The sequence below is a fragment of the Colletes latitarsis genome, chromosome 6 (genome assembly GCF_051014445.1).
Source record: "Colletes latitarsis isolate SP2378_abdomen chromosome 6, iyColLati1, whole genome shotgun sequence".
NCBI lineage: Eukaryota > Metazoa > Arthropoda > Insecta > Hymenoptera > Colletidae > Colletes > Colletes latitarsis.
In genome coordinates, this window is record NC_135139.1 from 27,043,070 (window position 1) to 27,317,984 (window position 274,915).

At 36.8% G+C, this 274,915-nt stretch overlaps 40 protein-coding genes and 1 long non-coding RNA gene across 97 annotated transcripts in view; 17 read left to right on the forward strand and 24 right to left on the reverse strand.

Moving 5' to 3' along the window:
- Nucleotides 1-290: 290 nt before the first annotated feature.
- LOC143342362 (uncharacterized) lies at nt 291-2,243 on the reverse strand. Its single transcript, XM_076766153.1, has 4 exons — nt 1,872-2,243; nt 1,125-1,398; nt 708-1,041; nt 291-630 (listed from the first exon to the last, which is right to left on the reverse strand). The coding sequence occupies exons 1-4, from the start codon at nt 2,241-2,243 to the stop codon at nt 603-605; spliced, it is 1,008 nt and encodes a 335-aa protein (XP_076622268.1). The 3' UTR covers nt 291-602.
- A 142-nt stretch (nt 2,244-2,385) lies between these two features.
- Nucleotides 2,386-6,475, forward strand: LOC143342361 (tektin-2). Of its 6 annotated transcripts, none has more exons than XM_076766151.1 (7): nt 2,386-2,410; nt 4,376-4,538; nt 4,597-4,857; nt 4,916-5,086; nt 5,150-5,372; nt 5,610-5,833; nt 6,076-6,475. In XM_076766151.1, exons 2-7 carry the CDS (start codon nt 4,486-4,488, stop codon nt 6,275-6,277), a joined length of 1,134 nt encoding a protein of 377 aa, XP_076622266.1. In that variant the 5' UTR covers nt 2,386-2,410; nt 4,376-4,485; the 3' UTR covers nt 6,278-6,475. The 6 variants fall into 6 exon arrangements, with proteins under 6 accessions (XP_076622266.1, XP_076622264.1, XP_076622267.1 ...); XM_076766149.1 differs by lacking the exon at nt 2,386-2,410 and adding an exon at nt 2,616-2,681; XM_076766152.1 differs by lacking the exon at nt 2,386-2,410 and adding an exon at nt 2,616-2,681 and having other exon boundaries at nt 4,605-4,857.
- LOC143342360 (U3 small nucleolar RNA-associated protein 6 homolog) lies at nt 6,320-9,176 on the reverse strand. Its single transcript, XM_076766145.1, has 9 exons — nt 8,952-9,176; nt 8,743-8,869; nt 8,526-8,666; nt 8,253-8,443; nt 7,952-8,176; nt 7,540-7,882; nt 7,280-7,450; nt 6,806-6,980; nt 6,320-6,739 (listed from the first exon to the last, which is right to left on the reverse strand). Exons 1-9 carry the CDS (start codon nt 9,041-9,043, stop codon nt 6,399-6,401), a joined length of 1,806 nt encoding a protein of 601 aa, XP_076622260.1. The 5' UTR covers nt 9,044-9,176; the 3' UTR covers nt 6,320-6,398.
- Nucleotides 9,177-10,751: 1,575 nt separating this feature from the next.
- Nucleotides 10,752-13,951, reverse strand: Bem46 (abhydrolase domain containing 13-like protein Bem46). 3 transcript variants are annotated; one of them, XM_076767574.1, is made up of 6 exons: nt 13,821-13,951; nt 13,087-13,407; nt 12,788-13,019; nt 12,222-12,415; nt 11,971-12,131; nt 10,752-11,896 (listed from the first exon to the last, which is right to left on the reverse strand). In XM_076767574.1, the coding sequence occupies exons 2-6, from the start codon at nt 13,250-13,252 to the stop codon at nt 11,624-11,626; spliced, it is 1,026 nt and encodes a 341-aa protein (XP_076623689.1). In that variant the 5' UTR covers nt 13,253-13,407; nt 13,821-13,951; the 3' UTR covers nt 10,752-11,623. The 3 variants fall into 3 exon arrangements, with proteins under 3 accessions (XP_076623689.1, XP_076623688.1, XP_076623690.1); XM_076767573.1 differs by having other exon boundaries at nt 13,087-13,488; XM_076767575.1 differs by lacking the exon at nt 13,821-13,951 and having other exon boundaries at nt 12,222-12,352; nt 13,087-13,609.
- Pgls (6-phosphogluconolactonase) lies at nt 13,910-16,194 on the forward strand. Its single transcript, XM_076767576.1, has 4 exons — nt 13,910-14,044; nt 14,973-15,173; nt 15,252-15,535; nt 15,606-16,194. The coding sequence occupies exons 1-4, from the start codon at nt 13,924-13,926 to the stop codon at nt 15,714-15,716; spliced, it is 717 nt and encodes a 238-aa protein (XP_076623691.1). The 5' UTR covers nt 13,910-13,923; the 3' UTR covers nt 15,717-16,194.
- Nucleotides 16,195-16,884: 690 nt separating this feature from the next.
- Nucleotides 16,885-35,537, reverse strand: Scamc (Short Calcium-binding Mitochondrial Carrier). Of its 2 annotated transcripts, XM_076767571.1 has the most exons (9): nt 34,844-35,537; nt 33,543-33,669; nt 32,731-32,818; nt 31,824-31,935; nt 20,409-20,567; nt 19,930-20,187; nt 19,686-19,853; nt 19,335-19,589; nt 16,885-19,244 (listed from the first exon to the last, which is right to left on the reverse strand). In XM_076767571.1, the coding sequence occupies exons 1-9, from the start codon at nt 35,033-35,035 to the stop codon at nt 19,170-19,172; spliced, it is 1,434 nt and encodes a 477-aa protein (XP_076623686.1). In that variant the 5' UTR covers nt 35,036-35,537; the 3' UTR covers nt 16,885-19,169. The 2 variants fall into 2 exon arrangements, with proteins under 2 accessions (XP_076623686.1, XP_076623687.1); XM_076767572.1 differs by lacking the exons at nt 31,824-31,935; nt 32,731-32,818; nt 33,543-33,669; nt 34,844-35,537 and adding an exon at nt 27,848-28,508.
- A 4,956-nt stretch (nt 35,538-40,493) lies between these two features.
- On the reverse strand, nt 40,494-48,235 carry Roq (RING finger and CCCH-type zinc finger domain-containing protein roquin). Of its 2 annotated transcripts, none has more exons than XM_076766493.1 (16): nt 48,095-48,235; nt 47,246-47,408; nt 46,866-47,073; nt 46,573-46,794; nt 46,312-46,487; nt 45,534-45,867; nt 45,222-45,462; nt 44,970-45,139; nt 43,693-43,955; nt 43,506-43,607; nt 43,095-43,309; nt 42,609-42,730; nt 42,336-42,477; nt 42,191-42,260; nt 41,913-42,104; nt 40,494-41,774 (listed from the first exon to the last, which is right to left on the reverse strand). In XM_076766493.1, exons 2-16 carry the CDS (start codon nt 47,405-47,407, stop codon nt 41,655-41,657), a joined length of 2,739 nt encoding a protein of 912 aa, XP_076622608.1. In that variant the 5' UTR covers nt 47,408; nt 48,095-48,235; the 3' UTR covers nt 40,494-41,654. The 2 variants fall into 2 exon arrangements, with proteins under 2 accessions (XP_076622608.1, XP_076622607.1); XM_076766492.1 differs by having other exon boundaries at nt 40,495-41,774; nt 43,506-43,610.
- A 445-nt stretch (nt 48,236-48,680) lies between these two features.
- On the forward strand, nt 48,681-51,238 carry LOC143342506 (mitochondrial carrier homolog 2). Its single transcript, XM_076766469.1, has 7 exons — nt 48,681-49,315; nt 49,396-49,480; nt 49,847-50,018; nt 50,108-50,245; nt 50,321-50,516; nt 50,610-50,677; nt 50,764-51,238. The coding sequence occupies exons 1-7, from the start codon at nt 49,217-49,219 to the stop codon at nt 50,924-50,926; spliced, it is 921 nt and encodes a 306-aa protein (XP_076622584.1). The 5' UTR covers nt 48,681-49,216; the 3' UTR covers nt 50,927-51,238.
- Nucleotides 51,239-53,042: 1,804 nt separating this feature from the next.
- On the reverse strand, nt 53,043-60,346 carry Rn-tre (Related to the N terminus of tre oncogene). 2 transcript variants are annotated; one of them, XM_076766467.1, is made up of 8 exons: nt 60,189-60,346; nt 59,519-59,751; nt 59,123-59,446; nt 58,829-59,016; nt 58,594-58,754; nt 58,150-58,470; nt 57,498-57,636; nt 53,043-56,147 (listed from the first exon to the last, which is right to left on the reverse strand). In XM_076766467.1, the coding sequence occupies exons 2-8, from the start codon at nt 59,671-59,673 to the stop codon at nt 55,720-55,722; spliced, it is 1,716 nt and encodes a 571-aa protein (XP_076622582.1). In that variant the 5' UTR covers nt 59,674-59,751; nt 60,189-60,346; the 3' UTR covers nt 53,043-55,719. The 2 variants fall into 2 exon arrangements, with proteins under 2 accessions (XP_076622582.1, XP_076622583.1); XM_076766468.1 differs by lacking the exon at nt 60,189-60,346 and adding an exon at nt 59,919-59,991.
- A 4,259-nt stretch (nt 60,347-64,605) lies between these two features.
- Nucleotides 64,606-72,497, reverse strand: Nup154 (nuclear pore complex protein Nup154). Its single transcript, XM_076766795.1, has 27 exons — nt 72,385-72,497; nt 71,912-72,054; nt 71,679-71,816; nt 71,520-71,616; nt 71,274-71,437; nt 71,052-71,197; nt 70,700-70,965; nt 70,366-70,616; nt 69,519-69,772; nt 69,272-69,445; nt 69,041-69,146; nt 68,749-68,957; nt 68,569-68,666; nt 68,295-68,487; nt 68,120-68,214; nt 67,958-68,054; nt 67,798-67,875; nt 67,520-67,716; nt 67,314-67,461; nt 66,796-67,028; nt 66,572-66,719; nt 66,422-66,514; nt 66,220-66,340; nt 66,013-66,117; nt 65,763-65,880; nt 65,558-65,680; nt 64,606-65,047 (listed from the first exon to the last, which is right to left on the reverse strand). Exons 2-27 carry the CDS (start codon nt 72,045-72,047, stop codon nt 64,921-64,923), a joined length of 3,915 nt encoding a protein of 1,304 aa, XP_076622910.1. The 5' UTR covers nt 72,048-72,054; nt 72,385-72,497; the 3' UTR covers nt 64,606-64,920.
- A 316-nt stretch (nt 72,498-72,813) lies between these two features.
- LOC143342500 (eukaryotic translation initiation factor 2-alpha kinase) lies at nt 72,814-85,436 on the reverse strand. 5 transcript variants are annotated; one of them, XR_013079815.1, is made up of 15 exons: nt 85,099-85,436; nt 84,510-84,636; nt 83,833-84,007; nt 83,138-83,291; nt 82,565-82,739; nt 82,228-82,486; nt 81,710-81,892; nt 81,421-81,601; nt 81,253-81,358; nt 80,709-80,920; nt 79,717-80,449; nt 79,296-79,643; nt 78,971-79,206; nt 75,048-75,194; nt 74,483-74,958 (listed from the first exon to the last, which is right to left on the reverse strand). XR_013079815.1 is itself a non-coding variant. In XM_076766460.1 (14 exons), the coding sequence occupies exons 1-13, from the start codon at nt 85,224-85,226 to the stop codon at nt 78,994-78,996; spliced, it is 2,994 nt and encodes a 997-aa protein (XP_076622575.1). In that variant the 5' UTR covers nt 85,227-85,436; the 3' UTR covers nt 72,814-73,312; nt 78,971-78,993. The 5 variants fall into 5 exon arrangements, 4 of the variants coding, with proteins under 4 accessions (XP_076622575.1, XP_076622574.1, XP_076622576.1 ...); XM_076766460.1 differs by lacking the exons at nt 74,483-74,958; nt 75,048-75,194 and adding an exon at nt 72,814-73,312; XM_076766459.1 differs by lacking the exon at nt 75,048-75,194.
- On the forward strand, nt 73,068-76,755 carry LOC143342858 (uncharacterized; the record flags this gene model as incomplete). The annotated part of the gene is made up of 13 exons (XM_076767143.1): nt 73,068-73,326; nt 73,934-74,021; nt 74,097-74,100; nt 74,186-74,237; nt 74,310-74,489; nt 74,552-74,716; nt 74,824-74,994; nt 75,060-75,319; nt 75,384-75,590; nt 75,664-75,810; nt 75,937-76,257; nt 76,317-76,467; nt 76,541-76,755. Coding segments are annotated over 13 exons (2,166 nt in total), but the record flags the coding sequence as incomplete, so codon positions are not given.
- LOC143342859 (uncharacterized) lies at nt 77,077-78,775 on the forward strand. Its single transcript, XM_076767144.1, has 3 exons — nt 77,077-77,359; nt 77,435-77,549; nt 77,637-78,775. Exons 1-3 carry the CDS (start codon nt 77,077-77,079, stop codon nt 77,779-77,781), a joined length of 543 nt encoding a protein of 180 aa, XP_076623259.1. The 3' UTR covers nt 77,782-78,775.
- Nucleotides 85,437-85,841: 405 nt separating the features above from the next.
- On the forward strand, nt 85,842-92,192 carry LOC143342520 (uncharacterized). Of its 3 annotated transcripts, XM_076766490.1 has the most exons (5): nt 85,842-85,937; nt 86,015-86,253; nt 87,752-87,943; nt 88,391-88,567; nt 90,778-92,192. In XM_076766490.1, exons 3-5 carry the CDS (start codon nt 87,761-87,763, stop codon nt 91,441-91,443), a joined length of 1,026 nt encoding a protein of 341 aa, XP_076622605.1. In that variant the 5' UTR covers nt 85,842-85,937; nt 86,015-86,253; nt 87,752-87,760; the 3' UTR covers nt 91,444-92,192. The 3 variants fall into 3 exon arrangements, with proteins under 3 accessions (XP_076622605.1, XP_076622603.1, XP_076622606.1); XM_076766488.1 differs by lacking the exon at nt 85,842-85,937 and having other exon boundaries at nt 85,943-86,253; XM_076766491.1 differs by lacking the exons at nt 85,842-85,937; nt 86,015-86,253 and adding an exon at nt 86,273-86,615.
- Nucleotides 91,471-98,283, reverse strand: Flr (actin-interacting protein 1 flr). Its single transcript, XM_076766487.1, has 13 exons — nt 98,132-98,283; nt 97,054-97,175; nt 96,883-96,973; nt 96,191-96,338; nt 95,700-95,867; nt 95,252-95,420; nt 94,994-95,122; nt 94,642-94,746; nt 94,248-94,568; nt 93,724-93,843; nt 93,490-93,648; nt 92,818-92,968; nt 91,471-92,700 (listed from the first exon to the last, which is right to left on the reverse strand). The coding sequence occupies exons 1-13, from the start codon at nt 98,145-98,147 to the stop codon at nt 92,591-92,593; spliced, it is 1,809 nt and encodes a 602-aa protein (XP_076622602.1). The 5' UTR covers nt 98,148-98,283; the 3' UTR covers nt 91,471-92,590.
- A 238-nt stretch (nt 98,284-98,521) lies between these two features.
- Nucleotides 98,522-105,164, forward strand: LOC143342594 (uncharacterized). Of its 2 annotated transcripts, XR_013079829.1 has the most exons (5): nt 98,522-101,312; nt 102,189-102,388; nt 102,544-102,655; nt 103,074-103,421; nt 103,490-103,917. It is a non-coding gene; the product is annotated as an uncharacterized LOC143342594 (long non-coding RNA). The 2 variants fall into 2 exon arrangements; XR_013079828.1 differs by having other exon boundaries at nt 103,074-105,164.
- Reg-5 (Rhythmically expressed gene 5) lies at nt 104,408-111,530 on the reverse strand. The gene is made up of 4 exons (XM_076766642.1): nt 111,110-111,530; nt 108,547-108,718; nt 107,489-107,578; nt 104,408-105,155 (listed from the first exon to the last, which is right to left on the reverse strand). The coding sequence occupies exons 1-4, from the start codon at nt 111,224-111,226 to the stop codon at nt 104,758-104,760; spliced, it is 777 nt and encodes a 258-aa protein (XP_076622757.1). The 5' UTR covers nt 111,227-111,530; the 3' UTR covers nt 104,408-104,757.
- Nucleotides 111,531-116,894: 5,364 nt separating this feature from the next.
- LOC143342485 (eukaryotic translation initiation factor 4E type 3) lies at nt 116,895-119,289 on the reverse strand. 2 transcript variants are annotated; one of them, XM_076766422.1, is made up of 6 exons: nt 118,985-119,289; nt 118,116-118,236; nt 117,919-118,026; nt 117,735-117,857; nt 117,293-117,389; nt 116,895-117,183 (listed from the first exon to the last, which is right to left on the reverse strand). In XM_076766422.1, exons 1-6 carry the CDS (start codon nt 119,131-119,133, stop codon nt 117,149-117,151), a joined length of 633 nt encoding a protein of 210 aa, XP_076622537.1. In that variant the 5' UTR covers nt 119,134-119,289; the 3' UTR covers nt 116,895-117,148. The 2 variants fall into 2 exon arrangements, with proteins under 2 accessions (XP_076622537.1, XP_076622539.1); XM_076766424.1 differs by having other exon boundaries at nt 118,116-118,265; nt 118,985-119,146.
- LOC143342484 (calpain-7) lies at nt 119,088-126,450 on the forward strand. Of its 3 annotated transcripts, none has more exons than XM_076766421.1 (13): nt 119,088-119,158; nt 120,053-120,351; nt 120,455-120,618; nt 120,710-120,923; nt 120,989-121,311; nt 121,389-121,521; nt 121,642-121,832; nt 122,034-122,255; nt 122,417-122,661; nt 123,117-123,325; nt 123,400-123,608; nt 123,918-124,150; nt 124,242-126,450. In XM_076766421.1, the coding sequence occupies exons 2-13, from the start codon at nt 120,168-120,170 to the stop codon at nt 124,384-124,386; spliced, it is 2,472 nt and encodes an 823-aa protein (XP_076622536.1). In that variant the 5' UTR covers nt 119,088-119,158; nt 120,053-120,167; the 3' UTR covers nt 124,387-126,450. The 3 variants fall into 3 exon arrangements, with proteins under 3 accessions (XP_076622536.1, XP_076622534.1, XP_076622535.1); XM_076766419.1 differs by lacking the exon at nt 119,088-119,158 and adding an exon at nt 119,220-119,351; XM_076766420.1 differs by lacking the exon at nt 119,088-119,158 and adding an exon at nt 119,461-119,572.
- A 1,357-nt stretch (nt 126,451-127,807) lies between these two features.
- Nucleotides 127,808-134,048, reverse strand: Ptpmeg (protein tyrosine phosphatase Meg). Of its 4 annotated transcripts, none has more exons than XM_076767642.1 (17): nt 133,488-134,048; nt 132,358-132,569; nt 132,148-132,276; nt 132,016-132,064; nt 131,764-131,931; nt 131,569-131,689; nt 131,405-131,492; nt 131,158-131,310; nt 130,845-131,077; nt 130,557-130,727; nt 130,299-130,476; nt 130,042-130,209; nt 129,799-129,974; nt 129,520-129,719; nt 128,996-129,339; nt 128,632-128,916; nt 127,808-128,339 (listed from the first exon to the last, which is right to left on the reverse strand). In XM_076767642.1, exons 2-17 carry the CDS (start codon nt 132,505-132,507, stop codon nt 128,256-128,258), a joined length of 2,697 nt encoding a protein of 898 aa, XP_076623757.1. In that variant the 5' UTR covers nt 132,508-132,569; nt 133,488-134,048; the 3' UTR covers nt 127,808-128,255. The 4 variants fall into 4 exon arrangements, with proteins under 4 accessions (XP_076623757.1, XP_076623758.1, XP_076623756.1 ...); XM_076767643.1 differs by lacking the exon at nt 133,488-134,048 and adding an exon at nt 133,083-133,204; XM_076767641.1 differs by lacking the exon at nt 133,488-134,048 and adding an exon at nt 132,913-132,995 and having other exon boundaries at nt 132,022-132,064.
- Nucleotides 134,049-135,663: 1,615 nt separating this feature from the next.
- Nucleotides 135,664-143,414, forward strand: Dre4 (SPT16 homolog, facilitates chromatin remodeling subunit dre4). 2 transcript variants are annotated; one of them, XM_076766599.1, is made up of 21 exons: nt 135,664-135,680; nt 136,269-136,357; nt 136,446-136,550; nt 137,133-137,297; nt 137,408-137,560; nt 137,642-137,788; nt 137,883-138,149; nt 138,219-138,554; nt 138,635-139,004; nt 139,136-139,334; nt 139,510-139,891; nt 139,982-140,164; nt 140,229-140,360; nt 140,618-140,787; nt 140,871-141,054; nt 141,131-141,209; nt 141,339-141,507; nt 141,626-141,724; nt 141,835-141,900; nt 141,964-142,089; nt 142,385-143,414. In XM_076766599.1, exons 2-21 carry the CDS (start codon nt 136,289-136,291, stop codon nt 142,389-142,391), a joined length of 3,408 nt encoding a protein of 1,135 aa, XP_076622714.1. In that variant the 5' UTR covers nt 135,664-135,680; nt 136,269-136,288; the 3' UTR covers nt 142,392-143,414. The 2 variants fall into 2 exon arrangements, with proteins under 2 accessions (XP_076622714.1, XP_076622715.1); XM_076766600.1 differs by lacking the exons at nt 135,664-135,680; nt 141,835-141,900 and having other exon boundaries at nt 136,216-136,357.
- Nucleotides 143,415-143,850: 436 nt separating this feature from the next.
- On the reverse strand, nt 143,851-146,828 carry LOC143342569 (uncharacterized). Of its 3 annotated transcripts, none has more exons than XM_076766601.1 (3): nt 146,592-146,828; nt 145,545-146,518; nt 143,851-144,829 (listed from the first exon to the last, which is right to left on the reverse strand). In XM_076766601.1, the coding sequence occupies exon 3, from the start codon at nt 144,827-144,829 to the stop codon at nt 144,536-144,538; it is 294 nt and encodes a 97-aa protein (XP_076622716.1). In that variant the 5' UTR covers nt 145,545-146,518; nt 146,592-146,828; the 3' UTR covers nt 143,851-144,535. The 3 variants fall into 3 exon arrangements, with proteins under 3 accessions (XP_076622716.1, XP_076622717.1, XP_076622718.1); XM_076766602.1 differs by having other exon boundaries at nt 145,545-146,269; nt 146,554-146,828; XM_076766603.1 differs by having other exon boundaries at nt 145,545-145,826; nt 145,881-146,828.
- A 623-nt stretch (nt 146,829-147,451) lies between these two features.
- Step (cytohesin steppke) lies at nt 147,452-169,582 on the forward strand. 5 transcript variants are annotated; one of them, XM_076766643.1, is made up of 7 exons: nt 147,452-147,651; nt 149,350-149,423; nt 164,468-165,073; nt 165,492-165,603; nt 166,026-166,256; nt 166,412-166,481; nt 166,561-169,582. In XM_076766643.1, exons 1-7 carry the CDS (start codon nt 147,528-147,530, stop codon nt 166,646-166,648), a joined length of 1,305 nt encoding a protein of 434 aa, XP_076622758.1. In that variant the 5' UTR covers nt 147,452-147,527; the 3' UTR covers nt 166,649-169,582. The 5 variants fall into 5 exon arrangements, with proteins under 5 accessions (XP_076622758.1, XP_076622762.1, XP_076622763.1 ...); XM_076766647.1 differs by having other exon boundaries at nt 147,468-147,651; nt 166,029-166,256; XM_076766646.1 differs by lacking the exons at nt 147,452-147,651; nt 149,350-149,423 and adding exons at nt 152,625-152,639; nt 153,435-154,055.
- A 10,839-nt stretch (nt 169,583-180,421) lies between these two features.
- Nucleotides 180,422-181,397, forward strand: LOC143342547 (uncharacterized). Its single transcript, XM_076766553.1, has 4 exons — nt 180,422-180,477; nt 180,783-180,894; nt 180,966-181,031; nt 181,091-181,397. Coding segments are annotated over exons 1-4 (279 nt in total). The 5' UTR covers nt 180,422-180,475; the 3' UTR covers nt 181,190-181,397.
- A 185-nt stretch (nt 181,398-181,582) lies between these two features.
- On the forward strand, nt 181,583-183,106 carry LOC143342860 (UPF0764 protein C16orf89). The gene is made up of 7 exons (XM_076767145.1): nt 181,583-181,747; nt 181,812-181,910; nt 181,975-182,124; nt 182,211-182,506; nt 182,581-182,707; nt 182,773-182,875; nt 182,962-183,106. The coding sequence occupies exons 1-7, from the start codon at nt 181,645-181,647 to the stop codon at nt 183,104-183,106; spliced, it is 1,023 nt and encodes a 340-aa protein (XP_076623260.1). The 5' UTR covers nt 181,583-181,644.
- A 122-nt stretch (nt 183,107-183,228) lies between these two features.
- On the reverse strand, nt 183,229-189,846 carry LOC143342546 (uncharacterized). Of its 2 annotated transcripts, none has more exons than XM_076766551.1 (5): nt 189,618-189,846; nt 184,899-184,971; nt 184,665-184,826; nt 184,340-184,493; nt 183,229-184,175 (listed from the first exon to the last, which is right to left on the reverse strand). In XM_076766551.1, exons 1-5 carry the CDS (start codon nt 189,812-189,814, stop codon nt 184,060-184,062), a joined length of 702 nt encoding a protein of 233 aa, XP_076622666.1. In that variant the 5' UTR covers nt 189,815-189,846; the 3' UTR covers nt 183,229-184,059. The 2 variants fall into 2 exon arrangements, with proteins under 2 accessions (XP_076622666.1, XP_076622667.1); XM_076766552.1 differs by lacking the exon at nt 189,618-189,846 and adding an exon at nt 186,052-186,190.
- Nucleotides 189,847-190,226: 380 nt separating this feature from the next.
- Nucleotides 190,227-197,811, forward strand: LOC143342997 (uncharacterized). Its single transcript, XM_076767433.1, has 8 exons — nt 190,227-190,603; nt 190,930-191,053; nt 191,154-191,402; nt 191,537-191,997; nt 192,091-192,898; nt 193,046-193,355; nt 193,433-195,000; nt 195,083-197,811. Exons 1-8 carry the CDS (start codon nt 190,529-190,531, stop codon nt 197,758-197,760), a joined length of 6,273 nt encoding a protein of 2,090 aa, XP_076623548.1. The 5' UTR covers nt 190,227-190,528; the 3' UTR covers nt 197,761-197,811.
- Nucleotides 197,812-197,883: 72 nt separating this feature from the next.
- On the reverse strand, nt 197,884-207,236 carry Y-h (yellow-h). Its single transcript, XM_076767434.1, has 6 exons — nt 206,343-207,236; nt 204,523-204,725; nt 201,094-201,233; nt 200,426-200,770; nt 200,102-200,351; nt 197,884-199,834 (listed from the first exon to the last, which is right to left on the reverse strand). Exons 2-6 carry the CDS (start codon nt 204,716-204,718, stop codon nt 198,894-198,896), a joined length of 1,872 nt encoding a protein of 623 aa, XP_076623549.1. The 5' UTR covers nt 204,719-204,725; nt 206,343-207,236; the 3' UTR covers nt 197,884-198,893.
- A 144-nt stretch (nt 207,237-207,380) lies between these two features.
- On the reverse strand, nt 207,381-209,629 carry LOC143343001 (major royal jelly protein 9-like). Its single transcript, XM_076767439.1, has 7 exons — nt 209,492-209,629; nt 209,201-209,418; nt 208,863-209,023; nt 208,584-208,799; nt 208,202-208,476; nt 207,969-208,101; nt 207,381-207,759 (listed from the first exon to the last, which is right to left on the reverse strand). The coding sequence occupies exons 2-7, from the start codon at nt 209,412-209,414 to the stop codon at nt 207,538-207,540; spliced, it is 1,221 nt and encodes a 406-aa protein (XP_076623554.1). The 5' UTR covers nt 209,415-209,418; nt 209,492-209,629; the 3' UTR covers nt 207,381-207,537.
- Nucleotides 209,492-213,844, reverse strand: Y-e3 (yellow-e3). 2 transcript variants are annotated; one of them, XM_076767437.1, is made up of 6 exons: nt 213,588-213,844; nt 212,836-213,041; nt 212,579-212,757; nt 211,787-212,253; nt 211,462-211,705; nt 209,492-211,335 (listed from the first exon to the last, which is right to left on the reverse strand). In XM_076767437.1, exons 2-6 carry the CDS (start codon nt 213,032-213,034, stop codon nt 211,138-211,140), a joined length of 1,287 nt encoding a protein of 428 aa, XP_076623552.1. In that variant the 5' UTR covers nt 213,035-213,041; nt 213,588-213,844; the 3' UTR covers nt 209,492-211,137. The 2 variants fall into 2 exon arrangements, with proteins under 2 accessions (XP_076623552.1, XP_076623551.1); XM_076767436.1 differs by lacking the exon at nt 213,588-213,844 and adding an exon at nt 213,315-213,380.
- A 780-nt stretch (nt 213,845-214,624) lies between these two features.
- Nucleotides 214,625-219,191, reverse strand: LOC143343000 (dopaminechrome tautomerase). The gene is made up of 6 exons (XM_076767438.1): nt 219,038-219,191; nt 216,535-217,036; nt 216,347-216,449; nt 216,185-216,273; nt 215,816-216,108; nt 214,625-215,728 (listed from the first exon to the last, which is right to left on the reverse strand). The coding sequence occupies exons 1-6, from the start codon at nt 219,040-219,042 to the stop codon at nt 215,476-215,478; spliced, it is 1,245 nt and encodes a 414-aa protein (XP_076623553.1). The 5' UTR covers nt 219,043-219,191; the 3' UTR covers nt 214,625-215,475.
- A 4,328-nt stretch (nt 219,192-223,519) lies between these two features.
- Yellow-g2 (L-dopachrome tautomerase yellow-g2) lies at nt 223,520-225,035 on the reverse strand. Its single transcript, XM_076766122.1, has 3 exons — nt 224,781-225,035; nt 224,460-224,715; nt 223,520-224,146 (listed from the first exon to the last, which is right to left on the reverse strand). The coding sequence occupies exons 1-3, from the start codon at nt 225,032-225,034 to the stop codon at nt 223,523-223,525; spliced, it is 1,134 nt and encodes a 377-aa protein (XP_076622237.1). The 5' UTR covers nt 225,035; the 3' UTR covers nt 223,520-223,522.
- A 270-nt stretch (nt 225,036-225,305) lies between these two features.
- Yellow-g (L-dopachrome tautomerase yellow-g) lies at nt 225,306-227,282 on the forward strand. Its single transcript, XM_076766121.1, has 3 exons — nt 225,306-226,274; nt 226,522-226,936; nt 227,044-227,282. Exons 1-3 carry the CDS (start codon nt 225,783-225,785, stop codon nt 227,274-227,276), a joined length of 1,140 nt encoding a protein of 379 aa, XP_076622236.1. The 5' UTR covers nt 225,306-225,782; the 3' UTR covers nt 227,277-227,282.
- A 1,545-nt stretch (nt 227,283-228,827) lies between these two features.
- Nucleotides 228,828-238,952, forward strand: Mrpl38 (mitochondrial ribosomal protein L38). Of its 4 annotated transcripts, none has more exons than XR_013079821.1 (8): nt 228,828-229,040; nt 229,097-229,249; nt 229,330-229,657; nt 229,738-229,896; nt 229,983-230,119; nt 230,193-230,539; nt 238,365-238,659; nt 238,797-238,952. XR_013079821.1 is itself a non-coding variant. In XM_076766541.1 (6 exons), exons 1-6 carry the CDS (start codon nt 228,902-228,904, stop codon nt 230,483-230,485), a joined length of 1,209 nt encoding a protein of 402 aa, XP_076622656.1. In that variant the 5' UTR covers nt 228,828-228,901; the 3' UTR covers nt 230,486-231,150. The 4 variants fall into 4 exon arrangements, 1 of the variants encoding a protein (XP_076622656.1); XR_013079822.1 differs by lacking the exons at nt 238,365-238,659; nt 238,797-238,952 and adding exons at nt 232,916-233,042; nt 234,009-234,278; XR_013079820.1 differs by lacking the exons at nt 238,365-238,659; nt 238,797-238,952 and adding an exon at nt 234,009-234,278.
- On the reverse strand, nt 230,605-233,896 carry LOC143342861 (uncharacterized). Its single transcript, XM_076767146.1, has 10 exons — nt 233,794-233,896; nt 233,431-233,699; nt 233,249-233,353; nt 233,016-233,186; nt 232,468-232,716; nt 232,231-232,376; nt 231,774-231,920; nt 231,167-231,447; nt 230,838-231,005; nt 230,605-230,735 (listed from the first exon to the last, which is right to left on the reverse strand). Exons 1-10 carry the CDS (start codon nt 233,894-233,896, stop codon nt 230,632-230,634), a joined length of 1,743 nt encoding a protein of 580 aa, XP_076623261.1. The 3' UTR covers nt 230,605-230,631.
- Nucleotides 234,644-238,371, reverse strand: Hig (locomotion-related protein hikaru genki). 6 transcript variants are annotated; one of them, XM_076766540.1, is made up of 10 exons: nt 238,064-238,371; nt 237,023-237,105; nt 236,702-236,864; nt 236,327-236,461; nt 236,100-236,234; nt 235,895-236,038; nt 235,558-235,779; nt 235,258-235,473; nt 235,084-235,172; nt 234,644-235,017 (listed from the first exon to the last, which is right to left on the reverse strand). In XM_076766540.1, the coding sequence occupies exons 1-10, from the start codon at nt 238,215-238,217 to the stop codon at nt 234,901-234,903; spliced, it is 1,458 nt and encodes a 485-aa protein (XP_076622655.1). In that variant the 5' UTR covers nt 238,218-238,371; the 3' UTR covers nt 234,644-234,900. The 6 variants fall into 6 exon arrangements, with proteins under 6 accessions (XP_076622655.1, XP_076622654.1, XP_076622652.1 ...); XM_076766539.1 differs by having other exon boundaries at nt 235,558-235,770; nt 236,327-236,500; XM_076766537.1 differs by having other exon boundaries at nt 236,327-236,500.
- A 1,063-nt stretch (nt 238,953-240,015) lies between the features above and the next one.
- Nucleotides 240,016-262,317, forward strand: Trio (trio Rho guanine nucleotide exchange factor). 9 transcript variants are annotated; one of them, XM_076766517.1, is made up of 35 exons: nt 240,016-240,183; nt 241,655-241,945; nt 242,132-242,245; nt 242,326-242,650; nt 242,736-243,394; nt 243,810-243,920; nt 244,233-244,328; nt 244,696-244,874; nt 244,997-245,144; nt 245,206-245,397; nt 245,508-245,711; nt 245,779-246,063; nt 246,147-246,473; nt 246,553-246,964; nt 247,073-247,311; nt 247,434-247,735; nt 247,847-248,096; nt 248,218-248,409; nt 248,648-248,911; nt 249,015-249,371; nt 252,649-253,150; nt 253,831-253,903; nt 253,977-254,520; nt 254,724-254,807; nt 254,908-255,320; nt 255,428-255,587; nt 255,668-255,895; nt 255,996-256,184; nt 256,409-256,641; nt 258,563-258,884; nt 259,881-260,421; nt 260,510-260,933; nt 261,037-261,375; nt 261,451-261,643; nt 261,745-262,317. In XM_076766517.1, the coding sequence occupies exons 2-35, from the start codon at nt 241,685-241,687 to the stop codon at nt 261,850-261,852; spliced, it is 9,270 nt and encodes a 3,089-aa protein (XP_076622632.1). In that variant the 5' UTR covers nt 240,016-240,183; nt 241,655-241,684; the 3' UTR covers nt 261,853-262,317. The 9 variants fall into 9 exon arrangements, 8 of the variants coding, with proteins under 8 accessions (XP_076622632.1, XP_076622631.1, XP_076622633.1 ...); XM_076766516.1 differs by lacking the exon at nt 240,016-240,183 and adding an exon at nt 240,576-240,907; XM_076766518.1 differs by lacking the exons at nt 240,016-240,183; nt 244,233-244,328.
- On the reverse strand, nt 262,239-265,202 carry LOC143342539 (uncharacterized). Of its 2 annotated transcripts, XM_076766530.1 has the most exons (3): nt 265,002-265,202; nt 264,494-264,865; nt 262,239-264,304 (listed from the first exon to the last, which is right to left on the reverse strand). In XM_076766530.1, the coding sequence occupies exons 2-3, from the start codon at nt 264,791-264,793 to the stop codon at nt 262,535-262,537; spliced, it is 2,070 nt and encodes a 689-aa protein (XP_076622645.1). In that variant the 5' UTR covers nt 264,794-264,865; nt 265,002-265,202; the 3' UTR covers nt 262,239-262,534. The 2 variants fall into 2 exon arrangements, with proteins under 2 accessions (XP_076622645.1, XP_076622646.1); XM_076766531.1 differs by lacking the exon at nt 265,002-265,202 and having other exon boundaries at nt 264,494-264,972.
- A 215-nt stretch (nt 265,203-265,417) lies between these two features.
- Nucleotides 265,418-274,429, forward strand: LOC143342545 (putative E3 ubiquitin-protein ligase UBR7). Of its 7 annotated transcripts, none has more exons than XM_076766545.1 (8): nt 265,418-265,665; nt 265,869-266,085; nt 266,167-266,355; nt 266,424-266,573; nt 266,633-266,744; nt 266,840-267,018; nt 267,105-267,264; nt 267,352-267,817. In XM_076766545.1, the coding sequence occupies exons 2-8, from the start codon at nt 265,945-265,947 to the stop codon at nt 267,501-267,503; spliced, it is 1,083 nt and encodes a 360-aa protein (XP_076622660.1). In that variant the 5' UTR covers nt 265,418-265,665; nt 265,869-265,944; the 3' UTR covers nt 267,504-267,817. The 7 variants fall into 7 exon arrangements, with proteins under 7 accessions (XP_076622660.1, XP_076622659.1, XP_076622664.1 ...); XM_076766544.1 differs by having other exon boundaries at nt 265,418-265,661; XM_076766549.1 differs by having other exon boundaries at nt 265,418-265,661; nt 265,880-266,085.
- Tan (C45 family peptidase tan) lies at nt 268,004-271,397 on the reverse strand. The gene is made up of 7 exons (XM_076766542.1): nt 271,269-271,397; nt 269,603-269,800; nt 269,349-269,459; nt 268,930-269,146; nt 268,532-268,772; nt 268,236-268,432; nt 268,004-268,160 (listed from the first exon to the last, which is right to left on the reverse strand). The coding sequence occupies exons 1-7, from the start codon at nt 271,383-271,385 to the stop codon at nt 268,039-268,041; spliced, it is 1,203 nt and encodes a 400-aa protein (XP_076622657.1). The 5' UTR covers nt 271,386-271,397; the 3' UTR covers nt 268,004-268,038.
- Nucleotides 274,430-274,579: 150 nt separating the features above from the next.
- LOC143342540 (DDB1- and CUL4-associated factor 11) overlaps nt 274,580-274,915 on the reverse strand; it is a 4,236-nt gene continuing 3,900 nt past the window's right edge. For both annotated transcript variants that reach the window (XM_076766533.1, XM_076766532.1), the window contains exon 10: nt 274,580-274,915. This exon is cut by the window's right edge and continues 58 nt beyond it. In XM_076766533.1, the coding sequence (XP_076622648.1) occupies nt 274,818-274,915 (98 nt within the window). In that variant the 3' untranslated portion in view covers nt 274,580-274,817.

Below are 274,915 nucleotides of genomic sequence, written 5' to 3' on the forward strand. Positions count from 1 at the left end.
GTTCAATGAAACATAGCTTGTATGGAATAAAATATCGTACAGGGCACATATGCTCCATATCACAGTAAACGTGTTAAAATCTGATTAATTTCTAATGTATGTAAACGTATTTAGTTAAAAAGTGTTACTTCGTATCAGGTTTTGTAATTCTTCACGTTTTAGTAGAAATTTTATAATGATGCTTGAATAGCTTCGAAAATTTCTGATATACTGATGTATTTAACTGAAGAAAAAAAAAAGGACATTATAAATTAAAAAAAAAGTATATAGAAGAAGATTACAATACAAGATTAAGTTATAAAGTTAAGAATTCATAATGTATTTTAAAAATAATTACAAATTGGACAAAGTGAAATAAATTCTATACTTTAAAATAGATATTTTTATAAAAGTATTACAAATAAAGAAATATAATATGAATGTAAGACACATAGACTACTCTGTAATTGCTTTCCTTAGTTTAAGATTGCATTACAAAGAAAGTCACTTATATATAAATTTTTGACGATGTTATTTTTTTTATAACATTACAAATAATGTTATATACATATATATGAATATACATGTATATGAATTTTAGGGTTTTGATGACTTGCAACCATTTATTCGTCACATTCATGATACGTAGCTCTATAAAAAAAAAAATGAACATAAATTAATCCTAATAAAGAAGGAAATCATGAAAATTTACAAACAAAAAGAATTACCTTTGTTTATCCATATTTCTACGAGATAGTCTTCTTCCTGCATCATGCGTAGTAAGCGTGTATCTTTTTGTGTGGGGGCGATTTGCTCTAAGCTCACGTACATCAGAGGTTTTTGCTTTTTCAACTTTTTGCATAAATTTCTCAATGAGTTCTGAACAATTTAAGTTTTCTTCAGGTTCCCATGTATCATCTGCTGAAGTAAATCCTTTCCATCGAATTAAGAATTCTCTTGTTTTATTTTTTTTAAAATGTACTTCTATTATCTTTTCTACTTCAAATTCTTTCTGATCGTCTTTTTCATTTCTTACTTCATCCGATGCTATTATTTCCTTGTCTGAAATCAACAAAGTAACATTTAAGATTACAATTTTATCGAAATAAATAGAACATAATATTTATAGTAACATATTAAAATACCATTTTCAATTTGTTTTTTTGTACTGCTTTTAGGTCTTTTAGGTTTTTTCTCCATTTTTGGAATTTTATTTTTTATAGATTTCAGAGAATTGTCATTCTTTTTAGATTTCTCTTCGTCATTTTCTGAATCTTCGATCAAAAACTCTTCAATTAATTGTGGACAATTTAAATCTTTTTCCTGCTCCCATGTATCAGAATCTTCGTTATAACCTTTCCAGCGAACCAAAAACTGTCGCCTGCCTTTGATAGTACGTTGACCAACAATTTTTTCTACCTGGTTAATAAAAATAGATCTTTCTTACTTGCTGCATAGAATTAGATAAATGTGAAAATCAAATATTTTTATTTGCACCGCTATGGAAATAAAAATTCAAAGGTGATACCATCATTTGAATTATATAAAAGTTAAAAAATAAAACATTTTCACTTAATTGTTTTTCAATATTTAAATAATCTACTTTAAGTAGCATCTTTATTTCAAATAAAATCAATTTCTATTTTCACGGCAATATAAGGAAGATAGTATTTTGTTTCATTACAAATGATTCGAATTTATCAATAAAATAATTTTTCATAATTTACTATTCAAATTACACAATTTACCCGACACTCTATGCAGTAAGGGTCATTCTGGTTTCCTGTGGTTGCATAAAGCGTCTCAAGGCATCCATGAATCGGTTCTCGATGTCGTGTAAACAAACTTGTTTTCCGTGAAATTCATGTTAATGTATATTACGTCCAACATACCTCATATTCCTTTTCTTCGTTTCCTTGCTGTTTTATCGAAGTAGATGCTTTTTGATCCTCTTTTTTAAATCTTTTGCCCGCACCACCCTTCCCGGCATTCTTATTTTCTTCTTCAGAGTCCATGGCTTCAGTATCCTCGTCGGGTTTCATAGCGGAATCCTCGGTTGCTGCTTTTAGACTATGTCGACTACGGGATTGCCGCTTTTTTGCAGTAGTTTTGCGTGGTGTATCCGCGATCTCGCCCTCCTTTCCTTTCTTCATTTCGTCGTTCTCATCGGCTGTAGTTGTACGCGAGACGCCATTTTCCTCTGAACTATTATCACTCATCGTTTCAGACTTCCTACGCTTGCTCTTCATACTCAATCTTCGCATAATACTCTGACCGTCGCCAAAATTCTTCCTTTATGGATTCCGTTACAAAATTGGAAATGGCGCGTCTTTACACATCTACCTACTTTACCCCTGTTATCTATCCAAAGTTGTAGCTGACTTCTATCCCGCGTCTCTACAAACAACCGGAAATACAGCTTGGCGCGATGGTGGGTAAATTTTAACTGCGCAGACGTATCGATACAGAAGGTTACAACCTAGCGCGCCATGTGAGAATAACATCTGTGCATACGTTATACCGATGAGTTTAAAACAATGTTAAATGTGTTTAAAACATCGATCATTTTTTTACGGTTAAAATATGTTCTAATTTTTATAATAACACATTTTTAAGTACCGATAAATAATTACATTACGTTAACGGTGGAAGTTAACGCCATTATATTTCCGGTTTGTACCTTAATGTAGGACAAAGAGTAGGTATGCATTCTACTTTGTCCTTTCTAGCAACAAACCCTTTACTTTTACGATAGTTTAACATAATGAAGTTGGATGGTATGCATATGTTTTATTCAATCTATTAACGACACAATTTTGTAAGTGCGTTTTAATAGTTAGAGTCAAAGTAAAGAATATAAAAAAAAAAAAATTTCTACTGATTACATTTGCTTCATAAAAATGTAATTGCCAATATTCAGGATACTTTGATTAGATTAAATTTTGTTATACATATAAAAAATACGATGAATATCGATACTTTTGTATATTGGTATGACGTCACAGAAATATTTGTATGCATTTTTTTAAGGTTACCAAGAACTTCCAGCATTAGTATATTTTGTACTGAAAATCTGCATTTCAATGAACATTCATTATCAATGCAATCATTTTTAACTACTGTAATACGTAGTTCTACAAATATTTTACGATCTTATTACTATAGAAAACCTTTTCCTTTCATGAAACGTCTATCATTATGTATTTTAAAAATGCAGAATATTTTTTTAAACAATCAAATGAATTATCTGCACATCTCAAAGAAACAGAAAGATAATAAAACATCAATATGTTTAAGTTTCAACATGATTTTGTCTCGCATCGATAATGTTTTTTCAAGTCGTAATATGAAAAAAAGTTCTTGATGAACGTATTTAGAGAAGAAATTGGCATAACTTTATTTTCTTTGAATAAAATATTCATTTTTGAAAATAAATGTGTGTATTACAGTACATTTATTCTGAAATTAATAATTTCCGAGACATTAAATTTCTAACCCAGGCCTAAAACACTTTTTACATTTTATACATATGTATATGTATGTACATCCGAGGTAATAGGACGTACAAATATGCAATTTCGAAGTTAAAAGATTGCAATTTTACGTTTATATTATGCATATCGGTAAATGGATTGCGTAGCATATATGTATATATTATTCTAATACATCGTATCGTTGAAATAAATTTAATATAAAAAAATTAAATAATTTGACCTGTAACTTAGAGAAGTTACTGAAGAGAAATATTGTCTCAGAGTCGTTCGATATGTAGCCGAACCCTTTCAAATAGAAATCTGTTTTTTCGATGATTTCTTACGTATTACCATATCGTAATTACGTATTAACATACAGAAGTTATCTATCGTTTGCAGAATAAAGTTTCGTAAAGGAATTTTTTCTTCGTTTAACCACACTAAAATGTTACTTCTTATCAATTGTTATTAATATACTATAAATAAAAAGTATTTATATACATACGAACATATAAAATAACTGTCTATGATAGCCTTATTAAATCAATATTTAATCGAGTATATAGTGTGGTTGCTTTAGCAACTAATAATAATTCTGTAATGGGCGCTACTTTAAGAATAGTAGAATAGTACTCCTTTCATTTAGATTTTTCGTTGTGTTAGTATTTGAATTAAATTTGTTCAAATTATGGCTAACAAATCTGTAACCACGTATGAGAAACCTGTACCACATATAGGTAAATGAAATCTTCAATTTCTTCTTACAACACATATTGATATTTACTTTTTTTGGTTAGTAATATTGCAATGTGTTTCAATAATTTTTTAATAAATAGAATCGAAAAAATTATATGTGGTATATTTTTTAATCAAATTATAATAATTTCATTTATATACATGTGATATAATATTTTATATGCTAGGATTACCAGATTGGTATGCCAGACAATGGGAACTTCAGCAAGGTGCAGATACCAGAAGCGCAGAAGCATTCGAATTAAGAAATTCAGGAAGAATTGTTCAATCTGAGACAATGGTAAAAACCATGTGGGATACATACATGAACGATGTTCGTCTTGCAGATAGGTATAGAATATCCTAAAATATATTTAAAAAAGAATCTACATCTACACCGTGTTCGTAGGATAACAGAATTATCACGTTGGAGAGAATTACTTCAGAATTTGTTAAGGAAATTAGTATCAGAAATTCAACTTCTACGAGATGAGAAAACTGATGCAGACAAAGAATTGGAAACTCTAAATAATCCATTACAAATAACAGCAGAGTGTATATCCATGAGAGACTGTCGCAGAGGAACAGAACTTACATACGATGAAGCAGATACAGAACTGAAAAAAGAACTCTGCATCCTTGAAAATGTTAAACAATCATTGACCGATAGGTATTAACGTTAATGCATATAAGAGCGAAAACATTTTTACGTATATTATTTTGTATAGAATTCAAGCTGCATGGGAAAAATTAAATCGTTTGGAAACAGTCAAGTTTAAAGTGGAACTCGATATAGAAGATAAAGATGAAACCATTAAAATAGATAAAGATAATCTTAATTTGGATCGAACGTGTGCAAATATTAGCTACAAACCAAATGCGTTAAGAATTCCAAAAGAGTAAGAACAAATATTTATATAAAAATTTTTGAATAATAAAATGTATGGATTTTACTATTGTAGTGCAATATCTTATGAAGCTTGGTTGGAGCACTGCCAGAATTCAAAGAGTTTAGCAGATAATGAATTAAGCGATATATACAGTTTTCGCGAATCTATGAATGTAATGCGAGAACGCGCCAGAAATGATATTAAGGCTCAACAAGATGTTACAGATTTTAGTTTACGAAAAAGAATCTATCAGACACAAAAAGCTCGTAACGAATTACAGTGGCAAAAGCTGAAAGTACTGTTAACTTCTACATTAAGGCAAGATTCCGATTTGTTTGGATAAAAAATGACTTCTTTTTATTGTTTTCGATTGGGAAAAATTTGAACTTTAAGTGATAATGTGTTTTCAAAACACACGTCTCTGAAGATGACTTATTTTATTACCCAACAAATCAGATCCCAACCTTAATATGAATACATACATGAGGTAATAAATGCTTAACATGCAAGTGCATTTAATTGTAATTTACAGATTCAAAAAGAAATGGAAATCATGCAGAAAGAAATAGTACGATTAGAAGATGCATTATTACATAAAACTGATGCGATAAAATGTGCAGAAACCAGATTAGAAAATCGCACTTATCGCCCCGGTTTTGAACTGTGTCGTGATGAAGCTGACTTAGGTTTGAAAGATGAAGTTTTACAGTTGCAACATACTGAAAAAGATTTAAAGAAAGTTATCGAAAATTCAAAGTATGTACACAGAGTATTTAATAATATGTACAATTTATAATAAAGATGGGCATCGTCTAATATAAAAATTATTCAAATAAAGAATGGAATACGAGATACTTTATCTTTATCTATTACTTAACATTTTTATTTAGTCAAAGACTTTGCCCAACTCTGATTTACAGAATGGACATGTAGCATTATTCGTGTTATAATATCTGTTACATTTTATTATTCTATTTTATATTCGTATAAATTTCTAGAGAAGCTTATAATAATTTGGAAAGTTTACTTTTGCAAATCGAGAGAAACTTGGACGATAAACAACATTCTTTAGCCACAGACGTGATGTGTTTAGATATGAGAGCAACATTGAAAATTGGAGATAGAACGCGATTGCCCAATGAAACAGATCGTAACATTGTTCTTACACGTATGGAAAAAGAAATACCAATTGAATCATAAATAATTGCAATATACATGTAATTATATTATGAAAAATGGTACTTAAATGTATAAAATGTGCGTTTATTATTTCATGTAACCGTATCTTCATCTTACATGGTTTGCTCTGTTTTGAAAATACTCATAGATCTGTATTTAAAGAATCTGGATTTGCTTTAATTAAACTATATTCTGAAATAAAAGAATCTGTTAATTCTGGTTCTAGAGTTTTCACTGCTCTCCTATGTAATTCTCCAACTTTTTTCGGATCACCATGTTTCATTTCAAAGGAGATGTAATTTATCCAGACACTTGTATTATTTCTGCCGAATTGTAGTGTTGACATTTCATGGCATCTTCTTGTATGTTTCAAAGATATTTCTGGTTGCATAAGCTCTAGTTCTGTCATTTTCTTATGCAATTCAATAGAGAAAGGTGGTTGTAAACAGAGATTATCATAAATTTTGCGTGCTGCTTGAATGCCTAAAATTAACATATAATATAATATAAGTGTCATAAAACATAGGTTCATAACTCATAGTTACACACTCTTTGTCAGAACCAGCCATTCAATATAAGTAGGTTTTATTTCTTGAGCAATATTAGGATATCCTTGTATTACTTCTTGAAATATTTCTTGTGTTTTTTCAGGACTTTTTGCTTGTGCATGCAATATCCTCATTTTCCATAGAGGTAATGACTTTTCTCCGAGAATTTGTGTTATCTAAAAAGTGCGTTATAAGTCGTTGTACATATCTATACAGTATGGACCGATAAAAATGACTACTTTGAATACGTAAAAACAATTAGAGCGAGTGAAAGTTATCGAATTAAAGTTGTAGAATATTAAAAAGGCCATCACATGTTGATAACGATTTTTATGTAGATAATTTCTCTTACAAGATATTTTTCTATTTATTTGCCAATAGCAACTTTTACAATGGAACTCTAAGTATCGACTGTCAGCGTCAACATAATTCTGTATACCAGCCACACTACACATGCCTATCAATATTCCAGTACCTTTGAAAAAATAGATTCAGCTTCATCTTCTTGCCCTGAAACTAATAAGTATCTTAATCTGGCATGCCAAAGGCTTACACTAGTTGGTACAGCTTCCGTTGCTATGCATAGAATATCTTTTAATTTTTTTTCAGTAGTTTCATCCCTTTTCTCAACACTTAACATGTTAACCTATGACACAATTATTAAATGCCTTTGTATTTCTACTTTATTTACACTAATAAATAATATAATAGACAGTGGTTAGAAGTGTTACCAACCCAATACAAATAAGACTTTTCCTTCAATTTTTTTGCTTGGTGTGCTTGCGTAAATGCAGTTTTTAATAACTTCCTTTTAAAATTTGGTAGAGGCCCCCCTTTCTGATTAATTTCTATTAAACACTCTATATACAGTGACCACATTTCTTCGGTCTTAATTTTTTTAAGGGCCGTTTGATACACTTTATTACAAGACGTTATACAGTCTCTTAACGAGGTTTGTTTTAAATTGTCAATCTCCATTGTTGCATCATCAAGAGAAGGTTGAGTAAGTCCTTCTAGCTCTCGACGTGCCATTGTGTCCCACATTAGAGGTTCATGAGCATATTCTTGTATCATATCACTGTAATAAATATTATCTTTTAAATTCACAATTGAAAGATCAAGATTTGTTTCTACCCTACCTATCTACCTAACTATTTTATGTTGTAATTTTTCTGTATTGGTATGTTCCTTTGTAGCATCGAGTAATTCTATTATAAATTTAATATCTTTGATACGTTTTGATGCTTGTTGATATATAATGTAAGCCCTCTTCAATCCAATGCTCATATCATCTTCCGTTATCATTGGTGTTACAGAGTCACCATTATTTTCACGTTTTTGTTCATCCAATGAGGCCTCTTCTAATTCTAATCTAAATCATGTATCAAGTTATATCTAAGAAAACGAAAATATCAAGAAATTGAAAAAATATTTACAATTTTGCTTACTTGAAAGCATCGATAAATAATAATTGAGAAGTTGGATGTATATGTAAACCTCGAAGCAGAAACTGACGAGCAGTTTGCTTATTTTTATTTTCTTCGAGCTCCCAACGAGCCGCGATATGCCAACATTTAGGTTTATCTTGATGTACTTGTAACATCCTGCCTAACATGCGACTAACACTATTTTGAAATTGCTGTCGTATTATATATATTAACATTTATAAATTATTAAGCGAACAGGTTTTAAAAGATAATACAATTTAAATAAGTACTTACAACGTGTTTACAAAACTTCATATATGCAATCCAGAAACGAATGTCATCTTGGAATTTAAATATTGCCTCCTTATACAAATGATTCATTTTATTTGTAATAATATTATCGATATCTGATTTTTTTTGATTAATACCAAATTTCTGAAAGAAATTGTTAATGTATCAATACTTATTCATCAATGTAGAAAAATAGAATAACAAAATTGTAAGAACATACGTCTCTACGTTGCTTAATTAATTTCAGAAGGTCCATTAAGTACTGTATATATCGTAAATAGTCTTCTTTAGTTTTTGTATGTCGTTGAATTTTATATTCATTTTCTTTTAATTTCTTTGCAATTCCTCTATGTAAAGTATACGAAAGTGTGCAATTAATACTTTTGAGTAAACAATATAACTAACCTAAAACTAGAAACTTTCGCATACCGAATTTCAATTTTATCGAACAATTTAATTCTCTCCATTTGTTCTAATTCGGGGATCATGTCCTCGCATCGTTTTTCCACGAATTCTGCCATTGTTACTGTTTTAAATTATCTAATATAAAATTTAATGAACAAAACTTTTCAACACCCACGAATCCAACGAGTCCACAAGTTACAAACCACAGGGTGCACCGGAAACTCCTCGCTCCACTTTCGCACACTATGTCAGATCATGCATCATAAGGTACATATGTACTTACGTGAACTCGTATCGTTTTGGAAAGTTGACAAAGACAAACTGATACTCGCCCAAACCAAATATTTTCAACCATAAAAGTAGTATAAAAACATATTACTCATGAATTTAATTTATTTATAAAATATGCTATCAACATTTCAAGACATGTTTTTATTTAATACAGTTAGAAATATGTAAAATATTCCTTATATTTATATTAATAAAAAATTTAAATCATAGTATATATTTTCCATACTTTTTATTTATACTCCCTTCTACCTTTCCCATTAATTCCTTAATTTTTTAAATTCTAAAGTTAAAAATATTATTCGAATCTAATTAAGTTATTCAACCATTTCTCTATACATTATTTAGTGTAATTAATAAGTTATGAACGAATACTGGCAGCGATTCTTATTCGAATATTGCGCTAAAAAGTGCCAACGTATAGTATCGCCATCTAATATCAGGGATTCGTACTATCCGGAGTACAGGTCCCCTCTCGCCCCCCACGATTTGGTGCAAACGTATAGTATCGCCATCTAATAACGGGATTCGAACTAAAAATTTCGTGCCAGGATCACAGAATGTGTAAGGAGGTATCCGGAGTTCAGCTACCCCCACTCCTCCTACTCCTGGCACGCACTACCTTGATTATTCATTAATAACTCATTTCCTGGGATTAAAATATGAACTTTTAGAATCGAAGAATCTAGTATAGACCCTTGGCAACATTCAAGGATAGTTTTTAGAACCATGCCATGCCTCGTTAAATAGTTATTAACGAATATCGGAAGTCGGAACATTTACGGCTGTATCACCGTCTGTTTTAATCGATGAATAATCAACTTTTTAACAATAGCACACATATTTGGGCTATCAGAGAACCAAGTAGACATCCCTGGCAATATTCAGGGATCGATTTTTCAACGCTCCGCGCTCTAATTGATTAGTTATTAGCAATAGATCCCTAAGGTGTCGCGTAAAAAGAGTTAGAAACAGTGTGCCGACTTCCGATATTCGTTAATAACTATTTAATAAGGCATGAGGTGGTTCTAAAAACTATCCTTGAATGTTGCCAAGGGTCTATACTAGATTCTTCGATTCTAAAAGTTCATATTTTAATCCCAGGAAATGAGTTATTAATGAATAATCAAGGTAGTGCGTGCCAGGAGTAGGAGGAGTGGGGGTAGCTGAACTCCGGATACCTCCTTACACATTCTGTGATCCTGGCACGAAATTTTTAGTTCGAATCCCGTTATTAGATGGCGATACTATACGTTTGCACCAAATCGTGGGGGGCGAGAGGGGACCTGTACTCCGGATAGTACGAATCCCTGATATTAGATGGCGATACTATACGTTGGCACTTTTTAGCGCAATATTCGAATAAGAATCGCTGCCAGTATTCGTTCATAACTTATTAATTACACTAAATAATGTATAGAGAAATGGTTGAATAACTTAATTAGATTCGAATAATATTTTTAACTTTAGAATTTAAAAAATTAAGGAATTAATGGGAAAGGTAGAAGGGAGTATAAATAAAAAGTATGGAAAATATATACTATGATTTAAATTTTTTATTAATATAAATATAAGGAATATTTTACATATTTCTAACTGTATTAAATAAAAACATGTCTTGAAATGTTGATAGCATATTTTATAAATAAATTAAATTCATGAGTAATATATTTTTATACTACTTTTATGGTTGAAAATATTTGGTTTCATGGGTCTAAGAGATTTTTGTTATCTCTGTGATAAGCTGAGTGACTCTGCATATTAAATAAGATTTAGTATGGTCCAGGTTGGCACAATCAACAGGCATTTCCACTGCCAAGCATTTAGCAGAAAAGACGGAAGCATGCTTCACAGCATATTGATTATATTTTAATTATTGAAAAAAAAAGGAATTTTTTTTGCTATTCCTATGATGAGCGAATATGTATAGTCATTATTATCCATGGGCTGATTATGTTCAAAGTCTAATCAGACCTTGAAATAAGAACATAAAATTTAAATTTAAATTTCATTGAAATTCATTTAGCTATTTAGTCTCGGTCGTATTAATAATATACATAATAATATAATATACAGACACACACATACAGTCTTAAATTCGCACGTATAAATATATTAGCATTTGTATAATTATGTAAATGTTGGAATATAAAAAACAACTGATTTTCGATGCAAATAATTAAATTATCACTATACGAACATTCTGTTGACGTCGAATCGTTATCAATGAAACATTCTCTCTCTCTCACACACACACACATACACACTCACTCACTCACTCTCTCTATCTCTAGCTATCTATCTCCCCCCCCTCTCTGTATTTTTTAAAATACATTGACCTAGTATCGAACAATATTTAAAATATATAATTATCGCGTTTGAGGTAAAATGAACTTCGTAATTTCTTATTATATATCGTCTATTTGCCAGTGCGTAGACGTCACTTGCGTCGGAGGATTTTCCCTCAACTCGTTCAAAAAAGTACATATATTTTGATAATATCGCGGCTGACGCCATGTTTCGTTGTGTGTACCTCCTATGATTGGAAGAATTTTCTTACATGAACTCTTACAAGTTTTATAAAGGTCTTGCATCATGCGTGGTGGTACTAACGTGTCCGTTAGTCCAGAAATAAATAACGTAGGTACCATTACCGACTGCATTTTCAGAATGGACAAATACTACAAACAGTGTAATTTACTTAAATTTCTGTTCTAATACATATAATGTATTAATTATAAAAATAATATTGTACCTTATTTTTATATAGAAAAAGAGGCAGATATTGTAAAAATTTTAATCCAAAAAGCAGTGCAGCCATATCGGGAATACTGGTGAAGGTGTTTTCAAGAATAAGACACCAAATTTTTTGAGAACTCTCTGGTTTTGTGGCCAAGTGGATAGCTACCGCTCCACCTATAAAAATAGAAATAATTTCAGTAATATTTTAATCAATAGACAACATGAATTCTCTAATGTATGTTATTTATTATAAACATGTATTACCTAATGATCTTCCAAATACGATAATTTCATTAGTATTTATATCGTTTCTACTAAATAAGTAATTAATTCCTGCACAAGCATCCATGTATAAACCTTCTTCGGATGGTGAACCTTGAGATAGTCCATATCCTCTGTACTCCAGCATTAAAATATTACACTGGATATTATGATATAATTCAGCTACATTTTGAAGTCTAAAATGATCTTAAAATTTTTATCTTAAATTTCAAAATTACACAATTAAAGGGAGATTCCCGCTAAAAAAACTGATTGTTTAGATAATTATTGAAATTTCTTTAACAAAAACTTTAAGGAATACAAATGTTAACTTTCGTAGTCTTAATTATTTACATATAAATATTCTGCCTGAATTTTTTTAATGCACTGTAATAAATATTTTAGATATTACAGACTTTGATACATCCCTGTTTTTGCTGAAAGTCAAAAGTTGATTTTTTGTATAGCAACGCACAATTCACAGAGCATGTTGTCAAAGATAAAAATACAATCGATTGTTTTAATGTTTCTAATGGGAATCCCCTCTTAAAATGTTAAAGAATACTGACCTATGGCCCATATTACCAGCATTACCATGGAGAAACAATAATGTAGGCACCTGTTTTACTCTGTCCTCTGGTTGAGAAATAAAGAACATGTGTAACATTGTACCATCTCCTGATCTAGTGTATATACTTTGATAAGGTAAATTAAATATCGAAGGTGCAGGAACATATACCCGTGAACTGGCTGGCCATTCTGGACGATACAAAAGCTGATCTTCCCTATGGTACAGTATACCTATAGAGACAAATTGAAATATGTATTTGCCAACATTTAAATTATAAAATTTAACTATACAATTTACCTGTAGTGGCGAAACAAAGAAGAAAGAAAGCATACATTCCACCGTACAACCAATACAGAAGAAAACAGGCAAGTATATACGTTCCAGAGAATGCCCAACATTTCATAGCTATATTTCTTAATATACGGATGGGCTTACTGCGAGCAAGTCGTACACAAAATGACATGATCCTTGTGCAGTATCTCCAAATAATTGATTAACAATCATTTAATACGTTTCTGCATATACAAAATCTATATTGTCATGCATCCTGATTTGATCAAATTGCCCCATCGAGTTAAGTATTCCAGTTATCATTAGAAATTTCATAACCTAAAATTTCTATTTATGTTTGTTTCATGACTACACATTTTGTAATGTATGATTTCGTTCGAATCGGTAAATAAACGTATATGAGTAAATCTGTTAAAACGAAATATGCTTAACGAGAATGAAATCACTGTAATATTAAACAAATCGGGGAGCATCGGATATTGTGATGTCTCTGGACATAGTTTTACATTGATAAAGCGTGTTATCGTTAAGTACAAACTATAACATTTTTTTTTCTATGAACAATATACTTCATATTACGATCTAATGTTAATCGAAAATATGTTTTTACACGAAAAAAAGGAAAAAACGTGATCGTAGTAACGTTCGACAGATAGTTATCGTCAGTTTATCACGTGTCATCGGAATGCCCAATGCTATATTCTGATTACTGTTAACCGATACTACATAACTAATACTACCTTGCATCTTTACACTCAGCAGTTAGTTCTACTCTTTGTATCAGGGTCTACGTTTATGTATAGTTTATAAATTCAAGCTTTTCCTAGAAATAGCTCACAAATAATGGAGAAAATATTAATCGAGCCTCGAGACGGACTTGTAGTGTCATGTTTGTCTAACCTTCTACAAACGAGTGCCGATGAGGCACTCGCAGGTGGTGATACATTCAAAGTTGGATTATCAGGTGACATGTCTCGAATAATTTTCGATTTTATGTATCGTTTACAAAATAATAAAAAATTTACGATTGATCGTCGATCGTACATATCGATGTACATTCCACTAATCAGGTACACGTTAAGCGAAAATTCACAGTACTATAGAAATGTGTAAACTCGTAGGTTATAAACGAGTTAAACAATTACATAATTAATATATTTGACTTTTATTCTGCATATTTTCCTGTCTATTTCTAATTTGCAATCGTTGTCCGAAATATACAATGACACACTAATATTCGGACGATTCGGTGTTCAAAAATTTATTGACTATCTATGTATATCCTTTCTTTATAACAATGTTAATGAACTGATTGTTGTTGTATTAAAATACTCATTGTAGTTAATAGAAGAATATATTATATTTATTTAATTCAGATAATTTTTCACATAACAAGCAACAAAGTAAATTATGTTCAACTTTGGCATTGTAAAAATATTCAAAAGTTGCAGGAAAATATTTTTATAGAAAGTACATACAGGGTGTCCAAAATAGTCGGTTCCTAATTTATACTATATTTAGCAATATAACAGGCTTATTTAGTAAATAAACCGTAGAATATGTTGTATGTTTAAATAATTATGCAACACCAAATTTGAGCATCAAATTTACTTTATCACTTGTTATGTAAAAAATTATCCAGAAATTTTAATACAATACATTGTTATAAACAAAGATATACAGCAACAAACTCTCAAATGCTATGTTGTCCAAATATTAATGCAAATCATTGTAGGTATACGTAATATTTATAAAACTTACTTTACTTATCAAATTTTTAAATTATACCTAACTATATCGTTATTTTTTTTTTTTTTTTTTTTTTTTTTTTTAAATATATCCTTTTAAATGTAGAAATATTTATTAAGCAATGAAATATTAATTTCTACCAGGAGGATCTCTCGTAAAATTATTGGTACAGAGTTTACCTAACATTACAACCGATTGGAGTAAATGGTACTTCTTTTTCTGTGATGAAAGAATTGTTCCTTTCGATAGTAATGATTCAACTTATGGAGAATACAAAGCAAAATTGATTGGGAAAGTTCCAGTCACCGAGGATCAATTTATAAAAATTAATCCTGACCTATCTGGTAAACTAATTTTTATATCTGTCTTTCTTTCCACTTGAAAACTTTTTTTTCTAATCATGCAGATTATTCTATTTATAGCTGAAGAGGCTGCGAAAGATTACATTAAGAAGATGTCTGTGTTCTTTCCTCCTGATCGTGTACCATGTTTTGATGTCCTTCTTTTGGGATTAGGACCAGATGGGCACACATGTTCGCTCTTTCCTGGGCATAAGCTATTGAACGAAGCAAGCTTATGGGTCTGCCCTGTTAATGATTCTCCTAAGCCACCTCCATCTCGTATTACCCTCACTCTTCCTGTGATAAATAATGCAAAAAAATGCATATTTGCCGTTGTCGGATCCAGCAAGGCCGAAGTTGTTAAGGTGATTATTTTACTAAAATTATATTTCTACAAAAGCTGTTTTACCATCATTAATGTTTAACGTTTCACAGAAAATCTTGCAAGATAGAGAAAATTTACCAGCCGGTCGTGTACAACCACACAATGGGGAATTATATTGGATCTTAGATGAAGAAGCTGCAAAATTCTTAGACATTGCCTAAACGCATTTGATACGTTCAACTATGACATTCCACATTAATATCGTGTCCTAATGTTCTGGGGCTTACTATTTTGTATACATCTGTGCATCTTACTTAAAATAATATCTAATACATAAACGTTTAACAAATAAATTTCCGGCAATTTATTGCTCAAAAGCGATATTTGTTTATTGTAACGACGTTAGATATTATTCAAAATATATTAGGTTGTTCTCCAATGCATTTTTATAGATTAATTTTCCGATACTTTATATACTTTTCATTCGTATTTGTATACACCAAATAGATCTAATACAGTAAGGTATTTTTGCATTACTTTATTAATTTGTTGTTACCGTGAAAATGTGCAATTTAACTATATTAATTAAGTTGTAATAAATTTAAAAAAAAAATAGTGTGAACAAAAAATAACGAACAAATTTGTGAATTTTAAAATTCACACAAAAACTAATATCCTCGATAATAAAATGAAATTTTATCACGTTCCTAAAGAATACACACTGATTTTGTAATGATTCCATAATCTGTTTACTTTATTAGAAATATACGATTGTAGCGATATTTATTTTTATTTAACCACACAAAGATATAGAAAAGCAAATTCTCAAGAATATTTTCAAACAATAAATTCACTATAATTTATTTCCAATTTTCTAATAACTTTTTAAATAAAATTACATTTTGGTTAGAAATAAGTCGATTTTAGATAAAGAAAAATATTAACGTTAAGTAAATAATGGAGTATATGTAATTTTGTAGCACTTTGTAATTAAATACTTGTTTATATAATCACTATACACTAGACTGTAGAGTAATAATATCTGTGTACAAAAGCAAATTTATCTTTATTGTAGTGTTTACTAAGATAATATGTAAAAACATACCTTTTTAATAATAAAAGTCCTATTTAATACCGTATTTAAATAGATTTGCCACGAAATTTAAAAGCAATTAGCAAAACAGAGTAACAAAATTTCTACACAATTATTTTATTTGCAAGAATAAATATCATAGTCATCATTTGTATACAGAAGTAAATATTATCAAGAATAATATAATAAACAATTATATATTTGCTTGGCAGATGGTAAAAGATATTCTTTGGTGACTTACATGAGACTGATAAATATATATGTAAGGTAAATAGGTATACAGCAAAAAGTAACTATTCTTTATATGATGTACATGTTGTGTATATTTTTAAATGGAATTAATATTATAAATATATATTTTAAGGCAGGAATATCGTCTGTAACATGTACTTAAACATGTAATATCTGCCACCAGTCAGATTCTTTAATTAACCCGTATCAACTACTTAGGAACCAAATTTTTTTTAAAAATAATTTATAAATTATATATTTATTCTTTACAAAAGTCTTACGTGTACATGAACATCGAGCCATAAAACGAATTTAAAAAATTTACCGATTCACATATCGTGCTTCAAATAGAATTATATATTAATTTTACTGCAACTTGTATAATGCTATGCAATAATTTAATGTCAAGCATTGCACTGAAATAGTCTTTTACAATTTCTTTCAATTCGTTAAAATTATTTACAAAACTTTCTTCTGAAAACATATCATGACTGTCATATAACTTAAAATTAATAAAGTGTTCTTGTTCGATCATGATCATTTCCTGTACAACGTACTTAAACTGTAAATGCTACGATTACCCCCAAAAAATGGATTTCGTACTTTTGCATTTGACTGCTTTACTATATCATATTTTCTCTATGTAAAAAGTGATGGAGACAGAGATAAGGTACGTATATTTTTTAAGAACATATACTATGAATAGTAGCTTGCGTACGCGCGCGGTGTATTTATGAAATTATTGTTCTTATCGTCATCACTTGTCGCTCGTAATTATTTTTCGCGATTATTCCGAAGAGAGAAGCAAATAGACACGGATATAATACTATCTCGCGATGCACTTCCATAAAACGTAACTATACATATTTATAATATACACGATATACACAACTTGTTCACAAGATTCATTAACTGGAGAATGAATTAGATTGGAACAAATGTGTAACAAACAAGGCTTGAAAACTGTTATAATATAGGTTTAGGTTCTTGGAACAGTTACGAAGAATTTTTATTCTGAATAACTGTTATGAAGAATTTATTAAGTTATAAAATAATTGTTCTACATATGATATTGCCCTTGCTTAGCTGTAATTTACTAATATTTCGATAAAACTAACGAAATTTGATCTGGTCGCCGATAAACGGCAAACGATAAGTATTTTCATTATATATGTAGATTTACAATCTATATAGAACTTAAAAAATAACGGTTATAGAAAACCGATATGAATGCTGATGCAAGAACTTTAACTTAAACCGATATAGTTCAACTTTTAAGTTCCTCATAACAGTTATTCAGAATAGAAGTTCTTCATAATAGCTTTGACCAGAACTTTCATATAACGGTTTGAAACAATTATTTTTGAAACCTTTTCAAGCCCTGGTAACAAGTAAACATATCGAGCGTGTAGTACCCGTTTGTGGAACAAGTTTTTAACACACAAACTAGCAGAAAAGATCGGAGAAACGTGCAGTTTTTATGTAATTCACAGCATAACATCTTGATAGCGAAGAATCTACATGTTATCATTAAACTAACTACTACTAGTAGCTAAAAGATATTTACGATGAAAATTAAATATATTTTTTTTATAATTACCGAAATGTTATGCACTGAATCACATTTTTCAATTTAGCTTATAATCATACATATCACAGTATCAATATAACCCGATACCCCGATACTAGTATATTTCAAGAAATACCTTCGTTTACATTTTGATAAAATTACGCCTCTTGTATGTATAATAATTCGTTTTTAGAACACCTTGTGAATTGTATGACAAACTTTTTCCTAATATTACACCAACTAAATATGTATTTTTCTCTATCCTTTTATTCCATAATAAAATTAAAATGAAATCGTAAGTCATAATACTTGTTTTAAATATCTACACTGTCATTTCGCTTCGCGGAAGAAAAATATAGACGTAAGTAACAACAGTGAGTACAACGTAAATCGTTAATGCGATGTATCGAACGTATACACAAAGTGTGTGTGTATGTATGTATTCTCATATATATATATATATATATATACATATATATATGAGAATTCATTTAAAATTTAATTCAAATGCCCTGTGCTGACCGTTTTATTACATTTAGTTTCTCACTTAGAATCTTTGACAAACGCGTTGTTAGTTGTGTACGCCAAGAACATGATACATCGAGAAAAAAAAAAAAAAAAAATGGCAAATGCTTAAATAATTGAGGAAGTTTCAAGTTAATAATAAATAAGCGGCGTTACGGTTCAATTATACTAGCCGATAATCGACTGGCTCGTATATCTTAAAATATAGTTAAAGAATAATTTAATTAAATTAATATCACCTAACATAAATATTCATCACGTCATATTGACACCCAGCAACCCTCTGAAATTCTCATACACTATGTAACTAATCGATACAGCCGGAACCACCTATGAGAGACATAAAATGCATGGTTTGTATGCTTTAAAGTAAAAGGTATTTTAAATAGCCAATATTTTTTGCAAAGAATTGTTTCATACCTTTAAGAAATTTGGTGTTAAACCTCTGTATAAACCACGAACTCCTTCTTTCCTAATAATATCTTTAAAAACACCAACCATGGTATTAGGAGACTTATCTGGCGATATATCAGCTTGCAATCGTGTCCTGACTAGAGCTAATGGGTATGAACACACTTGACCAGCTGTACTAGACATTGTTCCGCACACTAATAATATGAAAAACGGTGGTTGTTCATTTTTGTCATGTGTTTGTAAATACCTATTCTTCAAAGTCTGCAACAAAGATATTATTATTAAAATCTTGGGTAACAAACATCATTAAATACATGACCATTCTAATGTCATGTCAGCTTTATACAGTATATTTACTTCATATATGGCCAAATCAATACCAGCATATGGAATTATCCCCATTAAATTAGGGATATAACCTCTATAGAAGGATTTTAAACCTCCTTGTCTGTATATTTTTTTTGTTGCATCAACCAAACCTGAAAATTCTCCTGTTTTTCTAAGCGCAAACCTAGTTTTGAGTACCTGAAACATATTCATAATATCAGCATTAAATAATAAATAATGCATAAATGTACCATTACTTGATTTTATTTTGTACCTCAAGTGGATATATGGCAGACTGACTAATTCCACCTGCTAAAGATCCTGCCATTAATCGTTCATAAAGTCCTAGCTCCCTAACGTCGTCTCCTTTAATTGCTCTCTTAATCTGCTCATAGGTCATAAATTTTAATGCACTTTCTGGTCCGATTTTAAGTACGTTTATACCATTCCCTCTCCACAGACTAGTTAATCCACCCTCACGAAGCATATACCAGAAGCAACTTCTGATTTTGCAGTGTCGCGTTCCATGTACCTGAAATTGTACTCGAATAAAATTATGTTCAATCTTTGTAAAGCAAACAAAGCTAGTCCATTGGATTTGTTTCCAACAACTAAACACATTCTGCAGATTCAATTCGATGCACAAATTGGACTTTTTCGTGTAAAATGTAACTGATTAAAATGGTTTAAAGAGAAAACATTAGAACATCAGGAACATTCCAATTGCACTCGTATTTATTTTTGTAAACCCACTTGTAGGTAAACTTTAATCCGATCCAATGGCGCAGTACATGTGCGCGAGACAGCACCAGCTACACCACCGGACACTAAATGTCGCCACCACATTCCAGAGACCATTTCGCTAGTTGTAAAATCTTCAGGGACTCCAATGTCCTCCCCAATGTCCATATACTGAAAAAAAAGAAATCATTTTTATCGGATACGTTTATCGAACGATGCTTTCATATACTGCATTACGTGATGAATTTACGTGCACGCGTACCGAATAAGAAGAACCATGGCTTTGCGTACGAAGACAAACCATAGCGTGAAAAATCTGATTTTGCTTCCATAAATCGTACACAATCAATTCGTTAACGGTTAATTTTTTACCCGTAATATTTTATAATTGTGACATCTAACCGTTGCGCGTAATCGTATCTTTCTTTCATTGTTATTATATGTACATACGAAATGACAATGTTGATCAACGTGGTCATAGGTGCACCAAAGTTGAGCATATTTTATTCACGAAAAACGAATACAATTTTTGAATTAATTTGTGAACTAACTTCCGTTTATATTTCGTTTGTAAATTAATTCGTGAATTTAGAATTCGTTAATGGATTTTTTAAATTGACAACCAAGTGAACGAACCCGTAGGCAAAAGTTAGTTACTAACAAATATAAAATTTGTATTCGTTATTCGTAAATAAAATTTGCCCGATTCTGTATAATTGTGTTTTGTACCAAAATCATTACATATATCCAACATTGTAAATATATCGGGTGTCTAGAAAATACACATTTTTTTTCGAATAATTTTTTCTTTGAAACGTTGCTAATATCCATAAAACAATTTAAAACATCATCGGAGACATAAACGGTTCTCAAGCCTCTTTATCTATCAGCCAGCGTGTTCAGAGCTAGTGTTAACTGGTTATCCTCGGTCATGCTAAAATCACCATTTGCCCAACTAAGCCTTGCTCGATCCGGTAGTCGGTATACCACGTGTCATAGATAATTCTTCAACTCCGATCAACTATACTTTTCGAATAAATACAAAGAAGCATGCTGATTTTCAAGCGTATTATCAGCTATAGACATTGCATCACATTTCTTTTACTTTTGCACCAATAATTTCTGATAATCATTCAAATATTCGATTCGCGTCGCAGTCCGATCTTAGTTAAGTGAAACGAACCGTTATTCAACCAACTTCCATGAGTCATTCAGTCTGGAATGGACAAATTCGATTTTGTAAGCGAAATATATCGAAAACTATATGTAAAATGTAAGCAAACTGACATGTTATGTTACACGTACAAAATTTGGAAAATTAACTTTACACAAATACCAATTATATTTGAATTAGATATTAATATGTTGGCAAAAATAAATTTCATTGACACTAAATTCGTGGATCAAGCAGACGGATATGACAAGATAAGAAACGTCATTCGCTGATGACAAAACATGCTAACACGTAAAAAGTGTAGCGTATACATCTTTCGACGTATCATGAATCTAATAAGTAAAATGCAAAATAATCAAACACTACTTGACCAGAATCATGAATTATGTAATCGAACAAACGCTATAAAAATATATTCCATAATTCATAATCAGTTGGTAGCACTAATTTTCGCGCCAATGTTACGTTTATGCATAGCACGTGTCAAAACTATCACGTGAAAAGCGCGTTTCTCTGAACTTTAATGACGTTTCTTTTAAAGATAATGTTACAAGTTCAAAATATACTTATGGGCATGTACATGGTGCACGGAATTATTATGTTTCGCATACCTTTACGATCTGTACCATACTTCATTTTACAATACAATTGTAGAGGAGGAAAAACAAATGACAAAATGAGTACACGAACAACAAGATAATTTTTCAGATTTTGAACATGTGGCATAAACATGTTCGTATCCTTCCATGAGCTTACTCTCACCTTTTTGAAGCTTTGTAATAGAATTCAATTCGTTTCTTACGAGTACATTAACGCAATTGAATCGTTCCCGCGACAAAGTAAAAATAAAAAATCGCAAAGAAGATGAAATATATTTGAATAATACTGATTTTATTCGTTAGGGTACGAAGGGTACGAAATTTTCAAGCGAAACCGCGAAATTAGATATACATACATATATGTATATGTTCAAACAAAGGAGAAACGTTTAACAGTTTTGTAGACTTGGTAATAGTACGAGCACTTGACGGTAAAGTGATTGTGTTTATCACGATTATAGCTACAAGTTAATTTTGCAATAATTCTACAGCAAATACCATTACTCACTTTTCGTGGAAGAGTCGTGAGCAAACTAATTAGTTTACGAATGAATCTAAAATTTTTATTTGTTATTCGTACGTTAAAATTGCCCAATTCTGTCATTAACGTATGTAATAATTTTATTATGTTAATTGCACATTTAACAAGTATGAAACTGTTAGGCATTCAAATACAGACTTTGAACCCAGAGTAAGTCAATGGCATGATAATAGTGACAACGGAGGGGAATAAAATATTTTTTCCGAATATGAGGATAACCTTGAAGTTCAGTTTGATTACGAAAGCATTTGTTTCTGTTAATAAATTACCGGAAAAAAATGATAATGGTGTTCTCGAACAGGGCACATTGACGTAAATACAGAGGTGTTTTCATTCGAAAATTAAATGTTGATTAATGATTCGAGTGTAAATACAAACGTTGATATAAAAATAATTCGACATACATATTTCTTCGTGTTTCAATAACCGAATATATTATAAAATTTGGATTGTGAACAAGTTAGGCGATCGATCGACTAGAAATGTACAGCAAAATTATCGACCTTGAATAAAAAAAAGAAAAAGGAATAGAATTAATCGAATGGCAATTGAACTTGAATTTCCGAATTTCTATCCCTCTCCCCCGCCCCCGGAAAAAGCTAGACATAGTAACTTTGGAGAAGCCTCGACGCTGTTAGGTTTCACTGAATTAGATTTCGACCTTGTACATCTTCGATTGATTACACAAGCAGCTTTATCGACATTCTTGTGTAAAAAAGTACAAAGGTAATTTAGTTCCAAATCCGCTACATAATCGTAAAACGTCCTTGGTATTGAACAGATTATGTATCCAACTTTAATTGCACAATACGAATACACCAGAAAAATCAAAGCTTAGTTTCTACACGTTCGCTATTACAATGTTGTTAATTCTATTCGGATATATTGAAACATTTAATAGAATCATGTGACTTGAGGGTTCTCTACAAATGCACAAATTGTTTCAAGGGGAGATGTTTTCGATGCCCGTAGAAAATATTCAACCCGGAATGTAGGGTAAAAGGACCTCGTGAGAACAAACAGACAATACAAAGTGTTTCTTTCGTTGCAAATGTTTTTTTTTCCCCCACCCTCGAAATGTTACGTTGTGTGAGAGACACGACAAGAATTGAGAGGTTAACGAAATAAACAGTACCGATTGCAGATATTTAATAAGGGCGAAATCGGCATCAACGTCCACAGTATCCATCGCAGAAGTGGTAAAATGTATTCACGTCACAGAGACTAACTGGGTAAAGCCGAATAAATTCGAGGGAACAACTAAAAAGAACGAAGAAGTGTGCAATCTTTCTGCGGTTATGTCGGGCTGTAAGCCAACAAACTATGTAGATACTTGGGGTGACGCCCAATGTCGACGTTAAATCTCGTTCGATTCGATGAATATTCTTCTCTAATCTTTAGTCACGAGACAGATCAATTATTTGGATCTTTGCCGAACAGAGAAAACGTAATATGTATACATATACACAGGAACCCACGATTGGTAATATTTTATTCGAATAATAGACGATTAATAAAACTAACGTCTAGCAATTTATTCGCATGACCAAATGTTTTTTTTTTCACTGTGCAATCTATCATTTTTATTTTTGTTCGACGAGTAACGGATTAACAGTCATTCATTTTTTATTAATTATTTAAAATTGTCATGTAGACAGAAATTTTGCCCATTTGTATCGAGAACGTCGGTCCTTATGCGAATCGGACATTATGCAGTATGTATGTATCTAATGTGCTTACGGACCGAAGTTCAACTTCACTATGTCTAGAACAGCGTTTCTCAACCTATGGCCCGTGGCTCAATAGTCCGCGAAATAATCGTTTCTTAAAAAGACTCGGTAATTGGAGTATTTGTTACAAATCGAAATTTATCTGAACCGCTCTTAATAGAAATGTACCGAATATTAATTTTCACAAATAGAAATTACTTTTAAGTGTATATAATTTTCTTTATTTACAGCATATGATTCAAATGTAAGACGCGCACTTTAAATATTGAGTTAAGCGTGGGAGATTCGCGATAACAAACAATTATTTAAGGGGGATTCGTGGTAGGCAAAAGGTTGAAAACCGTTAGTCTAGAGACTACAATGTTACACAACATGTAAAATACTTGTGACATTATGGAAACTTGAGTTTTTATCCGGAAATATAATAACGAGTAAGAAAGTTAAATAGAAAAAGACTTTGTTTTCTTCGACGATATTTGTTGCAACATTGTAAAGTACATCATTGTCAAATATATCTCAAGCAGATTAGAATTTTATCTTAATAGCTTCGCAAGTTTAAAAAGATTTAACGTTTCTATAATAATTACTGTACAATGAAAATGTTTCCGTACAAGATAAAACTGTACCGTTTCGTATCAAGTTCGTATTAAAAGAATACAGATTAAAACAATATATTGATAAGCTTAACATAAAAGATAGATATAAAACAGCAGAATTAAAATAAGTAATAAGTAACTTTTAGACAAAAAATGTATATATATGTGTCAACTATTTTTTTATTTCCTTTCGACGTACATGTTGAAGAATAATTTTCATGTATTAAATTCAAACATAGATGCATTATTCAGTTCGATCAAAAGAAGTAAGAAAAAGCGACGGCTGCATAAATACAATAGGACACGCTAGAATAAGGAAAAAAAACAGAATGGAAAAAGGGAGAGATAATTTGTGAAGATAAACATGTTTTAGCTCTTTACAACGTCACGTTTCATAAAAATAACGAACGTTTCATGATTGTTTAATAAAGTTGAAAAAACGTGTAATCAATTTAATGGAAAACAATCGATTGAAAGTAATCAAACAGAATACGTAAATAAATAAATAAATAATATTAGTAATAATAAAAGTGTTTTCTTCTCTGAAAATATAACAAGTGCACAAACAGAATTGCATCAATCTTTTAAACAATTCATCACTTGTCGCAAACTACAAATGGAAATAATGACGAATAGAAATTACGAGTAAATCGATATCAGAAGTTGAGTGTCGGATAACAATCGTTCGGTTACCGGTTACAATACATTCTTCAGGTCGAAGTATAATACGCGTTTGTCTTGCAATTAGCAACGCAGACTAATTTTCCTTTACGATATTTTTATGGACCTCTTAATCATTTTATAACGAAACAAATGGAAACAAATAAAATTATTGTTCGGTAGTTTCCACATTTTGTTTTATAAACATTTTTCGAAATTCCGTTTAGATAACCTTTAAACGAAACATTTCGCAACAACTATTGGGTATTTCTTGTGCTTACGTATACACGAACATTATGCAATTTTCTTGACATAATATAATATTCCGCGTTTTCTGACATAATGGCATTAATTTGATAATAAATCAGCTCTTAATGTACGTCGTTACTGATGTATAGTAGTTGTAAACTAGCATACAGTAATTTGACGTAATTCAAATTTTGAACGTTCGTTTTTTTTCTTTTTTAACTAATGAGAATCTTATTTAAAATTTGAACTTTGAAATTTGAAATTTGTCGACAAAATTAAAAAATTTCAAATCGTTCTAAAAAAATTATTTTTAGTTGCGGGGGTCAATTACAATCATTTTTTATGAATACACATACCCCCAAATTCCAACGCACTGTCGAGAAAAAAAATTCTTTACCGAAAATATACTGTGTAACCGGAAATGTTTCTATAACTTTTTAACGAAGCCTCAATCAATAAATTAGTATCCTTGATTTTCGTCTTATTTTAGCCTCTAGAATCTCCCATTAAAATTTTTCCCAGGGGTGGTCGAATACTCTGTATGTACTAATACATTTGTTGAAATAATTGAGGAAATTAATAAAATTATTCTTTAATAGATATAACGAGTATTAGAGATAATAGTTAACATTTTATTAGTGTCCAAGTACTGGAATTTAGGAAGTATTGGGTCATTTTCCTTAGTCTATTTAAACAGTACCAATATTCCCGCGTAAAATACTGCTCGCTGTAACAGGGACGCGCTCAAGCAGAACAATCTCGAACAAATCGGAGATAGGAAAGGGATTGGTATTCACAGTGAATCATCGTTTTCTAGACCGACCTCGGTTCTCTGTGCCTTAAATCGTTATTTAACGTAGTAATTTAAATACATTTCCACAACTTTTTTTCAAAAGTGCACTAGAAAACCATAATAAACCCCATAAAGCTGAAAAAGTATCATGTAGAAATTTCACATAATGAAGAAAGAAATTATATTCACGAACACGTGCTCGTTACAGCTGTCACTTTTTATCTGTTTGCTGACGTAGATTCTTTAATCATTCGCATACTTTGTACTGCTAATAAATTATATGCTTATATACATGTATTAATAATATTAGTGGAATTCTTTATCTTGGCATATTTTGTAAAATAAGCGTGTATAATTGCTTAGTAATTATTATACATACAAGGCTAATTATTTTTCGTATTTTAAAGAACATATTAATTTACTTATCCAGGTTCAATTAAATTTCGCAAGAATTTCGTTCGAGAAATAGTTTCGAAGAACTTACGGGTCAAATTCTTAAACTTTTGCTTTCCCTTCCGTCTGCCACGTGATAATTTTTCTCAATATCTTTCCATAACCTATACGCAGCAATCACAGACCAGACACTGGCATTTCTAGATTTTCGCTATTCAATCCCACAATATATTTTTAAAATGTGAATTTGTCCAACACATTTTAAAGGTCAGAATTTTACTAAAAGATCCGTGACCACCGAAGATTAACACAATGCTACTACGTATCTTAAATACTTAAACAAATATGGAATTAAACGATAAACGATAAAAATTCGGAACACGTGCTTCTAAAAGTACTTTTCTAATTTTTATCTGTTATAATAACAATAAAATTTTACGTGCGCTAGGTGCCAAATTCGATGTAATTGACAGTGGATGACAAGCTATAACACATTAGTTGAAACAAGCGAGCGTAAAGTGATAATAATCGCTGTAACCTTAAACCGTTATCTCTGGTTCCTTCTTACTTGCTCGAGAACAAGAACTCTATTTGAGGTTCGTGACAGTTTAAAACTGTAATGAAATGCTTAGGCGCATTCGGACTCGTTATGCCTTTGAGCGTCCATAGATAGCTACATACGTGCCGCTATTACACAAAGAGATATACACACTTACCCGTTGCAGGAGTTCATGATAGCCTTGAAGGAATTCCTCGCAAACCTGACAGGTCGACGGGATGCTTTCGTGTTTCAATATTCCCGGATTTTTTAACGTGTACATTCTCTCCCGGAATGGGAATAGCCAACGTTCGCCGACAAACTTTTTTCCGATGTTATGAAAAAAGTCAAAGCCAGAACCGAACGATCACGAATTCTTCTCGAGTCAGCGAGCACACGTACACGCACACGTACACACACCCACACGCACGCACGCACGCACGCACGCACACACACACACACACACAAACAAGAAAAACGTAAATACTAGCCGGGAAAAAACTATTTTGACGAAATATACAGTGCAATCAGAAAGAAAACGAGCCTCGCTGCAATCCAGCGATTTGAGTGCTCGGAGTCCGATCTCGAGACTGAAGAGCGCGAAGAAACGACGGGGGAACCGAAACGAAAGATATTGGTTCGCCTATCTGGGCAAGTCCCCCACCATCTTTTTTGCAATGTCTACAGCTACCGTCGTGTACACTGCTAACGTACGCTTCCAAGAGAAATACCTGTTGTCTGTTGGCCTTAGTTTTTCGTACGGATACGATACGGTCAATTGACACCATTCGACGAGTCTACTTAATCGCATAGCTATTTTATATACAGTCGGCCACATTAAAAATCGTCTACCCCCTTTAATAATGTATGTATAGATGCAATACTTGTGCAAATAGTGTAATATTTAATCCATACCGGTATTCGTTTTGATACGAAAGTTGATACAAAAATTTCTAAAGCATTATTTAAAAATTAAAACATATAGTGACATCTGTGAAAGTTGTTCTAAATTAAAAATTATCCTCCTACAAAGTTTTGTGATTCAAACAACCAAAATATGTTTCAATAATCGTAGTACGATAAGATAAGCATTATACGCGAATTATAATTGTGTTTTATACGTATGTATAGTAATTTTTTGTAACATTAATGGTTAACGAGTGATGAACAATTTGTCAGTGTAACCGGCTATAACTTTCACGTAAAAGGAGGACACGTGGTTAGACGGCTGTCTCCTTAAACGTGACGACTGAATTAAAACACACAATTGTCCGCGTGTACACAAAGTGTTCACGATTTCTAATTATCACGATGACACATTACATTATCGTAGCAATATTCGCGTTGAATTTAATAAAAAAGAGACATACATGTCTCATCGAATCGAAAAGTCTATTTATTAGCAAAGGGATGGATTATAATTCAAAAGAGTTCCTCAGCACCGATTTTCATGATGTTTAAATATGTTGTTAGAGACCTTATTTGGCATAATTTTTCCCTATATATGTTATCGCCACTCGGCATTTTCAAGACACCCATTTTGTAGATGGGTGATTTTTGACACTGAGTTTTTAAATAATGCTTCATAAAGCTTCTGTGTTAATTTTCATATTAAAACAAGTATTACCAAAGATAAAATATTATTACACTGGTTATACAAGTATTACATTTATATATTATTATTTATGAACAAAAATAAATTAACAAAGTAAATAGACGATTTTAAGTGTGTTCGACTGTACATATGTATTCCAAGCACGTCGATCGTGTATGGCATGTCGCACCTCGGCTGCAAAGCGAGAAATACTTTTATACGCTATTTCGAAGGACATTAAGAGTCTAGTCGAAACAATAGAGCAAGAAAGGAGAAATTTTCGATCGTACTATGCTGATTCAACGATTTCATTTGCATGTATTACGCGTGTGCGAGGCGGATATAGACTGCAACCGTTCCAGACGTAGCAGCGCAGCTGCATTACGGAAATACACACAGAAATAATAAAATGCGTCATCATATGAGAAAACTAATACTAGATTGTACAGTAACCTCGATTTATATTCTCTTCGATTTAATACGTTACCGCTACGGTATACTAGGAACGAATATATTAAAAATTGTTTTCTTTTATTGCAACTGACACATATGAGAAATTCTAGTAATTTTTATTTTTAAAACCATTGAACCACACTTGTAGGCATAACGGTAACATCTTATTTGCTTTGTTGTTTAATTAGAAGGAGTGATAATATGTCGATCAACATCACTGTAAAGGACTTGAAATCTTTGACCGTTAAGTTTTTCAGAAAATCTTATAGATCCTCAGTGGCACGAGGATTTATAGGTACATTACTGATCAAAGTTCTGTAGCCACTGGTTACTGCCCGGCAATACCACGATAGCCTCATAGCCTAGCACACATGGCTGACGAAACGTTGCGAGATATTTCACCAGCCAGAGAAATCCCGCCGTTTACCGATCAAGTTCGAATTATACATATGTATATGATACGTTCAAAGAGCATCGCGTTCCATTACAGATAAAATTCACTGGAATATATTTTCAAATACAATCAGAAACGCCTAATTGTCTGCTCTACTTTCACGTTCACAATCGATCGATATTTATTAACTGCTCGTAACACATTGGTGCAATTTCGTTAGAATAGTAGAGTTGCGTGTACAGCATTACACAGCAGCATGTTAAATTAAATAACGTTAAACGACAGAACTAAATCAATTTTACAAGACTAATGTTTTGATCTCTTATTAAGTTACACGTACACATGTAATTGTAAACTTGACGCTAACCTATTTCCTTCACTATTGTGTTTAATATAACAAAAAACATAATATCGTATCGAGCTTGCTAATTCTAAAAAAGCGTAATACAATGGTTTCGGTGGATCTCTTTTTATGGATATCGTTATTTAGCTATGATAGGGGGGGGGGGGGGGGGGGGGGGGTGAGAACTGCTGTTAGTAAGGATGGTCGGGAAAAATAATAAAATAAAATTCTGCATCTAAACTATTTCGTTCTAAATCACTTTCGTTGTTAAAGTAATGTTTTCACTGTTTCGAAGATAGTACGCTCTGAAATTATAATGCAGCACACGATAACAGTTTAAAGAAACAAATTACATCTTTAGGGAGTGTATCGCTCGATTCTCAATCTACTCGTCTACTATAAGGAAGTACACGGTCGCATAGAAAAAAAAAAAAAAAAGATATCGCGACGGCGCGACGTGTACGCGTGCGTGTGAAAATTGCACGTCTCTACGGCGCATGACCGTTTGAATTGAGTCGACGCGATAGTTGGAGGCCGAAAGAAGCGGGGAAAGGCACTGGAAACAGCTGAGAGACTCTGAAGGTCATTTCGAATGACAGTCAGACGTCACACCTCCGGTCGAGCCCTCTTCGTCGACAAATCGGAACCCAGAATCGGCTCGATCGTAACTCGTACACATGCAAACTACACCCACGAGTTCATTGTACAATAGCTATACATATAAGCAGACGTTTAGAACCATTTGCGCCGCTACGTTTGTGTTCCCACTAACTAGAAGCGAACGTACAAGCAAACTTTTACTATTTACCAAGGGTTAAAAGGTTCGGAAAATAACTGTTTTAAATTGTTATACATGTGCATATAGGTTCTTACTGAAACAATTTTTAAAAGAGCCGAAATAATGTTATAATTGTTATTAAAAAAACGGTTCTGATGTAATATCGATTTCGGTTACGGTTCTAGTATTGATTCTATACCGATATTATATTATATAGAAAAATTAGAAGAATTCAACGTAATTTTAACACAAAAACAAATTGAAAAAGTAAAAATAGATCAAATACGCACAGAAATGGGAGAAACATTGAACGAAGACAATAGTAACATAATTAATAGCTGTCTATGGGCGAAATAGATTATAAAATAGAGTTTTGCATAAAACTCTGATGAATTTTAAAAATAACCAAGATTAAAATCATCCAGTAATACTTTATGCTATTAGAACAGTAAAGAATAACAGAATTGTAAAAATTAGCGAAAGTAGTTTTAATTATAGCACCCACTCAGATTACCGTGGAACATTTAGTTTCCGGCTTAAAATTTTTCTTGTTAAATGAATGTCATTAATATAAACATACTGATATACTCACATTTGTATGATGCCAATATTCGATCAAACCCAAAAGATCAGTGCTCGGGGCGTAAAGCAGAAAATCTCGCCACTCGTTGAAACTTATAGTAAGACTTCCATCCTTGTCCATTCTACAAATCGATATTGTGAATGCGCGTTTATACGTTGTATGCTATTATCAATTACGAATTATCGGCTTTAATTTTGAAAAAAATATGTAATAAGTAATACAGCGAACGTAATTTCTAAAAGAACATCATGATTTACTACCGAAAGTTCATAAATACATATTAGTAACGTGCGAAAACTTTATGAATACTGCAGTATCATTACCGTGAAATAGTGCATATCAATAAACTTGCGTGTTTTCGTTTTAGAAACAGCTGCACGTTAAAATGCTGACCGAGGTAAGAACAAAAATACAAAAATTTATAATGTTCACATAGTAATATTGCTAATAATTCCTCTTATATCAGAATGCAGCGAGGAAAAGTCTCGAGTTCTAAAGAGGAAATAAGAGTAGACTCATACTACGATTCAGGATTCCCCTTTTTGAAAAAAGGCAAATAAGATTAATAGTATCGATTACTAACATAAAAAAAATTTAGTCTTTTCAAACAAATTTAGAAGACTTCTTATACGAACCTCGCCACTCTTCCGTACTTTAAATCGTAATATATTGTTTATAAAAGAAATAAAATAAAATAGTTTTCTATTATTCCTTAATTGTATCTTAGCGTTTCTTTAATTTAATTGTCGAAATTCTTGTCATTTTTATTCAATACAGTAAGTGTTTTTATAGAAATTTCGTCCACTGTTTACGTACAATCATATTGCCTAATTGTTTACGTATCAAAATATCGATTTTGTAAAGAACGCGCGAGTGAACGCATACGTATAATACACGCCTTTGCGTAAAAACTTACCGTTGCAGCAACTTCTTTGCTTCGTCAAAATCCATCTTGATTCCCAATTCCTCGAACGCCTTTATCAGCTCCTCCAAATCAATTTTTCCTGCAAAAATACAATATGAATCATGATACATTGGACATTACGCAACGGCTTACTTTTTATGACGCTAATTAACGACGCTTTGGGTTAATAATCGAATTTTATTTAAAAGTATAGTTTTTAAGTAATTTTAATAAAACATTACATACGAGGAAAAAATGAATTTAATAATATGTCATAATGTGATCTTGAAGAGACCTTGACCTTCCGGTCACGGACATAATTATCTACTACTGCACCATAGCGAAAATGAATGGCGTTTATCTAGGATATACAATAAATAATGACACTTAAATTATTATTAATTGACACTTAAAATTAGAGACCATAATAGTTACAATCATAATAAGAAAAGATTCAAGTATAACCATTATAAGTGATTACAATTTTTGTTGGTAACCAGTAACCATTATAAATGGCGATAATTGCTTTTAGTTAGTTACGAATAACAATTGTAATCAACCGAAATAGTTTTTGTTTATGAATAACCATTCATGATGATGATCATAATTTTATTTTTATTACAAATAGTTGATATCGACAATTAGCACTTTGTTTACCTACTTCTGACTGTCATCGATTATTATTATTATTATTATTAAATTTTTAGTCGGAAAGCATCACACATAACCAAAATAAAAAAAAATTCTTTTCATGAACTACAATGGTTATTCGTAAGGAATTAACATTTCGGTAATCGATATTATTTTTTTACGCATTCACCCACCATCTTTATTTTTGTCAAGATGAGAGAATTGTAGACGTAAATTTTTTTCATGTTCACGGACATAATGTATAAATTCTGCTAAACTGATATCGCCGCTCTTAGTGCTGTCCGATCTGGCTAAAAATTCCTGCGAAAGAAAAATAGTTCACAAGTGATATATTAGCTTAAATATTGGGTTATCTTAAAGTTAAGTTATCTTAAAACTGAGCATAAAAGAAATTAAAGAGAGAGATCGAAATTTTCGTATATGTATACACACGTGTGCTACATTGTACCATATACATATAAGTATGCACTTTAGTGCATTTTCCATCGAAGCTTTGTAAAAATGCTAATAATACGTATTAACCTTGACGAAACCGTATGAATTAAATAAAGCAGGAAACATGAGCAATACATAAAAGTTTTGTTTTTAGAATATCGATGGTCGATCTACTTTAAACTAAACAATACGGTTCAAATATTTCAACTTAACATCGTTCGATAATTAAATTTATATTCCGAAATATTTGAAATAAAATCAACTTATATAATTATTTTTTTGCAGAAACGGTTGTAGAAATAAAAAAAGGTATATACGTGTTATACTGAAAATTTCGGAGAATTCATAAAGTTGAACATTTCAGAGTTGACACAATATTGAGTTTGATTTACCATTCGCCTCAATTTCAGCTATTCACATTTTGTAAGTTTAATATACGTACGAGAAACGAACGTTGCAATTTACAACTCGCAAATGATGTTTAAAATCAATAACAATGCTGGTTGTCTCTTACGACAAATATACGTCTACTTTATAATATTTTACAAGTCTCAAGGAATATTTCAACAATTTTCAATCAACGCACAGCGTGTCCAGCAATGGAGAAAAGTAAAAAATATTGAAATTTATGTTTTACAAATTTTTATATCTTAAAATATTAATAAAGAATCATAGATATTAACGTTATCTATCATTTTTACGGAATTTTCCAATTTATTTGTCCAACGGAATGTTCGTGTTTTCAATTTGAGTTTAAAAAGAAAATACAAAAAATTACCAGCGTAATTTTTTATATATTAATTTCAGGCAACTTGAACATTAATTTAACGTAAAGTTTTTGTCTGATGTCGAAAATTGATTTACTTTAAAAGTAATAATTTTTGTTCCGAATTTCCATACACATATGTATATGCGACAGACTGTAAATCGCCTGAAAGTCGCACGCAACGTCCGCATTATTATGTAGTTCGATCGTGAACGTACAGACACCTCTAACATCGATACACCGAAATATCGTAGATTTTTAAATTACACGTACCTCGGCATAGTATTTATCAACTCCAACTTTGCAAAGCGCTTTCGACAAATCCTTTACGTCGATCTTCCCTTTCCCATCCAGATCTAAATTTTCGAATATTTTCTGCAGTCTCTGTTCATCCTCTGCCGGCAACTCGTGCAGATAGTGCGGTGGCATTATGCCATGCACACTACTTCCTCGATTACCGGGCATGGTTCTATCACTTCCTATATCGGTAGAATATAGAAGAATTCTTTTTTCAGCATTCACCCACGGCACACCTTATCTTTTGTTATTTCTTTCTCTCTTTCTTTTTTTCTTACTTTTCGAAAACACTCGTTTTGCAAACTACTTATTGACTCTTTACACGGCCACTGCACGAAACGTTTCGATCGTTACACACGCCTATGAAGTAACTCATAATTACACCACACACGTGGCTCGTAAAACGGCGTACATCGATTCCTCGATTAATTCGCACACTTTTCACCCAATGAAGGACGTAATCCTGCGTATGTCCGTCAACACTGTCGAGCTTCACACGTTCTCTTCACGATATTTTCCACTATAAAGATTGGTGACGGCTACGGAAAATATCTATATATTTTCCACACCCTTTCTTGTTCTACGAATTCATCCAAATCGACCGTGTATTCACCGCACACCAGATCGTAGTACCTTTCACATCCAGAACCGAACAATCGTCTAAGCACAACTAAGTCCGGTGCCGCTGGAATATCCTGCTTCGCACGAGATTACGCTCGACAGCGCCATCTGATGGTAAACTTGAGAAATGTCGATGTTGTATGTTCTTGATCGATAAAAATGACTGTAGAAACGCACGATTATCCCAATACACGAATCTTTAAATACAACTTAAAAACTGTTATAATATAGGTTTAGGTTCTTCGTACCAGTTATTTAGTATAGAAACTCTTTATAACAGTTTCGGCCACAACTTTTATACAACGGTTTGAAACAATTATTTTCGAGACTTTTACAAGACCCATTTTTCAACCCATTCGATGCTTCGTAATTGTAATTAAAGATACTTTCACATTTTCTGTCTATACAAATATTGCACATTTTTTAAAAAAATTATGATTTTACAGTCTAAACAGATTATTTTGTTCGTCTGCTATGTAAATTAAAAAATTTTCACCGGTAGTATTTTCTGTTTCGACCGCACGTTATACAAACTTAACAGTTAAATACTGGAATATCGAGTATTTTAACATATGATATTACATCATAGACATTTAATATTTAAGAAAATCACCAAAGAAAAACTCGCGTTTATATTGAATAGATAAATATATTACGCTTTCACTTACAATACACTTGTTAGAAAATACATTGAACTTTCTGTGGATTTTCGTAAACAATACAAAACATTCGAAGAACTTTATCTCGATGTAACATTATTCCCGGTTAAGTGTTTTTCTATTAATCTGGTCAACAGTAAATATGTATTCTTTACCTAAATAATCAATTCCAGTTCTTGTTATGGCTAAAATTATGAAAATGAAAGTTAAATTAAAATATCGGCTCTAGTCTTTTTAAAACACAACACGAACAGTGGACATTTCATAATGCCTAAAAAAGAATCATTTTGCCGGCTTTTATTTATATGTTATATTCGACAGCCTTCTACTTGATTTATAACTTTAACAGACTATTATTGGAAAATTAAACATAAACGACATTAAATAAATTTACGTTTATTAACTCATCGTTAATTAAGTCATAAAAATCTATACGACTTTATTAACTTTAATGCCATGAAAATTCCACGTAACAAATTAAAAGAAAATATGTTCTTTTAACATACTTTAATCTACCGTACTTGAATTAAATAAATTATATCTTATATTTTTCAAACCAGAGCCAAACAAGTCTTTTTTCTATTATTTTCTGTCCAAGTGTACATAAATAAAGAGGAAGATAGCTTAATCGTAAAGAATACCAACTATTGTTTACAATTCGTTGACCAGTATTATCAAGCATTCGTATTTCAAATTTCATTCTACCTTCTGTTCACGTACAATTAGTAAACGGAAAAGCATTTTTCAAAATTGTATTTTTCTATACAAAGGATTGAATATTTATGCAAATTATATCTACGATCGTAATTGTACGAATGCGATAATATAGTATAATATATAGGTTATTCGTCAATATTATTTGTTTATTCATTTTGACGTATTCGAATGATGAACGAAAGCGGGATATCAAGTTTCTTTGTGAACGTACCACATGTTTATGTTATAATGCGACTTTTTCCATAGTTATTTATTTTAGAAAAATACATTAAAAATGCCAGACTAACAATTACATTAAACGTAACGGGCATTGCGAATATATGACGTCATCCAAATATACGATTAATATGTTCTACATAAATTTAATAAACCAAACATAGTAGAATTTTGTTCTTTTTCCCCCCTAAAATTCCATTTCGACGACTTTTAGCGTAACAAAAACATTAAGCTATTCACATATGCATTGCCCATTATGTTTATAGCTAATGTAACAAAAAATCTTACAATTGGGTATTAATTTAACATAAAGTGTCACAGAAGTACCATTCGTACCATTAAGTGCCAAGTGCGCGCTGACTATAATGCATTATATACCGATATGTATATAATTATTATTGTTTCATATGTTCAAACAAAGAACGTTAATATAGATTGTATGTGGCTTCATACCATTAACATAGGTACGCGTGTATTATTATACACATAGTGACATGTTTAACATGCAATTAATCTGAAGCTTGCACAAACATTATTGTTGCGCTTATTACTTCCCAGTGTACACAGCCCTCTTCGCTTTTTTACTCTACATTTATCAACGAGTCATACTACGAATAAAAATAAAAAATATAGAAGGGCAACATTTCGACAAATGGATCACTAGAAAAATTACTGACTATAATTCCTTCGAACGACGGAAACATTTTAGGTGTACAAGGCTTTTCTTTTGAGTCGTCTGTACAAAGGAATTATCTGAAATATAAAGAGCAATTCAAAATAGAAGCTTACGGAATTAAAATTTTATATATATATATATATATATATATATATATATATATATATAATTTGTATCTGAACAAACTGTGAAGACGGTATTCATTTACAGAAAGGAACATTCATATCTTCCATATTTAACCTTGTGCTCAGACTAAAATGCCCTTTAACATAATTAGAATTGAATGTATGTATGAAATATATGCGCATTGTTAATTCTTGTTCCAAGAACTTTTATATATTACGACATATACAAATGGTAATCGTCTCCAAATTTGTAAAATTATTAGAGTTTGATTTGCAATCGTGATACCTTTAGTGTAAAAAAACATTTCAAATCTTCATTTGAAAATCCAAAGATTACTTTAATCTGAAAAGTACAATGTTTTCCAATGTTTTTTCACGTTGCCAATATTATTATATTCAAGATGTAAAATCGAAATATGGACCCTTTCTGCAATATCGTAACACATTCCCTTCAATATTGTAGCCAATTGTTATGTTTATAATTTTTAAGCATAATCGTATTACAAACGTGTAGTGATTGCAAATTAAATTCTCGTAATCGCAATAGAAAATTTGTACTACATAAATTTTAAGTCTTTATAGTTTTATCTGTGAAACCAGTAACAAAATAAATAAAGTTTCTAACATACTTCTCAAATACATAAATATAGTTTTGAATCTAGACATAATTAACATCAATGTTATCTCCAATGTAGAACAAATAATTTCATTTTTGCATGTTTTGCACGTTTAAATCTGTAATGGAAATATTTTATCGAGCAAGTATTACAAGTTGATTCGTTTGCGTATAAATATTTCCTATTACTTCGCATAATTGAAAGAAACGTGATCGTTCTTTAAATTAAAAAAAGAAAGAAAGAAAAAAAAACAATTTCAGATGTTACAAAAAAAAAAAAAAAAAAAGGAAACTAATTTTCGTTACAACTTTTACATATATATGTATATGTATGTATATGTATATACATATATATATATATATATATATATATATCGTTTCATGATATTCCATTACAAATGAAAGAATGTTGTGTTAGTAAATAATAAAACAAATAAAATTGCACCATCGTTTAGAATTTTCGTAACGAAACTAGTTATGTTCTGAGATTACATTTCTTTCTTGTTTATAATAATGTGCTCCGTAAAAAAAAAAAAAGTAAGAAAGAAAGAAAAAAAATTTGGAAATACCAAATTGGGTACGTGTAGATGCAGGCTGTTCTTGTTTAGTTTTTGTATTGCTGCATGCTTTAAAAGGCACATTTTTAGTTTGAAAGAAATGTTTCATTTGAACATATCTAGTTCTGTGTAGCAAGGTAAAACAATATTTTTAACGAGACAGAAAGATCAACTTTCTTTCGACCTCTACATTTCATAAAAGTCTATGTCACTTCCACTAAAACTGGAATTATTAATATTTATACTATATATTATTTCATAAAAAAATAGAAGAACCCAAAAGCTATTGCAATGCATAAATCACTGTACTATAAGAAGTAAGTTGATCATACAATTTTACAAAATTTTTGTTACCACGTTCATGACACAAATCAAGTTAAACGAATTGAAGACAATCTTCAATGAAGAGGGGAAAATCTTTAAATCGACAGACGTTATATAAAATGAAAAAAAAATAATTAAGAATGTAAATTTCTTATCAGTAGAATCAAGTACATACATCATTATATTTTTGTTCTGAGGGACGTTAGCTTCATATTTTTATAATATAAATAACGAACAAAAATAAGGACAATACAGTATATGCCAATACTGTCAACATAAATTAAACCATGTTCACCACAATTAAAGTAATAATTATTTCTGAAATTAAAATAATAGTTAAGTGGAAGCCAATGTGACTGTTTCAAGTTTCTTATAAGTCCGTAAATCGAACATCGTTACAAACGTGAGAGCTGCAGCTCGCATAACAGTCTGTTCATTTCAATTTTTTTTTCACTTTTCAGTAAAAAATAATTTCAAACCAATGGTTCTCAAACTATTCGTTCTAATTTTACAAACATAATAAATTTATACAAAAATAATGGAACTAATTGATGAATTAACAGGAACTGTTTCCATAATTTATATTATGTATTATGCTCACTATAGGATTTCAATAAATTTTATAAATAAAAAATCGAAAAATTTGATTTTCACGTTAAAATCTATAGTTTGAAAACCACTGTCTCAATATATTCGATTATAAATAACAAATAAAATGCAATATTTTTTCACCAGGCACAAATGGGGTCTAATTAATTTTCAACCATGTACTGCAAAAATAAAATAAAATTTGATACTATTGAATTTTACTCGCGTTAATTGTTCAAAATTTTCAAATATTTGAAATACCAATACAAAAATAATTTATTGTTGATTTAAAAAAAAAAAAAAAATATCACCGAGCATAAAAAACAAACCTGTTAATATCTATATTTATAGCCTTATTTAGATACCAATTTTTTGTAAATTGCAATCATTTCAAAAGTAATTATCGATAATTATACGAAATAGAATGAATTTAAAATAAAATGTCAATCACAAATTAATTTGTGTGGACAGATATACTTAAAATTAACAATAACATTTTATGAAACATGTAAAAGTAGAACAAAGTACGATACGATGTACTAATTTACCGTGTTTTATTCGAAAACATATTTTCAGATTCCAAAACATGAATCGCGGAAGAAAGCTACATATTTTTATTTAAAAAATGTTGTTTTATCAGCTAAAAATCAATAGTTTATATATATATATATATATAATTAAGATATATATAAATCTTAATTAGAAGCAATATATATCTTAATTACGCAAAATTTTAACAGAATATGTTAATTTTGTGTATGCATAACACCTATATGTATTCGTATATTTTTATTATATAACCTTGTTGCAGGTTAAATAGCATTCTTTCCGAATGTATCAGTAATATAATATTCTTTGCTTCATTGTGCAAACATATAAACAAAATATACTACATCCTGTCATGTTTATAAAACACTGACATTAATTTCTGTTAAATTTTAACAAATCTGCTTTCGTTTGTTCAATCTGTCTGACAATGAAATGTCCCCTTTATGATATTCATATAACGGAACACCAATCAACCCTTCACCGGTTCTATAAATTGTAAATTCCAATGCGGCAGCTAACTCTCACATCTTACAATACACTGATCACTATAATAAATTGCTACTGCAGTTAGTAAAAATTAAAACAACGTGACTTTTCTGCATAACTAAAGACGAGTTACCATCATGAAGGATTTGACAAATTGTGTTTAACAAATTTTTTTCGAAGTATCACATATTTACAGCTAGTTTTTTTATACGTTGGTAATAATTTCAGGAAAAAGTACATTTTCACAGTTAACGAACAAATATTATGTACCAAGAGACCTGTAAAAGGTCGTGAGAAAGTAGTGAATCTACTTTGCATTGTACCATACCAAAAGAAGAATTTCTATGATATTAAAAACAAAGAAAGGGGGTGGGGGGGATGATGATAAATTATTTTCAGTTATCCATAGTGTTTAAAGTATCATCATCCAGTATTAATTTCTTTTGATGTTGCTTAGAAGAGTATGAAATTCTTCTTATGCAAATAGTACAAATTCTATTTACTTTCAGTCATTCTGTTGGAAAAATTGAAACATGCTGATGCACGGAAGTTTGCACAAAAACATTATTTGTACATGTCAAAAGAATATGTTTCGTGAAATGAATAATAGTCAGATCTAAGTAAACAGTATAGTAAGACTTACTATCTTACTATTATTTTTTAGAATTATCCTCTTCGCTCGACCAATGTTTTTCTTGTTCTTGTAGTTCGAATTCCCATCGCAATTCTAATTCTCGCATATCATTTGCAATTCCAGCCTCGTACGTGTCCTCCTAAAGACCCAATCGAAGTAAACATACATGTTTTATATAATTTGAACAATAATTGTTAGGATGATCATATATATATATATATAGTAGTGTACCGTTTCCAATTGTATTTTTGTACGAAATTATAATAGTGCAACTTACCTCTTCCGATTTATAATTTTGATTAAAATTTTGAGTGCCAAGCAAGTTATTCGATGATTGAATCCAAGGTACAGTACCATAAGGACTCCAATTTCGTACATCTTTTTCTTTTTCTCTAATACCAGCTTCGATCAATTGCAACTCCTGTGCTAGCCTTTCTCCGGCTGTGAAAGTTGCTCCTTGCGTAGCAAGCTAAATGTTTTTTTTTTTTATATCAGTATATAAATAATAAATAATAAGATATTATCATTATTTAAGAATGTATTATTTAATGATACCTTCAAATCGTTGATTTTCTTCTCGAGATGTTTTAGCTGTTGTTTTACTCTTTGCGACTCGAGGATTAAGCTAATGAAAATGTATATCATAGTCAAATATTCCAAATTATTAACAATAACGTCACAGCATAAAAGATTATCTTACTCTTTTGACATGCATTCTGGCCGTGGAAGTTGCGTGTACGTTGACGATTCGGATAAATTGCGACCAAACGTAATGTAATTATCCCCAAAACCGGAAGTATTGATGGACTGTACTCCTCCATTGGCACCAATAGCAGCGTAAGCTGTAATAAAACCATCCTTCTATAATACTGTATTACTTTGATTATGTTGTATTCGTTTTGCACAACAAATTCAACTTTTTATGCATCAAATCCATATTTTAAAATCTCTGTTTATACCACATTGTACTTACGTTGATTACCGTAATACCAAGATGTAATAGAATTTGCCGTTGGTAAGGATCTATAGGCAGATATTGTAGGAGGTGCACCTCCTTCTGCATAAAAATTAGCAGGTTGTACACCATTAGTAGATCTGAAAAATAATGTTATACCATTTAGTATTCTCGTTTAATGTTACATTTACACTCATACACAAAAGGTCTTGAACGCTTACATTTATAACATTCAACTAATGAAATATATATGTATGTTAACCTGAGGCATTTGATATAATATGATACATATAACAAGGTCGTAAAACTATACACGTAATATTTAAACTTTGACGACTAAGGATTTTCAAAGTTCACAGAATGTAAAGAAACATTTCTCAGTTTACTGGTAGTTAATCCAAAGGAAAGTTTAAATACTTTTATGTACATATGAGTGTGTATCAAGCAATTGAGCGTTATTTAAATAAATCTTTTTAACAAACTTTCTCTGAAAGGAATCGTTACCTCATCAAACTTTTGGATAATTTTGAAATTGGTCCATATTTATTACTAGACGATGCATCAAATGGCACAAATTCATCGTCAAATAAAATTGGATCTGCGCATCGAAAATTGTTGTTGCAATTAATATTTGATGGAGGAACCATGGGACTGCTTGGTGTATTTGTCCATATAGAAAAATTTGACGATAATGTATCTCCTCCTTGGATGTCATAATTCTGCAAGGAATAAAATGAAAAATGATCGTAAACGATATAGAGAAAACGTTTATAGCGAGTTCAATAGTCAAATTATCTAAGGATGGTATTCGGTCTCGAAAACGAAATTTTATTTTCAAGTTCGAGAACTTATTTATTTTGATATTGAAATGAATTTCGATTTCGGGACCAAATATCATCCCTGAAATTATCGTACCGTTTTTATTTGTGGCACTTGCTTATTGACAATTGTTTCCAGTTGATTTAAGATTTCCATTCTGCGTTGCAACAACATTGCCAATGTTTTGGCGACCGTGCGCTGCTATAATATAAATATATATGAATTCTTAATATGTATAATGACAAGTGTTTACTAATGAATGTAAAAGCGCAATTGATATTACCTTTTTAGTGTTAGAAATCCCATTCGTTACGTTAGATGAAACTTGCGACGAATCCCACATACTGAGATTAGGTGTGGTATAATCAACAGATGTGTTGGGCATAATGTAATGAGAACAATACATATCCATGCTTTTAGTTGGTACCACAGGTGATACTCCTTGTGGAGGTGGTAGCATATAATTTGTCAATGATCCAACAAAATTGTTTTCATTTGTTGAAGTATGTCGTTGCATTTGATTAACTTTATTTATAGAACTGAAATCTAAAATAAAATGTAGCAACAATATATCTTGAACAATTTTATGTATTAAAATAATAATTAGAATAATAAATTGTTTATGTAAAATTATTAAAACTCATTTTAATCTTAAGACAAGCTCCATACACTCAATGAAAAATTGTCAATCTTTGAACTGCTATAATTTTATAGGCACATTGTACGGCAATCAACTTGGGCTCGTTTTAGACGTTTCTCGAGAATTTTCTTACATCAAAGAGAAGGGCGAACATACATTGCAAAAACAATTAATTAAACCACGTAGTCCGAATGCTGAGTCTCTTTGACCCGGTCCGTAGACTGTTTACCGTCAGGCAATTAGTGTCTTATCGTTTTTTCTCATTTTGTAATTGGAAACAACCAAGACAAACATGGGAACACCAGTCTTGTCTGTCTTCGTTATTTTAATTGCAAAACAAGGTAAAATAGGAATGTAACAACGATGCGCCACTCGTGTGCATCTAGAGTAAGAAAACAAAACAATGTCAGCTCTACTGCGACGGCAAAAAGTCAACGGATCAGTATTCAATATTCAATAAAGCTACAGCAAAGAAAGTTACAAGTTTAGCGAAATCAGCCAATTTATAATGAATATGACACAAGATAATTTGCAAATTCCACACAAAGGAAACAAATATTATATGTATTCAGTGTGCAGAAGCACAGTAAGCATAAGCACATGCATATATATGTATATATAATTTTGTATTACTGTTCATTAAGCAGTTAAAAAATAATAAAGAATGTTAATAAAATAATCGCAGCAGTATTTATTACAAAATCGTCCTTCAAAATGTATATACATGTATATCTGAATTATCTTTATGAGTCAAAGTGACCCGGCATTCGGACTCCGTGTCGCTGCTCAAGCATCCGGACTCCGAGGGTTAAGATCTGTAGAGTCGTTTGAACTTATATAAATATATATAAAAAGCTTGTCCCGAGTCTAAAACAAGTTTTACTATTTTTTTGTATTATTTAATTTATACAAATACTCACTCTCTCTGTGAGTATTATCATGCGACTTTATGGAATGGTAAGATAAATCTTCATTCTGCTTAAACGTTTTATTGTTCGAGCCAGTAACCGACTTGTCCATTTTTATGTCCAAATTGTTAGTTAAAGGTAAACTCGATCTGATACTTAACTTCCTATTTTTCGATCTGTACCTATCGAGTGAACGATTAAAGATTACATACGAAACGTCATAAACGTTCTTTTTTAAACGACTGTGCACGCCTGTATGCTTACTTATCCAATTCCATATCGCTATGAGCAAATGTGCAACTAGTAGATCTAGGACAGGATCCTCTAAGCGCGAGATCTCGACACATGCTCACTTTATATTTTGGTTGGCCCGGACCTACGCTATGAGTACCATCTTGCGCTTTTCTGTTGCCATGTTGCTGAATGAATTCTACTAGTGCTGCAACTACTGTTCTAACAGCCTCTAATGCTGCACGACATTCTGACAATGTAGGAGGCTCTGTTTCTATAATAAAGATAACGAATTAAAAATTGCCAAATACTCGATTAGTGTAACCTGTATATAAGAAATTATACCTGGGCTGGGATCTATCGCGGCTAACAGTTCTAATTGTGGTCTTAGACTACTTAATTGTCCAGGATCAGGAGTACGTTGAAGAGCAATAACCAATTCTTGTACGCTTTGAGCAAAAGATTGTGGAGTTTGAAGTTTGTCTATAATACTTTGCATATGAGATTTATGACTGGTATCCCCATACAATAATGCAGACCACTGATCGGGCGCTATTCTCAAACCAGCTTCAGTTGCAATTTGCACTATTTGAGCATCATGCTCCCTTCTTAAAGCTTCGTACGTTCTGAATTCTTCTTTCAATTGCATCAATGACGAATCTCCTTCTCGTTTAGATACCTACTTAGGTATTAAAATTAAATACTGCCTAAATTATCTTAAGATAAATACAATCCCTGATAAAAATTTTCCATTAATTTACACTAATACGAAATTGCACGTGGACGACCCTTGTTACTGTTAGTTACACTACCCATTCCCATCATGCTTCTTTTTAGATCATTTATCGTATTGTGATTAAATCCTATAATTTTCGTAATTTCTCATTGGTTATTTCCCTGCTTGAGAAGTTCGATTATTCTTAATTTCAAATCGTCTGAATATAATTTACATGACGATTGCACATTATACACCACAACTACATATCTTATTCCTCTCAACTATACATAATATTTTGTTATTCTAAAATACGAATATTTTTTGTAAATTTTATATTAGTGTATACATAATCTGAATCTTTTTGTCAGGGGTTGTAATCGCCAGAAATATCGAAATAGGAATTACCTTGAAACAACTTGCCCTATACAACAATTGTACAACGTGTCCTATGCTTGTTTTGGATGCTTGAGGAAAATGTGACTCTAAACGTTGAACTACGAACATGACCAACACTTTCCTAGAAAGAGCAGATCCATCTTCCAAAGCCAATAGAACAAGCTTGAGTACTTCTTCTTGCATCGCTAATAATAAATCAAAATATTTGTTTTAAGAAAGCTAATCATATTCCTATATTTTTATAAGTTGTCTTATATTATTGTAATATACCTGGTCCAAGAAACTGACAGCCACGAGCACGTACAGCAGCCCACAGATTGGCACTAAGCTGTTGTGGATTCTGGTGTTGAAGTATCAATTCTGTAACTGACCGTTCACCTAAGCTTCTAGCTGCCCTCACTGCACGTGCTCTACCTTCTGGTTCAACCAATTGACAACCAACAAGAGTTACTAGTTTCCTTTGCATCGGTCGAGAAACAAATCCCATACCTCCTGTTATAATTATTAAAATAGTTATAGATCACATTTATTTAATTGTTGTAATAACTATCGATTAATATTACCTGTAGCTAAAGTAGGATTTGTCTGACATGGTTTGAGATATAGAGCAAGTTCCTCAATACAACGTTTAGCAACCAAATAATTAGCATGGTCTTCGGGTGGTAATAATTTCTGATAAGCTGTTGCAACATTTGTGGGAACAGGATTCCCTACTAATTGAAGCAGAGCTTCATTTACTGGTAATCTTTCTATTTCGGTATTAATAATGCTCTAAAAAATATAAAATTCTGTGTAAACAAAATAAATAGTACAATATGTCTTTACATATGTACTTGATGCATTTCAGTTATTAATACTATTGTTTAATATACGATAAAAACTTGAAGAAAAATCCATTAAGGGTATATATTCACGCTGATAAAATATCAATAATGTTACGTACCTGATCAAAAGGACATTGTTTACGATGTAAATTTGCAAGGCACGTACGACATATAGTATGACCACATCCTAATGATATCGGGCCACGTATGGCCACATCAAAGTCATGACAGCAAACTGGACAAGAAAGAAATTCAGTCCACTGCGGTGCCTGTATTGGCATTCTAAAACAAGAATCACCTTCTTTCAATCTTTTGATTTCATAATTTTACATAATATTATTCTTTTCAACGATAATTTGGAAAAAAAACTTAATTAAAGCTAAACATTTCGTGTCCATTTCGTTTAAATTTGTTCGACGTTTACGTACACGATCAATTCGTAAAAAAATGTCTTATTACGTTATTACAAGTTCGAGTCGTATCACATAATAAAATCAAATAATTTCAGTAGAACCATAAATTGTTACGTTTTACAAACAATTACAAAGAATTTCATCGAACGTTGTATGTTTACAGAACTAATAAAAAGAAAAAAAGAAAAAAAAAAGAAAAAAATGGAAAGGAACTTCGTTTTAATTGTAAAACATTTATCTACCGATTAAATTTGTTCGAAACGGTAACGTTTGCTCATCAATTGTTTCCTACGCAACGATTATCGTGTTTCCTCAATTATTTTGAGTTAAATGTTAAATTTCGTCGCAAATAAGTGCGTAGAATACATTTTAATGAGTATATCTTTTCGAACGCGCAATTAGATCGGACTTTTTTAATTGCTGTCGCTACCCGCTCTTCTATTCAACAAACGTCTGCTCTACATAGATTCGAAAAAACGGCATCCGCTATTTGCCACGAGGAATGATGTCCAGTCGAAGTACTATCGTCAAAATAAAAGATAATCGAAAACTTACCTCGTTATTGCCCTCACAAAACATCACATTAACTACTCGGTTACTTCGCACATAGTTCTGCCATCGAAGCAAGAACAGATGAATCACAAATAGTAAGATGAGCTCAGCACGATATTCCTCGCATATACCTTTTTACTCCACTAGCACCCATGACGAAAACAATGTAGAAAAATGATTTTCCAACTTTCCTCGCCAGAGAGCGCTATAACAGCGTGTAACATCAAATTTATAAAATTTAATAAACCAATTTCCATCAATAGTAAATAATAGTACAGAGAAATAAAAAATATTTGACAAATGTTTTTATTCAATTATTATTTTTAAAAAATGAAATTTTTCTTTAATCCGTTGATATTTGTAAAAGTGTAAAAAGTAAAAATGAAGCTCAATTTTGTTATTATTTCACAAATTCATTTTTTATTTCCGATCCACGAAACGAACATTTTTAACAAATCATATAAACTTAACAGTTGAAATAAATAAGCGATGCTACCTTGTATTTATCTATTATCGATAATCGTTTTCGAGTTTCGTATCTAGAAAATTTCGAATGTATGATTTGCTCCACACAATTCACTGTGATTTACTGTGGAGTTGGGGTAGTGGTTGTATATATCGGTACATGTGCATCGTATTCTACCATACGATATTCTAAATGTTAATAAATCTTTTAATGGGGAAAAATGTAAGTGAACCTGATCAGACTGACCAGATAGAGTGTAACGCTGTGTTACGAGATCGCACACTAGATAACTCGAAATTTCCCCTTCTACTTTTTGACACTAAACCCAATTGCGTTCATAGTGAACGCGGTCGCACTTCGGACAGCTTTGAGGAGTTGAGGAAGAGTGCGAACGTCAACCTGGCTTTCTCGACCCTCCAAAACTCAATGAGCTCATGTATACGTGATCAGGCATTAGTGTGTTGAAGTGGAAGGGGAAATTCTGAGTGTATCTGGTGTATGGTCTGGTAACCAGACTCTGAATATGAATTGAGTTTGCGAAAGGGTCGCGTGAACTTAAGCGTACCGATTAGAAGTGAACAATAACCATTGATCAAAATCATTGAATAAACAATACGGCAGAAAGACTAGTACATAGACAAAATAAATTTTATTCGAAGATGATAACGACAGACAACACGTTGTGGTCGACTATCAGACAGCATGTAGTGACAAATGCCATTACATATCCAATCGAATACGTTAAAATTTTGATACAGGTAAAATATATACAGGCAATAAATTACCTGAAAAATGAAACTTCGTCAGAAGCTTATTATTTTTATTTATAATATAACAGATCGGACATGAACCGATTTCACCACAACCGACAACTACTTTATTTGGAAAACCGGCTTTAGGCTTGCCTAACGTTTTTCAGTATGGTAAGTGATTTTCTGTGTGAAATCGTTACATTACTTTAAGTTATCCTTAATGAAACATAGAATTTTCTAATGTATAGAATACAATTGCACTAGTAACCACGATTTTCGTTTAAATCATCTTTTATTGTTGTCAATGTTAAGGTTTACAAAAAATAAATGTAACAGGAACATTTTACATAAACAAAGGTATCATAAGCAATTTTTTTAGATATTAAATGATACTATTTTTTTAAAAGCTTACTTTAGATAGATTCCTTTGCTCGAAGAAGAATATTTATAATATATTATAATTTTTTTTTTATATATATATGTATATATATATATATAATTGAAACAAAATATTTGTGTTACTTTGATATTTTACAGTGAAGCATATAAAAAAAGTAGATGGACTTGTGGGATGCTATCGTGGTTTTGTTCCAAAATTATGTGCCTGTACTGTAGGTGCTATAACTTTGGATAAAACCTGTAGCAAACTTACATGTATATATAAAAAGAGACAAGATAAAAGACGATCTGAAGATGATGCCGAAGATGAGTAAGTGTATATGTGCACAACATACTATTTTACAATTGAAAATTATAGGAACAAAAAGAAATATTAACGTATCGTTAATTTTCTTTCAGTGAAAGCAGCACAAATCATATATTTGAATTTTTAATAGATCTGATTAGTAGAACGACTGCAATTATAGTCAGTTACCCATTAGAAGTTATTGCTCTGAGGATGTTGGCACAATTTGTCGGCAGAGAAACTAAATACAAGTATATTGTTAATTATGCAATGTAGGCATGTGTATTTATTTTTATAGATGTTTTCTTTCTTTTATCCGTAAATAGTGGAATATTCACATCATTTGTGGAAGTGTACAGAGAGAATGGAGTTATGGGATACTTCGCAGGAATAGTGCCTCGTCTTATTGGAAATACTATTGTATTAGTAATGATTAGTTCTTCTACTTATGCTGTCAAAAAGTATATGCCAGCTTCCACAATTGATATCGAATTCAAACCAATTATTTGTTCTATCATCCAAGTAAGTGAATGAATTTATTATTTAGTTACAATAATTAGTTATTTAGTTACAATAATATAAAGAGAAGGTAATATAATGTTGATATTTTTATAGTTTATAGTAGCAACAATTACATATCCATTTTTGGTAGTATCGCATTGTATGGCTGTTAATAATTGTGGGTACGTTGATTTTAAGTGTAATTGATTTTTATAATACGTTTTATAAGATTTCAAATAAATATTAACAATAAATTTTGTTAATGAAGGTTAGCCGCAGGTCTTCCTCCACACATGCCAATTTACAATAGCTGGCAGGATTGTTGGTTTCATCTTTCAGCTACCAACCAGTTAAACAGAGGAAACAGTCTTTTGTGGCGTTATTATACAGGACCTTCAGTAATAATAAATGGAATGATGGTTCCTAAATAATAATTTTTATCTACGAAGCGTGTCACAGTAATAATACTCCATTAATTTGTATTCAAGAGATCAATAATAAAATCAGTTTTGTGCTACATAACTTTTTGCTAGCGAATTTACTGATTTGGTATATAATCGCAATTATATGTTCCTTTAAAATTGATTTTAATTATTGCTGCGTTAAGCTTCTGTTACAAACTGTTCTCTATATTTCTATATATTATTGAAAACTGCATTTTATATTAATAATTGAACAAAATTTTATGTAATATATAGAGACCATATTGTGTATATAAACATTTAGTACATATACAAGCACTACTATATACATTGTATTATTATTTCAGTAATTCACATTCCTTCTTATATGCAATATTTATGTTAAAATTGTTTCAAACTTAAAGGACAATTTAAAATTTGACTCAAACTTGACAAACGCATAGTTTATGTCATAACGAAATAAAATTAATATCCATCAAAAACATAAAATAAACGAGATGATTATCTTAAGTACTTTTTTTCTTAATAGTTATCTATTGAAGGGAATACAAAAATTCAAAATGTAAGTTGCTTTCTCATGCGAACAACGTCGAAAAAATCAGTTTTTGATGTTTGCCATTACGGCGTACCCTATCAAAAAATCTGAAAAAATTCAGGAGTATAATCAATGACAATACGCATTTACAGTAACTATAGAAATCTAGTGTCTCGAAAGCTTCAATACGAATTTGGAATCGAAAAATCGAAAAAAATTCTTGTACACGTATCTGGTTCTCGACGAGAGCGGACCTCAAATGCCGACCTCGTCTGACAACGCAGACCGATCATCGAAAGTTTGTTTCGTCTAACTTGTCGTAGAATCACGTGAACGAAGTAGCACGAATTTAGACTGCTGCGGTTTCTGAGAAATCCTGCCTAAAGTCGAGATATTCGAGCCATACGAGCCTGGGTGGACTCCCAGCAGACTTCGACCTGCTCGAGCGTGGTTTGTAGATCGCCAGTGGGTACGGACACTAGGCGTAGAACGTCGCTTAAAGGGCACCGTGGTGTAAGAACCTTAATAATCAGTCGCTTCTTGCGCAGTTAAGGGACTGCACTGAATATTTACACTGAAATTTTATCAGTGTAAAATTCTCTTTACCCCACATTTCCAATCCCTCGAAATTCGGACTCAACGTTAAAGGATGAGAGATCGGATCACGGCAAAAACCACTGACCGACTCGCATCTATTTTAACACGATTAAATACGGAGGAAAATAGGCATACATTCGATAATTCGAATTTTTCCTATAACTACCCTTGCGAACAAGATGGAGGGTTGAAACTTGGCACAGAATGTTTGATTCTGATGCTCTATCGATGGATCCATCGTATGTCAAATTTGGTTCAAGGTCACATTTTACCCTCTTATTCGGCTATACACTTTGTATTAAATCTCTGCATTTTATAAGATTCTTCTAATTTATGTATTAATATATTTTGTATATATACATGTATAGATAAATATAGAAAAATTGAGTTAAATGTCCAAGCATAATTTTGTGAATACTTTCATTAGTTGGTGAATTATATTTACAAATGTATAACATGATTATATTAAGTTAATAATAAGTACCTGTGATTGTGAATAGATTTATACAAGAAATCAAACTAAAATTAATATTGACTGAAAAAAAATGATATTTCTGAAAAGAGACAAATGTTTAATACATATTCTTTATTGTTTATTATTTCGATGATTTCAATCATTTACAATGTAGTTCATCAGGCATTAAGAAGTTATACGAGTATTGCATTATTAGATTGTACCTGTGTTGTTAAATATCCTATGAATAATACACAAAAACCTATACTATGTTGCATATTTTTTAATTCTTGTATAAAAAAAAATATCCACTTGAACTATAAGTTTAAATATTACACAGATGTTTTGTCAGGTATTACATTTCAACTTCTATTTATCTATATGGTGCGACAAGACGAATGTGAATAATGAACAGAACATATTTTGCTATTTTAAAATCTATCCAAATAAGAAAACCTATACCGAAAACATGCGAATATATGTAGTGTTGCTTTGTGTTTGACTTAATAAAGACATTGCAATTTTTTGCCAATGCGTAATTATTTTACCATGTTCCAATCTAAAATGAAATATCATTTAATGTTTACAAGAAACATGAATTATTAAGCACAATATATATCTTACATACTATAGCTGTAACAGCTTGGATATTATACGATACTTTTACCTCCCTAAAGGCTATTTTCTTTGTCTTAGGCGTTACTTCTGCTATGAAATCCATTATTTGTTCATGTACATATAAATAAAATTATGCTCCTCTTCGTCATTTCTTATTATATGAAATTCGTTTTTTATATTAAAGTGAATGACCTCTAATAACGTGGTACACGCATTTATAAAACAGAAATCATAAAAAATTATGTTCATGTATTTAAAATAAGACAATAAGTGGTACAAGAGTTCTATAAAAGCAATGCATAGTAGAAAATATCAAAATTTACACAATTCACCAGCGTTACAGTTTGTATAATTAATATTTACTAATAAAAAATATGGGAGTATTTATGACATTTATATTGGCAAAATTCCACGACTTATCTTTAACTTAATATGTAAAGGTAGCTTGTGTAAGTGTGGCAAATAAAATGTAGATAAGCATAAACATTAGTAAACGATTAAAACAGTTCTTGTAATTTTAATGCGAAACAAAGGAATGTAGTTTTTAAAAGTAATTTGACACAATTGGTTCAATTTTTGTTTTTGTTACGATTTGTTCACACCTATACAATTCCATGTATTGTTTATAGCTATAATGATCTATCTTCTGTAAAGTTTTTGAAAATTTAGTGTCATACAACCTTGTATAAGAGTCACTATAGAACTGTACACCATGATCTCCTTTACAATGCAATAAAGATTCAAATCATTAACATTTAATATTTATTTAACAAATATTACCCTTATGCTATTAAATATAATAAGATTAATAGCTATAAGTATAATATTCTATATACATCGAGGAATACTGTATGTCCAGGAATGTTTTACAGAATTACTGAATTAAGAAGCATATTTCGATTGTAGTTACATTTTATCTAAAGCATGTTTTTTGTACATTCAAGCAATAAATATGCAGCATATTAGAAGACCATTCAATATTCACATTCCACAGCAAAGATTCAGACAAATACCCAAGCAAGGTTTTTATTTAGGAATCTCTTTCATGTACCATGTAATATAAGGTTCCTTTTTTTAAATAGTACGTATATACAATAGTAAGTCTGTCATTGATCTTGATAAAAGAAAAAAACGAAGAGAGAAAAAAAAACGAAACTTAAAATAAATAAAGTATTAGTAGTACTGTGGCAGTATAATACTTAATATACTTATAGAATGTAATTGTTTGGAAAATACGATCATTACCTTATAATAACCTAGTAACTAAAATTTGTAACTTTTATCGTATTAAAATTCTATCGAATTATGTCACCAATTCATAATTGTTCCGAAAATAAGTGAGTAACAAATTATCTAAACTGCATAGTCTAACTTTCTTAGAACAATCAATAATGTAAACATTCGAACCACTGACAATATTTGCAAATTCCGTGACAAATAATTTCAAACATTTTGTGAGGATAATTTTCTTCTATTCATTGTATTATAGAAGATATCTATAATGCAAAATTAGTTTCATGTTAAATATGTATAGAGTATGGAACTTTATGTATATTTTTTTAAGACATATGCAATAGTTATAGAAATTTTCAGAAAAATGTATACAATATTGAAAATATAATAATGACTATTCAAAGGATTCTATATGCTTATAATATTGTAACAAAAATATGTTTTTAAATATTATATTTACTATGGAAAAATTGACTCGTATTTGTATACATGTATAATGGCAAATTTTGTAGTATATTCCAAAATATTTCTTATAATGTTTGTCTGATGGAGAGATTTAAAAACACATACTTTACAGAAATTATTTATACATTATACTTAAAGTTTACACTCCTATTTATAACGTTGTACAGTGCGTTATACACACATGCACACACCTACACACACACACACACACATATGTATATATGTGTATATGTATATATATATATGTATTCGTACGATAGTTGAAAATTTCATTGTCTGGGATGTTTTACTAAGTATTACAATTAAATTTAACGCATAATTCGTTTTTATACTGCATAAAGTTCCATCATCGTATTGTTTTATATCTTTGTATGATATAACTTGACATGTATGACAAATATTATGCAGTTATCTTTAAAATTATTTGACAAGAATGCGGATACAACTTCATTATTGAAGATCTCGTTGATCGTTGATTAGAAATAACAGACTGAACATTTGTAATTCTCTACTGCATATGTTTAAATTGTATTCGATTATGAACGTAAAGTTAGGCCATAGAGAAAGTGTACGAGTAATTTTCGTTAAACGCGAATTTCTATAACAATTCGTGACTAAATAGTGCTTACAACATACACTGGTTTATACTTGAATAAGAAACATCATGATACATTACGTTTACTTTGATTCTATAATTGGCCCTTCGAATAAAGGTCAATTATACTGTATGTGTACATTATATTTAACGAACATCGTTTATTATCGCTCCTATCGTAATTACCATTTCCACGATCATTTTTCTGTGTATAATACAATGTAGATTTCGGAGCATCTTTAATCTAAATCCATGTTTAATACTAACTGTAATGTCATGAATCGTATATCTACTAAATGAACAGATTATTTTAAGTCTAATTCAACTTCTGGAGTTTCTAATGAAAATGGTTTCAAATTCTCCACTACTGGTGTTTGATCAGGATCGACCCGTATGCGAATTCGATTTGTTTCTAATGACCGCGGGAGTGTACGTGGAAGATCGTCTTTGTATGATCCAGATATAGGTGAAGTGTATGGTACATAAATTCGTACAATGTCTGGACTCGGTTGATGAGGTGTTGCTCTGGGCGTGGGCAAACCACCGCTACCTGAGCTGGCATTAGAAATATTACTTTGTGTATCAAGACTATTGTCTAACGCTTGAGACCGTGTCGCCGAACTAAATACGGAAAGATCGGCTGTCGAGGTAACAGATGTGTCTGCCAATGACCGGCGCGAGCCATTGGGAGAGGTTCCATCATCGAGACTTGGATCAAATGAGAATTTGCTTCCTGCACATATATTCAATTTTTATTATACTATCATAGGATATTGAGACAAACATGTTTTCACAAAATAGTTTCGCATAATAACTATGAATACATTTACTTAATACAGCCCCTAGTCCTTAAACACGTTTCATGTGTCCATGTATGTTAAACGTTTTGCTTATATGGAAATAATATTACAGACGTACCTCGCTTTACGATGACCCGTGCGTACGACATTTTTCAATTATGCCCTATTACTACACGTTGTCAACGAGAAATCAACTAATGTACATGTTTTGTAAACGAAAATAGATATGTTAATAAAACTCAAATATGATTCATTTATTTTCTCATAAACTCTTCTTTATTTTAAAAACTTCATGTTTAACAATGAAATCAAAGACATTGAGTACACAGTTATTAAACTGAAAATAATTTTGGATATAGCTAATTCCGACACGACCAGTTTAGACATCTATCTTCTAGCCTTTTCTACAAAGTTTACAGTGTTTATAACAACTTTTGACAAAGATAGTGTCTCGAGCTTACTACAATCTGCAAAAATTGTAAAAAAAATTTTCTCCATTTAATACTCATACAAGGATGTACCACTTTCCACATGTTTTGTTAAAGAGACGAAAACAAAAATAATTGACGCATTAATATTTAATTGTAGTATTAAGGTTAATTGCTGGTCTTAATTTTGCGTGATTTGTTAAAATAAAAAATAATATTTCGATTTATGATAATGATTCAGAATCTAATCTGTCGTAACTGCGGGGTACGTTTGTACTATGGTTTCAATTGTAATTGTTAATTAATGGCAACGAAATTTAGCATAATTAAACATAACAAAAATATAACATGCATCCGTGTATCTTCAGATTCATACATATTTTTATCATTTATGCCTTTTTATATGAAATTTCTTACAAATATTGTGTACGTTTTATGGAATAATCACAGTCTATTGCATCTCTTATTCTATTTTATATGAAAACTATCAAAGGAAACTTTCAATACAATATCAGAGGCATATAGAAATTCATTTTAATGATACTGAGCATGTTCAAAAAATGATCTATCGTTTATAGTATCGACTTTAATACTTAAAAATTTGTTCTATAGAGTATCTTCTATAATCTTTTATCTACATAATTGAGCAACATTGTATATGTATAACAGTTTGAATATCAGAGCCTTATTTTTAGGATGTATCTTATAATCTAGTATTGTATATAATCATTATATCAATGTTTGAATCTCTATCTTTATCCTTCTTCATATCCTTAAGAATACTCTTTTGTTTAGAATGCACAAGACAAGTATTTATATTACCGTGTACTATGTTTTCACTGTATTGTAACTCACCGCCAAGACCACAACCTGTTGGTTCAACCGGTGTTGTACTTTCTCTACCATCATCGACAAGCACCAAGTCTCTACGTTGCGTTATGGATTCACGCATTACATGCTGTGCTTCACTAAACTCTTCAGCTCGTCTCCCAACCTGAACATATAAAAGCAAAGCATATACAACTCAAGTATTGCAACTAATTTTGTTGTATTTTTAACACTTTTGATGCCGTGTGAGTCGCATATATCCCACTTTGAACTCTCCGTTCACGCTGTTGAAAATAGTTCTCTATTATTTTTTAATTATCGTGACATTTTCCTAATTTCTTACAATAATATGCTGAATAATGATTAACGTTCTCTTTCGCTTTGCTATCCATATAAGTACGTTTGGACGCTCGTATTGTCGTTGCAATAAGAATAAAGCATTTCCAATATTTGTAACATATTTACAAATAATTTCTTCTTTTTAGTGCCTAGACTCATGTTCGAAAACTTACATATTTTTAATTAGGCGGATGAATCGACGTGAAATTATTCAAACAACGAGAATTTGCAGACACTTAACGATATTTGAATGGGAACCACAAAAATTTTGGAAGTAAAATTGAAATGGATACCAACGTACTAGAGTACTGACAAAGTATCATAAATAAATATAAATTACCTTACTAGCGAATGTAGGTTCTTTAAATGTACCAAATGCATATCGTGGTAACTCTTCTGGCAAAGGAGGACCAGGATAATCCAATTTAGCACGTTTCAATTCTTCCATACTACGTTCCATAGTACTTATCACTGTATCATCGTCGAAGCAAAAATCTTTTTCCAATTTAATTTGCAAGTAATTACAAAATTCATCAAGACTTTCCATTGGCATAAGAAAACGTTTGTGCATTTTCATGACCGTGTATGCCATAGCAGGTAAAATGCGATCTCCATCTAATAAAAATATATCCCAAATTCGAAGGCCAAGATTAACGGGTGTCTGTTCCAAACGAATAATTACGTTTAAATATGATACACATTTGATTAAATTTGTAAAGAATTTTAAAACATAATTTGCCGTGATTTAACAAAGGAAAATAAAATGATTAAATGTTTGTCTTACCCTCTCTTGAAAAACAACGAAGAACCATTTTAATGCATAAAGTATAGAATCGCAACCACATTTGTCGAGTTTCCGTTTCAATTTTGGTAAAAATTTATTCATAATTTTATCATGATGTTCTATGAAACGATTCAATTTCGGAAACCCATCCACATAAAATCCTAGAAAGAAATACATTTATTTAACTCCAATCCAAATTAATCATAATTTACAACGCATAAAACAGGCTAAGAACCATGCATGGTGTATTTCTTATCAGCTAGCAATACGGAAAGACCCCAAAATGCATCTTCTTCATCCATATATAACAGAAGTAATCCAGCTAATACCGACATCCCTTGACAATAGCCCACTTCCATATTATACATACTATAGGCAGCCAAGACATAGAACATAGATCGTTGTTTTATGCTATACCTCTCCCTGTACAATATAAGTAGAATGTTAGTACAACAAATACATTGAATATATACCATTTCATAAAAACGTTTGGTACAGTTCTAACAAATCTTAAATATAACTTATGTACCTATAATTGATATGATCTCTATATTGTCTAGCCACATCAGCATCAATCTGACGTATTTCAGTAGACCACTGACGAGCAAGTTGCAACATTTCTTCATATTTACCAACTTGTTCTCTCTTCAAATTTTTAATACCCAGAAGCAGTGTCCAAACCTGACCACGAAATCTATTAGGTATTCCTTTATATATTCTACGGCGTAACTTCTCTTTAGTCGAGGAACTGTCCCATTGTTTTGTCATTTTTTCCCATTTCTTTAATCTTTCCATTTCCACGCGATGACACTTGATTTCGTTCGGGTCCGGCTTCTGTGGTAAACGTTTGTCGCTAAAAATGCAAACATTGATACATAAAAAGTAATAATGGTAATAATACCACAAGTATTGTCATATTAATTACTGTATAAATCCATATCTGTCCGTAGTATGATAAACTTCGTAAGTAGGATCTTCCCATGGATCAATTTCTGCTCCATTTTCTCTACCACGGTCATAGCAGCTAAATATTCTATCTCGCTCTGCAGCAGACCGTTTCAACAATTCTTCCTCATTCATCCCCCGTGAGAATTCGCGACCAAGCTCTTACAAACATGCCGTCTTGTTAAGAAGAATCTATTTATGTTAGTCTGTTATCTATAATAAAGATAAATAACATCACTGATTAAATAATAATAAAAGAAACTTTTTTTTATATATTGTAAGCGATTTCAATAGCACAACAAACGTCTGTCTATGATTCTGTAAAATATAAAAACCAAAATAATACAGAAATAAATATAAAGCACATATTAAAAACCTACACTAAATTTGTTTCAACATAGTAATGATGATATATTGAAAATTGAATATAATTTCTGACGTAAAAAAAACCAAGAACTGAGTAACTACGTATCGCAATATAAAACTTAGATAGGGATATCTTTATTTTATTTTATATACAGACAGGAAGGAGGGCTACAATTCTATATTGTAAATTTTCGATGTTATAAAGTTAACACACTACATATTGACAAGGAAGGTTATATACATTGGAAATAAATGATACTCTCAGCAAACGATCTCAATCTTACCACTAAAAAATAAACTGCTAAACTATAGACACTGCATGGTTAGGAATTAACTAATTTCCTTCGTTTCATATTACATATAAAATCGTTTCTTTGTAACATTCATACGTTTAGTAAAACTGCCGTCCATACATACCAGTACATGCAACTTCAAACCGGATTCAGATATTCAATTCTCATTTATGAATCAGTGTTGCCAATAGGTTTATTGTAAATTCGAAACAAGCGAATTTTCCGAAATTTTGATACTTTTTTTGTTCACTTCTGCAAACTTAACTTAAAAGTAATTAGCGTTGTCTCTTCAAAAAACTAGAAATTGCAGTATTATACTTCGTTCGGAGATTTATTTAAAATATATTTAACGCAAACATTGCTTTTATATCTATGTAATCATAACTTTAGTCTCTTTAATAATTTAATATTTTCATGACATCGATCTAGCTTACTCTTCGGTATCCCAAATTTACTTAAATTTTTTTACCAATAATTTCCATATCTGGTTTATTGCTTTACTTTCATATTGATATATTCATATAAAGTAAAAATAACTGATAAATTATTGAAGTACATAAAGTAGAACAAGTGGGCAATATTTTAGATTATTCAAAAATGACAAAATCACGTTTTGAAGCTTTTTTACTTTTCGATTCATAAGAAAAGTATTTTAATGAAAGTGTATATGCGCATATATGGGTTTATCAATTTTTTTGATCTCTTACTTGCTGAAACACAAATTATCAGTATTTTTAAATTTTAACGTCTCCGAAATATAATTCATTTTGTAAGATTGCGAGTTTCAAATGTCGCGGAATGATTCTAGTTTTCTTGTCGTTTCGAGCTGCGTTTCCCGCCAATTCCAACACTTGGGCATCCAGACACTCTATCGCAGACGTGGTGTACGAGCAGACCTCTCACCCAATGTATTTTTTCGGCCCATTTTTATGGAGCTCTAGAGCCCCATTACCATTTTCGTGTCACTCGCAACATTACCAACAGATTTAGAAATGAATTTCAATCTCTTCCCCATAGTCAATTCGTATGTATTCGTGTGTACTTACGCACACGTTACAACTATCTGTCCATCAATACTAATTCAGTGAATAGTTTCTCAAGCGACGAGGACGCTAAAATCACCTCCACATTTTTCGCTCGGTATGGTAATTGTTCGAAATGATGTAGAAAAAGGTACGTATTAACAAAAATTAACGAATAGAAAATGAATAATACTACAGATACGGATGTTATACATATGTGTCTTGATAAATTTAAAAATTGATTTATAACAGTGTTATCAGACGGCAGACCGACCCTCCAAAGAATAGACCTATCGTTAGTGGGATGAACGCTATCGCTGTACCACGAGTGTCTTATAACATGAGATACACTCTTCCAAAGTGGAACGAAATGTTAAAAAGATCATGCATCAAATTGTAAGGGGATCCTCGTAAGAAGGCTTTAATCTTTGTAATGGTTTTAATGGGTCGATGATCAATGACTAACTTATGGTCACTGATGGTCAACAGTGAGGTTGACATCAAGGTCAACGGTCCAGTGAAGATCCAGAGATGGTCAAGAGGTGGGAACAATCGAAATAGTATTGTTCTCTAGACCAAGCGGTTCTTAACTCTTCACGTTGACACTGTCTCCCCACTCTTCGACTTCCCCACTCGAAGACTACCGCTGGACAAATTCTTCAGTACCCCTCCAGCATCCAGGGGAATCGGGTCTCGCGGGCCGAAATCAAGCCATTCGTGGAGCGCTGACCACTGGGGGACCAGGAGTGACCGCTACTGACCACTACTGACCAGTGCCGGACCGTGATGACCACTGGTAAGAACTATTTAAAATTGCTCTCCCCTCTTCTATTCCATCGTTTGATATCAATTTCGCTTCAATGAACTGATTTTGCTTTATTTGCCTAACTGATGTTGCTATAATTTGAATATTTTCTTATTTTACAGCTGGCCCAGTGGTAACTATCCTATGTGGTAACTATCCTATGTACTGACAAGTAGTAAGTCCACTCCATTTATTTCTATTTTATTATTTCTATTTGTTTTGTTTGATGTGAATTCAACTTTATTTATCTATCTGATTTTATTTGGTTATTATGAATGTTCTTTTTCTCTGTTTCTACTTTTACATTGTTTGTCGAATTTATGTTATTGCTTTGATATGTATAATATTGCAGGATATAATAATGTAATATTGTTTTTAATCATATACTATATTTGTTTCTACACAATTTCATGAATTTTTATTTTTACGTTCTTGCTCGAATTCTCGTAATATTCTACGGAGATACTTTGTTTGATTTTTCCATTTCGTTTGATTGTTTGGGGTTAATTCAATTTGATGTCTCGATCCAAGTTTCTTTCATTATTACGAATGTTCGTTTTGATATGTATAACATGGTGTCGATGCATATACCATATTTGTTTCGATGACACTGATTAATATGTATAAGATTTTTATTTTTACGTTTCAGCTTAAATTTCCTTCCATATCTCACTAATATAAATATTAGTTTTGATTAAATTAATCGCAAGGACATCGAGGGAGCACGCCACAACCGCCGAGGGACTTTTAATTCCAAGTTGATTAGTTTTAAGCTTCGTCGCGAATCTTAAAATTAACGTCCAAGATTTCTTTATTATATGTATCTCCGCGTCCTACCAAGCAATTATTCAATAAGTAGCTTCTCTCTCGCTCGTTCCCTCGTTTCTAGCTTCGATCACCACTGTTTCATCGATTGAAACATGTGATCGGCCGTGCAGTTGGTCCGAAAGATTTAATCGCCTGCCAATGATAGATCGATTTCTAGAAATAGAAATCAATCTACCAAGGGTAGTGTTGATTCGATCCTCGGGATCTACTGCACGGTTCAGCATCGCGTCGCGTCGCGTATCCCACAATTTAGCTTCACTCCTTTTTCAATAAAATAATTACTTGGTACATTTAGACTTAGGCTTCGACGACCCGTCACGCGCGCGTACGTATCAAGTAATTCTTCACCAACTAGCTTCTCGTTCCCTCGTTTTTCGTTCCGATCACCACTGCTTTGATGTAGAAAGCAAGTGATCGGCCGTTTAGCTCGTCCGAAGGGCCAGTTGCCGTCCTCTGGCGAGACGATCCAAGGGAAAGGGTATTTCGGCCTTAGAGGGGATCAGGGACTGTTCCTGTCTACGGTAGCCCCGACACACGCTCCCTCTCTCTGTTAGACGTCCCGAGTTGGGTCCAGTTGGCTCCCAACAGGATGCTTGGGAGAAATGGGGAACCTCTGTGTCGGGTGCGTCGATTCCCTTCCCCTTCGATCGGACTCGCTAAGAGGCAACGGAACCGACCCTTTTGACCGGTTACTCGGTTCGCGTGTCGCGTATCTCGTTCCTTGCGTCGATCACTGCTGATCGACATCGCGTCGTATCGCGTCGCGTATCCCATAATTTAGCTTCATTCCATTTTAAACGAAATAATTACGTGGTACAACTAAACTAGAAGATCGAAGTAGCATTGCTTCCTTCCATCTCTCTAGTTTAGTAATCTAGCTTGTAAGAATGTAAAAGGGAGATCGATGGAACTTTGATTCCATCTATCTCCCTTCGGGTCTCCACTCGCAGCAACCTCCTCGTGGTGAGATCTGGTAATCGGTGTCACCCATGATAGAAAAGTTATTCTTCGTGGGTGACACCGAGCTAATGGCTGCGAATTTAAAATGGTTTCTTTATATAACAAACGAATTTAGATTTATAGTTAGACAGGTGTTTGGTTAATCATTATGTTAGGCAGGTTATTTTTATTTGAAGACAAATTCTTTTGAAAAATCTTTCAACTTTCTTCGTTGGTTGTATATCTTTCATTGGTTGCACTTTTCTTTGTTTCTTCTTCGACCAACGATCGTTGGTCACAGGGTAATATTATTTAGCGTTTAATTAATAATCGTATCACTCGTAGCTGGGTAATGCAATTATTAATTAAAAGCTAAATAATCCGCTTCGCATAGATCATCATAAATATAGAGCTTCTTCGCTAGGTAATTTTTTATTCATCAAAGATTCTAGAGTATTGTCAGAGACAAGGAATACGAGTAGATCTTTCACCCAATGTATTTTTTCGGCCCATTTTTATGGGGTCTCGAAACCCCATTACTGAATTCTCTAACTCTTTAATATTTCGCAGGCAATTGCGAAACTTTGATTAATTTTAAGTAACATGCAAGTTTCAGTTTCCAAATTTTGTTGAATTAATAACGATGGGCCGTAGTAAAACATTAAATGAACGACTCTAATTGGATCAAACGACCAACAGTAATATGTCAAAATGAAATGATCATGCAGTCTTGCTTTGTTAACATTAAGTAACACGGATAACATTTAAAATTATTAATAATTTTATCGAATTTATTTCAGAACATTATCGACAAAAGACTGTCAATTTAAACACATGATGTATACGTAAAATGTTTTTATTGTCTTAATAAAATAATCGACGTAATAAAAGAGATTTATCGCATCACAAATTTGATGCATGCTATTTTTGTTATGAAAAAACCCGAACGTTATATAATATCTATAGAAAATATTTGAACAAACACTGTTTTGCTATTTACATTTCTCATTACTTTTTTGACGATATCTTCGTGGAATGACTCATATTTCGTCGCGTTTCGATTTTCAATAATTTATACAATTTTATAAAACGTTATTCTGTTTTACAGAAGACTGAAACTTCTTTTTTTTTACATACGATTTAAAACGCTCTGAATTGACCTAAGTTTTGTTATCAATGCTTGTCCATGGGGTTTGTTGTATAGTGTTGTTAAACACTTGGAAATTACATCTTGACTTTTGGTGATTATCTTTCGTCTGTAATGAAATCCATTATTTAACATTAAGCAATATATTTGTACAGCAACAGATTTAATTTTTACATATTTTACTTTGCTTGTAACAGGTGAATATAATTTAATATTGGTATACATACAGGGTGTTCGGTCACCCCCTGGGAAAAATTTTAATAGAGGATTCTAGAGGCCATAATAAGACGAAAATCAAGAATACCAATTTGTTGATGGTGGCTTTGTTAAAAAGCTATTAACAATTAAATTCAAAAATTTCAAATCGTTCTGGAAAAATTATTTTCGGTTGCGGAGGTCAATTACAATCATTTTTGGTGAATAGACATACCCTCGAAATCTTGCGCATTTTCGAGAAAAAAATTCAGTACGGTCGGAACTTTAAACGTTAATAACTGTTTAACAAAGCCTTCATCAACAAATTGATATTCTTGATTTTCGTCTTATTTTGGCCTCTAGAATCCCCCATTAAAATTTTGCCTTGGGGTGGCCGAACACCCTGTATAGATAAATATCATACCTGATAAAGTTGTTAGTGACATTTGAATGAGATATGAAATAAATAACCAAATCTGCCGTTGACTCTATCAAATGAAATTCATTTCCTTCGTTTAACCATGTTCGAGTGTCTTTACCAATCATTCTACAGACGAATATTACATATAAATTACTTTAATTATCGAATAAAACGAATGAAATATATGTACTTCATTTGTTGTACTTACTTATAAATATCTAACAGGTCTTCCACTGAAACACCTAATTGCAGAAATCCGGATATAATTCTATCATTCGATACGTTTAATTTACATGCCTTTATTTCTAATTGCTTTATTAGAAAATCTGGAAAATATTTATACTTATTTACGTTTTTTATTTGTGTTTAACTTTTAATTAATTTATATTCTATTGCGTAATAAATAATAGTTTTAAATAAAACTTCTTTTTCAAATTGTATACAAATTTTATTATTACCAACTGGGAAACAGTGTGGAGAACCCGAGTACTCCTGCCCAAGGGATATAATTTTGCTCATTAAAATAGCCATTCTATCTTCCGCAGTGGACGCATCTTTTAATTCTGTAAAGTAATTCGGATAAAATACTTACTGCCTTTACATTTCCCAAGACGAAAACTTTTCTTCGAACACGATAAGAAAGATATGAAATACAATACGAATACCATTATTAATAATATTAGTCCAAATTTCTTGGATCAACATTGCATCCTGGTGACCGGAACAGTGAATTATAGCTAATTTGCATTCCCATAATTGTAGAAGGTCTGCATACTTCTCGTATAACTACAATTATTAGTATGAATTAATTACATACGCTTAATATAAATACATGATTGAGAATATACCATAAAAATTTGCACACACCTTTGTAATATCAAGCAACGAATTATTTAATGCTCTAAATGCTTCTTCGCTAAGTCGATCGCCCATATGTTGATTGCAAATTGTGTCTAATATCTATAAAATGGTACAAATATACACAGAACTGTCGTTTCAATCATGTTTAATTTATACCTGTTGTTGTATTCTAGCTACTTCTACTTTGTCTTCTAATTCGCGTAAGAAAATTCCTAGGTATGGAGCGTATCCAGCTTGATCGCTTCGCATACAAACCACAGCTCTGGCTAAATATTCAACCCTCTGCGATAATGGTATATTTGATCTGGATAAAGAATGACACTGTATGACGACATTTTATGTTCGATTATCGTGCGACAAGGATCCGCGCGGATACGTACTCTTTGGTCGCCAGAGAATCCAAAATTTTGGCAGCAGCAGCATGATTCTTATTTCTTTCGTAGAACTGCCAAAGTAAATCCGGTGCATTTACGCGCGTAAGATAAGCTTCTAAAGACGGTGCTGCGAGAGCAACAAGTTCGCCGTGAAGTCTCCGTTCTATCATCCAAGCATACACCGAAGCATGAAGCGTCTCACACGGAGAATGCAATGCATCATTTATGATGTCGTGCAACTGAAATACATGAAATCAATCAACAAAAATTAAGGGAAATGAAGGAAATTTTAAATATAGATATGAAAAAAATTTTTTTGCTCTGTTAAGTATCGTTAATAATTTGTTGAAAATGTATATAATATAGGTTTAGGTTCTTTATAACAGTTATTCAAAATAAAAGTTTTTACGTAAGTTCTCAATTATAGGTTTTATAACTGTTATTTTTTAAGTTCTATACAGATTTTGAAACGGTTTCGAATTTATATAATGTAAATATTTGCTATTCTCAAACGAGTATCTTACTATTTCTTTTGCTGGTGTGACGGGCATGGTTGGAACATTTTGAAGCGGAGGTCCAGGTTTGCTTGGTATAGTAGGTGTTAATGGATTAGAAATACTCTGATTATAGAGATGATCCAGTAGCGTGATGAATTCTTTATAAATTTCCGATCTAGATTATAAATAAAAATTAATATCTGAAATGACTTAAAGTAGCGAACAGTTGATACCTTTTCATGTAAGCAAATCGACCCTCTTGATCTTCGATGGGTTCGTTGTTTTTGTAATAATGCAATGCAGCATTATTAGGATCTACTCTTTCAGCACAGGTGAGACACAACTCGAGTACACCCGAATAAAATTGGCATGCAATGAACTGTTGACACACTGCGCTCAAATTCAACCTGGGAGCAACTTCTTTGCAAAGCTGTGAATATAAGTATAAATATAAAGCGTCATTATTATACAAATAATGCCGAACAACATCAACGTTATCATTTTCATTTACCTTTAAAGCAGATTGCAAATAACATTCTTTTTCTTCCGAGTTCATACAACTTTTTGCTTTTAAAATTATTTCGTTAGCCTAAAAATTTAGAAGCGTAGCAATATTAAATTTGAGATTGCAATTTTCTCGATGCGATCTAAGAGATTTCGTTTCTTCATACCTTAGAACAAACAGCATCTTCGCTTCTGTACAAATTTGGACAAACTTCTCTCAATCTTTGACTAACGACATCGACAGACGCATTATCCCCAAGATAGCTATGGAAGATTAATAGCAATTAATGAAAAAGTAACTATATAATAGTTGTGTCGAATCAGCTTACCTATCTATAAGATGAATGATTAGTAACGAAGAAATTTCATGACCAATTAAAATCAAATCTCTAAACGTAGCTGTAAAAAATTGATTAATTTGATCCTACAATAAAATTTTCAAAAATATTAGTTTAATTATGCGATATTACAAATTTCCTATGTGTATTCGAATAGACAATTCACCTTCGATAGACAATTTATAATATTATTCAAATGATTTTCGCATAAAATTTTCCAAAGTTCCAACACTTCACAGGCGTGAGTAATGAAGATTTTTAAAGCTCCTAAAGAATTTCTTTCCTCAACCATTGGTTCTTGAAAATGGCTAGTTACGGTTGTTTCGAACCCGTCGTTTATATTTCTGGTAGCGTTGAGTCTGGAAGTTAGTAGACAATAGTTCAAGCAAAATGTGATGATTTATGAAATATATAATAGAAGTAATGTGCACAATACGTACTGTTTAGTAATATGAGTATTCCTATTGAGAAATGATCTTAAAGCTTGTAAGAGTCCTAAAATCCAAGTAACTTGTTTTGCTGAAATAGTACTGAAAATCTGAAATTATTATGCGTATGTATAAATTAAAATACTGTTGAAAATAATGTTTTGCGATTAAAATTGTTAAATCTTTATTTACTTGAGTTTTATTATTTATGACTTCTTGTTTAATACATCGCATATTCCATATCGGTCGGAGTATTCTTCCTACGTATAGATATAAACCGTTGTGTTTTGCCGAGAACTGTTGCAGAGGGATATCTGTATTAAGTCCTACCGAAGTACGTGATCGAAAACCTTGGAACCTTAAATCGTAGTTGGGAACTCTTGGTGTTGATGTGCGTATATCTAAGAAATTCACAGATATTCAAAAACATGCTTAAATAAAGAAAAAGACATACGATTTACATATGTGTCCAAAATAATAATACCTGTATTTATATTAGCAAAGGTATTATGCGTATCTATTCCAGGTCCAATGCCCGTCATTCGTTGACTACCGTGTAAAAAGAATGCCCTTGTTGCCCATTCTGCCAACTAAACATTATATAAAAAAAATTGCTAAATTGCTGTTAAATTGGATCAAATCACCATATTCATAATTAAGAGGCTCAGTGGAAATCTGAGATCAGAATTCTGAGATCAGAGGCTCAGAAATATACCTCAGCATTTTGAGAATTTTCAAGCGTGGCCAAAATAAGACAGGTCGCGCACGCCTGTTCTAAAGATTGCGATTGGAAGTATGCGCGAACAGCTTCCGTATCGGGTCCACGTTGTTCCAAAAGAAGTTGTTTCAAAATGTCCATTGGACGAACTTGTACAAAAATTATGGCACCCTATGATTAAAGATATAAATGACTATTAGGTGAATGTGTTCAACAAATTAATAATTTCTACTCAATTTTATACCTGAGACGTTAAAAATATAAATTTTCGAGGAGCTTCCATATGCTGTCTAACAAGAAGAGGAGGCTCTCCTTGTGAACTGCTTTGTTTTTCAATGCGTATAGCTGGTTCTACGAGAATTTCTGACATAGCCCATACTGGACTATCGAGGGATAAAGGACTTTGAGTTTCAGCTAAATAATTCGTAAATGGATAAGCATCGTTACTTAAACATAAAGCAGTTTCCGTGTCTCCACCGCAAACGAGAATTAACGTTCCTGTAATAAAAATATATAGTATAATAGTATAATCTACAGATTTTAATATTCATTGCTCGATATAAGAACATTTATTAAATACGCTAAATCTTAATTATTGATCAATAACTTCATTTTTTTCAAACGTTTAATACACTTTTACTTAATTAAATAATTATGTAATTAAACTTAAATATATGTGCAATATTACATTGTCAAAATGTTTTTCATTATTTTATTTCACTTTCGTATTATCCGTGGTAGTCCCGATCCACGTTACCTTGGATAATCGAGGCTCTATTGCATTTAATAGTTTGATTACGTTTGTCATGTATTCCTTCCCGTAATAAATATGCATCTTTCAAAATTATTGATCAATTTCACTAAATCATTCTTATTCGAAAAATCGATTGTCGGAATTTATTTTCCTATTACAGATCGATTTATATTATCCGTTTAGGCACGTCCCATTTCCGACGAATGTAGTTGGTAAAAAGAAAAAGATATACATACATACATTGCATACTTCTTCTCGATTCTTTTCGTCAACTATATTTGTTGGATCCAAAACATGCCTGAACAGATAATATTAATCGACGTTTTACTGTATATACCTTTCCTGTAATGTGCCATTTGTACTTTTCTTGGTCTCATTACAGTGGCGTTAGCAGCATATCCTGGTGGTAATCTAACATGTATTAATTGGAGACCTTGGGGTCTAGTCGTTGGATTAGCAACCGAAGTACAACTGAAGTAAAAACGTGTTCCAGTAGCTGCAACTACAACCAAGTTTAAATGCACTGATTCGGATTCTGTAATAGCAGATATGCTCACCAATGGTCGGAAGTTATTGCTATCGAGAGTTCTAAAATAAGACAATGAAAATTATAATTTATTATTAACTGTATATTATTTAAGCGTGTGTAATATTTGTACGTGGATACGCACTTAACAACATGAACAGCATTTTGTACTAAACAAGCTTGCGATAAAGATGCGACTTTAGACGCACCCTCATGATCAATATCCCAAACAGCGACTGTTCCTTTATCACCGAGAGTATATAAAATATTACGTGAATCGTCTACTGAAATTTGTATTATTGCTTCTTCTTCCGACAATGCTATAGTGACAAACGATGGTACTAAGAACGACAACGGGCCTTCCGAATGATTTATCTTTTTGCAACGTTTCCCAAACCAATTACTTTCTGCCTAAGTAATAAATATAAAAAACTGTTAACTATTAATTCTCACTTTCCCGTTTTCCTTTGAACCTACATTTATTTAGATAATTTTACCTGATAATATATTTCATAAAGGGCGCCATTTCTACCACCGAGGAAAATTCTCCCGCTACTAGTATTTGCTATTGTCGTAATACCAATACCATCTGTGGTGACTGTGAAAATTGGTTCAGGAACTAGCTGCATTTCTGGCGAAGTACCTAAACCAAAAATTAATGAAATAAATACTAGACACTAGAATCATACAATTTTAGAATAATAATGAAATTACAATACCTTCACAATTTTCTGTTAATGTTACTCCAAGAATAGTTACTTCAACCGTAGTTGTGAGGATCAGTAAATATTTCACATAGCTTTGGAATACCTCAGGTTTGGGTTTTACCAAACCTACACTTATGATAGTTTCGTTTAAGCCATCAAAATATGCAACGTCGGTCCTAAAAATACGTTATTGCAATAAATATTAATTATTTTTATATACTGTAAAAAAAAAATACAAAAATTTAGTTAAATATTTACTCGTTTTCGTACGACCAAACATATATATCACTGTCAATCGTAAGCCATGCTTTCGAAATTTCTGTAAAAAGGCCCATCATACAATGGCATTGCATATCTAGATATATGTTAAGGAACTATATTGTACAAATGGGAGAAAGAAAATATCTGAAAGGATACGGTGAAAGTGTTCCATTACTTCGGAAGGTAAAGAAATTTTACTGTGCAGCTTCATTTGATTTATATTTGAGAAACATAATGACATTCCATTTAAATTGGGATAATCATGATCGTCGAGACCACTAACGGTTGGTCCACCTATAAAACAACATATGCATATTAATTTTAGAAATTTATATTCAGAAGATCTAATTGCAACAATACGTAAAACAGGCAAAAGAATTACCATTTACCTTGTACATTGTATCGCATAAGATTAATTAAAGAAGGAAAATTGCTATCCGCAGTAATGTGTGCATCTACTACTTTCCCTGCCATTTCCAAAGCATCTAAATGTATTTTGAGTGGTTCCATCTCCGTGAGAGTCATGTTTGCGCTATGTGAAGAAAACATAATATATTAAATGCAATTAATAATAAAGACAATTAATCACTTTACATCTTTTTTACGTTAAGAATAGAAACATTAAAACACTGAAAACGTTCAACGTGAATTCGTACCCAATTATTATTAATCTAGCGACCGAACATTTTATTCCTATTTATAATAATTTATCGTTGTAATTCATCGAAATGTATTGTGTAAAGGTTAGGCTTTAGGCTTAGGCTAAATGATATTAACAATAATGCAATAATATAAGCATGATCGGAAGTACAATAATACCCTAAATGGTAAAATATATATGATTGGATTGGAAAACACTTACAATAATTTGTTATGAATTACTTCTAGTCTATACTGACATAAAACGTCTCACGAGGTTTATTTGTGCTGCTCCCGCCATTCAAGTATGCAAATTTTATACTATACTACATGCATATAAATTACTACGCATGCGCAAAATTATCAAGCCTCCTTGGTTTAAACTTAACTGGCTACAAATAGATTAATTTGAATTCAAACTAAGATTTTTAAATTTTCAATCTTGTTCATCTTTTTAAACGTTTCTATTAATTTTTCAAAGTTCAATTTTCCAATGTTTTCCATGCTTTTTATTTACATTTTTCCCCACCTTTCCAAGAACTTAATTAGATAGTAAGTAGATTCGAATAATATTTGAAGCAGTTATAAGAGGAGAATGATTTGACTTTATAAAACAAATCGAGTCAAACGTAGAGTTGAGCATATTTTATTTAAATATTACCTAACTCTGGTCAGACGTAAAATACAATTAATTACAACTATTAATAAACTATCAAATAATGCTTTCCGATTTATACGTAAAACACAAAAGATATTATTTACATTGAACACGCCGAAAAGTTGATTTCACGTTCATTTATTTTATGCTACGTTTAATCGACGATGATGTATCTTTTAATATTTTTTGGTTCATTAATTTCCCTCGTTTATACTGGTAGGAAAATGCAATGCACTTTAATGATTTAACATATTTTTAATTGCGTTATTTTAGGCGACATATCGAATGCTGTGCAAAATCTTTATTGTGACCTTGGATTAAAAAATGATAATTTGTGTCCTGTCGATGGTGGCTGGACTTCTTGGAGCCCATGGGGATCCTGTTTTGGAAAATGTGGGTTTAAAGGCAAAAGGACCAGACATCGTACTTGCAGTAACCCATTACCATCTAAAACCGGTGGTCCTTGCATTGGTCCAAATTATCAAACTGAAACCTGTCGAATAACTGGTACAGTTTTTGACCAAAAGAATACAGATTGATGTAATATTATAAATTTCTTAATAGACATACCCTTTTTTTTTTACTCTGAATAAATGATCAAATCAATAAGGATTTGCATTTAAAACGTAAAGTTCCAATTGTTCGGTCAAGTTTATGCTAATAGTTTTAAGATATCTTCAGTATTCATATCATCAAAACCTTTCCCTTCTAGGGAAAGTTAACAAGTTCTAGAATTACTTTAATTCTGTTTTCAGACATTTATTGTTGATGCTTTTATAACGTCATAACGTTTATAATGCCATTGGAAAGAGTGTTTAATGTAACAACTTTTAAATGTAGCTAGAATTCCCTGATGTAATGGCTGAAGTGAAGAATTCCTATTTAGTGTTTTTAATCTTGGTTTTTAAATTCCATAGGTAAATTTGAGACAACGCGTTGAAACATTAAACAATGATGTTTGTATTTAAAATTATTAAAAATGTTTTGTACAGGGATATTTCTAAATTTGGAACCATTTTAGCACAAGAGTGTGTTGTAAGAGAGATATCTCTATATAGGTTTAATTTTTTTATTTAATATTATAAATAATTTATTTAAATATGGTTCTGTTTAGGATGCACGATGAGTGATTATGAAAATGTTGCTGATAATCATCCTATACGGAAAGAGGAGATGAAAATTATCAAGCAGATTCATAGAAAGTTACCTGCTCTGATCGAATTGTGTTTTTCTGTCGACTGTTCATTTTTTCTTGTAAAGAAGATTCTTAGTGGCAGTGCGGTATGATATAAAACAAATATATTCTTTATCTATTTCTGACTTTTGAATTATTGATCAAAGAAGTTGACAATGTCTTTCTGCAAAGATGTATTATTGGAATGCTATGAATTGCATTAAGTATGACGTTGGATGTCCAAGTAAGCAAGCATATATATGTATATATATATATATATTTATTTAATAGGTATAGGTATATACGTATTTAATAGGTCACGGAGGTTGGAGCAATTGGGGAGCATGGTCGATGTGTAGTGCTGTTTGCGGCAGAGGTAAAAAATATCGTACACGAATTTGTAATAGTCCTATACCTTCGCATCCTGAATTAATGTGCGATGATTCAGCATTGGAAATGAAAGACTGCATAGGATTCAACTGCAAGAAGCACTCAAGTATATTTAATGAATTCTGTTATACATATGTGTATTCCATAGTGTATCAATATTTTTGATAGTGGGAACTTGGGCTAATTGGAGCAAATGGAGCTCGTGTAGCGTACAATGTGGTAGCGGTATTCAAATGAGAAAACGTTCGTGTTCGAAGATGCAAAATGCACAGGAAACTTCATGCGAAGGTTCTACTAGGGATGTGAAAAGTTGCACAATTAATAATTGTTCAAGTAAATAAACTTAATTCCTATTTGTGCGTGCACCACCGCAATATTTATTCTGCTTGTTAAATCTATATATAAAATATGAAATATGATTGTTTATAACTTTCTATTAGTAAATGGAATGTGGTCCCCATGGACAGTTTGGACATCCTGTTCTTCAAGTTGTGGTATAGGCACACAGTTGAGGAACAGAATGTGTAGCAATCCTTCCCCGAGTGGTAGCGGCATGTCGTGTTCTGGTTCTGCTTCTGAAGTTCGTCAATGCTTTAGTAAACCATGTACAGGTATATCAGAGATTTCATTAGCATGATCGTTATTATCATTGTTTTAATTTCACCTTATTTAAAAGTTAAATCGCACGAAGTTGCACACTTTACAGAAGAAAGTAGTCTTCTTTATAATATAAATGGAAGATCTTCGCGCTTGCTTCATATGTATTTGAGATTTTTACCATTGAGGCCGTTCGGAGTACTTATTTATCGAACTGAAAATAATTGCAACGGATCGATGTGCGATTTTGTAAAACTATCATTACGAAATGGAAAAATTGTACTCCTATCTGAAATTTCTGGCTGTACATTGGGTCTAGTTCATGAAGATAAACTTGAAGTAAAATAACATTTGTTTTTTAAATGTTAATATTTAATATTCGAAACAAGTTGATTTAATTTAGATTGGACAATGGCATATGATATTAGTTGCAATATATGGAATGCACGGTATACTGAGTGTTAATGGCGGTTTTCGTAAAACTTCTACGTTTTCGTGCACTCCAATATCATATAATTTTGATCACATGATGAAAGTCGGAGAAGGATTTCGAGGCCAAATTCAGAAAATAACCATTAATTTTGCATCCATTCAACTTCGTGTACCAAAGGTTTCGCTCGTTAATTAGGACGACTACTTGACTTAAAACAATCAATAGTTTTAAAACACAAAATATCATTTAGGATAAATATGATGAAAAGCATGCAAACGTTCCTTTTAGCAGTAGTAACATGCAATATTTAATGGGGGATGACGAAGAAGGTTTCATTTATATTGGCCTTACAGAATCAGTTGCTGCACCATGTCCAAAGAACATGGAATTTTGGCAAGTAAGAACACTTTTGTTCAAGCGAACCCTGTGAAGCCTACCTTAAGTGACAATACTTTTATATTGTTTTACAATTATTTTATTTGTGATTTCATTATAATAAACTCATTGCACAATTATAATTTAGATCACAATGGCAATGAAAGCAGAAAATATAAACGGTGTTGTAGCAATTATACCAGATGATGCTTTAAATAAGTATATTCTACTGCTATTAGAAGAGGGAAAAATAAAGCTTGGATTTCATCAGGGAGCAATTCATGTTGCAGCTGAAAGTATAGAGCATATTTCAGTAGGAGAATGGTTTGAAGTAGTAATAGTTCAAGATGGCAAAAATTTGTACATGCAAGTAAATGGAAATGAGAAGAGATACGTACCGTCGATTTCAGAAAAAGTGATTACAACTGCAACCAATCTAATCATAGGGGCTATACGCGATGAAATGAAAGTAAATAACATGTAGAAGATTAACGTTTTACGTATTTGTGATCATGTTCTTTGGAATAGGAGAAGATGTGTCCCAAATGTGCAGACATACCACAAATGAGTTTTACTCTTGGATATCTTAATATAGATGGAAATCATATTGATCTTTTATCGTTACCAGCTTTAGATACAATGAGCAAACGATTTGCGAGCCACACTATTAGCTTATCTGGTTGTAATTATGAATACATTATCGAATATTATGTTTAACATATGTGAAAAGATAATTTTATTAGTCATTTTAGATTACTACGAAGAAGTATCATTATTATTAGGTCAAGAGCTCAAGATATCGTGTTTTTATGATAAAATTCCTCATGAAAATGGAGTCCTTATATTTTCTAGGAGAACCTACGTTACGTGGTTATTAATGGATAAAATATTGCTATCCTATGAAAAGAAGTAAATTAAAGTTGGGATAATAACTTTGATCATTTTAATTAACTTCATTATTTTTAGAGACACGACAAATTTGATCGATAAAAGTTACATGATACAGAGGATGTTGTAACATTCCAATAATAATTTTGTCGTAGGTGGATGGTTTTCGGAAATTTCAATCATCTCTATTTTTCAAATAATATACTATACTTGTTTGTTCCTAGCAGAGAAGTGAATGAATATTTAGATTACTACAAATACCTATAATACAAGGCTATTCGACGTGATATAAAAAAGTAAAACAACAATTCTTATTAATGTTTTTTTTATAAGTACATCTAAACATAATGAAGATGATTCTGGTGATTGAAGTTATTATATGCTGTATCCTGTATACAGGATGTCCCACGTAATTGGAGAACATTGTATCTTTAAAACGGTTATAGAGGCACATTCTGTGCATTCGATATTTTTTACAATTATTTATTCTTTAACGAGTAGTGACTTGTTTAATGTGAAGGACGATGGTCGCGTTAGTACTATTAGTATTGCAAGTTACACGACCCGCGACGAGATAGAAAATTTTTATTCATGCTATATTCACCGCTATAGAAATAAATCATTCAAAGATGTTGGTCAAGCTCTCTTCACTTTTGGAATTACTGTAATAGATAGAAGTAAAGGTTATACAATTTCATTTATTCTAGCACGTCTTGTTTTATTAGATTCTGTAAAAAAAATTAAGTATTTGTTTTTAGAATCGGAAAATATATTGTGGAAAGAATGGTGTTTTATTTGTCAAGTCGCAATTGCATGCTTTATAATTATGATAATTTGGTGTCTATTGGAGATATTACAAGATGTCCGAAATGGGTATAGTATAATAAAAATATTATCTTTTAGAGGAAAAAAAACAATAATTTATATATCGCTAAATTAGATTGTATGGTTATTTTTCAGACATGGCTTTTATAGACTTCCACAAATATTTAATAATGATTCTACTTCGATTATAAATTTTGTTCAGTCTAAGAATGGAATAGTTTTACTTGGTAGTCAACAAGCTGCAAACGAAATTGCATCAGGAGTTACAGAAGATAATTGACCTTTTAAAGAATATAAGGAACGGGAGACAATGTTATAAAAAAATAATTTTAATCCAATAAACCCCTTAAATATAGAAATTTAGTACTAATACTGGTCAAATTAAAATTACTGGGAAAATTAAATTAAAACATTGTCTCTAATTTTTCTAAAGCACAAACTAAGATTGGAAATTGTACAATACCTGTAAAAGGGTCATTTTTCCGAGTTTACATTTTACATCTAATAGCTTTTTACTCGATCTACAGTTTTAGTAGATTATAATCTATGGTGAGTTAACAAAGTCATAAAAATTCATACAATTTCATGTTTCAATGTTTCGAAATGTTATATTTTTAAAACGTAAGTAAATAGGAATATAGCTTAATTGTAAAAAATACGAACTACTGTTTACAATTTGCTAACCAGTGTAATCGTATAATGAAAATGAAAATACTCTTAATAGTTTCAGTAAAATATGTATATTTCTTTACTCTTTTTGAAGAAATAGATTTATATTCATTACGAATTGTAACAATAAAACTATAATGCTTAACGATATACTTAAAAAATAGCATTAACATTTTGAAATAATATCATTTTTAGTAGAAAAATATTTAAGATTACACGAATTAAAATTTAAAAAATATATATTTATACAAATATCGATGGCAGTTTGTATTTACACTTGGATGCAATACAACATAAGATTCTACATTATGGGAGTCGATCATTTAATAAATTATAAAGTATCTGACTTGTCACTTACACGTTAGTAATTATGATTTATAAAGATACATATAGTCAACAAAACTTTACTGAAACACAATTTATATACCATTTCTGGATCATTTATTGTTTAGTAATTCGGAATAAATGCTGTTTCATAATGAAATACACAGATTTTGCACTTCAAATTCAATTTTTTGTAAATTGAATTCACACTTGCAAAACAAATTCATTTCTTGGATTTGAAATATGTGATCTTATTAAATTTGGAATATTTTAACAATAAATTTATATTCATTTTTTTTTATTACAAATGTTTAAGGAACTACAATTTTTTAGATAAACTTGATTTCCAAGAATTGAATTTGAGGTGCAAAACCCGTTGAGCAAGTATTTTCATCGATATAGCGTTCAAATTTATAAAATAGTAAATGAATGAAATAAATAATAGAATGTATTTCTGCATCTCTTGCGATACTTACATCAATTATAGGAGTATAATTACTCAAGTAATATTTTCCCAAGATTCACTGCTACTAGTATTAGTCATAGAGGAATGTCTCGTTAATTGAGGAAGTTCAAAGTGCCATTTTGAATCTTCATTAATGCTCAATCCATTGGCTATTTCATAATTTATTAACGGTGCTCTTGCCTTAATACCTAAAGTCGTAGGTCTATTGCTAGGATTTTCGTCCAACATCATTTTTAATAAATTATACTAAAAATATTGTAATTAATTTAATTAAAACAACACTGAAGCAAATAGTTTTTGTTAAAAAAAATAGATACACGTTGTTGTGTTCTTACCTCCGCTGGATGATTAGTATCAAAATCTTTTGGAAACAACGACTTCCTCAAATTTATGAGGGTAGTTATTCTCTCCATTTCAGTAACAAATGGAATAAGAAGTTCAAACAAAATTATTCCTAAGGAATAAATATCAACTTTGTAATTGTAGCATTGCCCTTTAATTTGCTCAGGGGACATATAAAGATGAGTGCCCACGTACGCAGTGTGCAAACTGTTCTTTAGAGTAATGTTTTCGTTTTGCGAAGGGGGAGTATGAGTTTCATCATACCCTTCCGTCATTGCGGTTACAAGACCAAAATCACCAACTTTTATCTTATTATCGAAAGAAAAGAATATGTTTGAAGGCTGAAAATTACATATGAGAAATGAAAACTTTTAATTTTACAATGTATAATATTATTGTAATTTCAAATATTACCTTCAAATCACGATGAATAAGCCCTTGCAAATGAACATACTCCACAGCTTCGACAATTTGTTGAAATATATTTAATACATGTCGATAATCTTGTACCGATTGGTTTTTCAGCCAATCCCTAAGACTTAGCCTTTGGCACAGTTGCATCTGTATGTAAAGGAACATTTTCGGCGACTTGCGCGTATTTGTTGATTTATTATTCAAATCTAAGGAAAATGATCTCTGACGTTTCCTATTTTCGTCTTTTTCCGAATGCTTATTACTGTTCGTGTCTTTGAACACGATGCTATCGGAGCCTGTACGGTCGTCGATTTTAGATAATACTTTTCCGGTTACATTATTCGAACGTGATAAATTCGAACTTTCAGTACTGTAATTACTAATATCGATTACATCTTTGTTTAGATAAGTCGAATGGGATTTTTCAAAAACAACTAAGGAGTCTTCGTCCAAGTCGGAATTATGCAATGCATCGTAAGCTTCACAAGCACTCTCAACTGACGACTGATCGGTTTGAGAAACATTTATGCAAACGAAATGATTAACTTTCGCTTCAGCATGAGATGTAAGATTTGTTGGTAATATTAATTTGTTTATCCATTGCGGATCATGTTTCTCTTGCCAGCCTGCAGGCGGACATTCCAACCATGCATTGAAATATCTTACAATATTTTGATGATCCAATTTGGCTAATGCTTTTACTTCTCGCATTACACGCTCTCTCGATGATTGACTGTGAATCGAACAAAGTAATTAAGAAACTTTAAATTAGAGACTCTTATTTCACGTCTATTTTGCTCTTTGCACTCCACTAACGCCGTTATAGCGACATGTATTACAATACGCACTACAACTTGTTTCATTTATGGTAACAAACGAAATCAATTAAATAAACAAATGAAATTAAAATTATGAGCATTTATAAATTTTTACGGAAAGCAAGAACACTTACAATTTTCTAAATACTAAATTTATTAAAATATTTAACGTACCTATTTGGTAAAGCAATCCTTTTAATAGCGTAATTACAATCGTCTATTTTATTCTTTGCTTCGAAAACAACACCGTAGCCTCCTTTTCCTAAACAGTCTACTGGCTCAAAATCTGTGAGATAACGTGATTTAAAATTATCGATGCTTTCTTTATCATTGATTATTCGAAAACTAGTTTTATTTGTCTCAATGTGCCTCTCCACTATTAAAGGCTAAAAACATTAAAAAACAAGTAGTTGTCATTTGAATGCATCCGATAAGGAGATTCTACGACTATACCCTCGAAAATTTGGATATTTGAAAGGATGAATCCGCAGAACAAATAATAATATTTTCTAGTTTATTTTGCTCCAATGAAACACTAATGGATCAAGTGTTTTATGCACTCACCCAATACGTTTCTTTGAAAAAAGTTTTTTGCAATGTCATCGTTCAATCACCAGATTTATCCCTTCAAATATCATAAAAATCTCCAAAGGTACAACTATAGAATCCTGTTGTAGTTTTATTCTGCTATATTAAAAATAACTGTAATATACTGTACCGGAAGTACTGCATCTTTAACGACTGTAGTAGCATTTAATAGACGTTGCGTTAACACGAAATTAAGTAGAATCGCGGTGGTAATTGAAATAATTAAAACTTCTTTCCTGTTAAAAAATAATATTCTATTGAAAGTTAGCAATATGTGTCTTGTCTTAATTTTACGTACCACCAATACCATAATGAAACAATTATTATTTGAACAGGTGTGTCATCGTCTTCAAGAGTATTATTTGATATAAACAACTTTTTCTCTTCCGCGATGAGCATCGAATTTATATTAGTACGATTACATTGTTTGTCGTTATCGGCTTGTAACTGAGATTGTGAATACAGGTAAAATCCATTTCCTGTATAAAAAAAAAAAAAAAAAAAAACTTAAACATACATATATATTGAAACAAACAATTTTAAATATTTCATTTTTGCTATTATATTTTGTTTTGAGATTTTTATACCGTTTATATATTCCGAATTATACAAAACTGACAATGCAACAGGACCTTGTGTATCATTTACTTTAAGCAAAGCATTATCATCATCATCATCATCATCATCATCATCATCATTATTATTATTATTACTATTATTATTATTATTATTGCTTTCTGGACCTGGAAGAGCCTTTACAATTGTATTACCTGAAATATTTTGTGTTTTAATATACTTTCTTATAAAGAATGAAATATATCGATAAGCAAAACTGAAGACACTTTATACATTTTCGTAAAAATATTATATTTTGGAACTGCAACATTGTAGTATAGATAATTAAATGATACGTGAAAATCTGCAAAATGTATCAATAGTGTTGGCCGCTCCCCGAACGATGTTGGCATACTAGTATTATAATATTCTGTCCTTTCTATCTAAATCGGTGTTAATATTTTTGAAAATTTTATAAAGTTTGTTTTCACTTTTACTCATCACTGTAAATATTTATAATTTCTTTTAATGATAAAAGAAACTTTTATACCAATAGCAAGATGTGGCTGCCATGGATACGTTAAATGTTGCGTGTGTGTTGGTAATACTTCTAATGATTTGTACAGTTTTGCATTTTCTTGTACATATAATTGCCTGTCGTGTACACCCAAATAAATACTCGGGCTAGTTGAAAATTCTGTTCCCCATGACCATTCCATACTATCAAATAAATTAATTTCCTTCAGATTGTTGTTTTCGTTACTATTGCTTGCATCTTCACGCCATATGGTAACGATCGGAGAATTAAACTAACAAAATACAAATGCAGATAATTTCGTATAAAGCTTGGAAATTTTATATTATTTCTATATTTCGTTAGAACTAACCTTATACTGCCATAATTTTATTTCAGGATTGTTTCTATTGATAGCCCAGATTAAACCATCAGGTACGACAACTTTAATTTCAATATCTAGAGTATGAGCTTCCTTATCATTTTGACAATAAATATTAGAATTAGAAATGGATACTAAATCATGCTGCCCAACACTGAAGTTCCATCTATTTAAATATATGTTCTATTAATATAAAATCTATCTTATTAGCTGTATTCTATTAAGTTGGTTGATATGTAATATTAGATATTTGCAGTAAATGATATTCTTTAGTTTTTTCATAAAAAGAATTGCTCCCAATAAAATGTATACATGTTCTGAAAGTTGACACCTCAATTACTAATTTAAAAAATAAATTATTATGTTTGTTGATGTATTTTTTAATGTAGTAAAAGTTATTGTTACTGTTTTTTCGTTTATTTCATGAGTTAGGCACGAGTTTTTGTACATAACATCGACGTGAAATACACAACAATAATATTTCTTTAAAAATTTTTGGAAATCTACTATTCTCTTACTGAAAATTCTGACATTACTTGTTCACTAACCCAACAAGATGAATACCTTTCAATACCAGTACGAGGTTCAACGGCTCTTACTGTCTGTTGATATCGTTGAATAATAATCACGTCTTGTTCAATGTATGAATCTCCATTTGTGTTAGTACAACCATTAATTCCACATTCATATAATACTTTTCCTGTTGCACTTGAAACGCCTATTACAGAAAAACATTTATTATTTGTATAACTATATACAACGAGGGGCTTAACTGAATCGATAATACGTTTTACGAAAATTATTATTAAATATCAATATGCCTTGGCATACTTTCTACAAAATGTTAATAATAGCATAACAAAATTTGATGTTTAGAGAATTGTAATCATTATTATTGTCCGTAAAATAAGTAATTCTACACTATCGTTAGATTGAAAACATGTCGAAAAATTTATTTGAATAAAATATGCTCAAACTATGCTGAATTCTAGAATCTATGACCTTCCTATGTAAACATTTCGCTAGAATATAGTCTGTAGATTTCTTTCAGCATGGCACAAAGTTGAGTTGTGCATAGCTTTCGTGACTGCTAACAATCTATTAATTATATTTATTCATCTCATTGTCTATTGTTTACCAAAGATAGATGATACTTTTTAGAAAATATGTGGTTATTGATTTGGTTATGCTCGTTTGTTGTATAAATCAATGAAATGCTTCGTAAGAAAAATTTGTAATACATGTTTCAAAATATTTACCATATGAATTCACTTCTCTGCCACCAGAAAATACTAAATCCTCGGAGTAACGAAAGGACGAATGTAACAACTGTACCGCAGATATTGGTATTGCTTCTAAATTTTCACCATCAAATTTATATAATCCACCTTTTAACGATGGTATCAAACGAACCCACTGTCCATCATCATTAAGCTACAAAGATTTATAAGTGAAACAGAAAAAATGATTTATATTAGTTGTATGTGTTTAATACAATATAATTTTTTTAATTGAAAAAAATGAACTTGAAATTGAAACATCATATCTTATAAAATGAAAAAAAAATATACTGTCATGCACTGATTTTGTATATAATTATTATATATATTTTTAAATATTACAAGAATTCAATTATTAATGTATTATAATGTATAGAAAATTATGTACTAGTAAATATTATATGTATAAAATATTGACTCTATAAAAAATCATCTAGAAAACTATATTAATGACAAACCATGAAAATTTTACAGCGATACGTAATGTCTTTACTAAAAAAAGTAGGAATAGTTGCAGAACAAGAAGGTGATTACATTTTTTCATAACATCTACAGGAAGGTTTAAAATACCATTCTAAATAATAGTAGAATAAGCAACATGAACTTATGGAACTACTTAATATTAAATTCATAGAATGTATTTAATGTTTTTATACTTCTGTATGATGAATATTTGACGATAACATAGGTCCTCCGTTCAAATCCAAGGTCCATTGCTTTTTTCCTAGATCATTTGCATCTAGAGCAGATATTTTTCCATCTAACGTACTCACGAATAATAAACTGGAAGAAACCATAAAATAATGTGGTTCAGAAAACTGAAAATAATACATTTTACGTACAGATTGATTCGTGCAAATGTAACATTTAGAAAAAATAAATAATAAAGAAAGATAAATAACTTGAAGATCATTGCATTTGTAAGATCTTGGCTTTTTAAACGTTATTTAAAAAACTTACTTTTAACAATAACGAAACACATTCATGTTATATAATTTGTTTAACATTAGAAGCTTTCTCTTTATTCCGATCGTTGCATTCTTTCTACACGAATATCTATAAACATTTCTTAGTGGAAAATTATAGAGCTACACACAACGATGAACTTTCGCCAAGTATTAATAAAATTAAGAATTTACTAAGTCGAAGTATAGGATATGATAATAAACAAAATGTGTCAAGCTAAAGTATCGATGATCAAATGTATTGTAAATATTCGACGTGTACATGTTTTCAATTAATTACCTGCGTGTTGGTTTCCGTTCGCAAGATATCAACTGATTTGTATCATTGTTGTCAACCAGCGGAAATACGAACAAAATTATACATAACAAATGAAACCATATTCGTTTCTGTAAATGTATGTCAGACATTTTCTACATACGAAACGATCGATTGCTTAAATACCGCATTTTGGTTGGATATTTCCGTAAAATAACTGACACGAAATTTTATCGTGATATTCGATTAAAATACGATAAATACTGGTTATTCGGTGTACACCGATGAACCATGGTAAACTCTGATAAATTGTAATAAACATAAATTCCAGCGCCATCTCATGAACACTATAGTCACGCACGAAACAATTAATTACTCGTTTGAAGCTACCTACTACTATAATTTGTTACACAGTACAAACATTTTGTAATTGACGTGCAACGATATTACTAATTCTATTCGAAAAGTCGTAACTTCTTTTAAATTAATAGTAAATTGTTATTGATATATACGGTTTTTCCTTTTTCAACGGATTATATGGTTCTATCGAAATAATCGTATAGCTTAGAATTAGATAACGTTTTGACTTTCCATCGTATTATTTAAGTTATATAATTTTTATATAATTTTACCGAATATTAGTTTCGTGCAACATATGTTAAAAATTAAACGTAAGAAGTAGAGTAATTGTAAATGAATTGAAATTATCAGCTGTTATGGGAATAAATTGTCGTCAGATATACATAATTGACTGAAAAACAAAAAAATGAATTAATCCTGTTCGCTTTTTCCAAAGTCATTTTGGACGCTTCGTTAATACGTCGACAGGTGACAGGACATAACATTTAAAAATTAAACTTTAGGTATGAAAAGAATGAATAAAGAGAAAAGGAATATGCTGGTATTTCGGTTTCGTTCGAAAAAATTTCTTTCCTAGCAGATTTTGCATCAAACGAACAAATGTTTAAACGTAGAAATTATAGTATTTCTAAAATATTTGCGAGAATCGGTTCTTGTTCGCAGCCCTCTAGTTTTGATTTTAGGAGGCATCGACACACGTCGTACAACTGCTATACTTTTTCTACGTTACGACGGATGATTATGGCGAAGTTTGCCAGATGGAAGTGAAGTGTCGTATAAAGAATACCTTTGTCGATTTTATCAAACGAATTTGTCGAGGTAAGGGTAAGCGACACGAAGGTTTCGGGTTTTCTTATGAGATTTAAATCGAATTTTATACGATTATTGGTGGGCGAGTGAAAGTTAGTTGTTTTTTTATAAATTGCGAGCTAATATCTGTCCTTTCCTCCAGCCATACCTGAAAGTACAATAATAGACTTGGCTGGAACCTGCAGCCTGATTAAATAAATAGTATTGTCTATCTCCCGAACTGCTCTACCAGCAGTAACCCAACTACCCTTTCGTCCGGCACAAATAGATCGTATCAGATGCGACGAAAGTTTTTGCCGTTTTATTAAGAGTCCCCAGACACATAACCTTGTTAACTCTGTGCAGTGTTTGTTCGCAGTTAAATAGTGATCGTAATGTACTTTTATCTTTTTAACAAAGTATCCTCGCAATTCGTAGATCGTACGAAAAAGTATTGTACGCTCGTACACGAAACTATTCAAACGTTTACATTTATAACATTCAACTATTAAACTATATATGTTAAACTGAAGCATTTGATATAATATGACACATATAACAAATAATTAAGACTTAAGACACCATAAATCAAATTAGAAAATAATTAAATAATATATATCATTTTTACAATATATTTATTGTAAACACTATAGAATAGTTATTTAATAGTTATTTAAATTAAATAATTAAGCTTTAATAGGAAGTTGGTCTACTATTTGCTTTTACAATAGCCCTAAATCTGTTTTCCATTGAATAGATTAACTTAGAATTAACATTTACATCAACTGATTGTTATATTTCAATAATATTTTGTTTTAATGTTTCTTTTTAAATTATAATAATACTTCTTAATTGTCTTTATACTCTTATCCCATAAATGTTCAATAGTGTTTAAGTCAGGACTTTGCGGTGGATATGGCAACACATGTGGAACATTATACAATACCCATTGTTTGACTATTTTGGCGGTATGCTTTGGATCACTGAAATACAATAGAATTGTATTAGCATAATTCTATTACCAAGAAACTTTGGGAATCCATAGGTATAAAAATTTAAATACTTTCGCAAGTCACAATAAATTTATTATAAAAATGGTATATATTGTTTAATTATTTTTTTAATCTCACTTATGCACCCTGAGGGTTCGTCCCTTGTTACATCTATTATATCGTATCAAATGCTCCAGTTTCATATACATATTTAATTAGTTGAATGTTATAAATGTTAGTGTTCAAATATTTTTCTGTACGAGTGTTATCTTTTATTCCGCTTTATTTCACTTTTTCCATGTAATGATCAAGTTGTTTATTTTATTTTGATGAAAGTTTATATTTGCCTGATATTATTCTTTATACGATCGTACTATTTTCTTAGTTTCTTTTCTGTGTGTTTTTTCTTTTATTGTCTTAATATCCTTTTAAATTTTTGTATGAACATCAACCGTGAAATATATTTTCTCTAATGGAAATATAAAGGTTCTTATATTGTAATTAGATTTCAAAGATCATATAATTTTAATCCACAGTGCAAAAGTATGGAGGGCCAACAATTTTGTTTACGGTGGCACAATTTTCAAAACACATTGTTGAGTTCGCTGCCTAAACTGCTCGATGGTGGTTACTTAACGGATGTCACATTGAGCGCCGGTGGTAGACACATACACGCACATAAAATTATCCTATCAGCTTGTAGTTATTATTTTAAAGAATTATTTAAGGTATTCATGGCACAATTTTTTAAATTACACTGGTCAACGAATTGTAAACAATAGCTTGTATACTTTACCCTTAAATTATCTTTTTATATATTTCTGTATAATGAAATAGGAAAAAAGAATGATGTGGCTCTGGTTTGAAAAATATAAGACATGATTTATTTCGTTTAGGTAAAAAGCTATTAAACATAGAATAAGTCTGCAAATTGACCCTTTTGTAGGTATTACAAAATTGCCATTTCTAGTTTGTGTTTAAAAAAAAGTAGAACCAATGTGTGAATTTAACTTTCATTTTTTGTGATTAGAGTCATAATGGGAATTAAAATTGATTACTTAGATGAATACGTATTTGCCATTGACCAGTGTTATCAAACACTATTTTATTAATTATCGATTAAAATATTAACATTATTGGACTATTGTGTTACATCAATGTAAATAAATTTTTAGGATTTAAGTTCTTTGCAACATCCTGTAATTGTATTGCCAGGCATGGAATATGCAAATTTATGTGCATTAGTCACATTTATGTATAATGGTGAAGTGAATATTTATCAAGAACAATTACCTGCACTTTTGGCTATGGCAGATACTCTACATATCCGTGGCCTAGCTGACATCGCTGGGGTAAGGAAATTTGTCTATATTTTCATTAATATAATAAGTGTACAAAGCAGTGGTTGCACAAAACTCTATGGACTGGTAAGTTCGTGTCGTAGCTAATGGTATTTTAGAACTCTAATACTTTATCGTTTTGTTTGAATGTGTACTTTTATTCTTGGAATACAATACTTTTATGTGTTTTTCTTCTACAACTGTTCTACCAAACCTCTCATCTTAATGCTTTGCACATCAAAAGCATGATTGCATTCCAAGGGTTTATATGCAGTTGGACATTAAAAAAGAAGGCCCAATTGTACGAATTCATTTTAATCAGACTATTAGATTAAAAAAAATTTTAGTTAAAAAGAACTATTAAACCTCACTAAACGGGATTGACTGTTTTTGCTGCTTCAGATGAACTGTATCTGACTTCTTCGAAAATCCTGACTCGCCTTAAGAAGTTCTAAGGATCTTGTAAACATTTGGCAAAATTCTATAACTTTTGTATTTAAAAAAAAATACGAACTTTAGGAGAATATTCTTATGGTTTATACTTTGAGAAAATACCGATTTGTTTACTTTTCCAGCTGTATATAAATCTATAAATATAAATACAATGCAATTAATTTCTGGCAAAGTTCGGAATAATATAATAGAAATTAAAATAAAATGTAATCATTCGTTCTTAATTGGAAATAAAATTCCAATATAAAATTAAATAGTATTAATTTATACATGACAATTACATCATATTCTAGTGACAGGTAATTAGTATTATTTAAGAAATTACTTTCCCTTGTCTGATGAAGCTTGCCTCTGTGTGAATTGTATAAAACATGAGTAACAAAGCATGTATTTTTTTTCGATGCCTTATTGAAACATTAGTAACTCCTTGCTGGTAATTGTTATTTCCTTGTGTAACCCATTGTCCAGAAATATCAAAATGTTTTCTATTGAAAAAATTACACTTTCATTGTACAGCTTACAAGTATTAAATATTAACATCCTTTATTAATTGAATTTAAACGAGTATCCAAACTTCCATATATACATTATAATTTCGATTAAACATATGGAATTATTTGGAAACTATTTAATAATAAATTATCAAAATGAAATTTATTTTCGTTAATGTATCAGAGATTTACACTTATCTTTTTTAAAATTCAATAAGGTAAATATCAATAAATTTTTCATTTTTATCGTTTAAAGTACATTATTCCATTAGTTATTGCATTTTCTACAACATATTCGTAATTTGCATGCAAAAACATTGAACAATTAAGTGTATTAAACATTACTCCGATATTAAAGATTAAAGTATTGTTTCCTTCATACGATATCGTAAGAAAGTAATATCTGAAATAAAAATTGCATATTCGCTTCTTCCTTTTTTAATCTTTATATTACCCTATGATCGTGTTGTTTTGTTCAGGTCACTTAAATACATTCACTGTCGTTCCTCAAGAAGTACCTCACGAAGGAATTATCTACTACACATATTATGTTCATACGTGCATCGAAGGAACGATAATGAATATAAACGATATCCACGAGATCAAGGTCGTTGTGTGTGTTGCAACTAAATGCAAGTGGATGCATCCCATGGAACCTTTCCCCATAGAATGAGTTTACAGGTATATCTAAAATAGCTTTTCCAAGAATCTCTACACCGACTAAACTTTCGGTAGAAATTTTTTAGAACGATCGAAAGTTTTTTTTTCTTTTTTTCTTTTTTTTTAATACGTGTACTTTGCATTACAATAATGCTTAATACTTTAGTCGCGAGTGGCTATAACAAATATTTAGAATTGATGTACGAATATTTAACAGTCTTATTTTTTATTTAAAAAAAGAAAAAAAAAGAGAAGAAGAAAAGCAGTGCATGAATAATTTTTACACAAAATAACAAACTAGTATAAGATACATGAAAAAGAAAAATCTCAGTTTGAACTTCATTACGTTTAGAAAATGCGTATATTAATGTTATCATATAACGTATACTTTCGGAAATTTTTGAAATAAATTTTGCTGACGTTTTTCAATACTAAAAAAAAACTATTTAGCGATCTCCGAGGCTAGGTAGAACAGAAAATTTCATACTTGTCGATACTTGTGAAAAATAAAGTGAAGTGAAGTGAAGTGAAGATCGATAATTGATATTCAAGCTTGAAAATTAGTATAATAAATAATAATAATAATAATAATAATTTGTTTCTTTCTGCGTTTTACAGAAAAATTCAAGACACGACAATGGTTTATATGTTCAGACTCCGCCGACGCAATTACAAGAGAAAACGTTACCCGAAGCACCGATAAAGAAAGAAAGTAAAGATAGTGTCACAGGCGGAGAGTCTTTAGAAACAGTTTTGGCGACGGAAGTAACGGAAAGTACAGAAGAACCGTTCAATGATCAAGAAAGTATACCGTATTGCGTGAAGACCAAACCCTATTACTCTATTAACGCAAAGTTAAATCAGAGAGAAAAAGTCAGTATTCCTTCTGTTAACGTTTCGTCCAATAAGTATGCGGAGCAAGGGTATTCGGACAGTGGAATGGACGAAAGTACACCAATATCGGAAGATCAAATTACTCCAGTGGAAGACACAAAACCACCGCCCGTTTGGGATGCAAATTTCAAATTTCTTACCAGCTCCATGAGCGGTAGAAATCCGCAAAATTACAATAAATCTAGTGTCACTTGCCTTATCTGTGGAAAACAATTAAGTAATCAATATAATTTGCGGGTACACATGGAAACTCATAGTAATAGTTCATATAGTTGTACGGCCTGTTCACACGTATCAAGATCGCGAGATGCGCTCCGGAAACACGTTTCTTACAGACATCCTGTAGCCTCGCCACAAAAACGTTCACGATACAGTACACCGAAACCATAGGAGTTATTATTCATATAGACGATTATCTTTGTTCAATTCATGCCCTTTCAGGATACCTAATTTGTTTCAAAAAAAAATTGATGTTACGCTATTCGACTTTTTCAAAATTTGAGTATTTTTTTAACTTAAAAACTAATGTTAAAAATTTAAATTTTAATATTTTTTATTATTTATCGTTGAAGTAACTTTTAAAAGAGTCGGATTTTTGGTCGAGAAAAGGTCGAATCGTTATGAAAGTATTTTGATTTTTATTATTAAGTTATTAATGTGCTTCCTTATCTAAGTTACACCTTCCGCGTAATTACATTTCAGTCACATTATCGCAATTTAGTTTGAAAAATGTCTGATATAGTGTTTAAGTACAATGAATTGAAAAAAAAAGAAAAAAAAAAGAAAAAAAACAAAGCAATATAAAGACTCCCCGATTTATATAATCCCTCAACTGTTTCCATGGAAAAGGTAAACTGTTGCTGTTGAATATAAAAAGTTGAATATTTTATTAAACGAGTGAATTTAGGAGGCGACTTGAACATAAAAAAAACTTATGTACCTCATTTTCTTTTTAAGAGACATTCAGTACTAGACTGATTAAGAATTAAGGCAAGTTATAATAACACCCAATTATTTTGTTTTTAAATGTACAAATAACTTAAAAAGTGTGATCACGTTCCTCGAGACCCTTAGTGTTCGAATTGTTACTGTTTTTCTTGTTATTGTTACGCTGTTTCAATAAAGACAGAGTAGACAAATTTTTTCGTTTTGATTTTTTTTCTCACAAATTATTCTTTTTACAGATCACCCAATAAAAAAAAATCGAAGAATCAAAAACAGTACATACTCTCTCGTTATACTGTAACATCTGAAAAAATAATTACAGTACGTAGAAATTTTTATTCGTAATTGACACTGCGCAAAAATGTAAAAAAGATTGCGATAATTTTCATTTGTAAATGTACTCGTTTGGATTATTTCACAGTACCGAATGTAAAAGATCACAGTATAATCTGATTAATCATGTTCGCGTATCGTTATTAAAAAATAATATACAATGTCCATCGGCTATCGACTACGAAATAAATAAAATGCATTCAAAGATAAGCTCTTGAAAAATAAAAAAGAAAGAAATAAATATCTGAAAAAAAATTAATTAAATCTTTTCTATACGCCATATTTTAGTATTGCAGTCTTGTCCGACCGAAATCAATGTTTCCTCATCGAGCCAAACTAAACGCGTTATTTGACTTTGCGGATGAGCATCTGAAACAAAACAAAACAACGTTTCAACGATAAATTAATTTCCATTATAGATTACAATTACAAAGAACGATAAATATAATATTTAAAAAATAAAATCACGTATAAAACAATTCTCACTTTTAATGATGGTATGTTTCGCTGGATTTGTCACGCTCCAAATGATGATCGTCGTATCGAGGCTACCGCTTGCAACCATATCCGAATTTGGAGACCATGCTACGGAATTAACTCTTGCATTGTGGAAACCCCATTCCCTATTGTGTGCAAGCTGTAAAATTACATTTCATCAAACGATACTTATTCAAGGTACATTTTGTACAAACAGCGATAACTGAAGCGAAAGCTCTACTCACCCTCTAAAAATCCCAAAAGTGTTTAGGAGGTGAAAATATTACAAACAAATTCGTATATAAAACATACATGTACTAATAATTATACGTATGTTTTGCCAGTGAGATATATTATTTGCACTACGTGCATTAAAAGCATGAGACATAATTTAATAGTAGTAGCAATAGTAGGATTCTGCGTTAATTAACTATTTAATATCAAAGATTTAATTTAAAAGCAGGTAGTATAAGGTTTTCTAATAAGAGCATTAGAATTTTCAATTGCCATAACCGCAATAATTATCGAATTCGAGGAGCTCTCTTATCCTTTTTAGTTTTCATTTTATTTAAATTCAATCGCTCTTATTGGAAAGCCAATAATATTTTACTCGCAACTGTACATAAACAGTTCACATTTTAGACATATTTCATGTTTGTCAATCTTGTGATAACTTTGTACCTTATATTCTGGAACAACATAAAGGATCACTTTCCTGTTTGCATCACAAGCAACTAAATATTTGCTATCAGGACTGTAAGAGGCATCTGTGACTGGACCTAAATGTTCCAATTCAGTTTTTGGCGACATGTTTGTACCTGATAGTGTATAAATACGAACCTGAAATTTTCATTAATGAAACGGTTTGTATTAATTTTTCGTAACAACAACCACTAATACATTTAATAAACCTACTGTATTGTCTGATGTAGCCCCTATAGCCACATCACCATTTTCCTGATTAATTGACACACAAGACGGTTCATAATCAATAGGTACACTCGACACCTTTCGACCATCTTGGGTAACGGTGATCTGAAAATAAAATTAATATTAACAAAAGACACGCCGATTTAATTAAATCATCTGTTGACTGAAATGTGTTGTGCGATATACATATATGTTTAAGTATATAATTTTATAATACGAACGAAAGAAATTCCTTGTTCAACATGAACCAAACATAACAAATGTTATTTAGATTTTTGTAAATATGGATTTATACAGAATTATTTTATTTTAATTGTTTCGTGTTCTGATATAACTTATAATTGTTGCAATACAGCTTCGAAGTGTTACAAAAGTAAATACTATAACAAATTTTAGATTATGTGATTCCGGATTATCCAAAAATAAAATGTTTGCCTAGAGGAAATTTTACAAATTTCGCTCATCGGTCAATGGGTCGAATGTATTTTTGAAAATTAATATAATCTTACCTGCCGAACAGTTGCAATTACGACTATATCATTGTAAATATCTAAACCTCGCGGTTGAGAATCCAGTTTAACTACAGACGTATCCGTGTATGAATTTGTAGGAATTTCAACCGTCCTCAAAGTGTCATCGATACCAGCGGTATAAAGTAAATTCTTCGTAGCTTTCATTCCGTTAATTTGATTTCCGTGACCGTGGCCCTGAACACGATCATTTTCTCCCGTTTGTGCGTTCCAATTAGTAATATACCCATCATGAGATCCAGTATAGATCGTACTTCTGTCAGGACTCAATGTTAATACTGTTATCGGTTTATTATGACCCTGAAAAAAGTAACAACTTAAAAACATATACTGTAAAACACAGCATTTCTATTGCACAATCGAATTTTCTTACCTTTATTATTCTAATTGGTTTCTCAGGATTATCAACGTCGAGATAATTAATGAATCCACTTAGAGATACAGACAATAAATGCTTTCCTTGCCATAAACAACTGACCTAAAAGAGAGAAATTCTTCGTATTCTTGCAGTGATTTACAAAAAATTAAATTATGATTCGGACACTTAAAAATTGTTACTTTATCACGATGTAATTTTGTTCATAGTTTTTGTAAGAAAATATCCAGTTTTTTTTTTATTAATAAAATTACACCGTAATAAAGTAAAAATTTTACAATGTCTGAACATTAATTTTGTTCACTGTATTTTCCGATATTTTGATGATATAATGAGAAACGTGATATACCTGTTGATCGTCAACCGTTGTACCCATATTGAACTCACTAACCAGCGAGCGACTTTCTACGTCCCACAGCTTACACGTCTTATCACCAGAAACAGTTAATAATTGCGTCCCATCGGGTTTCCAAGCTATCTATACAATTATAAAAAAGTAGTCAAAAATACGTACAATACTACTTTTGATACGAACATGATCATTTTTCGATTTTATTAATAAAAAAAATGTTAAACCTCAGGATTGAAGAATATTTGACTTGCTTACTCCATATACTCCGCCTTGATGAGCGGGTGATCCTACTTCTCCAACTAAATCGGAGGTTGTACCATCATAAATAAATACTTTCCCGTCAAATCCAGCGGATGCAAATAGATTGCCACTAGGCGAGTAACGTACAGCTTGTACGAATCTGGTATGGTCCTGCTTCGTCATTCTGCATAAATAACAACACTAATTAAAGCGACAAAAAAGCAACTTATATGTATACAAAACTTATTATTGTTCAACTGATGATTAGTTGTTTCATGGAAATATAGAAGTAAAACAGTGAAAGTGTTTGAGTTTATAATTATTCACAGCAGTTTATTTAACATTTTAACTTACCCAACCTTCCTCCATATGTGCTCCTTACTGTATACTTATGAAAACCAGGGGAACACGTATCTCATGCATCTTATACACAAAATCAAATATTAGTAAATACAATACATACTTGAATTTAAATGGTGGGCCTTCAAAAACGGCAATGGTATTGTCTTCGCTTCCAGTGATCAATCTGAATGGTCTCGCTGGTCTGAAGTCACACGAATTAATAGGCTTACTTTGACCAGAAATTTCACCTACAGATGTACCGGTTTCCGCCATAAATACATGACCAAATCTAAAAGCACGTACGAAAAATAGACCTGTTACTCAAACTGACACAACACCGATAAATGGATCACTCATTTGTCAAATCGATTAACACCACAGACCGAAAAATAAAAAAATTTATGAAATAATATACATCCTTTCTTACGGTTCCTTTTAAAATTTAAATGTCTTTTTGCCAATTTGTAGCATCGAGTACAATTGTTAAAGAAATTTATTTGAAATATGAAAAGTTGTATATTAATCAAGTGCTTTGACACTAAAATTTCTTAAAATTCAAAAAACAGAGGTAATTGCTTTGGTTTATAATGCTCAAATATTTATATTATTCACCTCTCTCTTCCTTCGCCGACTACTACCATACGCTGATTATCAGGCGACCATTCTATGTCTTTAATGGGTCCTCCGATAGGGTGGAATTCATTTTTTAAAATATGTTCTTTGTTAACGGTATCCCAAATACGTACTTTACCCGACTGATCTGTAACAGATAGCCTTATGTAAAGTGAGATATTTAACATTAGATTTACGAACCATGATTGCACATATTTTTATTCAAACCCATTATGTAAATGGTTACATTAAAATAGAAATTTTTTTTCAATTGGGATATGCAACATAAATTCAACATAAATTGCTAACAAATAATAATATTTATGCATTCTGTAGCTTTAAGTATAGAATTTGAAACCCGTCTTTTTTTTTTTTTTTTTTTTTTTTTTTTTTTTTTTTTTTTTTTTTTTTTTTTTTTTTTTTTTTTACTACGTTTTAGAACATGCAAAATGGTAAATTATGATTATTTTACTTTAAAAAAATTTCTACATATTTCACGAATATTGATAAGTATGTGCGAGAAATTTTGACAAAAAAAAAAAAGGTGTATAGTTCTTTGCAGAAAAATGATCAAAAAAGACCTAAAACTATTCGTTTTACAATAGAATATACCCTTAAATGTATCATTCTGCATATTTTGTATATATTATTGTGTGTGTGTGTGTGTAGTTTATTCTTGATATTTTACGTACCACCCGAAGCTATATAAAATCCACTTGGAGAATACTTTGCAACATTTACTGGACAAGAATGTTCTGTATAAATATCTGCAATAGCTGGATTCTAAAAGTAAAGTTATTAAAATAATGATATATTCAAGCATTTTATATAGATTTAAAATAGAATATTATTTTAATACTCACATCAATGTTTCTAATGATCACACTATTACCATTAGTATATAAAAAATTCTTCCCCTTAGGATCTCCACCTAATACAAGAGGTTGTCCCCTTTGTGTTCTCGGTAATGTAGCAAATATGTACTCTGGAAATACAACATAAACCTTAATAAAACTTTCAAGCAACATCTCAGAACAATATCAATTAGATTATACAACTACTAAATAAAATATAAAAGAAAGAAAGATTTTATATAGCACCAAATTTAATTTTTGTTAAATTATAATTTGTAATAGGAAATTGCATAGTAGCATATATCTTTTGGCCGAAACTAAAATATACTTCCTTGATCCATTGGCACAAGTCCAATGTATAATATTTCAAATTATTTTGAGCATGTAAACTGTATGTTGGTCTAAAATTACAATCATTCAATTTCAATATTTTACAGAAAATTTATTTCTACTCAATTTCAACTAATATATCTTAATATATACCTTAAAGTATAAGAAATACTATACAATGCATCATATAATATTTGAACAGTTGTAATTCTTTTTTCAAGTTAATAAATTTAATTACAATAGATTTCATCGAATTTCTCTTCGTAAATTTAAATACACGTCAGCAGTAATTTTCAATAAAGATTTATTTTTTATATTTTTCTATATTATTACCATTATCATTTTTTTGCTTATTCGTTGAATTGAATCGAATCGAATCTGACAAGACTCAGTTATTTCAATTATTTACCGTATCTTAAATTAGATAATAAAAATGATACATTTTAAAGTGGTGTAAAATAAACTACCACCAGTGCAATGAAGGAGACCGGGTAACAAAACGAAAAATAAAAATTAAACAGAGATCGTTCGAACATTAGTCTTCGTAAATGTGAACAAATTCGAACTAAATTATAAACACTTGGTTTGTAGTCTATCGTGACACCGCATATGTGAATCACTGATGCATTTGAAGTGTTATGATTCGGCTCGAGATAAGAAACCGGAAAATTGAAAGATGCGATATTCACACAAAACAGATGATAATAGACAGACGGATATATACTAAAAGCCAACGAAACGTTTACGCGGCACTTACTTGTTTCATAGGACATTTTTATTCCGTTTATTTCTATTAAATAATACTTGAAAAAACTCAACAATGGGAATCAGTTCAATGCCTCCTTCGTATCTTTCTCTGCCGCCCCCCCACACACTTTCCAACGAAATACTCGTTCCGCCCTTGCCTTATTTAGCCGAAGCATTGATCACAACGAAGCAAGATCGACAAACGACTAGCAATACAACGACACCTTAAGTACCGTTTTCATATTCGACAGAATCATAGCCATTTCTATTTGTTACAGCAAGCATACTCTGTGCTTGTATTACGTACGAGCCTGAAAATTCGGAGGTGATTTTAGCGTCCTCTTCTCACGGATGGCGGTCAGTTGAGAAAACTATTCACTGAATTAGTATTGCTAAGCAAACGGCTGTAGTGTGTGCGTAAAGACATGGAGTTGCGGTGTACGTACCAATGAGATACTGAAAATTGGACCATTTTTATGGGGTTTTTCTCATTTTGCGAGGTCAGGAACCAACTTTTCGAATATTTATGCGATTTGTACATATTCTCCACCAAAATACGCGTAGTTTGCTTTTTTAAACATTAAAATCGTCCAATCCGTTCAGAAGTTATGACGTTTTAAAGATTCGCATGAAAATTTGGGCAGACATTTCTGGCCAGAAATGATATTTTCGGTAAGGAATTTTTTTCTCGAAACTGAGTAGGATTTCGGGGGTATGTCTTCTCATGGATGGCGGTCAGTTGAGAAACTGTTCACTGAATTAGTATTGATCGGCAAACAGCTGTAGTGTTTGCGTAAATACATGTGAGTGACTATGGGGAAGAGATTGAAATTCATTTCTGAATCTGTTGGTAACGTTGCGAATGACGCGAAAATGGTAATGGGGTTTCGAGACCCCATAAAAATGAGCCGAAAAAATACATTGGTTGAAAGATCTACTCATATACCTCGTCTTTGACAATACTCTAGAATCTTTGATGAATCAATGAGAATGAAAAATAATCTAGCGAAGAAGCTCTATATTTATGATGACCTATGCAAAGCGGATCGCAGCCAATTTGCTAATATTATTTAGCTTTTAATTAATAATTGCATTACCCAGCTAAGAGCAATACGATTATTAATTAAACGGTAAATAATATTACCCAGGTCTCACCACGAGGAGGTTGCTGCGAGTGGAGACCCAAAGAGAGATAGATGGAATCCAAGTTCCATCGATCTCCCTTTCACATCCTTAGAAACTAGATTAGTCATGCCAAGTAATTATTTTGTTTAAAAGAGGGACGAAGCTAAATCGTGGGCGACGCGACGCGATACGACGCGATGCACCATGCAATAGTGCAAGGAACGAGAGACGCGAACCGAATAGCGAGGTCAAAAGGGTCAGTTCGTTGCCTCTTGGCAAGTCCGATCGAAGGGGAAGGGAATCGACGCACCCGACACAGAGGTTCCCCATTTCTCCCAAGCATCCTGTTGGGAGCCAACTGGACCCAACTCGGGACGTCTAACAGAGAGAGGGAGCGTGTGTCGGGGCTACCGTAGACAGGAACAGTCCCTGATCCCCTCTAAGGCCGAAATACCCTTTCCCTTGGATCGTCTCGCTAGAGGACGGCAACTGACCCTTCGGGCCAGCTAATCGGCCGATCACTTGCTTTCTACATGGAAGCAGTGGTGATCGGAGAGGACGAGGGACGAGTGAAAGAGAAGCTACTTGTTACATAATTTCTTGGCAGGACACGCGGCTACACTAGGGACTTAAGACTAAATACCAAGTAATTATTTTGTTTAAAAAGGGATGAAGCTAAATTGTTGGAGACGCGTCGCGACGCGATGCTGAACCGTGCAGCAGATCCGAGGATGGAATCCACACTGCCCTTGGTAAATTGATTTCTATTTCTAGAAATCGATCTATCATGGGCAGGCGACTAGATCTTTCGGACAAACTGGACGGCCGATCACATGTTTCGTTTGACGAAACAGCGGTGACCGAAGCAAGAAACGAGAGAACGAGTCGAGAGAAGCTACTTGTTAAATAATTACTTGGTAACATTGGGAGACGCATACGATAGGGACTTAAAATTAACGTCGAAGCTCAAGTCCAGTCAACTTGAAGCTAAAATTCGGACGATAGAAGGAAACAAAGTTCCTTGGACATGCTGATTTACCAAGCAATTATGTGGTTAAAAAGAGGGATGAAGCTAAATCGTGGGATACGCGACTCGACGCGGCGCGACGCTGAACCGTGCAGCGGATCCGAGGATCGAACCTACTGCCCTTGCTAACTCGATCTCAACAAGAAAACAGACAACTGCAACCCCGAGTCGAGGTCTCCATTTCTCCAACGCAACCCGCCGGGAGCCCGAAGGACCCGACTTGGGCTGTCTGACAAAAGAGAGAGTACCTGAAACAGGGTCGACTTCCGCTGGAAGGTATGCGTTTCCGCAGAATACGGAAACTCCACACCTTCCAGCGAAGTGCCGTTTTCCCTCGATTAAGCTTACCAAGGGAAGGCGATTAGATCTGTAGGACCAGATACACGGCCGATCACATGTTTCAATCGATGAAACAGCGGTGACCGAAGCTACAAACGAGGGAACGAAAAAACGAGAAGCTACTTATTGAATAACTGCTTGGTAAAGCGCGAAAATATGTAGAATAAAGAAATCTTGGACGTTAATTTTAAGATTCGCGACGAAGCTTAAGACTAATCAACTTGGAATTTAAAGTCCCCCGGCGGTTGTGGCGTACTCCCTCGATGTCCTTGCGATTAATCTAAATTTAAACTGAAATCAAAACTAATATTTATATTAGTGAGATATGGAAGGAAATTGAGTGTTATCGAAACAAATATGGTATATGCATCGACACAATGTTATAGATATCAAAACGAACATTCATAATGATGGAAGAAACTTGGATCGAGACACCAGATTGAATCAACACCAAACAATCAAACGAAATGGAAGAATCAAACAAAGTACCTTCGCAGATTATTACGAGAATTCGAGCAAGAACGTAACCACAAAAATCTTATTCTAATCAGTGGAATAAAAATACCTGAAATTACATTATTATATCCTGCAATATTATACATATCAAAGCAATAACATAAATTCGACAAACAATGTAAAAGTGGAAACAGAGAAAAGGAACATTCATAATAATCAAATGAAATCAGATTGATAAATAAAGGTGAATTCACATCAAACAAATAAATAAAAATAATAATATATAAATAAGAGGAGTGGACTTACTACTTGTCGTCAATACATAGGATAATTACCACTGGGCCAACTGTAAAATAAGAAAATATTCATATTGTAGCAACATCAATTAGACAAGCAAGGCAAAATCAGTTTATTGAAGAGAAATTGGTGTCAAATGATAGAATAGAAGAGGAGAGAGAATTTTTAAACAGTTCTTACCGTTGGTCATCACCGTCCGGCACTGGTCAGTAGTGGTCAATAGTGGTCAGTAATCGTATCTGCACTGGTCAGCACTGGTCAGTAGTGGTCAGTAGTGGTCAGTTCTGGTCAGTCCTGGTCAGTCCTGGTCAGTCCTGGTCAGTCCTGGTCAGTCCTGGTCCCCCCAGTGGTCAGCGCTCCATAAATGGCCTGACTTTGGCCCGCGAGACCCGATTCCCCTGGATGCTCCAGGAGTACTGAAGAATTTGTCCAGCGGTAGTGTTCGAGTGGGGAAGTCAAAGAGTGGGGAGACAATGTCAACGTGAAGAGTTAAGAACCGCTTGGTCTAGATAACAATACTATTTTGATTGTTCCCATCTCTTGACCATTTCTGGATCTTCACTGGACCGCTGACCTTGATGTTAACCTCACTGTTGACCACCAGTGACCATAAGCTAGTCATTGTTGATCATTGACCCATTGAAACCATTACGAAGATTAAAGCCTTCTTACGAGGATCTCCTTACAATTTGATGCATGATCTTTTTAACATTTCGTTCCACTTTGGAAGAGTGTATCTCATGTTATAAGACACTCGTAGTACAGCGACAGCGTTCGTCCCACTAACGATAGGTCTATTTTTTACCTCGTTTATGTGTAATAGGTCTACATGGGTCGGAAAATAAAAATGCCTGGGCAGTTGAGACTGAAAATCGTATGCAGGTTGACACAAATCGGATTTTAGCTGTTTCGAAAGCAAGAAAGAAAGACTCACATTTGCCTTCTTTCTTCAATTCCCGAAGCTGTCGAAAGCACCTAAGCTCACGTACACATGGCTGTGAATTGGTGTGTGTAAATGGAGGGGTAAGCTTACTCTGGGCACCGGTCTGCCGTCTGATAACACTGTTACGAATCAATTTTTACATTTATCAAGACACATATGTATAACCTCCGTATCTGTAGTATTACTCATTCTCTATTTGTTAATTTTTGTTAATACATGTCTTTTTGTACATCAGTTCAAACAATTGCCATACCGAGCGAAAAATTCGGAGGTGATTTTAGCGTCCTCGTCGGTTGAGAAACTAATCACTGAATTAGTATTGATGGACAGATAGTTGTAACGTGTGCGTAAGTACATACGAGTTGACTATGGGGAAGAGATTAAAATTCATTTCTAAATCTGTTGGTAATGTTGCGAGTGACACGAAAATGATAATGAGCCGAAAAAATACATTTGGTGAAAGGTCTGCTCGCATACCTCGTCTGTGATAACGTTATTCGAACGTTTCCGATCTCTAGTATTACTTTCTATCGGTGCCTTGATTTAATATTAGTTCATTTTGACTACAAATTTAATCGAAATTGTGAAAATAGTTGATTCGTTTTCGCGCCTTTTCGTCGACATCTAGCTAACCTCAATTATCATTATATCTCGATAAATTACAATTTCTTAGTACATATTTCGAGTTTAATGATTGATCAATTATGATATAAATATATTTGTCGAATGCATTCAAGTGTAATTCATATTTTATTTCTGTTGCAGCCTTGAATTTAAATGAATTTCAAGAAAGGACGCCGTGTTTGCCAATTCGAATCGAAGGAACAAATTTGGCGCGGAACATTGGACACATATACTCTTACATTATACGTAACGTATACATACATACATTCAATTCAGATTTCTGTGTTCTTATTTTTTGACTTATCATTTGTTGCAAGTACGATGTACAATTGCATAATAGACCAGTGTCAGGATTGAAAAGGAAAAGATTTAATCGAACTTCTTTTCTATTTTGATTCCATTCATGACATACCCTCGAAATCATACGCAATTTCGAGAAAAAAGTTCCTAATCGAAAATGAAAATAATTTTATAAAAAATACAATCGGAGTAGAATATTACATTTTATTATAAATCGTTTGGACACGTGTCAAGATATTCATAACGATTGTTTTCAGATTTTCGTTTTAGTAATAATCTGATGTACAGTTTTATAAAAATTTTATATAAAATTTACATTACTATACATGTACACATATAAAATATGAACGTTTCGGAGTAAATAGAAAATTCCAAGGCAATATTTCAAAATATCACGTGTACTTTCTGCGTAAAAATTTTACAATTTTATATACCGTTTTACAGTAAAGTTTAGAGCGAATGATTAAATTTTGCTTAAAAAGAAGTTAGGATGGACCAAGTGTACAAAATGCAAATCGTACCGGGGAAAAGTCGCAGTAGGTTATCGCATAAATTTGACAGTATAATTGCAATAAATTACAATAATATATCGCACGTATAAAAATATCCTCAGTTAAAGAAATTTTCAGCGAGGTAAGTTCCTTTTATGCCGCGATTGGCGTACATGTTAAGAAAGGAAACTGGATGGTTATAATCTCGTGCAACGAAATGATTCGACCGTCTTCATGATTATTGACACTAGGAGTAATTACAAACGATAAACGATGCAAAGATAAATACTAATTACACGGATGATGAAATAAATAATGAGTGAATGAAAACGCGTGATCGAATGGGTTCATGGTCGGCGATTATTCGTGCGTACAAGCAAGTGAAAACGTACATACTTTAGCAGGATAATGATAGCTAATGTTCTATTGTGCATTTTTAATTAGAAACTAACACCGACGAAGATAGAAATTTTATTGCCGACCAATCGTCAAGTAACACGCTCTACATATTGCGGTCTATGTTAGATGATTTCAGAGACTGAAAAAACTTATTATTAATGCTTTCTATTAATGTAATTTAAGAAAAGCAGTCTTTTTCCACCGCACATCACTGCCAAGTTTGCATGCTCTTTAGTTTCTAATGACCGTTCGTTGTTTTATACATTTCTTCAGAAAAAAAAAACAAAAAAAAAAAAAAAAAAAAATTAATTCCAACGATAAAATTTCTTAAAAGCGAAATCCTAGAAAACGTTCTCGCTTTAAGGAACTCTTGCATCAAGATTTAAATCTTCCATTTAACGTCTACAACGATTCTAGTTTCCAGCAATGTAACGAATAATTCTTCTTATATCTATCTGCATTATGAAAGACCAGTTTCGCAAGTTTACCAACATTCTAAATAATACAAGAAACACGGCTGTAACGAAACGCTTTCCTCGTTCCTTCCGGGCAGTGTCAGCCGTCGAACTATACATATGTATTACGGTCGTTTAGGATGAAGCTACATCGTTTCACAACGATAAATCGTAACTCCGTCAATAACAACGAATCTTGCGTCTGGCGACGATTTGTTGAAGCAATCGTCTTTCAAACGGCGGATGATTATTCCGAGGACGAGCGGATCCCTCGTTAACTCGTCGACGAATTTTCACCTCGGAATATGTATTTTCCTTTGATCGTTTTTCATAAAATGTACTTTTGTCCGCTTCGAGTTCCTCGATCGACGGAATACGAGAATATCTGTACTCGTCGATGTCCTCGTCGCGTGGCAAAGGACGCGTGGAATCTTCCGGAACCGGTCGACCGTCGGGGTACACGCGAATTACCATTGGTCCGACCAGATATGGACCTGTGTGTTCTACAGATGGTCGAATGTAATCGTGCGATGGAACCGTTTCTTCACCCAAACCATTTGTTTCGCTACCGCTGGTGGCTAGAAGAATAATATAAACGTTCACGATTAGTATCGAGTACATATGTATACCCCATGCGTGTGTTAATTAATCAAGAAAGGGTATTATATTTTATTCCAACTTTTCTGTAATAATTTCCACCATTTTTTATACGTGATTACCTTAAAAATTTGCTTCCTCGGACAACTACTTACTTTTCTCCCATTTTTATTTTTACTTTGTACGTGCATTAGAAAATTTCCAGAACCGTAATAAACGTAACAAAGGAAGATAATAAGGTCACTTAAAAAAATGTTATCTATACCTGAATTTACATTTTCACAAGATCGACAAACAAAATGTCCGATCACTAATGAATGGTAATGTAGCTCTATTTGCCATACGAAACTAATTACCGCGAGTGAAAGTTTTAATCAACGGATGAAGATCAAAGGAATCTCCGTACGAACGAGATTAATACAATCTATTTGAACGATGTATTAGTTGAAATAGATTGCGTGGGAGGAAGCGAGAGTCACCGACAGAAGCAAGTTAATCAATCTTTCCATTAACCGTGAAAATTCAAGTGGCTGTAGAACGCAGTAAACGAAAGAAAAAGAATGAAATTACTCCGAGTTCCAGTTTCGATGTTCGCATTTCATCCGCGTTCACAGATTCGCGTGACCCGAAACGAACGAAAACAAACGGTGCTACGAGAAAGTTCCAGACACCATCTCAATCACGCTCATTCTACTAGAAAGTTTTTTTTTCTTCCTCCCACCCTCCCCTGAACGAGATCGCGTTTGATAGTAAAACACTTGTTCTCAAATCGACCAGTCTTCTTCGCTGCACTTTCACCCGATCTCCTGGAACGGTTTCAGAATTCGAGAAGGATCTTTCGCGTTCCTACCAAATAATAATTCGAGAAACGTCGATCGATTCTTCTGAATGTCTCCCGCGAGATACGTGTACGTAACGCATGTTCTGCGTCTGGTACGTGGATGCAAAAAGAAAAAAAAACGTCGAAAAGGAGGTCAATTTTCTCCGAAGAGTAGAGTTCTTTCTGGAAGGGACTTTCACATTTTCTCCGAGAAATGCATCGATACATTAATACCTTTGTAAGAGTCGCATGGACGATGTCTCTACGATACATTTTAAACAGACCCTATTAACACTATGACGACCCGGTTCATTTCGGGAATCAATTAGATTCGATTGTTTGCTTTTTATAGAGAAAGAGCGGTAACTATAGAAACTGGAAAGCAATTTGAAAAATAAGAGAGTATTCTATTAAAGAGAGAAATATATTAAAAAAAGACGGATGATTTCGAGAAATTGATATATCAAATCAAGAATTCCTTCTTTTCTTTGTTGTAATTCCAAATTTCCATTAAAATTATACAACGCGCTGGCCAGTAAGAAAGCGAAACTCATCGAATTTCAAATCACGATAATGAAATGTTCTCGAACATGGCATGTATATCTTTCTATTGGAAAAAGGTTACCGAACACGTTTAGCAATTGCACGTTAAGCATTTCAATGCGCTTGTGTGTGTGTGTGTGTGTGTGTGTGTGTGTTCGTGTTCGTTTGCATCATATATGTATATGATACAAACGGATTAAACAACAAATATCCGAAATCGACTGGATTGTTGTACATCCCTTCGGAAAGTCGTTGCGAAAAATAATCGCCCAAGATCATCACGATCTGACGGAACTAGGAAGTACATATCTCGATGTAGACAGACGTGAAATTATCATAACGCGGAGGTCGTGTCTATGTAGTTAAAAAATGACTTTCGAACCTGTACACACACGCAACTTGAATGCGTTTAATATACATTTCGACCGATGATGATCAGTATGATTTCGAACTGTTGCTTGTTACGATTAAATTCATATGGATATCGTATTGGCGTAAATATCTCATTACCGAAGAAACTCCGTGTTTCGTTGATTTTACATTACACTTAATTATACGATTACATGCTTTCTTAATAACAATTTTATATTTACGTTACACGCGTAAAAAATTTCCCAAGTACGAATTATTCAAACCTTATTAAAAGGTCAAGATGAAGCCAAAGAGGCAAAAATTATTGAATGCTCAAGGTCACTGCACCTTTACGATTATTATGACTCGTTTAATACACTCTAGCATCCAAGTTCTAAGATCTTTATGATCTGTTGGTTATTATTTGCAAAATGCAAATGAATCAATTCTTTAATGTTTGTTCTACTTCCTGTTTCTACTTAATTAATTGAAATATTCCAGAAAAGTCTGTATAGGTTTCTTTTAGATTTCGTTTCCTCCCCTTTTTTAAACTCTAACTTGTCGAATTTTGTTTCAAGTATGTACATATGTACATCATACCTAATGAATCCGTTCCGGTTGTGAAGTAGGATTCATCCGATTCGTGGCCGATTCTTATCGAATATCCGCTCTTCACCATGGCGCGCCAAACTGTAAGCAAGAAATAACAAGTTAAAGGGTTATTCCTTGTTGAAAGTTAAAAAGTATCGATAAAAATTTTGTGTCTGTAAATCGATAGACTAAAGTACTAAAAATAATAGAAAAATGTTGACAAAATTTATTTATTATTATGAAAAGGACGAAATTGTAAAAAAATCGTAACCAAGCGTAAAATATGCAAAAATTTCTTGACAATCCTACTATGTCATAGATATTTTTTAAGACAATGCTTCCCGTTTTAAAAATATCTAAAAATCCTGGCATCCCACCCCCTTCCCTTTCCCCCCCCCCCCCCATATCAATTATATCGATCGAATTATTCCTCGACTCTGGTTCTTAAAAATCTAAATCAGTACTAGTGCGTGCCATAGATAGTATTCGTCATTCAGTATATGAAAAGTTTCGACGAGAATGATGTTCGGTATTGCTCAGCCGAATATCATTAAAATAATACAAATGAGGGTTAGAATGCGTATGTTTGAAAGATAGCTTCAAAGATTTTATTCAGTGGGACAAAAACGGTAAAAAATCGCCGCATATGTAAATAACTGGCTGCATTCTTAATGAAGGTTTTAGCCGTCAATCGCAGACTACAGGCGCCATGGGTATAATTATTCGTCCCAAATGCCGCTGATATTGCTCAAGGTACCAACGAACCAAGTAGTAGGTACATATTTTTATCGCGGAAGTCTGGTCACAGAATGCTATAAAGAGAGAACTGGTCAAAATTTAAAAAAAATGTAACTATTCGATCGAATATACGTGGCGAATAAATTGCTATACGTTGATCTTTTATTCGTCGTTCATTTCCAGCTACAAAGGAGACTTGTCTTTTATTAGTTATTATTCGAAATTTTCATTTAGATAAACATTTTTCTCGTCTCTGGTTTCTAATAGCCGCATATTTTCCAAACGAAACCGCAATACAAGCAAAAAGATTGCTGTAGATGCATGCTTACTGATTTCTTTTGCGTCACGTTGGTACGGGTCCAATTTATCGAGAATTGTGTCGTCCATATTAGCCAGATTTCGAAGACCGGAAACCAGTAAATATTTGTTGCAATCCGGCATCGAAGAGTCCGTGCAGAACTTGGCTACTTGCTGGCTGAACATTTTGAACAAGTGGCTCATCTGAAATGAAACGTTTTTCGTTAACTGGAAAATCGAGATCGAAACAAACGTTTATTAATTCTTCTGATCCCCAAGAGCGTGTCGGCGATACATTTTCTAATACTTAATGATTAAATTCAATGATATATTTCTTATAACATTGTTTACCAAACTACAAATTAATATGTCCCATATTTTTACGAACGAAAGATAAGATATTTAACAAAGACTTGAAAATTTTATTATGATTCAATTCATTTATATGGAAAATAGTAGTGTTTTTATAGAAATTTCATTGTCCACTGTAGCTCGTCAATTACGATTTTCAGAATCGTGTTCAAGTTTCGTTGCGTACACGGAAAATGGAATAAAAATCGGAAAATTCTTTAATTTTCTTGTTTTATTTTGTCGGTAAGTGTCGATCATCTCGAAAGCTGTCTTCCAAATGCATTCTGCACGCGTCCAGTGAAACTCGGCAATGTGTAACGCACGAGATATTGGACACGACAGTTATAACAAACAAATATATATGCGCGCCGCGCGCGCGGTCCGTCGTACATCACGTATCGGGCTGATTGCGATACACGCCTTCTTTTTTTTTTCCTTTTCGTCACGATAAATTCTACCCGTCACCGTCGCGAAACATGCCCCCGTTCGCGTTCTACGTAAAACGCAATGATCGATGTCCACACACTTTTGGCTCCATCTATGGACGCGCGATTACGCGAATAATCGACCTTAGAATTTCTAATGACATTTTTGTAATAGCTTTCGAGCCCTCAAAATCAAACGTACCGAACCGCATACTGGGGATCCACCATCCGCCTTGACAAAGCGATCAAAACTATTTTACTCCAAGTTTATTACTGCAAAAACCTCTTCTATAGTAGTATCGGTGACAAAGGCATTGTATTAACGTCCCCTTTACAATAAATATTATGGCAAATCACAGATTTCGTTTGCTGAAAAGTTATTGTTATTATACGTTTACATTTTATATCATAGATAGAATGAATTTAGATCGTTAAAGAAATAGGCACTTTTTTGTCAGATTTCGTAAATTTATTAGACCGTTAAATGGTTAAAAGTGATTGGCAACTAATGTATCCAACGTTAGGACTTGGAAATACTTCGGTCCACTTAAAGTCGATGGTTTAATGAGATCTACAAGTTCAGCTGAACCGCAGATAAAGAGAATGTACTTGAACTTCAAGTTACATGCAACTGCTTTTACCAGCACGAACGTCGCGAACAACTATATTATTCGCATTGCATGTAAGACGATGAAATGAATTTCACGCTTTTCTCCTTTCCCAAGGGAGATAAGAATCTACGAGAGGACTGACAACGCAAAATTACAAACAGACAACTAATTTTAACTTAACGTTTTCGATTTTTTCAAAGAAATAATAAAATTATTCTTAAATTTTACTAAAACATTTGTTGAACTTTCTAGAATATTCTGTATCTATCTATTCATATTTCGGATTCAATTTACAATTTTATACTTTGACGTTTAAATTTGTAATTTTACACTGAATTGTAAATTTAATCCCTCCTAAAGGAGACCAAAAAATTATAGGTCCAAGCGTTGAAAAATAAAATCGTAAGTCGACTCGAAATACTGTTTTCTTCTGAATCTCTTTAATGTTAAAAAAAAGATAGAAAATAAGTAGCAACGTGTTAAAAAATTCCATGTGCGTGCGTGCGTGCGTGCGCGTGTGCGTGTGCGGTCAAATTCACTCGTTATTGTCGTTCCCAAGTTGAAATATTTACTACCGTTCGTAATGTCAACATCATGAGAAATGGCTGTCTCGATGTATGTATAATGAAAACATTGGTTACGAACTCTTACGCTTTATGTAAAAAGAGAGCAACGCAAAAAGAACGAACGGCGCAATGTCATGAGAAAAGTCAATGTCCGAGGCGCGCTCGTACAATTACACTCGACCGGACTGCACAAGTGCACGAGGTGTGCATTTTCAGCGAATGCGCTCGATTCTGTTCGGTGAAAGTTTGGTTTTACCAATATTTACTATAGCAGAATCTGTTCGATAAAAGCAAACTTCGGTTGACATTTTTTTCAGAAAAGATAACTTATATGTACAAGTATAATAGAATATGTAACGAAAGTAAACAAATAGTTTACCTTGTTAATAAATAATCGTTTGAACAAAGTAAAATATCGAATTTTATACGATAGAATAAAATAAAGTGGGTCGATTTAAATTGATCAGTCTGCATAGGCGCTTTTAATTTTCATCGAAAAATTTTGGCTGCCTTGGAATAAAGATGCGAGAAATCCAGAAAGAAAGTACGACTCTCAAACAATTTTCGCAAAGAACCGTACAAATTCCGTACCGTTTAAATATACGAGTTAAATTTACGAAAGAATGTTAAAACAATACTCACTTTCTCGTCCCGTGACAAGAATTCCCACATAGGTATCGCAGAACCAGCGATACACAGAGTATAGCATCCCAGTATCAGGATAGCGGTGACGATCACAAAAGTTCTGCAATTCTTCATTACTGATGTGTTTCACTTATCTTTTCAACAGTCTTATGAACACACTTTTTACGCACGTCCTGTTAGTCTGTCGCTTAAATTTCTACCACAGTTAGTACTCGTACAAGGAAGAGAGTTATATCTTTCAACAAAAGAACACCGATCGATCCCGCGACTTCCGCGAATATAAACTTTCGTGTTACGCGAATACAGTTTTGGTGTCGAGAATATTTGTTAACCGAGGAAATATTTATATATATCACCGTGCTGGTTAACGTTCACGTGTAATCGAATGTACGGAACGATGAAACGAACCACTCTCGCCGAATGGTCTTTGCAAACTGTCCTGTGATCTTCATCGGGCCGTGATTTTATGTTCGTATTCCACCGACGCGACGCGACGCGACGTCTACGCAACTCCACTGCCCTCCCCCCCACTTCCATTTTCAAGAACAGAGTCCATGGGTGTTTGGCGGTATTTATTACAGTGGGTCAGAAAATTATTTGACTCGCAAGGGGAGGCTACGGATGTGGAAATGGATTTTTTAATCGACATTAACCAAACATTGTAAAAGTTTAAGGGGCATTCATTGAACGGGTATCCGGTTTAAAGATATACAATAGTGGACTAAAGATTAGGACAAAATGGAAAAAAGAAAGAAATAATTTCGTATTTCATATGAAAAACACAACTCGGAAACGACTTAATCTTGTTTGTCCGGTTCTGTCAGTTAGTTTACATTTGATTCTTAGAATCGCATTCTTCGGGGCTGCATGCCCATCGAAATTTGTTCCGAGTAAAGGGTGTAGCTAATTAACACTTTACCAACCGCACACTTTTCCTCAACTCCAACCAATAACATGATTTAACTTAAATTTTTATAATTCTTTGTCTAATATGCAATCTTTAATACCTTGGTATTCAGCAATAGAGCAGAGCAATTAAAGAAAAGTTTACGAGATAATATTATAGTAGCTATTTCTAATAAACGAATATATTCACAAAGAAAAAGAAAAAGTTTGCGCAGTATAGAAGATAAATATAGTTATAATTGCGAGATTATGGTATTCTGTATCTGTGCGCCGCAGGACGTGCCTCTAAAAATGTTTGCTTCCGACAGTTTTGTCGTTACCGCCATTATTTACGATTTATTTTCGCATAAAAGAGACACGGTAGCTCAAGGATAGCTCTGAATGACGTAGGTCATTGATCGAATTGCAAATTAATATTCAATGAACAATATCGGCTGCCATTTAACATCGTAATTTCGTATTCCACGTTTTCACTTAATATACATATACGTATAAATAAATCTGTAGAGCGTAGGTATGTTTGTAATTTGGTTCTTTTTTTTTCATCGAATTCTCGATAATTTTTAGGTTTGTTCAACGATAAGCCAAAAAATGTATTTTCCGAATTTTTACTTGTCTGTCTGCCTGTTTATCGAATGTCGTCTGTCCCGCAATAACTCGAATTATGTCATTCGGATCCTACGAGAATAGCTCCAGGAGTTTTCAAGCATTATGACCTCGTTGCTTTTCACCTAAAAGCGTTATTTCTAAGCACAGTGAGTCACAGGACAAATCATACACCATATACGTAGATTAGGAATGATTTAGAAGAAAAAATATGTATAATGAATGTACTTACATCCCCCGTGAGTGTTACATCCTCCGGTGTTCGGCCACACCCGGGACAAATTTTAATGGGAGATTCTAATAAATAAGACGAAAATCAAGAATATCAATTTATTAATTGAGGCTTCCTTAAAAAGTTATTAAAAAATTTCAAATCATTCACGGAAAAATTATTTTCAACATTACAATCATTTAGTATCGAGAAAAAAAATTCTTTACCGAAAATATACTGTGTGGCCGGCAATGTTTTTAACGAAGCCTCAATCAACAAATTAGTATCCTTGATTTTCGTCTTATTTTGGCCTCTAGAATCTCCCATTAAAATTTTTCCCACTGGATACACGAAAGTATTCGTACATCCAGTTTGTTTTTATAATGACTGGTTTTGGTAAACCTATCGAAAAGGTGCACAATATTATGATATATGTAGAGAACATCCTTTTGACCCATCGGTGCGTTGAATGATTAAAACGTCCTTAGAAAAATCATATAAGGCGATTTGGTCGATCGAGTACAGCGTGTTCTACTTTCCAAATCAATCGATCGCGCATGATGTGACCAGATGTGACCGTATGACTTTGATCCATGGAACAGTCTTGTGAATCGAAGCAATGCTAACTATCTATGTATACGTTTTACGGAGCAACTGTGCAGAAATAGGTCAAGGTGGCCACGATAAATCGTGGTCGATCCGATCTATTCCGTGCAGTCGATGATACGCTACCTATGTATAATACACGGCACATCGTCGATCTTTTCTTAACTCTTGACAAGAACAATGCATTACAATTAGCAGTCGTATAAATAAAGCTGCGAGGGCCGATATGTTTATAATTTTCTTTTTACTTGGAATTTTCGATATTTCTTTTTCTATTTATTTAATGGTATTAAAGCAGAAAAATAGATTTTTAGAATCTTTGTTTCTCTATTCGCATCGTCATAATAACATTAGCTGTTTGCTATCTCGTTTTCTAGCGATGAAAATCTTTTCATCATTCATTCTACGTATAATAGACGATTCGGATAGTCATTATCGAATACAACGCTAATTCGAAACAAAAGACAAAATTCTTTTTCCCGTAACTCGAATAAGTTACTTGTACAGCGAGGTGTTGAAACCCAGCAACCGTTTTTCGTCGTTCACGAACCGTGAAGCACTTAACAACCGCATCTTGTTGTTTGGTTTCAGTTTAGACGTTAAATTGCTCGAGTAAAAGTGGTTGTTTCGCTCGGTGAAGCGATTCGTTAGTAAGACAAGACGAATATTGTCCTTGTTTCGTTGAAAAGGCACGATAAACTCTTGTTCGATTCTCGTAACGATAACTTGCTCGATCAAAAGGTGTCGGTATAAAATGCAGGGCGTACGTTAAACCGGAAACGGGCACCGCGGTGCACTGAAAAAGGAAATGGAAATCGCTTCCCTTTTTCGTCGTAACGTTCGGACAGTCATCCGAGATCGAGAGGTGTGGAATTCGTTCCGGTCGACGTAATAGTTGCCGGATGCTTAGCGCTTCCCTGACGAAAGAGTTACCATGAACGATGTCGGTCGATGGTTTCAAACATACGGATGTTTTCGCATTAGGTCGACGCGATATCGTGGCAACTTGACACGCGAACGCGGAAACGAGTGAATCTTGATTTTCGTGTTTCGTACTCGTTGTCGTACTACGTGAAATTAATTAAATATTACTATACATATGTACATATACTATTCTAACCAAGAGAAATTGAAAAATCTTTTAACATTTTCTAATTAATATACATATGTATGTATTTATGAAAGTATTCGTATCTATGAATTTTTATTCTATTCAACCAAGTAAAAAATTATAATAATTTTTTTCGGCTAGATACACTAGATTGAAGGTTAATTCGTTAAAATCTTAATAATTACCGATCCTTGATTCCGAAATGATTTTTAATCTATTATGAAATCTTACGGTAGAACGCGGAGGTATGGAATTTCCAGAATCCGGAATGACAACGACGATAAAATTTACGTAGGTTTCTACACGTGACATTACCAGACGTACTGTTACGTGCTTTCGGATTCCGAAGATGATCGTAAAATTTATTGCACTCATATGCAAAATCGTTCAACACCAGTCGAAACCACCGTATTCAACTGTATTCAACTGTATTCAACTGTATTCTTCTTGCCCTACGGTTAATATGTACATATGTATATGTATGCGCAAGTTCGAGCATACAAACTGGCTTTAGGTACGAAATTAAATTTAAAGATAAAACAGAGAAACCTGTTTAATAGTAAACACATTATATGTACGTAGAAATAAAGTATACAAGAATTTTATGGTGTATAGCTGTTGTCCACGTTTTCATACGCGTAATCTTATCGAAAATTTCTACGTCTATAAAGATACAATTTTTAAATTTAATTTCCAATAAATTATCTAATAAATGTTTTTGTTTAGGAATGTCTTCTCGATATTTGCTAAACGATATGCAACATATGTATAAGAAACAGAAATGTTCGGTAATTTAATGATACGTATATCGTGTACTTGATATTTTATAATCTTTTTAACGATACCATTAGGGTTTCTACACTCTAAAAGTTGTACCGATTTGACAATCATTAATCAACCGACATATTGTCCGGTGGGCGGTGTTTCTGCATTCCAGAGGAACACCGCGTTCTCACGTTAATCTACGCGCAAAAAATTCACGTATAATCACGTGACACCGTCACCACCAACAACAAAACTCGTGGCGCCAACGTGGTTGACATATTACGCCATTAAACAGTTACATGCCTGTTTCTGCTATTTTTTTTTCTTATTTTATATTCTTCGAGTAGTTTTTATGCAAACGTAAAACTATCTTGTAAATATTTTTCGCCTACGACGTGCGTCATCAATAACATTTCCATTAATTGTAATATAAATTTATAATATTTTTGTTTGTTTCCTTGAGATCTATTTTGTAGGCGCAACTTTGTATTTCGATTCCGCGAGAAATTGCCGGAGCCATACCATACGTGCGATCAATACGACATATTCATCTTAAAATAGTATTATGCAAATTTTGAAAATTAATCAACAAGTAAAAACAAGTATCATACGATTCCGATAAATTGCACGGTAGAAATTTCTGACCGTAAATATGGGGGCGTATCATTCGATTCGTCAATTTCTCTACCCGACGATACACGGTTGGCGTAAACGATGAAACATTTCCACATGGAAAATAATTTAAAACTAGTTTAATGGAGCCGCGACACAAGTATGCATCTTAATGTACAAGATATTCATTGGTTGACGTCAATCTGATGAATGTCGAAAAGACGTAAAATGTTAAGACGGCGCCATTTAGTCGGGCAACGAATCGGTTTTATGGATATGCGATTAGGGATTCAAATGTCTGCTTTCGAAAGTATGTGAAACAAGTTCTTCGCGTTCATGCTCTTTTTTATTTCGGCAAGACCGCGGGACAAGTCACTCGTTATCATTATCTTTTCGCCATCGAAATATTATTCTATTATTCGTATCTTTTTTATTTCACATCTCCAATGGAATATACGCGTTGCAGTAAATTTTTATTTTCGAAAGGTACATTACAACTAAAAGAAATACATTCAATGTTGCTTTAAGGTAGTCAAAATCTATTATAAAAACATTGTAATTACAGTTATGGCGATCTCATTAATATTAATTATATTACACATTGCTTTCTGTCATTTGTACAACTTTTGAAATATTTACTTCACGTGTCATTTACGTGTGTCTTTAAGATAAAACAACTAAATTATAAACGATTGCAAAAGAATAAATAACAAGTGTCAGACACCACCGATGTGTTATACAATAACGTTTAACAAGCACAAATGTTAAAAGACTATTCTTCAAAATGTTTTAAATCTTTAAATATTGTCATAAAATTTTAAAATTTCAAGTTTCCAGAAAATGCAATAAAAAAATTTGATTTTTCATCTAAACAAACCGAAATCTTACCTAATGAATTCGATTCTTTAGAACAAAAAATAGTTTAGTATCGCATATACATATACATACTGGTTAAGAAGTAGACATTTATTGTAAATATAAAAATATATTTGATAATTTAAAAGTAATACAACATTAACGATTAACGATTTTTATGCCATCGTAATAAACAATTTATTATTAACGAATTGAACATTTTTAGAACTCTTTTTCCGTTGCGATTTTGTAGGAAGTGTTTGTTATAATCGAAACTCCTGGTATAATCATGAATATGATTACATTTCTCTCAGCATTCTTATGTTCAACGACTAATTAATATCCCAACGATATTTACGTGTGTCTAACGACGGCCATAGGCATGATGAGATTGGTGGGCTGCAAAGTAAATAGAATAGTATAAATTTCAAAAGATTTTTATATGTATAAATTACTTAGTGATTTTACTTCGTCATTTCGAAAGTTCCAACGATTTCATCGGACTTACGTTTATAAAATTCTGTAAAGTTCACATTGGGTAGCAAAGAATGAACTTTTTGTAAAACAGTAGCTTTGGATGCTAAAGTTGCATTGGTATTCCATATCTAACCGAGAAGAAAAATAAAAAAATTCCGTAAATAATATAATTTATCCTACAACACTGGTCAACAAATTGTAAACAAATTTAGTCTACTAAAATTATAAATCAGACGATGAAAGGCTGTTGTATATAAAACGTTTAAGTTAGTCAAAATTACCCTTTTTGGTATAACAGAATTTCCATTTTTAATTTGTGTTTTAGAAAACACTAGTGTCAATATTTTAATTTAACTTTCATTTTTGCAATTACAGTTATAACAGAAACTAGAACTGGTTGCTTAGATGAAAAATACATATTCGCAATTGACCAATCTAATTTGTTTACTGTGTTTGAAACATTAAAACCTCACTTGAACAAGATCTTCTCTGTCTCTGATAGAAACGGTTACCCCACAAATTTCATCATCTTCAGCCATACATTCAGAAAACTGTTCTCCTATAGCTGCAAGCACCGTCTCTTTCCAAATCTGTTCCTACGTATACCAATCGTGTCAGTAATATATTTATGATAACAATACAAATCTTAGTACCTACAGTATCAGATTTGTGACATTTTAATCTCCATGTTCCACCTTTTTGATTAACAGGTTCTTCCCATAAGGGATATCTTTCATCCCTCATCAAATGATAACTGTATCTAACCTGAGATTAGAGGAATTAATAAATACAGTAATTATTATAAAAAATATCAATAAAGAAATGATTTATGTAAGGTGTATATGTATACTTACCTGCATAGCACTAGCATTTGGTATATTATTGAAGACTGCCCAAAAACTTTGTACAGTGTTCACTGTATAAATCTTGGTTAAATTTTCTTTATATTCTTCAACAGTTGTACCAGATACAGCTCTGTCAATTTTACCAACTTTAACAACTTTCTATACGCATTATAAACAAAGAATTGGTAATGTTACTTACAACAATTGGTTATTATATCAGATTTGTAACATCACCAAATAAGAATAATGATATTTATTATATTTACATATGGCTATTTGATATACATACAAAGTTAACTAAAAATTTGTTAATAATGTGTTAAATACAAATGTAACTCCATTTCTAAAATTTTTTAATTTCGTTTTTAAATCATATTTAAGATCATATTAAGAATAACAATATTATTATTATTCTTTTGACTATTTTCAAGCAATATCAATTTTTTGTGTTATTAAAATAGTCTATGTACAGATGCCGTGATACAATGTCGATTCTATCGACACTTTGCCAGTATTAAAGTTTACTTAAATTCTCTGTGGGATCAAAATGATTCCTTTCAATAAATGTAGGTAAAAAACGGAAACTATTCTATAAAAATAATCATTTATATACGATTATAGAAGACAGAAAAAATTTTACAAAATAAAACGTACTAAAAATGGTAATTTTGTTATTACAAATGACAAAATTAATCATTTTGATTAGTTTGGTAGATCCGGTGTTGATAATATCGAGGATCAACAACATTATTCACGTGCATTTCAATGACGTTTTAAAAAAAAGAAAAAAGAAACATAAAAGAAAACTGATAGCAACATGATACAGGGCGCACTCAATTTCAAATATTACGCAGTGAAATGTAAATATGTCTACGTACTTGTCCAACCAGAACGTCCATGAAGATTGCAACGGTATTCCCAACGTTTCATGTCCTTCGATCGTTTTAACAGTTTCCTCAGAAAATACCGGCGTTTCCGATAAGTCCGCCGAGTTATCGTCTTTCGATTTACACTCCACCGCGGCCATGTTCGAAACGACGACAAATACATAGGTACATGTTGAAATATGTATGTACACAGTATCAATCGTTTTAACGCAAAAATCATGTGATCAGAGAGAATGACAATTATCGTTATATTAATTCGATACGAAATCAATTATATAATTAACAGAGATAGTTTCTGATTATGAATAACCATTATCAACGACCAGAATTTTATATTAGTTATAAATAACAGTCAGAAGTAAGCAAACAAACTATTAATTGTCAGTATCAAATATTTTTCTTTTTCTTTTGCAAAGAAAATATTTTCAATAATTTGTTACGAATATTGTTGCGACACACTTTTTAAAACTCAGTATTTCGAATAGAATATTTGTAAAATAAAGATTTATGTGTAATTTTCACGTTGTAAAAGTGAATGTTTAGCTAATGTTCTGGCTAAAAGAAAACTTAATCCGAAAGGTATATACTTGATGAAAATAAAAAAAATAGTAACTCGATACGATTGGTAGTTTTAGAGATGAAGATTCATTTGCACGAACAGTTTTTGCTTAAATAACTGAAAATCACAAAACTCGAAATTTTGTATTTTTTAAAAGCAAATTTGAAATTGGTAAAATGATAATTTACATACTCTTCTCTGGCCTAATTTTATGCAACTATATCGTGTTTCAATTTTATCGAAATCTCTGACACTAAGCGAAAAACACAATCGATTTTATTAGAAATGATTCTTACTATCCATAGTATGTGTACACAACGTATACATATACTTGCAATTATATTTGCCATAAAAACACGAATATCTGTATATTTACAGGAGCAGTTGATGTATATATATATATATATATATGTATATATATATGTATATACTAAAAAACACTATATTGTATAATTATGTATACATTGATAAAGTGTAACGAAATTTTAAATTGCATTTAGATAAAATAAGAGCCAGCCATGGATCAGTTGAAATTTGCTAGACAGTGAGAGTGTTTCTTTATTTATGAATATCAGAGAATGTAGAGTGGCAGTGTAATTTTAACGAGTGTATAAAATGACCTTGGAAGAGGCACAAAATGCTGCCCAAAAAGCTGTGCAATTTGACAGTAAATGTCAATATAAACAAGCTTTGTATTATTATAACGTTGCCATTAATTGCCTCACCAAATTACAAAATCCTATGTATGATCAGAAACTTGCAGAATACGAGGACAGAAGATCAACAATACAGGGTCTTAGTAAGTTAATTATTTCAATTTAAACTATACTATGTAATAGAATATAAAATAACAAGTTGATAAAAAAGATTGGTGAAATATAAATGATTGATAATATATATAGTTAACGACGAAGAACAGAAACATCATATAGGACAAAATACGCATCAGTCTGAGTTACAAAGATGTAAATTTCTTATAAATCAAGCTCAAGATGCGGACGAAGCTGGCTTGAAAGACATAGCTGTGAAATTATACACAGATGCTGCTGAACTTGGACTTAATATTGTATGTAAAATCACTTCTTAGTTTCAAGCATTTCAAAGTTTAATATTTAGGAAAAAAACATTAAAAGTAGTCTTTAATATTATAATTACAGAAAACTACTGATTCAGAAACAAAAGCAAAAGTAACGACTCTTGTTCGACTTGCCCTTGACAGAGCAGAATCTCTGAAGGGTCTGAAAAAAGAAGAAATTAACAATATTATTGAAACACTTTCCCAATTGCCTCCTGTACCGGAAACGGACTTGGATTTGGGTGTAGATAAAGTATCATCCATAGCAACAACTGCCACAAGTTCTAGTAACATAGGTAATAAAGAATCCAATCTTAACAGTTGTTATAGTTTCTTTTTGATTAGTTTATATTGTTAATAGGGAAACAAACTCGACCATCTCTTCATCGTGGGAGTAGCGTACACTTGAAAGTAACTGGTAGCAATATTAATTATACAGACGAGGAGAAAAGGGTTTTACTTCACAGTTCCCATATTAACGAACATGAATTTGTACCTTTTATGAGTATTGATCTCACAGAAAAATTTCAATATGCCATTCCATTTACCGATAAAGACGGTTTGTTAGAGTTAGCACCAAAACAGAAGCCCTACTTTGCAAGATGGTGTCGACCAGAAGAATTATTCTCTGAACCAAAACTGCTTATGGACCATCATGTCGATTACTATAGCATAAAGCAGACTGTTAGTTAAACAATAGTGATAATTTTCATGTTAATAATTCTTGGTACTCCTATATTTAATTTTGTATTGAATTTCAGGTTGTTTCCGATTGTTCTTTTGTTGCTTCGCTTGCTGTCAGTGCTCAGTATGAAAAAAGATTTGGACGTAGACTAATAACGTCTATTATTTATCCTAAAAATAGAAATAAGGAGCCAATTTATAATCCATTCGGTAAAAGTTTATTTATTATTCTATAAATTATTTAAATTACCTTCAATTATTAAGATCTCTAATTGTTTGTAATTTCTTTACAATTCTGATAGAAATTAAATTATGAGTATTTTATGTTAGGAAAGTACATGGTGAAATTACACATTAATGGTGTTCCACGCAAAGTTATAATAGATGATTTATTGCCTGTAAGTCGTTACAACCAATTACTTTGTTCCTACTCTAGCAATCGTGGAGAGCTGTGGATCTCGTTACTTGAGAAAGCATACATGAAAGTAATGGGTGGTTACGATTTTCCTGGCTCAAATAGCGTAAGCTCGTTATTATACAATATTATTAACCCTTGTACATAGCGAATTTTCAAAGTCGATTTTCTCAAGAATCAATTTCAGGACGAGACAGAGTTATTCTATATTGTTTTTATATTTTTTAATAAGGAATCATCTAATGTCCATTTATACATAATTTTCAGGGGCACCTTGTATATTTAACGATCAGATATTCTTTTTCAGAACATAGATTTGCATGCCCTAACTGGATGGATACCAGAGAGATGGGTTAATGACGAACTAGATTTTAATAAAGACAATTTATTTAACATTTTGCTATCACGATTGCACAAAGGAGATGTGCTCGTGACAGTAGCTACTGCGGAATTATCTGATTCAGATGCTGATAGAACAGGTCTAGTGCCAACACACGCATATGCTGTTCTTGATGTTAGAAAAATAAATGTAAGTACTAACTCTTTAAATATATAGATATGCCTCAAATCTAATAAGTCAAGCAAAAGTCATATCAGAAGATTAACTTTCTTGTTGATAACTCTGTTGTTACGACTTTCTCCAATTGCATAGGATATACCGTATAAAATGTGCAAATTATATTTGTATAGGGAGTAAGATTATTGCAACTCAAAAATCCATGGTCGCACGTGCGATGGAAAGGAAATTATTCCGAACTTGATACAGTACATTGGACAAACGAATTAAAAGAAATATTAAATTACGATCCAGATTCTGCATCACAATTCGATAATGGTATATTTTGGATCGATTACGATAGCATGTGTACCTTTTTTGATATGTTTTATTTGAACTGGAATCCAGGTCTATTCAATTATACCTATTGCATCCATCGGTAAGTTACAAATATGTTAGACCTGTGAATTCTTTATTCTTACAAACGTAACATTATACAGGGTGTTCGGCCAACCCTGGGAAAAATCTTAATGGGGGATTCTAGAGGTCAAAATAAGACGAAAATCAAGAATACCAATTTGTTGATGAAGGCTTCATTAAACAGTTATTAACGTTTAAAGTTCCGAATGTACTGAATTTTTTTCTCGAAAATGCGCAAGATTTCGGGGGTATGTCTAATCACCAAAAATGATTGTAATTGACCCCCGCAACCGAAAATAATTTTTCCAGAACAATTTGAAATTTTTGAATTTAATTGTTAATAGCTTTTTAACAAAGCCACCATCAACAAATTGGTATTCTTGATTTTCGTCTTATTATGGCCTCTAGAATCCTCTATTAAAATTTTTCCCAGGGGGTGACCGAACACCCTGTATGAGAATACTTTTGTTGCAGAATGTGGAATGCAGGAATAGGTCCAGTAAAAGATGCGTACAATATCAGCGATAATCCTCAATTTTTACTAGAAGTGCAAAACAATAACGCAGGAGTGGTATGGATACTTCTCACAAGGCATATCACAGATATTGCAGATTTTCGTCAAAATCAAGAATATATAACAGTATTAGTATACAAGAATAATGGGAAAAGAGTATACTATCCTCGTGAGTAAACTAATTTGATTGCAATAAGATCTTGTGTTTGTTTCGAATTTAATTGTAAGCATCCGATCACACAGACGATCCACCGCCGTACATTGATGGTGTAGCAGTAAATAGCCCGCACTATCTTTGCAAAATAAAGCTAGATAGTCAAAGCGATACTCGATACACTCTAGTCATATCACAGTACGAGAAAACAAATACAATATATTATACTTTACGCGCATATGGTACGTGCCCGTTTACATTACGCAAAATACCAAATTTTTACAAATACGAAAAAGAGGTATGCCATTTTTACATTCCATGTAAATCTATTTACAGTTTAACTCCATTTTCTCTATTGTAATAACACTAGTCAACGAATTGTAAACAATAGTTTGTATTCTTTACGATTAAACGATCTTTCTATTTCTTTCTGTATAACTTTTTGAGGTGTTAAAAAATTTCCACTTTTAGTTTGTATTTTAGAGAAACTAGAGAAACAATATTTTAATTTAACTTTCATTTTTATAATTACAGTCGTAACAGGGACTAGAATTGATTGCTTAGATGAACAATATATATTTTCCTGTTGACCAGTGTAATTTTTCAGATCACAGATGGCCAGTGGAAAGGTATTACAGCTGGTGGGTGTAGCAATCATCCGACGTATCAAAATAATCCACGATACCAATTATTGTTAGAAAGTTCAAATAATAATAACTATTTATTGATTATATTGAAGGGTCCAAAACAATATCAAATTGGTTTTAACGTCATATCGGTTGTATTGAATGATCCCGATGCACCTAGTGCATTCAAAATGAAAACCTCTGGCCTGTACAGGTATTATATAGTGTCCATTATACGCAGTTATATACATATAGGGCACCGTCTATATAAGGAAAGTATTATGTAATTATTTAATTTAACGTAGGTCGGGATTTGTTTATCTCGAACTGGACGACGTGCCAGCCGGATCGTATGATATTATTCCGTCAACATACATCCCTGAACAAGAAGGGCCTTTCTTTTTAATTTGCAAATCGTCGTGTAAACTGCAACTTCAACGGCTTCAATAACAAAATACGTTTTAATACAAATTACTATTTTGTACAAAGAAAAAAATTTAACAGTATGTTGTACCAATTATGAAAAATTTATATTTGCTGTTATTTAATTGTTAATGTTGTTAACAATGTATATGTAACTAATTAAAAAATTATAATTTATTTGTAATCGAAAAGCCATTAATGCACTGCAGGTTCACAATAATGTTAGCAACGAAATGGTATAGGAAAATGATTGAATAAACTATTACAAAATGCTTTTATTTCATATTGTAGAAGAAGTACAAATTAGTAACGAGACTAGATAACTACTGACTGTATTCTGGAAATCGGTGGCACTTTTATTTATAATTAGCGTTTGCTTCGTGTGTTATCGTTTGGCACGTACACAACTGAATATTGACGAATATAGCTTCTCAATATCTCAATCAACTATTTAATATTCTTTGTACTGTTTTTATGTACATATACATAGTGGAGAAAGAAATTTTTTTTTACGTTAATTATGTCAAACAAATACTATATGGCATACAATGTCCTTTTAAAATACAGTGTAAATACAGTAACTATTTTTGTAAAAATATTATTATTGTTTTGCGTAAGAATTACAAGAAAAGAAAAGAAAAGAAAAAAAAAAGGACTTACAGAAATACGTTACATTTCTATTGCATTTCATATACATACATACATACATACATACATTACTGCATTTTGCGACCAACGTATAGAAACTATATTCTAAAATATTACATTTTGAATTTTACAGAATCTTCCTATTTCTTTTGATTATATCTTTTATTTCATACCTCTCCGTATTTTTTCAAAATAGGTGCAGTTTCTTTACATTGCACGTAAACAGTAATATAATAAAAAAAAAAATACTACTCGACGAATTTAATATTTATACTTCTACGTCCAAACAATACATTTCGCATCGTTCTATCCGTTCGTTCCAATGAACATTATGGTGTAACTGACATTTGCCAAGAACAGTTTGAATTTACAAACTAATATGTAATTAAGCTTATAATTACTATTAATTGCAATGTTAATTTTTCTATTATATGCTAGTAATTGTTAATAAATAATTCCGCAATTTATATGATATCACGGTTGTATGAAGTGGGAATTAAATGAAACGTAAATATATTTACATAATTGCTGACAAGATAAATTATAAAAAAAAAAAAGGAAAAAATTATGAACAATTATACAAAAAATATACAGAAATTTAATATTAATTTAGAATGAGACTATGAGACTATAGAAAAAACAGCATCGAGTGAAACTGTTAAATTATAACAGTTACAAAGCTACATTTTCGCTTTGTAACTACGATTTGGATGCATGTATAGAAGGCACTATTGTCAATAATTTAGATAAACGTTATTATAAATAACATGGTGAGTATCAAAACGTCTGTGTGATTTACAGTCCTGCTTACTGTTATGATATGCCTAACAGATTCACCCAAATCTATAATTATTTATCATTGAAAAATATTTAACAACAAACTGGTGACCCTTTGCAGTCCAGTTTTGTATATTAAAAAATGGTGTTCCAAATTAACTATGCCCATATTTTTAGCCTCGTTAAATTAAGCTATATCTATACAAAGATTAAAACGATAAAAAAGTAAAGTTCACGAGAAAAGTGCATTTTGTAATTGTGATTACAAACCAATTTTAATCGCTGATAATTTATCAACGTTTTGATATTTAAACTTATGTAAACAAAAATAGTAATTCATCCATAATTAATACTTTAAAGAACCGCAAAGGATTACAATATATATATATATATATATAACATATGTATTTACTTTCTTTATAATACACTAGACGCAATCTACGCGTAAATAATTTGTGTTGCATCACTGTCAAAGCAAATAAATTTCATGTCTATACAAATGTTTTATACCAAATGTAATGAAAGATGATAAAAAATCTTTCATTTAATTTTTATCATTCCATTTTCTTTGTGAATATACAAATTTGTGATTATGAACACAATTGTGCTGTATTGTGCAATACAAATCTTTATTAATTATTTACCGGTGAATCGTCGTACGGATTTGTTGGATCATCGATGGATTATACCTTTTGTACGTGGAAATATAATTTTATAGTAAATGTTAAACGTTAGAAAATAAATAATATAACTGGTTAATTTTTTTGTAAATGTTGCGTATGCAAGACAAAAATATTTTGACGTTACGAAAATGGGCGGAAAGTGGAACACATGGTACAGGTATAAGAAAATAGTGCGCTTTGTTAATATTATTAGAAGATTTAAAGGACGTCATTGATTCTGAAAGAAGCATATTTTCGCGATAGAATATTACACGGTACATTCTTCGTCGCTTTAAATCGTGTCAAACAGTTACTAATACGAGAACATTAAAATTCTTTATCGTTTTTTAATTAATATTGATCTTATTTTAAAATAATTTGAACTTTGTTTAATATTAGAACACCGTAGTATTTTCTCCTTAAATAGTTTTCTTTACTATGTACGTTTTTATGTACGTTTTTTTTTCTCTTTTACTAAAAACTAATCTGTACACACTGTATATACGATATCAGAAATTGTCACCGTTGCCATAAGTAGAATATCGTGTTTAATTAAATGTTAAAAATAGGGACGAATCGTTACAAGTTAAAATTTTCTTTTACATATTATGCGAGTACATGTTACCTTCGATTGCATGAAATAATTAAATATTCGCACTCGATTGAAAATATCTTACATGATTATTTTATGGCCAAGCAAGGTTCAAGACTGATTTGGTTATTTCGACATTTTTGAATAACGTTTAAGCATTCAAAAATTGCATCTTCCAGTTTATTGAATTAATAGTAAACTATCGATTTTCCTATTTTTAAATATTTCTACATTTTTGTCGAACATTCATCAAATGACCATTTATAGATTTTAAAACGCTGCGTTGACTTTATAATAAGAAAAATCTTATGTGCGTTGTCACTAGAGTTGAGCAAATTTTATTTGCGAATAACAAACATAAATTTTCGATTGATTCGTAAAGTAACTTCTATGTACGTTTCAGCCATAAATATTCATTTATAAATTAGAATCTATTTACGAATTTATTAAACCAATTCGGACGAGCGAAGCCGCAGACAACGATCAGTTTACGAGCAAATCCAACATTTATATTTGTTATTCGAGAATAAAATTTATCGAATTCTAGCCGTTACTATTCCGCAATGAGCAATGATTTAAAAATAACATCCTATGAGAGTGAACAGAATTGTAATCATTTCCAATGGAAGGAATTAATTTTCACAACTCGAAGATGTTATCGACAATGTTTGGAATTTAACTTTTCGTAGCTCTGGCACCCTTACTTCGTGTCAGTAATAATAATAATAATAATAATAATAATAATAATAATAATAATAATGATAATGATGATGATGATGATGATGATGATAATAATAATAATAATAATAATAATAATAATAGTTAAACTATATATAAAAAAAAAAATTGTTTTAAATAATACTTCGACATTTAATATTTTTAGTTAGCTTAAATATAAATTAGTAAACTTAAGTTCGTCGAAATTTTGTTATTTACATTGATATAAATTAAAAGAGTAATCTTGATAAACTCTTCGTCAAATCGAATGCGCGAAAAATTATTTATTTTTCTTCCGATAATAAAATTTTCGATGAAAAATAGATTTGCAAAAGGATAAAAAATACCTATTTTAAATAGTATATGTATATCTTTGCTGCTAATCAATAATATATGTGTATATTACTGTCCGAGTACAAAATTATCCTCTAATGATGTGATGTTTTTAGTAAAATCTAAGAAAAATGGTAATTACAATGCGGTCTCGGTTTGTGTTCTTTTCACCTACTGAATTCAGGAAGCGGTTTAGCTATTTCTTCGCTGTAAGCTTTGTGGACTGCTTCGCACACGAATCTATACTGACTCTAAAAACAAATGTACGTTTCGTAAAACATCAAATGGATTATCTATTAATTTAAAATTTTAATTTGGAGGTTTATGGACGAGGAGAGGTACAAGTAGAAGGAAGATGACAAACTGATGACGCAAGGTAAACTCTAGGAGAAAGCTGGTATTAGAGCGTTTCAAGAATAAGATGAAAGAGCAGGTTTAAAGTGACTAAAAGAAATTTAAGGTTAAAGCGTGGTATAAGGGATGACAAGTCCCTGGCTTTCGTTTAAATATTAACACGATACGTTAATTAAAATTTCAACTTACAGCATTTTGTATCATCATCGCTCTTTGATCTCGCATAGATCGTACAATGTCTAATGGATAGACTGGTTGATTTGCTTCAATAAGACACAGTGCTGTTTCCATTAACACCAGAACACCTGTTCTACCTATTCCAGCAGAACAGTGAACAACAGCAGGTTCTACTATTCCTGTTCGAGCTGCCCGTACTCTTTCAGTGAAAGTTGTAAATTGTCGCCAATCGCTGGGAACCCCGTGATCCGGCCAACTGCAGTATTGCATATGCGTTATGTCTCTTTCTTCACCAGTCTGAAAATGGTAGAAACAAGTAATACATGGAACTTTGTGTATATGACATTAATCGGGCAAAAATCAAATTTTTGCTTACGTTAATATCACGTAGTATAAATTCTCGAAATATAAAGGTGTCCTCGACATTTTCAACCGTAGACGTGAGCGTAAGGTTCCGTAACGTAAGGGTTTCGTTGAGCGCAGGCCAATATTGATGGCATTTTGCTCGGCCACGTTCGACCAAAGTTGTAAGCATTACAACGAGGGTGCTGCCTGCCTCTAAAACCATCTGCCAAAAATCAGCGACGGTGGAAGACAAAGGTCCTTGAGTAGCAATGTATCTGTTGATGATACCCGACCCTGGTATCTCCATGTTCACATAATTGGCATTGATGTAATCTCCATTTGCACAGCCCATCAGTATTACTCGAGTAACATCGTCTGAAAATTGTACAATACTTGAATTTTTAATGTTCATTTTTCAACCCCTTGCCAGTCCCGTAATTTTAACAAAACCGAAACCATAGAAATAACAATTTCTATGATTTTTATCATTACTCGTCTTCTTTTCTCAACAGAGCTATTATTTCATTTATCGTCTCTTTTTCTTGTTATACTTACAGGGTGAGATATCTCGATAACGATTTTTGTTTTGATTTTCTGGTTTCTTAGATTCGAGTGAAGTGAGCTCAGGATTTTTCCTATACAACTGTTCATATTGAGCAATTAAAGCGCCGCTTGCGAGACCATCGGCAAGAAGTAACATTGATTGCCCTAATGCATCCGATCCAATAGTGGCATGAGGCGCATCCGGTACATATCTCGTAATTTGATGAAACCAAACATTAATATGATTTGTGTTGTACTTATTATCATTATTTTTAAAATTAAATGTCATACCTATATGGCGGTTCTTCTTCGGACGTTTCATCGGTACCAGCTAGTGCGTTGTATAAAGCATTTGGTCTGACAGTCAATGTCAGCTCGCCAGAACCCGAATCGCGGGATTGACGAATCAGATTTACCACATGTTCGTGTAGTAAACCACTTACATCAATACCATTTATGTATACTACCTATTTTTCAAACGTAATAATAAGAAATATTTCTTTCTTTTATGACGATGCAACGGTAAATTTGTACCTGATCTCCTTCGTTTAATTTTGGATAACAACGATCAGCGGGTGTATTCGGAGCTACCCTTGAGACCAAAATAGGCATATCGAGATCTAAACCACCTTTTACGTTAAATCCAAACCGGCCTTGTTCGTCCGGCGTTAAAGTTATCGTTACCAGTCCATCTTCCACTATCTATAAATTGTCACATTTCAAAATAATTATACATTTTGAAAATAAAAACAAGTTAAACGGAAACAAAAACACGAAACGTGAAGAAATACCTGAGGGGCGGGTGAACTTGTAGGTTCACTATAATCAGGGAGATCATAAATATTTCTTTCAGCGGTTGTATCGTCATCCGCGTAACTTAAAACTCTAGAACCTAATACAGGAGAAAATGCATTGCCTTGTGTATGTGAACCTGTTATTTCTTCTCGAAGAGACAGAAAACCACCTTCGCTATGGGATAGAAGAAATAATTAAAAAAAATATTTTGATGGAACCGTAGATTGAACGTTATTAAACTATTTCCTACTAACTCGTCACTGGGATTGCCTTCGCCCCAAGCTTGACGTGGTTCACGAGCTCCAAGAGACTGAACTTTATTGTCATATGGCCTAGGAGGTCTTCCGGGAGGTATACCTAACTTTCCTTTCTCTTCTATAATTGGAGCCGATGTAACTCCATGTACCAGTCTTTTACTGGGAGACCTAAATAGTTTAATTAGTTTATTAAAATTATCTAAAATCGAAGCTGCCCCCTTATTCCAGTAAACCTTCCAATTGTTTAAACAGACTACCGGAACAAATTAAACAAGCTATCGTTACCGTATGAATGTTCTCTCTACTCTTGCTCTATGTTTTCCATCCTCGACTGTTTGAAATTCGGTACGCCCTGAATACGTAAACCTGCTACTCAGGGTAAGTGGAAAACGTCTCGGCCTCATTTTAGGACTGTGAAGTCTGAAGAATGTGTGATGTTCCACGCACGCCTTCCATAAGTTTTTAGAACTACGATATGTTTGCATGTTGAAACCTAGTAATGTATCGTAGTTTTCTGACTGCAATACAATTTTTTCTATGTTATTAATCGAATTTTATACACATTTTTTAAATTCCGAACAATCAATAATTTATATACCTGTTCTCTTCTGAGTTGAATAAAAAACTGTTTTCGTTTAAACGATATTTTGACTATTTTCGACCACGAGAACACATTGATTTTGATTCCATTTTGAAATACTACTAAACCTATAGACGTTACACCTAATTGTATTTCTTTATTCATCGAGTCCTGAAAAAAAAAAGAAAAAAAAAAAAAAAGAAATAAGGAAAATTTAGATAAAACAGCAACATTCGATACTTGGAAAAACCATTCTAATAAATACCCTAGCTTTGTGTAATTCTACTCCATACATATCTAATCTCTTTGCGTGATCTAAAAAATTGAATTCTGCATCGGCTGGCAGTTGGCCCCTATAAAATTACAAATACCTTATAATAATTCTGATAAAACAAATTATTAATACTTAAATGTGCTATTTCAACCTACTTATGCAGTTTATGCAGTTCGGCTATTTTTTTTTCCATTTCCTCTGTCTGGCCTGGTATTAACTGCAACCTGGAAAGATATCCTGGGCCATGTTCCTCGGGGTGATAATCACCTAACTCGGCTATAATTATACCAAAATATGGTATATAATAGTCTATAACCATGTTATTAATATCAATACATTGAAATCCTTACATTGAACTGTGTAACTGGCAATAAGACACGCTGTACTTGGTGGTAATTGAAGTTTTCCTTGAAGAATGTCTCTTCGTATTTGTAAGTAAAATTGGTATCTGGTATATTCTTCTTGCAATTTACTAGGATCGGATACATAAAATTTCACTCTAAAGTAGAATTGTCCACCTAAAACAACAAATTTTGTTCGACCTTCTAATAAATTTATTTGCTTCCATTACCATAAATGGGTTAATTAAATATGATCTTTACCCTTACTTCTTATCTGCTTCTTCACTGGTTTAGTAGGATCTAACCACCTCTAAAATCATGGATACAATTATATTGTTACTTAATCGAGCGATACGTCTTATAACTGCAATATCGATAAATAAGAGATTTTACCATTATGTCTGGTGAATATGTGCATGCTGCAGCTCCGTTTTCAGTATATTGCAGACCAAAATAATCTTTCTCGACAAGTTCTAAATGCTGGAACACCAAATCCAATAATGCTTGACCTTTTGCTCTTTTCTAAAATATTAAAACAAAGTATATGTAGCTATGGAGGAAAATAACCTTTTCTGGTTTCGAACATCTATCCTACAAACTTACATCTAGCTGAAACGTGTGTTGCGTGTCATCGAGGAAAATAACAGTGGCGGACAAAGATTTCAATCTACGATTCCTTGCTAATTCTGCACCACGAACGTGGTAGCTCCCGCTGGAGCCACTCAACGCTCTGCGCGATACACTTTCGATCATCTCAAAGATTTGAAGGCGTGTCAACCACCTTCCTGACACCACCTCTCTGCTGCGCTGACCACCTAAAATAATCAGATACGATAACCAAAGCATATTTAAAAGTAAATATAAAGACTGTTTCTTACAAGTAAAACAGGCTTATCAAAATTGTAAATGGACAAAATCTAACTGTTTCATAATTAAATATATTCTACGACTTTCATTCAAAGAGCAACAATGCGTTCTTTGTTTGTAAGAACATTTTGTAATAAAGAAATTTTTCAAGACACTAATTTCCTTGTTACGGTTACAAGGTTATGTCAAGATTCGTATTGTCAATTTTGAAAAACGATCGAAACTGATAAATCTGTATCGTACAACTTCACAAGTTGATCAATCAAACATCACTATTTAAAGTGTAATTACATTCGGCTGGTGTCATTGAAAATAAATTCATCAGGTCAGTAATCTGACGTCAGTTACATAAGCAAGTTCATGTCTACTGTGTGCCAGAATAATATAGAACGGGGCATTCTGAAAATAGTTTACATAAAAGAAGCAAAAGGAACGCATTAAATGCCAATACATTAAAATACCTTACAACAGACCCATCGTGGAATACAATTTAAAACAACGGTTTTGTTTTTTATTTACAAAATTTATGTAATTCACTATTAGTCCATGTATTGCGAATGCGTTAAAATATTCACAAAGAAAGGTATAACCGCAAAAATTGAACACGATGTTATTAATTTGAAAAAAAAAAGAAAACAATCTTATTAAACGTCTCGAAAGAAATCGAAACGATTTCGATGTACGAAATACCAGAAGAAAAAAAAAACATTTTATAGAACAATATCGTCGTTTCGAACGCGAGTACCTTTAGTATCGAATCAGAACATACATGCAATTGCCGAGAATATTTCGTTAAATAATTATTCCTATGGCAAAACGATTGCCCCGAAATTTCATCGAACGTGTACTGTAAAATGTACACTTACATTCATGATCCGTTGCAGTACTTCTAAATACCGCTTTCACAGGTGTTCTTGCACAGTTGACAGAAGAACAACCGGTTATGTTTGTTAGCACTCACGGGAATCGAATTTATCAAACCATCGAGCAAAGTAATTCTCCTCGATCGTATTGAAAGTTTGTAGAGAATTTTTTCCTCTTCAAAGCCTTTTTCATTATTTCTTATATCGGCATATTATCAGTTTAACGGTCGAAAACATCATTCCGATTAAAGCGGAATGCATCGAAGTTGTTTGGTAATTAATCTCCTCTAGTAGGTGGTGCGAAACACGTGTAACAGCATAAAACTGCACTTTTATCACTTGTTCAGCAACATATAAGGTAACATTCTAATAAATCGGCACGAACATGCTAACGATGTTCCTTCGTAATTTTGCGATAACCATTATAAAAATACGCACACGTGGACCACTGAACGTATCATTGTACCGAAACAATCGTTCTCTACGATTGTAATGATAAAGAGACTACTTATTTGCAATAAAATTGTTTGACGCCCTGCTAGAAAATTTCAGCGTATACACGTATGTATCGGATTATACGTATGTGTGTACGATTAATATTAGTCATAGAGTAAGTAAAATTTAGTTACCGCGATCGATGTATGTACTTTTTCACCAACATACTCACCATACTTATTATTTATGGTTCGTATCAATTCGTATTTTTCGTGCGAGGCTCGCCATGTTAAAATTAGGTATTAACATGGCACGTAATCTAAATATTTTTATAGTTACATCGTTGGAATAATTGGTTCTTTTTTCAACTTAAAGGTACAATTTCAATTTGTATTTCAATAGTTGAAGTAAATAATTAAAATGAAGCTATTAATTCTTGGCTTTGAAACGAAATGCTAGAGTAGAGCCAAGCAATAGAGCGGGGATAATAATTTCGTGCCCTTAAACGGCTCATTTCTACATATACATTGTACAATAGAATTTTATACTTTTAGAAAGTTTAAAGATCACACGTTTACGTGATAAAATTATCATTTTCGTTGGACATTTTCGATATTATGCTCAGAATTATATCTATATTATGTTTATTCAATTATCGAGTCGAAATGTTACCGTTGAAATTCTAACAAAGTTAATTTTCGTTTACATATTGCAGGAGAAGCATGTGTTTTTACTAACAAGGCTAAAATCATGTTGAAATTATTGTACTCTTCGAAACAAGTAGATTATCAACAATTCATTATCCACATTCCGTCTATTAGCAGTTATAATCTTTGATTAATAGTCGTAGTACGTATTTAAAAGTTCGTACTATACGCGTGTGTCGTAAAGCTTATTTTAACATGAAATTTCACAAGTAAGGAAGTTTGTGACTTTTTCAGCGAACACAGGCATTCACTACTATATTTATACACTGAAAATGCATAAATATGGTCCATTTAATGGTACGATGAATTGGGTATATTTATTTATACCAACTTTATTTGCTAGTTATTAATTTGTCGCATAAATGAAAGGAAAATGTATCATTTGAATACATATTGCCTTTTAAATATATCGATTAAGCTTGACATTAAATCCAAATTATTCTTATGGCAAAATCGTCGCCATAAAAATTCACACAAGTAGGTATACATACATATACGTAGTATTCTGGGTAGATGTTAGGTCTGGATTAATAGCATGTTTCCAAAAACCGAGAGTTATATTTTCGATTTCTATGTATCAAAATGTATCCATATAATGGTGAAAAAATAGGTTTAAAATTTTTATTTGCCCAAAACGAAGTTTAATCCATTTCATTTTTATACATGTGTACATTAATGTTTATTAACATTCGATGTATTATACATTTTCCTCGTCTATTGGAGCGGAATGGACGCCAAAAAATAGTACGCTACGCATTACGCAGCCTGTTTAGAATAGTGTAAACGTGCCCTGACGTTCAAGATAGTTGAATATTCGATCACCGAGCGCGCTGCCAGTTTTCTTTGATCGGCGAGTAATTACGTTGTACGAAAACGTTCCCGCCGCGTGGTCCATAGTCAGTGGAGTTCATTTGCAGTTTGGTTATAGATCCCGCCATTTCAGTGTTGTGTTACATCTGCCGTCTTTTGTGCGCATGCGTGGACGAAAACAGTAACGTACGAACCGTTGTCGTGGGGACTAATTTTGGCGGGTCTCCGCATGTAGTAGCAACAGGTGAAGTATGTAGATCATAATTGAAAGTAGTTACATTAAGAAACAAACAAATAAAATTTGTATAATTCATGGCTTAACGAAACTACTTAAAAAAATTGCTCGACTTGTGTTATTCCGTGGAAAAGAAAGTTATTCGTCCTATACGTAATACGATCATCAGATCTTGCAAAACAGATTTATCGAGGCATCCACAGAGTGTGCCGAATATATCGAAAATATAAATGATTATAATAAAAGCCGCCATAATTTAAGCAGCACACTGTCACATACATAATTAAGATAAAGTTTTGCCTTATTCTACCACGCATATACTGAATATATTGTAACGTATTGAAACCGTTTGTTTGTATATATATATATACATGGGACTTTGTATATATATATGGGACGTCACATCTTTCCTTATTTTTATTTATTTTCCAAAAACTTTTATACAATTTTCAAAAAATAACAAAAGATGGGTTCGTGGGACACCGTTTTTCGTTCGGTTGATGTACGTTACTAATGGCGTTTTCAACGCGCATGCGCGAAAAAGGCGGCAGATCTAACAACACCGCACGTGAGATTGAGCCTCTGATTTCACTGCAGCGTGTTGAAAACAAGAAGCCATGGCAAACGTATCCGTTGACAAAGACACATTCTTTCGGCGTATGAAGCGTCTTTATGTCGCTTGGAAGGTAAGCAATTAATTGACGATTTATTTCGTCGTTAATGGTATATGCAATCATTAAACGATCGTAGTAACTCCCTTTTTTTGTCGGATAGGATGGAGAAGTTGGTACAGATGACAGTTTTAGTAAAATGGATTGTCTCGTCTCGGCCGTTGGCACGGACGAAGATATTGTTTACAGCAAATCGACAGCGTTGCAAGTAAGCGATAATTTTTGTCCCGTCGCGTACTATGTTATTTCAGTTTCCTGTTTTATTCTACGTTTCGTATATCGAAAAAACAATTACTTAACCTAATTTTTACAATATCAAGGAAATCGAAATTCGTAAAGTTCTGCGCGTTTCACCAGTTTATGGTATTTTCTCTTCGATGCTCAAAACGGTTCTGCAAATTATAAATTTCAAATTAGTTTTTAATTATGTAACTAACAAAATGCCATCGAGTATTAAATATGAAACTCTTTGTTTTGTTGGTCGAGTATTTCATACTAAGCGTAAAACTTGGTCCTTAACACATTTTGATGAAATGTAACGTGGAAAATTATTGGTAATTTCAATGTTTTCAATTTAATTTGAATTATTTTTCAGTGTGTGTATGTTAATAAGAAGCAAGTATATTTAAATGTTTTAAATTTCTTTTATGTCTTTATTAAACTATCACCGACACAATATGGCAAAATTCATTTTAAAAAAAGATACGACCCACCAGTAGTTCGCACAACAGCCAATACGTTAATTTTAGCATTTTGAACCAACAAAGTGGATGTTTCTGTTTTATTTTAGACCTGGCTACTCAGTTACGAACTTGCCGATACCATAATGATCTTAGCAGAGGAATCTGTTAATTTTCTGGCTAGTAAAAGAAAAATTGAATTCTTAAGGAAGCTTGAAAACCAAAAGTCGGAAGATACTGGCGTACCTCCTGTAAAACTGCTTGTGAGGGACAGAGTATGTATTGTTTATAATTTCTATTTTCTCTTGTCGATAAAGGTTTTCAAGATTTTCTTAATATTTTGATCAATCATTTTTAATATATCGTTCAATTTGTTTCATTTAAGAACGACGAAGATAAAGGCAATTTTGCAAAACTTATTGAGATTATAAAGCAAAGTAAAAAGGGTAAAACGATAGGTATCTTTTCAAAAGAAAATTATCCAGGTGCTTTTATGGATGCGTGGAGAGCCGCTCTGAAGCCAGAATCTTTTGATACAGTATGTTACAACATTTTATACCGTAGCATATTCAAAATTAAGATCATAGTTAATTTCACGGCAAACGTTTCTTTGTTTTAGGTCGATGTAAGCGCTGCAGCCGCATACGTTATGTGTCCGAAAGAGGATGCTGAAATTATTACAGTAAAAAAGGCGTGTTTAGTGTCTGTAGATGTTTTTACCAAGTACCTCAAAGATCAGATAATGGAAATTATAGATTCCGATAAGGTAACTAAATTTCATTTATTTATAGCCGTTTTAGAAAGTTTTAATGTATACACAATAAAAGTTGAATATTTTATACGCTTTATTTTCATTTCAGAAAGTGAAACATTCAAAGCTTGCAGAAGGTGTCGATGCAGCTATAACCAACAAGAAGTATGTAACGGGTGTTGACGTTACCCAAGTAGATATGTGTTATCCTGCAATAATACAAAGTGGAGGAAACTATTCTTTGAAATTCAGTGTTGTCAGCGATAAGAACACTTTGCATTTCGGCGTCATTGTTTGTTCGCTTGGAGCCCGTTATAAGTCTTACTGTTCTAATATAGTCAGAACATTGTTGGTGAATCCCACTAAAACGATCGAGGTAAATTTCGTTTATAGTTGTATAGCACACTTGCATAAGTAGCAAAACAACATTTATGCTCTGTTTTAGGATAATTATAACTTTCTTTTACAATTAGAAGAAGAGATCTTAAAAAATCTGGTATCCGGAACGAAAATAAGCGAAGTGTACGAAGGAGGTGTCAAATATGTAAAAGAAGAGAAACCAGATATGTTGGATCATTTGACTAAAAACTTTGGATTCGCGATGGGTATCGAATTTAGAGAAAGCTCTTTAATTATTGGCCCAAAAACTCATGCAGTGGTTAAAAAGGGCATGATTTTTAACGTTAATGTTGGATTGTCAAATCTTACAAATTCTGAAGCCACGGAGAAAGAAGGAAAAATCTATGCCCTTTTCATTGGCGATACTGTCATGGCTAACGAGGTATTACCTTTTTATCATAATCAAATGCAACTTTTTACTTGAAAATCGAATGCTCCATTGAAATACTTTGCTTATTTCAGGGTCAACCTGCTACAAATTTAACACTATCGAAGAAAAAGTTGAAAAATATTGGAATATTTGTAAAAGACGAAGAGGAAGAAGAGGAAGAAGGAAGCGGAAAAGAAAATGAACCTAAACCCGAAATTCTTGGCCGTGGAAAAAGGTCAGCTGTAATAGAATCAAAGTTAAGAACAGAGCACAGTTCAGAAGAGAAGAGAAAACAGCACCAAAAGGAACTTGCGCAACAGTTAAACGAAGTCGCGAAGGCTAGATTAGCTCAGCAGTCTGGCGGAAAAGAACAAGAAAAAATACGAAAATCAACCGTATCGTACAAAAGTCTAAGTCACATGCCTCGAGAACCAGAAGTGAAAGAACTGAAGTTATATGTGGGTAAGTATAATCATTATCTATTTAGAATGTAAAACAAAACAATAACCATTCACTATAGTATAACCGTATTTTCATGTTTATTCGCTTTGGTTTTTTAATTAATATTATAATCATCATTATTTGTATTACAGACAAAAAATATGAAACTGTAATTCTACCTATTTTTGGTATTCCTGTACCCTTTCACATATCTACGATCAAGAATATTTCTCAGTCTGTCGAAGGAGATTACACGTATCTCAGAATAAATTTCTTTCATCCTGGTGCCACGATGGGGCGTAACGAGGGTGGAACGTATCCACAACCAGATGCCACATTTGTTAAAGAAGTGTGCGTATAAAAGTTTACTTTTATTTCGATCGTCGTTTATGTCGTTTACTCGAAACTTGTACATTCTTTTCTCTCGTACAATTTTTTACGATTTATCGTTAAAGCAATCGATATATGGAAAGTTTTTTTTTTTTTTTTTTTTTTTTTTTTTTTTTTTTTTTTTGTATCTTTTTAGAACATATCGAAGTACAAACACTAAAGAACCTGGTGAAATTTCGGCACCGTCGTCAAATCTGAATACAGCCTTCAGGCTGATAAAAGAAGTCCAAAAGAAGTTTAAAAACCGAGAAGCAGAAGAAAGGGAAAAGGAGGATCTCGTGAAGCAGGATACTTTAGTATTGTCACAAAATAAGGGTAACCCAAAATTGAAAGACTTGTACATTCGGCCAAATATAGTCTCGAAAAGAATGACAGGAGGTTTAGAGGCGCACGTGAACGGTTTCCGCTACACGTCTGTCAGAGGAGACAAAGTTGATATTCTTTATAATAATATTAAGAACGCCTTTTTCCAACCATGCGACGGTGAAATGATAATATTACTTCATTTTCATTTAAAAGTATGCGTTTAAATTCCTTAATACGCATAGAATTTAAACCATTTGCCGTGAACTGTGATATATATAGTTACTGATACGAATTATTTACAGCATGCAATAATGTTTGGTAAAAAGAAACACGTGGATGTACAGTTTTACACAGAAGTGGGCGAAATCACAACAGATTTAGGTAAACATCAACATATGCACGATCGTGACGATCTTGCCGCCGAACAGTCGGAACGAGAGCTTAGGCACAAATTGAAAACTGCGTTTAAAAGTTTCTGTGAGAAGGTAATGATTGCAATCTTGTATGTTTCGTTTTCGTAAATTGAGATGGTAATTCGATAAATTTTAGGTTGAAAGTATGACCAAGCAAGAAATTGAATTCGATACTCCGTTCCGAGAATTGGGATTTCCTGGTGCTCCGTTTAGAAGTACTGTCCTTTTGCAACCCACTAGTGGATGTTTGGTTAATCTTACAGAATGGGTGGGTTTCGCTATAAAAATTATTACTATTACCAGAAGTAATTATTATCGAACAGAGCTGATCATTATGATAAATTATCTTGTAAATAATTCTCTAGAAGAAGAGGAAGAAAAAAAAAAAGAATTTCATTTTCACCAATCGCTAATTTAATCGTTAGATCGCAGTGTTCATTGGCGACGAACAAGTTAATTTAGATAATGTATCCAACTCTGTTATTGAGTTTAAAGCGATTAAAATATTTATTGTTTATATTTTAGCCACCATTTGTTATCACATTAGAAGACGTTGAACTCGTTCATTTTGAAAGAGTACAATTTCATCTGAAGAATTTTGATATGATCTTTGTCTTCAAAGATTACCATAGAAAAGTTGCGGTGTTGAACGCTATTCCTATGAACATGCTGGATCATGTAAAGGAATGGTTAAAGTGCGTTAAAATACTCTTTTTTGTTGTTGTTTAGTTTAGCTAATTTCCATAGAATCTAGTATAAGTGCTTAATCTCTGTTTAGTTCTTGCGACATCAGATACACAGAAGGCGTGCAATCTTTGAATTGGACAAAGATAATGAAAACAATTACAGACGACCCTGTAGGTTTCTTCGACAATGGAGGTTGGACCTTCTTAGAACCAGAAAGTGACGCTGAGAATGAAGATCCGGACGACGAGGATGAAGAAGTGGACGATGCTTATGAGGTTTGATAATCATTTTAATAATTATAAATTAATTTTGAATAACATTAATTATTATATATTTACATGGATTATTTAGCCGTCTGACTTGGACAGCGAAGAGGAATCTGATGATGATTCTGAATATTCCGAAGCTTCGGAAGACTCGGACAGTAATGGTAATCTTGAAGAACATTTTGATTTGAGGATATTAGAAGTGAAAGAGAAATATAGTAGCGGAGAAACGATTTCATTAAGATGAAATGGAAAAGAAAAGGAAATGTTTCTTTGTTTTATGTGCGTTGTAGGAGAGGAATTGGGCAGCTCTGAAGAATCTGGCAAAGATTGGTCAGATTTGGAGCGGGAAGCCGCTGAAGAAGACAAGGAAAGAGCAGATGACCAATTCCAGGATGATTACAATTCCAGTAAGAAGAAGAAATCTGATCGAAAGCATTCGTCTTCACCGTCGAAAGACAGGTAGTTATTTGAGATAACATGTAACACGGTAGTTCGGTTCCGTGAAAGTGTGTTATTGTGTTGTTAAAATGAAAATTAACATGTGTTTGATTTATTAATTTTCACGGTGTGTTCGCAGGCATAATTCAAAGCACAAGAGCTCTTCCAGTAGTAAAGACAAACATAGATCTTCGTCCAGTAGTAAAGAGAAAAAGTCGTCGTCGTCGGATAAGCACAGGTAAGAAAATTATAGCTTTTATGTAATTTGGGTGTTTAGACTCTGAGATTAGAATGGTATAACTTGGTTGTAAAATTATGTTGAGTCAATGCTCCCTCCAATGATTAAAGATCGGATCGATCACGGAGCGGGGGATCACACAAGAAAGTGTCTCCTTCCAAATCGTCCAAACACAGGTGACTAAATATAAATATTCATTCGTGCGATGATGTGACATTCGAGTGTTTTTTTATGTTTAGTCCCAAGAAGAGCGATAAACACGACAAGCACGATAAACACAAATCGAGTCATTCTTCGTCCAGCAGTAAGAAACGATCTCGCGACGACAGTTCGGAAAGAAACGATAGGGGATCGAAGAAATCCAAGTACGTATAAATACGGTAGCAAAATGTCTACGAAGGTATTAATGATGATTTATTTACCGTTGTTCTTTGCTGATATACGATGCTCTGAATAATTATAAACTCATCATGGTGTAAGATACGAAATGTTTGTTTCTTATTTCTTGATATTTGACAATATTGACAATATGAAAATATACCAACGTTGTTTCTTTTACTTTTCTTTTAATATTATGAAAAATGTAGAAATATGGTGTGAGTTCAGAATTATTCACAGCACTGCGATCTTATATAATATTTCTTGATATGTTGTGTGTAGAAAATGAGATGGATCATCCACACGCACTGAAGATAAAGCACATACAAGAACACAAACAACATGTTGATTCTACAGAAAGCTTTCTTATTTGTGGTACGTCGATTCAGTTATGAGAACGGTACATTTTCTTGCATTGACTCGTTTAAACCGTCGACAAACGGTTCGTTCGTTGATATTGCCTGAAAGTTCGATAGTGTACCTCCAAGGTTTAAATGCTTGGCGGTACAGTGATAATAATGTTATATATGTGAACTTATACACGAATAATTTGTCGTAATTTCGTTGTACGAACACGTTTACTTTGTGACTTGTGACTTGTAACTTGTACATAAAAGTCTGTTTTAACTAAGAAAGTCGATCTTAATTATATAATGTAGTTACTAACACGGGACACTTCATTCCATTGTTCGTTTGCTAATAATATCGAAATATATTTGTAATAATTTTTTAAGTTTATCGATTAACTCTTTGTAGCAGAAAATTTCTTTTATAGTTTGTGAAATTTTTCGTGCATAGAAGTAACAAAAACTGATTTTAAATAAAAGAAAACGGTGGTTAGCAAGGATCAAGCACCGTGATGATGTGGTACTTTTGCAAAATGGAGAAGCAAGTTGTCGCTGATGGCAAATATCTTCTGAAATGGATATTTTCTAGGGTGACCTAACCACGCTAGCCACCGTATGCTCGCAAAGAGTTAACATGTATCAAAGAATCAAATAATATTCATTGTACAGGTAGTATGCGAAACAAAACTTGTTGTTTCGTCTGTTATATTGTTCTGTATTGAACGACCATGAACATTAATTCATAACTATGATAAACGGAATAGTCGACTCTATAAGTATACTTGTAACACGCTCTCAATGCAAGACAATGCACTAGTGATAACTATCGTACATAAGATACCGAAAACAAATATTAATTCATTAAGCGAATGAAGCTGAAATGAATCAAAAAAACCTTTGATAATTTTGTTCGTATAGTTCTGAAATTTGTACCTTGGTAAACAAAATAAATACTTTTTAAGTTATTTATCAGTAATGCACAAACATTGTCGCTTATTACAGAGAAGTTTATAAACGAGATTGTTACGATTACACGGTCGATAATTGTACTATTAATGCGATTTTATCATTTTTGTTCGAGGTACGAATCCTTGCAAGATTTTGCAACTGCCTCGAGTATAAATGAAAATTCATATCATCCTCGAGTAGTAACTTGCGTAATTACTTCCTGTCAAATTTGAGGAAGGAGGAAGGAAGTGACGATCGGTTTGTACGAAAGTGAAAGTAAAACGAAAGTGTAATTTTGCAAAACTTTTTATACCCTTGACATTTATTTTTCTTTTTGATATGTTTAGTAACAAAAATGGAATAAAGCTTAATAGTAAGTTCATGTTATGTTTCCACTTCTTGGTAACACCATTATAGTAAATACCAAAGAAGAATCGTTCCAATAACATCGTGAATGTAGGAGAAGTGAAAGTGTACCTCTAGTTAGTGGTTCTGCAGCTTTCTCCACGACATCGCGAGCAACATACATATAATTCCTGCAGATGACTTTGCTCAACATTTTAACGATTTACGAATGACACATATTTTTTTTCTAGTGGCCGATGTTACTTGGAATTTATATCGTAATATTTTTACTTCTTTTCTTCTTATTAATGATATTGGCGAAAGGCCAAATTATAATCATTTCTTTCTTATTCGTGTACGTTTGTACAAGAATAGGGTCACGAAGATCGTTTCGGATATACTGTAAAGAAATTTCACGTTTATTTTTATAATTTATTTATATCGTTCTTGCGTTACGAATAACTAACATAATTCTTATACGTTAATCGATATAAATCTTTATATGTAACGGTAAATCGGTAAACTTGTGGTATTGATTTAAACAAGCTGATTCGATAAGTTTTCAAAAATTGGAAATTTCTCAAATTTCTTTAATCGGCAAAAAATCGTAGAAAATCGAGTTACCTTTTCATTTCGTTTATTTATGAAAAGCGCAAAAGTTTAAGTACATCGTTAAAAAAGAATTACATCACATAAATATTTGTTGGAAAACTTATAACTAGAGAACATCTTTACAAGGAAATAACGACGATGGGAGTTGAATAAAAAAAAAAAAAAAAAAACACCATTCAGTCTAATTCCGTCCTATTTGATCAATCTGAGATTGAAGGTTGTTCACAACTTCCGGTGGAACGTGTTCACCCAGAATTTCGAACAGATTGATCTTTTGATCGCCTGGAATCGACTCGTACGCAGCCAATTCGATTCCTTCCTGTACTTTTTGTATCGTCGCATCCTTCGGAATAAGGTACGTGTTTTGCGCCTGTTTTATAGCCTCGTTGCTGAAAATCTGTCCGTCCTTTTGTGGAAACGCCAAAGCAATTCCTACCATTGTCAGTGTCGTTATTAATATCACGCGGACTTTCATCTGAAACAAGTTTTTATTCGTTCAAAATATGATGGTATTAGTGTACTATCTCCGATGATTTGAAACAAAAAAGTCAAAGAGATTAATTTAAACTAGTCTCTCTACTATAAGTCCAATCCTTACAGCGACGACTCGAGTTGTTTACGGCAGATTAAAAAAATCCTAATTTACATGTACATTTAGAAATGGGTCATAAACAGAAGTTAATTTAGAAATGAATCTAGTATTTTTACTATTTGTTCGTGAATAAAATTTACCCCTATTTTGGTTTGTTTCGATGAAAATGAAAATGACACGCGTATCGTTCCCGCGTTTCTCCTTGGCAAGAAATAGGTTGGAATTTTGAACGATATTTATCGAGTACACGATGTGAGAGGGATGTTTAATCCGGTTTTGCAACCGCACTTGTGTCGCAATGCGGGACACAAGTGTAAGTGTAACGACGCAAAATATTTCATCGAGAGTATAAGATAAAATTGTAATTATAAGAATTTATAGATTTTTGTGGGAGGAAGAGCACTATTAATCTTTCAAATTACCTTCAAGTTGCTAGGCCGTTTCTATTAAAAAAAAAAATGTTCTCAGAATAGAAATAAGTAAACCTATCACTTATCACGTGCGTGGAAATTATCTTGTTCGTTTGTTTTAGGGCACGTCAACGAAAATGTCTGAAATCACTGGCGTAAAGCGATCAAGTTTTAAGAATGGTACTCACGTCGAGAGCGTCGTTTTACAATCGGTCGCTACGGAGCGAGACTAAGCGCGGCGCCGGCAGAAGCGGCTTTTATACTCGAGATGGCTACCGAAACGAACGGCTGGTCACCACTACGAGGATCCACACCTTCCAATTTGCTAAAAGCTACAAGAAGAAATGCTCGATGACCATTAGACTTTCGTTCGCCACGTGGACCGTTGCTACTGTCTCTGGTCGAGGCTCATTCACCAAGTTTTGTATCGTTTCCATTTATCTTTCTCACTTTCTATCACTGTTCAATTTCTGTACTTTTAACGTAAGTTTTTAAGCTTTTTTTGGGGAGTCTGGAGTACGTACGTATGTATGTATGTTTGTTGCGGTGGAGTACTCGAGAAATTTCGACACAGACGAAGGCATCATTGCGTGAGTTCAATACCACACATAATTGAAAAACATTAAACTCTCTCTAGTCGTAATTCGACGATTTATGGTAATTGTCGTCTTGTTAATTATTTTCATGTATTTGTTTTGACGCTGCCAGAACGTGGAGCGCCTTTGAAATCCAAATATCCAGGACGGAATAGTTGATATATTCCGGATTCGATAAAAGCTTCGAACTATACGACGTTTCTCTTTGCGCTTTTACAAATACCATCGCACGACTCACTCTGAATATTAGTGACCCATTGACCAACGTAGCCACAACATTTCACTTTTACTATTGTCCTTTTCGAATACTCGAACGACTAAAAAAATCACGCGATTGCCATCGCATTTATTAACGCAAACTTGATTAGCATATCTACTGTATCCATTCCCTTTGTTAGCAAAATATACACTGACTAGATCACCTACGTATCTTCCGAGTTGCTATTACGAACGTGAAATGTTACCGATTAAATATCGCTGATCGTTAATTATTAAAAATTGTATTTTCCATAGGTCGAGAGGAAGATACTTTCGATGAACTGTACGTGATTACAAATTAATAGTGACTAAAAAAGAAAAAACAAAATGATGGGAGATTTACCGCGTTTAGTCGGAAGCTGTTAAAACGAGAGATGTTACCGTTTTTCGGTGTACTTTTACCCATTGGTATCACTTTCTTTTTCGATTACACAATCTATTTTGAAATATGTACTCTGTACTTTGGATAAACTTTACCGGATCAAGAATTATTAAAACATTTTTACAGACTCTGATAGAATTTGCTAAACAGATTTAAAAAATCACAATTTTATTTTTAGAAATGCATAGGACCAAACATTATGCGTGTTTAAATATGTATTATTGTACCGATTGCATCGACCACCATGTTGGCTCCTTTCACTGTCTGTCCAATGAAACAAGTTCGTCATCTTCCGTAATGACGTCACACGCGTACTGTTTCTGCTATTATTTTTCCAACATCTGGTAACGTTGATGCCTGTAAATCAATTGTCACGCTGATGTGTTCTCAATCGGAACACAATACCACGAGCGAGGTATACTCGTATTGTGCGCTCGCACGTCGGCAGTTAATTCCCCGGTGTCTATACGATCTATCGACACGTGATTATTGCAACTGTTTTCTGATAGTTTATTTCAATGTACAGATCTAATCTTGATTTCTTGAGATCTAATTTTTATTTTTTCAGAAATGATAGAATTCTCTCGATATTATTCTCAATTGGAAACGCCAAGAGTGCTAAATTCTAGCGTGAACCGATAATGTGCAAAGTTAGACATAAAAATGGTAAGCGTCTCTATAGTCCGTGTGACAGAAAAAAGAATTGTTTGCCACGTGTCTATTTTATAGGCTGCCTGTAATTCTAAAGCACATTCGTAAACACGTTTATAATTTTCTATTGTTGTTCGTTGATAAAACAGAATCGAAATACTGAGTGATATTGAATTGAAAATGGCGCTGCTAGTTGATCGATGTACGGCGATGGGGTCGCTTGCGTCGTTAACGCCGAGAGTGGTCAGTACACAGTGAAAATGGCGCCGCGTGAGTGAAGGCGGATGATTCTGTGCGTGCGTGTATCCGGAAATTACGAGTTTTTGGAAATGTGGCAAGATCTGGACGGCCTGGGAGGTGCGGGGGTAAATTCTGGTGGTCATCAGGTCGACCAGTTTGGCACAATAGGTAAGAAAATTGATAAAAATCAAGATATATCTGATCGAACGTACGGCAACCTGGAAAAAATTTGGGTTTTCCCTGTCAGAGCGCACGCGCTCTACCTCCTTTTCTATCATATGCACGCCGTAAACAAAACGAAATCTCCTCTTTCCCGACGATAATCGGACAAAGTATCGAACATTGTCCGTTCTTGGCTTGCATTCTGTATTCCGTCCCAAGTATGCATACACAACGGTTCCATGAGGCGTTCGTTATCTTTGAATGGTTCACCCCCATCTGTCAAGAGAAACGCAACATCGAAATACGATCGAGAGTTACTTGAAATCTGACGATTTTTTTTTAAATGCTTCTACGCTATTCTCGATCGATATCGCGAGATATAGACTAAAGAAAAACAATTCCGTGAATAACTTTACGAGTGGGATTATCTTGGCTGTTTACACTTTGAAAGAAAATATCCTGTGAATCACTCGGTTACGCAAAATATTGCGTCTTGTAACGTATTTTGTCCGTTTATCGTCCGAAACAGGATATCGGTGTAACAAGTTTTACGTACCGACTGAGAATTCCTTATTACAAATATCGGTTGAAAGAGAATCGGTAGAGCATGGCTATCGGCCCGTCCCGTTATGATTCTCGCGCGTACAGAGAAGCAACAGTTTCTAATTGTTCCGCTAGTGCACGTATAACCTAGCCTAATCCGAGAAACTGACTTTCCGCTCGTCGTGCGAAAGGAAGAGGTTAGCGTACCCGTTCGAATTACATAACCTCGCACGGAGGTCGAGCTCGAGGATGATTATACGGTACTACCGTCACGACATACCGCAGGTGGCAGAACGCGTTATGAATGGCGTATGAAATACGCACACGCACGCGATCATTTCCTTTCTCGTTACTTTTCCCTATGTGTTTTTTTGCGTTTCCATGTTTACGCTCGCCCCAGAGCCGAGCAATTTCCATATCAAGCACGAGTGTCGGTCTAGAAACATCGACGCAACATTATTGCTGTTCTGTCGTTTAGCGATCGTTAACCTGTTATGTTTACGAGTTCGGTACTACCTACGTTCGTGGTAAAATAGCCTAACTTTTTCCATCAAATCACCGTTTCTTCGACGCTTTAGTTTAGGAAATTCGGTATCCAGTATCCGATAACACACCTGTACCAATCGGTCCAAGACAAGTGCCTGTTTGTCGGTTCTTCTTAATCTCCAAAGTCCTAATCTCATTTGCGTTTATTCGGTGCCTGTACGCGACCCCAGCCTTAATTCGAAACACTATTTTTAGATCTTTGGTTAAATTGTTCTTAACGAGGTCCCCTTCCCCGGCTCGACTGGTATCGAGGATGCACCACTGTTGTCCGAATGCTCGATCCGAGCGATATCGTTCGTCGTTCGATCAACTTGACGAGCAATTAATGATCATTAGTGTCTTTTTTTTCTTTTTCTTTTCTTTTCTTCTACGATATGTAATCGAACGAAAAATGTGCGATTAACTGTAACGTGCGGGCACTGTAACTCTACCTCGTATTTTCGTAAATATACATATATGTATGTTTAAACACTGCTCTGTATGTATTTTCTTAGTCGTTTCATTTTTACCATATATGACTAATTCGTGTTTGCGGTAACTGGAACCATTAGCGAATATCTGCAGTATTTTCCATCCTTGTTTCAATCGATTAAAATTCGTTCGTCTTGTTTGCAGAATTGACGCCTGAGCAGCAGAAGATTCTGATAGACATCAGGCGAAAGAAGACGGAGCTGTTGCTCGAAATACAAGTGAGTCGATTGGCCCCAGTTTTCTGGCCATCATTTTATTCGCGACCCCGTTTCGCCAAGTACGTACTTACATACATCGCCCAAGTTGTCGTCGCCGCGAGTTTACATCGAGCAAACGATATCGTTGTTTCGCGTTCCGTCTGCACTCTGCTTTTTCTAAATTACAAATTATTTGCGTAAAAGATTTTCTATCGATCGTGCGGATCTTTCTTCTCCCTTCTTGTTCATCGGTTATTTATGATTTCTCGTGCTTTTTCTTGTTCTTTTAATACTGAATTCTACCTGGAATGGATTTCCGACTAGAGCTACCACCGAGTATTATCAGTAAATAGCAAACTGGACGCCTAATTATCTCTTTTATTTTAGTAAATATGGAAAAGTGTTTTAGACACTAGTATTTTTACTCGTTATAAACGTTAATTGTACGGGTTTCTTGTATAGTAAATTTTTAATCTTTCAGGCAACCTTAAAATATTCCTTGCAAATAGCAGCGTGAAGGATGGGGCTCTTTTGCAATTTTACAGAGACAGATTAGATTCTTGGTGCTCCAATAATAAACCCACTTTCAATGTTGCTAAGTGCTACTACGTGGTCAGGTTTATTCGCAGAACCACTTTCATCATCATAATCTACCCATACTCTGGTCGACACCGATACTACACGCGAGCCTTGGTATTCTTTTCTTTAATAACCTATCCTTTAATGAACATTATTTATGTATACCTGACCGGTAAAAAGTTGGAAAACAGTTTCAAGATGAAGGATATCTTTTAATAATTGAAATTACTTTTATTTTCTCTTCTATTATTTTTATGAATATCGTCGTTACGAGTATCTGGTTATGATACGGTTTAAAACAAGATACGCGTAGATCGATATTTGCAATTTTTATAGTAATTAACGCTTATATTTATATGTATATTAGAATTTCTTTAGTAGAGAGGAAAGTGATCTTATCTCATAAATGCCACACGCTTCATATCGAGAGTGTGAAATATAGATTTTTCAGATTTATTTTCCGCGCTCGTGTCAGCGTTTTGTCGTAATTTGTACAAAATTAATCTTTTCAAATCCTGCCGCACAATTAACAGTAAAGATTACCTTCTATCGACGTACATACGTACATATTTTAAATAAGCAGAGAATGAAATTAAATTGTAATTGAATCTTGGAAAGAAATTCTTGGTTAAAAAATTACTATCTCTTTAATAGTACAAGTAATTTGTATAGTAGTGAACAAGGAATGCGCATCCAGCGTCGTTCTCGAAACTTGTATTTCAACATTTATTTTATCGTTCGTTTTATTCTTTCCTATGTCCACACACACACGCGCGCGCGCCCTCTCTCTCTCTCTCTCTCTCTCTCTTTTTTCTTCTATTCATCCAGTTCCATTGTACATTTCTCCATTTAAATCCACATACAACCTGCCGTTGTCCCGAGCAACATGTTCTTTTATTGTGGTTTGAAAGGGGTTTAGTGGAAACGCGAACCTCAGGCGCAGACCAGGCTCGAGTAAAGACTGGTCAGGTGCTTTTTTTTTTATCCCTCTAAACCATGTTTGGAAAGAGAGTATAAGGATCGGCGATTTAGCTGGGGATGGTAGATCTTAACTTTGAAACGTTACGGAAGAATTGTTGTGGTTCTCGTACTTGTTTTTCGCGTAAACGGTTCGCTTCGTTTGAGCTTTTGTATTTCCTAAGAGAGAATAATTTTCGAATAATTTTCGAATAATTTTCGAATAATTTCCCAAGTGATTTTTCGTATGTTGCATGCATAAGCGTATGGATACTAGAATACATTGCGAATCGATTTTATTAAAATACCTACATACGTATATTTGTAAATTGATTTTAATAGTAATTTTTCTTTAAATATTTACCGCAGAGCGAAATCCGTAGGACTGTTCCTTACCGATTGCGTAAAGTTGGGGAAAAGAAGCCACAAGAGGGCGCCACGTACAATCGTTTAATCGTACAAGTAACGTAGGTACCTACACGCATGCAGGAAAAGCTGAAACCAAGATTGCTTCTCTTCGGACATACGTATTGACCTTTCACGCGATTAAATAAGGTCATTGAATTTACGTAGCTCGGTAAAAAGTTTTAATAATCGTTTAGCCTGGCGGTAATCTAAAAGCAATATTTGGAAAAACACTTTGGAGATGTAAAAAGAATTTTTATTCGTTTACGCGTACGCGTATAGAGCGATAGGCGTATTTGTTGATTGTAATTTTACGTAAACATTATTATAGTACGGTATCGCGTAGTTGCTATTTTTCATTCCTCGTTACGGGACGTCCAACAGTGGGTGAAAATAATTATTCAGCCATCGAGACGAGAACCAGACAGATCGATTCGTTTCTTCGAGTAGACGATAGATTCGATCGTTGAACTTGAAGAAGTAGAAATGTCGGATACTTGATCTTTTCCGTTCGAAATCCGTAAATAGGATACGATGTTTTGCGTCCAATTAACGACCGGTCGATCGATCGATCGATCGATCATTTCTGCGATTTGAATCCATGTTTGTTGGGCAGCGGCAAACGCGCGCGTGTCTACGTATCTACGCCTCGGAAATGGATGTTGTTTTTACGTGAACATGCATATTTCCGTGATAATCGATAGAGTTCCGCCGTTTCGTACATGGACGGATGAAATTTTCGACGGGTTTCACCTTCAATTTAATGTAATTAAACGTAAATATCCAAGTGTCGTTGAGTTTCGATAACACTCGTATGGGCTCTGTTGTAAGCGGTCACGACTCGACTGTCCACAAACAGTCTGTTGGTGTCGCGTATCGCTGGTGGGGTCATGCTTCCTCTTAGTGTTGCCAATGCGAAAATTCGATATACATAGGTATAATACATGTACCAGGAGGAAACTCGTTCATCGACATCGTGAAAATTGTTGCTTTTCGAACGACGAGAAGTCTATCGCGTTATCGCCGGTTGCGTTTACAGCGTTTTTCATCGAAACGAGAACGTAACGCGAGTGTAATTTACTCGAGGGGGAAAAGATGGTTCTAGTACTCTATTCGGTCTTGTTAAACGAATATAATCGATTTAGTTGAATTTATCGTCGGATTCGCGTGGGTTCTGACCCCCGACAATCCATGACGTCAAGCACGCGTCGAATCATCGAACAAGGATGGATCAAGTCGTGCTGCTTATGCTCCGTTATTAGGCTTTTTCGTGGAAACCGACAAGAATCTCGAAAGGTGAACGAACGTAAGGTTTTTGGCCGTTTCGCTAGCTGCTTTCCGTGCGATAGTTTAGCGATATTCGTGCATCGATCTGGGAAAGCAAAGGTTTGACAGAGCCAAATTGTCTATCGCGGTACAATGTTCTTTTCGGGGGGCCGGACCGGGCCAGGTGACATTGCGAACGTTCCTCTACATATACTCTATGTACTCTGCACCGTTGCGTGTCAATGAGATTGGTAGAGTAGACGTTGGATAAATAGAATCGAGTATCGAATTCTGAAGATTGTTCGGTGTGTATTGTGCGTCGATAAGCGAAGACGAACAAACGAATAAAGTTGGAGGTGGAAAGAATAGGTAACAGCGACGGTAGTAATTTTGTTATCGTTGTCATTGGAGGGAATGAAATAAAAGTAAAGAAAATAAACAGGTGTCTCTGTATGTTAAACGATGTCCAGTGAGATTGTGACTGGGTTCGTGACACGTCCACCGTGAGGCGCCAGTGCGTTTGCAGCGCGACGGTTGCCGCGACCTAGCGGTGTTTTCCTGCGCTCGGTAGTCGCACGTCGACTGTGTCACGGAACGGGTTGCGAGTCGTTGATTGTCTTTTTGCTACGTATAACCTTTATTTTCTAAACAAGTTTAAAGTAAAGGATCGTGCGGAAATATATTTGGAAACATGTATCGTTTATCGTGGTGTCGTTGTGCCACAACGAAAGTTTATTAGCATCGAACCGACAATCATCACCGACAACATTTTCTTCTTTGAACGCAATAGCGATAATAGTAATAATATGAAAATAATATTTCTAGTTGGCAGTTGTTCGCGCAAGTACAAAAAGTGGTATCGATTCCCGATCGAGCGGAATTATTTGCTGTGTTTACGTACTCGTTCACGTGGTGGTGGCTGATAGACGCCGACAGTGTAAAATGTCGATCGCGAACCGATCGAAAGAAATCGCGTCTGCGATTCGAGGTCGTTGAACCGCGTGTGGGATCGTTTCGCCCGGAGTGTTTTGTTCGAGGAAGCCAGCTGTGCGTGGCACGGTTAGTAATTTCTGTGACGCGAGTGTCGAGACAGGAACGAATCGAACGTCAATGTCAGCCTCGAGTTTAAATGTCGCGTGCGGTGCGCGATGTCGGAATGTGTGGTTAGGTTGTTCCTGAAATCGTACCACGCCACGGTACGCGAAGCCAGCTCCTCGTCGATCGTCGAAAGTTTTCACGTGGCGAAAAATGATTTTCACCGGTAGGTCGGTAGACGCGCTCGACGAGGTACACGGTGGCAATGTTCGGACGGAGAATCGCCGGGACATCAGCGCCGTCGCCATAGCCGCGGGATGGTTCTCTAGTCTGCGCAGACCCGGCAAACGGAACAAGAAGGGTTACCAAAAACAGGCCAAGAGCGCTTGGGACCTTAGTACATTATCTACGGTTAGTCGAATCTTTTATCCGACTGCACGCGAACTTTACTCTATTTCTTACAGCCAAAACTACTATTTTTATAGTCGTTGGTGCGTTTCGAGGATCACGTGGATCCTATTCGATATAGCGGTAGAGCGGAGACACGCCGCGAACAACTAGGTTTGCTCGAACCTGATCTCTGATCTCGAGACGTGATCTGTAATTGACGAGGAGCCAACAGGCGGTTCGCAAATAAATCCTCGATCGTATTAAGAGCAGCGAAACGATGCAAAATGCGAGAGCACGATGGCGTTGGAAAGTTGCCTGACGGACCAAATGTATTTCTAGATACATAGACGCCCGTTTGATCGGCCATCCATCAGGGCTGTTTATTACTACGTATCTAAAGATTTTAAGGGTACTCGCCCGTTTCCCTTTATCCACGCTGAATTTCTTGGTTAGGAAACAGTTTCAACTTGTCCCAGTTTCGAAATCGTCCTCTATACTCGGAGATAGAGCAACGCGGTGACCTATTTAGTCTCGCATCGCGAAAATTCTTTACCGAATAGGGTGAAAACACAGATTGTCAATGTACTTTGGTTCGACGTCGCGTCTCCTTCTTCTTGTACCAGTCGAGTCTCGATCTTTTATCGGCAATACACGATCGTGTCGTCGATACGTTTGTTTACCGCGTCGACCTTAATCACCGGTTTGACGTCAACGATTGCTCGGTACCAAGAATACATCACCGTCGATTACATAAGCCTCGATACGCTGACCCATCGGCGGGGGGTCATTGTCATTTTTAGCGTCCGGTCGAACACGAAAGATAATTAATCGTAGAAACAGGAATGGAAAAAGGAAAAATAGTCGATCGGAACGTAGAAAGCAAGTTTTCTTTGAAACCTGTGACGCGCTCAGCGGGGGTGATTGCTCCGATTAACAACACGTGGGTCGTCCGTTCGCAGAAATATTATATTTCTATTTAGGTCTGGTTAGGTCTGCACGTGTCGCTGGCAACATTATGTTTACGCGGGAAACGTATCGATCTGTTCTTGCGCGTATCGACGATCGTTGGGTCGCGTGGTGACCGCCTATTCGATTCGAGATTAAACATTTTCACTCTCAGGATCGTTATTTCTCTTTCGTTCGGTTAAAGTTTAACTTTCCGATAGAAAGCTAATAAACCCGAACGCGATCATCGTTGAATCAATGACTAACCAACTACTCGGTAACTCGATTCGGAGAACACTATATGTAGATGAACATATGCTTATCCCCTGGTTTGTTTGCGCAAACATCTGTCCAACGATTGCGATCGATGCTCTCTGTGTCGTTGTTTTGGAAGAAACTAGAGAGTAGTTGGGTGCATTATTTTTCTGTACCCGGTCCTCTTCCATTTACCGCGACTTGTAATTCCTGGAGCACCGCCAGACCGGCGCTCGGTCGGTTGGTTCTTTTTAATAAAAGAATGTTCGGTAATATTACGGCACTTGGCCGGCTTCCAAGTAAACGGCACCGTGTCCTCGGCCTTGCTGGTCACATTAGCATCGCTCGCGCCCAACACCGACCGTCGATGAGAAAAGAAAATAGGCTTCGCCCTATCCTCTTTGATCATTTTTACCCCAAAGTTATTCGTCGCCATCCCGTAAAGGCCTGGAACATTTTCAAACTATCGCATTCTGGAAACCAAGTGTTTGCCGAGCAAGTACACACAGCTGCTCGGAGATACACGTTTCTGGAGTCTGAACCGTACCAATGGTTTAGGTGCTTCGGTAAATACATAATACGGATTATGTGAAAAGGATATTGGCAGAATCAACAAGGCAAATTGGTTGAAATAATTCCATTTCAAAGTCCTAATATAGAAATTCGAAACGTAAAGAGATATTAATCTTGGTAAACGGTGTGTGTCTTGTTTCTACGGATACGCATATGTACGTCTATGTACGACAAGATCGAACGTTCAGCTATGCGATCGCGCGTCTCGTCATCCATCGTTGACGATACTGAGTCACTCTGTTGAGCAAACTTGTACAAGAGTATGCGTACGTACGATGAAAAATATGAATCGCGACATCGCATGCCAAGAGGACGCAAGCGGAGCGCAAGCGGAGCGCAAGCGGAGCGCAAGCGGAGCGCAAGCGGAGCGCAAAATCGAAAATTATCCGAGAGAATGAATCATTGGTTGAAATAGCCCGTAGAAATTCTCCCACTACGTTTCGTACGTTTCTCGCGTATGACGCATTTTCCGCGTACGAGAACGATTATTTTTATCGTCGAACTTTGATTGAGTACTCACGGACTCGCGTTTCTCGGCTGCTACGACCGATCCATGCTACGTACATAGATTTTAACTAAACGATCTCGCGCGGTTCGGATCGTTTATTTCCGCTCCGTTTCATCGTCACTAAACAACTATGTACACCTATCTAGCTTCCGCAACCAGCGATTAATACTATTGCCTTCGGCACATCTCGTAGATAAGGTATCGTATCGTATCCTTAACCTATTTTTATGTCCGTTTTTTCTTTATTTCATGGCACAGGGCACGCAGTTTTCCTTTCGATAAACTAAACTAGCGAAATTAATTGGAATCTGCGACCGATCGAATAAACGATTTCCCGCAAACTCCTGTTACACTCGAACGCGTCGAAAGGATAAGTAAGGAAAGGAACGATAAGATGATCATTTTGCGTATCTGCTTTCAGCGAAGGTAAGCAGACGTAGTAAGCCGTTAGAAAGGAAAAATGGTGTTGTAACTTGGAAACGGAGCGAAACCGAACGCGTATGTATATGTATCTGTACGTTTACGCGATCTTATTTTATTGCTTTTTACCGCCGAAGCATTTCTCAAGAGTTTTCTACGTGCACGTATTATGTCGCTATTTAATAGTTTTAGGATTTTTCTTTCGAGTAACGACACGTATGTATCGTATCGAATCTATCGATATCGGTGTTTAGGTCTCGATTATCGCGCGATGCTTGTGCAACTTTGACCGTGCTGTTCCGTCTGGCTTTGCTAAAAATATCCGACGGTCCCCTTTTACCAATCTAAACTAGCTGAAAGAGTTAACGAAATAACTAACCCTCGTATAAGGGAAAGAAGAAGAGAAAAGAAAAGAAAATAAACGACGAGCCAAAAGTTGAAAACTGTTAAAAATATGTTTTACTAATAATTTGTAAACGAAAGCCTCGTTGTTAGGAGATATATGTAGAAGAATTCTCGGTGTCCGGTTAGATGAAAGGCCGACCGCGTGCGCAGTTTCAGATCGAGCGAGCGAAAGGAGCTGCTGGACTTGCCTCGCGCCTTCTTTTTTCTTCTGTTGTTGAGTTGCTCGGCCGACGGCCTTGAGAGGTCACTTTACCGCCGACCGGACGGATCGTTTGCTGAATACTTGGCGAAGAAAGGAACTGGAACGCAGCACACGGAGGGAACTAACTGGTCATTATAATAACGTCTACTTCCTAAAATTAGTCGTTTACTTGGACAAATTCTTTCGATGATTTTTTTCTTTCCTTTCTACGATACGATCGTCGTTTCGACACTCGTAGTTGTACATACGGTTACGTCAACTTTCATTTTACAGTATCTTACGATTATGGCCCGAAGAGCACGACAATCCAACGAGTTGCCATTGCATTTTTCGAACGGACCGCGCAACAAAGAATTTAACGAGGAAAGAGTAACTATGACTTTATGCGTCGTTTCCGAGGACGCCGAGGACGCCGAGGACGCGACGCGACGCGACGCGACCGGTATTTAAAACCGTTGGTTAGTGATAATCTAAAGAGAACCTACTCGGTGTTGGACAGTTTGTATCTTTTTTAATCGGTATTCTGTATGGTATTTATCGCCTTTCGGGCAAACTTTTACTCCACGTTACAACTTTTTAATGGTAAACAGCAGGCAACGTTTACTACTTGGGAAAATTTTTAGGTAGCTTTGGAACATTCCAAAACGTAAAAATACCAATCGGAGGGAACGAGCGTAACGAATAAATATGAAAATAAATAAGGCAAGCCGACCGACCAGCCGACCGACCAGCCGATCGCGTTCAAGTCAGTCGAGAAAGAAAAATTAAACTGTATACATATACGGTTTCTGGCGTGCGTATCGTATCGTACGACGATCCGCGGCTGGTTCTAGTTCGCGGGGTTTCGTCGCGTAGGCCGTAATCTGTTTGCATGGCAAATCGACTTTCCAAGGATGCCGCAAGGCCTTGCTACGTGGTCAGAAAAACTAACCCCAGGGACCTCGTTTTTTTCGCTACTTTGGAAGCGTCGCGCGTAGACACGGCGTTGTTATGTAGGTCGACGAAAAAATAGGACGCAAAGCTCGGCCGGCATTAACGCAAACACGCCACCGCATCGATGCGACGCGACGCGACGCGACGCGACGACACAAGGAGCTTTAAACGTATTCTTTCTTTTCATCCGACAACAAGTATCGAACGAGAATCGACAGCGTTTCTCGCTTATTACCCTCGGACAGTTTTTATATGTATCTTGTAAACGTCCTTTGTACAAATTTAAATTAACTTTCAATTAAATAATCAATAGGAATTGCTGAAACTTATTTTAGTATGTAACGTTTAAGTAAACTGCAAAATAAACATAGAAGACAGCATAAATTATAATAGTTAATATATTGATTGGATAGAGGATGAAATGCCCTTTAAAATGAGCGTTCGAATAAGCCGATAGCTTTGTTTGATGTACTAGTTTTAATTTTGCGTCAATGCGGTGGCTAGTTTCGGTGGTAGGATTTCTTTTCGTTTCATTGTTGACATCGGTGCGAGTTCATTGGCCTCGCGCGTACATAGTAAACAGTGCATAGTAAATTCACTCGGTCACGATTCACGTGCGCGCGCGAGCGAGAGAGAGAGAGAGATCCCGTCTGAAGCGCCAGACAGAGACAGAGATAGTCCAAATTAGAATATTACCCCTTTACGTAAATTACGATATCTCGAAAACGAAAAGTCGGATCGACGTAAACCAAAAGCCATTTTAAAGGGGAAGCTTTGCCGCTTTCAACAGTGGCTCGATAATGGATAAAACACTGGTAGTTTTGAAACTGCACGCGTCTAATTTTTAATACACGTTTTTAGACTGTTCTCTAAGCAGTTTGACAGCTTTGCGGTGCAACGGCATCGTACAATTTTCTTGCTTAATTATTTTCTCTATGACATATATTTATACATAATTAACTACTAGTTAACGAAAATATAAATAAATGTTAAAACTATTCGACTCTTTAGCGAGAAATTGGACGCGATTTGGAACGATTCGATCGGCCTTGAGCCTTGAGTTAGTGTCGTTGGTGGCTGCATAAAGGTTGGAACACGCGTATCCGGCACGGAACGGCACGGCACCGGGAACAGCGACCGACAGTCGGCCCAGTCCTATTACATCACCAAGAAACGTGTAATATTACGTAAAAGTACTTAGACAGTACGCGCTACGAATACATATTAGAAAAAGTATGTTTAAATGCAATATTTCGATTTGCAAACGGTCGCTGCACAGAAAAATAATACATACATAGCATGATGTTGCGTAACAGCGAACGAAAGTAATCAAACCGACACTTTAAGTAATCGAATGTTATGGTATTTGCACCGAATAAGAAGCAACAGTCGCGACAGAACCAACCGCTTTGCTTCCTAATGAACTTTTAGCCCGATTACACGTTGCGCAAAGTATGTCGAGTCAGGTAGCCGCTTCCTGTGTAACAAAACCGGCAGACTCGTCTCCCAGGGTTTAAAATACCAACGTACCAAACTATTATTAGACCAAAGGCGGGCAAGAAACGAAAGCATCGAAAAGAATATGCGTGGGACAGGTGTTTCGAGAAATGTTATGTTTACGTATAAATATTAATATTAATTATAATACGTCTCGTGGGCTAGCCACGATAGAATAGTAGAGATTAAGGACGCCTAGGATAGCCAAGTACTACACGTACAATATTTCGAGCGCAAGAATCGCAACAACCGCAACCGGGTGGCTGAGGAGCGCAGAAATGTCGAGTTGCAGCATTCCAGGGACTTTTAACAACTCTAATCCTCGTTTCCTTCGACATCGAGCCGTTAACTATCATCATGGCCATCGAGTACATTTACTTACACGTCGTGGCCCCACCGAATTTATTAGAAATTTGGCGAGTAAAGGTTCGCGTGCGAGCCACGCCACGGCTAGGCTTACCGTACACCAACCTTTCGTTTACGACTCGCTTAAATCGAGCATTAACTGATAAAATTACAAATATATATAGTAGGTGTACGTACATACACGTCGAGTATTATTACTCGAAGGTATAAACTATTAATAACATTGGAGAAAGGGAGTGTCTCGCGAAGGTATGCGCGTACTTGTTTGCCCGTTTGTAATTGGGTCCGGTCCAGAATATTCGGATCAAAGTCCGACGAAAAAAATTACAGGTGCGGATCGAGCTGATTTCGACCGCTTATTTAATTCGTGTTACGTAACTTGCGCTAAACGATACAAGCGCGAGATTATGTCGTTTAATTCTTGCCTGATAAAAATCACACGGAGAAAGTTTGTTTCGTGTATCCGTGAAATACGAATTCACAGATGCGCGACTTGTGTCGATAATTAGCGTGTCGTTGTCAAGCGCGCGAAATCTTAGCAAGTACCTTTGCAGACTATTTTCTTCGAGCTGTAGGACCTCGTCGACCTCGTGACATTCTACGAGAATATCCAACGAATTGGCACGAGTATCGTGCACGCGTGTGTGTGTGCGTGCGTTCGGTCGGTTGGTTGGTGCAGTTTGATGTCGTTGCGACGCGACGCGACGCGTCGACGTTTACGTTTGGCACAGCTATGCGTCTTCTGTTCCGACTTGATGATCGCTATGCAAAATGAGGGGCCTTTTTTTTTTTATTCGAGAAACGAAGAATCATCCGGATCTAGAGAAAATAGAAAACAACATCGACAAATGATGATTACATGGAAAGGAAATAATAATCACGTCTTTCGATATGTATGATTTGTCAGGACGAGCGAGAAAGAAAAAAAAGGAACGGAAGATAAATAAAAGGGGCGGAGATTGAAAAGTGAATTCATCTAACGAGCAAGAAAGAGCAACGTGTATCGTGATTCATACAGGATGCAAGCGATAACAAGCGGGCGTTTCCTTTTCGAGGCGATTGTAAAATCCTGTTCGTTTACAGACGCGACGCGCGACGATTAATTCGCTTTGGATGCGCAATAAAATTAATAAATTTCGATCGATTCGGTCGAAAGATGGTCACCGTTCGAAAAAGAATATAAAAAGAGTCCAGTTTCGCATAGTTTTAAATCGCGTATCCGTGTCCGTGACATTCAATCTGTCCTACCTTGTACTTAGTTTGGACGTTGCGCGTACAAGACTCGAAAGATTTCTTTCCTCGTATCCGCATCGGTGGACATCGTGTACGATGTTGTCTATCGTTAGCAACTAGGCGCAAATTATAGGGCAACTAACTTTATCCGTCGTTTGTTTTCCGTTCGATATTACGTAAGCGTTTATCGCGGAGCTTGTAAATCGCGAATGATTCATCGTTTCGCGATGCCCGTCTGCCTCTAGATGACTTGAAATGCAAATTGCCCTCGCATCCGTCGAATGTTTTCTCATCGATCGACAACGGAAAAGCTGAAAAAGGCGTCGAACGTTTAATCGGACGCAAACGATTATTAACATTTATTCGGACGTACTAAAACGTTTGATCCGTGTGCAGTTTTCGAGGGATTCGTTGAGAATACGCTTCGAAGGGGGATAGCGAGGTAAAAGTAAGCGTTGCTCTCGATTCGCTCGAATGGAACGATTTCTTCGACGAACAAGAGGAAGAAGAGGTCAGTGTATGGACGACAATTAATAAAAGTCTCCCCGGGGCCGGTGTATAAAAATAAAAATCACCCTCGCACCGTCGATAATAAATAGCGCGTGTATGGAATTTAAGTAAATGAAATCGATTATACGTAATTTCTACTTGACTCGGTTCGATTCGATAACCTAGTTGTACATACTTGGTCGACGCAACCAACACGCTATCTAGTTGTACGTATCATCGCGTGATTCTTTTCAACGATAAATATTTATTTTCCTCTATTATGTACTAGTATTCTATTATTTATCAGTTACCGTAGGGTTGGTTCCTCTGTCGCTTCTTTCTTATGATATTTACAAGGATTACGCGTTAGAAAATGCAGCGTGGAGCCTGTTGCGGCGATATTTTCGAACCAGAGTGGTGTTAAAGTTCGTTAAACTCGAACCATGGAAGAATGCACGTTCGTTATGCAAAGCGTAGCCGTTTCCCGACGTTATCGCGTAATTACACGGCAACCAACGTGCTACGATATGCTATTTGGTGCGATCCAGTTGCCGAATCAAAATGCGAGTAACCAGCCAAGGCGGACGAACCTCGAAGACGACTTTCTTGTAGAGACAGTTTATACGTATCTACATATACATGCATGTACGTTTTCGCGTCCTCGTGCCGTTTTCTCACGCATCGAGGATGAATGCGCGGGACTTTGAGGCCGGATGCGGACCGAGAAACGGACAAAAGGAACGCGGCTGCATATCCAAGACAATAGCACCACAGACGACCAACGTTATTGTCAATGGCAAGGTATCGTGCCACCGGCACGTTAACGAGCTCCATCGAAAATAACCAAAGGCCACTTCCGGTCTCTCTGCGCCAGTCGCTCATGCGGACTAAACCACCTAACGATCGCACGCATCAACTTGGAAAAGAAAAGCAGTAACAAGTCCAAGAAGCATCACCGAATGGATCAAAGTCGTATATCGGCTCGTCGGGGCAGAAAATAAAAGAATCTGTGCTCCGAGCTTGCGAGCAACTCGTCGATCGTGGAACCTGAATGACAAATAGAGCAGCGTGTAACGCGCTTATACGCGGCTATTACACTCCGATAGAACGTATACGTTTCTTCCCAGCCACTCGTTTCTCGATATAACACAGGAGGTTGCCCTCTTGGAGAAAAGAAAAGACGCGTATCGTAACCGTCCCGATGTTCCTCTTTGCGTCTCGTTATTTAAATATTTCTTAAACAACAGAGAGAATCTCTCTTTCCAGGGTTACTAACGCGTTCCCGGTTTGATAAATATTTTACAGTCGACATTTCCCATTGCGATGCCAGCAAAGATCGCCGAGAGGATATTGCAGGAATGGGCGCGAGCATCGATGTTCTACAGTGTCGTCATCCTCGTAGAAAGTCTTGGATAAAGTTGGTCGTTGGTTTTGCGTGCAACGGCAAGTCCAATCGTGGATGAAACGGAAAACAGCGAACGTTAAAAGGAACAGGAGAGAAAACGATGCATTTCTCTTTTACAACGTGTTTCGTGTTTCGTGTTTCATAGCCTCTCGCGTTCGTTTCTTTTCTCCTTTTCAAACAGTCGGACCCGATCGCTTTTATCCTAGATCTAGTAACGCGAATTATCAATTAAATCGAAAACGTTGCTACAACAGCATCGTTTGATCGATGGAAAATAATGTAAACGGATAGAGGGAAAACTCTGCTCCCTTTTAACGAGCAACTAGTCGATTTGTACGGTATAAAATGTAGGTTCCTCTTTGCGTCGTAATTAGAAATTGAAAAGTAGTAAGTAGTAAGAATGAAATAGACGGGAAAGAAGGTGCATAATTAGTTGGTAAATCGGGTTAATAATAGCGCGCGAAACAAATTCAATCGACGAATATACATACGTTGACAGCGCGTACATTCGGGGAACCGCGTTTCGTTCCAAAGAATGCGAGAAAGAAAGCCGGCTGAACGTTAATTAAAGGCCGGATATCCTTTGCTCGATAATTAAGTGGAATTTATCTTGCACCCGAATAAACGGTAACTTTTCTTTCTTTTTATTTTTTAAATACGGCGTTGATTTTCCAAAGGGTAGGGTCGACGATTTTCGACAAATATTTCGTTGAAATAAACAAACACCTTGTTGGACGATCTGCGCTTTATCGAAGCGTAATAATCGTAGTTGGTAACGGCAGCGACAAGTTGCTCTATAAATGCATCAAAGTGTAGTATACCTAGTTCCGTAAATATAATACATATGTATGTACGATTGTACACGCGACTTGGCCTGCTGGCCTTTAAGGTTAGAGGGGACGGGTTCCGGACCCGTGAGACACGCAATGTTCGTTTCCAAGGAAGCGTGCGCGTGCAAACGAAAACGCCCGGCCGATTACGGTCCTATCGATAGTTGGAAAATTCGACGGTAACTGTAGAAATAAACGGGTTCTCATCGACGAATTGTAATGGAATTTAAGCGGCACGCGTTGGTCGATCGTGTCACGAACAACGCTGGTTGGTAATAGGTAATGGGAAATTAGCGGTTGGTTTCGCGTTTATTCGCGGGGAAGCCATTGCCGTGCGACGACGTACTGACGAGCGGTATATTTATTTTTCAGCAACTGAAAGATGAGCTGGGCGAGGTGGTGGCCGAAATGGAGGCGATGGAGGGTGGTGGTCTCGCGAGCGACGAAACAAAGCCATCGAACAAGGCCAAGCAGACGTCGATCGGCCGTAAAAAGTTCAACATGGACCCGAAGAAGGGCATCGAGTACCTGATCGAACACAACCTCCTCGCTCCGACCCCGGAGGATGTCGCGCAGTTCCTCTACAAGGGCGAAGGGCTGAACAAGACGGCGATCGGCGACTACCTAGGCGAGAGACACGACTTCAACGAGAGGGTGCTCCGGGCGTTCGTCGAGCTGCACGACTTTACGGATTTGATTCTGGTTCAGGCTCTCCGGCAGTTTCTCTGGTCGTTCAGGCTACCTGGCGAGGCGCAAAAGATCGACCGAATGATGGAGTGCTTCGCGCAGAGGTACTGCCAACTGAATCCAAACATATTCACCAACACGGATACCTGTTACGTGCTCAGCTTCGCCATCATCATGTTGAACACCTCTCTGCACAATCCGAGCGTCAAGGACAAGCCGAGCGTCGAACAATTCATATCCATGAATCGCGGCATCAACAATGGCGGTGATCTGCCTCGCGAACTCCTCGTGGTCAGTACGCGCCTACCTTGGCTTTTTTACAACGCGAATAGACGCCTAACTTGATCGTTTTCGAATAACGTTATAGTGTACATATATGGATGTATACATATAGAGAGAGAGAGAGAGATAAAAGTTCTCGTCAGTCTGTTTGATTGCCGGTAACTACACGCGTAAGTATGTATGAAACGTGTACGCGCGCGATGCGTGGCCAGGATATAAAGCAATTGCTGCGCTTTACAAGTTGCTCGCCGGATCGTGATTATCAGATGAATACACGGGACTAACGGGCAACTCGGTTGCATTGATTCCTTAATGATAGATTTATGCAAAGCGACATCGCACGATACGCGACCAGCGCATACTCTGTAATTCCCAACTTGAACCGTGTACGTAGAAAATTAACAGCGTTGTATCTCGTTTTTCCCAGAGCCTGTACGAAAGTATAAAGACGGAACCGTTCAAGATACCGGAAGACGATGGCAACGATTTGATGCACACGTTCTTCAACCCGGACAAGGAGGGTTGGCTCTGGAAGCAAGGTAATTGCTTTCGTATACTCGTACCGTAAAATAGAACCGCGTCCCTCCTCACGTTTATCTTTCACCCGGTGTCCTTTCGGATCGGAATACCGCGGATACATGTACATGTACTACATCTTGGAAACGTTGTTCCTTGCTAGAAAACAATTGTTTCTCGAAATCTAGTAATCGTAAACATTTTCTCTCCGTAACGTTTAAGAGACTGCGAACCGAAACGGTTTTGGGGATCGCTGTGTCGGAAAGCACACCTTGCAAATTACAACACGACGATCGTCGAGTCTTTCACTTTCTCTCTCTCTGTACCTACCTTTTTCTTATATCGTATCGCTTTGTCCCTCTGCTGCCCTGACGGAGACAGCAGGTAAATAACGCATCTGGCATCGTGCATCGATCCTCGGCTTAAAACGAGCCGTTTCATGTTCCAGGCGGACGTTACAAGAGCTGGAAGAGACGGTGGTTCATACTGAACGACAACTGTCTCTATTACTTCGAGTATACCACGGACAAGGAGCCACGAGGCATCATTCCGCTGGAAAACATTCAGGTCAGAGAGGTGCAGGATCGGCACAAACCGCACTGCTTCGAGCTGTACGCCGCCGGTTCCGAGTTCATCAAGGCGTGCAAAACAGACAGCGAGGGAAAAGTTGTCGAAGGTATCCCCACTCGTGACCAAACATCGGTGAATTAAGTCTCGGAAAGCTTACGATCGTTACGCGATACGAATCTACCGGAATTCTCTAGTCCCCTTTGCCTGTGCGACAACAAACGGTTCCACTTTTAATCCTCGTTATCGTCTCGCTTATCGCAGGTAAACATACCGTGTACAGAATGTCTGCAGCCACGGACGAAGAGAAAGAAGAATGGATCAAATGCGTGCGGTAATAGTAGTTGTTGCGTTCTTATAACAAACTCGACTACGCGTTTACCACCCGTTTAAATACAATATCGTTTTTACAGGCAAAGCATATCGCATAACCCGTTCTACGATATGCTTGCGGCCAGAAAGAAGAAGGCGCAGAAGACTAGCGTGCACTCGAAAAGCTAAACGTCGCCCCGGCCGCGCGTACAGCTTCGAAAGAAGCTTCTTGAGACACAAGACTGTCGATTTACGAGCCTGCGTCTCGTTGCATCAGGATCCTCGAGTACGTATGTTCGATTAAACGCATACGAAATTGTATATATCGAAATAGACTGCCTGCCGCCCCCAAAAGCGCGCTGATAATCTCACGACTTTACGGTTACCTGTGCGCGCGCGCGCGCGCGCGATGGTTTATCCTCAACGTCACTTGACCGTGTTTCTTGGGTTTCTTTCTTTCTTTGTTTGTCTGTCTGTCTGTCTGTCTGTTGATCGATCGAAAAGCAAAGAGAACAAACAACGATGTTGCCTGATTTTATTGATAATCGTTCGTTCGGTATTAAATGTTTTGGAAAAATAGCTCGGTACGCCTTAAAGGCCTAGATATCGGAATTACGTGAATAAATTCCATGTCAGATTCGAAGCGTTTCCCTAATGATACGCTTAATAAATCCTTCACGGGACACAACTAGCTAATTTTTACTTTCGTCAAACGACAACACTGGACGAGTACAAGATTGCTAAGCATGGACAAGGACGAAATTTCGTGATCGTCTTGTTCGTTGCTTCGACAGTCCTTAGCAAAGTATCACGCGTATAACTTACCGAGAGAAAGAATTGTGATTTATTCACGAAACGAAACGAATCGAAGAGAGTGAAATGTTTCGTGTTTCCTGGCGGCAGCTTTAGAAAATTGTCGATCGTCGAGAGCTTTGTTTCGCGTACACGTTTCGTGTCGGTGGGACAAAGACTCACGGTTCTCAATGTCGAAACTCGCGAGATCGAATCGGTAAGATGCGTGCATTATTGTGATAGTCGTGTATTTATTTGGAAATTAAAATAAAACCTCTATAGATACGAGAGTAGCTATTGCACTTTATCGTACAGTTTGCGAGTATGGCATCGTCAGCCAAGCAACGCGTCTCTAGGCTGGAACGCGATATCCTTTTTCTTTCGTTTAAATATACGTGTATATACATATATGTATGTGTGAGTATGCATACATACGTATATCTATGCATATATGTATGCGGCCACGCGCGCACGTTACATGCGAGCGAGTGCACGTACATATAGCAATGTAGTAATAGTTACACTAGCGCAGGAAAATTAAGAATAGTAATTTGATGAAATCCAATTAAGAACCTGTATCCCGGACTGTATTCGCGGTGAATCGTGTCACTAAATTTCTACGTGAAGCATAATCGAGACCCAAGAGATTCGTACGCGTTAACCACCGAATGTTCAAAGTAATTCACCTATGTTATTCAAGGTAAATCATGTTTGTTACCTTTACCGCGCCTTAGTTCTTCCGAAAAACTTTCGATAAAAAAATGTTTTCCAAGCAGTTTCTTTCATTCGGTTTCTTAATATTTTTTATTCGATGAAAATAGCCTTTTCATATTTCCGAGTATATCGATCGCTACTAGTCACAATAATATTCGTAAAGCTATTTTTATCCACGAGTGTCGGAATTTTATTTTCTTTTTTTTTTCCAAGTTCCTTTCGATCCTCTGGTATATGCGAGCAATCTTTATACTCGCTATAATTTGATCGTTTCTATTCCAAGACAACGTACGTACGTGTCTGTCTTGGAATTGGGAATTTCTAAATGTAGATTGTTCCGGTTAATTAACGGTTACCATGGATTCTAGCGAGCTTAAGTCACACTCGTGTTTCGTATCACGTGTAAATGAGAAAAATAATAAGGCGAAGATGCGGATGCCTTTGGAATTCTGTTCAAGCTAGTCGTAACAGCGTTGTGAGTCGAGTGTGTATACGAGGTAATGAAAATTCAAAGGTTTACGCTACGTACAAGGAAATGTTGGACATCGAGAAACGCCTTATTACGATACATTAAATAACGAAACGCAAAACTAATTATAGAGTATAAGTTTTTTAACGTCATGCCGTACTCGGTAGAATGTAACTATGCTACAAAACAGTAAGATTTCTATTCGATCGTAGTTTCGAAGAAACGCACTTTGCGCAAACTACTACTACTACTACTACTACAAATTATTTTCTCTCTCTCCCTCTCACTCTGTTTTGTTTTTTTTACACTACCTAGAACCACGTGAATGAATTAAGACTTTGGGTGTATCGATGGTCGTTATTTGTCTTGAAACGTCAAAGAGCACGTTTCCTTGCTTCCACGCAATACTGCGGTAACAGGAACGAATTTAGATATAAAAACTGGTCCATACGTCGATAGGAGCTGTGTAAAGTTAGTTTAAATAAATTACTTTGGCAATTCGTTGACCCCGTTCGTATTCGTGTTTCCTTAAAATTGTTTTACGGTTAATCTAATATTATTTATTTTCAAAATAACGAATTGATTATCTTTACTATTCCATCGAGTTGCCATTATTTGATCAACGATCTAACGATTCGATCGTTTCGAAACGTTACCCATCCATTTTCAATTATACCGTAAACTGGATATCGGAAACTAATTAGAAAATTGTTATTTAATCAAAACTGTATAGCTGATGGTAAAGAAAGTTTTAAAGAAAGAAAATCAACACGATTGAAATATGTCGTGACTTGAAATTTATGACAAAGGTCCAAAAGTAATTATTTACGTAGTTTACTCGGGTAAAGCACATCACGGATCTTGTTCGGTACGTAGTTTCTTTCTCTCGTAAAGTAATTTGAATAAATCATAGAGATGATATTTGCATAGAACGATGCAAACTTGTATGATTAGTAAGGTAATTAATTCATTATAAGAATTGTATAAAGAACTGTACTTTACTGCGGACAATTTGTACATTTTGTTGTATATTATTTTCACTTGATAATTGTTATGTATTCATATTGATCTGTGTACTGTACCTACGACCTTATATGTATTAATTTAAACATAATTAATAAATATTTCCATTTCGTAAAAAAAACATATATGTATGTGTTTCCTGACTCGGTTTGTTAACTTTCAGCAGTGGTCGACAGAGGCCTGCGGAGGCTGGCAGTAGCCAGTAGTAATCGTTATACCACCGACGAGGTATACGAGTACACCTATCGCCTAATGGATTTTTTCGGCCCCATTACCATTTCCGTCTCACTCGCAACGTTACCGACAGATTTACAAATTAACACAACAGAAAATTAAATTTCAGAAATTTTATTATTTTTTAACGAAATGAAAGCTAGTACGGTCCATAATTGGACATTAATCGATTAATTTCATTGGAGTAATCAATCGATTAAGGTTATTTCAAAATTTCAAGATTATTAAAATACCTAAGGATGTATCTCATTGATACGTACACCGCAAATCCTCTATTTTTTATTTTAAATTATAATACATCATTTATTTAAAAAATAACCCGGCAAAAACATGTTATACATGCTAGGAACTATAAAGTTGTATAGCTTTCGTCGTATACCTACTTTCTAATAATATGGGAAAATTTTTAAATATAAAAAAATGTAAGAACACTGTAGAATTTTTGCAATGGAGAATTATCGAAGGAAAATTAATTGATTATGTACACATATGTATACAGGGTGTTTGGCCACCCCTGGGAAAAATCGTAATGGGGAATTCTAGAGATCAAAATAAGACGAAAATCAAGAATACCAATTTCTTGATGGAGGCTTCGTTAAAAAGTTATTAACGTTTAAAGTTCCGCCCGTACTGAATTTTTTTCTCGAAAATGCGCAAGATTTCGAGGGTATGTCTATTCACCAAAAATGATTGTAATTGACCCCCGCAACTGAAAATAATTTTTCTAGAACGATTTGAAATTTTTTTTTTTCCGTCGAAAAATTTCACACCTTCTCGAATTTTTTTCTCGAAAGTGGGTAGGATTTCGAAAGTATGTGTATTCACCAAAAATGATTGCAATTGACCCCCGGAACCGAAAATAATTTTTTTAGAATTAATTAAACATTTTTTTTCTCGTCGAAAAATTTAAGCACCCACTCACTGTCGATTTTTCTTAAAAATTCCTTTTTCATTTTTAGTAATTTTGTTTGACGCCCTACAGAAAAGTTGTCTAATACTTTTCTGTAGGTACCCATGAGCTCTACTTCAGAGAAAAAGTTTCATTGAAATATATTCACAATTGTAGGAGTTATGACTGTTTGAAAATATTTAACCCTTGAGCAATTCTGTTTGCAAAGCGTATTTTTTAAAGATGAAAGTAGTACAAAACGCATGTTACTTTGACTCAAGAATTTACCCATCGCGAAACGTCTTCTTGTACATGAATTCTAACATGAAATTTTCGAATAAGAAAAGACTTTAATGCCTGCGATATTAAGTCATCAAATTATATTTTCATAGGAAGCACCAACAATATAAAAAAACAATCAATATTACAAGTCAAAGAATTTATTTTGATGTTCTGACAAATTAAAAATCGCGGAGCACAAAAAGACCCTAGCCTGATCTATAAAATAATAATATGTTCCTATTCACGGGTATAAGGAATACCCGTGGTCACTACTCGCCAAAGATACTACGTATACAACCGAGCACCCGTGTTGTTTCGGACCTTTCGCCCTACAACACGATCGGGGACCGGAGGGACAAAAACACATGCGACTCACCAATCGTTGACTACGGCGACGACGACGACGATGCTGCCCAATGAAATACATCACCCCAAGTTATCTGCATGGTCCTATTGCTGGGTGTAACGATGAAATCCATAGTCTGTAAAGCACAAGAAAACAATCATAATCTAATTACAGGTTTTTAATAATTAAGAATTACGTAGCTCGTTAAACGCGAAGCGTGTCATTGCATATCGTCGCACGAGTTTCCAGAGGACGAAGACGGACAGGAACGGACGTGTCTCTCGCGGGGGGCAATGTGAGATGGTCACGTAGTCAAGCGTCTCGACACTCGAGAAATGGTTAAACCTTATATCTCGAATAAATGAAAATAAACAAAGTAAATAAAGATACCAGACTAACAATTAATTAATGATTTATTTTCTTTATATCATTGTGGCGTCAGAATGAGTAACAGCCAATCACAGGCGCTGCTTGAACATCGAATATCGATCTGTTAATCGACACACAAGTAACTAGATCTATTGAAATACATTAATTATCACTATTTTGCCACAACAATAGACAAATAATATATATATATATATAGAATATAGAAAGACATTCATTTTTACGATGTTTTTCCTTTGCGTCATAGGACTCTGTCTCCCATTAAATACTGCCCTAGTCTATTGCTTGTCTCTATCTATTTATTTTGTATTCTCCATTATTTTGTAAAAGTAATTTTATTATTACCGTTGCCAGCATTCGTAAGCCAGGGTCAGTTATCTGATACGTTTGTTGTTTTATCAACGGTCCGTTAAATTCTGTTTATCTTCGCGGACACTGGCCGCGCTCGACTTCACCTTGCAGCTGGGCTCTCAAATTTCTTGTCCGCGCGACACGAACAAAAAGTTGCTTTTCACATCTCCACTATGCATCGCCTGTCCCTTAATCCGTGTCTTACGAAAAAATGTTCGCCAGGGACATCTATTTCACACTTCGTTTATGTCTGTACTACCAACTTCTTACCATAAAACAAGCCCAATGTTATCGACCCGGAATCAAGATAGATTTTTATGTAAATCTAGTGAAAACTGAAATAAAGAATTTTCGAAAATATACTATACACAAAAGGAACATTTATATGAGAATCTGATTGCAATTTCGATTAAAAGTTAATATTTACACGTTATGTGTTTCTATAATTCTAATTAATATATTCGAATCGATCTAGTTACCTACGAGTCGCTTAACAGATCGATATTACATTTTGAAACAGCGCCTGTGATTGGCTGTTACTCATTCTGACGTCACGAGGATATAAAGACAATAAATCATTAATTAATTGGTAATCTGATATCTGTTTGTATTTATTTCATTCATTTACATCATTTATTTTCAGTTATTCTAGATATAAGGTTTAACCTTTTCTTCCGAAATACGGATTAAAAGTCGAGACGTTGGACTACGTGACCATCTCACATTGCCCCCCGCGAGAGACACGTCCGTTCCTGTCCGTCATTCGTCCTCTGGAAACTCGTGCGACGATATGCAATGACAAGCTTCGCGTTTAACGAGCTACGTAATTCTTAATTATTCTCATCTTAATATTCCAAATCGCTCGTAATACTTTCCTTTATTGTCTGTTGGTGCTTTTATTTAATATTAACACGTTTCTGACGTTCAAGTCAATCGAAATCGCGAAAAATGTTTCACCTGTTTCGTACGTGCTCTTCCCATACATAATCGTCGTAAATTATGAAGTCTGTAAACATAATTAACAATTCATGGACCATATTTCGGTTTCAGTGGACGTTTAATTAAGTTATAGGTACATTTATGTTGTCGCATTGAATCGTAATATGTGTTTTACTGCTGTTACAGATTTTGATTGTCGAATTCGACTGGAAGGGACGCTATCGGCGTGCAATGGACGCCATTATGCATGGAAAACGCTAATGGAAGGAATGCGAAATTGAATATTGGGGAAATCAACTTCGTTACAACAAGTGAGTTTCTACCTATATATGTTTACATATTTTTATGTTTTTATCGGTCAAATTTAATATTAAATCTATAAATAGACGTGCCTGAGGTATTACTTAATTATTTCTTATTTCTAATTTCAGAATTTTTTCCAGAAATTTTAGTGACCGCGCGCAATGCGGTCGGTAGAGTCAGTGTTTGTTGCGTAGATTAGTTGATTGTTTTTCGAAGCACGGTTGCTTCGAGTAAAGTTTATACTTTAGGCACACGCGAAAGTCGAGTCAGTGTATATTGCGCATTTTTCTATTTTTCCCAGAGCCTCTTGTTCGCCGACTTTGATTTTCGCTCGCGGTAGTTAATCATTTTTTTAACATTTCTTTTCCATTTTTCCTGTAAAAATTAAAATTACTCGACGCCGGTGTTGGAATCGGTGCATCACCAAAGGGAAATATATGTATAACGAGCGAAAGTCTACGAATAAAAAACGTAAGTATCATCCTAATTTATTCTATGCACCTTTAGAAAATAATAATATTTTCAAATTTTGTTTGCGAATGATCAAAAACCTGTAATTAGATTATGATTGTTTTCTTGTGCTTTACAGACTATGGATTTCATCGTTACACCCAGCAACAGGACCATGCAGATAACTTGGGCTGATGTATTTCATTGGGCAGCATCGTCGTCGTCGTCGCCGTAGTCAACGATTGGTGAGTCGCATGTGTTTTTGTCCCTCCGGTCCCCGATCGTGTTGTAGGGCGAAAGGTCCGAAACAACACGGGTGCTCGGTTGTATACGTAGTATCTTTGGCGAGTAGTGACCACGGGTATTCCTTATACCCGTGAATAGGAACATATTATTATTTTATAGATCAGGCTAGGGTCTTTTTGTGCTCCGCGATTTTTAATTTGTCAGAACATCAAAATAAATTCTTTGACTTGTAATATTGATTGTTTTTTTATATTGTTGGTGCTTCCTATGAAAATATAATTTGATGACTTAATATCGCAGGCATTAAAGTCTTTTCTTATTCGAAAATTTCATGTTAGAATTCATGTACAAGAAGACGTTTCGCGATGGGTAAATTCTTGAGTCAAAGTAACATGCGTTTTGTACTACTTTCATCTTTAAAAAATACGCTTTGACAACAGAATTGCTCAAAGGTTAAATATTTTCATCAGTTTTTCAATCAATAGTTTTTCCTTACATTTTCAAAGTAAATTATTTTATCGTAAAGCCATTCGACTTAGAGAATTCAATTTTAGTTGGAATAATTTCCTTCGCTAATAATATTTCTCATTATTATTGTATATTAAAATTTTCCTCTTTATTTATCAGAAATATAAAGTCCCGTAAAAGTAATAAAATAAGAAAGAATATATAAATATTATTTCGTTATGCGCTAGTACTTACAGTAACCATTTTTTCTAGTTGAGGATTTTCAGGATACCTTTCCGTGTTGATTGCCTAAACTCACCCAAGTGCCCAGGTGCTACTTGCGTGAGCGAAGGCAACGAGCACGATGACTTAGTTTCGAAAAATTCTTAATAATATCTATTTGCGACTGACATTGCGCTAGTGTATCGTGCGCGACGCAATTTCACATGTGTGTGTGTGTGTGGTTAGGCTGCGGAATTGCGTCGTTTTAAAAGTTTAATATAATTTACAAATAAAATTCTATTTCATCTTGTCCATACTTTTTGCATGCTCAAAGACAATAACATAAAATATTTAATGAAACGTGGATACAATTAATTTCTTGATTTTAAACGGCAGAATGCAGGAAATCATTTTATCGAAGCTTCTATTATTTGAAAGTTACTTGAAATACGCAATGGTCGCTAGTCTTTGTCGGTTGATTTCAGGTATTGGTACGTACACATTAGAGTGTGAATGTTGCGTGGAATGTTCGGGTGTCGGAGGAACCCCGGGGCGTCCTCTCTAGTGTAGGCTTTTGCGCCCGGACATTATGCGTGAGAACCGTGGAGCGTATGTTTGCGAGAATGAGTTTTTGAATGTTTTAAATATAGGGTTAGGTAGGTAGGTAACTTACTTTCTGGTATGCGTGTTGGGATATAAGTAGGTAGGGTCAGGACAGGACTGTGACAGGTTCTATGCCTGTAGTTCGATTTGGAGAATCGAAACGTTTGCCGATCCAAACGGATTTCTACCGTTTGTTTTGGTTTTACTTTCGTTTCTTGGAATCGCGCGGCTTTACAGTCGCTCTTCGCGGTTGCGTTCGCTCGCGGTAGGATCCCCGAAACGCTCGTCCCGCTCGAGTTTCTCCACACCTGGTCCGATAACGATTCGTTGGAGGACCGTATATTGCACGGAATCTCGAGCGTAGGTTTAAGTTTCAGGCTCTGGCAGGACCGCCGAAGAAAGAAGAGACTCGAGATGGAGTCGAAGAGGCCCTGACAAACTGTCGCAAGAGTGGGCTGCAACAAATGGTTCTTCATCTTCATCCGAGGATGAGGATGGACAGTCATTCCATGTTCCTATTATGTCACTGTTGTCGCCTGTAGTTGTAGTACTTGTAGTTTTTCAGACCAACAGCCAGTATTTTGGGGCAGATCGTGGTTTGCGTTAGTGTTGCGGAACGCAAATGATCGCGTTTCTTTTAAAAATACCGTTGCACATAATTTCGATTACTTTTAGCGTTGCGAACGATGAATATTTTCGCGTTTTCATTCAGAGTAGTGTTACGAATAAGAACTAATACGATGAAAACTTTTCGCGTTTTTTTTCAGGGTAGTGTTGCGTATACGAACTAATTTCAGATTGCATTAGTAATTGCATTAGAAATGTAGATATTATCGCGTTCTAATTAGAATGAACCGATTTTGATTACTTTTAGATTTGCGATCGGTTATATTCCTCGCTAATACATTTGGTGTAGCGTTGCGTATAGTCACTGATCACGTTTGTTTGTAGAGTTCCGACCTATAAAATGCCTCAAGTATAACACTGGTAGTACGTGCATCAGCATCACGAAACAGCCTGATGTATTATAATTTAAAATAAAAAATAGGGGATTTGCGGTGTACTTGTCAATGAGGTACATCCTCAGAAAGGTATCTTAATAACCTTGAAATTTTGAAATAATCTTAATCGATTGATTACTTGAATGAAATTAATCGATTGATGCTCAATTCTGGACCGTACAGCTTTCATTCTGTTAAAAAATACTAAAATTTATGTAATTTCCTTTTCTATTTCACTTCCTCTTGTGTTTATCTCTAAATCTGTTGGTAACGTTGCAAATGACACGAAAATGGTAATGCGGTTTCAAGACCCTATAAAAATGGGCCGAAAAAATACATTGGGTGAAAGATGTAGAATTTTTGATGAATCAATGAGAATCGAAACTAACCTAGCGAAGAAGGTCTATATTTATGATGACCTATGCAAGGCGGATCGCAGCCAATTTGCTAATATTATTTAGTTTTTAATTAATAATTGCATTACCCAGCTAAGAGCGATACGATTATTAATTAAACGGTAAATAATATTACCCAGGTCTCACCACGAGGAGGTTGCTGCGAATGGAGACCCACCCTCCATTAATTAAGGTCTTTTGTGACCAACGATCGTTGGTCCAAGAAGAAATAAACGAAAGTGCAACCAATGAAAGATGCACAACCAACGAACAGAGTTAAAAGAATTTTCAAAAGAATTTATCTTCAAATAAAAATAATTTGCCTAACATAATGGTTAACCAAACACCTGCCCAACTATAAATCTAAATTCGTTTATTATATAAAGAAACAATTCTAAATTCGCAGCCATTAGCTCGGTGTCAGCCACGAAGAATAATTTTTCTATCGTGGGTGACACCGATTACCAGGTCTCACCACGTGGAGGTTGCTGCGAGTGGAGACCCGAAGGGAGATAGATGGAATCAAAGTTCCATCGATCTCCCTTTTACATTCTTACAAGCTAGATTACTAAACTAGAGAGATGGAAGGAAGCAATGCTCCTTCGATCTTCTAGTTTAGTTGTACCAAGTAATTGTTTCGTTTAAAATGGAATGAAGCTAAATTGTGGGATACGCGACGCGATACGACGCGATGCACCATGCAATAGTGCAAGGAGCGAGATGCGCGACACGCGAACCGAGTAACTGGTCAAAAGGGTCAGCTCCGTTGCCTCTTGGCAAGTCCGATCGAAGGGGAAGGGAATCGACGCACCCGACACAGAGGTTCCCCATTTCTCCCAAGCGTCCTGTTGGGAGCCAACTGGACCCAACTCGGGACGTCTAACAGAGAGAGGGAGCGTGTGTCGGGGCTACCGTAGACAGGAACAGTCCCTGATCCCCTCTAAGGCCGAAATACCCTTTCCCTTGGATCGTCTCGCCAGAGGACGGCAACTGGCCCTTCGGACGAGCTAAACGGCCGATCACTTGCTTTCTACATCAAAGCAGTGGTGATCGGAACGAAAAACGAGGGAACGAGAAGCTAGTTGGTGAAGAATTACTTGATACGTACGCGCGCGCGACGGGTCGTCGAAGCCTAAGACTAAATGTACCAAGTAATTATTTTATTGAAAAAGGAGTGAAGCTAAATTGTGGGATACGCGACGCGACGCGATGCTGAACCGTGCAGCAGATCCGAGGATCGAATCAACACTACCCTTGGTAGATTGATTTCTATTTCTAGAAATCGATCTATCATGGGCAGGTGACTAGATCTTTCGGACAAACTGGACGGCCGATCACATGTTTCGTTCGACGAAACAGTGGTGACCGAAGCAGGAAACGAGAGAACGAGTCGAGAGAAGCTACTTGTTAAATAATTACTTGGTAACATTGAGAGACGCATACGATAGGGACTTAAAATTAACGTCGAAGCTCAAGTCCAGTCAACTTGAAGCTAAAATTCGGACGATAGAAGGAAACAAAGTTCCTTGACTTAGTTGTACCAAGCAATTATGTGGTTAAAAAGAGGGATGAAGCTAAATCATGGGATACGCGACTCGACGCGACGCGATGCTGAACCGTGCAGCGGATCCGAGGATCGAACCTACTGCCCTTGCTAACTCGATCTCAACAAGAAAACAGACAACTGCAACCCCGAGTCGAGGTCTCCATTTCTCCAACGCAACCCGCCGGGAGCCCGAAGGACCCGACTTGGGCTGTCTGACAAAAGAGAGAGTACCTGAAACAGGGTCGACTTCCGCTGGAAGGTATGCGTTTCCGCAGAATACGGAAACTCCACACCTTCCAGCGAAGTGCCGTTTTCCCTCGATCAAGCTTACCAAGGGAAGGCGATTAGATCTGTAGGACCAGATACACGGCCGATCACATGTTTCAATCGATGAAACAGCGGTGACCGAAGCGAAGAACGAGGGAACGAGAAAACGAGAAGCTACTTATTGAATAATTGCTTGGTAAAACGCGAAAATATGTAGAATAAAGAAATCTTCGACGTTAATTTTAAGATTCGCGACGAAGCTTAAATCTAATTTACTTGGAATTAAATGTCCCTCGGCGGATGACTCCCTCGGCGGATGAATCCCTCGGCGGATGAATCCCTCGGCGGTTGTGGCGTCTTCCCTCGATGTCCTTGGAATCGATCTGTAATAGATCTGACCTGGAACAGAAACTAATACTTGCATTAGTATCATATTAAGGAAAATTTAATAAATCCTATCCAATCCACCTGTGATTCGACAAGTGGAGAAATAATTTGTTCGGCTGATGTAAGAAATTCTGAAATATTCCTACATAGAATACACAAAATATTAATAAATAAAACAATGTCAGTCAAAATATATTAAATACACTCAGTAAAAACGACAGAACAATTTCACAAATAAAGTAAAAATGAAAATTCAGACTAATTGATAGACGATGCTGATGAACTTGGCTGACCAGTAAAAATATACGAAATGAGAAACATTTTACCAAGTCAGATTCAACTAATGCCACAAGTAGTGAAATCGACGAAGCAACTTTGCAAACAAAATCGAAATAAAAATTCGGATTAATCGACAAAGATAGACACGAGTTCAGAGAAGAATTGGAAACGGAAACAGTAAACGATTGAAAGAAATACCCCATAGAGAAGCATTTTCTTTCAAAGTCACATATGGTCAAGTTAACGCAACAATTGTCAAAATAACAGAAGAATCAGTCGATAGAATATCTCATTGTATGTCGAAAATGGCGGATACATCCACAGTAACGAAACGAAAACCGATAAATTCGATAAACCCAATTTTGCATGAAACCATAGTAAAAAATGAACGAACAAGCTTCAAATCAGAAAAATAAGAGAGAGAGGGGATATTTAAGTAAACCTGACCGTTGGTCAGCAACTGGTCACTATTCGTCACCGTACGCTCACCACTGGTCAACTGGTCAGTAGTGGTCAGCCCTGGTCACCCTGGTCCTCCTGGTCCCCCTGGTCAGTCTAGGATGATCCCGAGGTACCCACCAAGCCAGGAGTTCCGCCACCCTTGGATCCCCCCCGCGAGACTGAGACACGTAAGTCACCGCATGAGCCTTTAACGTAGTGACGAAGGAGTGGGGAGAGCACAGCGTGTGTCAGCCATCTTTACGCGTCCGATGGACAAATTATTTCGCGAAAAATTATTATTTACGCATACTGATGGGCCCTTTCATTATTCATATATCACATATTGTTAAAATTTGTTCAAACTATTGCGTTGTAATGTTAAACAATGCCAAGTTTTATTTACAATTGTTTAATTTACACCATCGCCGAGTAAGTACTCAGTATAGAGTTCACATACAGCGATTGGTATTCTCGTAAAATATTATTTTAACATTTGCCAAGATTGAGATAAGATATAAGCTGGCTACTCGTATACCTGTGGTCATGTTAGACAATGAGGGCCATCAAATATACATACGTATAATATGTTAAATTCCTACTTAAAGTTTATCCTTATGCTAAAGTCTAACCAAGTTTTTAATCAAGTTTATTAAATAGACCAACGTATACGTCAATACATACAGTTTCAACTTACGAGCACATATGATACAAGCGAAAGATAAAATAATTCTTAAGAAAATATAATATGACTCCAGTTATAGCCTAAACACATTGACAACCGATCCAAATATAGTAGAAACGCCGGGGTTTTGCAATTGGTACGTTTCAAAAATAATTACAGCCTCCTTCCGGTGGTGAAACCTTTTAGTAGTCGAGAAGAAATTCGTTGGCTTCGCAACCGATATAAAAGATCTGTGCAGTTATGGCAGCAATAGTATAGCGTCGTCTTTCCGAGCCTCTGATTCTCGTAATTGTCGAAAGGAATTTAAGAATAAACATTAGTATGTAAGTCGTTTCTTTTATACAGCGAGTCTCGCTCGATGCAAGGCCAATGAATTACACAATTTTAGTGGTTTAACTTGACGGAGAATATTCTAAAATTTCACTATAGTAAGAGCTTGAGAGCATTACGAATAATTGGAATAAATTTATTTATTTATTTTACCAAGGTAAATTTATTATCTTTGGGAAATTCATTCTCCTGATTTACATACACGTATCGTAAGGGGTTTAACGATAGAGTTTTGCTATCCGAAAGAGAGCTACTGTATAAATATTAGACACCTCTAAACGTGAAATTTTATACGAAGGACATCCTGGTTCGTCCCAATCGTCGCCTTAATTACATTTATGGAACTCGCGACGGGGACCTCTTCGAGTGTTCAAAGTCCTGTGATCATGACGCATAATTTTCCTGACGTGGTAAACGGCTAAATCGCAAGCAAACGTTGTCTCTCTCATCATATTTTTATTCTAATCTCGTTGAATTTTAGATGAAAACGATACAGGATAATCCAGACGACAGAGGGGATAGATTGTGTCAGATAGAGTATCAAATGGTACGTTTCGTCTTTAAAACGTTCTACAGGATGGAAATAACGAACAATGTCTGTTTTAGACACGAAGAAGAGCTGGAAAGTGCGTGAAAATAGGTAATGGAATGACCGGATGTATCTCTGGAGACTATATGAATCCTTTTCATCCGGACTGCTTCTGATCGTAAACACCATTCTCGAACCGGCCGGCATTTTCTGCATTCCGATACTGTCTCGCAATCTTAACGTCTTAACGAGTCCATTAACATAGGTTTACTAATTAATAGATAAAAATTTATTGTACCCCGTATTCGTCGTAATAGATTATTTAAACTTTCTTTAAGACCGTATTGTCATTAAGGAAGAAAGACGCGATAAATATAAATTGATTACTGGTTCAACGTTTGCCCTGCGACCGCAAGGAATTCTTTTACCTCCGCTGTTAAATGAAACTCCCACGAGTGGATCGCAGGGACAACTCGAAGAAATTTCCACTCGAAAGACGAATGGCCTGGATCTCCGACACGTTCGATCCTCGATTAAGACAAAGTGGTTTTCCTAGAAATTTCGTTAGGTTCGCGCGGTGCACGGTGGGGCTGTGCGGCTATAAAGTCTTGGCAAAGTCGAGGATGTCTGCATGTTCAGGATGGACGGGCTTGGAGTGTTTGCGAGCATTGCTATGGTCCTGCTATTTTCCTTCTCTTCGTTCACCTATGGAAGCCTCTTTCCCGACGATTTCGGTGAGATCTGCTCTTGCATCGAACTTGCATCGAAAATTTCAGTTAAAATGTTGTTTGATCGCAGATCGGAAGGTGGAGGCGCTCTACAAGGTAGTCGACTACGTTTATCACAGGCCCCATCAAATGAACGCCGACGTCACCTTATCCATCGCCATCGTCGAAGGTAAAAGCTATCGATAAATAACATAAATCGAGCCTCGAACGCTTCACACTTATTTTTCCAACAGCTAACATAGCCACCATGCTTTTTCACGAAAACACCAAATACCTGGGAAACGAACGTCAGAAAAAGTTGATAGCAATTATCAAGCACTGCGACGCGATTCGGGAATATCTGCTCCATAATGTTGTGCCAGAAACCAAGGATATACAAGTGTGTGAGTGAATTTGCTTTGAAATCCTCGAAGCTCTTTACCCGAATTCCATTTCCCGAAAGTAAAGTCAATTAAAGTGAATTCACCAGTGCACGAATCGCTGAGTAAAGTTGGTCTGTGGCTGCGACGAATTTGCTGGCAAAATGCCACCTTGGAGAAAAAGAGTCCGACCCCTGGATTGACCAAGCAACACGTTCTCGATCTGGTGATGCAAGGAACGCCAAAGGAAGAGGAGAGTGATCGATGTCTGGCTAAAATCGTTCGGAACAAATTAAACTCGATTAATGAAATGCCAGAAACGTGCGTCGAGATTTTGGAGAGAGGCGATCGCGTCAGAGGATACCCACTCGCTCACAGATTGTTCATCATCCAAGTGGCCATGGCAGTGCGTGATAGTTTTAATCTTACGCGAGAAGGTTAATAATAATAATAATAATAGTAATTCCTAGTCCGTTTCAGACTGGAGTCGCGGTTAACGTGCCCTGCGATCTCCTAGTTTTCTATTGTTCCGCCATTTTGCAAGATCTGGTCGACATCGAAGCGGCTGGTTTCCCTTTCAACACTCCGGACTTAATGATGGAACAAGGTAAGGGTGTACGACCAACGACTACTTAATTATTTTATTACACGTTATCTTTCTGCTATTCGAAGCTCTTTTGTGCGGAATGGAAGGCTTCCTCGAGTTCACTGGGGAACGTTACGAGCGATTGTTGATGAGCTTCCCGCATCCTAATGGCTGTTTCAGTTCGTTCAGGTATACGTTCTTTAGACGCGATTCGTCCTTTTTAAATCAGTCAGATTTTCAAGCCTGATCGTTGGAAATTTGTTTGCCAAAAACAGATTTCCCGACAACCTGTCGTCGCCGCATATAGTCCGAAGAACATCGTTGAAAACGGACTTTGGCTGCGACAGCCATGCCACGGGTCTTGCGGCTGCGTTACTTTCCTTGTTCATTCGCGAGAACATGGAAAACCTATTACTATAGAAAACTGTGCGAGAAACGGTACTTGAAGTAAGTTATTTATCCTAAAATGTATTTTTCTTATCCACGTGGCCATCACGTGGCTCGTCCTTGGAACGGTTAATAACTTTTATCTCCGCAAACTGTTGGAAAGAAGAATAATTTATTTATCATCGGTGTAATAATAATTAGAAATCGATACGCGTTAAAAAGACGTGTACGAGAGTTGGTCAGAGGAGTAGGGAGGAGGGGGTGTGTGGAAACGAAACTGAGGAAAATAAATAAGTCAGTCGTTAACCTTGCGTAGGAGAGACTGGTTCCAAGCGCGGTGAGGCAACGCGTATATTTTTGCATACGCTTAACATTTTCGTTATCCTTGAATACGGAATCTATTTCCGTACCGCGGAGGAATCAGCCTCCTCGCCTTTTTTATATGGCGCCGCGCCGCGAGCGCCGCCATCACAGTGTCGGTTTTCCTCCCAAAGACCAGAGTCCGTAGATTCCTTCGCATGTATCTCGTTTCCGGTCTCTAGAACGCGTCCACTTTACACGATAATTAAGGTATTATTATCAGATTATATTTTCCCCGACTATGTTGCACCCTCGAACGAGATATAGGCTTCTCCGCAAGTTCCATTCTAGGAGGCAGCTCCGCGGCCATAAACATACCGTTTGCGATTAGTATTGCATTACGAAACGTAATTAATTACGCGGTTTATCGATAAACGTTTCGTCGAGGGAAAGGGCGGGGTCGGGGTCGGGGTCGGGGTCGAGGTTGCCTCGTGCTTTGGTGCTATTTCGCTAATTGAACTTTAAGCGACTCCTCTCTCTCTCTCTCTCTCTCTCGAAGCAATTAGACCGTTTCACGAGTCGATTTTCTCCTTGGAAAAAACAGTCTAATCCCTTCGGGAGGGCGAGACATGTATCACGATCGCTCTTCTGTTTCTCGCGGGGTCATCGAATCATTTCCGTGCTCTTCAAGGTCGTCGATAATTGTACGGCCTTCCGTACGGGTCGATCCTGTTGTTCAATTTGTCGTACCTCATCTGCTGGAAGTAGCTGTACACCACCAGCCACAAGTACGTGTAAATCACTGCGAACAAATATTAAATCCTCTGTCCATCGTTGATTAAACGATCGTGGAAACTTATTTACTTGGACTTTGAATGATTTTGAGAAAATTTGCTCGCTGCCAATTCGAGTAAGGTAAAGCGTAAAAGATTAAGGAGAACGGGAACGATTAAATCGCGGACTCACCGACGGATACGAAGCCAACGACGAGCCAGAGTGCACCGTTCTGGATTTTGTGATTGACGAAGAACATGATGGACGTATAAACGACGCTGACGAGCAGACCAACCGCTAGGATTAAGCCCAGAACCACCCATGGCAGCATCATAAACGTGGTTTTCTGCAAACAACAGGAGCTTGATTAATTTATGCAACGGCCATCCGGTTAGCTGCGCAACCAACAACTATCGTTCGCGACCGTTAAAGAGTATCTATTGGCAAAGTATTACGTTTTCCAACCGTTTTAACGTCCATTTTAATTCGTAGATTACGATACGAGAGCTGGTTTTACCTTGAGGGCGCCAACTATGAGCAACGTCGAGATCAGAATCGTCATGCAAAGGTTTATCGCGAAAATGATTCTGACGATGCTCTGATCCAACACGTCGATCAGTATCGTCTTCCATTCGACGCTCAATGTGAAGATTATGATCAACGAGACGATCGAGAGGACCTGAATGCAAATGATTTTAATAGACGCTTTAAGATGATATTCTCTGGTAAACGTAGCGATCGATTTACTCACGATGCCGAGTATTCCGGTGAATATCGTACCCGCTTTCAGCGAGTAATATCCGCAACACGTCGAGAGCTGCATCCTGCAACAGATCAACACCAAGATGGAATTATTTTATTTCTCGATACGTTCGAAATCGTTCGATAGACGCATAGTTTGACCACCAACGGACGGTTAGAATTTAGATCACGAATAATATTAGAGTCCCGGTGCTTGCGTATTTTTAAAACCGATCGACAACCGATTACTCGCAGAGTATTTTCTATTTATCTACGAAACACTAGATTCACCTTGTTTTACGATCGAGAAATTACAGTAATGCTTGCAAGTTAAAAATCCCATTATTGATTTTTATTAATAATCCAGTAACCTTTTTGGTCGTAATGTAGAGTTACGGTCCTTGGACAATTTTATGTGAAATTAATTGGTCGTAAAGGTCGGCGTCCTTTCTTTCGGAATCGTCAACATCGAACAGCACAATGTTTGCTAGCCGACGTGACGTAATCGTCCCATTAACATGTTGGCAAGTTACGCGTCATGTCTGACGCCACGTCGTCCACCTTACTCACTTTTATTTCAGTCTGAACACGGCGTAGAAATTTGGAAAAATGACTCGCGTACGTAAATGAGAATGCCTCGCGATCCGGCGCCATTCGAAACGTTTAATGCGCGGCACGCTGAGAATAGAGAGAAAATGGGCCATTGGCATAGGTGGTGAGCCTCTATTCTCGTTTCTTCTTTCGGTTTCTGTCCTCACAGTTGCTGACCTTCCTTTCTGCGTTTATTATTCGCGCGGACGGCCGCATCCGGTCGGAAAGGAAACTTCTTCTTCGCGAAAAGGAAGCGTCTCGTCGGAGAAGAAGCTTTTTGCAACCGGCGGTGCCTACAATTGTTACGCTCGGTTCAATTATTTTTAGCTTGTTCTTTTCTTTATTTATTTAGACGCGACAAGATAGAAACTGATAGAGATAAGAGGAGAGCCTCAGGGATTTTTTAGTTGGTCGATTTCAGTCCCGTATCGTCGATAAACGCGTTTAGGGTCTGGGTTAGATGGGTATGTTTTACGACGAATCGTTCAATTAAGCGTCTGGTAATTAATCACGATGAGAGCCGCGGTGCAAACCGATATCTGGAGCGAGGTTCGTGGTCACGGTTAATTCACCTTCCGCAACTGGATGTTGTGTCACCCGCAGCCTGAATCGACGATCCTTACAAGGTTCGCGCGATCGAAACGGAGGAAGCGAGATTGTCTGACGCTGACTCGCATCTACTGCTGATCATGGTCAGCCAGCACGCGTCCGTTCCCTTCGATTTCACAGAAAAACGAGGAAAAAACAACACCTATGGAATACCAAACTATCTTATTATACATGTATCGAGCACTCGAGCAGTGCACCACCAATGGAAAAATTCAATTATTAACTATATCTGTGATAGTCGTTGCTCGATAACGCGAATAATCGCTGCTTATTGCTGACTCGTCCTACACGATTACCGTTAGATCTTATTACAGGAGAAACTTTGATGGATCGAATTGCAAGGACAGTAAAAGTCGACGGTGTGGAGGTGTTGCGCTGATTGCGATCGAGCTACGCAAACCACGCGTTCCTTTCAATTTCACGGATAAAAGGGAACAATTACGTTCTTGGAGCGTGAAAGTACGCTAGACGGAAAATATCTGCAAAACCAACTGTTTATTGTAACATTTATTCTACCGTTTAAATTAATAACGGTAAGAATTTATTTCTCCGACAGTTTCACTGCCTTGAAAGAACGAAAAGTCTATTAAAAAGTTTCACGGTATCGAAGTAAGTAGTCTCCTTTGAAACGTCCCCTTGATCAAGCATCGAAATATATTTTTTGATCGAAAAGATGATCGTCGGTGAGGATGCGCCGCGATGCGCCCGACAGGCCCCATAAGGAAACGCATCTCGATCCGTTGTTCCCGCGATTTCTCCCGTTTGTCTCGCGTGAAAAAGAAACGCGTTACCCTGTACTATGAAGAACCAGTCGGTCGGCATTGTCGTCGGCTGTTTATCGATTCTCTTTGACGTATAAAGGGTGCGAATCCGTGATTTATTCCATCGTTAAACAACGCGGAACGTACATTTACCGCCTGCGTGCAACTAAGAACGCGCAGCGCTATAAACGGCGATGATACGTCGAATTAGGTCAGCTTAGGTGAATCGTCGACTCGTGTCAAAGGCGAAACCGCGAGAAAAGTCGCTACGATTCTATCCAATGGCATCGAATAATTAATCGGTGCGTTATTATCGTGCGTGGGAGATTTCGTTCCATGGAAACGCGACTTATGCACTTTGACTCGCGGTTTGTGCGTCGAGTCTGTTGCAAAAATGCGTTGCGTCATTCGACGGAGGAGATCAGCCTCGAGAGGCTGTTTTCCACGAGCGCAATCCTCTTGAACTTTTAAGTGACAACCTTCAGACCTATGCACTTTGTGGAAAGTATCGCGCACGCGATCCGATCAACGATTTATCCTTTAAATTATACATTAGATATTGTAGAGAACAATTGTTGTCGCGTGTTAAACGAATTTGGTCGTCAAAGGATTGAATTTAGGCGGGTCACGTGCAGTAGAAATAGAAAACCACTTGACACGCGTGTTTAGGGTGCCTGTAAAATTATTCCTGACCCCGATACAGCGATTAATGGCCACTTTGGGTGGTTCCGTTTTCTTCGATCAGGCCACTGTCCTTACCTACGGTGGATCGATACATCGTCGCGAGCTTTTTATTTACAATTCCTTCGATCCTCGAGCGTAATGGAACGAACCTATAGAAATAGTAAACGATCACACCTTGTTCCTTTCTGTCGTCGGATCTCTATCCAAGATCTTTGTTTCCGAAGCATCCGCGACCTTCGAGTCAGGCGTATCATCGAGGAATATCGATTATGCGTCGCGATCTGCCTCTTTCGTAACCATATTCCGCAATCTCCACGCAGCGAGGAAAAACTTTAACTAATTCTGTTTCAATTCGAATTCTCCCACTTGTTATCGTTACATTTTCTCTTGTACGCGAACGGATTTTTACCCGCATAATAAATAGATAAACGTTTATAATAAAAAAAAAAAAAAAATCAAACGGTATCTTTCACCGAGTAAATTACGACTCGAATGGAAGCATCGATTTGAATATTTAATATGCAGTTAATAGTAGGATCGAAAGAGCGGTCGATCGAGAGATCCGCGTGATCCAAGTTGTCCGCGCGATTCATGACGTCGCGTCGAGGCGATTTCCTGCGCACTTTATACATGCATACGTGTCTTGATGGTTTGCGCTGGCCTCCTTTTACTTTTCGCGGCGTACGACTTCGCGGACCATCCTTTTGCGTCCGTTGTCCACGATTTTCGCAGACCATCCGCGAAACCGACGCTCCTCGACCTTGCGCTTCTATTTTTTACCCGCCTCGCTCGGCTTAGCGCGGTGCAGCGCAGCGCGGCGTCTCGATTTCGGTTATCTCGGTTCATCCGAGTCGCTTTCGCAAGCCTTTCTCTATACGACCCATGACGATTCACCGCGGCGATAACGAAATCGAAAGAAAAAACAACGCGAGGAACCGTCGGAAACATTAGAAATCCAAATATTGCTGGTATTTTTATTCGAGATCCATCGTGTGTTTCGGTTGTTGTTTTAAATGAACGGTGTCTCCAGTTGCTTTTCATCATAGATGGCTTCCTAAATTCTAACGTGTCAAAAGTCTCGCCTAAAGATCAGACGATTCCATTTAAAAGAAAAAAAAGCGCAATTGCACTTTTTGCGGTCTGTTATGCCTGACCCAGTTACCGGAATTGCCGCGTATAAAAACCTAACAAAATATCAGTTGCGCGTAGATTGGAAAATCTCTCGAGTACGATCTAGTATTGCGTGCCTTGGGTTTCTATTAATTTTAGCTTGACGCTATTCGATGGAATTTCCTTCCTCGAAGAGAACCTAAATAAATTTATCAGTAGAAGAATTTTATTTCTCGCTAGCAGCAAGATTCTACGGTTATCTTCGCGGAGCGTGTTTCCCAAGACCCGCAGACGGAATTTTTAACGTTATTTGCACACCGTGCATCGTTGACGATAAACATACGCAGTTACTGTGGCAATTTTTATCGCGTGCCCTCATGGCCGTCACGATGCATTTTCATTATACAAGTGGATCGAAGAAACGTCGGTTCGCCGGCGGCCGATTATACAATTCCCGGCGATTACCTTCAATTACCACGACTGATAGTTTTCTCCATTGATCGCGGCCGAAAATCGAGTACTTTTCAACGATAACAACTTCCCTTCCCTTCCCTTCCCTTCCCTTCTTTAATTAATTTTACCGATTTTTTATTTCACTGTAACGTACGCTTGTCGAAAATATTCTCGATGCCGTCAGCGATCCAGTGCTTTTAATTATTGCTCGAGCGCAATTGCTAAATTGCGCTCTAACTAAAACCACATGATTCCCGGCTCGCAGAATAATCTCCCGCGATTATGTAGATGGATTTCTAAAAAATGTTTTATTATAATTATTTTATTGCTTATCTATGACGCATCCACCATTAATAACGAACGTAACAAGTTGGAATTATTTTCGGCGCCAAGTTTCGCTTCGAATCGCCACTGTGTTCACTTTAAATTAAAATCGATCACTTTTCCAATGTTTCCCGGACGATCCGCCGAAGCGGCGTTTCGACAAAGACGACAATTTAAAGTTCGTTGGTGCTACTCACTTTTCGCCGAGCGACGAAACCGAGGAAAACGCCGCTTTGGTTCCCGCGAGACGTAACGAAATTACGCTTAGGTGAAGCGCGGTCCGCTCGCAATAGGAGATGGTCAGAAACTGTGCCAAGAACAGTACGCCGCGCCGCGAAGCTGTACACCTACGACCTACCACGCGTACACCTACACCGGTGGCTAACCGACGCATACCACCGTCGCGACGCGTCGTGGCGAACAGCGTCGATCGGCTCCTCTTTGCTCGATCGCTAAGCGATCGATTCGTTTCCTCGATACCCGTAAACACGTTGGCTGCTTTTTTCTTACAATTTTACCAGCACCGATCAAAATACAAGATTCTAATGATCGGACGCGCACGATCAACCGATTAAACGAGTTGGGTCTACAGAGTAAACAGGAACCGCATTTAATTAAGTATATTAAGCTCGTTGAGGGGACACGTTAAAATAGCATTGGTGATTGCTCGAATTAAACGAAGCTGCTCTGCGGTGATTGATTAAACTTAACAGTTAAAAGAGAATTTAGAAACAAGCGTAGGTAATAAAGGGCATTTTTAACCAGAGATTAAATCTTATTCCGTTTAAACGTCTTTTTATTTTATACGAGAAACGGTATCTGTGCCCCTGGAGCTATGCAACACGAATCACGCTGCCGGCTCCGGCACGCTTCGCTTGTTTTCGATTCTCTGCCTTCGATTGTTATAACGGAAGCGTTCGGCAGAGAAAACGTGCTCGCGTCGACGGACAACGGACGTCCATTGTGAAATTTTCGGGTGATCGTTAGAGCGGAGGTACCGGTGGTGATCGAGGATTCTTCAATCTACAGACCAGGTCGACGATGATCGGCTTCGGTGAAAGCGACGACTCGCTGGTCTTCCGGCTCCTTCGAAAGTTTCGTGTTCCTGATGCCTAGCTTCCTCGGACATTTCCTTGGCTTCTCCTTTCGGACGGAACTGTTGATAATGAACCTCGTGGGCTTGGTAAATATCTCGAAACGCAGTGCTTTGCTCGCTCTTTCGCATAACCTTCTCCTTTCTAACCTTCCATAACCTACGATTCGAAACAACCCGATCGATCGAATCATTTTAGTGGAATTTAAATATGCAATCGATTACTTTTACATACAGAGACTCGATGAACTTGATCTCGTTCTTCAAATACCCATGTACCTACGTACATATACGTATACTATATAACTCGAACCTTCCTCGAGACGCCATTTTCTACTTCCGTCTGTTATAACCTCCATTTTACCTCCTTCCTTCTATTTATTGTTATTGCCATTGTATTAACGTTTCTTTTAAAGATTAACAGCACGCTAGACTGGACCCCGTTAAAATGGACAAACGAACTCGAACGTATTTCAAATTTATCTTTATCCCAAAGTGCACTCATTCTTGATACCATCGGCGAGGACACGATAAAAACTGGTAAAAATTTGCAACGTTAATAAACACAGTTCAATCGGAAATATAGTAGCAAGACTGTAGCAAAACTAAGCTCTGAACTTTTTAAACGTCCTCGTTTCAGTTTTATCGTGGATCGTAATAACGCGAATCGTAATTGCCCACGTTTACACGTTCACGTACGTGACGAACATTTACCCTATAATAACATGGAGCAGACCGAACTTGCTGCTACCCTGGTTGATCCTGAGCTTCTTCAAGAACGTCGTTCTCGAGGTGATCGTGATCGTGATCGGTCTTCTACTTTGGTACGACAGCCGATTCTCGATTTTCATGTTCCTCGAGTTCATCTTTGTGAAACTTGTGCCTCTACGTAAGTAAATTTATTCGAGCAAGTTTTTAAACGACATCGACGCGATATCCGGATGGACTAAATGTCGGGTAAATTGTTCTTTCTTCGAACGAAATGTTATTTATAATTCCAACAACCGATCGTATTCTGCCCAGTTATGGCTACTTACAACTGGTACTCGAACTCTTGCTTGTTCCTGCAACTGCGTCACATCGAGAAAATACGGAAATTTAAGAGATCCATGCGAAGCGACACCAATTTGCTCGCCACTCGTCTCTACGCGAAGCTCGAGGACTCCAAGTACAGAACGAGGTCCTTGACCACCTTGTTGTCCTGCGAGAGCTATGAAACTTATGACACGCAGGACACCATTTCGCACATTATCGACGACTCTAATCTGACGCCGGTTCAGAAAACGATGCAGCTTCTCGGGCTGAACGAACACGACATCGAGAATGCACGCATCAGGGTTAGAGAAAGAGCGGCGCATAGAAGATTGACGGAATTGGACGATGAATCTGTTATCAGGTTCGGTAAACGCGACACGGATAGACTCCTTAACTTGAACAACCAACACTCGCAACTGGAAATCAACGACGAACGTGAAACAGATTCGGTAAGTGTGACTAAAACGTCGATCGAACGATGCTGATAAAATACGCGTTACTATTAAACGATTATAGGTAAAAAAAACTTGTTCCGTTCGTAGAATCTGGTAGTTTTCTTGGAGACGAAATTCCCGATCGACGAGTCAAAGGCTCCTAATGTGAAAGTCGAAAGTCCAGAAAACCATCCACGAGTGGTTGGATGTTCAAAAACGATCGTACAAGTTCCGAAAGATGGAAACGAAACGGAAACGTCCGAGCGACGCGTTTCGAGGAAGAAGCGAGCAGAGACGGACGCGTTCGACGCACAGAGAACGAAGCAAATCAAGATGCGCTCTTGGTCGCAGAGACGAAGAGGAAAGGAGACGATCGGCAACAGATCAACTCGGAAACAGATCGGAAGAAGCGTGGAGAAGTCGAGCTGCAGTCCCGTCAAGTTGCAAACTCTGTTCAACTGCGATTGCTCGTTGACCGATCGCACGTTCGACGGGAAAACCTGCTGCCAGATGAACGATATCGCGTTGAGAACTTGGACGCCGAAAAGCAACGTCGACAACGCGAGCATCAACGCGAACACGGAAGACAATTTCGTTCGGAAGACGTTCGATCGGCCGTACGTGTACTCGTTCAACGTCACCAACGTCAAGACAGATTTTCTGATGAGCAACAGTTTACCAGCGATTGAAAATTTGCTACAGAGTAACCTGAAGATGTTCAAGAACGCGTACGGAATGAAAATAAACGAGAGCTTGGACGTGTCCGTGCAGAAGGTACGACAGATTCAAGACGATGAACGGGATCTTTCGGAGATCGTCCAGAATTTACCAGCGACGAATAAAACAATAGATCTGGAATCAACCAAGATGACCGAACGAGAAACCGTGCTCGTTTCGGAAGCTTCTACGGACGATGGTAAGTTTATTAAATTACTTACGCGCGAGTCCTTGTAAAAGTAATCGGTCGAATGTTTCTTCGAGGCCCTGGTATCGGATCAACTTGATTTTCTTTCGTAAATGTGCCTTGTTAAATATTTAACTAACAATTATGCATATTCTGCAGACCTAGATCTCGTACAGAAGTCTGAGTTGCAAGTTTGCGCGTCGGAGGTGGACGAAGACGACTCGAAACTCGAACACCCTTCCAGAGGTACGAACATCTCGAGGTTCTACAAAGACTCGATGATGGTTTTCGACGGTTGCTACGAGAAGGATTTCGCCAACAATTCGGAGCTGCAATCTTTACTTCGGCAGCTGGAGAAAAAAAAGTGGGACGTGTTCGCTGGTGAAACTAATCTCGAAACGTTGCACGCCGCCACGTTTCCGGAACAAGATAAATCAATCCGGAAAAATGTTTCCGAAAAAATGGACAAGTACGAGAGAGAGAGAGAGAGAAGTAGCAACTCGTTTTTAACTGTTAACTTTAACTAATTAAATAATTATTATTCAGATATCAAGCACCGGTGGTATCGACTGCTTTGGCAACTAATCCGAAGGAAGACCGTTTCTTAATTTCCCAAGAGGTGCAAGCGAATCAGGAACCTAGAAACAAGACGCGTCAGAAATCGAGGAAGGTTCCAACTCCCGATTCCACCAGAGATCTTAAGTCGATAAGAAACGTTTGCACGCAGACGAAGATGGATCTAGAAACGAATGGTTCCAGAACCAGTTTCACGGAGAAAAAGAAACGCAACAGAATGTTCCACGTACGCAAACGTTTCAACGATCAAAGCAGGAACGTAGAGACGCCCGCCAGCAACGCGAAAACAAATTCTCGTTTCTCGGTTTCGAATAACGGCGCCGCCAACAAGTCTCCGACCGCGTCGGCGCGTCAGAAACTCGGGAAATCGGCGTCCGACGACAGCAGGAAGAAGCTCGATCCGGTGAAATCGTCGTCGAACAAGAGCGTTTGCGACTGCGAAATGCAGAAACTGGAGGCCAAGTACTGCGGTTCCTCGGAGTCGCGTTTCGACAAGAAGAACGAGCCGAGCCGAAAGTTCTCTGGGAAGCAGCCCAAGGTCGATAGCTTCAGGACGCTTCCTTTGGGGCAGACGGATCGGCAACCGGAAGCGGAGGCGACGACGTACCGCAGGAAGCCTCCGGTGTATCCGAGGAGGAGCAAAAGGGAAGCCCAGAGCGTATCGAAAATCACACCGACCAACAAGATGGAATCGTTCGACTCGAAACGTTCGACCAATGGCTCGAAAGTGTTCAAGTCGAGAAATCGGGCGAGATCGATGACGGAGGAGCTGCACGCTCAACAGATGAGGATTCTGAAGGCCTACAACGAGGTCACTTTGCTAAAAGATAAAAAGGAACTCGAGGCGAAGAGGAGACTGTCGTCCGGCAGAGATTCCGAGGACTCGAAAAGCCATCCTCGTGCCAGCATCTGGAACTCTGATAGTTTCGGAAAAGGTCCCGTCGACGACGCGAACGCGCTCTACGACGACTACTTGAACAAGGAAAATTTCTTACTCGATACGACGACGACGACGACGACGACGACGACGACGACGAAAATCGAGCCGTCAAACAGCCATTCCTACTCAAAGTTCGCCAAGATCGATTCGAACGTCGCGCGCAACAATTTTGACAGGCTGCGCGTCACCCCGACCAGTCAGAACATCAAGAAAGACAAACCAGCCACCGAGTCGGATAACAGGAAACGATACACCAAGTACAGCAGACCTAAGAAGCTGGACGACCAAGGGAACGTTTCGACAACCTCCAGCAAGAAGCTGGAGGGCACGCAGAAGGGCCGTGACCTAGACAGGACTCCCGCTAGAGAGGATGTGAGAGATGAAACGGCTTCGTCCCAAGTACCATTTGTTCAAGACATTGTCGAATCTTTGGTAAAATACGACCGTACGACTGGATTATCGACCCCTGAGATCCCTCAAGTGCGAAACGACAAGGAGTCGTTGATGACGATAAAGGCAACCGTGAACGAAGACATCGTCTCTAGTTCGTCGTCGAGTATCATGGATCGTGAAAGAGAAATTGAGGCTGTGTTGGAAGGTGAGGAAAATTGTTATTAATTAATTATTCGATTAACACTATCGTAAAACAATGTTCCATTCCCGTTCCCGTTCCGTTTCAGAAAGTCGAAACCAAGTCGAGGACCAAGTCGAGGGCCAAGTCGAGGACCAAGCGCAAACGATACCGGAAACCGACCAAGACGTCGCAGAATTTCCAGCCCCGGTTGGCTCTCCCTGGCCGGTCAACGTCCAAGAAAATACTGAAACTCGACTGGAAGTTGATGAGAATAGAAACCAGAGAACCGAATACCCGCGAAACGAGCCCTATGAGACGTACAGGAGATCGTCGCCGGACATGGCGGACTTTGTCAGGAATATAGACGTGACTTCTTTAGTACACGGCGTTGTCCTGGCCAATACGAACGCGCAGGGAAGAAAGAATCGCCAATACGATATCGTCGACGACACGACAGCCAAGATGGTTCACGATGCGTTCTCGTACAAGTCCATGGACTCGCTTCTGGACTTTCCTGACGACATCCTGACCATGGAGGACGTTATAAACAACAGTTACTTGGACGAGTCCAGCGACGAGTTCGTTTGTCGATTGAGCAACGAGTTCGCCGAGGACCGGGTGATCTCTCAGCAACAGAACCAATTGGAACAAGCTATAATGGCTACTATTCGCGAGTCACAGGACGAGAACCAGACCAATGACGATTACAGCCTTTGCATCATCGCTATCGACACCGACAACCTGCCAGACATCCCCCAATTAGAGATCGTCGACGGTTACGATGACGTGGAAGGATATCGTCGGTTAATTCAAGGCCAACATCGGGCAGACGATGTCCTGACAAGCCTGACGGAGCTCCTAGGAAATATAAATATCGCTGGACTCAACCTGGACGCAATCGCCGCGATGAAGCTCGAGCTTTTGCAAAAGATTTTCAACGTAGACGCGAACGAAGAATGTTCGGAGGAGGAGGAGGAGGAGGAGGAGAATGAACAGACTTTTCGAATCATCGAGAAAGATATTTGCACGAATATTAAGTTTCCAATTATGGTCAAGATGTCGGATTGGGTTTCCGGTGTGCTGGATATCGAGAATTTAACATCTCGGCGATCGATTGCTTCGATCGGCTACGTTGAATCGATTCTGTTCCCTTTGGTTCGAGCTACGGAGTCGAAAGACAGAGTCAAAGAGGAGAAGATCGACGCAGAAAGTTATCGAGAAAGAGCCGAAGAGGAAACTGAGGAGCTCAAGAGTTTCAACAAGTTTGTACGATCGATGTTTGCTACGACGTTTGATATTTTGCGCGAGTCTTGGACAGACAATGTTTCGGATAGCGAACAATCGTCCACGTGCGATGCTTTTGCAAAATCTTTAGACAATTCGAAGCTCCATTCGACGATTGAATCGTCAAAATTCGATACAGGTCCATCGCAAGTTCGTTGGAGCGGTCCTTGGAAAGATTTGAACGAGACGTTCGAAATAATAAATGGTCAAGATCCGATCGAATGGACCGAAGAAATCGTTCGGTTGGGAAAGAACGAAGGGGAAATTGCAGACATTGAACACGTAGACGAACAAGTTTTCCAAGATGGTCTCGATATGGAGGAACTATCGGACCTAACCGCCGAAGAAGAGCGCGAAAACAACGAGAGTATTGCCAAACCTGACATAGAGGTTGACATCGTTGCGCTCAAAGAGAAAATATCTCTCAAGATCGTGCTCTCCTTCTGGTTAATCGTCCTGTACTTTTACATACGATATTTCTTTCTCAAGATTTACTCTCTGGCACAGATATCGAGATCGACGTCGACGCTGAAGCCGTTCGAGGTCCACGCAGCGTCTACGTCGACGTCGACGCTTCTCGAGAACGCGAAACTCGCTGAAAGGATCAGACAAGAAAGTCTGGCAAAAGAGGCGCAAGGAAACGAATCGTTCGAGAGATCCACCGACCTCGAGGACGTCGACATTTCCAGCTTTATCGAACAACATCTGCAAACGATTCCAAATTTAACGCTCGACAGCACGTTTTCGGGAAACGTAGACTCCGAGAGAGAAGACGTTCTCGAAGAAATAAGGCAAGTTGAGAAAACGATAATAAGTTTGAGAGAATGCGTTGCAGAAATGATCGAGGGATCGTTGTTTTCCAAGCCTGTTGACGAGAACTTTGAGGAATTTAAGATCGAATCGCAGGAAGTTTGTTCTCGAAGATCGGTGGATCAACATTCGAAATCGCAATCTCTGTCCGGGATCCAAGTCGAAACGAACGACAAGAATTTTAGTAGCGCGAAGGAGTGTAGCGCCATTGCAACCAACACTCGATTCTCTATTATCGAGTTGGAAGACCAAGATTTGATAGAATTCCACGCACCCGAAGAGAACATTCAGACTTTTCGATTTAAAGAAATCGATCGGTCCGGTTCGTCTGGATCTCTGTTAGGGGATGATCGAGAGGAACCGTCTGAAAATAGTAAATTAAACGATCGTATTGCGGAAGCGAGGATCGACAAAGAGGGGCCATGCACGGAAGAAATTCACAATGACAACGATAGGTGTGACGAGAAATGGAATTTCAGGGATCAAAATGTCCAAGGAGCTAAATCCGTTGAAAAAGACGAGCCTGTAAGTTTCGAAACCACTCTGGAAGAAATGGACAGCTTCGATTCGGCTTACACGGTGTTTTCCGAAACGTCGCAGTGCACAAACTCGTACGCAGATTTCGATTCCACGATGGAAGAATTTTCAGTCGCTTCGAACACGACCGACAAAGACACTCGAACAAAATAACAAATTTCGCATTTTAAAGTTAATTTCTCTATTGTTTTTTATTCGGAATTTTAACCAGGATAATTTTTATTTTCAAAAGACTTTATATTATAAAAATAGGTTGTATCGCAACGAAAGATTACTTTTTTTACTTGTTCGGGGTCGCGAAACTGTCGCGTAGTTTTATTTTTAGTTGGAAAGTGCGTCGAGTTATGCGACAAATATTTGTATTTTCAACAGGATGGAACGTTTATTTCGTTTTGAATTATATTTGTGCGTTTAAAAGTGTCTTCCAAGTATTTGGATAATAAAGCCGGACACCAGTGACCATCATAGCAGTTAATGTGTCGATGAAATTTTAAATGGATATGATACATATATGTATGTATGTATAATTAATCAAACGTAGTTTGAGTCGAAAAATGATCGGTTGAAAGGATATTGTAATTTCAGTTCTTTAACACTATGTTTTAAAATTTCCAAATCACTAATCACGTTTCGATCAAAGTACCTTCGTTCTATTTTGCATAAAATAAAAGCATGTATCGATTGGTACGTAAAATGAATAGCCTTTGGAAAAGTACTTTTTTTCTATCGTTATAATCTCTTTCTTAAAATAGAGTTTTTCTCGTACGAAGATAGTCGGATGATCCACCCTGTGTATACGTTTGGTCTGGGTTAGCCTAATTTGCGTCAGAGCCGAGTGTAACAGAGCCTTCTTTGTCGTGCACATCTAATCGAGTAGCACGCTGGGAGAAGCTTTCACTTTCTAATAATGCTCTAAACTAGAAGAATTCTGGGTTCTCGAGATCCCATTACGATTTTCGTGTCTCTCGCAACATTACCAACAGATTTGGAAATGAATTTCAATCCCTTCCCCATAGTCAATTCGCATGTATTACGCTACAACTGTTTGGCCATCGATACTAATTCAGTGAATACGTAGTGTTTCTCGACTAGGCTCAACTTGAATATCTTGTTGCGATCGCTACAACCGAACGAGGGATGATTTCTCGTGAAAAATAATTCGAAAAGAATTACATATTGCGTGTTCGCTAGAGGAATCTCCATCTGTCCGAATATCGAAACATCGTCGGTTTTCGCCAAGACCTCAGGTTTCGCTACTTTTCAAAACGTAAAACGTCTCGTATTATTTAACAGGTATCGTCGTAGCCGTGCTCGGAGCCAGGCACGACGTAGCCAGGATCGCAGACAGTGTCCCTGACTGCTTCCTTCGCGTTCGCCTTAAACACCCTGTAATTGATTTTGCTATTGTCGATCTTCTCGTAAAGATACATGGCCAGTCTATTGGAGACCAGCCATACGTTCTGGTCGTATTCGTGATCGACTTTGATGTCGTTCGGAAACACCAACGACAAATTACTAGTACCGATCACTCCTAGATTTTGGGGGATATACTCTTTTCTAGTGTCCCAGCACCAGACGGAATCTCTGGTGACCATGTTGAAGAACATGACGCCGTTTCGATCCACCACGGAGCCAGACGAGTGCCCGTAGTCCTTGGCCCTCGGTCTACCGATCGGCATAAAGTGATCCGAGCTCTCGTCGGCGGTCCTCTTGTCTCTAAAAACGGACGTCGACACGGCAAACTCCCGGAAGCTGGACATCGGATGAAAGAACAAGGTTCTGTCGCCGTGAATGTCGACGGGGCTCAGCGCTAACCCAAAAATCCCGTCGGTCCATTGGAACTTGACCCCGTGTAGCTCGTAGTTGGAGGCCAGAGGATCCGGGAAAAACAAGTGGTGTTGAACCCTGAAGGAGGAATCGTTGCGAAAGTCGTACACCACCAATCCGTATCTGAACACGTCGGACGCGTAGGCCGTCGCTGACTCGCAATCCTCGTTCCTGATGTCCACGACGATGTTTGTGTACAACGAGTCCTCCTTCACTTGCTCGTTCGGCAGAATGTACTTTCTGATCAGATTGTCCGTCGTCAGGTCAAACACGAGGATCGCCGGCGGACACGCTTGCGTGCCTCCGTTCGCCACGTCCACTTTTCCAGAGTCCAGGACCCACAGGCGATCGCACTCGTCCACCTCCACCCTGAACACGGACGTCAGGCCCTCGCAGTTCCCTAAAGACACGTTTTTATCAGACGCGTTCGCTCGACTAATTAAAAACTGCTCGTAAATATAAGGGTACGAATAATTCACTCCTCTTTCCTAAGAAGAAGAGCCGTGAGAACCTGCGTATGGAAATACTAGAAAAACGGTGGTAACTTTCAAGCTGAAACGGTTCTACCATTACCCCGAATTATACAGACGGACAATTTTTACTAATAAATCTGTTTTTAAATTAAAAGTGTTTTAGAAACTGCACCAGAGAGTTTCATGATCTTTACCTGTTTGATGCCACCCCCAGTCGGGGTAAGGCCTCAGTTTCGGACTTTTCGTCTTGGAGTTTTTGGGTACAGTGGCCAAGGTCGCCGGAATGCCGCTCTTCCACTTCGGGAGCGTAAGGAAGACCTTGTCCTTCCAAATATCGATACCCAGCGGCAAATTGTTCTCCGCGATCAAGTCTCCGTCGTAGATGGCGGAATCTCGCGCCTCGATGCTGTCGTAGGTAAAGTCGACGGTCGACCAGGCGAATACCTGCCATAATTACAACCAAACAATTCTAGGTTTAACGTTTCAGATTCTGCCTCGAGGAAATTGCGAGAACTCACTAGTTCCATCGCAGGTCCGACGTAGTCGTCCTCGACGTGTCCTCGACCAGGATCGTAATGGAATCCGTGCGACTCGAGCTGGTTCAACGAATCGGAATCCGTCTTAAATACATTTCGATCCCTTCCGTTTGGCCTCGAGTCAACTCTGACCATCTCGAGAGACCGAGAAAAGTAATCGCTCGAGTCCGGCGTCGAGCCGTAAAGATGATTGCTGTATTCCGGGGTCGTGGCCAATCTATCCACTGAATTTTCGTGAGTCGCAGGGGTGTCTATGTGGCCTGGACAGTTTATGTGTCCAGGGAGCTCGTCGTGACTCGATATCAAGGTCTTGTAATTTCTTAACGACTGGTGAAGGACGTTTAAAAGTTTTTAGTAAAGACGCTAGAATGGCGTTAGAATAGCATCGACCCGATAACAAACTAATCGCTTCAAACTCCAACTTTAAACGAATGCGATTCGAGAAACCAGAATTTTATTTAGAAAGAGTCCAACATTTCTTCTTGTCTTGATCTATCCATTTCTGGAATCGTCCAATTTTCATTTCTTCAGTTTAATTTTTATCGATTCTTAATTGATCGTCGACCTATCGTTGACCGTTGAATTTTACGAGTTCAAGTTACCGCGCTAGTTTCTACATACATATATTTGCATATAAAAGAATTTCGTACCGAACGAATTCCTGAAGATACGCTTCTTTGGCCGTTTGCTTCGTGATCACGTGAAAGCGCATTGGTTCCAGGTTGGTTGGCGAACTCCCGAACGCCGAGAAGGCACATCGACAGCAGCCATGGCACGACGTTCGCCATACCTGAGAATGAAAGGAGATTCCGATGCATGTATGCAATATGTAATGGTACGACGACGACGACGACAACGACGACCACGACGACCTTCGTTGACCGATTTCTCAATCAAGTTCACGCTGGCCTGGTTATCGCGATCTCCTCGTCGCTTGTAATCGTTTTTCCCCCGAGCGGGAAAAATACGCGAATTTGATAATACTTACGCAACGATCGTTTACTTATTTTATAACTAAACTATTTTTACACTCTTGGAAAAATATTAATATTAAGATTAAAAACGTGTATAAGTAATAATCGAAATTTACACGGTGATTACGAGTCTGTCTATTAAAAGGAAAAAAGAAAAAAAAGTCAACAAAGTGTATACGTTGAGGAGTTATGCAAGGATTTTCTCCATTTCTGGTCGACACTATGAACCTGACACGTAAGGAAGCTAATCTTGCCACGATTCCTCGACTCTTCCACACCATAAAGGAATTTATATCGAAACACGAGACTGTCGTATGTGTTTCGAATTTTGTAACCGACAACCTCGCGATTGTTACATATGCCCATTTTCCAATCGTTTCAAAGGTTTTATGATTCACAGACATAAATTTTCACGTGTTTTAAACTGTTACGACTATTTTATCATCAATTTGATAATAGAGACTAGACTCGTAAAACGTTTTAATTTATTAGCTATGCACCGTCTGTTTGTTCGATTCACGATACAGTATTCATAACGGTGTTTTTAATGGAATTTAGTCCACGAGAGTCGATAAAGCAACACTCGTGAATGCAACGGTGTACCATAGTTGGCAATATCGTGACAAGCCTGCACAATTATCGTTACTTTCCTATCGATACTCCTCCGCGCGAGCGAGCATGCTCTTTCTCGTTTGAGTTTTCAGTTTAAATGCTGCTTCGTCGACGCCACATCCTGATGAAACATTTATTCCAAATAGATAAGCTGTACTTTTCTTTTAAATATCTCGATCGTGTTCCAACACTTTCGAATAATAATAATAATTTCTAAAAGAAACTGGAACTCGACGAATGCAAACTCGTACGTACTTGTTCGTACATTCGTAATATGTAACAGGAAAATTACCATTAATTTTAATTTAGTATACCTAGCTATTTTGTATACAATAATAACGACTTGATTATCAAGAAATTATCTTGAAATTTCATTTGAAACGGTGAAACAGTGGTTGGAAAAAAATATCTGAGGTTAAAACGAGCGTTAATCGCGCGAGGGTTGTGTAATTGCGTATGAGAAAAAAGGCATTAGCGTTTAATTAACGCGAGCACGCGAGCACAGAATGATCGTTCAGGAAGCAAGTGAATTGAAATGGAAAGCGAATGGATTCGCAAACCCGAGATAATTCTGCGGTCTAATGACTTTCAAGGTGACGAACATCGTCAACACTTTCGCCCGAGAAATCTGTGAAAAGCGATACATGTATTATTTATCATCGGCACAATTCGTACGATAAACTATCACCCACACGCTTGATCGAATCCGACAGAATCAATTAAATTGATCGTTCCAGTCGATCGAATCCGTTTATCCGAGAGTAAAAAAGGTCGTTGAATGAATTTCGAATCGTGAGCTTGGAAGCATGGAAGCAAATGCTATACGTAGACTAATCGACTCCACCACATACGAACGTAAATATTTCAAGTTTGATCGCGCGCGAATCGACTAATAATCCACGTTCGATTCCGTTTCAGAATACCTGGAAGATTCCGAAGGCGAGCAAACTGTTCCTCGAGGTGACCCACTGACTTTCTTCCGAGCACCCTCTACAGTACAGTATTTTCACACGGGATAAAAAGAAGAAACCGAGCACTGCACGGAGGAAAGAGGAAAAGAGAATTAAAAGGAGACAGAGTCCCAAGGATTAGCAGCTGTAGGAACACAAGAACGACGATGCTAAAATAGAGATGTTCGCTCGAGATGAGACCAGACCGTGGATCTTACCCGACTGCCATATTCACTATCCGGGTCATAAGTGTGTCTAGGTGTACTACGAAAGGAGAGAATGGCGAATCCCTTCTCTCGGAGAAGATTTTCCCTCTCGTCCGTGTTACGAGGCTACGGTATGTATAGGTCATTCACGACGGGTTCACGGGACCCCGTTCACGGCTACCATCCTCCGCCAACAAACCGAAAAATATCAAGCAACATTTTGTCGCGATAAACCGGAATCATCCAATTACTGAACGATCAACAGTACAGGTATTCGTTAAAATAAAACTACGCAAAAATTGTTAATGGATGTTTGATTTGGACAGTTGCTGGACGTGAAATTGTACATCGGTATAACGTATAATGTAACGTTAATTGAAATTACGAATATCTGTCAACATTTGAAAATTATCTCCTCGTCGAATGCTAAAAATAATCTATGTAATTCTGACATGCGATCGACCGAGTCGAAGCTAATGATAGTCATAGGTGAAAATAGTAGACTCCACCAGCAGCACGAACGACTTGATTAACTTAAAGAGATAATCAGTGTTTCCATAGAATGTAACTCATATTCTTAAACAGCCACTGATTAAGTAACTGTGTAATTAACGTTACGCCGATTGCGATGCCTCGATATTTACTTGGACCGAGTGTTTAAGCAATCGTCGCGTCGCGACGTTGCAAAAGAGGGCGATCCGTTCGGCCGAATCCATCCGAGTATCGTTACACCAGCATTAATCTCGCGAGAACACTGTCAACGTGCTTCTCGATCGACGTAGATACGGCAAACACGAGCCAAGTACGGACAAAGATGAAAAGATGGATACGGACGCGAAAAATATTTAAATTGCAAATGCAGGCCGCGATTCACTTGTAATTTCATTTTTAACAATCTTCTTTGTTTTTATTATTCCGACCACGCGTTTATTCATCCTGTTAAAAGTGTTACATTCCGTAGACGTTAATAATGGTCGATTTAGAAGCAGGAAAACTGCTTTGCGTAACGTTAAATCGCGTTACTTTTTGTCGCAGCAAAGAAACGCGGAACGTTCCAACAACGGGACGTGCCTTTTTTCGGAAAACAATTTGCTTCGCGACCGTCATAATTGTACTTTTACGAGGATACACCGATTTTCCGTTATCCCATTCTTTTTGCACGACGAAACTCTGTTTAATTTCGCAACGGCGCACGTTAATTTTTACCCGCCATATTTCTGTCCATATTCCTGTCACCTGGCATTAATCAACTTGAAATGCTTTAAACAGATATAAATTTATCGTGAATCGATGAATCGTCATCTGTCGTGTCTCCTTGAAAAATGTACGATACTTACTCGATGAGTCTCGTTGTTTAAATACTTTTTCTCGCGTGCATTCATGGTTGTACTTGAAAGAATTCGGATTGTCCCAGGCATAGACGAAAGAATGACCTGGGGAGAGGTCGCGGAGGTTCGTCGATAACCACGGATCCGTCTGCCAGACGCGTGTCATGCCTTCCGGATGGATGCTTCTTCCACTCTGTCTTGTCATTGCACGTCTACGAAGATGGAAGCAGAGTTCAGATGCCACGACTCAATTAGAACGAGGAATTGGGTCGTCGAGAAAGCGTCGCGGAAAAACATGGCAACAGTCGTCTTTCGCTGACTCCATTCAAGGTGGAGTTTCGCAATGTCTATGGACCAGAGGTACGACGTTATTTACTTGGGATCGAATATAGATCGCCAGGATTACGTTACGCTTCTTAACGACGCGACGCGACGGGGTTCTAACCAAATACGTTCGAGAAAAAAATTAGAGAAAAACGCGTTTCCGTAAGAATATTCTTAATTATCAAGCTTCCAAGACATTAATTTCCAATTTTACTAGAGTCGTTTCTCTCTGCAAATAACATTAAATTTACAATTATATTGCCCTCCGTGTACGCGTAAGAAGATATCCAACAGTTACCCAACAGTTGCTCGGAGGAGACCTCCCACCCAAGAGAAGAAACTTTTCTTTAAACCGATATTCTTTCGCAACCGTTTTACTTTACTAGCTGATAATATTTTTCTAAACTAGTTCTGGAGAAATTCGTTGCACCAACTTTTATTATCGTGCAATGCCCGTAAGCCTAACTCGAGCGAATAAATTGATTATTTTCAATTTATTAATATTGCAAGGACGTTAGAATGTCGTCTCGAGGAATAGCGAGGGAAAAAAATGAGCTCCGAAAACCGAAAGTTACTCCCGATCTCCGGTGGAAAGCCATAATTATGATAAATTCCGGCGGTTACGCATCATTTGTCGAACGAGTCACTGGAACCAGACAGGTATTATTTCCAGGTAATACGAGTTGGTTCGTTTCTCCAGTCAGTTCGATGACCATGAGCTTGACTTGTTTCATCGAAACGTATCGCCAAAGATCTTTCCGTCACGAGTACACTTTACACCTTATGGACTGAAAGTGGCCCAAAAGGTATCGTAGGGATATTGTTTCGGAATATCGCTTAACAGAATTATCCCTCGTAATCTCGGTGCGCACGCGTTCTTAATTTAAAATTCAATTCTTTGTAAATATTCACACTAATATTCACACTATAAATAGAAACTTAGCAAGTAGAGAAACTCGTTTTTTTTTTTTATATCATTAGCAAGAATTAATACCGGGTAATGAACGTATATCGGAGAAAATTTATTTCATACTTGGTATACAATTTAAGATCACTCGTACCATACGAAAGTGAATGAAACTGGCAAATTACTTTCCTTCGAGGAAACCAGATTCCATAATTTTATGACGAAGCAAAATACACCCAACGACACAAGTGTGCACCATTCTGAGAATGTAACTTTCAAAGTAAAATAGCTGTTCGTCTCTAAACCAGTCGTTTAAAAGGTATAAAATGTCGCGTTATCTAAAGAAGCTTTTAAATTAGAATGAAACACTGTATATGGTATAAAATTATTAAGTGTTCTACCTTGCCTGTATCACCATCGTTCGAGTCGTATACATATGTATATTTCTCGCTAAATAATAGACACTTTACTTGAAATAACAATTTTATTGTTGCACCTAGAGCGATATTGGCACTGTCTATCGTCGATCACTAGATTTTCTATAATAATAGATAGATCACCGATCGATTAAGTAACGTGTAAATTAGAAGCACCGAACCTATTATTGAAACCCGGTGTTTCCTACTTGGTCGTCTGGTTGATTTTCCGCGTTTAATCAGGAATGTCGTTGAATTTGCCCGAGAAAAACACTTGGTTCGATGCACAGAACCGTCCGTGATTACTTAATCCCGCGGACTGAGACTCCAGGAATCGATCGTTGGACCGAACAGTTCGACCGATCCTGAGAAAGCAAATAGGAACGTTTTCTTTATATGTACGTATTCGGAAGGTAAATACCTCGTTTTCGCGGAACTAACATCATATTACTATTATTATTATTGTATAAAGTATTATATAAGTTTACCAACAGTGTAGCACATTTAACGTAGTATCATTTTAAAAAGTATGTACACGCGCGCCGATACGATATCGTTACTTTCACGGTAATCTACATACATGAAAATTCATTTGCCGCATAATAATGATAGATTATCCGTTAACATGGCGCATTTTCACTCGCGGAGAAATCGGAAATTTCGCCAGAAAATCATCGAACCACAGACGCGACGATTGAAACTTTAGAAATTTCGAAAATCCCGGTTGCGGATACTGTTTCTCGATTTCAGCAAACTCTTCTTTAGTACGTAACAAGAGTTTTTAGCGAGGAAGAAAGGAATGAAGTCGGTCGGTGTTAGAGATTGCCACCCGGGGATCTCGAAAGTGAAGTTAGACGGTATCGCGACTTGTAATCTGTGAGCTTTTGCCTGCTCCGAGCGTCCACAATAACCTCCTACGTCGATTTGCAGAAAATCGGACCTGCTGAAATGGCTAGGACAATTATATGTACGATGACGCGCAATGTCAGACACGGTTTTAAAAGATAAGATAATATTGTCCGAACGGAGCTAATTACGCGAGTTTGAAAAAACGAACAATAAATTCAAATATCAGCGTTTGTCCGTTGGAAAACTATTTTTAGATCCGAGAACGATAATTATTATTTTTAATGGTGCAGCGGAGCAGACGAGAAACAAGATTTGGAAGGGTTTTTCAGGAACGTCAGGCTATCCCATTAAATTTAACAACGATCGATCGCTTTTACATTCAGCAAGAAATTCAAATTTATTTCGTAGGTCCTCCCTCCGTGTGTCGTTACTTGTTACGACGGAACGCACATCGTAAGAAATTACAGAAAATTCTTTTTAATCTTTCAATATACCCCGTCGTTGGTTGTACGTATCGAATCGTTAATTTCACCATTTATTCACGGTTGGCATACAAGCAGTGTTGTTTACCAGAATGTCCACGTACTGTTTCAAAACACGGAAATTAATCTCGTTGAAATTCATAGTACCTGTGGCTATTTTCTGATAACGATTCGTCAACGCGAAAAGGACGTCGGAATATTCCGGTAGCTCCTTAACTTTCAGGCCCGTAATGCCCTGAAGGGTTTCCGAATTCTGGGCGATTGTCACCTGCAATTAGATCGTATTTTTCCTGTTCAATTAATTTTCGTATTTATGTATCACTTATCATAGTTTCGTCAATGATACCAGAGCGAAAAATTTTTACGTGCTACTGTTAAATAGAGGTCCGCGCAACTAGTTGGAAATTTAATCGGTGTCGGTCATCATCTTGGAATCGATTTCCATGTTACTTGTACATTAATTATTCGACTACTAACCAAATTTCTGGTTTTCAAGACCTTGTCTTCGCACCAGCATACGATCGCCGTCTCACCCAAGAGTCCCATGAACAGAACTCCCTTCCGCGAAATCGCCTTAGCACTCGATTGCGCGGGCAAAAATTTCTTTATCCTGAAAATGAACGGAAAATATGGTTGGTCTCCAGGATTTTTCATTAAAATATTAAATTTCCGATCTCGGAAGATTAAACGAAATCGATAGTCGGAATTACTCTCGGAAAGAGTAGTCGTTGGTCTTTTCTAGTGCACTGAACAATTGGGTGCTAATGAGAACAAGGTTTCTGGACGACATGGGACTGAGATAAAGTCTATCGGTTATATGGGACACGGCCATTCCTACAGGTCCGTCCTGCAACTCGAAACTCTGCCCTTCGATCGTGTAAGTTGTCTCTTCTGGATCGTAGACAAACGCTTTTGAAGTCACTCGTTTCAACTGCTTGCCATCGTACACGATTAAAGCCTGACCTTCCGCGTCTGCCATATACACCTGCCACGGAAAAATACTAAAGTTAGTAGTATACGAAAGATGAATTTTAACCTTCTTTTCTTCTCACCTTCTCTGTTAATTCTAGTTATCTTTACTGCGATACTCACGAAAGTCGATGAACAATCGTCGTTTGCCATTTGGACGATCGGAGTGACCAGCAATCCCTTGCCCGTCGTAGAATTCACCGCGATATTTTCCGGTATCTTGATCCGTTTCAGTAATTTCGAGCTCCACAAGTCGAAGCAGAGGAGTTGCGCAGGACATATTGGTTTCGTGCCGAGTACACCTGTGTCCAGCACCCACAGTCTGTCACACTTGTCGATCTGAATAGAACGGGTTCGGAGTAGAATGTTTGCGAATCGACAACGTTACGAAATTTTACTCACCGCGACTCGGTAAACGCTCGTGATACCGGTACAATCCGTTTTGGTCCACTCCCAGCTGGGATAGGGTTGGAGAAGAGGACCACCGGGACCCTTCATCTTGGACACAATGTTCAACGAAGAAGGCACACCCTCGTCTCTTATTATCGTGACAAACATTTTATCTTTAAACAAACGTTTTTTGTTTTTTATGCATTATAATATAATAAACAACGTAAAAGAGGAAATTTCATCGAAACCGGACGACAGAGAGATCGTGGAAACCACTGCTCTAGGAACAGTGGTTTTTACGAACGAGTACTATTTATACCGAAATCTTTATACATATAAATATACTTTACCAAGCCACATATCGACGTCGATAGGAAAACACTTGGAGTGGTTGTATGTGCCGGATTTTATAGCCTCCTCCCTCTTTGCGTCATTTTCAAACACAAAGTCAAAGTATTTCCATTCCATCACCACGCTAAGTGGCCGATTCTCCACGTTCCAAGACGCGACTCTCTCGAAAAATATTGCTCCGAAACAGAATGCGAACAACCATGGCGCCGTCATGGTTCTACAAATCGAACCTAATATAATACCGAACGTAAACTAGAAATAAAAACTACAGTATAAATAGAAAATTATACTTTTTATTTATCTTATTAATTATGTTTTTCAATTTATCGAATCTCTACGCTCCAGCGTTTTCGAATAATAGTAGTACTAGAAACGTTGAACAAATGTTTTCCAAGCACGGCAAGCAAAGGAAAAACTGCGAAGCGAATGCAACATTCTGACTGGTACCGTTCCAATAAATACAAATTACCGACCTTCTGCCTCGCAAACAGATAATAAGAGACAACGATAAGGGGACATTTAGGGAACGATTATATATGGAAATTTAGTTTCTTGCCAATTACTTCTATTCTTTCTGCGTAAACGCTTTACCGCCGCTCGGTGTATTTAAATTGCAATCGGTTAATTGTCGGGCGCGAATAACGTTCGGTAAATTACACGAATTCTATGTATAATACAAAGAACCGTTAACCTCGTTCCAATGTCTTGAACAAACGAATGTTTATCGATGTCTAAACTGCAATAAAGAAACACCATATTAGAGCAACGGATTTACTATAATGAAAAGAGAAACTCTTTCAAAATAAATTTCTATCGGAATTCGATAAGAAACGAATCGTAAGAACAGAAAGTTGCACCGATATCGATCATTCTTGGGCTTTTCCGTTCTTTCGAGCGAAGAACACAAACGATGGGGTAAACAACTATAGTTTCAAGCAAACGTATAGGGACTAGGTAACGCGGTACGGTTACCGTTTTCAACGATTCTTGAAAACAAGAGCAATTCGGTAAATGGAAAAACTGTTACGTAAAAGGTTGCGACGTTTCGTTCGTAGAATATATGTATATGTATATGTATGTATAATAGGATAAACATGGTTAAATGTCGCAACGTAAACGAACGTTATGCGCTTAATTGCATATTACTATCTAGAAAACATTTTGCTATCTTGACTTTCGCAAACTTTGTGGACAAACAGCACTGCAAATAAAACCGACACATTTACATACAATCTGTTAAACGATTAAAATAAAAGACACTTTTTACTTTTTATTTTTTAACGTTGCTACTTGTACGAACATTGGAAATCATTTTTTAGTTAATTATTTAGAAAATTTCCAATTATTCCGTGTCGTTGAAACTATCGATTATTAGGTAAACCTATTTCCAAAGCACATTCATCTCCCATAAATAAATATTAAAAAAATATGTATGCTCTGTGTGTTAATGGTTTACGTTGAGAATTAATCGTCAAGGTGGTTGCTTAACCGAAGAATACTCGATAATTAGCAGGAAATGAAAAAAATAAAAAAAATTAAAATCGTCTAGAAATGTTGTGAAAGCTATTTCTTCGAACGTACATAAATTACTTTAGAGTTATATGAATCTTTTATACATTCACACACGCAACAATAAATATCTTGAACGGATAAATAAAACTTGCTTTATTATATTTGTAGAGCACCGCGAGCAATAAGAAATAGAAAACGCTACTACTTTAGCGAAGATCAAGATCTTTCAACCGTGATCCAAGAAGATGGAGTACCTGTGAGAACGTGGATAGTCGTTTAAATGCTTTCGAGAATAAAAAGATACGAAATGATCGTGGAAGGAGAAAGAAGTGTAAGGTCTGCTCGCAAAGATGGAGCGTTGTCGCCAATATGGCGAGGAACCCTCGCGATAGTAGCTCGAAGACTGCTCGCGGTGCCCTAACTTTCATTTGTAATAGCGAGAGCCAACGACGTTATGCGACAAGGAAGACACGTCGCACTTGGTACCACGGACCAATTCCTCGAGAAAACCAGCCTGGATCCGGAAGTTGGTCTCGTTGGAATTTAGGGAACCGCTCATGTACTTTTGGAACGACACCGTGAGTATCCAAATCTCTTGCCTGCCTTTCTTCGAAGTTACGATCTGCGATAGAGACCAATTATATTGTTATAAACGGGAGAGAAAGTAGTATTCTATATAGTTATTAAAAATTTTGGAAAATTTACGTTTGCCCTAGACAGGGAAACGTACATCGTTTGGTCCTCCTACCTTCAAACCAGAGGGAAATTGCAACGTTTCCGGATTAGTGACGAGAATCTCGTTGTTCCGAGCACCATACTCGGGATAACTGTTGCTGTTCCAGCATCCGATCGCCAAATCCGACAACAAGCCAAAGAAGAGGACACCGTTGCGATCCATGGCCTCCGCTGCAGATTGCGATGATCTCTCCATCTTGAATGGAACGAACGATCTCGGTGCAGCCTCGGGGTTGTCGCGAAACAGAGTGTAATTTCTAAATATAATTAAACGATTAGCTTACATTTAAATGCAACGTAATAAGCGTCCTGTTATATTTTTCAGTATCGGCACCGACCTAATCACCGATGTGGCCACCCATCCCTCGACTCTGCTGGCCAAAGAATGAAAATAAAGAATCCTGTCGCCGTTGCGAAGAGGTCCTAGGGCCAGTCCCAGGATCCCGTCCATCAGATCAAACGTGTCGTCCCTGATATTGAAGGTACCGTACGGTGGGTAGGGATAAAACAAGTTGTTGACGATCTTCCACGATCGCGAGTTACGGTAATCGTAAACCAGCAACGCGAATCCCGTTACGTCCGCGATATAGGCGAACGTATCTTTGCATTCTCGATCGACGGCGTCCCGAATGTCGACGGCCACGGTCACGTACAGAGAATCATCCTTGTACCGATCACGAGGAAATCTGTATCGGTGGATCAGCTGATTCGTGTCCAGAGAGAAGACGAGTAATTGCGGCTGGCAAACCCATTTGTCTCCTAGTTTTCCAGTATCGAGTACCCAAAGGCGACCGCACTCGTCTATCTGAACGATAAGTATTTCATTTTTCTTGTCCTTTGGGCGGTGTCTACATATAGTATATACATATATATCTACCTTTTTTTTAGCTGAATTTCAACATACATTAAGTAATTACTAAAATTCATCGCTAATCGACACTTTTCTAACGCGTCGTTCTTAATGTGATTAATGATCGTTCGAACTTGAAAATAGCGGAACGATTACGAGTTGAAAGTTTCACGCGTCCAAAGGGTTGAGACAATTTCGCGATTTAAGCGTAGAAACGAAGCCAAGGATTTTCATAGTTCTCTCTCTCATCTATCTGTCTGTAGATTCGAAATCTGCATACCTGCATTCTGTAGACGCTGGTGATCGAATCGCAGCTGCCTATAGCGTTGTAATCCCAATTAGGATACGGCGCGATTATGGGATTTCCAGCCGCCGTTTGTTCGTCAGTTACATAGCCTAATGTCACGGGCACACCGTCCTGAAATCTCGGAACGGAGACAAAAATTCTCGACATATGACCTAGAAAATACACAACGAGCAATTCTTGTCGTACGTAAATAAAAAAAATCAACATTTTATCCATCGAATTAAAAATACCTCCGTTGTAGACGTCTACGTCGATGGGAACCGGTGCCCCAGGTATGAATTGTCCATTTTTTATAGCGGTCTGCCTGGCAATTTCGTTTGGGAATGCAAATTCCAACCTCTTCCACTCGTAAATGCTCTTGAGCTTCTCGTAGGTCGGCGAACCGGAAATCGCCACGACCAGCAGAATCGTCCAGCAAAACGGATACATCTTCCAACTGTGAACAAATTAGTTATCAACTCTGAAACGACTCTGGTTACGAATAATCTTACGACAGAATTCCCTTCGACTCTGCTCGTTAGAATTGCAAACGATCGTTTGTTCTTTGCAAACGACGTCTCGCAACTCGGACAAGGAACTTGTGTCGCGAATCGCCTTGAGTTTTCATACCGAATCTATAATATTACGTGGAATTTTATCCTGGACTGCGAACAAGTAAAGTCTTAAAAACAGAATCGCGGAAGATTGTGAAACATTTTCAAACATTTACCGACTAGTAAACACTCGTACGTGACTTTGCGTGTAGCGCGTTTCTCGATCTTTTCAATCTGCAATCATTCGGCTGATTCGGCTGATTTTTAGTAAAAAAAACTGATTTAATAACTACAAGTATTACAAGTACATGAAATTCGTGCGTTTTCGACAGTTTCGAAAACACTTAAAAAATGGTTATTTATCGGAGAATTGAAACCCAACGCGAGATAAAAATTGCAGATCGGGGGCAAGGAGCGTGTCGAACGCATTCCGATTGGCAAAAACTCACCCGACAGTCGTGAAAATAAGTCGCGCGTGGGATCAGCGGCCGCGTTGACGGTGCGTCGATGAATCGGTTAAAAGGGAAACCGAAAGACGTCCTTCCTTCTTGCTCCTTCTATCCTTAGTCCGATATCTCGGTTTGCGTCACCTTCTCTTTCTTTCTACGAAACTTTCACCGTTACGGAAATGACACGGATACGACGAACAGCGTTACGATTCCGCCGTGACCGACTTTGATTCCCAGCACTTTTCGGAGCCACTCCAGCACATTCCGCGAAGCAAATGCGAAGATAACCCCCGTACTCTCATGATCTACGCGACTCGAGTCTAATTTTACACGAACAGAAACGATCGTTCATCTTGTACCGATAATCTTTCTCAAATGTGAAATACATTGTCGTAATCTATGCACGATTCAAGTTAAATGTTTCCCACGAAAAGGAATATTGAGAAGGACTCGAGGACCCGAGGACCCGAGGAATTTCTTTTAATCGACAGAAATTTCACAGAGTACTACTTTTAAAGTACCGTTCTAATTAGAAAGGAGTTTGGGGTTGATGGCTGACAAGTTGGTGCAATAAATTCAAGATATCTTTACCGGATACGAGGTCCGAAAGAGACGCGCTCGTCTCGTTCGCGTCGCGATCGAGGACCAACTGAGGAAACGTCGATGATCGCGGAACAACGATCTCCAGCGTCAATCGAGCATCTCCTCTTCAGCGTGGTCCGGCTTATTATACATTGGTCGAACAAGTTTCAGCAAACGTCGTGGTTTTTCTGGTCACGGCCACGGAACAGGTTTCAAGGTTCAATAAATTTCTGTGAACGTTCGAATCGCGAATGATTAATAATAGAGTGTTTAAATCGCAAACATCGGATGGATCGCGGTGAAATCGCGTAATCGGTTATCTTGAGCTGTCAAGAAACATTACTGATGCTGACTCAAGTAATATCCCTTCATTTTTTATGCGAAATACAAGGATACTGTGAATATCTAAATTCTTGACGCAAACTATTAATCCATCGGGGAAGATTTCTCTCTAAATTAGGGATCGTTCACCACCATGGAGCGTGTGTTTCCAATTAATCGTAATTTGCAAATTACATAGTAACGCGGGCACTATTACATTAATAATGCGCTCGTAATCGATAGCGGGGTGAATAGATGATAGATAGATAGTGTGTTTATGTGGCGTCTGAAACTCGAAACGATTACATAAATATCGGTTATGCAATTGAACGTGCGCACGCGAGATTTATTCCAAACGACCAAGTCACCGATTATCATTATTTTCCAACCGATAAAATTACTTGTTAAAATTCTACGAATCAAACTGTCGATTGAATTTTCCAACGAATACGCAAATCATCGAGAAATAAACACGGCTGGGTAAATCTGCATAATTTTGATACTTTGCGGACATGTTTGAATTCGAGGCCTCAACGACGGACTAACGATTGATTCATTTTAAGTGGATTACTTTCTTTTAAACGATACAAAACATGACATTTGTACCATACTTTGGTATGGATGTTATCAAAGGTACGGAGGAAAATGTTGCTGCGTATATATATACAGATTAGAAAACGGACCAATATAATTAAATAATTGACCCATAATAGAAATCTACTATACATTTTTATGCTACGATCGCGTAATACTTTCAATACTGCACTGTACGAGCATAAATCCGCCCAGCGTTCTTAATCTATTACAAAGGTCTTTTCGAATATGAAAATTGATATTGCTTATGCTTGTTGCGATTAATTTACATTGCACTCTGCCCACTACGAGTAATATACATATGTGTCTTAACCAGTACCTACTCGACGTTTAAGAAAACTCTCTGTTAAATGTGCACCAAACAAGACTAACGATACTAAAATATTGTCTCCTAAAAGCCTAACGTATTGTTGTAGTAATACATCGGGAATTGCTGTTGGTTGTAAGAGTCGAGGGCCTCGTGTTTCAACGAATTAGGCTCTGGCAACAGCCTCATGATTCGAATGTTGATGTCGCGTGCGTTCACCTCCCTTCTGAAGAATTTCTGGAATCTGGACGTCAGCAGCCAGAAGTTGCCATTGTCACGGTCCGCCCAAACAATTTCAGCTACGAATTGCAGCTTCTCTGGACTGTAAGCCAAAATCCTAAAACAGAATTCCGCGTTATATCTCTACTCGATGAAAAAGAAGAAATTCGGAATTAAATGCCGAAGAAAAGGATGATGCTCGCACCTCTGTTGGTTGGTCTGCGGCTGCCAGGCGGCGATCGCCGTTTCCGTCAACGGCGAGAAAAGGATTTTATCGTCGCGAGGATCGACGACCAAAGCCAGACCTGGACTGGACTTTCGGCCGACCAAAGTTACCGGAAGCTGTTCGCCGAAAGGCAAAGGACCCGCTTGAAGCGCCATTGTTGGCACGCTGAAGATTCGATCGGTCGCCAAGGGCTGATAATACACTAATCCGAGCTTGGGGGAGAACGCCATTCCAACGACACCGTCCAGTAACTCGAATGTGTCGCTACCGATCTGACGGACAATTTATTTTTGTATTTCGCTGAAAAAGGGTCAGCTCGCAAAAGCTCGGAGCAAAAATTTCATATACCCTGTAAGTAGAGAAATCTGGATTCGGATACATGGAAGCGTGCACGACGCGCCAACTTCTCTCCGTGGCGCCGTCGAAAATCAATATGCCTGGAAAAGCAACTCGATGAAAAACCAGGAATCGAACCGGAAGAGAAACGATTAGGAATGTTAAAGTTCTAACCGGGCCCTGCGGTATCGGTGATGTAGAGGAACATGTCGTCGCAGGTTGTCGCTGCAACATCGTCCAGAACAACGTTCGTCAGCAGCGTGTTGGGTCTCAATACCTGCAAACGGAATAATCCTTATTTCCAAATCTAGACGCTCGTCTAGATTTTATAAAATAAAGAAACGACACGACACGACACCCACCTCTCGAGGAAACGTGAACTGGCGCACCAACTGGTCCGTTTGCAGATCAAAGACCAGAATTTTCGGCGAGCAAACCGGTCTAAAGTCGTCGATCGAAGTCATTATCCCGCTGTCAATGACCCATAATCTGTTACACCTGTCGATCCTGGACCTGTACACCGAAATCATTTTCGAGCAATTCAAGTCTCCTCTGCCTGCGCTGTGCCAATCCCAGGACGGATAGGCTCGAAGCTGCGGGCTGCTTTCTAACGGGAGATTCCTCGGGATGTAGTTCAAGGTCGCGGGTACACCCGCACGTAACCTTGGAACACTGACAAAGATCTTGTCCCAGGCAACCGTGATGCCAGTTGGCACCACGTTCTCGGGACGATACTGATTGAGGAACTCTCGATCGTACGGAAGAGCAAAATCCAATAGCGGCCATTGGGCTACCGTTTCTAGCATTTCCGCGCTCGTCCAGCCGATGGACGAGCCTACCAGAACAACTAGAAGAACAAGACACCTGCAATCGGTAGTAGAAGTTGATGTTAGTCGGTAGAACACACACACACAGAGTGAGTAATATAGATCTCAGCCTGTAATCCGAGACATTGCCTCGAGCTTAATTAAGACTCGATTTACATGCGTCTGCTGATATCTGCTGATCGTTCAACAGACACGCCTTAATCGACAAAGACGTTTTTATCCTCTTTATTGTGTTTTTACTTGTGGTTCCCTTTGAACGTTCCCTACGTGAAGGGGCCGTCATTTTTTTTTTATCGCCTATGCACGTTTACACGTTTACTATAAATTGCAAACATTTATCCGCATCCATTGGTGCACGGTGCAACGAGTATCTTACGAGAGAATCGATCGTAAACACTGTGCTGTGTTTGTAAACAAACAAGAAGCGAGTTTCACTTTAAAAACCGATTGTCTTCTTTCCTTCTTGAGACCGCGACCGTACCCGCAAGCTTACAAACATCGCTTCCGGTGCAGTTTACGACAATGGACGTCCACGTCGCTCGCCGCACAATGATGTGATTTAACTTTTCTTCTCTTTATTTCCAAACTTGTGCTTCCGAGAATATTTGCGTACAAGGCAAGAATAACGAATAACTGCTATCCTACAAGTAAATATGTAGATGAGTTTATCCAACTGGTATACCTTTTTATCTCTAAATCTTTAAACCGATTCCCGGGTTCGTTCCTCGTTAAAAGTCGCAACTTTCTCGTCTTTTGCGTTAAAATTTCGTAGCAAAACGCACTATTCATGGAGATATTTAAAGAAAAAGTTTCCCTAGCGAGCACGATCTTGATCTTGAACTCATCGGATGTTTTCGCCGTACCGTTGCATATGCTATTACGAACGACTGGTTTATGCAAATATACGAGATCGTGTCTCGTGCGACTCACATTTTGCTTCCCTCCTTTGCGATCATTCATAAAACAAACAAACATAATTTTAACCGTACGATGACACTTTCGTATTTCCGATAACACATCGTTGAACGCATCGTAGAGAAATAAAAAAATATTGCGAAACAGAGTGATTGGAAACTCGAACGGAGTGTTTGTTGCGTGTCAAAACTAATCTACAAAGAGACATATTGATAGTTGTACAGCGTAAACGAGTGTAGCTAATAGCTTTGCGACCACCTGCGGCTGACAAACGATATTCCAACTTGTACCATAATGTGTTTTCCTTGCGCCCAATCGGGTCTTATAATCGCGAAGGCGTGTCTGGACAGTGACATTTGACTTTTATCTCGGTGACATGTACGACTATCATTGTCCAACCTTTCATCGAACCTACGTACGTACGTGTTTTCGACGAAAACTTGCTGAATTGTAAAATTAGATACTCGAGTGAAAGTTACTATTTCAATTTCTAATACGAAATTCCACATCGCGATGAAAATTTATCTTGGTATTCTTAAAAAGTTATGTTCGTACGGGGAGCCGAAAAAATTGCATTGATTTAAGAAGAATCACTCGATTCGAATATACTATGTACGTAATAGGGAGAGCCAGAGAAACAAAAGTATTGAAATTTTTCTATCTAACGGAGCATAAACGATTATGCTCGATTTTACGCAATCGAAAGGTATCGATCATAGAATTTCAACAAAGTCACGGCCTCGATGTCCCGCTATAACAACTTTTTACGATCTACGAGTCCCGCCGAGTGACATTTATCCCTGAAGTTGATAACTATAACTATTGCACCATTTAAATGCAAATATCTCTGTCTCCGTAAACGCAAAAATCTTTCCAATAATATACGATCGAAACTAACAAATTATCATATAAAATACGCGTGCAGTACGACAGCGGTGTGCAACTTGCGTTAAACTTGCGAAGAGATAATTAATTGTACGAACGTGAAAATAAGACACAAACGTTGATAACCACGTGGAGTTAATCTCCCGTTCGATTCGCTCCTTCGACTACTATGTTTTTTATCGAAATCAATTTAAGGGAACTGTGCACGACGGACGTAGAAACGATGAAAGAAACCAACCTCATTCTGCGTGAAAAAAACTTTGATTTCGGACGGAGCGGGAGTAGCAATTTCCGCGGAAAAGTCGAAGGAAACGCGACGGCCACCGAGTCTAACGCGCTTATGCGATCGGCTTGAACACCGAGCCTGTTCAAGAAACGTGTACCAAGTACCGCTGTCTGAACACCGACTGATCTAATTTCCTACCATCGACTCGGATCCTGACTGTCTTAGAGACAAGAAGGCAACCTTACAGCAAAATGGGCATATTGTGTAATGACACGTTCGAGTTCGAGTGGTGCGTGGCACCATCGACACACCCACTCCATCACCCTATTCGACGATCTTTCGTGACATTCAGTTTCACGCCCGTGAGACTCTGTTGATTCGCTCGAAAGGTCAACGATAGAATAATTTCCAACGATTTGTGCCAGTGTATCGAGTGTTTCGGGAAAATCGAACGACTTTGAATTTTATGCGAGACTACACGATCGAAATACAGAAATTATGCGATCGCTCGAGGGGTTAATGGCCGATGCCAGAGGTGCAAGCAACGCCTCGATCATTAAGACGTTGCAATGTTGCCTTTCGATAAATCTGATATCGATAAAGGGAATCGGGCTCGGAAGTTGACGCTTTCGAAACGGCAGCGCTCTCGATATGGATCACACCGCAAGTCAGGGAGAGTGATTTATAACGCAAAGCCTGACATTTCTGGCCATCTACTATAACGGTAAAACGGCCACCTAATGCAAGCAAATGTTACGATAATTGTCGATACTTTGTTGTATACGTATAATAGAAAGAAAATACATATAGTAAAATTAGCGACAATCTTGACCAAAGAGTTTTGGTATATTGGTACAAGAGTGGGCGCGGTCCATAGTTCCGGGGACTTTCGATCGGGGTTAGGTACCAAGGACATCCACATAACATTTACCACAATCATGGTCCGCACAATTGCCATTTTCTTCGCATACCGGTTTCCTAACGCGTGTGGGGGATACTGGTGTTGATTTTAATCGCGGCATTGATCGATTCAAGTATGTACCGATGTGCACTTGGAGAATAAATCAGGTGTGGAAGATGGAAAATTGAAGGACGTTTCGGGTCGCGAACAGCTCTGCCATAGAAACGAACGATAAGGTCCATCGGGAGTCTGCTGTTTGCATCGAGATCGAAGGAAATTACGCAAGAGTTCCCCACGTTGTTAATGCAACGGTGACCTAAGGAAGAATAAAGCTAGGCTAATAGCAAGCAGTCGCACGAAATACCGGAAGCTACGAAATCTCACTGTTTCCCGTTTTCAACGATCGATCTTTCGAAAGTAGTCTGCCTAATTTTACCCCAAAATTCTCTTTTTAAACGCTATAATAATGAAACATTTTTTAATCGAATTACCTTACGGAGAATTTCGAGGGTAGCTTTTGGCCAATCGAATATTTCCGAGAAAAATAGAGAGAAACTAACGGAATTATGGAATTTTATAGGTGGAAGGAAACTAATAAAAAGTTTCACGAATGTCACGATTTTAAGCACACCTAAGTGCCGCGTTGCATAATTTCGTGGTGTTCGGAACTTGGCGAGAATTGCGAGATAGTTGGAGGAATTACGTAAAGCAGTTCTCAGCTATTGATGTGTTCTCGTGCCGAATTGATTTTTTTTTATGGAGCGGTGCGGCGCGGCGCGGCGCAGCGTTGCGTAGGTATGTAAGTAGGTACATGTACCACATGCCCGGCTTGGAAAGTTCGAGTGCAACCACTCGACCGTGCATAGCATTGTCGTACAACAGGCCGGTTCAACGCAACACAGTCTTACAGGCTTCTACGATCGAAAAGTTGCGGGGGTGTCGAAGAAAACTAGAAAATAAAACTATTTAGCTATCCTCGCTATTTATGCAACCTCGAATAAAAAAATATCGATCAATTTGACAAGTTCGATATTCTATACTTAAAGTTACAGAACTTGTAAATATTATTTGTCAGATGGTTTCGATAAAAATAGTAGAATCGATGTAGCATTGAGCGGACAGATTATCGATCCTAAAAATCGCGAGGTAAAACCGTTTTGGCAACTGGCAATTTGTCGTTACAAATTCTTAAGTGTTTGGCTGTTTTTTTCACTTAGGGTGTTTTTCATACGTGCATACGTTTCCCGTTCTTTATTTTTGGCCAAGTTTATACGATGTCTGTTAAACGGACGATTATACTTTATGAAATGAATTCGCTCGTCATAACCAACAATGTTAGGCGATAATATCGAAATAATTGAATAACTTTTCTAATTTCGATGCCTATAATCCGATCTGCCGTCGCGTCAACGATCTTTCGTTTTATTTCTTCTTTCGGTTTAAGATTATGCGAATAATTAGCCATTAATTAAACTGTTGGTAAAGGCATTATGTTTTCTTAATTTTTTACCGGCAGAAATAGCCAGAATGTTGTTATCGTCGAAGAATTAGAACGATCGACTGTCAATTAGAAATCTGATTGGTGGAAGGCTAACAACTAGAGCGCCCGACTCGATACGCAATTTCCAATTCCCAATTCCCGTCGGGTTCGATCTTTTTTTTTACTTTTATACGTTCTTAGAGTGTCTCCGAGTGATTAGACGTGCCCCAAGGTTTAGTAATCGACCTGCCTTCGAAAACACTAACGACCGATACGAATTTCGAGATAATTACTGGCGCGTAAAAAGGAACGGGAACGTGCTTATCTAATTTTGTTGCTTTCTACGGTTACGGTAGCGGTAATTAAATAATCGACGATACGCGTAATCTTTCGATGAACGATCAAGATAAAACAGTAAAGCTATAAATATTTTTAAGACATAGAAGACATTGCATTATTCATAACATCTATATTTGGTGGATGAATAAGTGAAAGGGGAAATTTATTGTATAAACAGCGATAAATTATCGACGAACGAGTCGAAATTCCGTAACGGTCTAAGCGAGCCACTTCTTGAAAACTATTTTAAATTATACAAGTAAATAGATTAATTAAAACTGAGAATAAAAATTGTTAAATTGAACGGCGCGGCGCTTTGATCGCCTAATCGATCGCCATAAATCAACGTGTCGATCGCTCACGACCTTCCCACCATAAGTACCAATCAGTTTTTCTTTTCCACCGTAAGTCACGCTATCGACGGACGCTCGTCGAATGTTGCAAAAGCCTAATTATACGAAATTACGATCATGGTCAGTTAACGTACGTGTAACGTTAAAGTACTCCGCGTAAAAGAGCCAGCTCGGGATATCGCATAATTTGCACAAGTAACTCGTAAAACTTGAAATTCGTTTCAGAGGTGAAAAGAAAATTGTCGAAGGAGAATGAAACGAATTCGTCGAAACCAAGAACGAGGAGCGAGATACGGCACAAATGGGTACATTAAAACCGTAAATTTATTAATCGAGATAAAGTTACGCGTACTGGCGGTAATATTACGTACATACATAGTATATGTACGCAATGTTTCGATTTTAACGCGTTCTATCTACGTAGTATACATAGTATGTACATGTATGAAACGCAGAGTTTCCATTCCAGATTTATTACCCGCGTTTCACGCGTTCCGGTTCTTTTCAACGGTAATTAATACCCAAAAGTAAATAACAAGTGACGAGAATGGGTAGTGGAGACGCGTAACAAAATACACTTGTACTTTCACCGATCAGGATCGCGTTCAACCGGGAACCAAATTTGATACCAAATATCAATTTTCATCGAAAGTATATTCTTGGTTCGCAGAAACGCGCGATTAGGACTTGTAACGATGATACCGATGGACGTTTTCTTTTTATTTGCGAAAGACTCACGGAACCGTACTCGAGGCTTGCTTTAAGCAAAGGATATCGAACAACGACTCTTCTTTTTATCTATTTTTCACTCAGCCGTAAGTAAAAATTAATTCTTTTTTTTTTTTTACATTTCCACGAATAACAGCGAGCAACGAATCGATCGCAATCACCAATTAGTATATTATCGATTCTGCCTGCCCTTTCCTTCGTTTCACATTACATCGGATCATAGATGGCTGAATTTAAACGGGAGTTGAAGTGTTTCACATAAACGTGTAACAAGCAAAGCAAAGCAAAGCAAACTAATCGCGATCGAACGCCGCTGAACGGGTGATTGTAAGAGAGAAAGGTTCCATTTTTTTTGTCTGACAAAGTCCCCCTGTAACAGGGTACATATAGCCAACATCACGAAACGATTTGCATCTTGATTTATAGACCCGGTCTATATTCCATTGGCGTAGAAATCACTGCGATTCCGCATAAAATTCCGTCCTAATGTCCAATTTTCCATTCAGTTTAAGACGGAATCGAACGTTCAGAACCGTTTTAATAAACTATTCCAAGGGGGCTACCTCGGAACCTCTGCGTTAAACATCGACGACATCTCGAGTATGTATATGAAGGGAAAGGGAACCGGGTTGACCAAACAAGTAGAAATTCTATTCTAAAGATCGTTTAATCGGTTAAGCGAGGAATGATGATCGTCACATAATGGTAAGCGCTTGGTTGGCGCCGCATCCAACGGTGCCCTGCATATAATCTGGGAAGTTTGACTCCAACACGCGCATCCTGTTCCTCTTGTAATCAGCGAGAACGTGAGTAGCGAGGGAGCACTCCTGGCTGGTGTATACCAATTGGAAGTTTCTCGAATCGAACGACGTGCTGGCGTCCCATCTGTAAACGTCCGCTTCGCCCTCGTAGCGGAAGAAGAGGGCGCTGCCATTGTCCGTGCCCAAGAGGACCATTTTTCTTTGCTTCTGGCCAAGATCGTGGACCCTTCCATTCGCGGAACCATTTCGCAAGTGCTCGGTACGGATCGAGAAGAGGCGACTTCCGCTCAAGTAGGTGAAGACCAGGCAGGTGCTTCCGTCTGAACGTCGCAGAAGGCCGAGGTACAAAACGTCTCTTCGCGTACAGCCGGCGGCGACGGCTTGGGGCAAGACAACGCGATAACCACGGCCGGAAGTCACGTCGTAGACTAGGATTGCTCGCGTGGCAGCGTCGGACACGTAGATGAACACCCGCCCGTCCGGACTGTAGTCCGACACCACGTATTGGAGACGGGACGTCGGACTTGTTAGACCAGTCAGCTCCACCGTCTTCACCAGCTGCGGCATAAATGACGAGGGGCGTGAGTAATTTCTGCGATTTCAAGGCATTACACGATTACTCCTGTTGCGGGTCGAATAGATTAACTCTTTCGCAAATCGTGTTCTTTCAAAATATGTTGCGCACACAAGTACGTTCGTAACAAACTACTCGTTATCTAACTCGAGTAGATGAGGTCTTTTAAGGAGATACAGGTCGTCGGTTAATTCCTATTTACTTATTTTGTGGAACGGTGGCTCACGTTTCGCGGTCTTAACAAGCAACATTCGTCGGAACAACGATGCAAGGGCAAACGATACGCGATACACTTGCCTTTCCAGTATTCACGTTCAGAGCAACAACTTTCGGCGGACATTTCCGTACAGGTTCCTCCAGAGTGTTCACCACTCCAGTGTCGAGAACCCAAAGGATGTTCTGGGGGTCCAAATAAAGGTCCACTGCGTTTTGCAAAGCGCTGCAGGTTCCTTCCTCTTGCACGGACCAGCAGGGATAAGGAACCAGATTGGCTTCACAGCTGTTGTCCTTTAAAGACACTTTGGCCAAAGTTGCTGGCACTCCAGACTTGAATCTACGTTAAAAACCAACTTGATAAAGCCCCTGTCGAATATTCGGGACCGGTTAGTCGAGGCATACCTGGGTAGAGCCACAATGGCGTCGTCCTTGCTGATAGCGGCCCTGCTGGCGATCACGTTCTTCGAGATGTAACGTCCACTGTTCTTGAACATGTTTTTCGTGGCGGTGCATGGCCACTCGAACGATCCACCGGTCCATTTCACGCTAAAAGTGTGATCAGGTTCCGTCGCGATACCGATTTGATCGTCTGTCGTAGCGGAAACGACGGCGATCGTCACCATCAACAAGGATAGAAACTTTCCCATAAAAATCATCTTGTAAGAGCTTTACGAAGAATTCTTGTCGATCGAACTCGACTGAACTGACGAATCTCGAGGATTGCGCCAATTATATACGGACCTTCTGCGTCTCCAGCGTTACGAAAGACTCTAGTTTGTCAAAATATTTTTCATAAACGTGAAACCGTTCCGCGTTCCGTTTCTTACGATTTCTACGACCGAGAAAATTCGTGAGACTCGTCGTTCTACACCTTCTACTTAACAATTTCGTAACATTAATAAATTCGACTAAACAAAATAAATAAGACGTCTCTACTACGATTCTTGCAACCTTTTATCCAGATATTATAATTTACCGGTATTTTCCAAACGTTCCAAGTACTTCCGCAAATCAATTCTGTACGTGTCAATGAAATAATTTTGTCAATTAAACACTTGCTCAACGTTTTATTATTTAGTAAACGCCTGACGAAGATACGTTTCCTTGTTGCCCTCTACGTCCCGTGCAGCCTTGTCCGGCCGGAAATATTGCGACAGACGGAACAATATGTTGTTTAATAAATACACAACTCGTGCTCGACGAGGGTGTTGTGGAATTTCTCGATTCGCGTGTGTATATAAGCATAAAGTCGAATATAAAATTCGCTCGTTCGAACATCTTGGTCCATTCTCGACGAAAACTCGCGTAACTAGTAGTCTTTAAGTGGTCTTGAAAGTAAATCTATCGGTGTTTTGAAATTATTGCGAAAAGGCTAACAGAGTAATAACTAAATCGTTTAGCAAGATGAAAAGATTCCTCGTGGTCGTCTGCTTGGCGGTTTTGGCAGCAAAAATGGCGCTAGGCCGTAACGAACAATTACAGTTGGAAGATTTATCGATAACGTTGTCGGGACAGACTCTGGACTGGCCTTGTCAGAGTACAAAGAACATCTACGAGACCAGTGGTCGTTACATTGCTAGGAATGTGATCGCCACCAGGGCACAGGTGTACAAGGACCAAGTGATCCTGGCAATGCCACGCTACAAGCCTGGCGTACCCTTCACTCTCGGTTCCGTTTCCCTCAAGGCGAAACACTGTTCGCCAAAGGTAGCTCCGTTCCCTTGCTGGCCAATCCAGGAAGAAGGGAACTGCCAGGCTCTGCAGAGCGCCGTCGACATTGTCCTGGACATGCAAGACATCCTCTGGGTTCTCGACGTTGGCATCGTTAACACTCTGGAGCAGCCTGTGCGAAGATGTCCCCCCAAAGTGGTCGGACTCAACGCTAACACTGGAAAGGTACGCTGTAATTTCATTCGGTTCTGTTTGCAATTCAACAACTGAATCTATGGTTCGATATACGAGGGTTAACAACTCGAGGTTTATGCAACATTAATATCAATAACGGTAAACTGACGGAACTTATTCCCTGCTAGATTAATTCATTTCTGCAACAATCGAGGTTTTAACTTTCTTTAAATATTTTTATTAATAAGAGTAGAACGTCTACCCTATAACGATGGAAATGACCGCGGGGCGATTCCAGGTGGTAAAGGTGATCGATCTGAGTTCGTTGGTGGACGCGTCGTCTCGCCTGCAATACATGGCCGTCGACTACGCGGAGGATGGTCAGGTTTACGTGTACGTTTCCGACGCCGGCACCCGGGCCATAATCGTTTACAACGTCACCGCTGATACCGGCTATCGCGTGGTGCTTCCGAGGGCAGTCACTTCCGGCGCTGAAAAGAGGGACGCTCTCTACTTGGCGCTAATCAGGAGAAGCTGCGGCACGCAGCTACTCTATTTCACCTATCTGGGCTCTAACCGAATCTTCGCCATCAGAGCTACCAACCTGAGAGCCGGAAACGCGAACGGATCCGTAGCGGAGGTTGGCATCAAGAAAAACAAAATCGTTTTACTGGGAACCGACAACGGATCGGCGATCTTTTTCAGAATTAAGGGTAAGGGAGCAACGCTTATTAAATATAATATAATCGTTGCGAACTGGCGACAATTAAAAATAGTCTGATCAATTTTTCGAATAAAACGTTTGCCGGTTGATATTTAGGCGACGCGAACATCTACATGTGGAACACAGAGACTCCGTTCGTGATGGACAACTTCCTGTTGGTCCAAAAGGGCAGCGATTGCAGACTGCCAACCGCAGTCATCCCCGGTTACAAGAGACTCATGTGGGTGATCGAGAGCAACTTCCAGGATTATATCGAGAACGCTGTCAGCTGTTCCGGCGCCTCTGTGTCTCTTCATCCCCTGATCAACACTTGCGACGATCACTATTAAATATTTCAAGCGACAAAACAGTGCCGCTCGATCCACGATTAGATCTCGCTTACAAATGTCAACCACCGTCCGACACGAATGTCTGACTCTTACTGCATAAACAGTAACACATACGTCAACGAATAAATTCGTTTATAATAATTGCATTCCTTTTATTGTCCGCGTCTAAAACGTTCGATCATCCAGTCTACTAATTAATCACCACTGGTATATGATTTATACCTACGACCCTCGATGCTTGAATATTTTCCAAATTTACTGTGTTGCAACATATTGTTTTGCGATTTCAGTCACGTAGTTTACGTATCTTTGCTACAATTCCGATCGAAGAAATGAATACTCGAATTTCTCCATATTTTCGTACCTATTGTTTCCAATAATTATTAATTAACATCAGGCAATAGTTGAAATAATGCTCGATAGCGTCAGTTGTATAAATAATTGTTTTTAATACCATTTTGCGTCGAATATTCATTTTTCGATCAAAGGCATCGTGAACTGTTGATCGATCGGTCAACTCGCCACGGACGGTCTTGAGGGTAACTGCGGGTGACGAACACACTCTGTCCTCTAGGCTGGCGGACGTGGCGGAACCTCGTGTACGAAAAGACACGTATCGACTAATCTAGTTTCTAAGGAGAACTTGGATTCCAACTATCTCTCTTCGGGTCTCCAGTCGCAGCAACCTCCTCGTGGTGAGACCTGGTAATCGGTGTCACCCACGATAGACAAGTTATTCTTCGTGGCTGACACCGAGCTAATGGCTGCGAATTTAGGATTGTTTCTTTATATAATTTAGATTTATAGTTGGGCAGGTGTTTGGTTAACCATTATGTTGGGCAGGTTATTTTTATTTCAAGACAAATTCTTTCAACTCTCTTTGTTGGTTGTGCATCTTTCATTAATTGCACAGTCACAGAAGATCTTTATTAATGGAGGGTGGTTGGGACCTCCATGGTTCTCCAGCGTTTTAAGGTACATATTAGTATTTTAATATGCAAGATCCATACGTACAGTTACACATTTCTGGTTGGATCTTCAGTCTCTTATTAGGCACTATTATAGTAGAAGCAACCATTTACGAATAAATAATTAATAATCAAGTACATATTGGTAGTTTAATAATCAGGATTCGTATGTGCAGTTGCACATTTAAATTTCGTTTCTAAAAAACATGTGCTCACACGTATTGGCATTTTGTTAGGTTTTTCATCTGTCGATTGGGCAGTTGTTTTAAGAACTCGACCTTCGTAGCTCATTTAAAACTTTTCGATAGCTTCTCTCTTAAATATGTAGGTATTGAAAGGAAGGGTGGTTGGGGCGAGTCTTGTTACGCCGCAACCTCCATGCGGTGAGACCTGGATCATATTATTTACTATGTAATTATTAATTGGATAGCAAATAATATGATCTAATGGCTACGATCCGCGTTTCATAGGTTATCGGAAATATACATAGAGCTTCTTCGCTAGATTAGTTTCGATTGGCATGGCCGGTAGCGCTGCAGTCTTTTTCCATTCTACTCTAGAGATCACTCTAGATCAGTTGAGATTCATGGACGATTTTTTCGAATCGATAACCTCTCTCGTTGCCACATACCAGTCTTTATTTTAAATTATTTAATTATGGCAAATAGAGGTTTTCAAATCTTTACTAAAGATTTTCTACCCTCTATGAAAATTCGTGTAGAACAAATTCGAAATGGACATCATATACGAGGGAAACCACCAATGATTGCTCGTACTTTAAAGCAGCGACTCGAATGTAAGGAAAGACGAATGTTTTTTAGATCGGTGGAATTCTAATAGCATTTCTTTCAGCCCTGAACGAGACAGATCCAACCGTATCGTTTCAAGTAAATATAGGTTTTGCCGTGCCAAAGCCTTCGAAGAAAGTGACTGAAACTTGGTACACGGAAAGGAAGGTTAGAAAATCAAATCCTGAAATAGAGAAACAAGCGAGGAATAGATCGTGTATGTAACAAATTTACCACCGTAATATGGTATGCCTGCAACAACGTTAAAACGATATTTCTTATTCTCGATCTTTATAGTATCTGTCGATTTAAACCGAGTAAAAGAAATTTGGTTAAAAACATGTAGCATGTTTCATAATCGTAAAATCGCTAAACATTACGGAGTCTTTAAAGATTTATTCGGTGATGCGTATTTTTCACCCGTCGTACCATTAGAAATCAACTACGAAGTAAAAGACAACGTATTAGCTAGCGTATATACAGGAAATGTTATAAAACCTAACGAAGCTTGCAAGTCCCCGATCGTTAAATACGATGCACGATCCGACAGTTTATGGACTCTTGTAATGAGTACTCCGGATGGCAACATGCAAAATTCAAATAACGAATACTGCCATTGGTTTCTGTGAGTAATTCTTATCGTTGGTTGACTCTGGTAGGCGATCCATCGGAATTAACATAGCACAGCGATGCTTTTCATTTTAGTGGAAATATTCCAGAGAACAAGCTGGAACAGGCGGATGAAATAATAGACTATTTAAGACCAATTCCGCCTAGAGGCGTTGGTTATTATCGCTATATATTTGTGCTTTATAAGCAAAACGAGCGTCTAGATTACACGGACTATAAAAAAACTCAACCCTGGTAATTTAAAAACCGCTACCGTGTTCAAACGTTTATGCGTATCTACTCTTATAACTTTTGTTTTACATTCTGTATATAATTTGTAGTTTACGATTAAAAGATCGGGATTGGAACACATTGGAATTTTACCGTAAATATCAAGACCATCTTACTCCGGCTGGTTTAGCATTTTATCAGAGCGACTGGGATCCTACGGTGACACAGTTTTATCATTCGATGTTAGGTACACATAATTTTTAATTTCGAATTTATCGATGCTCGACGAATGTTATAAATTTGTAATGTTACTTTTGCAGAGACAAAGGAACCGATATTTCAGTACGATTTTCCAAAACCATACGTAAAACCACAAACATGGTTTCCCGTGAAAGAAGCATTTAATCTTTATTTGGATAGGTATAGAGATCCGAAAGAGATAACGAAAGAATTTCTATTAAAAAAGTTAAAAAACGTTCATCCTTTTAAAGAAGCAAAACCACCTCTGAAATATCCGAATGCATATGCTTTCGGGAAGGATGTACCATCTTGGCTAAGATTGGAACTGAAGAAGGAACGCATGGGATGGGGTCGAGTTAATGATATAAAATAAAGTGTTTTCTGACATTTACGATGCATTGTACAAAGAGACATTACTATACCGTAGGTAAGCCAGCATTTAATTGTAAATTTTTCTTAAATGCTAATGGATACCGCGTAGTCTAATGATTTTCCATAAAAATGAAAAAACCAGAGGCATCATTCTAGTTGCAAATAGGTTTCTACCGCACGTCTGCTTCTTAACTTGATCTCGGCTCGCGTTGGTATCGACGAATCGATAACTTCATGCTCGACAAATAGGCCTATGAAATGCATCGTATAAAAATGTTTCAACGATAAAACAAAGTTATTTAAAGGCCAACGTTCACGTTAATTTATTATTAACGCGTAATTGCTCGTCTTACCTGTTGGTTCTAATTTTAAATTGTCAAACTTTAATCTTGAATGATAGTCGGAGACGTAAGTTTGATATAAATCCTTTGCTCTTTGTTCTCTATCCTTGTCAAATTCAAAGTTACTCATTCCAAACAATGCTCCTACTTTTCGACTTACGGTAGATAATAATGTCAAACCTACAGAGTAAGTGTAATACGTTATCCGAGTTTTAAAGACGATCTACTACTACCACCGATTTTCAACATTGACCGCAAAAGAAAAGAAAGAAAGAAAATAAAATAAAAGTATTCATTATCGGATAACGATACTGATAAAACGAAACACCATTCGTATTTACCTTCCGTTTCCATTTTGTCTATTATCGGTAAGGGAATTTCGTCCATTTCGTCCGTATCGTCCTTCTCTTCTTTCGTCGATCTTTTATGACTTTGCTTTCTCGGCGTTTTAGCAACCCCCCCTCCCCTTCTAACGCAAACCAACATGGCTACCATAGTTTGCAACGCAGCTCTTATCCCCATTAATAATTCACCGTGAACTTTCCTCGAGTTTTTCTGCTCGAATTCACGTTCTTTTTGGATCGCGATTTGTTCCAATAAAATGGTTTTGTCTGCGTTATATCTATAGAGAAGTTGATGGAATTTCGTTCGTCTTGTTACGTAGCGAATACGTAAAAATGTTGCGTTGTCACATTTAAAGTCGAGCAATTTTATCATGGAATAAAAATGTTTGATTCGTTCGTAAACATGCATCTGTTTACGTTTCGTTAGTAAATTCTATGTATATTAACGGATTCTTTAAACTGATAACTAGGCGAGCGAAGCTGCGAACAAGAGCTAATCAACGAACGAATCTAACATTTGTATGCGTTATTTGGAAATGAAAGTTGAGCAATCGTGCACGACATAGAGTGAAAGAACGTGAAAACGCGTAGCGGCGTTACTTACTCTTCTGCATTCGCTATAAGAGAGTGCTCTACTTCCGAGAGAGTGGATAAAGCATCGTTTTTCTGGCTCAACAACGAATCGCGTTCTTTTACGTTACGATCGAATTGCTCGAGCAACCGTGTTCTTTGCTTAGTTTGGTCCTCCAGTCTAATCGAAGCAAGCGAAAACGAAGAAAGTTAGGCGGGGCAACGGTCGTAAGAAGTTTGTCTAGTTCCTCGGTAAAAAGAAAAAGAAATAAAAAATGCTTATTCGAATTTTAGGCGTCTTTGTGCTGTCTTTGCCTTTGTACCGTATGGGGTTATATTAAATTGTTTTGATAGAAACGTTTGAAAATTCGATCGAATGGCTCGGGAAGAAAGAAAGAAAGCACAACAGTGGACGGGATGAAATGCATCTTGTTTGTTGTTCGTGCGTCGAGAAAAAAAAGTAGGCAGTGTTAGAAAACGAATGGCAATACCTTGACAGCAACTCTCGATAGGAACGTACAAGCAGCGATTCTTTAACTTTATCGAATATTTCTTCCAAGGATTTTATTTGCTTTTCGATGGTAACGTTCGATGTAGTCGTAGCGCGTGTAATTTCCACAGTGAACATCGTTTCGCTCTGTGACACGCATAATGTACAGAATGAGGTTTAGTCGTAAAATCGAGATATTTTTTGGTTTAGTTGTTGCATACCGTAGCCCGCAACTTACTTCGGTTCGAATCAACGACTGCGCGAACGACCATAGATCTTGGACCTGGCCGCGAACAAACGCTAACGCATGTTCTCTCTCCTTCATGTTGTCCCATACCTTTTGAGTAATTCGTTTACGCTTATCGCCGATGTCATCCGACTCTTCGATCGCGAGTTGTCCGATTATTGTCGTTTTATATATTATTTCGCTTTGAGTTTGTTGATCTTGTTTTAACGCGTTCAATAAGACCCCGTGATGCACCGCGTCCTGCGCAGACATTTTAAATTTGATGAAAAGGTGAATGGTAGTGATCTGGGCGTCGATACGAGTGTAAATGAAACACGTTTGTGCACGAATAAAATAAGATTGGTGCAAGTTAATATAATATGCGTGTATAATCGCATAATCGCGATACTCCTCGTTTAGAAGATCGCGGCATTTAAACGTAACGTTCGTTTTATCGTAGGATCGTTTGGACGACCGTGCTTATCGAGAATAGGATTCGATCGCTACTTTTATTTTCGTATCGGTGAATATTTTATTTGTTGATAAAAGGTGGCTGGCACCTTTTTTAAAATTCCGAGCATAGAAGCGTACGTAATGTTTACAGCCTTGGCTGCATTCTGCTTAGCTATGGATTGCTGATAACGCGTCACCAGTTGCTGTTGCGTTTGCTCTTGAGCCCATGGTTCCTCTTGTTCTCGCGCATAGTCGTTTAACAGTTTTGCATGCTGTAGCTAGAAATAAACGCTTATTACGCTACGTATGTGCGTATACATATGTATGAGATAAAACGTACCTGCAGCTCGAAAGATCGTTTAATTTTTCTTTTTTTTTCGTAACGAAGCTTATCTAGTTGACGACGTTTTCGATGATTCTCCTCGTAGATAGAGTCGTAAATATACTGCGATCGATACATGTAGATGTACACAATATGTAAAATTTTTGCACAAGTAGTTGCGTACTTGTATATATACTTACCTCTGTTTTTCGGCCCTTACACTTCAACTGTAAATCTTTCCGATCATGCAACAAATTATACGTACGAGATTTCGCGATTCCGTTTACCGTCTCGCTTACAATTCGACGATATTTCCTCACATCCTCTCGAAACGAACCCAATCGCAACGATATTCTCTTGTTTGTTTTTACAGCATGTTGAGATTTTAGCTTTTTCTCACGCTCTATACGTTTTCGGAGTAAATCAGGTGTAAATCTAGGTGTTTGTTCGTCTATTGTTTCGATTAATCCTCGTTATAAGAGACGAAAAAGAATAAAACGCAAACTCGGTAGAACGTTGTTAGATGTGTGATTAAATATACATGTATGTATGTATTTTCCAACCATATAACTTTAATATTCCTCGATATTGATCCAATTTGTCTTTCGTTGTCCACCTTCCGTCCTTGATTCCACGATACGTCTCGGCTCGTTTGCTAGAAAACATTTCGCAAGCCTAACTCGCTACGGATTTCTTTCTATCGCGCTTTACTTGTTGCGTGCCACCCTCCACGAAGAACCGAATAATATTATCTGAAAATAAGCGACTGTCTTTTCAGGTAGAATCCAGAGGAGAGGATTTGTCAAGAATTTGTCATTTTAAAGAATAACGGAACTTTATTTTACACGTCAAGTTGGAAACGAGTAGCTTCTCAGTAGCTTGCCGAGAAGGGGTCCGATGGGATCCGATGGGGTCCAGTTTATTCTCCTAGCAGTTCAGTTTCCTCCTTGTTTCCACGACGATGGAATTTTTCTACTATTTCTCTTCGAATCCAACATCTTGTTCCGTCGTATACAATATCAATAAACTAAATGTTGCAAACTGTAAATGTTTTAATTAAACATATCGGATATAAGGTAAAAATTGCGAAAATCGTATATCGACAGAATTAGGTGTGCATCTCCTCTCTACCCATCACTTTCTCGTCCTTGTTCGTTCGATTCTGTTTTACTCGACGATCGTCGATTGTCTCGTTAACGTCGCTATTGCGACGGAATAACAACGGCGACGGCGACGGCAACGACAACGACAACGCAACGACAACGACAACGACAACGACGTTCTAATAATTGAAGATTTCTATCATCGTACTATTACGTACTAAAAAGGTTAACTCGACGAATCTAACGTCGAACGGAAATCTTTCGAGTTTGTTTCTCGATAATGGACGTATCGAGAGGCCGATTGATATGTATACATATAGTATGTATCGTTTATTTCATAAATAAACAAACAAACAAACAATCGATATTTAAACGTGTACGATATTCGGAAAGATAATAGACGTCGGTTTGAATTATTTTCGGATCGTTAGGCGAGTTGTGATTATTACGGTTTATTATATGCGTGTTAGTACGGTTTATCGATTGTGCGTTCGTTCGCCGCGGTTGTTAATTGTAACGTATGTACATACTACTCGCGTTGGTAGTCGAAACGTTATCTCGTCTGGTTCAAACGTCTTTGTACGATCTGCAAGGGGGAGGTGGTGCACTCCATATGCCATTTTCTCGGCACGTTGGTTTCCGTACAGGCTCCAAAGGTGTCACGTATCCAGGCGAGCAGGTTACCTAGTCACCGCGTACGTAAAGTTTCGTTGAAAAGGATAAAATTTTATCGAATCGAGTTTTTCTTACCTGTATATTATCGCCAGGTTTGTACCAGAACTTGAGTGGTGCGATTCGTCCGTGAGGTGGATCGCCAGGATAAGAGCATCTTACTTTGCCTAGAAACCGAATCGAAACTATATATTTAACAGAAATAAAAATAACTTTTATAGCGATCCGATCGATTCGGTCCGATCTACTTACAAACTGGCGACGAGTGAGACCACGTTCCATTTTCGGTGCATATTATAGAGGCCTCGCCCAACAGTTGGTGCCCCGGCAAGCAAGCGAATCTTACGAGGGCACCGGCCTTGTGCACGCGGCTCCGACGCTGTTGTTTCCTTCCCGAGGATCCATGGCGATGCGTTTGCTCGACGATCCGTCCACTCTTTGGTATCGAGGGTGCCGGGCAGGTAATTTCTGCGTGGAACGGATCTTTAGTCGTCTCGTACCGAGACTTACGGTGATCATTTTCAAGAAAATATCCATCCGTACGATACTTACCCGTGCAACTGGGCATATCTCCGCTCCACGAACCATCCCCTTTGCATTCTATGCTCTGCAATCCCGATAATTTATGGCCCCACATACAAGCAAACACAGCTCTACCGCCAAAGGTATTATTGTACTCGAGAAGTTGCAACCACGTGTCGGTGAACGTGTTCATAGGCGGACATTCGATAGTCTCGCATCGTGGCATATCGCCGGACCATTTACCTGCGCAAACTAACCAACGTTAATAACTTTGGACCATAGTTGCCTTCCAAACACCGATTACCGATCATCTTTTTCTCATACGAACAACACGTATCGATTAAAAGATCATTTTTACAATGTTTACCATTGTATTGGCAGGTTATACCAGCGGCACCTTCCAGTCTGTAACCAACAGGACATTCGAATACTGCTCCGTGACCCATTCGTGCTCCTTGGATCTTTCCGATCAGCGGCGGTTCGGGAAGGCTCAGAACCGGGCACTGAACATCTGTAACGCGAATCAAGTAAATTTGTTAAAGCTCCTGCTTTTCCCTACCCGAATTACTTACCCACGACGATAACGCGGATCGAGTTTGATAGTCCGCGGGGTGTCGAGCATGTGTAGACACCGGAATCTTGAGTTTTCGCGTAATATATCGATAGTCGATACTTCCAGTCTCGTTCGCGAGCGGCGATCGCCCATCCTGTTTTTATTTAACAATTTTTTTTACAAAACGTTTCCTAGTTTTATAATTATCATCCGTGTAAAACGTAAATTCGCTCGCCGACCGCTTACCGGTTAAATATTGACGAAACGTCGATGTCCAAGTCCACTCCGGATTACCAAGTTTTCTATCGAAAAGACACTCTAAATGAAGAATGCTTCCTGGAAAGACTGCAAGGGCACCCGACGGTTCAACGGCAGCCGAACCTGCCGGTAATCCGAACACGATCGTTGGCGGTACGTCTTCTGTTTCTCCTCGAACAATCATCGGAGGAGAATCACTATACGAACATTCGTCTTGTCTCCGTTGAGAAAACCGTTTAACAATATCGAGAAATTCACGCATCGAATTTTATTTACATATTATTAAAATTCAGTTTTCGATCCGGTAAAAATGATCCTTGTGCGTATCATATCAATGTGTTAGGTCGCTTATAGATCGCTCACCGGTATAATTTGAAATTGCCGTTGTCGGAGTGCAGGAAGGTAGTTTTCCAACCCAACTTGCGTTACGGCAATGCAACAAGGAATCGCCGATAAGCTTGTATTTCCCGATTTCCCTGCATCTTATCGTCACCCGTTCTCCATGCGATACCGTAATTTTATCTACCTAGTACAAAACAGTCAACTCTACGTATTCTTCGTTTATTTATTTATTTATTTATTCGTTTGAAAGAACCGTTTAGGAAAATTAATATCTTACTGAAACAACAATTATTTTCTTTCCAATCCCAACTGTTTCCAAGTAATTAAGGGATTTATACTTACGGATATCGCGATATTTTTGTACGTAACGATCAAAAGTGGGTGCAGACCTTCGAGTTTGCAACCTCGTTGGAATCCGTCAACATCTGCAAGTAAATTATTACAGTATACGCCAATTACGAATTACTCGTATCAACGACGTATCTACATGTAGAAACTTTTAAGCGTGTTTCCGACATATGGATAAATTATCCTATTCGAAATAATTTATCTAAAGAAACTGAAACACCAACATACATAGTGCATAAAAATCCAAGCATATCTTATACGCGTAGCGTCGGAATATTATTATTAATTTTACATTTCGTATTCAAGTTGAAAAATACAGGGATATACATATGTATCGTAACGGATACAGATTATTGCGTCTATCTTTTATTTCCCGTGCAATTAACATTATGCGTGCGTGGTTAAATTTATCGAGCGCGTTCCATTATCGAAACGCGAATCACGTATTCGTAAAATCTTACATCTGCTGCTTTATATTTATGAAGCTAAATACACACGTAGTGGGTATATCGATGCGCATGCTCGTCGGCATGGTTTCGCCAAATGGTCGATACCATCTAACTGTTCCGAAGATTGCAAAGAACGCGCCTCCTTATCGATCCGTTTTCCCATGCTGCGCAAACATCTATCTACTTTAGTAACAACCCGACTATCGAATCAACCTTCCCAACAGAAATTTATCATCGCACAAATACATTCTGTTTCTTCTTTCATCGAACATAAATTCATACGCAAGTATACTATTTGCGTTACAGTACCGGCACAAACTCGAAATCTTTAACCGCGAAACGTCGCTAGTATACACTATTATCTACATATATGCCTGGATCTTGTTTCAATCGCCTTACGCGATGTGTTTAATTACACGCGCGTGTTCGCGCGTGTCTCGTTCGACGCGTGTTAGAGGAAAAAAGGAATCCCGCGTTGCGCAAACATTCTGAATCGATTTGCGCCCGATACTTGGTGCCCAACGTTAACAAAGGATTAATAAATCATGTACATATTCGCGACACACATTCAACGCACTACACGCACCTGCCTGTTGTTTTTGTTGTTGTTTTGCATCGCAAAATCCAGCCGTAGTTAGAACGAGTAACAAAAGAAAATGTCTCGTTGTTAACAGCGTCGCGCGACGGTATGCATGCTCAAACAATTTCCAATTCTTTCTTCTTTCCGTCTCGATGAACATACTGTCCGTCTTTGCATATCAGAACGAAATCCTATTCGGATTACGGCACTGAAACCCTGTTTTCACGCGAATACCGTATCGAAAATCGAACCAACTTTCGTACGTCGGACAATTATTCGTCTTCACTTTTCCCATTTCGTTTCACAGGTACAGCAATTTGCGCAATTTGCGCAATTTGCGCCAACGGGTCGAAAGCACTGCAACGCGAAGAAAGAAATGAATCGGGGCATCCGATCGACTAAAGCTCGGCTGACCGACGAAACGAACGTGCGCGCTTTTGAAAAATCGACGAACCGACCAGAAGAACGGACGTACACGACCGACCAACGATTAGCGGCACGGAAAACGTTACCGCTAACTTCATCGCTAACGTTCGTAAACGGCACGTATGTATGTAACATACCACCACCCACCGCACAACTATGGACAGAGTTATTACAAGGTAGATATACATATACATATATACATTTTCTAGTTGTTTTCAAACGCGCAGGCGTCTACCACGTTCCGTTATTCCGAACAATTTTTAACCAAACGATGCTTTTACTCCTTTCCTTGAATTTTTTTTCTTTCTTTCAGGAAATTATCACTCGGTCCCGACTATCTTCTCTCTTCCTTATTTTCCTTTCTGAAAAGAAATTCAACGTTACCAAGGATCGAACCGGATATGTCGCTACCCGTCTATTTCTCGACGCGACTGTAGCGATCGTCGGACCGTGGAAAATTACTTCCACCATGTATAATATCACAGCCTAACAACTATCTAACAAAATATTCAAAATTTACCGTCTTTTTCGCTACTTGGTCACAGTAGTGTCGCAGTTTGATCTAGCGCATTAGCGCTCCGAATCTATGCGTTTAACTATACCTTTAATCACATCGATCTGCAGGATTATCTTTTCCTTAGCCTATTCTAAACTAGTCCCACCGGCTAAACAGAGGCCGGTCGGCCGGCCGGCTCTTAATTTTAATAATCTCTTATCCATATAGAATCCATTAGTTTCAGTGGAAAATCTACAAGTAAATAATACAATTAGCGTTTTAATGTCGTTCCTAACTTAACACTATCGAAGAGACGTATCTGCACTTGGAATCGAAATTCAAAATATGCTCGAGTTTCGTCTCTAGAATATAACGCGACAAGAGTAATTTCTTCAATTAAATTCATCAAGATATTTCTTATATCTAGGTATAGTATAGTTATTTTCATTTCTGAATTGCTTGTAAATTCCAACAATCTGGAAAAACATGATGTTTCGTGAAAAATTTTAAAAGACAATAACATTTACTCACGGTAAACCACCGAACTGCGTGCCATAAATGAAAAGCAACCGCAGCTAGTGATTTTCTCCTCTTGTACGACACCAATCGTTTCTTACCAGATTTAGATCTGCTGGCTTCTAGAACGCACTACCTCCATCATACTTTGTTTAAATTCTTATTGTTAATGGTGCAGTAATCTTATTACACTTTAAATCGATAACGTTAGATGCGATTTCGAAATAGTAACATGATTTCTTACATTTTAGGGGAAATTTACTAGCTAGGGATCACCTTTTCTCCTTGGCAAACTATTGGCGCGCGCATTGCGCAACTTGGCGACTTTAATCTTCCGTATCATTCTTCTACTTTAATATATTGTATGCTATTGCAATCAACGATATTTTAGGCACCTATGTCGTGTGGTGTTCTAATCAGCAATTTCTCGAGGAAAATCGAATAGTCCCTATCTAGTTAATTTCCCCTAAAATCAGAAGAATCATTTTGCTCCATAGTAAATACCTATGTACACAGACTGTAACACAGTACGATTTGGAAATTTCGTGTCGCACGACATTCTTCTATTGAATGCTAGGTTTACTTTGTACATACGACCTTCGCGATTCAACGAAACAAGTTTAAGTGCATTGCCTGTTTCTGTCTATTTTCCCTAAAGCGCTCTAAATAGTGAACACGCATCGTTCCGGTAAACAAACCAGAGAACGATCGAAACTTTGCCTTTGTTTTATTAAAAAAGTAGTAATTAAACCGAGTCATAAACAGTGTTATTAAAATCCAATTACTTTGTAGAAATAGTCGCAATACGAAATACGCAAATGTAATCAGATTACATTTTGCCTGACATTAGTCACAAATAAATGTCCGACTTTTTTAATTACTTTTTCTCATATAAATAACACCGATTACTTGAATTTCCGCTTACATATTCTTAAATGTCGAATAGTAGAGACTATCAATATCATCGATGAATTGTTTTTAATGTTTCGAAGCAAGAAACATCGATTCTCGTTCATGATGCATAATATGTACGTGTAGATAGGATAGAGTACACGTAGTGCATAGCATACGGTAATTACGGTATGCTGCATACTCGCAACTTTGCACGACTAGGAAATTAGAAAATTTTGTGCTGCCCTCGTACGGCATCGATGTATATGATGTACGCCATACGCTGACGTTCGAGCCAGGAGGTCATTGAAAATTTCTTGCTTCGGTCGAACCAATTCGAATATGGTAGATTCCCATTGGCAGGTAGTAGTTTTGCAGTTTCGCATTTGTCGAGACTGCAAAAGTTTTCACGATGCCGAATGAACGATATGAGTCTTAACACGTTTTGTCGAATAAATGTGTGCATGGTGCAACTGAGAAAATCGAAGCGATCCAAGTTGCTTCGAGGTGATCTTTAACGGGTAAGCGAAACAATTTTAATTTCGTTTTAACCGTGTTTGCTGATTCCTGATTCGTGGCCCGTTTGAAGCTGCTACATAGAATACGTAAACTTGGAAATTAAAACGGACAATTAAATCTCGGTGTAAACGCAAACGTGAATGCGAACGCATCGTCGAATTTTTACTGGTCGTTATTGCTAGCCATACGACCAGCACACGTAATTCGATAAATCTGTTAAAAAATCTTTAACGTTCTTCACAGTCTTGATGGTTGCTGTTAAAGCAACGATGACGAATTCGATGGTTACGACAAACGAGACCGCTTTAACTTGACTTTAACTTGACTTTAACTTGACCATCCTTTTTCGAATAATTCTTATTCGACGATTTATTGCTCTCCCGGCTGTCGTTATTAATATCGTCGATGATATGTCAACATTACTTGCGTTATTCAGACGCACGCGTCTCGGAAAATTTTATCGTACGTCGTCGTTTTCTACGTTTCGAAATTCTAGTATATGAAAAATGTTGGATTACTTTTTTCGTTTAATGGGAAATTTCGTTCACCAAAGGATACAAAAACATTACACGTTTCTTCGAACTAGAACGTTGCTGATGAAATTATCGTATCTATTTAGTATGAAAAGTTTCATTGTTCTCTAGTATATCGATCATTGCGATACATAAATTTTATTTGACTCGCTGAGAAAAGTCTGTGTACGACTAATATTAAAAGTTTAGTAAAATAGCAATAATTTTGTCCTTTAGATTCGATTCGATCAAATAGCAACAGAGGAAATGGATGGAACAAGAGCAGCCGAGGTTTTGCCTTTACTTCAAGAACGTTTGGCCATACTACCGGGTGGTCGAGATCGTAGAGGCGGACCGGTTCTTGTTTTTCCTACCACACCCAGACGCGAACGTGCAAAACCCGAGGACTATCGTCGTCTTTTACAATATCTTTTGACAGTACCTACCGACGAAGCCAGAGGATTGCGGTTCACTGTGATCGTGGATATGCGTGGTGCTACTTGGGACTCTGTTAAACCTATTTTGAAGGTTGTACCTAAATAATGGTCGACGATCGTCGAATCTTTTTGTCTATTTTATATATCTTTTTAATACGATCGAATGTGTAAAAACGGGATAACGTTAATTAGCAACGACTGACTGCTAAGCAACAAATTATAAGACAACGAGTAGTTAAAGGTTGTAATATCGGTAATTGAAATATCTCTGTTCAAGGTGTTGCACGAACATTTTCATCGTTCTGTTCATATTGCGTTTATCATAAAACCTGAGAATTTCTGGCAAAAACAACGAACGACTCTGGCTAAGCAAAAGAAGTATAATTTTGAGGTAAACGAGAATAATCTTGTAAAGAAAAAGAAGCTTGTTTGTACATTAAAGTCGAGGTAACGCGAGTTTCTTCATTTTAGATAAACACTATAAGTTTGGAGGCTTTGACAAAAGTAATCGATCCGTCACAGTTGACACCAGATTTAGATGGATCTCTGCAGTACGATCATGCTCAATGGATCGATACCAGACTCGCGGTAGAAGATTTTACATGGCAGGCAGCTGATCTTCTCGACAGATTGGATGATTTGCAAGAGGATCTGAGTCGCAATGATTTCGCAGACGATGTGACCGGAGCGAAACACGGAATCGATTTACACAATGAAATGAAGAAAAAAATTATGAAAGTACCGGTAGAAGAGATCGAAGTTGTTGGTCAGAGACTGCTACAACGTTTCGATAATAGTAAGAATCGTATCTCTCTGTTTCTTAGATTCGGGGTAATCGAAATGATCGACATAAATTGTTTATTGCGTGATATTGTTGTTAGGTATCGCCGCAACCAGTGGCGAAGGAGGTAGCATCGAGAGTGGGGCGACTGGTGGTGCTGATCCGGATGGACGAGCACTGGCAACTTTAGTGATTCAGCACTTGGATTCGGTACACGCCGCGCAACAACACCTCCTACAGTTGTGGCATATTAAGAAAATTAAACTGGATCAGTGTTTTCAACTAAGACTGTTTGAGCAAGATTGTGAAAAAATGTTTGATTGGATTTGCCACAACAGAGAAGGATTTTTGGCAAATTACGTCGAGATTGGTCGATCTTATCAATTAGCCAAAAATTTGCAGGAAGAGCATAAACATTTTACCATGAGTTCCATGAATGTTTACGTGAACATTAATAAGATTCTAACAATGGCTAGCCGTTTGCTCGAAACGCAGCACTACGCGGCTGGACACGTAAGGGCCGTAGCCGGTCGATTGGATCGGGCTTGGAAAGAGTTTGCAGCTGGACTCGATGAACGTACCGCGGTCCTTAGTTTGAGCGTTGTTTTTCATCACAAAGCCGAACAGTACGTCGATAGCGTCGCGGGATGGAGTCAAGCTTGCGACGCTGGTAACTTGCCTAACGAAATACCGATTTTGGAATCTCACATACGTCAGCATCAAACTCTATACGAAGCTATGTGTCAAGCTTATACAGAGGTAATTTATATTTTTTATAGCGCGTTATAGATTGTTATCGTCCTTTTTGATTCGTTCATCGAATCTTTGGTTTACGACAATAGTATCTACAATGTGCCCCCCTCCTCGTTCGCACATGTCACACACCCACACACACAAAAGCAGGGACGATTTGTCTATCGGATGGAAAAACATTGTCATTCGATCATTTTTCTTAATTAACCTCTTATCGTTCTTTACTTTTTCATCGTAATTGAAATATTTACCAATAAATTTCTTTACTAGCCTTGTAGAATATAATAATATACATATACACATACGATATATTTGTTTCGACTAAAGGTGTTATTACAATTCGTGCGATATAATAATGCACGCAAGCACGTGTTCCGTTACCGAGTAGGTACATTTGATTAAGGATAATGATATTTGGCAGGTGTATGACGCGTATCAAGCACTTTTGAGCGGACTAGGCTCGATGCTGCAAGTTTGTCACAGTTTGAGTTCGACGCACGGTCCGAGCTTGGATACGTTTCGCAACGATTATGTACGAAACAATTAGTAACAGTTTGTTTTTTTTTTTGTAGCTTGTAACCGGTGGACATGCGCTTGGTATGCGGGTGTTGATAAACAGAATGTCGCAAAAATATAAGGGGGTTAGGTGGTAAGAATTAACTTTTCGATTAAAGGAAATTTACGGGTGTTGTATTCTACTCCAATTCATGGCAACCTTCAAAGGTCGATAAAATTCGTTCTCTCTTCTGCGTAGATTCGCGTAATCGATAACGATATCGAATTAAACGAGGAACATTTACCGTAGAAAATTTTAACTATGGTTTTGGGCAATCCTATTGTTTAGGTGCATAGTACCAGTAAGAAGCTTCTTTACCAACTGGATCATCTCGTGCAAGTCTGTAACCAACCGCAAGGGATAGACCATACAACCAGAAAACATGTACGTCCCATTGGTGTGCATGAGTGTACATGTATATATTTGCAAACTATCTTTGTTTTGTTGGTCGTTTAGTTTGTCTACTTACGAATAATCGTTCGTCTGTACGCTTTGTTAGAATAGGAATGGCTTTTGCATGCTTGTTCGAATTCGCTGAGCGCGTGCATTGTTCTTGATCTAATATTTTATTGCTTTGGAATGCAGTTTTCTGACTCGATGAGATATTTCAGTTTCTATTTACGGTTTCAACGGTGAATTCGTAACGCGTAACGATTACCGCGATAATGCATGGTAACGCGCGTAGACCGTTGTTCGATTTATGAGAGAAAAGTTGAACTATTAAATCGATAACGGTGACCGATTTCTTTAGAGCCAAGATGGTCACAACGTCGATGGTCATTCAGGTATGAGTGGGAATCCAGCCGCGGATTATAGCGAGGGCGCGTCGCATGTGTTGGCAGTGATCCATCAAATCTTGGGTCATCATAGAGCGTTAGAAGCTCGTTGGCATGCCCGAAAAGTGAAACTACATCAAAGACTTGCGTTAAGGTATCACGGTTACATTTCGGCCTTTTATCCTTTATTCTTTATTCTTTATTCTTTATTCTTATCGTCGTTTCTCGTATCCTCTGTTACATTAGTCAAGCTTTCGAAAATGAAATTATTTTCAGATTATTTCAAGAGGATGTGAAACAAGTTCTAGATTGGTTGACGAACCACGGTGAAGTATTTATTCGAAAGAACACGGGAGTAGGTCGGAATCTTCAAAAAGCAAGAGTGTATCAGAAAAGCCACGAACATTTTGAAAACGTTGCGCAGGTAATTCGGTATTGGAACGGATCGAATTGTCAAGATGTAACGATATATTTTGTTAATTCAGAACACGTACACGAATGCTACCAAGTTACTTACCGCTGCGCAAGAATTAGCACATACGGGGGAATGTGCCGCTGACGAGATATATGCCGTGGCACAGGAATTGGAAGCTCACGTCAGTAGTTTTGCAGCGAGGGTCGAACAGCGGAGACGAAGGTTGGATTTAGCGGTTATGTTTTACACGCACGAGAAAGAGGTAATTAATAAGCGCGATGATACGAAAATGTGTGATGTTAATTTTAAACGATAAGTAAATGAATAAGCAAATAATAAAATAAACGTGACCGGTCCGGTCGTATCGTGCAGTTGAGCGGTTGGGTAGACGAATTGCGGCAAGAATTGCAACAGGACGAAGTGGCGGAGAATCTAGAAACGGCGGAGAGGCTGTTGGAGCAGTGCGCGCAACACAGATCGTCCTGTTTGGAGGCGTGCGCGTCAACCATAGTACAGGGCGAAGCGTTGCTTCAGGAACTTCGGGAATCTACCGATGCTCCCGATACCACTGGTTCCGTAAGTTTCTGCTACCACGAGTTTTCTCCGAACGCGCTTAATAACAGATAAATATGTTTTCTGATAGATAACCGCGGTGGAAGCTGCGCTGGACAGGTTGGCCGGCTTAAGACAAGAATTGGAAGATCTGTGGGCTACCAGAAAACTAAGATTGGAACTTTGTTTACGATTGCGCGTATTCGAAAGGGATGCCTTAGAAGCGAGCGGTCAGTTGGAGATGTGGGCACAAGAATTGCAAGGTGCGCCTCGAGAAGGTTCACCCGAGCAGTTATTACGTGTACACAACGATGGAGTTGCTCATATGCAGAACACTGCATTTCAAGTATTGCAACAAGGCCAAGAGCTTGCTCAAGTAAGAATCTGAAAGGGAAAAAAAAACTTTAAATTAGTTATTACATAAAAGTGAGACGCATTTGTTGTTTCTCGGTGGCGTAGGTATTGGAACAATCCGGAGTCTGCATAATGGCGGATGGACAACACAGTGCGACTTCTAGGGTACAAGTACTTCTCGAATTCTTAAACGAAAGAGAAATGGACGCGGAAGATTTAGCGGAAATGAGAAGAGTTCGATTGGAACAAGCTTCTCAGCTGGTTCAGTTGCAAACCGACGCTACTCACGTAGCTAATTGGATTCGTAACGGAGAAGCTATGCTTTTGGCGTCGTTAAGAGTACCGGAGAATCTTCAAGATGCCGAGCAATTACGTCTGGAACACGAACAGTTTCAGGTCGCGATCGAAAAAACGCACACATCGGCCGTTCAGGTAAGGAAAATGATGATTTGGTGTCGTTGATCGATGTTGTAAGGTAAGTTGTTGATTATACGCGTCGCGGGATTCGCAGGTAAAGCACAGAGCCGATGCACTGGTAAGCGCTAATCATTACGATCCGAAGAGTATAAGGGAGGTTGCCGAAGAAGTGACCAAGAGATGGCAGCAATTAGTTACGTGTGCAGAGGAGAGACATAAATTAGTAACTGCTAGTATTAATTTTTACAAGACGGCGGAACAAGTACGTTCCGTATTGGACAGTCTGGAACGCGAATACAAAAGAGACGAAGATTGGTGCGCCTCCGGTGAAAAGGCCACGCAAGTGCCGACGCTTGTTGGTAAACATCAAGAACAGAAGGAGGCATTTTTGAAAGCGTGCACGTTGGTACGACGAACTGCGGAAACATTCCTGAAATATACGAATCGCAGTCTCCAGTTTTATAGTTATCAGGCGAACAGCGCTGGTTCCGAGAATAAAGTTAAAAGTTAGTGTATAAAGGCCAGTTTCTCTCTCTCTCTCTCTCTCTCGCGCGCGCGCGTGCGTGTAAAAGATTTTTTGACATTGTCTGGTTTTTTTACGGTTTGTGATTCAGGTATTTTAGAAGAATTACTGAGCAAGGAGAATCGAGTACTCGAGTATTGGACGCAACGTAAAAAACGGCTGGATCAGTGTCATCAGTACGTACTCTTTGAGCGTAGCGCTAAACAGGCTCTAGAGTGGATCCGAGAAACGGGCGAATTATATTTAGCTACGCATACTAACGTTGGTAAAAATCGTATCGAAAACGAACAATTGTTACGAGAGCACAATGAGTTTAAGGGAGCCGCAAAGGTATAGTTTCGTTTCATTAACTATAAAGATTTATTTCTCAACAATTTCTATGTTTTTCATTTTCGAGTTGTTGTTGTTGTTGTTGTTGTTGATGTTGATGCCGATGTCGATGTCGCACATAGGAAACGAGAGAACGGGTAAAACTGTTGATTCAACTGGCTGATAATTTGGTGGAAAAGGGTCATGCTCATGCAACGGCCATCAAACAATCTGTTGCCGAAGTGGATCAACGATACAAAGACTTTAGCACGCGAATGGATTGCTACAAGACTCAAATCGAAGATGATTTGGGAATTCAATCGGACGATGGGCAAAAAGATTTATCTATCGATCGTAATTCGGATCCTTTACTCGAAGAGAAAATCAAGGGAAAAGACCTGAAAGAATTAAACGAGGAGAAAAGGAGATCGGCACGACGGAAAGAGTTGGTTCTCTTTTATACGGAAACGTAGTCTTTTCGCGCTCGGTGTAGAATATATTTCAGTAGATTGGAATCCGTTTAATTGGTTTCTCATTCGTTGTTATGTTACGACAGATTTATAATGGCCGAATTGTTGCAAACCGAACGTACTTACGTAAAAGATTTGGAAACATGTATCCGTTGCTTTTTGGAAGAAACGCGTTGCGGGAAAGGAAACGTTGTTCCGGCAGGATTACACGGCCGAGAGTCAATAATTTTTAGCAATATGGAGGAAATTCATCAGTTTCATAGTAACATATTTCTTCGTGAGCTTGAAAAATACGAAACCATGCCGGAGGACGTCGGACATTGTTTCGTGACTTGGGTGAGCAACTTGTTTCGGTATTTGTAAATTAATTGTACTAGGAAGTAGAATTTATCGAGGTTATTATCGACATAAATAACGAGAATGGGCCTCGGAAAATGATTTATTTATTCTCGTCCAGGCACCGAAATTTGACATGTACGTGACGTACTGCAAAAACAAACCGGAAAGTAATCAATTTCTAGTTACACACGGTGGGACATGGTTCGAGGAATTACAGAGGAAACATCGCGTAGAACATCCGATCGCTGCGTATTTAATAAAACCCGTACAAAGAATAACAAAGTATCAGTTGCTACTGAAGGACCTTCAGGTACATAACGAAACGAGAGGATCCTATTCAGCAGCGTTTACGATGGCATAAACGTAAACGTAAACGTAAACGTAAACGTAAACGTAAACGTAAACGTTTATCGTGATCGTAACGTAGTATTGCTCGTATTGCTCGTATCGCTAGTTTATCTTGTTGTTTCGTTGTCTTCTTTTCTGCCGGTTTTCTTTATCTCGGCAATTAACCTGTGTGTCCTTTTTTGCCGTTCCGTACGATTTAGGCTTGCTGCCAAGAAGGACAAGGCGAAATAAAAGACGGACTGGAAGTGATGTTAAATGTGCCTAAGAAAGCAAACGATGCCTTACATTTAAGCATGCTAGAAGGTTGCGACGTAAGAATAGATACGCTTGGCGATGTCGTGCTGCAGGACTCATTTACCGTGTGGGATCCTAAACAATTAATTAGGAAAGGTAGAGATCGGCACATATTTCTGTTCGAGTTGTATCTATTGTTTAGCAAAGAAGTGAAGGATTCCGCTGGAAAGGTAAGTAAGTTTGAAATCTCGATGGAGGAAGGAGGGCTGGAAATCATCGTGGATTGCTGCGATCGGATCGATACGAAGTGTTATTATTGGTTTATCGCGACAGGTGAAATATATTTACAAGAGCCGTTTGATGACCTCGGAATTGGGCGTGACCGAGCATATCGAAGGCGACGAATGCAAATTCGCGGTTTGGACAGGACGAGCGCCAACCAGCGATACACGCGTCGTTCTCCGTGCGAATTCGATGGATGCGAAACAATTATGGGTGAAGAGATTGCGCGAGGTTATTCAAGAAACGTATTTCAGCTTAAGCATGCCCAAGAGCCCTGCCAAAAAGAGCTCGAGTCAACGTTCCAGCAGAGATCTCGAAGAATGCGCTTCTCTGGACGATAGCGTTGAAAATTTGGATAGAAACTCTCTGGCATCCTTTGGATCTACCAATACGACAGACTCTGATAAGGTAAGGCGAAATCTCTGTGAAACTTTTAACTTTGCTATGTTCTTCTTTATTTTACCGCGATCCTTGGCGACGCGTTTATTCGCTCGACAGACAACATCGTTCGGGACTAGTAATTGCGTTTACGTTTCGTATCAACGAGAAGAGAATTCGTTGGTGTTACCGAAGGTACCTGTAAGAACGAGACGACGCAAATAAACACTGGAATTAGGTTTCGAAATTACGCGATCAGAAAGAAAGTAGTAGAAAAATAAAAGAATATGCACGAATACGTAAAAACGTCGTTGAGAGAGAAACGGGAATAAGCGATATTTTTCCATTATTCTGCCGAAGAAAATTAAGATGAGAGTTTAATCGTAATGTTTATCGGAGACGCGTTATCTAGTTATCGGGTTTGATCGCGATGTCGAATGATTAAAAACGAACGTGGTATAAAGAAATGTGAAAAGGAAGGATCGAAAGGCAACGAAGAAAGGATCATACGTATAGGTGGTAGTGGGGTAGCAAGAGTGGCGAACGGTTGATCCTTTGTTCGATTTGTTTCTGCCGAGTGGCTGTGATCCGTTGGATGACACTTGGCTGCAAGATACGCTAGTGGGATAGAGGAATGAATATCATCGGTCGGTCGGTCGGTCGGCCGGTCGGCCGGTCGGCCGGTTAGCGAGAAAAGCGTTGGGTGGGGTTCGAGAATAATCGAAAAGCGAGCAAGCGCGTTGCAATGTCGACGCGTGCATAAGAGGAGACATACCAAAGATGAACAGAGAAGAGAGAAAAGCGCCGCGGCGTTGCGCGTCGCCCTCGGTAGGGGTAAGGGGCAAAGGGTGAGAAATAGATTGGCGGTAAGGTAGACGATAGAAGGAAGGAGAGCGAGGGTACGGGGAACGATAGAGGTAACGGTTTCAGTACGGGCGCGACACTCGAGTCGAATGGATCCGTTCGTTGGTGAGTGAGTGAGTGAGGAGAGGCAGGTGATACGAGAATTGCTCGGACGAGTCTAGTTTTGTCACCCCGTTCGAGAGAGTAAACGCGAAAAAGAGCAGAAAGCATGTCGCTGCTGGCACGTTTGCCGACATCTTTAATCGCGTTTCTTGTTTCCTCTATTTGGATATCGGCGTTCGCGCACGTGAATTAAGAGCGAGGCGAAACTGTCATGACGTCGCCAGCAGGAAAACCTGCGACGATCGTCCAGAAAGCCCGCAGGAAGATCTCGTTACCTTGGTTCCGTCAGAATTCTGTAGCTCCACCACATGCAGCCCTCTCTAGGCAGCATACCATCGACACCCCGGGCTCGTTCCAGGCCCGACTTTTGCATCGGCAACCCTCTCTCTCCCAGGTACTTGAGTACGCGCGCAGATTGCTTCTCGTTTTCCTCTATGTCCTCTCTACTGCTTGCTTGCTTGCTTCCTTGCTTCCTTGCTTCCTTGCTTCCTTGCTTACTCATTAATTAGTTTCTCTCTCTGTCTCTCCCACCCTCCCTCTTTACATTATCGAGCAAAACGTGTCTATTCGGAAACGAATGCTTGCCAAGATCCATCTCACGTTAGATCGGTGGGAGGGTGTTATTTCTCTCCTGTTGTTCTATGCTCGACGAACGAAAGAGGAAACAGAAAAATCGAACGCACCTTTGAAAAATTCCAAATTGCATACGATGATTATGGATGGATTACTTTTCATTTGTTAAACTACTCGTTTCGCAAATATGTCATCCGAATCTACGTTCGTAACCACCGTATCCTCGTAGCCACATCCACATACGCGTTGCAATTGTGTTTCTTTCGCTCTCGATACACCTACCTATTCTCTTTAGTTTTATTAATTATCAATTTATACTATTTTTTATATGTATATTCGAAATTATTAGAAATCGATGTCGATTTTTTGGTAATACCGACGCACACGCGCACGCACACACGGTCGCGATTTATATATAATTTCATTTAATTTCTTTCAACACTTGTTCCCTATATTCTTTCTACTCTGCCTTATTCTTAGCCAATCTTGAACAACATTTTGCCTCGCTTGATTCTTTTCCCTTGGAATACCTAATTGCGACTCACCGTCACTTACGAAATTCGAAGCCAAGGGGCAAGGTTGGCTTTTCGCCGAGATCGTTCGGTTCGAATCATGCGTGAACGCGTGCAACCCGGTAAATGATTATCTTGTTTTAAAACGCGAACATGTATTACGTAATCGAGTCGTTGCATACGTTGTGTATACGAACCTCGAGGAATACATATACGAGGAACGTCGATGCTCGTACGGGTAAAGTATAGATAGGTGGTTACGATTGGGCAACGTTCGTTACACGATTCGGCATATTGGAAGCATTGGGAAGATTCGAAGAGAATCGGCAAAATTTGGCACGTGGAAAATGTCTATTTTCGTCGGTGGAATGCGACGCGAGAGCGACCAGTCGGCTCCTCTAACTGTTTTCACTTCTCTCGAGCGGCACATCTAGAACCATCATCGAGATTCGTCGCAGTCGATTTCAAATTTATAATAGCTCTTTTTCATTCTGCTCCGCGCGTGGCACTTTTTTTTTTATTAAATCTGCAAAAATTTCACTTGTTTACACATTTATTTTTGATAACGCTTACGTCGAGTGTCATTGAGAAATCGACACTCGGTTTAGGATGAGTCATATTATATACGACGAACGCAATACACCGATAAACGGAAATATTCAAACGCGATAAGATGCGCAAAGAAATAGAAACGGAATAAACGACGATACTACAAGTTGGCGCGTTTCGTTCGATTCGTTCCACGCTATCTAGTTACGCTTCGAAAAAAACAAGCATCTACGTAGATGCCACGGGTACAACACAACGTGGCTTTACCGAACACGAGCTATTTCGATAAAATCGAAATCATCCAAGCATCGATAATCCATTAAACGCTCCATCGGTCCGCAAACTCATAGATAATCGGTGCAAGCTATTCCGTCAATCTGTTTTTCTGCGCTACCTCCTTTTCTTCTCCTTTCTCTCTCCCACTACCTGCTTCAACGCTCCTCCGACCCAGCTCCCACTTCCACTCCCACCCACTCTCTGTTCTCGCGCCTCCTGTCAACCTCAACTCTAACTCCACGAGCGTAATTTGCCGTGCTCGCACTCCTTCTCACACGATTACGAAACGTCCAATTTCGACGCGACAGTCGTTACAATTCGAACGTCTTCGAATCCTAGGATCCTAGTAACCTCCTGGAGAATCGTCACGATTCTAACCAGAGTTCTAACGATCGTTATACGTAGCGAAACAATATTACTTGCCGTTACAGACTGGCGTAGCCGAAGTGACTTGGGTTATCGCGGATCACTCGGCAGCACCTGGCTCCAAAGAGTTGACAGTGACAAAAGGTCAACAAGTCGAAGTAGTGGAAAATGGAAGCAATATCACCGGTATAAACACAGCCGAATGGACCCACGTGCGTTTACTGCTCGCGCCAGGACAAATTGATCCTCCGCCAGAGGGACTGGTGCCTACGAGTGCGCTTAAACAACCTCCGTCAACTTCTACCAAGACTTCGCCATCTAGAAAGACTCCAAACCAACAACAACAACAACAACAACAACAACAACAACAACATCATCATCATCATCATCATCAACACCATCAGCAGCAATCGAGCAATCAAGCTCAAAGTCAAATTTCCACTAGTAGCGGTATCTCGACTGCATCGTCCTCTACTTTGGGATCTGCATCGTCGTCGTCGTCGTCGTCCCTGTCTGTCGGAGTAACCACGCAAAACGTCGTTACGCCCCTATTGCCGGACGAAACAGGTAACTAATCATCATCAAGTTTCTTACTTGATCGATTTAAATCAATAAGCAAATGCTCGCACGTATGTATCCATCGACGATTAATTTAAGCCTAGTAACTAGTTGAAGAAAGAATCGAAATACGGTACGATAGAACAGAGGAGGTATCGTGATATGGTGTCGGATATGGTGTCGGATATGGTGTCGGATATGGTGTCGGATATGGTTGGACAAGAGATAATAAAATAGGAATAAAGTACAATAAAACACGATGATGATCAGCCATCGACAAGGAGGGTGGATGGATTTTCTGTAGAAAACGCGTCCAACGTATCGAAATTTCAACTACGTTTCTACGTCATTGTCAAAATGGTTGTGTGTTGGGCTTGATATACTTTATGGTACGCGCGCTCTGACGCAGCCGTATTGGATCAATACACAACGATATAGATACCGGGACAACTATGTCCTTGACCGGTTCAATCTCCGACTAACGTGCCGGCAGAGCCACGTATAATTGACACGTTCGGCATGCTGAGGAAATTTTCGGAAAATAAAATTATATTTCGATTCTTGTCTATTTTAACTCGGAAACCTGTTTCGTAGAAAGCCCGTTCTTTGACATTCTCTTTAATAATAATTAAAAAGAAGAATCGTGGTGGAAGCCAATGATCGAACGTGTCTCGATTATTTCTGTTCAGAAAATATTGCAAACGATGGAAGCGGTGTCGCGAACACGAGCTCTCCCGGAAACAAGAGACGCGGTTTCAGTGGGTAAGTCGATATTTAACGAAAAACGAGACAAGTTGGTGGTCGTTCGTTTTATCAAATTTTACTGTTTCCGTAGGAGAAAGTGGCTGCCCCCGCCGTTGCGCAAACTCAGCCAAGGAAAAGTCGAGAAATCGGCAAATACGACGACACCGGCAGCGACATCGTCGAGCGCAATTTCGGTTCTACCGTTCACCGATCGTTCCAACGTGAAAAAGAATGTTTCGGAAAAACGATTTAAATTACCGAGCGGTGCCGAACAAACTCGACCATCGAGACCCACTCCTGTTTCCATCGCCAGCTTGACATCCGCGACCGCGACGATGCACGTGTCCGACTCGATATCCGACGTAGATCTCGATACCGAACTTCCAGCCGAACTCGAAGCGGAAGAAGAGGAAGAAGCAGAGATCGAGCCAAGTTCCGAGATAGAAGGGGATACACCGGAGCCCGACGATACCGAGGGATTAACTTACTCGGAACAAAATGGAGCGGACGATGCCGACGATGAGTTGGAACTTCCACCACCGATGAAACCCATCACCGAGCCGATACTCGTAGGAACTGCTGCCAACGGATCCTCGGGATCTGCGATTCCAACGGAGGGCTGTGCAACATCTAGAGTCAGTTAAATCTATCAATTCTATTATTTATTTTCCTTATCGAATCTCACACCCCCACCCCTCCTCCTACTCTATATTTTTAAATCATTTATATCGTTTAGAAAAAAGAAAATTATCAAACTATAGAAATTACGGAGAACAGCACGTGTACGAGTAATTTAAATTATTTTTACTCTTTCTTTTTTTCTACTTTCTCTTCGTAGACATCCGAACGGTCCGTAAAAATTCTCGATGGTGCTACGACGGTCGATTTAGCCGAAATCGAGCAAATCGTAAAAGAGAGAATGGTGAGTTTTCGACGAATGAAAAATATCGACCAACCAACGATCATTATTCTACGCGAAAGCGTAGTTTTCGATCGATAATCGATATTTACCATGTAAATAGGAGCAGCACACGGAAAACCAAGAGAGACAGTGCTTGATGCGAACACCCAGCGGTAAAAGTTCCAATATTGGCACAAGCACAGCCGATGACGATAGCTATAACGAAAGTTTCCTCTCAACGACCGAAGGAACTACCACTACGGCAACGGTGACCGCAACGACGAGCAGTCCTGCTCATACAAGTACGGAGGAATTCGATCCTGAAGGTACAATTCTTACGAAGCGGCAGTTTGTGATTCGTGAATTGGTAGATACGGAAAAAGATTACGTGAACGACCTCAGACAAATAGTCGAAGGATATATGTCGTTGATGCGAGATTCCGAGTGTGAAATTCCTCTCCCGGAAGACTTGCGCGGTGGAAAAGACAAGATGGTGTTTGGCAACGTAGAAGCGATCTACGAATGGCACAGAGAGTGAGTTACCGTCGACAAAAATATCATCCCGATACCTAGACTACCGAATACGAAACTTTCCTTAATTTACCGGTTCCTTTGCTTCTTCTTTGCTTGCACGCGTACAGTTTCTTTCTGAAAGCTTTGGAACGTTGCCTGGAACGTCCCGAAGAGCTCGGTCCATTGTTTAAACGTTACGAGAGGAAGTTGCACATGTATGTCGTTTACTGTCAGAATAAACCAGTTTCCGAGTACATCGTATCCGAGTATATAGACACGTACTTTGAGGTAAGTCCGACTACCTTAAATTTAATATAGCTGTGAAAACCATATCGTAATAATTTTCTATTCGATCGCGTCGATAATAGGACTTGAGACAGAAGCTCGGGCATCGATTGCAATTGTGCGATCTTTTGATAAAACCAGTACAGAGGATCACCAAGTATCAGCTCCTTCTTCGAGAAGCGTTAAAGCTTACCGAACGGACTCAAAAGATCTCGGAAATCGAAGGCCTTAGAGCAGCGGTCCATGTGATGCGTATTATCCCAAAGGCTGCCAATGACATGATGGACGTTGGACGACTCCAAGGTTTTGACGTGAGTATGCTGCCGACTACGTCGCACACTCACGTTTACCAGCAGGCTGTTTACTTGTTAGCAATCTCCTCTTTACTTGTTCACCTGATGCTTGTTGCAGGGAAAGATTACGGCTCAGGGCAAATTATTATTACACGGTCCACTATTAGTATCGGAATTATCAAACGTTACGAACAGGGGGAGGGAATGGCAAGTTTTTCTCTTCGAGCAAAACATTATTTTCAGCGAGGCTGTTGGCAAAAAGACTCAATTCACAAATCCCGCCTACATTTATAAAGCTCATATCCAGGTAAGAAAGCATTTATAAATACATGTTGTGATTTTTATTACCGAGACACAAATCCCCGCGCACGCCGTATCTTCTATTTTACGACGACTTTAAGCACAATAAATCATGCAACCACGTTCCAACTCTGAAATCGTAATAGAAAAAGTCGAGTCGAAATACCAAAGTCTAAAGGTAAAAAGAAAGGTAATACAGTTACGGTCGATACTTGTTTCGTTCCATAACAGGTAAATAAAATGAGTCTCGAAGAATGTTACGATGATCCGGAAAAGTTTGTGATTCGATCGACGGATCCTCGGAATCCTGGCCTTGGGTTCTCTTGTAACGCCGTAGAAGAAAGCGGGCCGCGGAAGCAGGAATGGGTAGACACGATCACTGCCATCCTGCAAACCCAACGCGACTTCCTCAAGGCGCTACAGTCGCCGATCGCCTACCAAAAGGAACTTACCAAAGATCCACTGTAAGCGTATCTCTATCTAATACACAGAATTGCATTGACTCTCTTTCAACGCTCGACCTGTGAAGATTCGTTCCAACATATTTTTGTATATTTTATATAAAAAGAGATACAGAAGCGCTGTATGTTAGAGAACCGTAGTCGTCCCCTGAGCCAAAACCCGTTTCACTCTCTGTTTCCCTTATTATACTCTTTCATTCTGACAACGTCAAAATTTATTCTCTAATCGCATCTCGCACGTACAGTAAGTACTCTCCCTCTGTCTGTTTTTCTCTTACTCTCCCTCCCTCACTCACTCACTCACTCTCTCTCTCACACACACACACACACACCATGTTAGAACGTGCTTCTTTCTCTTGTTTGCCTTAACATCGCAGTCCGGGAATCTACCTCGCTATCGCTGCTGTGGGTGTAGCTTCATCGTGTAAAAGCGTCCTCTGCTATATTTCACAGCTACCTATCGCCTTTCGAGTCGACTTGAACGTTCCTACGACCGTTTTTGCCGCGGTTCATCAAAATCATATACGATACGAAATGACACGATACGACACGATACGATACGATACGATACGATACGATACGATACGATACGATACGACACGACACGATACACAATACGATACGATATTATCGTATTGCGATGCAATTCGATGCAATCCAAATGGGCTCTGTTATTTCTCGGTTATATGTTTGCAGATGAGGGTAGATATAGAATAACGTGTATCCACTCGCACCAATTAATTCCTCTTTGCTAGTCCTTTACGTCCTGTTCGAAGGGAAAGAGAAACATGGAGCGTGTGTATGCGTGCGCGCGTGTACGTATGCGTGTGCGCGTGTGTCGTTGCATGGTTCCGTACCTGTGCGTTCGTTACGTATCTGTCTCTGTCGCCGCGTGCCTGCATGCATTTTGTATGTACGTGTGTGCGAGAGGTGGGGGTGAGACAGACAAATTTATTTGAATATTTCGAGCTTAAATAAAGCTCAACATTTGTATATAAAAAATTGAAAAATTTCGTACAAGGAACACGATGATACAACAAGTTTATGCATAATTTTTTCTTTTCTTTCTTTTTTCATTCTTTACATGTAACAAATTTCCCTCTATTTCTCGATACTCGTGGGAAAAATGCCATAGAAGGAAATTGCGCGCGAACATAGAGCGATAAGATGGCCGCGTAAAACGTTGCGAAATAAGCGAAATTACACAAGACCGGGTGTGCCCGATGCGCTGACTCACCCCCAACAAATAATAAATTACCCATTAACGTCAACGACGTAACGCTGCAAGTGTATAATACTTTTAATAATGTTTATATAATGCGAGGTTGAACGAGCTGGGGAATACTGTGCTGTACATAGATGTGCATTCATGGACGGCGACATAAAGTAAAATTAATGACTCGCGAAACGTAAACATTTTGTTTAGAATAAATTGTACATTGATCAACATATTCTAATTGCGATGCGTCCTTTCCCATGCCTACTTAACACAACTTACTTTTCGTTCGACTAACAGCTTATTTCTCTTATCGTTTATGGAAAACACGGTACTGCGTTGTTAATTTTTGTTCGGCTAAAGCATCGAATTGCTTCGAACGTACGTGTCGAAACAAGTCGTTTTCTTCGAAGGGAGCGATAAAATAGTGGATAAATGGTAAACATTTACGAATGGACGATTCGTATTCTGTCGTTAATTCGCTGGGGCTTTGCCAATCTCCTTACGCGTTTATTAAATACGAGGAAAATGTTTAACCAGCGAACTCTGTTTATCGACTAGGATCCTTGCAATTGAAAATCTAAAATATAGAATTTAATCGTACGAGCATTGATTTTAAATAAAGTAGTAAATGCAAAAAAGTGTCGCGTATAACCTTAGCTGCAGTACCGTGTTTGAGTATTTCATTTATAATTTGCTGGCGTACAGTCGTGGCGCGAGCCCGGAATCTCCGTGTCGAGGAAGTGTACTTTCAACGACACCGAACGTGTCTAAAACGTCGTACGAGGACAGGAGGAACGAGATCGCTGGTCTCTCTACAGCTTCGAAAACATTAGCAGCAGCGATAATGACGACCGCGGCAACAGCGACCGCAACGACGACAACATCGCTCTTGCAACAATCTCGCTCCGGAGGCTTAAATCAGGATTCTTCGCGAACACCAAGCCCTACCAAAAGCAGACTAAATTTTCTCGAAGGATTTAGGAGCACGCTACGATCTCGATCGCCTGTTCGCAACAATTCTATCCCGGTGAGCAACAACATCTCAATTATTCTTACTTGATAACTGTACATACATATATACATTATAAACCTATTAGCCTATTCGTAATTAGAACTCTTGCAATTGCAGCAAAAGGATTCTCCTTTCTCTTCCTCTTGATGCCTGTTGCTATTCGCTCTCTATCGTATAACTGTTCGTTGGTGCGGCGACAAGCTATCTTTTTACTTTAGTCACTGAACGAACCTGGCCCCAAGGATAACGCGGCGTGGTTCCTTAACATCTTGTACTTTGCTGTCTCTACATGAAAAATTACGTGGACATGGTACAGGCTCTAAATACTTTGACTGGTTCGACAACATTTTTTATTTAGATAGGAACGCTTTTAAACTATTCGATTTTATAGGTACTGCATCTCGCATTGTTACATAATTTTTCATCGCCAACGTTGTTGTTGCTATTGCCGTCATTGTTGTCGTCGTCGTCGTCGTCGTCGTCGTCGTCGCCGTCGTCGTCATTGCCGCCGCCTCGCCGTCGTCGTCGTCGTCGTCATTCTCAATGTCCTCGCGCCACCGTCGTAATTAATATTGCTATCATTCCATTGTCGACTACAGTCCGATTATCCTCATTTTCTTATCGCTAACAATTGCTCGATTTATTAAGGGCAAAAATTGAATTATTACTGGTGCTATTGTTGTCACTGTCGCTATCGCTATAAACGAGCGTGTATATATATACATATATATATATATGGTTATTTAAGCCGCCTAGCTCTGTCTCTTTTTCTCTGTATTAGATATTGAAACGTTGTCATCTCTGTATAGTTGCGCTGGTAATTGTCGTTGGCGTAATAATGGTGTATTTTCGGTATCGCTTCGGGTATCGAAAGGAGACTCGATAAGGAATTTCGGTGATTTCGAGGGAGATGGGTGGTCTGAAAAGTATCGAGAGAGCGAGCCAGTGCATGAAGGTTCGAAAAGGGGTTCGATGCAAAAGATTCGTAAAGTTAATGGGGAGATTCCGCAGATCGTTCCAGGTAGCAGAGTAAGATTGACCGCGGATTGGGGCAAGTTACGCGCCGGAGAAGAGTTGGAGATCTCTCGACTGGACGGTCCAGGCTTGATCGTCTCTCCGGTGGTCGGAAAGAAGGAAGAGTTCTGGATCCCGGCGAGTCTCGTTCCAAATTCGTCCATCAGCCGCGCATGGTCGTTTCGTCCGCGAAGAATCGATTCCGAGGGAGAGAGCGTCCATCTTCCGCAAGAGATGCGCGCGGAAGAGAACGGTCCTCCCGCAATCTTGACTATTCCGTGTTCGATCAGGGCGACGGCTGGTGGCGTGGCTCGACTCGTGCTGGAGGCGCGTCGCGTGGAAAGAGCGATCGTTTCTTGGAGAAAGGAGGGGCAACGATGTAACATCGAGGAAGGCGATCGATATCGACTTTGCCGAACCGCCGATTCCCTTTCTCTCGAGATCGCCCCTTGCCTGCCCTCTGACTCCGGAATTTACCATTGTCGCGTCGAGCATCAAACAGGCTCTTGTGCGGCCAAGATTCCTCTTCGCGTTGTAGGTAAATTACACTTTTATGTTTCACGCTGCATACGCGCTTTTACGCGAATTTTACAACCTAAAATGAACGAGCTAATCGATTTTCACAGGTATCGGTGCAAATGCTTGGAACGACACGATCGAAATTACAACCCCTCGATCGACGAGCAACAACGAGCCATCGATAACAGACGATGAAACCACCGTCGTCATCTTCGATCCCGACAAGAACAAAACTACGAAAGATACAGAGATAGGCGCACGAGACACGGAACAACGATCGATGTACGTAGGGATGTACGTAGAACTGGAAGAATTGGGAAACGGTAGATTCGCCAAAGTATGTCGCGCGAGGGAGAAACAAACTGGCCGAGAAGTGGCTCTCAAGCAAATATCACGATCGAAGCAACCGCGATCGGTAACACGCGCAGAGTACGATTTACTCCTAACCACTCGTCACGATAATATCATTCGTGCCTTGGCACTATTCGAAGATGCGCCAGAATCGGACATTGACACTATCGTTTTAGAACTGTGAGTACCACTTTTTTTTTTATCACCGCTTCTTCTCTTACAATACGCGATTCCTACAACTGCCCCAGTCAGCTTTCATTCCTATCGAATTTTCTCCCTACAGAGTCAAAGGTTCGACGTTGTTTGCGTATCTCGGCGAGAAAACCGAATATACGGAAGCGACTGTTTCACACTATACCAGTCAAATATTATCGGCACTGCAGTGGTTGCATTCGCGAAAACGAGCTCATTTAGATCTAAAACCGGAAAACATTCTGATCGATCGTGACACCGATGCTGTAAAATTGATCGATTTTGGCGAAACTGTCAGAAAAGCGCCGCTCGATCAAGTCGTTCCGCCCGTTGATTTAGAATTTGCTGCGCCGGAATCGGTCCTTGGCAGACCGATAGGATCCTACACAGACATGTGGGCCGCTGGAGTTTTTCTCTACGTGCTTCTAAGGTATCCTCGTCGTCCTTTACGATATTTACGAATCGTTACAATTATTTTCACGATAAATACTTTGATCTATTTCAGCGGTCTTTCACCATTTTTGGACGATTCCATCGAAGAGACTACCACCAATATACTTAAATGTGATTTTTGTTTTCCCGACGAATATTTTCAAACGATATCGAACGATGCGAAACACCTTCTCAAAAGATTGTTGTGCCTGCGCGGAGAAGAGAGATTGACCGCTAGAGTTTCCTTGTTATCGCCTTGGTTCCAGGTGACGCGACTACCTCTTTTTCCTCTCTCTTTAATCTATGCTTAAAACACGTTGCGTTCAATTTTATTTCCAATTATACGACTTTTTCAATTGTGTTTCAGATACCGATTGGCGCGACAATTCCTTCTTCCCGAATGATTGCGTTTATCGACCGACGCGCACATCGCTCGAAATCTCGACAAGATCGAAATAGTAGTTTTTATTCGTGAAAGTATGTCGTTTTCAAACAGAGACGTATCATTCATTCGTGGATAATTTTAATTGTTTCTGGCCAACGAATCTGGCCAACTGTAAATAAAACTGCAGCTGCAAGAAGCTGCTTGCACGAGTATTCGTACCCTTGTTGCGTGCGTGTGTGCGTGTGTGCGCGTGTGCGCGTGCGTGGCCGCGCTCGTCTGTACGTTGAACAAAGTTTCTTAAATTGCCTGCTATATGAAATAAATAACAACGGGCCGTAACGCTTACGACCATTTCCTGACAAACTAACGTCGAGCTTACGACCATCCGAAACGTATTTATGATAATGCGTTTCATCGTACGAGGGGCGTTTTTGCTGTAAAAGCACCGTTTTTAGTTGTTATTCCGTAGCCTCGAATTTTTATACTTTTTTTTAAACCAAACTAGTTTTATCGAATTTAATGAAAAAATTTAATAAAATAAAGATACTGATCTGATTTATTTGTTTTTATTAGGCGGGTAAAAACAATTTTTTTTTTTTCTTATTTCATATAATAGGAAATTTCGAAGAATCTGCGTAATGCTAACATGCACGCGCGCAATACTATTTTATAAATATCTCTTGGACAAACAATTTTCTCTACAAGGAAATTCGACCAGTCGAAATAAATCAGCTCTATCGTGTGCGATACAATGGGGGACCTTTTGATTCTATCACGGTGACACTCTTAGTCGTTTACAATGATCGAGCACGTGACGTTCGTATTCATCGACCGAAGAAAAACACTTGTCGCAAAGAAGGCACGTCGTATCTTTCCTCTTTGCCGAGTTACAACGTATTCGATGAATACTCGGTTCTACCGTCTTGTCCACTTTTTCGTTACAATCTGGACAGTTTTCGAATTTTTCGTCCTTCTGTTCCTGTTGCCTCGTATTCGTTTCGAATGTACTATTTAAACTTGTACTATTCTCTCCCCTCGGATTAGACTCCAATGTTGCAACAACGTTCGAAGGTGCGACTGTAACGGAGCAACACTCTCGCTCTTGTTTCACTTGTACGACCTTTGAAGATAAAATTGACGAGTTGTCGATTGTTTTCGAGTCCCCTAGATCCGATTCCAACGACGCGATCGAGCTTTCAGGATGACTTTTCATATGTTCTACGAGAATTTGCTTCGAAACAAACGTTACGCTACATAATTCGCAAAAATAATACGACGTATCGTGTGATTGACATTCGTTCACATGCTCTCTCAGTACTCTTTTCTCGATAAATTCTTCTTGACAATGTTCGCAACGATATCTCCGTTGTCCGTGACGCATAGCACGATGCTTCGAAAGTAGAGATTCGTTCTCGTAACAGGCCAAACAATCCGTGCACGTGTACCCAGACAATTGCGAGTGTTTGCTTACTAAATGGATTTCCAACTGACGCCTAAACTGGAACGCCTCGTTACAAAATTTGCAACGTATACATCGAGCTTTGTACTCCTTTGTCGTATTCCCATAGTTTCGAACCGTTCTCTCTATCTTAACGATGCTTTTTTTTTTAATATTTCGTTTCGTTTCTACCTCGGTCTCTCTCTCAGTCTTCGTCGTCGTTTTTGTTGTTGCTGTTGTTTCCGCCTTAGCTGTATCCGTTTCTACCTTTCTTTCCAATTTCTCCTCGACTCGAATAAACTTGTCATTTTCCTTGGAATCTTTATACTCTTGACGGTTCATCAATTTTATCACATCCGACCAATCGAGTTCTTCGTCGCTATGACACGTGTCTGTAAGTAACGAAAACACCGTGCCACCTTGCCTTTGTTCCTCGAGCACCGGTATATCCTCGTTTCGGTACTTGTTCTTTTCTCTCACCGGTTCCTTTACGCTATAATCGTAAAGCGAATTTTCAACCGTATTATTCTCCCGACTATGATTGGAAATCGGCAATGTAATTTGACTCTGTCTATGCCTCGATCGTGCTCTCCCGGCATATCCTCGAGTACGAGGTCTACCTCGTCCACGCCGGAAGAAACCACCGCGCGTAACTCTTGGTACACAATCTTGTTGCTCCGATGCCTCTTTCTTCTCTTTTATTTTTTCCGTTTGTTCTTTTCTCATGTGCTCACCGAGCGTATGTAAAGGTTTTCTGGGCATGCTGTTTAATCGTGTATTTGGAAATACATGACGCAAAGTATTGTCCGCTATGTAAATTTGTTGAAAAAACTTGAAAGATTGTTCTAGCTTGTCGACACACTCGTCGCACATCTTTGTCGGTAACGCATCCTCGTCGTCAATTTCTATCAAAAGTTTCAATTTCGATAGAAGGCTCATCTCCGTGCCCTTTCCCTTGGTCGTCATACTTACGAGGTTCTGCTTCTTAGTAGCGCAAGTTCTACACCACTGATCTACTTCAAATTCAAACGGACAATTTTTCTCCAGAACCGGATACATCGACGCTTCCTCTGTACAATTCTCTTGGCCGTTTAATTGAACTTTCTGCAAAGTGCAACGATATATAGCTATATAGGGTATTTTATAGCGCGGATATTAATTATATAAAATTCCCACCTAGGCACAGAATGTTTTGTGTTTTTCCCTTAACCGGAATATATATATATATATATATGTATGTATATGTATTATGAAATATCGTTTGCACGTACGAAGAAAACGAAAAATACTTACTCGCCGTGCTTTCGCTGTCTTTAGCATTCTCGAAATGTTACTCCAATGTGGCGAAGGGACTGCATTTTCCTTCAAAGTACCTTTGCTGAGATAGCAGTCCTCCGTAAAGTGACTGTTACAAACAAAAAATTTCATAGATCGTAACGCATCCAAGTCTTTTCCAATTAGATCTACGTGACCACTGTTAATCAACCATCTCACACAGAGACTGATATCACAAACGGGAAGTTCGTGGAGTATATGCTCCTTTTCTCTCGCATCGAGACAATCGATGTATTTACATTTTGTTACTTCCTCCATTCTTCTTAATCGCAATCAACTCGTAAAATGCAAACGAGATAAATCCCGTTATCCTTTAATAATCCTTCTTTCCTGGAAAAGTTTACAAACTTGTGTCTATCTCGCACAGGTTATACATAATTAAACCGCGAAAAGCACACTGTTGCTGGTTATGCCTGCCATCTCTCGTTATGTATCAACAATTTTTTAAGTATGGAAATTTACTTACGTAGAATGTCCGGAGACAAAGATTCGTGCCATGAGATTGGAAAATCACCAACGCCGGCTATCCTTTCTTCTTTATCGTGCGTTTTCAGTTTTTCCATGGCGAAATGCTAGATGGTGTTACCATAGGCTAAATTGAATTTTATCGGTTTCGGCGAAATTAACTAGCTAGAGACTATTATTTTTACCAAGTTGCTCGGACGCGCACTCTACCTACGACGTTCAGTTTCAGTTTTGTTCAAAAACTAATCTTTCGTTCAACGCTTGGAGGTAGCAACTAGAAACGTGTTAAGAAGAAAAAGGGGCAACCGGGGCTGGTGACTTTCCCTTTGGACGGCACGATTATTAATATGGTGGGGAAAAAAAAAATATGTTATACCATATAGTAAAATTTTTTGTAGATTTAGATAACATGCGTTTTTGGACATATCTTCTCGAGGGAAATACCAAAAGAGAATAATCGAAATTCAGTTGTGGGTGGCAACTTCACGACTACAAAGGCCTGCGAAATCAAACCAGTAATCAGATATAAAAATTTTCCGTGGCAAAATTTTAACGGTTAAACCGAATACACGAACACAAGGCAGCGCTGTCGTCGCGATCAACTTGTAGCAAATAGATACATGAAATTTTCAGATTCAACTGTACCATGAAACGTTAAACGGTATGTATACGCGTATGACACTGTCTCGTCTATGCATACGAACGATGTGTACAAGTAATTATTGCTTCGTCTTGCTTACCGGGAATGTATTTGGAATTTCTAGTTTTATAGATTCAAGCAAAATATTGTCATTTGTTGGATTTTCAAAGTGTTTTGTGTAAACATATCTATTTGCACGTGAACAGGCGACGATAATTCAACTTTCAGATTTACTATAGGTACGCGAACTAGTCGTGATCGCCAGGTTTAAATAAATTTAATCTGTTGTGGCATTAGCAACGAAATGTCTGAAAAAATCCAAGATACGATCGAAGAGGAGAACTCGGTTACGATGTTGGACGTGCTACGAGAAGAGAAGCAGTTGGAGGAAGATGCTTATGCAGTTTTAGGCGCATCCGATGACAAGAATTGCACCTATAGCAAGGTTTCGTTATCAAGGCTAACGTTAATATATAACCAATGTAGAAACAGCGTTTAGCTGAATCGTCCGTCGAATTGTTTGCAGGGATATACACGGCAAGCCCTTTACGCGTGCAAAACCTGTTGTCCACGATCGATAAGAGCCGCTGTTTGTTTGGCCTGTAGTTTTCATTGTCACGAAGGTCACGAGCTCGTCGAACTCTATACTAAAAGACATTTCAGATGCGATTGCGGCAACTCTAAATTTGGAGAAAAAAAGTGTAATCTGGAGACGGTACGTCTTGTATTACTTTCTTTTCTCGCAACTATACGTTCTAACAATGTTTTCGTAATCGTTCGTAGACAAAAGATTCTGTAAACTTGGAAAATCAGTATAATCATAACTTTGATGGACTTTATTGCATTTGCGAGCGACCTTATCCGGATCCGGAGGACAACGTAAACGACGAAATGTTGCAATGCATAATTTGCGAGGACTGGTATCATTCCATGGTAAAGTATACGCTTAATCTTGGAAGTTTTCCAGATCTGATTTCGTACGATTTTTACAGCATCTTGAATGCGAACAAGGCATGCCGTTGGATGGAGCTTACGACGAGATGATTTGCGCAGGATGTATGATAAAGCACGAGTTCCTTTGGAATTACGCAGGCAAATACGCGGGTAACTTTTATTAATGACGATATGATCGTTATCCATGTTACGGCATACTATTGTTGATAGAATCGATTAATAGCGTATGCTTGTCTCGATCGCAGTGTTTTCTAAGACACAAGTTCCATCCAGTGGGAAGGAAGTCGAATGTATCGAGGTTGAAAATCAGCCTAAAGGATGTACAATGCCAGAAAACAATACCGTAAAGATGTTTTCGAAAGGTAGTTGTTTTTGGTCCGAAGGCTGGAGAGCTGCTCTGTGTACATGCAAGAGCTGCAATACGGTACACCTTTATTTATCTTTTCCAGATTCTTTTTTCTCTTCTGTTCTGGTAGAGTGTTTGAAAAACTATTTTCTTTACTGTTGTAGCTTTATCAAGAGAAAAATATTACGTTTCTTCTTGATCCAACGGATAGTGTACACGCTTACGAGGAAGCGGGCAAAATCAACAGTCAAGAATCACGGTACGAGAAAGGTATGAAGGCTCTTGCTTCTCTGGGTCGTGTCGAACAGCTGACAGCCATCGAAGGTAAAGTGTTAAAGTCAGTCGCGTTTTCGGATTCCGAATCGGATCGATAATCTGTTTTTACGCTTCTTTTTTCTACATGTTTGACAGAGTACAACAATATGAAAGAGCGATTGAAACAATACTTGCAGAAATTTGCTGAAAATAAGAAGGTCGTTCGAGAGGAAGATATAAAGGAATTCTTTTCAGAAATGGAGTCGAAAAAACGACCAAAAGTCGTAATACCCACGTACTGTCGTTGAAATATTTTGGTTAAGGATCGTCGATCGTTGAGAGGAAAAAGTCTCGATGTATGTATTTCTATTATCACAAACTACACAACTCGTCCTTTGTATTTTTCATTCAGCTGCCGATAATTGTTCTCGCGATATATCATCATCATCATCATCATCGTCATCGTCATCGTCATCATCGACTCGTATTTAGTATACCGAAGTTATTTCCATAAATTGAAAGGTATTTGTGATAGGGAATAAGAAAGAAAAAAGAATGGAAAGAGAAAAATATCTAGTTATTTTCGTAAAACCTCGAGAACCGTGTATGATTCGTTTTGACTGTCGCATTTAGGTAGAAAAGCGTGTTTCTACGCTTTCCTTTCTAAAAATGGAAAGATCAAGAGAGAAAATGGTGTATAGTAGGATGAACTGTAGTAGAAGAGTAACGATGTAGAGTACGAGACGAAAGCAGAGGGAAAAGAAAGGTTTGAGTTTTACGGTAAAATGAAAAGGAATGATAAAGTGAATTAAACGGAACGAAGAAACATTATTTTATTCGAGTTTACATAGGAGAATCGGTTGTCTCGTGGCCATGCAGCTGCAAAGGTATTACTAATATCGGCTCCGTCGAATTTGGTTTATCCGTATAAATGGACCAAGTTTTCTCGATACAGTCGAAGATTCCTGATATACATGGATTTTATCGATAATTGGTCATACCTTCGGAAAGAAAAACGAATAAGACGAGAAACAACATACCGGTAGCGATGGTTTTCACACGGTCGTCTTTTTTAATTTCTTGATAAACTCTGTATTCGTCGTCCGTCTGATCGCTTAGAATGTTTACAACATCTTGGCGAGATTTTGCCGGTGGATGCTTACATATCGCTTCCATTCTCTTTACGCTGCTGTCTATAATAAGACCATCAACCTCTGGTACTTTTAGGCGAAGATATCTAAAAAATTCGTTAGAGTACAGAGACGCGATGCCGAGGAAATAGGATAATTAGCGATAATCGATAAACGAACGCGTCGACGTTGTGTCGTTTGCTCACTTGTTGCAGTGAAAAGTATTTTCTCCAGGACTGACGGTCAAAATGCTCAATTGTGATTGGTTGGCGTCGATCTCGCAGGGACCGATTTCGGCGTTGTGAAACATTCTGTCGCCTTCTTGCGTTAAAAAGGTCATGTTTACCGAGAATCCTTCGGCTGCACCGATACCATCGTTTCTCAAAATTTGTTGAGCTTGCACGTAATTGTCAGCGGCCAATAGCGCTCGAGTTATAAAGTACCTAGCTGCTCGATAGAAATTAAAATTCGCTTATGTTTCGTAATGCTAGCAGATTGGAAAATGCAGGAAAGATAAAAGTCGGATACGCTAGTGGGTTCCGTTAAAAATATTGCTATTCTATTGCGAAATACGAGGTACATAAGTAAGTCTAAAGGTACTTACGCGTTTTGCCGGATCTTAGACTCGCGGCGCTAAGAGTATTGATGGTATAAACGAGGCCATGATAATTGTAACCCATCGTGTATCCGGGCAAGAAGCCGGCATAACTCAAAGACGTGAATTTTTCTTCCTTACAGCCTGGTTCGAGTACGTGCGCAGAAACCAGGTACCAATAATTTAAAGTTTCGCTAAGCGCGTCTTCGTTATGCCCCAAGACTTGCTGTTTTTAATCAGAAGATCGATTTCGTTGATAGAATAACCGAGATACAGATAGAACGGTGGCTAGAAAGACGAGCGCGGAAATCGCGACGTATTCTCCCGTCCGTCTCACCGGGTACGATAGCGTTCTCAGCGTCGTGTGACCAATCATCGCGTCAATTATTACATATCGTTTTCGATATTTATGTGGTTATTTCGCTTACGTGTCCTGGCTGGTTGCATATAATGGTTGAACAACCGACCGGTAACTCGTTCCCCTGGGCCCCTCCGTTTGCTACGTTTGGCACGATGTCATCCAGATGCATCAAAAATAGCTGCGAAAAATGGACCAATTTCTCACGTGTTTCAAATTTTATCCGACAGTTTTAATTTTCAATTTTCAATTTTCAATTTTCAATTTTTATTAATATAGGTGGAATTCCTGCCCGTTGGTACGTACGTATGTATATCAGCGTACCTTGTGAAAGGGAACGTTGGCTCCATCCGACGTTCCTTGGATTTCCCTAAGATATCCGGGAAATTGTTGTTCCACGCAGCGAAGAGTTTCCTCGTAAATCTTTTTACCAGCTGCGGTCTCGTAAAGCGGTATGTAAGTTTCGTTCAGGGGTCGATAGACGTTTACATACTCTTGAATCAATCCGGAGAATGTGCGCCCCTAACGAAACAATTTTCAGTCGTCGCGAAACTTGTATCGTATGATTTTCTCGTGAACAAAATTCGCTTCATTTCCGTTTCTTTCCTATCGATTCGAACCGGCACGACGGCGGTGATGCTCGACGAACGTCGGCAATTTCATATTGTCCATCCGAAGCGAGCGACAAACGTGTCGTAAAGAAAGAAAAAAGGAAAAGAAAAAGACAAAAAAATAGAGAAAAAAACCCCAGTTACTACCTATACAGAGTGTTCGGCCAGCCCTGGGAAAAATTTTAATAGAGGATTCTAGAGGCGAAAATAAGACGAAAATCAAGAATACCAATTTCTCGATGGAGGCTTCGTTAAAAAGTTATTAACAATTAAATTTAAAAATTTCAAATCGTTCTGGAAAAATTATTTTCGGTTGCGGGGGTCAATTGCAAGCATTTTTGGTGAATAGACGTACCTCCGAAATCTTGCGCATTCTCGAGAAAAAAATTCAGTACGGTCGGAATTTTAAACGTTAATAACTGTTTAACGAAGCCTTCATCGACGAATTAGTATTCTTGATTTTCGTCTTATTTTCGCCTCTAGAATCCCCCGTTAAAATTTTTCCCAGGGGTGGCCAAACACCCTATATGTGTATCATTTTACCGAACAACGCGCCAGAACTGGAGTCGTGCGCGTATTATGCAACTTTCGTTGCGCAACGTGATTTTCAATCTCTCAGGAACAAGGTGCGAGAACGATTCGCAATTGTACCGCGATATCTTGTATCGTGTCTCGGGATGCGTGTACAGCCTATCTACCCTTTCTTTCATGTTTAATTTCAAGTTTGTTCTCGATCCTCTGAATCCGTGACAATCGTTCGCATTTAAAGATTCTTATTAAAAAGCGAGAGATGGAATAACTCGTTATCTCGAGCATAAAATACAAATTAAACAAGTTGTAGATTACGGTTCCAGTTACGTACGCAACGGTGCGTTACATTACAGTATAGTTAAAAAGAAACAGACGCGATGGAATTTACGATTTTAGAATACTCTTTTAGTATCTTTCAGATCCATATACATAATAGACGCGTACGTGAGTATTAACAGGTTCGGTTTGCCTCCGATGTCGATTTCAGTTGGATAAGAGTCGGGAAACGATCGCAAACATCGGTTGAAAATAAAAAACAGCGAATTATCGAAATAAGCAACTAACGATTACAACTAGTCGGAATCACGCGGCTTTACTCGATAGTAGTTTTCCATCTTCTCCTCTTCCTTTCGCATCATCGATCGCAATCGTCGCAATTAACTCATTATAAATTTTTATGTAACTACGTTTCTTAATAAGTTCTTCTCATTTCTCATTTACGTTTGCATAAATATGTATTGAAATCTCGCATCTATAAAATTATGTGTTTATTTCTCACGATAACAAGATACGCGTACAGATTCGAATCGAGAACCGACAAGTTCTGGTAAAGGAAATGAAATTCTTACGATATCGAAGCCAATGTCGTAATGTGTTCCTCTAGTATAAATGACAGGAATCGCGTTCCTTCTCCCAATATACTTTGGCTCGGATATGTTCACGGAAGGATATTCCAGCGTAGCCATTCTTCGACCAACCGTCGCCTGTTTCGGACCAGTTAAATTTTTCGTTAACAAATAGTTATCGTTGCGATTATGGTTTCGGTACTATTTCGCTACACGCTTTCTCGAGTATACATATACGTTATCGGGTTTTACCACTTGCCCATTTCTCTCTAACATTGGCTCTCGACGCGTTTTGATACGCTTCAACGTTTATACATTTTTCTCCCTTATCGTTAGAAACTGCGTTTCTCCGATTCATTGTACGTACCGAACGCGGACGCGCGGGCACTATCACCGCAAACTTCCATCCATCCCTTTCTTTTTCATATTCTCTCCTCTACATATGTATGTCGTATGCCGTATACGCTAACAAATCCACAAATTGTACAATTTCTTTATGCGATCGCGTGCGTTATGAAATTTTCAACGAGATGCTCGATGCTTTTAGAGATGATTACATTTTTCAACTAACGCGAGACTCTTTCGAGAGGGTACAACATTTTTTTAACCGGACAACGCGAAGCGCGCGCGAACATACGATTCGTGTTCGGCGAACATACCTGCGTTTAATTTCACGCTTAAGCTTCTCCTTTGGGCAGGATTTAATCGTTATCGTCGAAAGGGTGGTAGCACGTTACGATGGACCAACTATCGAAATACAAACGATTGCTGAAGACGTAAAGCAATTGGAACGAAACCGTCCTAGACGTCGTTGCAACTGCGATGAACGTTGCGCGACTGACGGTTTACGATCGACGTCTCCGCTACGAAGACCGTCTAATCTACCTTTTATCGACTTCCATCGATTAGCCGAGTTGTGCGACATGGATAGTCGAGTCACTTCTACGGGAAAAATAATTCCCCGACTTTCCGTTTAGATATGTATTGTGCTTTGGCATTACCATCGATACCGCCACGCAATCTTGTCACGCAGACCCTAACTTAACTTTCTTTCAAATTTTCCTTTTTTTTTTGTTATTCAACTACACGAAAACATCGTATCGTTAACGCTCGCGATCTTTTCAACAGATTTAAACAATTATCTTCGTTTTCATTAATCGAGGAAGATTTCGTTGAACGCATTCGGAACCATCTACCGGTGACATATCGGTTGCTCGTTCTCCTCTATTCGCCTCGATCATCCATGTCATATCAGGTCAGTTGTCATTCTATTTCTCATGCATCCTTCTTCGCTCCTCCCTCCCTACCACCCCCCGATGTTTCTAAATTGCTCCTTTTCCTTCTTTGTTCGGAAATGTAAAGTTAAAATTAATTACCACCCACCCTCTCGTAACGTTGCAACTGTCTATCGTTATCGTTTGGTCTATTTTCGTGCATGGTTTTCGAAGCGTCGAGGTCAGACCGTTTTACCGTTCGAATATTTTCCTTTCCATGCACATGCCATTTTCCACAATCACGAAAGATAAGGGGAACTGGACACGACGATGTTAAGTAATTTAAAATCCTATTAGCCCCATTATTACACGCGACAATAGTATCTGTTCGTTCAAAACAAAAACTTACAGCCTCTGTCGTTATGTACTTTTACGTTCAAGTAGAGATCTGGACGTTTCAATATTGACATTGAAACCATGTCACGCGTCGTATGTAATATACGTATACCGTCTCCTTATTTACGAAAGATATTGATAAATAATGATCCTCTCTTGCCTATTAGATTCTAGATACAGATACGCAATTACGTTCCCGTAATCTAACTTGTAGTTTTATTGTGCCCCGTTAAAGGAAACGTAGCCGCGGTTGCTCAGCCCGTTAACCCACAGACGATACACCTATCGTATTCCTATCCGCCTCTCTCTATTCCCTTTTATACACCTTTTCACCGCGCATCCTTTGTTATTCGTATTACTCCACAGAAACCGAATTACGGAAATTCTTCTTCTAATCAGAGAGAGGGGGAATTACTGAGAGGGGAAGGGATAGGTGGATAGGAAAAGAAGAAGAAATATCAATATGATTCTGAATGCAAAACATAGTCAAATATAATTACGTGCTGAAACACGGATACGAAGAAACCCCGTACACTTGACGGTTCACAGTCGGCCATTATTCTGGCTTCCCAATAAGTGTATTCGCAGACTGTAAATGGACAGAAACGACGAGAGTTTGTGTCTTTTTTACGGCTTCCTTAAGAACCTTCACCGATCGCGTCGTATATTACACAAAGGCTGACGGGTGAATAGGCAGACTACCAGAGAACCAATCGAGACAACTTTTCCAACGCGTTTAATGTTTCTTAAAAAACTATGTAAGAAAAAAAAGTTTCACGAACGACGAATTTCCCGTTTCCATCGTTGGACGATTTAAACCTTACGATACTTGTAACCTTGAACATTAATCAACAAACGTCTGAAATATTAGGATTATGCGAAAATGTATCTCGTAACGCACGATGAAACATGAAAATCGCACTGTTATCTTCTAACAATTTATTACTATATATTGTAAGTTATCTGTGTGTATGTACATATTTGGGAGTTTGTACGCATCGTTTAAACGTACTTTACAAACCACATACTTTGTAATTTATCGTACGATCCTTTTCACTTCTAATCAGCTTTAAACAGAACCACCAAGCTGCAAAAACCATCAATCTCTCTCTTCTTTGTTTACCGCACTCCTGGCTACCACTATCCTAAAATTAACACATTTTCCACGCTGTCGTAATTTTATTAGCGAAACTTATTTCTTCTTTCACGTAAAAACTGGACCAACAGGTTGTCACGATTAAAATGATATGTATTTCTGTCGATTAGAGGGTTCTCCTCGCGAGAAAAAAAAAGAAAAAAACACACACACACACACACACACACAACAACAACTTTCTTTACTTTACCGATTCTTTGCGTGTAATTTTTCGCGAAACAGGAGCGAGAAAGCAAAAGGGAAAGACGTTGGTTTCGCGCGAAAGATGCTTCGATAATCGACTAGTTATCGCGTTAGATAACAAGATACAATCGCGTGATACACGCGTCCGTTCGTTATTTAAATATTTTACTATGAAAAACAATTCCGCGCTTTATTTCGCTTTCGGCTTATACAGGGGGGGAGGGAAAGAAAAGAAAAGAAAAGAAAAGAAAAGAAAATAGAAAAGAAAAAGCATCGTTCAATGTTGGGAAAGTGTAAGTTCGGTTCTACGAGAACGAGTCGTTCGGTCGACGCTACGTATCGTGTCATTGTAGAAAAGTCCTGTTCCGATGACGCATCGTTGAAGCGACCAGCATATATCACGACGTTGATTCCGTAGAGGCGCGTGTGTTTGATAAAAGCTCAGTCTTGTAGAAGAAAGTTAGTCTCTTGAACGTCGATGAGTGAAAATCATCGATAGAAAAATATCCTGTCGACAAGTGCTGAGCAGTAACTCCTTCCTCGTAGGAACGAAAAGACTGAAATCCCGAGAACATCCAGTTACCCGGTTGACAAGAATAAGACTCAACGCGTTGCAGCATGTTTCGCTCGTTGAGCAGCTATCCGTTCGCTTCGTCTTAAAGTTCGGGGAGGTGACTCTGCGTTGCTTTCCTCTTCCGAAT

Excerpts from the sequence above, each read along its gene's own strand:
- LOC143342362 (XM_076766153.1), bottom strand. The coding sequence starts at position 2,243 with ATGCGAAGATTGAGTATGAAGAGCAAGCGTAGGAAGTCTGAAACGATG. Across the intron at positions 1,399-1,871 it reads ACGAAGAAAAGGAATATGAG|GTAGAAAAAATTGTTGGTCA; the intron begins GTATGTTGGACG and ends TTTATTAACCAG. Across the intron at positions 631-707 it reads AGAAATATGGATAAACAAAG|AGCTACGTATCATGAATGTG; the intron begins GTAATTCTTTTT and ends TTTTTTTTATAG.
- LOC143342361 (XM_076766146.1), top strand. The coding sequence starts at position 4,141 with ATGGCTAACAAATCTGTAACCACGTATGAGAAACCTGTACCACATATA. Across the intron at positions 4,539-4,596 it reads GATGTTCGTCTTGCAGATAG|GATAACAGAATTATCACGTT; the intron begins GTATAGAATATC and ends CCGTGTTCGTAG. Across the intron at positions 4,858-4,915 it reads AAACAATCATTGACCGATAG|AATTCAAGCTGCATGGGAAA; the intron begins GTATTAACGTTA and ends TATTTTGTATAG.
- LOC143342360 (XM_076766145.1), bottom strand. The coding sequence starts at position 9,043 with ATGGCAGAATTCGTGGAAAAACGATGCGAGGACATGATCCCCGAATTA. Across the intron at positions 8,667-8,742 it reads TAATTAAGCAACGTAGAGAC|AAATTTGGTATTAATCAAAA; the intron begins GTATGTTCTTAC and ends AATTTCTTTCAG. Across the intron at positions 8,444-8,525 it reads TGAAGTTTTGTAAACACGTT|CAATTTCAAAATAGTGTTAG; the intron begins GTAAGTACTTAT and ends ATAATACGACAG.
- Bem46 (XM_076767574.1), bottom strand. The coding sequence starts at position 13,252 with ATGTCATTTTGTGTACGACTTGCTCGCAGTAAGCCCATCCGTATATTA. Across the intron at positions 12,132-12,221 it reads CGTATTTGGAAGATCATTAG|GTGGAGCGGTAGCTATCCAC; the intron begins GTAATACATGTT and ends CTATTTTTATAG. Across the intron at positions 11,897-11,970 it reads TTTTTCTATATAAAAATAAG|TATTTGTCCATTCTGAAAAT; the intron begins GTACAATATTAT and ends CACTGTTTGTAG.
- Pgls (XM_076767576.1), top strand. The coding sequence starts at position 13,924 with ATGGAGAAAATATTAATCGAGCCTCGAGACGGACTTGTAGTGTCATGT. Across the intron at positions 14,045-14,972 it reads ATTCAAAGTTGGATTATCAG|GAGGATCTCTCGTAAAATTA; the intron begins GTGACATGTCTC and ends AATTTCTACCAG. Across the intron at positions 15,174-15,251 it reads AATTAATCCTGACCTATCTG|CTGAAGAGGCTGCGAAAGAT; the intron begins GTAAACTAATTT and ends TTCTATTTATAG.
- Scamc (XM_076767571.1), bottom strand. The coding sequence starts at position 35,035 with ATGCCCGGTAATCGAGGAAGTAGTGTGCATGGCATAATGCCACCGCAC. Across the intron at positions 20,188-20,408 it reads GGATTAAAGTTTACCTACAA|GTACATGGAACGCGACACTG; the intron begins GTGGGTTTACAA and ends GTACAATTTCAG. Across the intron at positions 19,245-19,334 it reads TAACACCAAATTTCTTAAAG|GTGGTTCCGGCTGTATCGAT; the intron begins GTATGAAACAAT and ends TGTCTCTCATAG.
- Roq (XM_076766492.1), bottom strand. The coding sequence starts at position 47,407 with ATGCCAATACAGGCACCGCAGTGGACTGAATTTCTTTCTTGTCCAGTT. Across the intron at positions 45,140-45,221 it reads AGCGATATGGAATTGGATAA|GTACAGATCGAAAAATAGGA; the intron begins GTAAGCATACAG and ends TTCACTCGATAG. Across the intron at positions 42,261-42,335 it reads CCAGAATGCATGTCAAAAGA|CTTAATCCTCGAGTCGCAAA; the intron begins GTAAGATAATCT and ends CATTTTCATTAG.
- LOC143342506 (XM_076766469.1), top strand. The coding sequence starts at position 49,217 with ATGATAACGACAGACAACACGTTGTGGTCGACTATCAGACAGCATGTA. Across the intron at positions 50,019-50,107 it reads GAAGATGATGCCGAAGATGA|TGAAAGCAGCACAAATCATA; the intron begins GTAAGTGTATAT and ends ATTTTCTTTCAG. Across the intron at positions 50,246-50,320 it reads GGCAGAGAAACTAAATACAA|TGGAATATTCACATCATTTG; the intron begins GTATATTGTTAA and ends ATCCGTAAATAG.
- Rn-tre (XM_076766467.1), bottom strand. The coding sequence starts at position 59,673 with ATGAATGAGGAAGAATTGTTGAAACGGTCTGCTGCAGAGCGAGATAGA. Across the intron at positions 59,447-59,518 it reads GACAGATATGGATTTATACA|CGACAAACGTTTACCACAGA; the intron begins GTAATTAATATG and ends TTGCATTTTTAG. Across the intron at positions 56,148-57,497 it reads AACAGGTTGTGGTCTTGGCG|GAAGCAAATTCTCATTTGAT; the intron begins GTGAGTTACAAT and ends ATATATGTGCAG.
- Nup154 (XM_076766795.1), bottom strand. The coding sequence starts at position 72,047 with ATGACTCTCACGGAGATGGAACCACTCAAAATACATTTAGATGCTTTG. Across the intron at positions 71,438-71,519 it reads GTTTGGTCGTACGAAAACGA|GACCGACGTTGCATATTTTG; the intron begins GTAAATATTTAA and ends ACGTATTTTTAG. Across the intron at positions 65,881-66,012 it reads TCCACACTGTTTCCCAGTTG|ATTTTCTAATAAAGCAATTA; the intron begins GTAATAATAAAA and ends AATATTTTCCAG.
- LOC143342859 (XM_076767144.1), top strand. The coding sequence starts at position 77,077 with ATGTCCCACGTAATTGGAGAACATTGTATCTTTAAAACGGTTATAGAG. Across the intron at positions 77,360-77,434 it reads TGTAATAGATAGAAGTAAAG|AATCGGAAAATATATTGTGG; the intron begins GTTATACAATTT and ends ATTTGTTTTTAG. Across the intron at positions 77,550-77,636 it reads TTACAAGATGTCCGAAATGG|ACATGGCTTTTATAGACTTC; the intron begins GTATAGTATAAT and ends GTTATTTTTCAG.
- LOC143342500 (XM_076766460.1), bottom strand. The coding sequence starts at position 85,226 with ATGTCTGACATACATTTACAGAAACGAATATGGTTTCATTTGTTATGT. Across the intron at positions 81,893-82,227 it reads GCAGCCACATCTTGCTATTG|GTAATACAATTGTAAAGGCT; the intron begins GTATAAAAGTTT and ends AAAATATTTCAG. Across the intron at positions 81,359-81,420 it reads GTTTCATTATGGTATTGGTG|GAAAGAAGTTTTAATTATTT; the intron begins GTACGTAAAATT and ends ATTTTTTAACAG.
- LOC143342520 (XM_076766490.1), top strand. The coding sequence starts at position 87,761 with ATGGAGGGCCAACAATTTTGTTTACGGTGGCACAATTTTCAAAACACA. Across the intron at positions 87,944-88,390 it reads ATTTTAAAGAATTATTTAAG|GATTTAAGTTCTTTGCAACA; the intron begins GTATTCATGGCA and ends ATAAATTTTTAG. Across the intron at positions 88,568-90,777 it reads GCCTAGCTGACATCGCTGGG|AAAAATTCAAGACACGACAA; the intron begins GTAAGGAAATTT and ends TGCGTTTTACAG.
- Flr (XM_076766487.1), bottom strand. Across the intron at positions 95,868-96,190 it reads GTCGGCGAAGGAAGAGAGAG|ATTTGGTCATGTATTTATGG; the intron begins GTGAATAATATA and ends ACGTGCTTTTAG. Across the intron at positions 93,844-94,247 it reads TAATTGCAACTGTTCGGCAG|ATCACCGTTACCCAAGATGG; the intron begins GTAAGATTATAT and ends TTTTATTTTCAG.
- Reg-5 (XM_076766642.1), bottom strand. The coding sequence starts at position 111,226 with ATGAAGAATTGCAGAACTTTTGTGATCGTCACCGCTATCCTGATACTG. Across the intron at positions 108,719-111,109 it reads TCTTGTCACGGGACGAGAAA|ATGAGCCACTTGTTCAAAAT; the intron begins GTGAGTATTGTT and ends GTTTCATTTCAG. Across the intron at positions 107,579-108,546 it reads ACGTGACGCAAAAGAAATCA|TTTGGCGCGCCATGGTGAAG; the intron begins GTAAGCATGCAT and ends TCTTGCTTACAG.
- LOC143342485 (XM_076766422.1), bottom strand. The coding sequence starts at position 119,133 with ATGGCCGCGGTGGAGTGTAAATCGAAAGACGATAACTCGGCGGACTTA. Across the intron at positions 118,237-118,984 it reads TGGACGTTCTGGTTGGACAA|AGCTGTATCTGGTACAACTG; the intron begins GTACGTAGACAT and ends TAAAATTGACAG. Across the intron at positions 118,027-118,115 it reads CAAATGCTAGTGCTATGCAG|GTTAGATACAGTTATCATTT; the intron begins GTAAGTATACAT and ends CTCTAATCTCAG.
- LOC143342484 (XM_076766421.1), top strand. The coding sequence starts at position 120,168 with ATGACCTTGGAAGAGGCACAAAATGCTGCCCAAAAAGCTGTGCAATTT. Across the intron at positions 122,662-123,116 it reads TATACCTATTGCATCCATCG|AATGTGGAATGCAGGAATAG; the intron begins GTAAGTTACAAA and ends CTTTTGTTGCAG. Across the intron at positions 123,326-123,399 it reads GAAAAGAGTATACTATCCTC|ACGATCCACCGCCGTACATT; the intron begins GTGAGTAAACTA and ends CCGATCACACAG.
- Ptpmeg (XM_076767640.1), bottom strand. The coding sequence starts at position 132,943 with ATGAATTTATTTTCAATGACACCAGCCGAAT. Across the intron at positions 131,311-131,404 it reads TAGAATTACACAAAGCTAGG|GACTCGATGAATAAAGAAAT; the intron begins GTATTTATTAGA and ends TTTTTTTTTCAG. Across the intron at positions 129,975-130,041 it reads AATTAAACGAAGGAGATCAG|GTAGTATACATAAATGGTAT; the intron begins GTACAAATTTAC and ends TTTGAAAAATAG.
- Dre4 (XM_076766599.1), top strand. The coding sequence starts at position 136,289 with ATGGCAAACGTATCCGTTGACAAAGACACATTCTTTCGGCGTATGAAG. Across the intron at positions 139,335-139,509 it reads GCCACATTTGTTAAAGAAGT|AACATATCGAAGTACAAACA; the intron begins GTGCGTATAAAA and ends GTATCTTTTTAG. Across the intron at positions 140,361-140,617 it reads TGGTTAATCTTACAGAATGG|CCACCATTTGTTATCACATT; the intron begins GTGGGTTTCGCT and ends TTTATATTTTAG.
- LOC143342569 (XM_076766601.1), bottom strand. The coding sequence starts at position 144,829 with ATGAAAGTCCGCGTGATATTAATAACGACACTGACAATGGTAGGAATT.
- Step (XM_076766643.1), top strand. The coding sequence starts at position 147,528 with ATGATTCTGTGCGTGCGTGTATCCGGAAATTACGAGTTTTTGGAAATG. Across the intron at positions 165,604-166,025 it reads GGGTTGGCTCTGGAAGCAAG|CAGGCGGACGTTACAAGAGC; the intron begins GTAATTGCTTTC and ends CGTTTCATGTTC. Across the intron at positions 166,482-166,560 it reads GAATGGATCAAATGCGTGCG|GCAAAGCATATCGCATAACC; the intron begins GTAATAGTAGTT and ends TCGTTTTTACAG.
- LOC143342547 (XM_076766553.1), top strand. Across the intron at positions 180,895-180,965 it reads CGCATAATTTTCCTGACGTG|ATGAAAACGATACAGGATAA; the intron begins GTAAACGGCTAA and ends GTTGAATTTTAG. Across the intron at positions 181,032-181,090 it reads GTCAGATAGAGTATCAAATG|ACACGAAGAAGAGCTGGAAA; the intron begins GTACGTTTCGTC and ends TGTCTGTTTTAG.
- LOC143342860 (XM_076767145.1), top strand. The coding sequence starts at position 181,645 with ATGTTCAGGATGGACGGGCTTGGAGTGTTTGCGAGCATTGCTATGGTC. Across the intron at positions 182,125-182,210 it reads AACCAAGGATATACAAGTGT|TGCACGAATCGCTGAGTAAA; the intron begins GTGAGTGAATTT and ends TGAATTCACCAG. Across the intron at positions 182,876-182,961 it reads GGCTGTTTCAGTTCGTTCAG|ATTTCCCGACAACCTGTCGT; the intron begins GTATACGTTCTT and ends TGCCAAAAACAG.
- LOC143342546 (XM_076766551.1), bottom strand. The coding sequence starts at position 189,814 with ATGCGTCGGTTAGCCACCGGTGTAGGTGTACGCGTGGTAGGTCGTAGG. Across the intron at positions 184,972-189,617 it reads GTTTCGTCGCTCGGCGAAAA|GATGCAGCTCTCGACGTGTT; the intron begins GTGAGTAGCACC and ends GATCTGTTGCAG. Across the intron at positions 184,827-184,898 it reads TCACCGGAATACTCGGCATC|GTCCTCTCGATCGTCTCGTT; the intron begins GTGAGTAAATCG and ends ATTTGCATTCAG.
- LOC143342997 (XM_076767433.1), top strand. The coding sequence starts at position 190,529 with ATGCCTAGCTTCCTCGGACATTTCCTTGGCTTCTCCTTTCGGACGGAA. Across the intron at positions 191,998-192,090 it reads ACGAACGTGAAACAGATTCG|AATCTGGTAGTTTTCTTGGA; the intron begins GTAAGTGTGACT and ends TTCCGTTCGTAG. Across the intron at positions 192,899-193,045 it reads GGAAGCTTCTACGGACGATG|ACCTAGATCTCGTACAGAAG; the intron begins GTAAGTTTATTA and ends CATATTCTGCAG.
- Y-h (XM_076767434.1), bottom strand. The coding sequence starts at position 204,718 with ATGACAAGACAGAGTGGAAGAAGCATCCATCCGGAAGGCATGACACGC. Across the intron at positions 200,771-201,093 it reads TATCTTCAGGAATTCGTTCG|TCGTTAAGAAATTACAAGAC; the intron begins GTACGAAATTCT and ends GTCCTTCACCAG. Across the intron at positions 199,835-200,101 it reads CTGGGGGTGGCATCAAACAG|GGAACTGCGAGGGCCTGACG; the intron begins GTAAAGATCATG and ends ACGTGTCTTTAG.
- LOC143343001 (XM_076767439.1), bottom strand. The coding sequence starts at position 209,414 with ATGACGGCGCCATGGTTGTTCGCATTCTGTTTCGGAGCAATATTTTTC. Across the intron at positions 209,024-209,200 it reads CGACGTCGATATGTGGCTTG|ATAAAATGTTTGTCACGATA; the intron begins GTAAAGTATATT and ends GTTTGTTTAAAG. Across the intron at positions 208,800-208,862 it reads CGAGCGTTTACCGAGTCGCG|ATCGACAAGTGTGACAGACT; the intron begins GTGAGTAAAATT and ends CGTTCTATTCAG.
- Y-e3 (XM_076767437.1), bottom strand. The coding sequence starts at position 213,034 with ATGTATCCGTTTTGCTGGACGATTCTGCTGGTCGTGGCGATTTCCGGT. Across the intron at positions 212,758-212,835 it reads CGTAGACGTCTACAACGGAG|GTCATATGTCGAGAATTTTT; the intron begins GTATTTTTAATT and ends TGTATTTTCTAG. Across the intron at positions 212,254-212,578 it reads CCAGCGTCTACAGAATGCAG|ATAGACGAGTGCGGTCGCCT; the intron begins GTATGCAGATTT and ends CTTATCGTTCAG.
- LOC143343000 (XM_076767438.1), bottom strand. Across the intron at positions 216,274-216,346 it reads CACCGATACCGCAGGGCCCG|GCATATTGATTTTCGACGGC; the intron begins GTTAGAACTTTA and ends TTGCTTTTCCAG. Across the intron at positions 215,729-215,815 it reads CCGCAGACCAACCAACAGAG|GATTTTGGCTTACAGTCCAG; the intron begins GTGCGAGCATCA and ends ATTCTGTTTTAG.
- Yellow-g2 (XM_076766122.1), bottom strand. The coding sequence starts at position 225,034 with ATGATTTTTATGGGAAAGTTTCTATCCTTGTTGATGGTGACGATCGCC. Across the intron at positions 224,716-224,780 it reads GCCATTGTGGCTCTACCCAG|ATTCAAGTCTGGAGTGCCAG; the intron begins GTATGCCTCGAC and ends TTTTTAACGTAG. Across the intron at positions 224,147-224,459 it reads TGAACGTGAATACTGGAAAG|CTGGTGAAGACGGTGGAGCT; the intron begins GCAAGTGTATCG and ends TTTATGCCGCAG.
- Yellow-g (XM_076766121.1), top strand. The coding sequence starts at position 225,783 with ATGAAAAGATTCCTCGTGGTCGTCTGCTTGGCGGTTTTGGCAGCAAAA. Across the intron at positions 226,275-226,521 it reads TCAACGCTAACACTGGAAAG|GTGGTAAAGGTGATCGATCT; the intron begins GTACGCTGTAAT and ends GGGCGATTCCAG. Across the intron at positions 226,937-227,043 it reads GATCTTTTTCAGAATTAAGG|GCGACGCGAACATCTACATG; the intron begins GTAAGGGAGCAA and ends GTTGATATTTAG.
- Mrpl38 (XM_076766541.1), top strand. The coding sequence starts at position 228,902 with ATGGCAAATAGAGGTTTTCAAATCTTTACTAAAGATTTTCTACCCTCT. Across the intron at positions 229,658-229,737 it reads GAATACTGCCATTGGTTTCT|TGGAAATATTCCAGAGAACA; the intron begins GTGAGTAATTCT and ends TTTTCATTTTAG. Across the intron at positions 230,120-230,192 it reads GTTTTATCATTCGATGTTAG|AGACAAAGGAACCGATATTT; the intron begins GTACACATAATT and ends TTACTTTTGCAG.
- LOC143342861 (XM_076767146.1), bottom strand. The coding sequence starts at position 233,896 with ATGTTTTCTAGCAAACGAGCCGAGACGTATCGTGGAATCAAGGACGGA. Across the intron at positions 233,187-233,248 it reads AACGATCTTTCGAGCTGCAG|CTACAGCATGCAAAACTGTT; the intron begins GTACGTTTTATC and ends GTTTATTTCTAG. Across the intron at positions 231,448-231,773 it reads CTTATAGCGAATGCAGAAGA|ATATAACGCAGACAAAACCA; the intron begins GTAAGTAACGCC and ends ACTTCTCTATAG.
- Hig (XM_076766534.1), bottom strand. The coding sequence starts at position 238,217 with ATGTTCATCGAGACGGAAAGAAGAAAGAATTGGAAATTGTTTGAGCAT. Across the intron at positions 236,235-236,326 it reads GTTTCGTCAATATTTAACCG|GATGGGCGATCGCCGCTCGC; the intron begins GTAAGCGGTCGG and ends AAATAAAAACAG. Across the intron at positions 235,474-235,557 it reads AGATATGCCCAGTTGCACGG|AAATTACCTGCCCGGCACCC; the intron begins GTAAGTATCGTA and ends CGTTCCACGCAG.
- Trio (XM_076766517.1), top strand. The coding sequence starts at position 241,685 with ATGGATGGAACAAGAGCAGCCGAGGTTTTGCCTTTACTTCAAGAACGT. Across the intron at positions 247,312-247,433 it reads AGTTTAAGGGAGCCGCAAAG|GAAACGAGAGAACGGGTAAA; the intron begins GTATAGTTTCGT and ends TGTCGCACATAG. Across the intron at positions 261,376-261,450 it reads TTTCTCTACGTGCTTCTAAG|CGGTCTTTCACCATTTTTGG; the intron begins GTATCCTCGTCG and ends GATCTATTTCAG.
- LOC143342539 (XM_076766530.1), bottom strand. The coding sequence starts at position 264,793 with ATGGAGGAAGTAACAAAATGTAAATACATCGATTGTCTCGATGCGAGA. Across the intron at positions 264,305-264,493 it reads AGACAGCGAAAGCACGGCGA|AAAGTTCAATTAAACGGCCA; the intron begins GTAAGTATTTTT and ends TGCACTTTGCAG.
- LOC143342545 (XM_076766545.1), top strand. The coding sequence starts at position 265,945 with ATGTCTGAAAAAATCCAAGATACGATCGAAGAGGAGAACTCGGTTACG. Across the intron at positions 266,745-266,839 it reads TTACGCAGGCAAATACGCGG|TGTTTTCTAAGACACAAGTT; the intron begins GTAACTTTTATT and ends TCTCGATCGCAG. Across the intron at positions 267,265-267,351 it reads ACAGCTGACAGCCATCGAAG|AGTACAACAATATGAAAGAG; the intron begins GTAAAGTGTTAA and ends CATGTTTGACAG.
- Tan (XM_076766542.1), bottom strand. The coding sequence starts at position 271,385 with ATGGCTACGCTGGAATATCCTTCCGTGAACATATCCGAGCCAAAGTAT. Across the intron at positions 269,460-269,602 it reads CCAACGTTCCCTTTCACAAG|CTATTTTTGATGCATCTGGA; the intron begins GTACGCTGATAT and ends CATTTTTCGCAG. Across the intron at positions 269,147-269,348 it reads TATGCAACCAGCCAGGACAC|CAAGTCTTGGGGCATAACGA; the intron begins GTAAGCGAAATA and ends GATTAAAAACAG.